The 288358-nt window shown below is 39.0% G+C and overlaps 1 protein-coding gene and 1 long non-coding RNA gene across 5 annotated transcripts; both read right to left on the reverse strand.

Annotated features, from left to right (window-relative positions):
• Nucleotides 1–42311: 42311 nt before the first annotated feature.
• LOC128638697 (uncharacterized) lies at nucleotides 42312–98736 on the reverse strand. Of its 3 annotated transcripts, none has more exons than XR_008399117.1 (4): nucleotides 97563–98736; nucleotides 43904–44014; nucleotides 42877–42954; nucleotides 42312–42635 (listed from the first exon to the last, which is right to left on the reverse strand). It is a non-coding gene; the product is annotated as an uncharacterized LOC128638697 (long non-coding RNA). The 3 variants fall into 3 exon arrangements; XR_008399118.1 differs by lacking the exon at nucleotides 97563–98736 and adding an exon at nucleotides 60840–61232; XR_008399116.1 differs by lacking the exon at nucleotides 97563–98736 and having other exon boundaries at nucleotides 43904–46572.
• A 30858-nt stretch (nucleotides 98737–129594) lies between these two features.
• Nucleotides 129595–241824, reverse strand: LOC128638698 (AP-2 complex subunit alpha-1). 2 transcript variants are annotated; one of them, XM_053690819.1, is made up of 23 exons: nucleotides 241495–241824; nucleotides 238368–238436; nucleotides 233561–233703; nucleotides 225918–226111; nucleotides 224320–224449; nucleotides 222790–222891; nucleotides 222575–222683; nucleotides 222330–222480; nucleotides 221801–221969; nucleotides 212336–212473; nucleotides 211949–212131; nucleotides 193777–193874; nucleotides 192137–192368; nucleotides 191708–191872; nucleotides 184580–184737; nucleotides 182283–182348; nucleotides 175754–175836; nucleotides 175524–175614; nucleotides 172107–172229; nucleotides 171896–172012; nucleotides 156233–156302; nucleotides 156016–156150; nucleotides 129595–131788 (listed from the first exon to the last, which is right to left on the reverse strand). In XM_053690819.1, exons 1-23 carry the CDS (start codon nucleotides 241559–241561, stop codon nucleotides 131711–131713), a joined length of 2871 nt encoding a protein of 956 aa, XP_053546794.1. In that variant the 5' UTR covers nucleotides 241562–241824; the 3' UTR covers nucleotides 129595–131710. The 2 variants fall into 2 exon arrangements, with proteins under 2 accessions (XP_053546794.1, XP_053546795.1); XM_053690820.1 differs by lacking the exon at nucleotides 182283–182348.
• Nucleotides 241825–288358: the final 46534 nt, after the last annotated feature.

Below are 288358 nucleotides of genomic sequence, written 5' to 3' on the forward strand. Positions count from 1 at the left end.
GTTGTTAGAATTCACAACTTTAGACAAAAATTTAAACGAAGTCCGTAAAACCGCTTTATCTTGAAGAAATATCAGATAAAGAGCTAGCTACTGAAGTTGATGGCTACTTGTAAGGAAAGTGGTTGCAGTAATTGCTCATGCGACACTTGCTTAAACTTGTGTGACTTTGCCTTTAAGAGAGTGTGAGCATGAGACACTTGCACTAACTTGTGTGACTTTGCCTTTAAGAGAGTGTGCCTTTAACAGAGTAAAAGACATTAATTAACTTCAAGTAGATGACACTGAATTTTGCTAAGTCATGCTACAAGTGGTAAACAACCGATGGATGCTGATGATAAGAAGTCAAAACCCAGTCAGAACAAGGGTGTAACCTTGGCAGGGGTCACTTACTGACATTAAGGAACATCTTGATAACACGTTGGTATAGGGGCTAATGCCATGGTAATATTGTTAAAAGATTAATTATTATTAATTGTAATAGGCTAAGTAATATTAATTGCAATAGGCTAAGTAATAAAGCCATTATGTTTAGCTATTAATTATATCTATGGAAAGATTGTTAAAACTATTATTGATGTATTTGACAGAAGTAACTGCATAAGACCACATAATCAGATATATAATGTTAAGCAGAAAAACATGTTTGTTTGAAACTAAAGATGACGGCATCGCAGTTTAGTAATACGTCAGAGATAGTACCTGGGCATGCCCTGATAAGCTTGGTTGAGGCTAAGACAGACTGGCCAGATGTCTTGGGTCATAGCCAACCTCAGAGGGAGCGGTCTCAGGATCTGTGGAGTTGCGCCAAAACTGTTACACAAGTGAACAGTATAAAGAGGGGTACATCTAGGCAATCTGGAGTCTGAGAGTCTGAGTGTCTGAGCGTCTGTGTATTTTTGGTGTGTGTATTTGAGTGTATTTTTGGGACCTGTGGATGGACGCATCTTCAGTGTTGTTTCCCGCTGATCGCCTGTTTGTCTCCTGGTCCAAAGATTGCCCAGATGTCCCCTCCCATTGCGCCCCAGAAGCGGCAGGATAGGATGATGCAACCAGAGATCACGGTGATGTATTAATTTGTTTGTTTAAAACTGGCTAGACTTGTTTTAGTGGTAATACAACATAAGATTGTTATCAGTCGTTGCGCAGGCAACTGAATGTAACTAAAAGCTGCATAGATGATTATATGAGTATTGCAATTGCATAGAGTGTTATAAGCCTGAATAGTGGTTTGTGGTATTTTTGTTTCCATGATTATGTTGCAGAATAAACCATCATTATTATTATAAGATTGTGAAAACCTGTGTAATGTGTCAGTCATTTCCTTGCTGAAAAGTGATATATGATAACATCATATCCTGAAAAAAGAATCACATAACACTACTGAAGTTGTAGAGCTCCTGGCTCTGAACATAATATATCTACCCTATCCTACAGCCCAATGCTACTCTGAGACATAATTTAATTTTACAAGCTTTATAGGAACGTGTCCGGGAGTGCACAAAAGCTCTCTGTGGGGTGAAGAAATCATGGCCATGATAGATACCCACTTTTCTAACCTAACACAAGCACTTGCACAGGTGGTGGGCCAGGAACTACCAGCTATTGTTGATCCGGCCTATCAAGAGAAGCAGCAGAGCCCTTGTGACGATAGTCTCCGCAAATACCTTGCATTGTATGTACAAGAGGCCGATTGTGTCGGAGTGGTTCTTACACAGGATGTAAAGTTCTTACCTACGCGGAACACACAGATTCCGGACACTGCAGTCACTTCTTCAACTATTAAGGTGGCCAACTAAGTGTTGCAGCTCACCAAACTTGCGGTTGCTTCAAGTGGAGAGGATTCTCATGGGTGTCTGCGCCGAGGCTTCAGTCGGCAGATACTGGAGTGTGGAGGTGTATTCAGCCTTGCCCGGTGCGATATACCCAGTTTCTTGACCTGGAGTTTGGGCATCACCAAAGGAAGTGCTACTGAAGCAGACTGGCTCACGATGAAACTTACTACTTCACCTCGACTCGTATCTGGCATTGTTTGAGGGTTGAATGTGTTTATACAGGCACTGGCCATATAATTGATATGCCTGTTGGACTAAGTATAAAAGGTTCTAGAGACACTGTTTACCTGGCGATCTGTGTATGCTTCTGTTCCCTGTTGGCCTTAGGGCCGGTACCAATTATGTATTTACACTTAATGCTTGCTCTTCTAGTTCATTAGGATTGCGTTTCAACTATTAGTATGGTTCTAATCACGGTCCTTTTAGTCTTCTGACCTAATTTGCCTAAGGTTTCAACTGATGTGTTTGTATTGAATTTTTCTCACGGTAAAGAATAATGTGTAATGATAAGATGGCAAAGATTAGTGATGATCCAATGTTTCAGGTGTATTGCTCTTGCCCTGACATTTTGAGTTTTCTTTTTACAGTAGCATCCTATCATAGCGCTGTCGACTGGAGTGATTTCGGTACCTCCATAGTAAATCGGCATGAACATATATAGATGTGGGTGGGACCCTCAGCAGTCCAGCAATCAAAATTTAGACCCTATTTATAACATGTATCATGGGCTTAGGTCCGGTGCATGTACTAATAGCAGCACTCATAATTATCTCCACAATGCCTACTTTAATAATTTGTAATGCTACATGTAAGTAACAAGTATGTGGATGGGGAACCTCTATTCCTGACTCTAACTGATATTACCTAAATTCTCACATAACCTTTATAGTTGGGAATTGGGGAAGAAAGGACAAATTAGGATGGGGATGGGGTTATGATTTCACTAGATAATAGAGGTCTTATAATGGTAATTTTATATTGCACTCAATCTCTATCCTATTCTTCCACCCATGTAACTTTGCACTAAACCTTCAGACTTCCTATGTTTATATAAGGGGTTGTTATGTTTAAATGTCCCTTTCACATAACTGACAGATCTGTGTTTTGGTATATCATTTGATACTGGTCCTTGTTTTGAATTACGGTCAAGATAACCAATGTATAGGGGTCTATATGCAAATTTGAATGTTTCATCCTCCCGTTAAACCAAAATGTCCAGTGTACTCCTGGGAGATAAGCTCTTACTCACATATAATAAATTTTTTGCTCACATATTGGAATTTACCAGTTAATTGATATTGGTTAGTCTGCAAATAGATGGATTCTCTCCACTGCCATATTAATATTGATTGTTTAAATACTTTTCTCTTATTTCCCTGGCCCGAGATCACCTTTGTGCCCCCGCACTACCAACAAATTGGGTTCTGGTATTCCAGACAATACACCTGATTACTGCAGGTTTTTGCTGCATATTTCATATTCTGACTATACACTAACAGTCATTCATACTTCATATAATGTCAAGATTATGTAGGGCAAGCATATTTAATACTGTCTAGTTCTTCTGGTTAAATGTTACACTGCATGACGTTCACACTCTGGTAGCCATCACTTCACATACAGTTACTTTTACTTGCTAAAAGCCCAAGGCCATATTACATTATTACTACTATATTATCTCATTTGGGTCAGGACAGTCACAGCTCTCTATCAAGTCTCGCACTCTGGCGGCTCCGTTATACTCTTTAGGCTCCTAGCCCCTCACCTATCAATATTCTTTGGCACTGCATGTGTGCTCAAAGTCTTATTCTGCGGTTCTCTCAAAACATACCACATATGTAATTATTATATCTACTCCTACACATTGTATTTCCCACTATAATGATAGTTCAATAGTTAGACCTAGGAGAGTTCTTAAAAGTTTCCCGAGGGATACTCATTGCATAAAGAAAAAATAGAGGTTCTATTTTTGGAGTACGTTTGGCAAAAATATTGTATTGGAGACATGACCTATATATATATATATATATATATATATATATATATATATATATATATATATATATATATATGGATAGTCATAGCAAATTTGTGTCTCTTTTTACTTTTCTTCTCTCATACCTTCACCAAATCCTTGTTGCTTAGATTTATATATGTTTAGTACTTCGGTATAATGGCTGTAATGTGTTTACAGGTGTATTCACCAGCTTGTACAAACTCTCATTTATATATGTTACTAACTTCTATCTGTTGTTTGCTTAAATTTGAATTTCCCTCTAAAGCGTTTATATAATAGGTTAGACCTAAGAGAGGTCATAAAAGTTTACGAAGGGATATTTTTCACATAAAGAAAAAAACTGGAGGTTGTATTTCTAGAATACATTTGGCAATAATTTGTTTAGAGACACATCTTATACATATACAGGTGGCCCTCGTTTTACAACGGTTCAATTTACACCGTTTCAGAATAACAACCTTTTTTTTCACGTCATGTGACTGCTATTGAAAAGCATTGAGAAGCAGTGCATTTATTAAAATAGCTAGTAGCTGGAGCTGTCCGCTTGTGTTGCACCAAAGCTAAGCAAGCTGAAATTAATCAGTTTAACCAAACCTGAACTATCGAGCAGATTTCAAAGGAACAAGATCTTCCTGTCTATAAATCAGTCCAGATTGGAATGCATAGAAATAACTGTTTGCAGAAAAATGCAAGTGAAGTCTGTGTTGTGTGATTATTTTATTAGGTTTATAATGCTGTTTAGCAAATGTTTTTGTTCATTTAACTCATTTAATTATATATTCTGTGTTGTGTGATTATTTTATTAGGTTTATAATGCTGTTTAGCATTTAAAGTCTTTATTTTAAAGCTTTAAAGATAATGTATTAGGTGTTACTTTGAAAGGGGCCTGGAACCTATCTCCCTCACTTCCCATTGACTTACATTATAAACTGGGTTTCAATTTACACCGGTTTCGATTTACAACCATTCCTTCTGGAACCTAACCCCGGCGTAAACTGAGGGCTACCTGTATATGTATAGTCACATTGAATTTGTGTCTCTTTTATACTATATTTCTTTGATAGACTTGCCAAATCCTTGTTGCTTGGATTTATATATGTATTGTACTTCAACATAATAGATGTAATGCATTTCCAAATGTATTCACCAGCTTTGTACAAATTCTCAAACCTCAATAAAAAAATTATTAAAAAAAAATAATCAGATAAGGAGACTCACAAGAGAGAACCGACAACTCAGAAACTCTTCTAGCAGAAGAGATAGCCAAAAGAAATAACACTTTCCAAGAAAGTAGTTTAATATCCAAAGAATGCATAGTCTCAAAAGGAGGAGTCTGCAAAATCCTTAAAACCAAATTAAGACTCCAAGGAGGAGAAATAGACTTAATAACAGATTTGATACGAACCAAATCCTGAACAAAACAGTGAATATCAGGAAGCTTAGCAATCTTTCTATGAAATAAGACAGAAAGACAGAAAGAGCAGAGATTTGTCCCTTCAAAGTATTTGCAGACAAACCCTTATCCAAACCATCCTGAAGAAACTGTAAATCCGAGGAATTCTAAAAGAATGCCAAGAAAAATTATGAGAGGAGCACCATGAAATATAAGTTTCCAACCCCGATAATAAATCTTCCTCGAAACAGACTTACAAGTCTGTAACATAGTGTTAATTACTGAGTCAGAGAAACCTCTATGACTAAGAACTAAGCATTCAATTTCCATACCTTCAAATTTAGAGATTTGAGATCCTGATAGAAAAAAGGCCCTTGATACAGAAGGTCTGGCCTTAAAGGAAGCAGCCAAGGCTGGCAACTGGACATCCGGACAAGATCCACATACCAAAACCTGTGAGGCCATGCAGGTGCTATCAGAAACACATGATATTGTTCCACTATGATCTTGGAGATCACCCTTGGGAGAAGAAATAGAGGTGGAATAATATAAGAAGGTTGGAAAAACCAAGGAACTGCCAAAGCTTCCACCATCTCTGCCTGAGGATCCTTGGATCTGGAAAGTTTCTTGTTCAAACGAGAGGCCATCAGTTCAATTTGTGGAAGACCCCACATCTGAACAATCAGATGAAACACATCCGGATGGAGAGACCACTCCCCTGGATGCAAAGTCTGATGACTTAGGTAATCCACTTCCCAATTGTCTACACCTGGAATATGAATAGCAGAAATTAGACAAGAGTTGAACTCTGTCCAAGAAATTATTCGAGATACTTCCTTCATTGCTAAAGAACTGCGAGTCGCTCCCTGATGATTGACATATGCCACTGTTGTGACATTGTCTGTCTGAAAACGAATGAAAGTTCTCTCTTCAATAGAGGCCAAGTCTTAAGAGCCCTAAAGATAGCACAGAGTTCTAAAATGTTGATTGGTAACCTTGCCTCTTAAAGTTTCCAAACCACTTGTTCTGTCAGAGACCCCCAGACAGCTCCCCAACCTGAAAGACTTGCATCTGTTGAGATCACAGTCCAGGAAGGGCGAACAAAAGAGGCCCCTTGAATAATCTGATGATGGTCTAACCACCAAGACAGAGAGAGTTGAATGCTGGGATTTAAGTATATCAACTGTGATATCCAAGTATAATCCCTGCACCATTGATTCAGCATGGAAAGCTGCAGAGGTCTCATATGAAAACGAGCAAAGGGGATCGTGCCCAATGCTGCAGTCATAAGACCTAAAACTTCCATGCACATAGCCACTGAAGGGAATGATCAAGACTGAAGGTTTAGACAAGCTGAAACCAATTTCATTTGCCTCTTGTCTATTAAAGACAGAGTCATGGACACTGAATCTATCTGGAAACCTAAAAAGGTGACCTTTGTTTGAGGAATCAAGAAACTCTTTTGTAAATTAATCCTCCAACCATGCCTTTGAAGAAACAACACTAGTTGTTCCGCGTGAGATTCTGCTAAATGAAAAGACTGAGCTAGTACCAAGATATCGTCCAAATAAGGAAACACCGCAATACCCTATCTCTCATTACAGATAGAAGGGCACCGAGAACCTTTGAAAAGATTCTTGGAGCTGTCGCTAGGCCAAATGGAAGAGCGACAAACTGGTAATGCTTGTCTAGAAAAGAGAATCTCAGAAACCGATAGTGGTCTGGATGAATTGGAACATGAAGATAAGCATCCTGTAAGTCTATTGTGGACATAAAATGCCCTTGCTGAAAAAAAGGCAGAGTAGTCTTTATAGTCACCATCTTGAAAGCTGGGACTCTTACAAAACGATTTAAAAGTTTCAGATCCAAAACTGGTCTGAAAGAATTCTCTTTTTTTGGGACAATGACTAGATTTGAATAAAACCCCAAACCCTGTTCCTGTAGAGGAACCGGAACAATCACCCCTGAAATCTCTAGATCTGAAACACATTTCAGAAAAGCCTGAGCTTTCACAGGATTTGTTGGAATATGAGAAAAAAAGAATCTTCTCAGAGGAGGTCTTATTCTGAATCATATTTGATACCCTTGAGACACAATATTCTGAATCCACTGATTCTGAACAGAACTTGACCAAATTTCCTGAAACAATTTCAATCTGCCCCCCACCAGCTGAACTGGATTGAGGGCTGAACCTTCATGCAGCCTTCGGGGCTGGATTTGTTGTTTTATAAGGCTTGGTTTTATTCTAATTTGAGGATGGTTTCCAATTGGAACCAGAGGCATTAGGGGAAGTAGTAGACTTTTGTTCCCTATTCTGATGAAAGGAACGAAAATGATTAGGAGCCTTAAATTTACCCTTAGATTTTTTATCTTGAGGTAAGAAAACTCCCTTCCCACCAGTAACATAGGGATGACAAGTAGGGATGTACGTACACGAATAAGGGAACACCTAGGTTACATCACAAATGAAAAAAGATGCTCAGAGCTTTTGCGACAATATTTAGATGTTCACAACACTAACACTAACACCTTCAAATGGCGGGCTATTGAGTATGTTAAGAATCCCATTAGAGGAGGCAATAGAGAGAGGTTACTATCGAAACAAGAAATCTTTTGGATTTTCAAACTAGCCACACAGGTACCCAAAGGGTTTAATTCCAAGTATCACATAATACATTTTTGGGAATAGGTGTCAGTCACTTCTTATCCATAAGCATCCGAATTTCTGAATCGGCACATCCCAAAAAATTCAGAAAATAAATAAATTTTCGGATCCATTATTCATATTCTGAATTTGTCATTGTTTCTAATGTAAACTGCACATCGCTGACACTAACGCTAAGTCTAAATAATTAAATAAAGCTATTAACCCCTAAACCGCCGTACCCCGACATTGCCGACACTAACTAAACATCTGAAACATCGCCAACACAAACTAAACATATTAACCCCTAAACCGCCATTCCCAAACATCACCGAAACAAACTAAACCTATTAACCCCTAAACCGCACCCCCCACACATCGCCAACACTATCTAAACCTATTAACCCATAAACCGCACTCCACCCACATCGTCAACACTACCTAAACCTATTAACCCTTAAACCGCAGTTCCCCAACATCGCCAACACTAACTAAATCACTAAATAAAGCAATTAACCCCTAAACCGTCGTTTCCCGACATTGCCGACACTAACTAAACCTATTAACCTCGAAACCGCCGTTCCCAAACATCCCCAAAACTAACTAAACCTATTAACCACTAAACCGCCGGCCCCCACATCGCAACAACCTAGATTAAACTATATTAACCATAAACCTAACAACCCCTAACTTAAGCATAATTAAAATTGACCTAAATTAAAGTTACAATTATTAACTAAATAATACCTATAAAAAACGAAATACAAACTTACCTGTGAAATAAAACGTAAGCTAGCTACAATATAACTAATAGTTATATTGTAGCTAGCTTAGATTTTATTTTATTTCACAGGTAAGTTTGCATTTATTTTAAAGGGACAGTAAACCTTAAAAATAATGTTATATAATTCTGCACATAGTGCAGAATTATATAACATTATTTAAGTGCTATAGTTCTAAACGCCTTTTTTACCTTTGAATATGTAAAAATTATGGCGCTTTTACAGACCCGCTCTCTGCTCTCTGCTGAGCGGGTCTGTAATATTCAGTCAGCGCATCGGACCAGCTGTATAGTCATAGCCCGGCCCGACCGCGCCATAAGACTAAGTGCAGCTCGCTCCTGTCACAGGAGCGAGCTGCACTTAGTGCTATGGTGCGGTCGGGCCGGGCTGTGACTATACAGCTGGCCCGATGTGCTGACTGAATATTACAGACCCGCTCAGCAGAGAGCAGAGAGCGGGTCTGTAAAAGCGCCATAATTTTTACATATTCAAAGGTAAAAAAGGCATTTAGAACTATAGCACTTAAATAATGTTATATAATTCTGCACTATGTGCAGAATTATATAACATTATTTTTAAGTTTTACTGTCCCTTTAACTAGGTAGACTAGTTAGTAAATAGTTATTAACTATTTACTAACTACCTAGTTAAAATAAATACAAACTTACCAGTGAAATAAAAGTAAAACCTAAGGGGCCCGATCCGATATGCAGCGTCGCCCGCAAAAGCCGGCGACGCCAAATTTTGCGCTGGTTTGGTATCCTATATATGGCGTAACCTAGAAGTTACACTCGTATATTTCTGCCTTCGGCCATAGTTTTTTTGGCCCATAGACAGGTATACCAAACCAGCGCAGTTTGGTATCCAATATACAGCGTAAGGACTTACGTGGCGAAAATGGAGAAATCCTACTCCATTTTCACCTCGCCACAAAATGCAGGCGTAGTAAGCCTTACGCTGTGTATTGGAGCCCCGTAACTCCCTAAACTGGCTGCAAAATAAAACCTAACACCTAACGCATGCGCAATGTCTATCTACCTGTCAACTGCGATCCCCCGCCGCATCCCTAATAAAGTGTTTAACCCCTAAACCTCCGCTCCTGGACCCCGCCGCCACCTACATTAAACGTCTAACCCCCTAATGTGATCCCCCTACACTGCCGCCACCTACATTAAAATTATTAACCCCTAATGTAATCCCCCTACACCGCCGCCATCTATATTAAAATTATTACACCCTAATGTGAGCCCCCTACACCGCCGCCACCTACATTATATGTACTACCTCCTAATCTGACCCCCTTACACCGCCGCCACCTATATTAAAATTATTAACCCCTAATCTAATCCCCCTATACCGCAGCCACCTATATTAAATTTATTAACCCCTAAAATACTAAAATTTCCCTACCACTAAACCTAAGTCTAACCCTACAAATAGCCCTGAAAAGGGCCTTTTGCGTGGCAATGCCCCAAAGTAACCAGCTCTATTACCAGCTCTTAAAAGGGCCTTTTGCGGGGCATTGCCCCAAAGTAACCAGCTCTTTTACCAGCCCTTAAAAGGGCCTTTTGTGGGGCATTGTCACAAAGTAATCAGCTCTTTCACCTGTAATCTAATCCCCCTACACCGCCGCCACCTATAATAAATGTATTACCCCCTAATCTAATCCCCCTACACTGCCGCCACCTATATTAAATATATTAACCCCTAATCTGACCCCCCTACACCGCCGCCACCTATATTATATTAGGGTTAATATAGTTAATATAGTTATTATATTAAATATATTATTAATATAGTAAATAATTAATATAGTTATTATATATTAACTATATTAACCCTATCTAACTCTAACACCCCTAACTTAATTATTATTAAAATAAATCTAAATAAAATTAATAATATTAACTCAATTATTCCTATTTAAATCTAAATACTTACCTATAAAATAAACCCTAAGATAGCTACAATATAATTAATAATTACATTGTAGCTATTTTAGGGTTTATATTTATTTTACAGGTAACTTGGTATTTATTTTAACTAGGTACAATAGCTATTAAATAGTTAATAACTATTTAATAGCTACCTAGTTAAAATAATTACCAAATTACCTGTAAAATAAATCCTAACCTAAGTTACAAATACACCTACACTATCAATAAATTCATTAAATAAACTACAAATATCTAAAATAAAATACAATTAAATACACTAAACTAAATTACAAAAACAAACACTAAATTACAAAAAATAAAAAAAAGATTACAAGAATTTTAAGCTAATTACACCTAATCTAAGCCCCCTAATAAAATAACAAAGCCCCCCAAAATAAAAATTTTTCCCTACCCTAATCTAAATTACAAAAAGTAATCAGCTCTATTACCAACCCTTAAAAGGGCCTTTTGTGGGGCATTGCCCCAAAGTAATCAGCTCTTTTACCTGTAAAAAAAAGAACAACCCCCCATTACAACCCACCACCCACATACCCCTACTCTAACCCACCCAAACCCCCTTAAAAAAACCTAAGTTTAACCCCCAAGTGCTCCTTACCTGTCCTGAAGACCGGCGGAGAAGGTCCTGTTCCAGGCGGAGAAGTCTTCTTCACCTGGCTGATTTGAATAGCCAATAGAATAATAGCTACTGTAATTCTATTGGCTGATTAGAATAGCCAATAGAATTACAGTAGCTCTTATTCTATTGGCTATTCAAATCAGCCAATAGAATTAAAGTAGCTCTCATTCGATTGGCTGATTTGAATTTGAAGGCTCAAATCAGCCAATAGGAATTCAAGGGACGCCATTTTTAATCGCGTACCTTGAATTCCTATTCAGTGTACGGCGGCAATCGTATCCTCCACGCTCCGGCTCCGGTCTTCAGTTCCAGCATCGCCGGTCTTCAGTTCCAGCATTGCCGGTCTTCATTTCCAGATGGACGGTCTTCAGCTCCGCGGTCATCGGTCTTCAACTCCTCCGCTCCGTGCCGGCTGGATCCTGGAAGAAGAAGAGGTCGCCGCCTGGAAGAAGACTTCTCCACCTGGGACAGGACCTTCTCCGCCGGTCTTCAGGACAGGTAAGGAGCACTTGGGGGTTAGACTTAGGTTTTTTTAAGGGGGTTTGGGTGGGTTAGAGTAGGGGTATGTGGGTGGTGGGTTGTAATGGGGGGGAGTTCTTTTTTTTACAGGTAAAAGAGCTGATTACTTTGGGGCAATGCCCCACAAAAGGCCCTTTTAAGGGCTGGTAATAGAGATGATTACTTTTTGTAATTTAGATTAGGGTAGGGAATTTTTTTATTTTGGGGGGCTTTGTTATTTTATTAGGGGGCTTAGATTAGGTGTAATTAGCTTAAAATTCTTGTAATCTTTTTTTTATTTTTTGTAATTTAGTGTTTGTTTGGTTTTGTAATTTAGTTTAGTGTATTTAATTTTATTTTAGTTTAGATATTTGTAGTTTATTTAATGAATTTATTGGTAGTGTAGGTGTATTTGTAAATTAGGTTAGGATTTATTTTACAGGTAATTTGGTAATTATTTTAACTAGGTAGCTATTAAATAGTTATTAACTATTTAATAGCTATTGTACCTAGTTAAAATAAATACCAAGTTACCTGTAAAATAAATATAAACCCTAAAATAGCTACAATGTAATTATTAATTATATTGTAGCTATCTTAGGGTTATTTTATAAGTAAGTATTTAGATTTAAATAGGAATAATTTAGTTAATATTATTAATATTATTTAGATTTATTTTAATAATAATTAAATTAGGGGTGTTAGAGTTAGATAGGGTTAATATAGTTAATATATAATATAATAACTATATTAATTATTAACTATATTAATAATATATTTAATATAATAACTATATTAACCCTAATGTAATTAGGATTAATATAGTTAATATAGGTGGCGGCGGTGTAGGGGGGTCAGATTAGGTGTTAATATATTTAATATAGGTGGCGGCGGTGTAGGGGGATTAGATTAGGGGGTAATACATTTATTATAGGTGGCGGCGGTGTAGGGGGATTAGATTACAGGTAAAAGAGCTGATTACTTTGTGACAATGCCTCGCAAAAGGCCCTTTTAAGGGCTGGTAAAAGAGCTGATTACTTTGGGGCAATGCCCGCAAAAGGCCCTTTTAAGGGCTGGTAATAGAGCTGGTTACTTTGGGGCAATGCCACGCAAAAAGCCCTTTTCAGGGCTATTTTTAATTTAGTTTAGGGTAGGGACATTTTAGTATTTTAGGGGTTAATACATTTAATATAGGTGGCGGCGGTGTAGGAGGATTTGATTAGGGGTTAATCATTTTAATATAGGTGGCAGCGGTGTAGGGGGATTAGATTAGGGGGTAATATAGTTAAAATAGGTGGCGGCGGGGGGCGGAGCTAACCGCCGAGCTATGCAGACACGTTAGCCATTAGCTCTCTGCCAAAACGAACTTTAGACCTCTTTTCACCACTATTTTAACAGCCTCATCTGTCTCTAATTAGCCAAGGTGGAGTGGTCAAGGTGTGGGGCACACTTTGTGAGAGGACCTTCACCCTGCTGCACAACTTTATACCGTTTTGGGACACGCATCCAACTATCGTGTGGCGGTAAGCGGAGCACCGAGAACCTAGCAACGGATAACTATTTGGCCTAATACTCCCTGCTGATCCCAGCTGAGCTCCGGAGCTGAATAGCAAGAGCTGGAAGTTAAGCGGTCATCTACACCAAACAGCCGAGCAGTTGTGAGCCCGATCCTGGACAGGGGTGCCAGTCCTCAATAGATAGCAATGCAACGGTTGCTGAACCCTTCCTATCCTGGCTGGTCAACCCTGTTAGGGGAACGGGTATTACACAGGAGGACAGTTGTGGCTTTGAGTACTTACCGACATCCGCCCAAGTGCATACTGGGCCCTGAATTGTGCAGTTACTCTAGTGGCGCGAGCGGCCGCCATCTTTACTGGGCCCGGGTTGATAGCTACGCATTCCAGTAAGCCACATCACAAGCAGTTGGTAAGTGGGTAAGCTTGTCACAACCTTTTATTACACTTTCTGGTCACTTCTGACCCTCGAGAGAACTTTTAGGAGGAATTGAGTGCTACTTTTCATTTGTACATCTATCGGCAGCATAACCAGCCTTACCCACGCACTATACAATTAAAGATTGTGTTTGCTATACTGATCTACATAGCTGATATACTCAGTGTATACCGGGACTACTACACCTATAACTTCAGGGGAGACTCAGCCTATATATAGTAACCACAAATATTCTATCATTATAACCCGTTCCTATACCTAAGGGACTATTGCAAACTGGTTCCTGGTGAAGGCATGGGCCAATAGTCCTTTCGTAGTTGGCAGCATTGTGAAGCTCTACTTTTCTCCTGTGCAGGGGTGGAGAGGACTTATTTCTTGATTGTTTGTCTATTGATTACTTGGCATACAGGTTTACCTACATCCTGAGCTCAGCCTCCCCCCATGAGGAGAGGGGACAAGAACTTCTTGTAAAAATTAGCAGACACTCTCCCCAGTTACAAATGACCTGCTAATTGCACTACCTGTAGGGAGGGGGAGATTAGAAGTCTCTGGATCCTGATACATATACACTTTGCACTAACCTGTCTTTTAACTCCAGTTTTTTTTTGCTCTTTTTTGACTCTGTTTACACATTGTGCTCTACACAGTTTTATTAATGGCGCAATCAAATAAAAGGAAACCTAAGCCACCCATGGGTCCCAAGAGGACAGTGGTGGACCATTTTAACCCTTTGTTGCTGTCTGCAATTGAGGATTCGCAGGACAGCTCAACCACTTCTACACCTGGACCAGACATGGTGGCTACTACTCTCCAAGCCCTCCAAGAAGCTGCTCCAGCAACTGTGACACCTATATTTATTTTAACATCTTTGCAATCCTTGCTGGAGGCACACCATTCCTCTTTTCAAACTCAAATAACTGCCTCACTGGCAGAGATGCGACGTGACCTAACCTCTACTTCAGAAAGAATAGATACAGTAGAGAGGAAACAGGGGGACATGGCAGTTGAGCAAGCTAATGTCCTCGCATATGCCCAAAGTTTGGCGGAGCAGCTTGCTATGCTAGAAAATAAAGTGGCGGATGCTGAAGACCGATCCCGCCGCAACAATTTACGTCTGCGGGGAATCCCTGAGAGTGTAGCCCCGGGTGACCTGGTTACCCACCTGTCCAAATTCTTTAACCATCTTGCACCACCTGCGAACCCAAATGAGGGACTCATTGACAGGGCGCACAGGGCGCTACGCCCTAGGAGCCTAGCTACTGATAAACCAAGGGACATCATCGTGAGGCTTCATTTCTACACTTACAAAGAGCGACTTGTCAGGGCAAACCCACTTTGCCTGATCAGTTCAAGGACATCACCATCTATGCAGATCTTTCTCACCACACCCTACAACAGCGGAAGTCTTTTGGAGAATTTACAAAATTCCTTAGCGTACACAACATAAAGTATAGATGGGGTCATCCGACCAGGCTTTTTGTCTTAAAAGACAATCAACAGTATATTGTTACCACACTAGAACAGAGTCAAGGTCTTTTACAGAAGTGGAGTTTTGCACCTTCACACTGTACCCCAGTTCAGAGCTCATTAAATCCGTTGGTCCCACAATGGGGCCCTCTTCCACAAAGACTACCCAAAGACTCAGCTACATCCAGTCGTGCTCAAGAGGAAGGTGATGGCTGAGCACGGGGGGTAAGGAAGGTGATGTGTCCACATCCATTTTCTCTCTAACTTTATAAATGGACTATAACGGACCTCTTTATCCATAGAGTCTTATTGTTCCTGGTTCATTAAATGCAATGACATAATAACTTAGTGTATATGTTTCCTCTTTCTTTCTTTTCTCCCCTCCCTCTCTTTCCCCTCACTTGGTATGTCTGCTCTCACCCAGACTAGGGTTTAGAAATGCGCTTGTAAATTATGTCTATGCTAGTGTACTATACCTTGTCCTGTAGATGAGGTAGACATATGCTAGCAGTATACGACTGGGTTTATTATTGGTTCTTTGTTCTCACATGTAATGTTATCTTATATGTTTTACCTGCTTTATAATTAGCTTAGATGTTGTGCATCGTGAACTATGATGTGAATGTCAGCTTTGTAATACACAAGGCCTTATATATTGTTACACTGTCAACCTATCTGTCTTTAGGCGGGGTTATGCACTACTAATAGTGATTTATAGGGCGGAGGTATATTCTTATTTCACTAGTACATTTGCTATTCCTTGTACAGTTATTATTATGTTGATGTACTACAACTAATACCATTGACCCGATTTTCATACCTCACTCATTCCCCCTACCCCTTCTCTTCCCCTCCCCCCCCCCTTTTTTTTTTTTTTTTCCTCTCTCCCCTTTCTCTCTCCCCCCCATTTGGTATGTCTGCTCTCACCCAGATTAGGGTTTAGAAATGCGCTTGTAAATTCTGTCAATGCTGGTGTACTATACCTTGTCCTGTAGATGAAGTTGACATACATTGGGTCTACTATTGGTTCTTTGTTATCATATGCAACTGTTATCTTATATGTTTTACCTGTTTTATAATTAGCTTAGCTGTTGTGCATCGTAAACTATGATGTAAATGTCAGTTTTGTAATACACAAGGCCTTATATTTTGTTATATTGTCAATTCTATCTGCCTTAAGTTGGGGTTGTGCACCACTAGTAGTGACTTATAGGGTGGATGGTATAATCTTATTTTGTTGGCACATTTGCTATTTTTCTTACAACTATTATTGTTATGTTGATGTACTGCAACTAATACTATTGACCTAATTTTCATACCCTTCTCATTCCCCCAACCCCTTCTCTTCCCCTCCCCCCCCCCTTTTTTTTTTCTCGCCCCCTGGATCCGGGGACTGTGCCTCTCCCCCTCCTCTTCTCTCATTTGGTTCTCTTTCTTGCCTTTCTTTTGTCTACCAATTAACGGTTAACTGCTGCTACTTGCTAACATTGGCTACCCCCCCCCAATTAAAGTACTCTGGAAGCGTGTTCCAGAGGCTACATACGCGGTTTACCTCTCATATATACCTCATCCTTTCTCCTTTTTTCTCTTGTTATTGCCTACACCATTGTTTTTATTTCTTGAGACTGTGCTGAGTGCCTTTTTCTCCTTTTTTTTTTTCTTTTTCCTTTCCTCTCTCCTTCTCTTTTCCCTCCCCCTTCCCTAATCCTCCCTTTCTCTCCACTCCTCCCTCTTCCCTTGTGAGCCCTATTTCCTACCCGCCAATTCTCCATCTACTACCTGCCAACAGGAGGTAGGAGTACAGGTGAACCATGCCATATTATTGTGTAACCCATAATGTAAGGGGGCTCAATTCCCCGACCAAACGCAGTATTTTTCTTAGATCTTTGGCAAAATCTGGAGCTCACCTGGTTTTTCTCCAGGAAACTCACTGGGTAAAGGGCGCAAAGATACCTATTCAATCTAAACTGTTCCCGATGGTCGAGACCGCTAACTTCTCCCAAAAATCAAGAGGAACGGCTATTCTCATACATAAAGACATCTCTTATGAGAGTATTCTTGTTGAATCAGACCCTCAGGGCAGATACTTAATTCTTATCTGTAAATTAGATGGTGTTACCTACACACTGGCATCTTACTATGGACCCAACAAGCAGCACATTCGTTCACTACGTAAATTTCTCCAGAAATTGGAGGTTTTGCACCAGGGACTCTTGCTCCTCGCTGGGGATTTCAATGTTGTATGGGACCCTTCCTTGGATAGACGATCAGACATGACCCGTAAATCAATTAAACCCGCAGTTGAATTGTCACATAAGTTCCGAAACCTGATATACCAGTTCAACCTGTTTGATATCTGGCGTGCTCTCAATTCTTCTGCTCGCGATTACACCTACTTTTCCTCAGTACGTTCCTACTCGCGGATAGACTTCTTTTTTTGTGATCCGGGTCTCTTAGACAGCGTGACCCGTGCCTGGATCCCCCAATGCTCTTGGTCTGATCATGACCCTGTTTACATCACTTTACGCTCTTCAATGGAGCTTCAACATTCATCAACGTGGCGATTGCTCCCCCTCTTATTTACAGCTCCTGGAACGGAAGCAGCTGTTGCCAAAGACCTTACAGAGTTTTTAATTTTAAATGACAACTGTGAGGTAGACGATTTCACTTTGTGGGCTGCGTTGAAGGCGTATATGCGGGGTTAATTCATAAAAATAGCAGCAGCAGAGAAGAAATGCAAAGGGGAAACCCTGGCACAACTCTTTTCAAAGCTTCGTAAGGTATCTGACGAGCATAAAACCAACCCCACAATCGCGCTGTCCAAGCATCGCGCTGTCCAAGCAATTAGCAGCCGTGAGGCTCCTTCGACTTAAAGAAATCTATTACCACAAAGGCAATAAGGCCGATAGATTACTTGCTAATAGGTTACGTCAAAAAACGGCAGCGGCACGTATTCCTTTACTGAAAGTGGAGGGGCAATGTGTTACGAAGCCAAAAGACTTCGGCAACGCTTTTGCGGAATATTATGCTTCCCTCTATAATCTAAATCAAGAAGGCATGCTTCTTCTTCCAACCCCCGAAATGATTGACACCTTTCTTACCACTCTAAATTTACCTTCGGTGCCTCAGGACCGAATTGACTTATTACAGAACCCCATCTCAGTTTCAGAGATTAAGACGGCTATTAAATCCCTCAAAGCTTTCAGGTCGCCGGGACCAGACGGCTTCTCAGACTTATTCTATAAAAAATTTCAAACTCAGCTGATTCCAATTCTGGGACGTTTTTTTACGCTGGCAAGTAAACGGGGAACCTTTCCAGCTGAATTCTTACAGGCTACTATCATCACCCTCCCGAAACAAGGGAAAGACACAACGCTTTGTGGGAGTTATAGGCCTATCTCGTTGTTGAACCTTGACGTTAAGCTATATGCCAAAATACTGGCATCACGCCTTAATTCCTTGCTACCTGTGTTGGTTGACCCGGATCAGGTAGGCTTTGTTTTGAAACGTCAGGGGCCTGATAACACAAGACGTCTCCTAAATATCTACTTTGAGGCCCACAGACTGCAGCTGCCCTGTGTCACCCTGTCGCTTGACGCTGAAAAAGCCTTCGACAGGGTGAACTGGGGATATATGTTTGCTGTGTTGCGGAAATTCGGATTCCCGGAGGCTTTTATCACGGCGATTGCAGCACTGTACTCTAGTCCGTCAGCAGTGGTTAAGGGTCTGGGATTCTAATCCGAACCCTTTTCGATAACTAATGGCACGAGACGAGGGTGTCCGCTGTCCCCGCTCATATTTGCCCTTATAATGGACCCGTTGGCTGAGGCTATTCGCTAATGCCCTCAGATCAGAGGGGTCAATATACACCACACTGAACAGAAGATAGCATTGTTTGCGGACGATTTGACAGTGCTTATATCTGACCCTCTTTCTTCTTTGCCTCATCTGTTTTCCCTATTAGACAAGTTTGCCTTAGTTAGCTACTACAAGCTTAATGTTCTTAAAACGGAAGCTTATGCAATAAACATCCCAGACGAGACCCTTAACACACTAAAGAATACATATAGGTTTCTGTGGTCCACATCACAGATCAAACACCTTGGTGTTCATCTGTCCCACAACATACCGGCTATGATTGACTTAAATTTTGTCCCTTTGCGGTCAAACATTGAAAAATCTACTGAAACATGGAATGTTCCCTCATTGTCGTGGTTGGGACGGATAGCAGCCTTTAAAATGAGCCTTCTCCCAAAACTTACTTATCTGTTTCGCTCCCTACCCATCCCAATTCCCAGATCTATAATCTACAAATTCCAACAGCTGTGTAATAAATTCATCTGGCGCAATAAGGCCCCCAGACTCGCCACTAATACTCTGCAACAGCCACTACTGTCTGGAGGGGCGGCTGCTCCCAATGTCTTAAAATACCACGAAGCTGCTAGACTATCCCACATGACTCAATGGGGTTCGAGTCTCAAAAGTAGATGTGCTGAAATTGAACAGGCATCCCTCCCGGTAGGGTATACTCTGAGGGACCTACTGTGGATTCCCAAACACTCTAGACCACCTTCCCTCTTTGTTAACCCTGTTATAAAATCGAGTCTGAAGTTCTGGGATAAGATCCGTAATCTCCCTACTATCGCACCTCACCCTTCGCCGTCACACTCACTTAGAGGGCTGCTGCTGTCTCTGCCTGACACTCACCCAAATTTTTGGTTGGCTTTGGGTTTAACCAAGATAGCAGACCTCTATACAGGAGACAAATTACTTACCTTTCAAGGTTTCCTTCGGAGGTTCAGTCCACCTCCCATCCTACATTTTGAATTTTGGAGACTGCGTAGCTTCCATACATCGTGGGGTTTCGATAAGAGTCCCTTGAGATCCAAGACTGGATGGGAGACGAGGTGGGACTCAACGTTTCCCCCTACAAGACTCCTTTCTCTCTCATACCTTGCACTCATGAATCCTCAGGTTTTCTATAAATCCCCTCCAATAAGACATTGGGAGTCCTCCCTAGATGTTTCGCATGACCCACAGCATGGGCAGATTGCAGTACAACTCACCAAAAAAGCTATACACTGTACAACTTTGTACGAATTGTTTCTCAAAGTTTTGCTTCAATGGCATATGACGCCCATTCGCCTATTTAGAATCTCGCCCGCTAACTCTCCCATATGTTGGAGGGGATGTGAGGCTTTGGGGACCCCTCATCATATTTGGTGGTCATGCCCGCAGATCCAGCCGCTTTGGCAAAAGGCACTTCAATACTGCACTGATGGGGGCATCCAGATACCCACATCACCTAGTGTATGTCTTTTTCACATTCTGGCCATGCATTTGTCTCTACCACAGAAGTTATTTTGTATCTACCTAATGTTAGCCATTAAATTGGCTATAGCGCGAATGTGGCTTCAGCGTGTCTCACCCTTTTGGGAACAGGTGGTTGATATCTTAAAATTTGTTAAGAAAATGGAATCATATGTCTCCCACATCTATGGGTCGGAAGACCTCCAGATTAAAATCTGGGCACATGGCCTAGAATAAATCTTGCTGCGACCTTCACTGAGGACTTATAGTTCCTCCATACTGTACTGCCCCGGAACTGTATGAACAGCCCTACCCACCCCCACTCCATTCCTTTCCCCAGAGTGAATCCTCCCCTCCCCCTTACCCCCCCTTTTTTTTTTCTCTCTCTCTATTTTTATAGCTTGGCACAAACCTCATGAGGTTAAACTAATATTTATTTTTGGTTTCAAATAAACAATGGTTAAAATATGATGTTGGTAAGAACAGCTATAATATGATCTTATGTAACATATGAAAAATGCCGATCCATCTGGACAATTAGAACTGTGTTTTTCCTTTTTTTTTTCAGATGTTTCCGCTTTCCAAATTGTAATGTATTGATAGTACTATGTTGTGTACTGCTGTCGTTTTTATGCTTGTTTTTGTTGTTCTCATGATCATTTATCTAAATAAAAATATTTAAAAAAAAATAAAAATAGGTGGCGGCGGTGTAGGGGGATCATATTAGGGGGTAATATAGTTAATGTAGGTGGCGGCGGGGTAGGGGGCTCACATTAGGGGGTAAAACATTTAATGTAGCTGGCGGCGGTGTAGAGGGGTCAGATTAGGGAGTAATACATATAATGTAGCTGGCGGCAGGGTCCGGGAGCGGCGGTTTAGGGGTTAATATATTTATTATTAGGAGTGAGAGGGGGGATTGCGGATAGAGGGGTATACGTGTCGGGCTATGCTTGGGAGGCGTGTTAGACAGTAACAGGTGATTTTATAACTTAGTCAGTTTTTTTATGCGGCGGCAGTTTCTAAAGTGCCGTAAGTCACTGGCGACTCCAGAAATTTGTACTTACGCAGATTTCTGGAGATCGCTAGTATGTCAGACTTACGGCACTTTAGCATCTGACGGCGCCGTATATAAGATAGCTCGAGTTGCGAGCTGAAACTACGGGCGACGCAGGTTTCCACGATTGTGCCGAAACCTGCGCCGTATATCGTATCGCGCCCAAGATGCCTTTCACTAAAACCTACCATTACAAAAATAAAAAAACTACCACTACAAAAAATAAAAAAAACTACCATTACAAAAAATAACAAATGAAATTATCCAAAACAATAAAATGTATTCCTTTTCTAATACCCCATTTAAAAAAAACAAAAACAAAAAACCCCTGAATCTATAATAAACTACCAAGGGCCCCTAAAAAGGCCTTTTGTAGGGCATTGCCCTAAAGAAATCAGCTCTTTTTCTAAAATAGAAAAACAAACACCCCCTAACAGTATATAAAGAAACCCCCAAACTAAATATAAAGTTAAACCTAATCTACCCATTGCCCTGAAAATGGCATTTGTATGGGCATTGCCCTTAAAAGGGCATTCAGATCTTTTATTGCCCATTAAAAATAAAAAATGGCTATTCTAAAAAAAAAAAACACCTCAAAAAGAAAAAAAAATTGCACAAAATAACCAACGAATTATCCAAAATAATAAAAATTATTCCTATTCTAATACACCATTTAAAAAAAAAAAAAACACCCCAAAATAAAAGAACCCTAATCTATAATAAACTACCAATAGCCCTTAAAAGGGCCTTTTGTAGGGCATTGTCCTAAAGAAATCAGCTCTTTTGCTACAATATAAAAACAAATACCCCTAACATTACAAACTCCCACCCCCCCAAACCCACAAAATAAATAAACCTAATCTATCCATTGCCCTGAAAAGTGCATTTGTATGGGGATTCCGCTCTTTTAAGATTGCCCATTAGCCCTAATCTAAAAAAAAAAAACACACCAAAAAAACCTTAAAAAAACCCTAACACTAACCCCTCTTTAGGTACTCACAGTTGCTGAAGTCCGGCTTGAATGATCTTCATCTCAGCGACTCCATCGACCGCTCCACCTCTGCAGGGATGAAGAAGATGACGGTCCCTCGATGGATGAAGATGGAGCCGCCTGGATGAAGATGGAGCCGCTGGGTTGAAGATCGTTCAACCCGGACTTCAGCAACTGTGAGTACCTAAAGAGGGGTTGGTGTTAGTTTTTTTTTAAGGTTTTTTTTGGGGTGGGTTTTATTTTTAGATTAGGGCTAATGGGCAATTTTAAAAGAGCTGAATGCCATTTTAAGGGCAGTAAAAGATCTGAATACCCTTTTAAGAGCAATGCCCATACAAATGCCCTTTTCAGGGTAATGGGTAGATTAGGTTTTTTTAGTTAGGTTTTTTTATTTTGGGGGTTTGGGGGGTGGGTTTGTTTTTATTTTGTATCAAAAGAGCTGATTTCTTTTATTCTTAATGGGCAGTAAAAGAGATGAATGCCCCTTTAAGGGCAATGCCCATACAAATGCCCTTTTCAGGGCAATGGGTAGATTAGGTTTAACTTTATTTTTAGTTCGTGGGTTTGGGGGGTAGGGGTTTATATACTGTTAGGGGGTGTTTGTTTTTCCGTTTTAGAAAAAGAGCTGATTTCTTTAGGGCAATGCCCTACAAAAAGCCCTTTTAAGGGCCTACAAAAGGCCATTTTAAGGGCCCTTGGTAGTTTATTATAGATTAGTTTTTTTTATTTTTGGGTTTTTTTTTGTAAACGGGGTATTAGAATAGGAATAATTTTTATTGTTTCGGATAATTCCGTTTGTTATTTTTTGTAATGATAGTTTTTTTTATTTTTGTAATTTTAGTGTTTTTTATTTTTTGTAATAGTAGTTTTTTTTTATTTTTGTAATGTTAGTTTTTTTTTGTAATGTTAGGTTTTAGTGTAAGGCAGCTTAGGTTTTACTTTTATTTCACTGGTAAGTTTGTATTTATTTTAACTAGGTAGTTAGTAAATAGTTAATAACTATTTACTAACTAGTCTACCTAGTTAAAATAAATACAAACTTACCTGTGAAATATTTTAGGGGTTAATACTTTATTTAGTAATTTAGCTACTGTTGGCGATGTTTGGGAACGGCAGTTTAGGGGTAATAGGTTTAGGTAGTGTTGACGATGTGGGGGGGTTCGGTTTAGGGGTTAATAGGTTTAGTTAGTGTCAGCGATGTTGGGGAACTGCGGTTTAGGGGTTAATAGGTTTAGTTAGTGGTGGCAATGTGGGGGGGCAGCGGTTTAGGGGTTAATAGGTTTAGGTAGTGGTGGCGATGTGGGGGGCAGCGATTTAGGGGTTAATAGCTTTATTTAGTGGCGGCGGCAGTTTTACATAATTTTGTTTCGGCAATCGCCAACACATTAGTTACGTTGCATTTTTCGTTTTTTCTGATCCATTCTTTCATATGCATTATTCTATAACTTCAGAATAGAATAATGCATATGAAATAAGAATGTATTCGAAAAAACGAACGGATCCGAAACCTATTTAACGTAACGTAACCAATTTGCCAAAACAATTTTTTTTTAAACTTAACTAAACTAATTTCCTGAAACTAAATTATTTTTTTAACTAATTGAAAACAAACCGAACCAAATTTTTTAGCGGCGCACAAGTCTAGTAATTAGTCACATCTCTTTTATCTATCTAGAGCAGATCTATGTATTAGTATCTAGTGATATACTACATAATTCCATATTATGTTACTCTGATGTTATTTACTGAGCATTTAAGTGGAGTTTTTCAGTAGTTTAAATATTGCAAGTTCATGTAATCTTCATCTGTTTTATTATCCTCATGCATATAACAGACTATCTGATGGATTTTTTTTTCTATATTAAAGGGCCATAATACCCAAATGTTTAAACACTTGAACGTTATACAGTATAGCTGTAAAAGCTAACTAGAAAATATTACCTGAGCATCTCTATGTAAAAAAGAAAGATATTTTACCTCAAAAGTTTCTCAGTAGCCACATTACATTGTAAAGGACTTCTAAGCAGCAAATCAGTATGTCTGTCCCGGGACAGCGGAAGGAGCGAGCTTACGTGCACTCTCATTTTATTTCCCTATTCAGCTTAAGGAAGTTTACAATGAAATCTCATGAGAGTTAAGTGAAATCTCATGAGATCACAGTAAAAGAGTTCATGACCTCAGCACTGTTGATGCTGATTGGCTGCTGTTCATTTCTTCATTATTGTTTTTTTTTTACCTGCAGCTGAGCAGCAGTTGAGTATAACTTTTTACACAGAACTTACTCTGCTGAGCTGAGGAAATTGTGAGGTAAAATATCTTCCTTTTTTACATAGAGATGCTCAGGTGATATTTTCCTGTCAGCTTCTTACAGTTATACTGCATCATTTTCAAGTGATTTAGCATATGAGTATTATGTCCCTTTAAGTCATTATTTATACTTAGCCTTTCTAATATGCATTATTGAAATTATTTATGCATTTTTTTTAATTTGTAAAAGTATGATTATCTCCTTGACTATCTACACGTCCGCTTTGGCATCTATATTATTGTCACTATTGTTAATTGGTTTTAAGGGGTTGTGTAACTTTAAAGTATTTAAATATTGTTAATTGTTTGACCAATAGCTCCTTAGCAGCTGCCTTTTTAAAGAGGGTGGACACACTGTTTTGTCAGGTTTATGATTACGGTTCTATGCCGAAACGCGTAAGGCCAGTCCTCCTTTCTTACTTGTCCTGCTTTTAACTCCATGGAAGAATAAAGTTTGATTGATTTTTAACCTATCTATGGATGAGACTCATTACTTTTTTCATTATATAGTCATTACTTCTACAAGGGAACTACGAGGAGTTCCCTGAATCACCAGAACTTGTCCAGCTTTCATACTCCCGATTTGAAGCACCCGGACACTGCTGTTACATTTACCTGAGGTTAACTAACAGCACTGAGGACCCCCTATTGAGACCAAGCCTGCCGTATCTTTACCTGGATTGGCTCCTAACAAGTTTGACGTCATCGACTAACCCATTGATGAGCCTCAGACTAGTCGTGGCGTAGTCATACATGCTTCCCTGTCAGAGGGGATCCGGAGTGTTTAGAAGCAAACGTCAGCATGGAGCAGTAAGCGTTATACGATATCAAGTGACTCACGTTAGAGGAACGGCCACTTGGTTGTACAATTAAACCAGCCTCCTTCTTGGTCTCAACTTCAGGGTGAGTGGTGTTACACCAGTGCTTTCCTTCACGGGGTAAAAACAGTGCAGTGGGTCTTTGCCATATTGAAACAGGTACTCCTTAGATTCTAGGAACTTTTCTGTTCTTCTTTACTACAAGAAAATCTGTGTGCAATCAGCTGTGGGGTGAAACACAAGTAACATGGGCCTGAATTGGAGCCTTAATCTCTCTCTGTGCAGCAAACACTCTACTAACGGAGATATATACGGCAGTGATAATGTGTGGACAGAGCACTCTGAAAAACTAGGGGACACCAGACTCGGTAAGAGCAGTTCATATCTGCAAGCGACTAGCCAGTGATGAAACCGGTGGAGGCAGATACAGTGTGTCAGCTGCGGCCAAGGATTAACAGACACCAGAAACTGGGGAAAGTATATATGTATATATAACCTTTTCTAGAATCAGAAAAATTAACAGACTAGAAGTCTGTCTGAAATCCTTAGTAGCAACTACATAGTATTTCAAAGTTATAACAACTACCAAAGAATGTAAAGATTTTTCAGTAGCATTCTTAGGATTAGGACACAAAGAAGGAACAATAATTTCCCTATTAATGTTATTAGAATTAACAACCTTAGGTAAAAAATTGAAAGAAGTCCAAAACAGTCTTATCTTGATGGAAAATCAGATAAGGAGTCTCACAAGAGAGAGCAGCCAATTCAGAGACTCTTCTAGCAGAAGACATGGCCAAAAGAAAAAACACTTTCCACGAAAGTAGTTTAATGTCTGAAGAATGCATAGGCTCAAAAGGAGGAGCCTGCAATGTCTTTAATACTAGATTAAGACTCCAGGGAGGAGAAAGTGGTTTAATGACAAGTTTAAATCGAATTAAAGCCTGAACAAAACAATGAATATCAGGAAGATGAGTAATCTTTCTGTGAAATAAAACAGAGAGAGCAGAGATTTGTCCTTTCAAGTACTGGCAGACAAACCTTTATCTAAACCATCCTGAAGGAACTGAAGAATCCTTGGAATTCTAAAAGAATGCCAGGATTAATCATGACAAGAACACCATGAAATATAAGTTTTCCAAACTTTGTGATAGGTCTTCCTGGAAACAGGCTTGCATGCCTGAATCATAGTGTTAATCACAGAGTCCAAGAAACCTCTATGACTGAGGACTAAAAGTTCAATTTCCATGCCATTAAGTTTAGAGATTTAAGATCTGGATGGAAGAACGGACCTTGAGACAGGAGGTTTGGTCTTAGAGGAAGAGGTCAAGGTGGGCAACTGGACATTCGGACAAGGTCCGCATACCAAATCCTGTGAGGCCACTCTGGGGCTATCAGAAACACATAAGATTGTTCCATTTTGATCTTTGAGATCACTCTGGGAAGTAGTACCAGAGGGGGAGAAATGTAAGCAGGCTGGTAAGACCAGGGTACTGCTAGTGCATCCAACATTTCTGCCTGAGGATCCCTGGACCCAGAGAGGTACCTGGGAAGTTTCTTATTCAAACGAGAGGCCATTAGATCTATTTCCGGAAGGCCCCACATTAGAACTATATGATAGAATACATCTGGGTGGAGAGACCACTCCCCCAGATGCAGAGACTGACAGCTGATATAGTCCGCTTTCCAGTTGTCTTCACCTGGGATGTGAATCACAGTGATTAGACAGGAATTGGGTACCACCCAAGAAAGTATTCAAAAGACTTCTTTCATAGCTAGAGAACTGCGAGTTCCCCCTTAAAGATCAACATATGCCATTGTCGTGATATTGTCTGTCTGAAAACAAATGTAAGGTTCTCTCTGCAATAGAGGCCAAGCCTGAAGGGATTTGAAGAGAGGACAGGGTTCCAAGATATTGATTGGTAACCTCGCTTCTTGAGGACACAAAACTCCTTGAGCTGTCAGAGACCCCCAGACAGCTCCACAACCTGTAAGACTTGCATCTGTGGTGATCACAGACCAGGTAGGACGAGCAAAGGAGGCTCCTTGAAGAATAAAGTGGTAGTTTAACCACCAAGTCAGGGAAAGTTATGTGTTGGGATTTAAGAATATCAATTGTGATATCTGAGTGTAATCCTTGGCGCAGCATGCAAAGCTGTAGAGTTTCCCAGTTTGTTTGATTAAGAGCTTGCATTTGTGTGCATGGCTGCATTTGTGTGGCTGTATTAGGGATCCAGATTTTTGGAAGAGACCTTGACGTGGTACCTGGGCTTGTCCCATTTGGCCAAATGCGGTAACTGACACTTCCAGTTTTGCTTTTAATCTTAGCTGAGAACTTGTGAGCGAGTGCTGGACTTTTTCTGTGTGTTGTATTGTCTGTTTTGTAATTTTCCCTATGGGCCTGCATCCAGGCAGGCCCGGGGTTAACTGCCTGTGACTCTGGAAATAGTGTACCTTTAAGAGAGTGCAATAGCACCAAAAGCTGAGCCTGTTTAGGGGTCATGGGATGTGTACCCAGTCCGGTCTGAGAGTGATGTCCCCTTTTCCTTGTTTTGCATATGCCCAGGGTAATTACATAAGTCTGTGAACCATGTCTTGTTTTCAGTTTGTTTGATTAAGAGCTTGCATTTGTGTGCGTGGCTGCATTTGTGTGGCTGTATTAGGGACCCAGGTTTTTGGAAGAGACCTTGACGTGGTACCTAGGCTTGTCCCATTTGGCCAAATGCGGTAACTGACTCTTCCAGTTTTGCTTTTAATCTTAGCTGCAAACTTGTGAGCGAGTGCTAGACTTTTTCTGTGTGTTGTATAAGCTGTAGAGGTCTCATATGAAAAAAAGCAAAGGGGATAGCATCCGATACTTGCAATCATGAGAACTAAAACTTCCATACACATGGCCCCTGAGAGGAATGATAGAGAATGAAGGTTTAGACAGACTGAAACAAATTTCAATTGTCTCCTTTCTGTTAGAGATAGAGTCATGGACACTGAATCTATCTGGAAACCTAAAAAGGTGACCTTTGTCTGAGGAATCAAGAAACTCTTTGGTAAATTGATCCTCCAACCATGTCTTTGAAGGAACGAAAATAGTTGTTTCATGCGAGATTCTGCTAAATGAAGAGATTGAGCTAGTACCAAGATATCGTCCAAATAAGGAAACACTGCAATACTCTTCTCTCTGATTACAGATAGAAGGGCACCGAGAACCTTTAAGAATATTTTTGGAGCTGTTGCTAGACCAAATGGAAGAGCGACACATTAGTAATGCTTGTCTTTAAAGGAGAATCTCAGAAATCGATAATGAACTAGATGGATTGGGATGTGAAGGTAAGCATCCTGTAAGTCTATTGTGGACATAAAGTGGCCTTGCTGAACAAAGGGTAGAATAGTCCTTATAGTCACCATCTTGAAAGTTAGGACTCTTACAATTTGATTTGAGTTTTCAGATCCAAAATTGGTCTTAAAGAATATTCCTTCTTTGGAACAATGAAAAGATTTGAATAAAAACCCAGCCCTTGTTCCTGTAGAGGATCTGGGACAATTACCCCCAAGAGTTCTAGATATGAAACACATTTCATAAATGCTTGAGCCTTTACTGGTTGACTTGGGACATGGGTGAGAAAAAATCTCCCCATTGGAGGTCTTATCCAATTCAATATCACTGAGAAATTATATTCTGAATCCATGGATTTTGGACAGAGTCTGACCAGAGGAACTGGATTGGGGGCTGCGCTGGCTTAGGGGCCAGATTTGGTATCTTATATTGTTTGGATCTATTCCAATTTGGAGAAGGTCTCTAGTTAGAGCTAGGGGCTTGGGGGAGGGAGCAGTTTTCTTTTCTCTATTTGGACGAAAGGAACAAAAACGATTGGTAGCTTTACATTTTTCCTTAGATTTCTTGTCTTGGAGAAGATAAACTCCCTTACCCCTAGTAACTGTGGAAATAATTGAGTTCAATTGTGAACCAAAAAATGTATTTACACCTTAATAAATAAAGCAATAGTAATCTTGTTTTAGACACCATGGCAGCATTCCAAGATTTAAGCCATAAAGCTCTTCTAGTAAGAATAGCCAAAGACATAGATTTGATGTTGATTTTCATGACATCAAAAATTGCATCACAAAAAAATGATTTGCATGCTGAAGTAAAATAATAATGTCAGATAATTCATGATCTGAAGACAACTGCTGAGCGAGACTGTCTAACCAAAAGGTAGAGGCAGCAGCAACATCAGCAATGAATATAACTGGTCTAAGAATATAGCCAGTATGTAAGTATGCTCTTCTAAAATAAGATCCAAGCTTCTTATCTAAAGGGTCTTTAAAAGAAGTGCTGTCTTCCATAGGGATAGTAGTCCTTTTGGCAAGAGTGGAAATAGCCCCATCAACCTTAGGGACCGTTTCCCAAATTAGCAATAGGTAAAAGATAAAAAAAATTAAACCTAGAAGAAGGGTTAAAAGAGTTACCAGGCTTAGACCATTCTTTGGCAATCACAGTAGAGATAGTGGGGGATAGTTATCAAGCCGTCTACTTTCCCTGCCTTCGCCGGTTCAATACGCCCGCCTAAGCTCGCCTACCATCGCCGCCGCAGACCTTCAAAATTTCGCCTAAGTTATCAAAAAAGCTGTCAAAAAGCCGCGCACCAAGTACGGGGCGATGAGCAGCGGACTGTGATAGTTATCACTCATCCGATCTCCGGATGGATGAAGATTGAAGACGCCGCCTGGATGAAGACTTCTATCGGATGGAAGACCTCTTCAGCGCCGCCTGGATGATGACTTCATCGGATGGAAGACTTCTTCAGCGCCCCTTGGATGATGACTTCTGCCGCTCCGGATCTCCTCTTCGGTTCCATCGGTGGTTGGCTGGCTGAAGACGACTCAAGGTAGGATGATCTTCAGAGGGGTAGTGTTAGGTTTATTTAAGGGGGGTTTGGGTTAGATTAGGGGTATGTGGGTGGTGGGTTTTAATGTTGGGGGGGTGTATTTTTATTTTACAGGCAAAAGAGCAGAATTCTTTGGGGCATGCCCCGCAAAAGGCCCTTTTAAGGGCTGGTAAGGTAAAAGAGCTGGTAACTTTTTAATTTAGAATAGGGTAGGGCATTTTTTTATTTTGGGGGACCTTGTTATTTTAATAGGGGGCTTAAATTAGGTGTAAGTAGCTTAAAATTGTTGCAATATTTTTTAAATGTTTGTAACTTATTTTTTTATTTTTTGTAACTTAGCTTTTTTTTATTTTTTGTACTTTAGTTAGTTTATTTAATTGAATTTAATTGTAGTTATTTGTAGGTAATTTATTTAATTAATTTAATGATAGTGTAGTGTTAGGTTTAATTGTAACTTAGGTTAGGATTTATTTTACAGGTAATTTTGCATTTCTTTTAGCTAGGTAGTTATTAAATAGTTAATAACTATTTAATAACTATTCCAACTAGCTAAAATAAATACAAAGTTACCTGTAAAATAAATATAAATCCTAAAATAGCTACAATATAATGATTCATTATATTGTAGCTATCTTAGGGTTTATTTTACAGGTAAGTATTTAGTTTTAAATAGGAATAATTTATTAAAGTATAGTGTAGTGTTAGGTGTAATTGTAACTTAGGTTAGTTTTTATTTTACAGGTAAATTTCTCTTTATTTTAGCTAGGTAGCTATTAAATAGTTAATAACTATTTAATAGCTATTGTACCTAGTTAAAATAAATTGAAAGTTGCCTGTAAAATAAAAATAAATCCTAAAATAGCTACAATATAATTATTATTTATATTGTAGCTATATTAGGGTTTATTTTAAAGGTAAGTATTTAGTTTTAAATAGGATTAATTTATTTAATAAGAGAAACATTATTTAGATTTATTTAATTAATATTTAAGTTAGGGGGGTGTTAGGGTTAGTGTTAGACTTAGGTTTAGGGGTTAATAATTTTATTACAGTGGCGGCGGTGTAGGGGGGCAGGATAGGGGTTAATAACTTTATTATAGGTTGCAACGGTATAGGGGGGCAGGATAGGGGTTAATAGGTATAATGTAGGTGGCGGCGGGGTCCGGGAGCGGCGGTTTAGGGGTTAAGGGGTTAACATATAACATATTTATTATAGTGGCGGTGGGCTCCGGGAGCGGCGGTTTAGGGGTTAACATATTTATTATAGTGGCGGTGGGCTCCGGGAGCAGCGGTTTAGGGGTTAAGATATTTATTATAGTGGCGGTGGGCTCCGGGAGCGGCGGTTTAGGGGTTAACATATTTATTATAGTGGCATGGGCTCCGGGAGCGGCGATTTAGGGGTTAACATATTTATTATAGTGGCGGTGGGCTCCAGGTGCGGCGGTTTAGGGGTTAACATATTTATTATAGTAGCGGTAGGCTCTGGGAGTGGCGGTTTAGGGGTTAACATATTTATTATAGTGGCGGTGGGCTCCGGGAGCGGCGGTTTAGGGGGTAATAACTTTATTTAGTTGCGGTGGTGTAGGGGGGGACAGATTAGGGGTGTTTAGACTTGGGGTACATGTTAGGGTGTTAGGTGTAGACATCTCCCATAGGAATCAATGGGATGTCTGGCAGCAGCGAACATGAACTTTCGCTATGGTCAGACTCCCATTGATTCCTATGGGATCTGCCGTCTCCAGGGCGGCGGTTTGAAAACCAGGTACGCTGGGCCGGAAAAGTGCAGAGCGTACCTGCTAGTTTTTTGATAACTAGTAAAAGTAGTCAGATTGTGCCGCACTTGTGTGCGGAACATCTGTAGTGACGTAAGCATCGATCTGTGTCGGACTGAGTCCGGCGGATCGAAGCTTACGTCACTAAATTCTACTTTTGCCGGTATCTAGGGCTTGATAACTAAGGTGAATCAGCCTCGCCACAAATACGCTGCAGAATTCCAGTATATTTGAGGTTGAAGGCTTGATAACTAGGGGCCAGTGTCTGTAATAGGAAAACTTCAGGAATATTAACAGAAGTTTTAAACACAGAATTCAAATTATTACATGGTTTATCATCAGAAGTGTTAGGCTCCTTAATCCCTAAAGTAAATAATACTTCCTTTAAAAGAGAGCGAATATGTTAAATTTTAAATAAAAGAAGATTTATCATTCTCTGTCTCTGTTAGAGGATCCTGAATTCGAGGAACCTTCATCAGTAGAAGATACGTCAGTATGCTGTCGGTCAGCACAATTTTCACTAGATTTAGGTAAAATTTGTGTTGCCCTTTTACGCTTTTTTGAAGGTGGCATAACAGTCATGGCCTTCTCTATAACTGCAGCAATACAATCGTTCATTGCTGTAGGAATGCTTTCTGATTTAGACTGAGAGGGAAACATTGTCAGAATGTAATAAAATTTCAAAACAGGAGCCACATAATTGAGCTGAAGAATTCAGTTCAGCTTTTTTTTAACAATAAGCACACTTAGCTTTTGTAGAAACATGTTCAGGCAGCTCAGTTCCTATGGTAAAAAAAAAATTAATTTCTTTTTATTGAAATTATATGATACAGAACAAGACATCGTATTTCAACATAAATATACAGTTGTGTATATATTTTCAAACAAAAAGAAGAAAAAAACAAATCATAGATATTGGCATTTAAACAAAACATTTCTGGCCCAGTAAAATTACTTGGGTCATTGTAAATAAAACAGTATCTACCGCTAAATTCTTAGATATCTTGGAATATAGACAAATATATTACTAAATTAAAACATATGACATCTCTAGACCTTATAGAATTATCAGATCCACTACAAACAATAAACAAAAGTATTTTATCATAAGATCTGTACATTTTGTTTGATATCCAGTCTGTTAACAGTCACTGTACCCAGATAAACAGATAAATATATTTACATAATTTCATCTTTAGTCTCTAAATCTGGTATCAAGGTAACCTTTAAATAACCCAGTAGTGTGATTATATAAGAAAGGAGTGCAAGGAGAAAAAAAACAACCTAAACCTTTGACCCTTTTTAGGAGCACTCCAAATATATATTACTTCATTAATAAACTAATGGAAATTCTGCTCTTATTATCACATTTATTACATATTCAGAAGAGCAAAAGGGATATATTAATTTTTGTCTGTGTTTCAATGGGATATGATTTAATAAAGGTACCCCATTTAATAAAAAATGTTTTCTATATCTTTGCTTTTTGAGTGATCTACATTACATTGTTCCAATATCATAAGATATGATATATGTAAATAAAATCAGTATAGGTAATGGGAGAGGAGTATAATGTCGATCTGTAAAGGGATGCAGAGGATGAATCCCTGCGACCGAATTTACAGAGAGCCTTATGAAAAGATTTCCCAGAGGCAAAATCATGGTGTCATCAGGCAGTACTCCCTTCACTTCCCTTTAACAAGCACTGCATTCTGAGGGGAATTGGGCTTCAATATGCTCAGAAGCGCCTTTCACTGAAGAAATCAAGCACATCATGCTTCACCACCTCCTAAGGAGGCACAGTTTTTAAACTGAGGTATGAGTGAGGTGGAAGGGGTATTTATAAGCTTTTGAGGTTTGGGAAACTTTGCCTCCTCCTTGTAGGAATGTATATCCCATTAATAACAGCTTGTGAACTATCGCCTCCTATATGAAAGAAATAAAAACAGCTTTTTTTACTGAGAAATTAAATCCAGAACCCAAAAATAATGTATTGTATGACAAACTCAAATTATAGGCACACTTATCACACTGAGACAACTTCCTGAAGGATCTTTCTACCAAAAACAGCTTCTAACAAGGCTAAAACATCAAAATGATAACATTTAGAAAAGGTATGCAGAGAAGACCAAGTGGACGCTTTGCAAATTTGATCAACTGAAGCCTCGTTCTTGAAACCGAGCTGTAATTCTCTGTGGTGGCTGACCCGTCTCCAAATAAGCTTTGAGAATCACAAGTTTCAACCAAGAGGCTAAAGAAATAGCAGAGGCATTTTGGCCTTCCTTAGGACCGAAACCCCCCATAAAAAACAGGATTAGAAGTCTGTCTAAAATCCTTAGTAGGATCAAGATAATATTTCAGTGCTCTAAAACAGACAAAGAATGCAAGGATTTTTCAGTAGCATTTTTTGGATTAGGACAGAAGAAGGGAACGCTAATTTCCCTATTAATGTTGTGACAGTTAAAAACTTTAGGTAAAAACGGAAAAGTAGTCCACAAAACAGGTTTATCCTGCTAGAAAATCAGATAAGGACACTCACAAGAGAGGGCAGACAAGTGAGAAACTCTTCCAAAAGAAACAGCACTTTCCAAAAAAAGTAGTTTAATGTCAAATTTATGCATAGGCTCAAAAGGAGGAGTCTGTAACACTTTTAATACTAGGTTAAGACTCCAAAAAGAAGAAATCCTTATCTAAACCATTCTGAATGAATTTAAGAATCCTAGGAGTTCTAAATGAATTCCAGGAATAATCATGGGAAGTACACCATGAAATGTAAGTTTTCCAAACTTTGTGATAGATTTTTCTAGAAATAGACTTGCGTGCCTCAATCGGTGTTAATCACAGTGTCAGAGAATCCTCTATGACTGAGAACTAAGCATTCAATTTCAATGCCATTAAGTTTAGAGACTTTAGATCTGGATGGGAAAAGGGGCATTGAGACAGAAGGTCTGGCCTTAGAGGAAGAAGCAATGGCGGGCAACTGGACATTCGGACCAGCTCCGCATACCAAATCCCGTGAGGCCATGCTGGGGCTACCAGTATTACAAACGACTGTTCCATTTTGATTTTTTAAATCCCTGTTGAGATATTGAAGTATAATCCTTGCAGCATTGGTGCAGCATACAAAGCTGAAGAGGTCTCAAATGAAATCGAGCAAATAGATTTGAGTCCGAAGCTGCAATAATGAGGTCTAGTATTTCCATACACAGAGTCACTGAAGGGAATGAGAGAGACTGAAGGTTCAGACAAGCTGAAATACATTTTATTTGTCTCTTTTCTGCTAGGGAAAGAGTAATGGATACTGAATTTATCTGGAAACATAAAAAGGTGAACATTGGTAAACTAATCCTCCAACCATGCCTATGAAGAAACAACAATAGTTGGTTTGTGTGAGATTCTGCTAAATGAAAAAAATTGAGCTAGTAACAAGATATCGTCCAGATAAGGAAAAACTGCATGCTTATTATAGATAAAAGGGCACTGAGAACTTTGGTAAATATTATTGGAGCTGTAGCTAGACCAAACGGAAGAGCAGTAAACTGATAATACTTTTCTAGAACAGAGAATCTCAGGAACTGCTAATGTTCTGGATGTATTGGGATGTGAAGGTAAGCATCCTGTAAATCTATTGTGGACATAAAAGTGACCTCGTTAAACAAAAGGTAGCATAGTCCTTGTAGATTCCATCTTGAAAGTCGGAATTCCTTAAAATTTGTTTAGAGTTTTCAGATCCAGAATGGGTCTGAAAGATGTTTCCTTCTTTGGTACAATGAAGATGATTGAATAAAATACCATCCCTTGTTCCTGTAAAGGAACTGGAACAATTACTCCCATATTTTCCAGATCTGAGACAGATTTTAGAAAAGCCTGAGTATGTTTGGCATATGGGTAAGAAAAAAACTCCCCATAGGAGGTAGTATTCTTAATCCAATTCAATATCCCAGAGAAATAATGTTTTGAATCCAGGGTTTTGGACAGATTCTAACCAAGAGTTTTAAAAATGCTTTAATCTGCCCCCCAAACAGTAGTACTGGATTGGCTGTACATTCATGAGGTCTTAGGGCCTGATTAGGTTTCTTATTCTGCTTGGATTTATTCCAATTGAAGATGGTCTCCAGACTGAGCTAGAGGGTTTAATGGAGGAGTCAGTTTTCTGTTCTGACGAAAGGAGCGAATGCAATTGGGAACTTTAAATTTTGCTTTAGTCTTTTATCCTGGGGAAGACAAACTCCATTACATCCAGTAATAGTAGAAATAATAGAATCCAGTTGAGACCCAAATAATTTCTTTCATTGGAAAGAAAGATAGTAATCTAGTTTTAGATACCCTATCAGCATTCCATGATTTGCCATAAAGCTCTTCTGGTAAGGATAGCTAAAGACATATTTTTGATATTAATTTTCATGATATCAAATACTGCATCACAAATAAAATTATTTGCATAGTGAAGTTAATTCAAGAGATTAGAACATTCAGGGTCAGAAGACAACTGCTGACCTAGACTGGATAACCAGAAAGTAGAAGCAGTAGCTACGTTAGCAATAGATATAGCTGATCTAAGAAAATAACCAGTGTGTGAATATGCCCTTTTAGATAAGATTCAAGTTTTCAATCTAAAGGGTCTATAAAAGAAGTACTGTCTTCTAAAGTAATAGTAGTGCGCTTAGATAGAGTAGAAATGGCCCCATTAACTTTGGGAACTGTTTCCCATAACTGTAAGTTAGCAGTAGGTTAAGGATATAGCTTTTTAAACCTTGAAGAAGAGTTAAAATAGACACCTGGTTTAGACCATTCCTTAGCAATCATATCAGAGACAGCATCGGGTATAGGCAAAATCTCAGGGAGATTAACAACAGTTTTATATACCGAATTCAAATGATTACAGGATTTATCATTAGAAGGTTTAGCTTCTTCAATCCCTAAAGTGACTAAGACTTCCTTCCAAAGAGAACGAATATGTTACATTTTAAATAAAAAAGAGGAATTATCAGGTTCTACATCTGATTAGGGAGTCTCACTGTTAAATGAATCCTCTTCATTCGAAGATACAAAATACTGAAGTAGGTCAGTACTTAAATGAATAGTAGAAGGTAAAATTTGAACTGACCTTTTTTTGTTTATTTGAAGGCGGTAGTGCAGCCACGGCTTTAGTAATGGCAGTAACAATACACTTTTTAATTGTTGGAGGAACGCCATCTGCATCCATCTGTAAGGAGGAGACAGTAAGTGCATTAGCTCACATAGAAACATCATTAGATTGATTGGCATGCCATAAGAAATCTAAGGATGAACCACATAAATGTTACTTCAGTTGTTTTACGATAAGCACACAGCGGTGGTAGAAAGGTGTTCAACATACTCAGTTCCTATGGTAACTTTAGGGACAGATTGGTGCTGCTCCATTATGGCAACATTTTTAGTAAAAATAAGATGCAATAATTACTATTATTACCCCCTTAAGGCAAGCTTTTTGAGGAAAGGAAAAAATATGCTCCCTTTATATAATGTTGCAAGGATGTTAAAGCGCTAAGCAATGAAGCCTAGGAAAGCAGTTAAAAGACCAGTTCACTCAGGAGCTGCAATTGCTTAGCTTCATTAACATGTTTTTACAAAATAAAAAAATTGATGCATAAACATGAAATTAGCCATATAAAAACATATTTGTTTTACATTTTTAGTTTGCACCCTAGCCATTGATTTCAACACTCCTGGAACTGCCAGATAAAAGGGCTGGGCAATAAAGATTATTAGCACGTCCCTTGACCAATCAATTTTAGCTATTTTATTCTATGCAAATGATGTTATCCATCTTAGGTGTGCACACGATGCAGTGAGCGCGCTTCACCTGTTATTTTAGGTTATATGTATTAGTGCGCCAATTAGATGCCAAAAGTTTGTTTTTTATTATTAGCACACGGCACAATTTAAAAAAAAAAAAAAAATACCCGCCATGGTGATACATGGTAATCAGGAATGCCGATTATTCAATCTGCCCGGATGCTACCGATGCAGTCACAAGAATAAAAATTTGCCCACAGGGGGGAGTCTGGATGGTCAAGGCAGGGATGGTTGCTGATTTTGTTCATATAAACAGGAGCATACATAGAAGGAGGGATTGCAGCAATACATAGAGGCTTATTCTATAAATCCTTACTTTCATTTTCGAATAGAGCCTTCTCTATGGGCTCAATGATAGAAAGCTCGTTTGTAAAATGATATGATGTAAATATGTGCGCACTGGAGTGCGAATATAATATCGTAATGATTGAAAGTGTTTGCGTGTATGTATTCGAAATGGGCGTGTTTTCTTAATTCAACATACGTTGCAAATGTTTTTTTTAGTTTGCGTAATGTTAAATGCCCACTTCGTATGTGTAATTCTGTATTCGTAATTTCTTTCAAAAGTGTCTATTGATCAATTGTATTATCAACTTTGAACTTAGAAATTCAGATGTGTATATTATAAATATTAAATGTCCAAACTCATGTATTATTTCTGACTTCTGTTTATTTTGAAATAAAAAGAAAATGAATACAATTGTATTCATAAGTAAAGCAATGCAATGTAATTATACATTTTTAAATCAAAAATAATTATTAATCATGTGTTCCCTCACACTGGTGTTTACAGCAGGGTCCTGTGAAGAAAATTCGTTTTGAATTATTCCATAATCATAATCTTACAACAATATCTAGATTATTTTCAATGGCTAAATTATGAAGCATACAACACAAAGTTATTATGTCTGCAGCCTTTGTCGGTTGATATTTCAATGCTCCTCCAGTTTTATCTATACAACGGAATCTACTCTTAAGAAGTCCAAATGTACGTTCAATAGCTGATCTTGCTTTTGAGTGTGTGTCATTGAACTTCATTTATTTTCTGTTTGCTGGTTTGAAGACAGGTGTGATTAACCATTTGTAACATGGGTATCCTACATCTCCTGTTGGATGTATGATTTATGGTTAGTATTACAAATAATTTATTTTATGTATTAGACAATTAAACATCTTAGTACATAACTTACCAAGTATCAAACCATTTCCACAAATTCCTGCATTCATATCTTCATAAAGGAGTGATTGCTTTAGAATATAAGAATCATGTGCACTCCCTGGAAAAGCTGACAACAGAGAAATAATTTTGTATTTGTGGTCACATACTACTTGTGTGTAGAGAGTGCCACCCCTTTCTGTTAAAATATGTTTCAGGATGATTAATTGGTGCACAAATTTGTATGTGTGTGCAGTCAATACATTTCTAGAGTATTTGGTATTCCATAATGTTCATAGAAATATTCCTTAATTATATTTTTTTCATTTTCAGTCATTGGAATTTTAATAAATCTGTCGATATTATTCTTGAAAACATTAATAACCTGGTTAAGAAATCTGGAAAAAGCACTTTGTGACACATCTGTAATTGAACTGGTGGTATGTTGGAAAGAACCTGTTACCAAAAAATGAAGTGTGGTCAATAATTTAACAATTCCTGGTATTGCTTTATTTCTCCTTGTTATAGGTTCCAAATCATCTTTAAATAATTTGTAAAGGGTAATTATAACTGATTTCTTAAATCTAAATCTTTGAAATCAGGCATGTCACTTAAAAATTGTCTTTCTCTGTATGTTCTGGGCCTGTATACCCTGTGTGTCATCGTAGTTGTTGGTTCTAAAATAAATCCTTGAGATTGTTCAACATCATTTTCATTCAATATTTCTATCATATTTGTATGATGTGTTATCAACCTCCTTCTTCTCCTTTGAAATCTTCTATGTTGAAATAATGCATAATATATATATTCTGCCATCTGTAATTATAAATACAAAATCGAATTTTAAATTAAATATTTTAGTAGATTTCAAATCATATTTTTCTAAATAATTTTCGTAAACTTACCCTCATAAATTGAATTTTGCACACTTTTAAAAAAAAATTACGTCAAAATATTTATAGTCTAGCTTATTCCGACGCTCTTTGATCACGTCATTTTTGATCATTGCGCATTTTGTAATAAAGTTTTACTGTGAAAACATACACAATCATCCTTCACTATTTCAATATAAATGTCTTAAATTTGTTTGTGAATATTCGTAACTGCAATCGTTACGTAATTCGACATTCTAAAAGTCCCCTTTTTATGACGCGAAATTTTCTATGTTACTTTCCTGAGGAAACTTATAATTCGATTTGCATTTTCCAAAGTGAAACAAGTGTATATAAATTCCGAAAATATTAACAATGGTAAGTACATATAATCCACCATATTATATATTTATTGTATATGTTATTTTACATTTCCTTTTATTTTTTAAAGAAATATGACACATTTAATGCTAATGATATTTTATAAAATATTTTATTCATAGGTTCTACCAACTGGAGTATCATCCCAAAATAGTGAGTCTGGTAGAAACCCTGCATTCACAGAAGAGGAAAATCTTGTATTAGCACAGCAAATGCAAATTTATTATGATAAACTGTTTGGATCCATGTCTGCAAAAACTTCTAATTTTGAAAAGAATTCAATATGGGAAACAATTGCAAAATCTGTATCAGCTGTAGGTGTTAGGCCCAGATCAGTGTCCAAATGCAAAAAAATATACTCTGATTTAAAAATTAAAGTTAAAGCAAAAATGGGAAAAGAAAAAACTGAAAGAAAGAAAACAGGTGGTGGAACATATGTACCAATCACATACTCTGAATCAGAAAAAATAATTAGATAATTAATCCTAGCTGCAATGGTTTCTGGAGTTCCTGGACTTACTAATATTGGTGTAAGAACAGGTAATTTTGATTATCTTTCTGGATAATGTAATTAAAAATATGTAAGTGAAATAAGAAATATAAACACAAATAAAAAACATTTCTTTTTTAGTGGCAGAAGAACAAAATTAAAGCTCACAAGAAAATATTGAGACACCATCATTGGATCGTAATGAATCTAATATTAATGAAAATTAAATGTTTGATAATTTAGAATGTAATATAATTAATAAAGAAATAAGTATTGAAAGTGAACTACCACCCAACAATATATCATCTCAAAATAAAATACCAATAAATGTAGTGTTGGATTTATCACAAGCCACATATTCAAATAGTAACATAGAACAGGAGGAGGAAAACAACATTAGCAATGAAGCTGAACATACAATTATTTATTTACAAAATGAAAATAATTCATTGCCATCAGAAAATGAGAACAATCCTGAGGACAATGAATTTTATAAGGATGTTGGTGAATTTAGTTATAAATTAATACAACATAATGATTTATTACGTGACAGACTTGAGATTAGGAATAACACCATGCTTGAATTTAAGGAAGAAATAGTTCAACAAAATCATGCTATCAAAAAATTAAATGATTCTGTTGAAAAAAGTAATACACATTTGGAACACATTAGTGAGTCCTTAAAATCAATAGCTCAGAAAATGATTTTTCTATGTAAAAAAAATTATTGTACTAATACTCCTTTAAATGTAAATGCTAGTTCTTCAGAAAATGCTGAAAATTTAAATTAATTTGTAACCGAATCAACCAATTTAGGTAATTCAGATATTGATGGAATAAATTCTGATGTTATAATTTCTGATGGAAAAAGAAAAGGAAATCAGAATTCTGATGGTAATCTTCCAGCTAGTAAAAAAAACAATTAGAAAATATAGAAAAAGAAAATAAATTTAATATGTGTATAGTATTATTCTTTGAGTTAAACATAGTAATTTAAAATAAATGAAGATAAAATACTCATTGTAAAATATTTGTAAGGTTTTTGTTTTATAAATATTAAAGGGACAGTGCACACAAATATGCAGACAACTATGTGTATTTTAAACTAATATAAGTAAGAATATGATTTGATAATGATATAAACATCCATGTTCATTAATTATATATTCATACTTGTGAACACCCCACACTGAAATCATAAATGCACATGTCCCTTTAATACATGTGCAAAAAATATGTAATGTGTTGTATGGTGTATAACTCAAGAAAATAAAGAGACCAATTATAAACATTCTTTTTATTAACTTTCAAACAAAAAACAACAAAAAACAAACATAAGATATTAATGTGGATGATAAAATGGTCCACCACGTGTTTTAACCCCAGAATAAAATGCCCTTCCTTGCCACCTTCTTTCTCTGAACATCATAACACGCTGTTCTTTTTGGTTTTCAATGATTCTGGTTAAAAGTCTTCTTATTTTTTGGTTGTGAACTTTATTTTTCCGAAAAATGGTGAAGCATTGAGTCTTTCAAAACTGTGATATTAGTGTTTATATTTTCTAGCAAAACACACATTTTCCCAAATGTATTCTCTTCCCGTTTTCCTGTTAGAAATAAAACAAATATCATATTAAAATACATTAAAAATGTGATTGCACTATGCACAAATTTAAAATATTGTTTTGATAAAGAAAATAATAAAAAATGAATTGATGATAGTTCATGTGTTAAAAATAAAAGCTGTGTGACAACAATGTAATTTTATTTTTACATTTTAAAAAAAATACACACACACAAGTGACATTCTTTATTAACATGTAAATTAAGGTGTAAATTAATACATACCTTGTTCATGTGGTTCAAAATCTTCTGCATTGTCAGCATCAACCACATTTGCACTAATTGAATTTTCATTTTCAGCATCTTTAAAAATAAAAAAATTAAATTAGTTAGAAACAAAATTATATATTATTTTCTATATTACAAGTATTGAAAATAAAATATTGTGCATCCATTAATGTATAACAAATCACTTTTATGGATGCATAACTAATAACCATCCATTACAAGTGCTTTTAACATTATTTACAAATCAGAAGCAGGTTTTTGGGGTTAAACTTTGCAGATATAAGGAGATATCCTAACATATTATAGTTCAGGGGATTTACATATTGGTCTATGGGGAACTTTGTCATTAAAGTAAAAAAAATAATAATATATATATCTCTATTTCCTGCATCCTGCATCGGGAGTACGTCATTGATAGTGCGATCCGCACTTACTAAGATTATGAATCTGTCTTGAAGAAGGCCTCAGGATAGGCCGAAACGTCGACACTGTATAAATGTAATCAGTAATGTAAATAAAGGATACTTATTGAATCAAGTCCTGTGAGTGCCCTCCATCTACACAATTGATATATATATATTCAAAAATTACAATGCTTAAAGGGACACTGAACCCACTGATAGAGCAGCAATTTTAAGCAACTTTCTAATTTACTCCTATTATCAACTTTTAATTGTTCTCTTGCTATCTTTATTTGAAAAAGAAGGCATCTAAGCTAAGGAGCCAGCAAATATTTGGGACAGCAGTTGTTTATTTGTGTGTGAACTTATCCAACAATCAAGAAGAACAACCCAGGTTGATCATCAAAATGGTGCTAACAACTAAACTTACATTATTGCTTTTCGAATAAAGATAGCAAGGGAATGTAGAAAATGTGATAATAGGAGTAAACTAGAAAGTTGATTAAAATTGCATGCTGTATCTTATTCACAAAATAAAGAATGTGGGTTCATTGTCCCTTTAAATTGATGTTTAAATTTACATGCTAAATGATTATAAAATAAAAATATACACATATATATACCGGTAATGAGGAATTCCAATTCTTGAATTTCTTCAATTTCGAATTGTTCACTTTCACATGCTGCCTCAGTGCTTTCAGCAAGTAATGCTGGTGATGTAGTTACTTCTTGCACTAAATTAAAACAAACTTTTTGTAATTTTTTTTATAAGGAACATGATATGTTAACCAAATAAAAAAAACAAAGAAAAGAAATTACCTTCATCCACATCCTCAGTATTATTTTGCTGTGCAACATCACTTTCTGGGCCAACAGAGACATCTACATGTTCTTCACACAAGGGAGAAGTTTGGGAAGATGATGCTGAAGTAGACTGTTGCTCAATGTCCACATAGGGTTTACAGACATTAAAAGTTTAATAAATATTTTTTCATATTTTAAAAATCGTCTCCTCCTCTTATTCTTTCTAAGAAGGTTCCTTTAAATATCTGCAACCCTTTTGCGACATTGAGCCACAGTCTTTATATGTGTGCCATTTAAATTGACCATTTCAGCAATATCTTCCCAGATTGCATCCATTGTCTTTAAACTAGTGTCACGCCTCTGTGGTCCAAAAAGCATGTCATAGTTTGGCTCCAAAGCAGATACAAGGATTTCGTTCTCCACAACTGAAAACCTCTCAGCAACCATTTTTCACAAATCTCATCAACTGCCTCACAGAATAAAATATGATATCTATATAAATATACATGTAACCAGCGTAAAATGTAAAATATGCTGTGATTGGAGAATATTAAGGAAGTACTCATAAATATGCGTACATAAATGTATTGCAAGGTATTATGGTAACAGAAATAATATAACAGTAAATATGATTGGTTAACAATTATTGCACATTGAACATTTTTTATAACATATACGCAATTTCGAAATAATACAAATGAGTGAAAATATTAAATAAATAAAGAGCGTAAAAAAATTTATTGTAAGATTTCAATAAAAAGAATAACAAAATATAACCAGCACAGTAAAAGCAGAATTCATTGCGAAGGAGAGTTTCATTGAAAAGGAGAGGGCGTTAGATGGGCGTTCCATGGGCGTAACCTGAGTAAATCCCGCAAGTTTCATATATATGTTATGATGATATAAAAACATATGCCATACGAATCGCACATTTAACACACATACATGTCTCGCCACCCATCCTTTGGCGAATTAACATGAATAACATTTACAATATTTATTTAATTTAAAAAATATTACGATATAACGTAATTAGACAATATACTATAACTGTAGTTTTACATTTTGAAATATGCAAACACAAACTGAAATAAAGTGAATCATTAAAATTACAAAGCGACGCAATGATATTTGGAAACCCATTTCGAAGTTCGTGAAATGAGGAGGCGAAGCTTATAGTTTACTATGGACAGCTTATCGCGTAACGTATTGTTTACAATAGACTGCCCACTTTATACGATCATTACACAAGGCGTGAAATTTGCGAGATAGGTGAGACAGAAATACACATTTCTCGCCACCAATGACAAGCTTTCTATCATTGAGCCCTATGTCTAAAGCGCAAATCTAAGTCAATGGTGTATATGGAAAATATTCTTGCTTGAGTGGCGCTAGTGAGCTTTTAATAAACACTGTAAAAGAGCCACTGTGAATTGAAATTTTGTACTTCTGCGTGCTCTAGCAGAATAAACCAGCAACTCACCGCTGAACATGGACAAGCTTTTTATTGAGGGCACGTCCGTGTTCACACTAGCGTTGATGTCACCATGGGTGCTTGGGCATGCGCCCTGCACAGAAGGGACTGTGCTCAAATAGCCGCACAGCCAGAAAATATCTAAATGGGTTTGTTAGCAGCCCATAAAAATGGCACATTACAAAAAAATGATATAAAGTTACAAAACGAATATAAAAAAAAGCCACACACATATAGGTTTACTTTTGCTTCATAAATGGAATAAAAATAGATCTTGATTTGGGTAAACTGTCCCTTTAATGTCAGTTTGTGCAAATTTAAAATGCAATCTTATAGAGAGAAAAAAGGCTCGCTAAAAGGCGCATCTATTATACGTCCTAAAGTGCGCGATACTGATGCGCCAATAGTGACACGATACTAAAAAGCATTTATTATGACACAAAAATTCAAATACTAAAAGGCGTGAAAAAAAGGGCGTAACAGAAATGGTGCGTGAACCAGACGCGCGCATGGGGAAGAAAACACTTGCATTTTTAACGGTCGCATAAATATGCGGTTGTTTGAATGCGCGCTTGCATATGCATGAGAAAACATTTTGGGTGCAAAAAAATAACAAGCAAGGGGACTAATAAGAATATGTTCCTGGGCCATACATAAACATAGATATACAATGTGCCCAACCCATAGCTGTGAGTGTTTATATAAAAAATATACTTACCCATAGACCCTCGTCCACTAATAGAAGACAGTAAAACCAGTACTGAAACATATCAGCAGAGGTAATGCAATAGGAGTATAACATCGATCTGTAAAAGGAGGCAGAAGATAAATCCCTGCGACCAAATTTACAGAGAGCCCATGAAAAGATTTCACATGAGGCGAAAACATGGTGACACGAGGCAGTACTCCCTTCTCTTCCCTCTGACAAGCACAGTAATCTGATGGGAAACGGGCTTCAATATGCTCTGAAGCGCCTTTCACAAAGAGAAATCAAGCACATCGACATGCTTCAACCACCAGAGTTTTTGTCAGTGTCCTTATGATATAAGGTTGTGTGTAAAATGTCAGTACCCATTGAGTCAGTTTTATAGATCTCTAGATCGAGAAAATGAATTTTTTCAAGATTCCATACAATTTTAAATTTGATGGTAGAATTTGTATGGAATCTTGAAAAAATTAATTTTCTCGATCTAGAGATCTATAAAACTGACTCAATGGGTACTGACATTTTACACACAACCTTATATCATAAGGACACTGACAAAAACTCTATACTGCACTACAACAGCTTTCATCCACATACTCAGAAAAATGGTGTCAGCTCCTCGCAGCTCCTGAGAGTAGTTCGGAACAACACTGATGATCATCACAAAAAGGTGCAATTAAATGAAATGGCTCAGAAGTTTCTCCAACGTGGTTACCCCTCACAATTGATTGAAAAACAGCTTCTGGTTGCCGAACGTCAAACCCGCAATGGCCTTATGGTGAGGAACAAGGAAAAGGAAGAAGATCCAAGACTGAACTTTGTAACTATGTATACCCCTCTTTCAGAAGTGGTATCCAACACCATCAAAGATAATTGGAAAATTGTGGCAAAAGATTCTAGCCTACCTTTCTATGACCTCCCACCTTCATGTATGGTTTACAAGAGGTCTAAGAATCTGCGAGACCTTCTTGTCTTGAATGACCCGGTGCACTGCTACGAACGCCGGACCTGGCTACCTAAGGCCAAATTGGGATGCTACAGATGTGGCAATTGCGTCACTTGTAACCATATGGTGACCGGGAATAGCTTCCATCATCCCCACATGAACAGAAAATATAAGATCAAGCACAGATTGACGTGTACATTAGAGTTTGTGATTTATGCCATAATTTGTCCGTGTTCCCTGTACTATATTGGCAAGACAATCACTACTTTCAAGGAAAGACTAGCCAATCACAAATCAGTCATACGTCTGGCCATCAAATCGGGTGAATCTGAGCAACCAGTTGCGAGACCTTTTGTACAAGCGGGACATTCATTGTCCTCACTGAGGGTCATTCTTATTGACCATGTACCACGACTACGACGTGGTGGAGATAGAGCACTGACCTTATTATGCCTAGAAGCCAGGTGGATTTTTAATCTCAACACCATGGCTCCTAAAGGTTTAAAATACACATTGGCCGCAAGTCTGCAGGGGCCGGCGTTGCACCAGCAGCTCTTGTGAGCTGCTGGTTCAATGCTGAATACGGAGAGCGTATTGCTCTCCGCATTCAGCAATGTCTTGCGGACCTGATCCGCACTGTAGGATCAGGTCCGCAAGACATTTGTTAAATTGGCCTCAGAGTAAAGACTGAGGTATGTGTGAGGTGGGAGGGGGTTTTATAAGGCTCTTGGGGTTTGGGAATCTTTGCTTCCTTCTAATTTGCTTTATTTTTTTTATATTCTTTGCTGAAAAGCATATCTAGATAGGCTCAGTAGCTGCTGATTGGTGGCTGCACATAGATGTCTCGTGTGATTGGCTCACCCATGTGCATTGCTATTTCTTAAACAAAAGATATCTAAAGAATGATACAAATTAGATCATAGAAGTAAATTGGAATGTTATTTAAAATTGTATTCTCTACCTGATTCATGAAAGAAAATGTTGGGGTTTAGTGTCCCTTTAACACTATGGGTAGCTTTAGGTGTGGGTCGAGTAATCATAACTCCTGTAGCATGATCAGTGTCGGTTTCATTTTTAAGAGTACAGCAACTGTCCAAATGTTTAATATCAATTGTTATGCTAACTGTAGCACTACCTTTGTTGTATATTTGTTGCAATGTCACATTTACCAGATGCTGTATTTGAACTTTACTGAACATTTGAGAGATATCAAATATTTTGATAAAGATTCTACTGTAGCAAAACGCTTTAATGATATACAGTCTACTTCAGAATTTATATTTTTTTAAAAGATAGCTAATCCCTTTATTACCCATTCCCCCGTTTTGCATAACCAACAGTTATATTAATACACTTTAACCTCTGTTAAATTAGCTTGTATCTAAGTTTCTGCAGACTGCCCCCTTATTTCAGTTATTTTGACAGACTTGTATTTTGGCCAATTAGTGCTGACTCATAAATTACTCCATGGGAGTGAGGACAATGTTATTGATATGGCACACATGAACTAACACGGTCTAGCTGTGAAAAACTGTCAAAATGCACTGAGAGAAGAGTTTGCCTTCAAGGACTTAAAAATTAGCATATGGGGGTGTCCAATCAGCGGCTCTGAGCGTTTGCACCTTTCTGGAACTCTGGAAGAGGAGATAATAACCCGTCGATTATTAATCTAAAACCACAGCATCCATCAATTCAACGATTGATTTTGTATTTATTTGCCATCTAAGCTTCAGTACGTTGCTGTGTTAATGACCCCAGAGGCAGAACAGGACAATTGAGGCCTGCAGCTGCGGCAATCTCGCAGGCAGTGTTGGTCACCCGGGGTATTCTACCAGAACTGACTATACATTGCAACTGAAATAACAATCCAGACCTCTTACAGCATTTATCATTTCCTAGAGCAGGTACAAATCTCTGCACGGCATAACCATACTATAGAGGAAAATGCTGCACTCAAATGTTGCCACATGGGTCAACGATCTTTCTAACAAGATAGATTTGTGATTCACCAAACTAGAAGCTTTGCTGCAAAACCTTGTAGACAAGGTGATTTCATAACGCGATCTACAACTCCTTATAGATAGGGTTGAAATCACCAAATTTGAAGAACCAAGAAAACAACAGTCTATAACTTACAAGCCTGATACAGCTTTAAAGCTCCTTGAGACCGACCAGCTTTATGCGTCAGTAACCGGTAACTTCTCACAGCCACATAGCATGCCTGCAATGACATCTCCACAGTCATAGCCGATCGTCAGCTATAAGACAATAAAGAGCGCATGTTGGAGTGGCACTAAAGCAGTACACCATCCCAGAACACCGGATCCTCTGAAATGGGAATACCTTGACCATCAATCTGTAATGAAGCCTACATCGATACCAAATTGTGACCAGCTGAAAACCATGGATTCCACTAAGATGTTCGTCTACACCAGTGAGTGGGGGACCCTACCTAATGTACAACTGAAACAAGGTCACACTGGAACAGCAAGATTATCCATACGGATAGGACAGTCTTTGGATCTGGGACAACCATACTGGGGGCTTGATGGGGACCCTCAGGAGGTCATAGACAACACAATCCTTACTTCACATTATCATTCCAGATGGCGCCCTGGATCTTACATTGTATGAGGAAATCCCCACTACACCACACAGTCCTATATGGGACTCGAGTCTTGTAGCGGAATCATATGCTGACACAGACTTTAATCAGATTAAAGGACACACTTACCATTCTCCGGTCACCTTTCCTACAGATTCTAAGGTTATGCCTATGCTGGTAAAACATAATTTATGTAAGAACTTACCTGATAAATTAATTTCTTTCATATTAGCAAGAGTCCATGAGCTAGTGACGTATGGGATATACATTCCTACCAGGAGGGGCAAAGTTTCCCAAACCTCAAAATGCCTATAAATACACCCCTCACCACACCCACAATTCAGTTTAACGAATAGCCAAGAAATGGGGTGATAAGAAAGGAGCAAAAGCATCAAAAATAAGGAATTGGAATAATTGTGCTTTATACAAAAAAATCATAACCACCACAAAAAGGGTGGGCCTCATGGACTCTTGCTAATATGAAAGAAATGAATTTATCAGGTAAGGTCTTACATAAATTATGTTTTCTTTCATGTAATTAGCAAGAGTCCATGAGCTAGTGACGTATGGGATAGCAGATACCCAAGATGTGGAACTTCCACGCAAGAGTCACTAGAGAGGGAGGGATAAAATAAAGACAGCCAATTCCACTGAAAAATTAATCCACTACCCAAATCAAAAGTTTCAATTTTTATAATGAAAAAAACTGAAATAATAGGCAGAAGAATCAAACTGAAACAGCTGCCTGAAGTACTATTCTACCAAAAACTGCTTCTGAAGAGAAAACATCAAAATGATAGAATTTAGTAAAAATATGCAAAGAAGACCAAGTCATTGCTTTGCAAATCTGAACAACAGAAGCTTCATTCTTAAAAGTCCAGAAAATAGAAATTGACCTAGTAGAATGAGCCATAATCCTCAGAGGCGGGGATTAACCCGACTCCAAATAAGCATGAAGAATCAAAAGCTTTAACCAAGATGCCAAAGAAAAGGCAGAAGCCTTCTGAGCTTCCTAAAACCAGAAAATATAACAAATAGACTAGAAGTCTGTCTGAAATTTGAGTAGCTTCAACATAATATTTCAAAAACTCTTACCACATCCAAAGAATGTAAGAATCTTACCAAAGAATTCTTAGGATTAGGACACAAGGAAGGGACAATAATCCCGCTACTAATGTTGTAAGAGTTCACAACTTTAGGTAAAAATTGAAATGAGGACAGCAAAAACCACCTTATCCTGATGAAAAATCAGAAAAAGGAGATTTACAAGAAAGAACAGATAATTCAAAAACTGTTCTAGCTGAAGAGATGTCTAAAAAGAACAATACTTTCCATGAAAGTAATTAATAACCAAAGAAAGCATATGCTCAAAACAGAAGAGCCTGTAAAGCCTTCAGAACCAAAATAAGACTCCAAGGAGGAGAAAATTGACTTAATGACAGGCTTGATATGAACCAAAGCCTGAACAAAACAATGAATATCAGAAAGATTTAGCAATTCTTACTGTGAAACAGCACAGAAAAAGCAGAGATTTGTCCTTTCAAGGAACATGCAGACAAAACCTTATGAAGAACTATAAAATCCTAGGAATTCTAAAAGAATGCCAAGAGAATTCATAAGAAGAGCATCATGAGATGTAAATCTTCCAAACTCGATAATAAATCCTACTAGACACAGATTTACGAGCCTGCAACATAGTATTAATCACTGAATCAGAGAAACTTCTATGACTAAGTACTAAACGTTTACATTTTTATACCATCAAATTAATAATTTGAATTCCTGATGAAAAAAACGAATGTTAAGATATAAGGTCTGGCCTTAATGGAAGTAACCAAGATTGGCAACTGAACATCCGAACAAGAACCATATACCAAAACCTGTGTGGCCATGCTGGAGCCACTAGCCACACCAAAGATTGCTCTCTGATGATTTAGAAAAATCACTCTAAAAAGAAGAACCAGAGATGAAAAAATATAGGCAGATTGATAATTCCAAAGAAGTGTTAATGCATACACTACTTCCGCCTGAGGATCCCAGGACCTGAATAGGCCCCTGGGAAGTTCCTTGTTTAGATGAGATGCTATCAGATCTATTTCTGGAAGCCCTCACATCTGAAAAAATTGAAAAACATATCTGGGTAAAGAGACCATTCTCCCGGATGTAAAGCTTGATTAACAGAGATAATCCGCTTCCCAATTGTCTATACCTGGGAAAAAGACCACAGAAATTAGATAAGAGCTGGATTTAGCCCAAGCAAATATCCGAGATACTTCTGTCACAGCCTAAAGACTGATAGTCCCACCCTGATGATTGACATACGCCACAGTTGTGACATTGTCTGTCTGAAAAAACAATAAACGTCTCTTCTTCAAAAAGAAATCAAACTGAAGAACTCTGAGAATGCACGGAGTTCCAAAATATCAAATGGTAATCTCGCCTCCTGAGATTTCCAAACCCCTTGTGCTGACAGAGATCCTCAGACAGTCTCCCAACCTAAAAGACTCGCATCTGTAGAGATCATGGTCCAGGTTAAAAGAACCGAAGAGACCTGTAGAACTAAATGATGGTGATCTTAACCACTGAATCAAAGATAGTTAAACATTAGGATTCAAGGATATAAAAAGTGATATCCTAGAATCCCTGCACCATTATTCAGCATAAAAAAACTGGAAAGGTTTCCTATGAAATGAGCCAAGGGAATCGAATCCAATGCTGCAGCCATGAAACCTAAAACTTCCATGCATAAATAGCAACTTGAAGGAAATAATAGAGACTGAAGGTTCCGACAAACGGAACCCAATAAACTTGTCACTTGTCTGTTAGAGACAAAAACATTGACACAATCTATCTGGAAACCTAAAAAAGGTGACCCGTGTGTGAGGAAACAAGGAACTTTTGATAAAAAGATCCTCTAACCATGTCTTGAAGAAACAACAGTTGAATCGTATGAGATTCCGCAGAACGAAAAGACTGAGCCAGTACCACAATACCGTCCAAATAGGAACACTGAGAACCTTGAAAAGATTCTTAGAGCTGTCGCTAGACCAGAAGGAAAAACAACAAATTGGTAATGCTTGTCAAAAAAAGAGAATCATCTCAGAAAATTAAAATAATCTGAATGAAAACAGAAAATGAAGATATGCATCTATTGTATCTATTGTAGACAAATAATGCCATCACTGACCAAAAAGGCAGAATAGACCATATAAACACCATTCTAAAAGATGGTACACTTATATGACAGTTCAAAAAGATTTTCTATCTTTGGAACAATGATTAGTCTTGAATAAAACCCCAAAACCCAGTTCCTAAAATGAAACTGGAAAAAATACTCCAGAAAACTCCATGTCTGAGACACACTTCAGGAAAGTGTTAGTCTTACTGGAATAGCTGGAATATGATAGAGAAAAAAGACTTCTCACAGATGGTTTTACTCTGAAACCTATTCTGTACCCAAAGTTTAAAAAGTTTGGACCGAATAGAACCAAACAAATTTCAAAAAAGTCTTAACGTGCCCCTTACCAGCCAAGCTGGAATAAGAATCGCACCTATATGCAAATTTGGGGAGCTGACTTTGAACTTTTTTAAAAGGCTTAATTGATTGAAGAAAAAACTTCCAATTATAAACATGTTACTTGGGGAAGAATTCAGGATTCCGTTCCTTAGTAAGAACAGAAAACTAAAATAAGCTTAAAGTTTTAGTCTTAGAACTCAATTTTGAAGCCCAGAGTAACAGTTAAATAATTGAATCCAATTATGAACCAAATAATTGAATATCTTGGAAAAAAAAGAAATATGGATTTTAGAAATCCAATTAGCATCCCAAGATTGAAATCACAAAGTTCTTCTAGCTAAAATAATAGATTAAACCTCATTTGCAAAAATATTTAATAAAATGACAACACAAACGAAATTATTAGCATGTTAAACAAGTTAAAGGATCAGACAACACACTGGACTTGCATTATCAACAAATGCAAGATAACAAGACAATGCAATAGCACTTAGTCTGAACTTCAAATAAGTAGAAGATTTTGTCCTTTAACAATGCTAAACAAATCATAATCCGATACTTGATCTTAAAGTATCCAACCAGAAAGATGCAGCAATTGCAACATCAGCCAAATAAATTACAGGTCTAAGAAAAAGTACCTGAAAATAATTTTCCTTAAATAAGATACGACCATCTGAAGGAAAAAAATAAATACTATTTGCTATAAGAATAATAGTATATTTAGCAGGAGTAGAGCCCCATTAACTTGGGGAATCTTTCCTCAAAACTGAAAATTAACTGCCGGCAAACAATACAATTTTAAAACCTTAAAGAAGGACTAAAAGAAAATTCTCAGCCTATTCCATTCCCTAGTATCAGGAACTGGAAAAAAAACCTCTGAAGAAACCACAGAAGATAAATAAGCAGAATTTAAATGTTAGCTAGTCTTCAAAATCAAAAGAACTAGATATTTCAATATCCAAAATAATCAACACCTTTTGAACAAAGAACAAATGTACTCTAATAAAGAAAAAAAAGTAGATTTGTTAGTGTCAATATCTGATGAAGAAAAAATTCTGAATGAGAAAAAAAGCACCATCAGAGAAGGTTAATTAATTATGTTGTTGGTCATTTGAAACTTCATCAACTAAAAAAGAAGTTTGAAAAAGACCTTCAAATTTTATTAGAAGGCAGGATGTCAGACAAAGCCTTTAAAATAGAATCAGAAAAATATTCTTATAAATTTCTAAGTATATCTTGTACATAAGATATAAAAAGAATAGCAATATATAAAGCATAAATACTAATGGATTCTGCATGTAAAAGTTTATCATGATAATTTATTACAAACCATAGCTAAAGATAAACATTCATAACATTAAAATAAATGAACTTAGCTTTGGTAGGACTGATATCAGTCAACAGGAATCCCTCAGCATTTCTTGATACAGGAACAGTGTTTTGAATATCTAGCAATATGTAATAGAAAAAAACAACATATAAAGCAAAATTATCAAATTCCTTAAATGACAGTTTCAGGAATGGGAAAAAATGCAAGTATGACGCCCACATTTTTGGCGCCAAGTATGACGCCCACATTATTGGCGCTAAGTACAACGCCCATATTTTTTGGCACCAAGAATGACGCCACATCCTCTGACGTCAAAACCGACGCCCACATTTTTTGGCGCAAAAAAAAAACACGTCTGAATACACATGCGTCAAAAAAATGACGTAACTACAAACAACTTCCTGCGTCAACTACGACGCCGGAAATGACAAAATTTTGCGCCAAAAAAGTTTGCGCCAAGAATGACGCAATAAAATGAAGCATTTTCTGCCCCCGCAAGCCTAACAGCCCACAGGGAAAAATAGTGAATTGAAAATTTTCAAGGTAAGAAAAATAATATTTATTCATATGCATTATCCCAAATAATGAAACTGACAGTCTGAATAAAGGAATAATGATTATCCTGAATCATGGCAAATATAAGTTTAAAGACATATATTTAGAACTTTACATATAAAGTGCCCAACCATAGCTTAGAGTGTCACAAAAAATAAGACTTACTTACCCCAGGACACTCGTCTACATGTTGTAGAAAGCCAAACCAGTACTGAAACGAAAATCAGCAGAGGTAATGGTATATAAGAGTATATCGTCGATCTGAAAAGGGAGGTAGGAGAAGAAATCTCTACGACCGATAACAGAGAACCTATGAAATAGATCCCCTAGAGGAAGACCATTGTATTCAAATAGGCAATACTCTCTTCACATCCCTCTGACATTCATGCACTCTGAGAGGAAAACCGGGCTCCAGCCTGCTGCGAAGCGCATATCAACGTAGAATCTAGCACAAACTTACTTCACCACCTCCATGGGAGGCAAAGTTTGTAAAACTGAATTGTGGGTGTGGTGAGGGGTGTATTTATAGGCATTTTGAGGTTTGGGAAACTTTGCCCCTCCTGGTAGGAATGTATATCCCATACGTCACTAGCTCATGGACTCTTGCTAATTACATGAAAGAAATTTAAAAGGATGGCTTATTATCAATACATTACTGCCCACTAGCCTATTGCTGAAAAACCTCAATGACCTAATTGAAATGCTTAAAAATATATTGTTTAATTGTATGTTTATAATATATACCTAAGTCTGTCTGCATATATAATATGTACATTATACAGAGAAGTACCCACTATTCCCTGGTTCCCTTCCCTATAAATACTAAAGCGATGTCATTGCTGTTAAATTTAAGAGGGGGATGGTGTGTCTGCAAAGTGTTACCCCTTACGCATCTATCGATAGAAAGTTCCATCGACTTAACTGTAATGTTTAATATTTTACTTATATGTATGCCTGCATTAGTTACACAAATGTATTTTCGAGTGTCATATGATCATAATACGGGAATACTAGGCTGCATCACAGAGACAGCGGTAACATCTCTTTTACATTTAATCATATTGCTCCAATAGTTTTTGATATTCTGAAATGTATAATATTGAGGAGAAACTCTGCCCCCACATACATAATGGGAGGCATCTTGAGCACTAATAGCATATATCCTGAATATACAACCTCCCCTCCTTGCGGCTTGAGGGGCCGCGTGGAGGAGGTGAAGCTCTAACACAGTGCATAGGACGCAACGCCACACCGGACAATATAGAAACAAGCAGCACATGTTAAATCACTAGATAAAAAGAAGGGGAGTAACTATTTAAATTAAATATATATTTTAGCCAAGTAATGTTCTATTGCCCTGATATGTATGGTTAACTAGATGCCCCTCTGACAGACACAAGATAATATCCTCATTGAGCAATAATGATGTTTATTTTTCTATTCCTGTACAGTTATATAGACATAAAAGATACGTTTAGTCTACTAATGCACCTGTACAGACCTAATGCGAGGTTTAGTCATATATAACTTATGCTTAAAATAACTGTTTTCAAGGCTTATTCATGCAACCTATTTGAGTTTCATACTGAGACTGTTTTAGTGTTAAATTGTTGAAACATACAGTTCTGGTGCTTAGCATCTCCATTCTCCTTTTGTTTAATTGGATATGTTAGGATAACATTCCTTTTCTTTATTTATGTTGAGATGCAATCTTTTCTTTTTTTTCTTTTTGGTTGACATTTTGTTGTATACTTAACCAACCCCTAGACTCGAACTTTGGAAATATCATAGGTCCAAGAGTGACCATTTTGAGTATGTGTCAAAATATCAGATATGATGTAACTATTTAACATGCTTAAATATTGTGTTGTAAACGCATTTAACATGTTGTTTAGCTTTCAACAAAGAATACCAAGAGAAAAAAGCAAATTTGATAATGAAGTAAATTAGAAAATTGTTTAATTGCATACCCTCTATGAATCTTGAAACTCTAATTTTGACTATACTGTCCCTTTAACTAATTGTCCCAGTGTTTTAATTGCAATTATTGATAAAGCCATAGTGCCACCTAGGGGTGGAAATCGAAATAAAAATCTCACTAAAAAAAATAAAATAAAAAAATAAAAAATAAGAGGGTTTTTTGGATATACAAGTTACTACCAGACTTCCTAAGGGTATGAATTCCGAATGGGATATTAGTTATTTTATTGACAGAGTATCTATTTTAGTCTCTAAAATTTCAAATGGTAATATATTTATAAGGAGTTTTTATATGGATTTTTTCTTCTCTCTACATCTATGTACTTTTGTAATTCAATAATTTTTTATGAATTTTAAATATGGTATGGTTTAATATTGTTATTTTTATGTATGTAATGTTTTTTTTCTGATTGGCAGTGCATGATTTAAAAGGAGGTCGTGAATGGTGATCTATGATTAAAAGGGACATGAAACCCAAATGTTTTCTTTCATGATTCAGATAGAGAATACAATTTTAAACAACTTTCTAATTTACTTCTATTATCTAATTTGTTTAATTATCTTGGTATCATTTGTTGAAGGTGCAGCAATGCACTAATGGTTTCTAACTGAACACATACTGTAGGTGAGCCAATCACAATCAATATATATATGCAACCACCAATCAACCGCTAGAACCTAGGTTCTCTGCTGCTCCTGAGCTTGCCTAGATAACTGCAAAAACACAAAAGGAACAGAGCGCAAGCCACTCTAAGGGTAAAGCTCTTGCGCTCTGTTCCTTTTGTGTTTTTGCAGTTTCTATTATGAGCAAGATCACAGTCCTTGCATTCGTCTCAGAGCAGCATCCACTCTTCTTCTTACATCTGGGAAGTATTTGTATACAAATATTCTATTAATCTGATTTGTATATAGAGTTTACAGCCTTGGGTTATACATTGTACAATATTTTGTTTAATGTATGAACATATACTTTTAAACAATTCAGTGGTATGATCCCTATGGAATAAATTGACAGCTAGTGGTCAACATTGGTTAATACTACTATATTATATAGATATCTGTTCTACATACCAGTCCAATAATAGTGGAGAAGCGCAGCTTAACCGCTTGTGTGTTTTTCTCTCTATGTTCTTGCCTAGATAAACCTTTCAGCAAAGGATAACAAGAGAAGGAAGCAAACTAAATAACAGATGTAAATTGGAAAGTTGTTTAAAATTGTATTCTCTATCTGAATCATGAAAGAAAAATTTTGGGTTTCATGTCCCTTTAAGGGCTCTTAGAAGCACGAAACACGTAAGAGTCACTGGATTATCTGCCTGTCATGTTTTTAATATGATGAACCAAAGGTGTTTTAAGGATTTTGGAGTGCAGCAACTTTTTGTGTTTTATTGAAGTGCTGATCTACCTATCAATTTAAAGGGGTTCTCAGACCAATTTGAGACCCAGTGCTGCACCTTTTTGTGTTCTATTATGAGTTAGTGACATGGTTCTCCCACCTTTTGCAAGTCCCCCACAGCAGTGTTCAGAAACTATTTTAACTGTTGCAGTGGATTTTGTATGATCGTTGGAGATCAGCTTCACCATCACTCCTTGCTGGAGGCAAACATTTTTTACTAAGGAATCATGGGGAAGTGGTAGGGATTAAAGCACTGTTGTGTGGAGTGTTTTACTTTCTCCTGTGGAACTGGACTTTATTCACACATGATGACTTGTGAACAGACTCTCACCATCTTGTGAAAGAAAAAAACCCCATAATTCATGCTTACATGATAAATTAATACATACATAGTAGATAAGATTAAAAAAAAGTCCATCAAGTAAGTTCAATGTATACAAATCTTAAGGTATTTACAATAAAATCTCCAGTAGAGCTTACATTAATCCCATTAAAAAGGTGACCAATTGGGGCGTGTCCTAACAGCGGCTCTGTGATGTCGCATCTTTCCAGAGCTCCAGGAGAGGGAATTATAATCCGCTGGTTATTTCTCCATAACCACAGCATCCAAAGCTAAAACGATTGATTTTGTGTCCCAGGGCATATCTTTATTCACTCCAGCTGTATTAATGACCCTAGAGCCGGAAAAGGGCAACTGAGGCCTGTAACAGCGGTGACCATATAGGCAGCGTCCCCCCTGGCTTGCCAGGGTTTCTAACCAGAACTCAATATACCTAAAAACAACAGTAGCACAGTGAATCACCTACAAGCATTATCATAGGAATAAACTGCCGAATAACAGTTTAACAGAGGGCAACGTCAAACTTTACTATTGACACGTGGGCTGAAAACCTCTACATCATGCAAGATCCAATTCTCCAGCTGGAGGCTATATTCCAACCATTAATCGACAAGGCACCTTCGGAGCTGGAACTACAACTTCTAATATGTAAAATACAGCTTATATCATCGAGTGCTCCAATATCCAGGCCTTCCCTTAGGGCCCAGGGAGGACGTATCATGCAATAAGCTGCTGAGTGGGGATCTTCACCAGCCGTGCATCAGTCAACTTTGGGTGGATCGCACAGAACGACACTAATAGAGAATAACAATTGGACATACCTTCAAGCGACATCCCACCCATCAAAGATGAACTTGCCGACACAGTGTGTCACTGCTCTTTGTCATATGCCTGATCCGAATCCACATGGGACTAAGTTGAAAATCTTGGCTACCAGCGCTACTTACCCTTATAACAAACGGCAAACATCTCTCAAACCTCCACAACCCTGGGATCCTAATGGAACAGTAAGATCACCTGTACAGCTAAACCAAAGGCCAGGGTCAGAGCGGCTACTCCAGGGCCTTGGGGGGCTGTAGACTCGGGGACATTAAAGCCTCTTTTTTTGGCGGTCCCTCAGACTTTATTTTAGATCTCAAACCACTGGATTACGATCTCAACATGCTTCAAGCTTTATTAAAACCCAGTGGCTGAATAAATCCAACTCTACACATGAGCCATAAAGCTACAGATTAGCTGTTACAGGCATACGTTTAATGTTACAAAGTCCTGATTTATGTTTTATACTTTATAATGACTTCTATTCAAAAGCACCAAGACAGCATGCTTAATTACATTCCTTTTCTTTTTAAATGTGGTTTATGTTCTACACTGGTATCTTAGCAAGTTGCAGTTTATTAGAAACTCGCTGGATCTCTAACTTGTTTACACCTTCATATTTAGCTATGTTTACCTCACTTAAAATTTTTGATGACACAGGGGGAAAGTTATTGGATGTTGAGGCTACCTGAATATAATCTCTTGTTGCCCCCTTTTTTTATTTAAAAAATGGAAGGATACAACATATGTTGTTTTTGCTATTATGAGTGTCATTTGAGTATGCAGTAATAAATTAACATGAGCCTCTCCTCTAAGGCTAGCAGCCGAATGGTAGGGGAGATAAAAAACCATAAAGCATTTAGCAACACTTATCAATAGTTATGTAATCTGGATGCCTTCCAATGCTCACGAAAAGGATTCATGCACACCTATTCTTTATAGAATCTGTTGATATACTCTTATTGATTTAGCACCACTGCCCAAGAGCACCAAACTAGTACAATGTTACACAGGTAGTATAATATTAGATCTTCTCCTAAAGACAGTGAAATATACTGGAAAATATCTAACTCCCCCCTAAATTCACCTTGATTTGGTTAGATAGACTACTAGATCGTCTTAATGAAGTGCACCGCAATATAGCCTTCATGTGAGACCAGTTCTGGTTGATGGGTCCTCCAATGTTAAAGATAATAACAATCCAATGCAATCTTGTTTTAGGACACATCTGTTTGTTTTTGTGTATTGATTTGTTATCCCCTGAATATTGTTAACCTGCAAAAAAAAAGGTCCAAGAGTGACCTACATAATAGATAGGGGTAAAAAATGAGGAAGGATTTTTCTTTTATTTTTAGATACACTTCAACATGCCAAAGATGATATTAATACTTTAAGCCTTGTTTGTTAAATATGATGCATAACATTAACACCTGAGGCCTTGCATGTTCCTCATACAATTTTATCTTTATGTATATTTTATTTTCCTCAATAAAAATTTATTAAAAAAAAAAAAGTGACCAATTTAATACAAGCAATCATATCCCTGAATTCTTTTTCTAACTAGAAATCTAGCTAAACATGTTTAAATTTATCTAAGGTATTGGCATTTATTACCTCCTTAGGTAATGAGTTCCACAAACTGATTGCTCTTACAGTGAAAAAATGTTTACCTCGCTGGACATTAAATCTCCTTTCCTCCAGCCTTAAATGGTGAACTCTTGTCACAAACAATTTTCTTGGAAAAAAGAGAGCATCCGCCAGTTCTGTATATGGGCCATTTTTTATATAAAAAAAAAGAATACAAATAATAACAGACTAGCTAGCTTCTCCTCATAGTTTAAATTATCCATTCCCTTAATAGTTTTGCGGTCCTTCTCTGAACTTTGTCTTATTCTGCAATGTCTTTTTTTGAGATTGGTCCCCAGAACTGCACTCCATACTCAATGTGAGATCTTACCAGGGATTTATATTGTGACAGAATTATGCTTTATTCCCTTGCATCAATGCCTCTTTTTAATACATGCTAGTATCTTATTAGCTCTGCCAGACTTAAATTTGCCAGATCCGGTTCGCTTCATACCAGGCAAAGAGGCCAGGGATAATACCATTAAGATTCAACAATTGATAACCATTTCAACTGCCCTTATCTCCACAGACGCTGAAAAAGCTTTTGATAGTGTCAGGGTTTTTCCCTGTTTTGTTTGCCATGTGCTACTGGCAGCCATTTTACTCACCTCTCTTGCTGACTATGGTGCATTGTGGGGGGTGCTGCTCATTTCCTGCCCTTCCATTTATGGCCAGACTGGTGTGCATCATCTGTGTGAGACAGGATGTAGTCTCAGAATTGTGATGTCATCACTTATTATTTAAAGGGCCTCTGTTCAGTATGCTTTGCCTTTGCGTTGTCTCAGACCTGTTTGTGAGAGTTCCTGTGTATTACCTGGCTGTCCGACGTCCTTCCTGGTTCCTGATCCCTGGCTTGTTCCTGACTCTGCTGTTTTCCTTGTTCCTGATTTCGGCTTGTCTAACTATTCGCTTTGGCTCCTGACTCGGCTCGTCTGACTACAAGCTCTGGTTTTGACTCCTGGCTTGTTATTTGACTTGTGGACTTTTTATTATTTTTTTGTTATTAATAAAGGTGTGATTATTTTTGCACTTCTCGTCTCAGTCTGATTCCTGGCACCCTGACATTACGCAAAGGCCATGAATCCTGATGGTGCTAATAATCCACCTTTACCTGCCATCATTTCCAGGATGGATGAACAGGATCACCGCTTGGATCAATTTGCACTAGCCCTGCAAACCCTGCTGACTCGCACTGCACATTTGGACCAAAGTGTCCCACATGTTATGGCTGCTCCTGTTTCCGCTGCTGCACCTAGTCCTACCAGGAGCATGTCCGGTTCTGCACCTCTACCTCAGTGATATGGAGGCGATCCTATTCAGTGCAGAGGGTTTTTGAACCAGGTGGGCATTTACTTTGAGATGTTACCTCAGGCGTTTCCCTCTGACAGAGCCAAGGTGGGATTTCTCATCTCGTTACTCTCTGACACAGCTCTTGCCTGGGCTAATCCCTTGTGGGAGACTAATAAACCTGGGATTTCAAATTACCCTGAATTTGTGGCCTCCTTTCGAAGGGTATTTGATGTTCTGGCTCGCTCCTCCTCTGCTGCTAAACAACTCATGTCCATTCAGCAAGGTACAAGATCTGTTGCTCAGTATGCTATTGAGTTCCATACGCTTGCCGCAGAGGTTGGTTGGTACAATGAAACCCTTGTTGCCGCCTTCTTTCATGGGTTCTCTGATGCGATTAAAGACGAAGTTGCTGCCAGAGATTTACCAGATAATCTTGAGGCATTGGTGTCTTTTTTGATCCTAATTGACATCAGACTCAGAGAGAGGCCCTCTTTCAAGGAGAGCTTGTGGAAGCCTCCTGTTCCGTTGTCTCCTACGTGTTCGTTCCTACCCATGCCTCCCTCTCCTCCCATGCCTCCTGGTCCCGAGTCCCCCGGTACTGCTGAGCCGATGCAGTTGGGATTCACGCGTCTCTTCGCGGCGGAGAGGGCCTTTAGGAGGAGGGAGGGGCTCTGCCTCTATTGTGGGTTACAGGGCCACCTTTTGAAGTCTTGTCCTACACAGCCAGGAAACGCTCACACCTAAGGTCCTGTCTGGGGCAGACCTTGGGTGGTTTTTCCTCATCCCCGGAACCACTTAAGGAGAAACCTTTGGTCATGGATGTCCTTCCCTGGGTGGACTCCTCCATAGACACCCAGGCTCTTGTTGACTCCGGTGCTGCAGGCTATTTCATTGACAGTGCTTTTGTATCAAAGCACTCCATTCCTGATTTGCCTTGTCCGTTCCGCTTGATATTGAGGCCATTGATGGCAGGCCCCTTCAGCCCGCACTCATTACTCACGAAACTGCTCCGTTGTCCATGGCTGTTGGGGCTCTCCATATTGAAACCCTCCAGTTCCAGGTGATAAACTCTCCGCATTTTCCAGTTGTTCTGGGTTATCCCTGGCTCCAAAAGCACAATCCCAATCTCGACTGGCGCAGGTCCGAAATTTTGTTGTGGTCCAAGCAATGTATTTCCACTTGTCTTCGGAAACCAGTTAAAGTCTTGTGCACTTCTTCGGTATCTCAATTGCCAGGAGTACCGAGAGTTCCTAGATGTTTTTGACAAGGTGCGTGCCAGTACGTTGCCTCCTTACCAGTCTTATGATTGTGCCATAGACCTGCAACCCGGAGCCATTCCTCCTCGGGGCCGGGTTTACCCTCTGTTGCAGAGAATTGTGCTATGGAGGAGTATGTTGCCGACGCTCTGTCGTGGGGGATCATCCGGAAATCCTGCTCTCCTGCAGGGGCTGGCTTCTTCTTTGTGAAGAAAAAGGGTGGCGAGTTAAGACCATGCATCGATTATAGGGGTCTTAATCGTCTTACCATTAAGAATGCTTACCCTATTCCGCTCATTACGGAACTCTTTGACCGCCTCAAGGGAGCTACGGTCTTTACTAAACTTGATTTGAGAGGAGCGTACAATCTCGTTAGGATCAAGGAGGGCCACAAATGGAAAACAGCGTTTAACACCAGGAGCGGGCATTATGAGTATCTTGTAATGCCCTTTGGCCTATGTAATGCTCCTGCTGTTGTCCAGGAATTTATTAATGTTGTCCTACGAGATATGTTGCAACAGTGTGTTGTGGTGTACTTAGACGATATCCTCATACACTCACCCACACTTGAGGCTCATCGTTCTGATGTCACACGGGTTATTCAGAGACTACGTGAGAACAGCCTGTTTTGTAAACTCGAGAAATGTGAGTTCCATCAGACTCAAGTAACCTTACTAGGTTATGTTATCTCCGTTTCAGGGTTCTCCGTGGATCCTGACAAGTTATCTGCAGTTCTGCAGTGGCCTCGCCCAGTTGGTCTTCAGTCTATTCAACGTTTTTGGGGTTCGCCAATTACTATAGAAAGTTTATTAAAAACGTTTCTTCCTTGGTCAAACCTATCACAGACATGACCTGTAAAGAGAATGATCCACTCCATTGGTCACCTACTGCTATTAAAGCCTTTGATAGTCTTAAGACTGCCTTTGCTGCCGCTCCAGTTCTGGCTCATCCTAACCCTGTCCTGCCTTTCGTTCTTGAGGTCGATGCGTCTGAGACTGGAGTAGGTGCCCTCTTGTCTCAGCATCCTACGCCTGATGGTTCCTTGCATCCGTGTGGTTTCTTCTCTAAGAAATTGTCTCCAGCGGAGTGCAATTATGAAATTGGTGACAGGGAATTACTGGCCATAATTTTGGCTCTCAAGGAATGGAGGCATCTTCTCGAGGGCACTAGCGTGCCAGTGCTCATTCTTACTGACCACAAGAATTGAACTTATCTATCTGAAGCAAAACGTTTGTCGCCCTGACAGGCCAGATGGGCGCTATTTTTGTCTCGGTTTAATTATGTGGTCTCCTACCTGCCTGGTAGTAAGAATGTTAGGGCTGATGCCCTCTCTCGACAATTTTCGCCTCTGTCCAAGGAGGAGTCTGTACCTACTCCTGTTATACCTCCTGACCATATTTTAGCTACCATACATACTAATTTGACTTCACCCTTGGGGGAGGAGATCCTGGCTGCACAAACCAATACACCTCCTGAGAAACGTAGTGGTAAGTGTTTTGTTCCTGAGAATCTTCAAACTAAACTTTTGCACACTTACCACTATCCTAAAGCCGCAGGTCACCCAGGCAAGAACCAAATGATTTGGTCTGTCACTCGACAATTCTGGTGGCCAGGTCTTCGTTCTGATGTTGCTGCGTATGCTGCCTCCTGCTCAGTTTGTGCACAGAATAAGACTCCTCGACGTCTTCCTGTGGGTCTTCTTCATTCTATTGCTAATGGTGAGCGTCCTTGGACACATCTTTCCATGGACTTCATTGTCGAGCTCCCTGTTTCCAATGGCAATACTGTTATCCTTATGATGGTTGACCGTTTTTCTAAAATGTCACATTGCATTCCCTTGATGAAGTTGCCTACCGCTCAGGAGCTTGCTTCAATTTTTGCCTGGGAGGTCTTCCGTTTACATGGGTTACCCAAGGAGATAGTGTCGGACCGGGGTAGCCAGTTTGTCTTCAGATTTTGGCGTTCCTTTTGTGCTCAAATGGGGATCCAGCTTTCCTTCTCCTCGGCATATCACCCTCAATCCAATGGGGCTGCGGAACTGTCTAATCAAGCTCTGAAGCAGTTCCTCTGTTGCTATGTCTCAGATCACCACAATAATTGATCTGAACTGTTACCTTGGTCAGAGTTTGCTCGTAATAGTGCTATTAATGCTTCCTCCAAGTTATCCCCGTTCATGGCGAATTATGGGTTTCAACCATCCTTGTTGCCCGATTCATTCATGTCTCAGTGTATTCCGGCTTGGAGGAGCATCTCCGGCAACTCCGTTCCACGTGGGTGCAGATTCAGGATTGCCTTCATCGTTCTATGCAGCGCCAAAAGTTCCAGGCTGATCGTAGGCGTCTGCCCGCGCCTTCCTACCAGGTTGGTGAGAGAGTTTGGCTGTCCTCCTGCAACTTGAACCTTCGTGTGCCTTCCAATAAACTGGCTCCCCGTTATGTTGGTCCTTTTCGAATACTCCGACGGGTCAATCCTGTAGCCTACGCTCTTGACTTTCCTCCTGCAATGCGCATCTCCAATGTTTTTCATTTCTCCCTCTTGAAACCATTGGTTTGTAATCGGTTTACCAATGTGTTGCCTCTTCCCCGTCCTATGTTTCTTGACAACCATGAGGAGTATGAGGTCAACAGCATTATTGACTCTCGTATGTCCAGGGGCCGTGTACAGTATTTGGTTCACTGGAGGGGCTACAGTCCGGAGGGTTCCATCCTCTGATGTTCATGCTCCCACCCTCCTCCGTGCCTTCCATGCCCGTTTCCCCAATAAGCATTTTGTCCTCCCGCGGGCGAGGGGTCGTTGAGGGGAGGGTACTGTCAGGGTTTTTTTTCTGTTTTGTTTGCCATGTGCTGCTGGCAGCCATTTTACTCACCTCTCTTGCTGACTATGGTGCATTGTGGGGGATGCTGCTCATTTCCTGCACTTCCTTTTATGGCCAGACTGGTGTGCATCATCTGTGTGAGACAGGATGCAGTCTCAGAATTGTGATGTCATCACTTATTATTTAAAGGGCCTCTGTTCAGTATGCTTTGCCTTTGCGTTGTCTCAGACCTGTTTGTGAGAGTTCCTATGTATTACCTGGCTGTCTGACGTCTTTCCTGGTTCCTGATCCCTGGCTTGTTCCTGACTCTGCTGTTTTCCTTGTTCCTGATTCCGTTTTGTCTGACTATTCGCTTTGGCTCCTGACTCGGCTCGTCTGACTACCAACTCTGGTTTTGACTCCTGGCTTGTTATTTGACTTGTGGACTTTTTATTATTTTTTTGTTATTAATAAAGGTGTGATTATTTTTGCACTTCTCGTCTCAGTCTGATTCCTGGCACCCTGACAACAGGGTAGACTGGTCCTTCATGAAATAAATCCATGAAATTTTGCCCAAAATGTATAAATATGGTCTTCGCGCTGTACTCATCTCCCAATGCCAAAGTAAGAGTGAATGGCATATTGTCAGACACCTTTACAATAACCAATGGAACCTGTCAGGGTAGCCCTCTATTCCCCCCTACTTTTTGCCCTTACAATAGATGATCTAGCTAATGACCCATACCAAAGTAGTCTTCCATACCAGCTGTTATATCAGAATTTGAAAAATATAGTAGAGTATCCAACTTCCTCCTGAATGAACAAATCAGAACTTTTACCGCTTTCCCTCCCTGGGGAAACAATCAAAACGCTCAGATCAAACTGCCCTTTTACCATTAAGCTGCATAAGTTAAAATATCAACCTGACACCTTCTCTCTCAGATTTATTCACTGCAAATTACACTAAATTAGAGAAGGACATTCAACACGATTTATCCACATGGAAGAATAAATCCATTTCCTGGTTAGGGAGAATAGGGATTATTAAAATAAACATTCATACCAGACTCCTTGACCTGTTCCAAACCTTACCTATGCCCCTCCCAGATACGTTTCTACAACGTCTCCAGAATCTAATAGAAACTTATATTTGGCTAGGGATCAAACCAAGAGTTAAAGGGACACTGAACCCAAATTTTTTCTTTTGTGATTCAGATAGAGCATGCATTTTTAAGCAACTTTCTAATTTACTTCTATTATCAAATTTTCTTCATTCTCTTGCTATCTTTATTTGAAAAGAGGGCATCCAAGCTTTTTAGTTCAGACCTCTGGACAGCACTTTTTATTGGTGGATGAATTTATTCACCAATCAGCAAGGACAACCCAGGTTGTTCACCAAAAATGGGCCGGCATCTAAACTTACATTCTTGCATTTCAAATAAAGAAACCAAGAGAATGAAGAAAATGTGATAATAGGAGTAAATTAGAAAGTTGCTTAAAATTTCATGCTCTATCTGAATCACGAAAGAAAAAATTTGGGGTCAGTGTCCCTTTAACAAACACACCCTGCACCTACCACGTACTAGAGGTGGCTTAGGCCTGCCTAACATTACTCTTTACAGGCAACAATATTACAACATTTAATAGACTGGAGTCATCACTCTCCCCATAAAGCCTGGGTTACCCTAGACGCCGCCTTGCTCAAAGTGGGGAGTGTGGGATCACTAGCCTGGGTACCGACCAATCACAGACCAAGTTGCTTACACAATTTCCCCCTACTTGCAGAATTTTTTAAAGAATGGGATAAAATTTCACACACCAGCACCAACATCTCATCCCCAACCTAGCCCATGATTCCAAACTTGGAAAACTCAACTCTACCTTTTTCACAAGGGAAACACACAGGACTAGATGTATCAATTACAAAATGGAACAATTTATTCAACACTGAAACAGGGCAAAATATTGCCACGAGAAGAACTACCCGAACAACTAACAACCATATCCTCATCTTGGTTTAACTACCAGCAATTTCAGCACTATATTTCCACACACAAGCAAAAGCAGAGAACCCCCACCATTCGAGCGGCTATGCCCTTTTGCCAACAACCCCTAGGCACACAATATCCCTCATAAACAGCTTACTCCTGGTCCCTAATGATAACACCATGCCCTCATATGTTTGACACACAGAATTAGGCCAGGAACTAAGGAATCAGGAGTGGACACACCTTTTCCAATCTGCTAGAAAAATCTCAGTATCGGCTAGAATCCAAAAATCACACTTTAAATTTCTCAGTTGATGGTACCTTACCCCCTCCCACCTCAAACAAACATACACCAATCTAGTAATAAATGCTGGTGAGGCTGCGAGGGAACGGTTTTACATATATGGTTGAGGTGCCCAGGGATTGAAAGCTATTGGTCCTAGGTCCCCCAGACAATAGACGACATCTTAGAAGTCAGCATCCCAAACGGCCCCATCATACTACTACTACTACATAATCTCCCTAAACTTGAAAATCCTGCCAAAGCACTACTGATGATACTAATACTGACCGGCGCAAAAAGCCTAATAGCCAGACATTGGAAAACAACACAATCTCCTACAAGAGCAGAGTGGGTAAACTGGGTAACAACTTCTCTCCAACTGGAGAGGTATCACTATTACAAAATAGACAAAATCGAGATACACAAGCTGATGCTACAAACTATGGCATAACAGAAGACCATAGAGTAGAAAACTTGACCCAGAATCCGTACCCCCCCCTTTTTTTTTTCTTTCTGTCTCTCTTCTCCCTCTGCCCCTTTCCCTCCATATGGTTATAATAACTAACCAAATAAAGAGTTCTAGAGAGGTGTGATAGGATTTATGAATCTTCTTTTGTTAATGTTTACAGTTATATAAGTGTGTCAGTATATTTATGAAAATCTTAGAAGTGCTCTCCAAATAATATATCAGCTTATGGCAGGGTTATAACACAATACAAATAATAATTTTCCTTAAAAATAGAAACCCTTAATCAACATGCATCTACTAGAAACAATACAATTAATATAAATACCTGAACTCTTTTATTTAGTTAATATCCATGAACATTTTTGAAATATATTTGCAATAAAAGGAATATGAAATAATATTATATGCGCTTGAAAACCAACTATTAAGATATGATATCCTTCTTACAAAACCCAGAAAAATATACCTTCACAATTCACAGATGAGTTACTTAGCTAATCAGACACAGATTTAAACAATATATAGGCTGTGACTGCCAATTTAAAATACAATTTATTTCTCTGACTCTGCCAGACCCAGCAACAATGAATACTTATTTTAAATTGTTTTTGCATACAAACAGGCGAGCTAAGAACTATCTAAAAAAAATGACACACAGTTTAAAAGTACAACCTGCTCTTTAAATCTATTAACTGTAATTTAAACTGCAGTGACTTTAAAATATCACATGTAATTAGCAGCCCTTTTCTTATACTTTACCAAAATGATCAAAATCGATAATTCAGTTACCAGAAATTTCTTGTTTCATCTCAGAAGACAGATAAGTAATTTTTTGCAATCAATGAGAAAGAGGTAGTCAGCTTGTTCAGAATGGTTTCAAAATGCCCAACAGCAGATATCATCCAAAGTTAAAACAGCCTTTTTTTCTCTCTCTCTCTCTTGCTTACTTATATATGTTTTCAATCATTGATGACATCATGTGGGTGGCACTACGGGAGCTGACCTTCCCATTGGTTACCTGGGAAGTCTAATCGGATTGGCCCTTGGAAATTTCATTTTTAACAGCCAAAAAGCCTTCTGGCTGTAGTTCTCGCAACATAACACCAGGTGGCAGCAGACAGTACAACACAAACAAATACAGCATTTTTAGACAGTGAAATTATTATTTCTTTAAACTATGTAATAACTGCCATAATTTCTTGTATTAATCTCTCCCAATATTAATTATAGGTGAAGCAGCATCAGATCAATTTCCTGATCGTTTTGATATGAAACGTCAGGTTTTATATTATTAACATTTTATTATATTAAGGCAATTAAATACTGCTAATTATTAGTTTAAAATGCATTATAATTTTATCAGTATCCTGGCATTTCTATAGAAATAACAGCCTATTTTTATATTTCCAGATTGGTAGTATTTAAAACTCCTGATATACTGCATTCATTCAGATATAGCATGTTACATTTCTGTGTATTTCTTCCTGAATACATGAATCCTGTCTATGTAGATCTGAAATAAAAATAAATGTTAATAATCACTTCTCTTCAGGTCCATAAACATCTATTCATGTTCTTAAACACACAGAGGCTAAGATATTCATGCTTTCAAAATATGCATGTATATATACAATACACATATACACATCCATTTCTATGCAGTATCTTGTATTTATTTTCCTAGTATATTTTATTTGAAATCTAAATACAGTTGTTGGAAACATGTAAGTCATGTGCTTTCTCTATGTTATCCTAACTCCAGACGTATATGTTTAACATCTTGTATATTCCAGTATTAGTAGCCACACAGCATGAACCACTCAACAAATTTGTGCTAATTATCAGTCCCTTTTGAAAAATGCTCGCATTTTTCACATCTCTTCAGACGGATCGGCATCTCCATTGGAGGAAACCCATATATGGGCATGCATCCTGATCTAGGTATCAGAATGCTGTTTTTTTTAACATTGGTTCCCAGGCAATCACACAGATGGTTTCTGAAACTGTGTTATATTTTAATTTAACCAAATGTTCTATTGTTCTCATTTTAGCCAGGAATGTCTCCTTCAAAGTAATCTCTATGAGTCTCCTGTGCAATTGAGAAAGTGGGGGGAGAACCAAATCTGTCTGAAGCCAGTTTGTCTGACAGAAATGATTCCTTTCTGCTGACCAGTTCAGAGCTGAATAAATATAATTGTATTGTATAGCCTTAAAATATATGATTAAAATATATATATTTATTTACCCCACATATACCTTGACATAAATCCCCCTTCCAATTTTAAATAGATGTAGGACACATGTATTTAAATTGGCTTAAAGTCAATGGTATTTGGTGAGGATGTTGACCGTACACACCATAGACAGTCTTCTATGTAGATAGTCTGTCAATTTTGAGCCTTCATGTTTATCAGCTAGGCATCTTTAAACTACAGTATGTCTTTAGTGCATTTGGGGATATGACACTTCATTCTCCCTCTATGACTTGTAGTTGGGATCTGGGATGACATGCCCGCAATTAATTGATATGGACCCATTTATCTATGAAACTTTCATTTTTGGGGATCCTTATTTTATAGGCCACTGGAGATATTTTGTCAGTAATGACAAAAGGACCTTTGCATGAGGGAAGAAATTTCTTCTCCCTAACCTGATCTCTTCCAAAGTTATAAAGATAAACTTTATCATTTATTTCATATTCCTTTTTGGATGTTTTGAGATCATAATAGGTTTTAGTGGCAGTTGCGGCTCTCTCTAAATTCCTTTGAGCAAATGCAAATGCATATTGCAGGTGCTTTCTTAGGTTTTACACATATTGATGTGTATTGGCAGCGTTTATCAAGTTTTGGTCTGATGTACGGTACAGCAGATGCTGAGGTAGAACCATTCTTCTACCAGTCATCAGTTCAAAAGGTGACATCTTGGTAGCACTACTTGGAATTGCTCTTAATGCCATTAAGACTAGAGGTAGTTTTACATCCCAGTCTTTACCCGTTTCACTCTCAAACTTTTTGAGGATTTTAACAATGGACTGGTTGTAACGCTCTACACCACCACTTGAGGCAGCTCTATAAGCAATATGGAGCTTTCTTTTAACCCCTAGTATCTTCCACATTTTGGTCATCACTTCGCTAGTGAAGTGGGTCCCCCGATCTGACTCGATGCTTTGGGGCAAACCAAATCTGGAAAATACATGGTTGATGAGCAACGCTGCACATGTTTCAGCACTATTGTTAGGTGCACTAATGCACTCTACCCATTTAGTGAACAGGCATGTCACTGTTAACATGTATTTGTTACCTCTTGATGACCTTGTTACTGGACCAATAAAATCAATTTGTATATCTGACCATGGCATTACCATCCCCCTTTTCTGCAATGGCGCTCTATGCGTTGGCGCCGTGGGTTGGAACTGTGGACAGATTAAACAACCTTGACAGTAGGTTTGAACATCTTTCAACATGTGTGGCCAAAAAGCGTAGTCACACAATATTTCAAACGTGAGTTTGGCACCACGATGACTAGATGTGGGAGCATCATGGGTATGTTGAAGCATTAGACCTCTGAACTTGGTGGGTACTACCCACTGCTGGATGCCAGTTTTGGAGGTTCTAATTAACAAACCATCCTGTAACTTGAATTGTGATCTAGATTTTATTAAGATTCTAAGATCTTCTTTGCCAATACAATCATCTTTTGAGATGGGGTTGCTTTCAGGATCTTCTATGTGTTTATAGAAGATGCCTACAATGGGGTCTTCTTTTTGACTAGTGATTAGGTCCTCACTAGGAGAATCCTGACTCCATTGTACCAAGTTAGGCTCACTCTGTTGTTTTGCCTGGTTTCTGGTAATGGCTTCTACCTGAATTGCACCCATTAAGTGGTCAATATTAAGGAGTTCTCCAGTTATGGCTCCTTGTTTGGCTAATGAATCCGCAAGGTCATTGCCTTCCTTATCCGGACCTAGAACTCTGGAATGACCCTTGGTCTTTTTCCAGTGTATGGTTAAATCATTGGATACCACCAGATTATCAATCTCGCAGAACAACTTGCCATGCTTGACTGGTTTGTTATTGCTTTTCTGCATGCCATTTCTTTTCCAAGTTGGCAGGTATTCAACAAAACTGTCACGCACATAATTTGAGTCAGTTATAATCACAAATTCATGAATATCATGTTCAATAGCCATTTCAATGGTTTTGAAAACAGCAGTTAGTTCAGCAACTTGACTGGATCTTGGTCCAATGTTGAAACCTATAGATATATTTGGGAATCCATTTGCCCCAGTTATACCAATGCCAGCGACTAATCTGCGCTCATTATCAATAGTGGCATGGTAAGAACAACCATCAACATACACCCAAGGTAATGTTTGACAATGGTCCTCATTGTATATTTTATATGGGGAAAGCAATTGTTCCTCCAGAAAATCATCTTCTGATAATTCTTCCCCAGGATCTCTAGCAGCACAGTTGTGGAGCTCAGCAAGCCCTTGTGTGACTGGATTCTTTTTATTCTGATTGTAGCGAATTTCTAGTGGCCAGCCTTGTAAGGAAAGAGTCCATGCTGTTATGCGGCTATTTGACAAATTCCCATCTCTTATTCTTTCACTTTGCAAATATAGCAAAGGCTGGTGGGCCGTTTCTACAATAATTTTCTCGCCCTGTATATAGCTGCGGAAATTTTGTAGAGCCCATACAGTAGATAAGAGGGCTTTTTCGCAATCGTTAAACTTTATTTCTACTGGGGATAGATTTTTGCTCGCATAAGCAATGGCTTTGTTCAAATTATCATGCTTTTGGTATAAAACAGCACTCATGCTTATATCTGTGTAACCTGTCTCTAAGAAGAAAGGTTTACCACCTTCAGGGTACGCTAAGCAAGGTGCTTGAGTGAGTTTTCTCTTCAGCTCTCTGATGGCTGTCTCTTGAGACTCACTCCAGTGCCATTTCACATCTTTCTTTAGAAGAAGTAGTAGTGGTTTAGCTAATTCCGCATAATTATCAATGAATTTGCGAGAATAATTTGTCATACCCAGGAATGATCTCAATTCCTTTAAGTTAGTTGGGTTTTTAGAATTCACTATAGCTTCCACCTTTTTCTTCTGGGGATTTAATCCTTCAGAGGTAACTTCATGTCCCAAGAAGTTTACACGAGTGCGGCACCATTGAGCTTTTTGTAGGGATAATTTGACACCTGCCCTTTTAAGTTGGCTGAGGACGTGTTTAAGCTCTGCGATGTGTTTTTCAAAGTCTGTGCTTTTGATTAAAACATCATCAACATAAGATAAGGTCCCCCTTTCCAGTGCATCAGGCATAGCCTTATGCATGAATACAGCAAATTCATGTCCAGAATTTATGTATCCAAATGGAAGTCTTTGAAATGCATATTGGACCTTTTGGAAAGAGAATGCCAGCTTATATTGGTCCTCTTCATTTACCTTTATGGTCCAATATCCCTGTGCACAATCAATGGCAGTGAATATTTTGGATCCCTGCATTTGTGCTAGGCACTGGTCAATGTATGGTACAGGCCAGTCAGACATGTATACTCATTTGTTTAGCTGTCTTAAGTCAGCACACAAACGCCATTGTCCATTGGGCTTACGGACACCTAGAATAGGATTATTATAAGAGCTGTGCACCCGTCTGATAATACCTCTTTCTTCCAAATTCCTTATGATCTCTGCAAGAGAATCATATGAGGCTAAGGGAAGTCTGTACTGTTTGACAAATACAGGTGGCGCATCGGGATCTGTTTGTATTCTTGCAATGTGCAAGTCTGTAGTACCAGAGTCATAAGAATCCTTAGCGAAAATATCCTTGTATTCCATTAGGAGTTCTCGCAGCTGTTGGCGTTCGTCATCGCTGGAACAGCCATTAGTTAAGGATATTTGCTCTTCGACTATTTGCTGAAATCCTGGAAAGATTTCAGGCTGTCCTATTTCATAGGCTTCTTCCAATCTAGAGGTGAGATCCCCTTGATTATAGTTTACATTGCTCCCATGACTCTGGGTATTGGGGTAATCTTGCTGTTTGATTGGCTGATCAAACACTAGAGAGGCTTCTTCAATTTTACAGATGCCTTCCTCTGAGCTGAAGGGATAAATTGACTGAATATTAAATAGACCCTCTGGCATAGATGCAAAGGATTGTTCTATTAATTGTTCTTAAGTTAAGTATCCTTCAGGTATTAGCCCAATTACATTATTCTGGAATCCAAAAGTGTAATAACTTGATTCCAGTGCATATCCTATGGTAGTTCCCTTGGATAATGTTATATCCTGTGGGGTCATGTTATGCACAACAATATGTATTGGAACAGTTCCAATATTCACCATAGGAGTGTAAGTCACTGTGACACCCAGATTTTGTATTCTATGGGAGAGGCAAATCAGTGTTTCAGAAGTTTTTAATTTCTGACCTCTCTTTACCTGTAAGGGTAAAAGAAATTTATCAGCCCCAGCAGGAATTATGACATCGCTAGATACCTGCATATTTACAGGATATGGTAATTGCTGGTTTGATTTCAGGGCTGCATTTTCATCCTGAAATACTTCAGGGTCCCCCTTTAACCTGCTCCAGAGGCAAGAGTTAATCAAATCTATTTGTATGGCATATCTATGTAAGATATCATTGCCAATGTATATTTGATTATGGGGAGTATTTAAAACTAAAAACAGGTGCTTCATTGACTTATTACCAATAGAGATAGATAATAAGCACTTAGCTGTGATGTTATAGCTTTCAGACCTGTCATCCAGGCCATTGACACAGTGGTCTTGGGGAGAAAGATATTTAATCACTTTAGGTTCAGCTATTTGCGCTAATAAACCTTTGCTTATATAGCTAGCTTCCTGTTATAAGTTTAGTTTAGCATACTTGGTTTTACCAAGGTCATGCACTTGTATAGGGATAAATAGATCCTCTTTAACTCTCTCAATCCCTGTGAGGTATTGAGCGTGGCCTCTCCCCTTAGGGATTTTATGATCCCCCTTGTGGAGTGATATGGTTAATACATCGCCATCTAGGGAAATATTCGCTATCTTTCCAGGCGATATTTTAAAATTATTACCATCAGAGCCACTAAAAGGAGTCTGATCATCTATTTGTAGAATAGTGATTTCAGGTACAGAGTTATTCCTGAAATGAATCTCCACAGCATCTGGTTTCTCTTCCACCACGTGACAGCTATGTCGGGTACGAGATATACCAGATTTTTCATAATTGATAGGCCGTTTAACTTGTGACCAAATTACATTATTTATGCAATCAGTTATGGTGCTTAATCACTTCAGGAGATCACTACCAATAATTAAACGATCAGTTGGCAGATCCACTATAATGACAGGGTGTCTTATGACCCTGTTCCCCAATTTAAATTTTAACCAGGCAGTACCGTAGACTTTTAGGGAGTCACCCCCAACACCTATTAGAGAACCGTCAAATTCTTTTATTTTAGGTTTGTGGGGTGTTAGCTCATTTAGCTGTGTGTAGTACCTGTGGGATAAGATAGTTGCCTGGGATCCAGTGTCAATTAATCCCATGATAGGGTTGGAGACTGAATCTTGCAGCTCAACTAATACATAATACCTTCCTGCAGTTTCTACCATTTCACACATAAAGTTGGCGTTATCATACATTTGTGGGCTTCGCCACGTGTTACCTGAGTTTGACATGCTTTCCGATGCAGAAGAAGCTTCATACCTACCGGTCTCCTCTATGACAGGTTCGGCTGGATTCTTGTGTACTGCATCTGTGGAGATAAGGTTAAGAGAGTGCTGCAAGGGAAGAGGTTTGTTAATTTTTCCCGGATGAGGTTGCCTGTCATCACAGCTAAATTGTCCGTTTTTGATTAGTATCATTTATATTTATTACTACGTTTTGTATATCTCTCCCCTCCCCTTTAGGTGACACTGCAGTATTTATGACTGTGCCTGTGGTCCACTGCTGACCACTGGCTGTACCCCTAAAAAAGTATTGTTCGGTTGCTGAGCCGTAGAAATTTGACTCATATTAGCGAATTGTTCGCTCAACCGATTTAACTGGGTAAACAGCATATCTACCTGATTGTACAAGTTACCTCTACCCCTGGGCCTATCTCTTGGTGCCCCATAATAATGATTCCTGGACCATTGGGTTCCCTCAGAATCAGGGCCGCTATTTCTATTCTGGTATGGTTGCCCCTGGGGTTCAGCTTGCTCAGTATTAGTACCTTGGGGAGCATTATATACCTGGGGTGTCTGGTTACCCTGAGAATATCTTCGCCGTCTATTGTATCTACCCTTGCGCGGATACCAATTATTTGGTGAGTATTCTCTTTGTGAGTAATTATTCACCTGATTATGTCCCCCACTTTGGTTATAGTCTCCCTGCTCCTCAACCTGTGTAGGGGAGGGGGTAGAGTTAAACCTCTGTGGAGATGGCCTGTTTTGACTGGCCACCTCCGCCTAGGTTCTCTGTTTAGACTCCAAATTGAGGGGGCTAGATGACACCCTAGTTTCTGCTACAATTTTGGGTTTTGACTCCTTTTTAACCCCCTGCTCACTGGACTACTGAATAGAGTATATTTTTGTACTCTCTTTGATCAGCCCTCATCAAAATCTCTAGCTAAGTTGATTTTGATGGGTATAGGCAGTGCTTCAAAAAATAAATTTACAAATTCTGAGCCATGAAATCTGAGATTATCTTCAGCCATACTGTACGCATTTTTCAATACAGAAAGGAATTCGATTGGACTCTGATTCGCACGACATTTTAAACCATATACCGCTATTTTCGCTGCAGTTTTAGTGCGATATTGCCCGAATTCTTTTCTGCATTGTCGTTTTATCCCATTCCAGGAATGAATATTCATATCCTTTAGTGAAGCAAAGAATTTGTGATGCTTACTGTCAAATACCCAGGGCAGAAATTCAATTTTCAATTTCTCACTTGTAATATTCATTATAGCCAACGCATTTTCAAAAGTCTCTAAATGATCCATTACAGATGTTGTTCCCTTATTGGAGAATATAGGTACTGCGCGCTGTACGAAGGTGATTATTTTATGGGAATCATAGACTTTATCAGACTTACTTTGGGAGTCTCTGTTAGAGTTTCCCTCCCCCGCACCAGCTGCGTTACAGCAGTCCTCTGTATTTATATCATGAGGTGACTGCCTATTTGGGAAATCTATTTCTGACCCATTAGGGGTCATTTGTCTATACTGTTCCATATATTTCTGTACCTCGTCCCTGACGCGTTCGCTAAAGGAGTTAGCATTATCTGCATTATTCTCACTGTTAATATAAGGGTTTTCATTATGGCGATATGACCTTTTTAAATCGCTTAATTCTCTCTGGCTTTGCGCAAGCTGTTTATTTAAATCTTGTATCTGTGCGATTAAGTTGATGTTATGCTTATCTAAAGCGGCTAGGTTTTGGGCAAATTCATCCATTTTATTTTTGGCTATTTTTAAACCCTCTTCGCGTCTGCGTGAGGAACGAATACTATTTTCTAGCTCCTGTATTTGCAATCGTTTGTCTATGAAACAAAACGACATTTCGTCAATAATGCATATTAAAAGGGGCCAGGATTTTAGTATTAGTTCGTCTCGCTTTTTGAGAGCCTTGCATTGATTAATCATTAATAATTCCTGGAAGAATTCATTTTCTTCATTCCACATATTATTGTTAACGGTAATAGCTTTAGCCCTAGTTTCAAGCATATCCATAAAATCATTTAATTCACCAGCAATATTTAACTTCCCTTTAATGTAACTTAAGATATCTTTCTTAAGGACCTGACCTTTAGTAATGGGTATTGTAATGGGACCAATTTCATCGCTATGTATAGAATTAAATGAGTCACTTCTGGCTACAGACATTATTAAATTGGTTTAGTATTCAGTTAAATTAAAACGCTAATACAATTTTTTACCAATAAAAAGAGAGAAAAAAAAATTATATAAAAAAAAAAATAGTATTAATTTTGAAATATGAAAAATTAATATTTCGAAATATGAAAAATTAATATTTTTGATTAACTTTGAAAATATGAAAAATTTATATTTTTGATTAATTTTTAAATATGAAAAATTAATATTTTTATAAATTTTTCAAAAATGAATCTTTAATAATATTTCAAGATATTAATATCAATCTCGAAATATGAAAATCAATATTTCAACCTTTCAAAAATTATATCTTCAAAATATTAATATCGAAATATGAAACTTTTTCTCTCTTTTATAATAATTTCTATTTACTACAAATATATTATATCAAATATGATGAATATTATTAAATCTCAGCGGTGCCTCCATATATTATGTCAGTATATTTATGAAAATCTTAGTAGTGCTCTCCAAATAATATATCAGCTTATGGCAGGGTTATAACACAATACAAATAATAATTTTCCTTAAAAATAGAAACCCTTAATCAACATGCATCTACTAGAAACAATACAATTAATATAAATACCTGAACTCTTTTATTTAGTTAATATCCATGAACATTTTTGAAATATATTTGCAATAAAAGGAATATGAAATAATATTATATGCGCTTGAAAACCAACTATTAAGATATGATATCCTTCTTACAAAACCCAGAAAATATACCTTCACAATTCAGCCTTATTTACAAATAGCCTTTTATTTATTTATTTAACACAATGGGACTAAAAACCTCTAACATCCAAGCAATACAATTCTAAACTGTGCTTATAAACAATAGGATAATATATATATATATATATATATATATATATATATATATATATATATATATATATTCTGCTATTTAACTGCAATTTATCCTAATACAGAATTAACTTACAATATCAGAACTTGCACAGATGAGTTACTTAGCTAATCAGACACATATTTAAACAATATATAGGCTGTGACTACCAATTTAAAATACAATTTATTTCTCTGACTCTGCCAGACCCAGCAACAATGAATACTTATTTTAAATTGTTTTTGCATACAAACAGGCCAGCTAAGAACTATCTAAAAAAAATGACACACAGTTTAAAAGTACAACCTGCTCTTTAAATCTATTAACTGTAATTTAAACTGCAGTGACTTTAAAATACCACATGTAATTAGCAGCCCTTTTCTTATACTTTACCAAAATGATCAAAATCGATAATTCAGTTACCAGAAATTTCTTGTTTCATCTCAAAAGACAGATAAGTAATTTTTTGCAATCAATGAGAAAGAGGTAGTCAGCTTGTTCAGAATGGTTTCAAAATGCCCAACAGCAGATATCATCCAAAGTTAAAACAGCCTTTTTTTTCTCTATCTCTCTCTTGCTTACTTATATATGTTTTCAATCATTGATGACATCATGTGGGTGGCACTACGGGAGCTGACCTTCCCATTGGTTACCTGGGAAGTCTAATCGGATTGGCCCTTGGAAATTTCATTTTTAACAGCCAAAAAGCCTTCTGGCTGTAGTTCTCGCAACATAACACCAGGTGGCAGCAGACAGTACAACACAAACAAATACAGCATTTTTAGACAGTGAAATTATTATTTCTTTAAACTATGTAATAACTGCCATAATTTCTTGTATTAATCTCTCCCAATATTAATTATAGGTGAAGCAGCATCAGATCAATTTCCTGATCGTTTTTATATGAAACGTCATGTTTTATATTATTAACATTTTATTATATTAAGGCAATTAAATACTGCTAATTATTAGTTTAAAATGCATTATAATTTTATCAGTATCCTGGCATTTCTATAGAAATAACAGCCTATTTTTATATTTCCAGATTGGTAGTATTTAAAACTCCTGATATACTGCATTCATTCAGATATAGCATGTTACATTTCTGTGTATTTCTTCCTGAATACATGAATCCTGTCTATGTAGATCTGAAATAAAAATAAATGTTAATAATCACTTCTCTTCAGGTCCATAAACATCTATTCATGTTCTTAAACACACAGAGGCTAAGATATTCATGCTTTCAAAATATGCATGTATATATACAATACACATATACACATCCATTTCTATGCAGTATCTTGTATTTATTTTCCTAGTATATTTTATTTGAAATCTAAATACAGTTGTTGGAAACATGTAAGTCATGTGCTTTCTCTATGTTATCCTAACCCCAGACGTATATGTTTATACTCCAGTATTAGTAGCCACACAGCATGAGCCACTCAACAAATTTGTGCTAATTATCAGTCCCTTTTGAAAAATGCTCGCATTTTTCACATCTCTTCAGCTGGATCGGCATCTCCATTGGAGGAAACCCATATATGGGCATGTATCCTGATCTAGGTATCAGAATGCTGTTTTTTTTAACATTGGTTCCCAGGAAATCACACAGATGGTTTCTGAAACTGTGTTATATTTTAATTTAACCAAATGTTCTATTGTTCTCATTTTAGCCAGGAATGTCTCCTTCAAAGTAATCTCTATGAGTCTCCTGTGCAATTGAGAAAGTGGGGGGAGAACCAAATCTGTCTGAAGCCAGTTTGTCTGACAGAAATGAGTCCTTTCTGTTGACCAGTTCAGAGCTGAATAAATATAATTGTATTGTATAGCCTTAAAATATATGATTAAAATATATATATTTATTTACCCCACATATACCTTGACAAGTGTATAATACTAAATGAAAAGGACCTCATATCAACTCCCAAGGAAACTACTTATCCTTTAAACTACCTACTTGTCCTTGGACTTTGCACTAAAGACTTTGGGTGCACAACCCCAAATTATCTGTCCGTTTACCCATAAAACTGTTACTGAAGTTGATAAGTTTGAAATTATTTGAATTGTTGTATATTGATTTCTATAAAGCCTTTAAAAGTTTTTTTTTTTAAAAACATGCTGATTTAAACTCATAATCTTGTTTACACAAATATACTCAAAAATATAAACCCTTATTATCCCTTCAAGTATCTTCCCTGCTATTGATGTCAGACTGTTCTATAGCTTCCTGGGTCAGGCCTGCTTCCCTTTTTAAAAAGTGGCACCACATCAGCTTTACACCTCAGAGGCTGTACCAGCACACACCTTCTTGGCAGTCTGGGTGCAAAAACGAAGACGCAGCATACCAGTGAGGGTGGCTATCTGTCCCAGGACACCCGTCCAACAGCAAAATCCTAAAGGAATAACCTTCTTATACACGTATATACAGCTAATAAGGATACAAAGATACCATCTTTTTCAGTATCCTTCTCATTGAATTATATAAGTGCCAGCTCCATAGCTAAATAAAATACCTTTATTGTTAGGCATTGACTGAGGGTTGCAGAGGGTTAGCATACAATACAATAGGTGCATTGCACATGCGCAAAAGCCGGTTACGAGTAGGACAGAAAAGTTACACAAATCACAAGAACATGCTGATGTCACTGATGACAAAAAAGGGGAGGGGCTTAATGGACATTTTGAAACGACTGCGGCGTGAACAGTGAGTTTACTGACAAACACTATATATTAGAAAACTGGGCTACATTGGTAAATGATCATCCATGGAAAGTTTATATGTATAACTGAAAACGTTTTTTGGGTTGACTGTCCCTTCAAGTGTGGCTATTAACAATGTAAAGCTTGTGAATATGTCCATGTTGATACAACCTTTTGATCCTTTATAACAGGCAAGTTTTTGATGTGGCATCCTGCCTTAATTGTAGATCTACCTATTGTATCTACCTGCTATGGTGCTCTGTTTGCAACCTACAGTATGTAGGACTAACTACCAGAGAGGTGCGCTCACGGATTCGTCCACAATTAATGTAGGCAAGATTAGTACACCTCTGGTGGATCATTTTGTAAAAAGGCATGGAAAGGATTGTGGATCATTGAGAGGTTGCGGGCACAGAAGACGGGAGGGGACAAGTACAAAATATTATCCAGGCAAGAAATGTATTGGATCTTCAGGCTTCGGACCAAGACACCTTTTGGTCTGAACTCTGAGTATGATTTTATTAACTACTGGTGCTGATTTTTCTCCCCTTCACTCTTCTGTGAGTACCTTAGTTTTGTTTTTATTTGGATTTGCCTTTGCACAATCCCACCTCTGTCCAGTCACATTCTGTTCCATATTCTTTATCATGTTTTTTCCTATGTACACTTTATGGCCCACCCTTGGGTAGTATTTCTAATCTGTATCAGATTGGGCTCTTGGACAAACAAATATGAATGTGTGTATATATATATATATATATATATATATACACACACACACACACACACGCATATGTAGGCATTTATATATACAGATAAATCCCTTGGTTGAGTCATATAGGTGCACATATGTGTGAATGTTACTATTTTAGGAATGGATGTATCTGACAAATTGTCCAGATTTAGCTATTGTTGAGCTGATAGTGGATATGTATCATTGATAGACTAAACTGTTGTTCTTTAGAATCCACATAACGTATCCTTTTCATAGGTATATTGTTCCATTTTTTTTTGTTCAAATGATTTGATGTTACACATGAATTGTTTTTTGCACATATATCTATGCAAAATACCTGAGGTTTATTAATAATTATAAAGTAATGTTAAAATGTATTTCATGTGAAACAAAAAGTGTATACCCCTGTACCTTTAAATTTTAAATGATGATTCCACCGAGGGATAGTGATGTCGTGAACTGTTCGCCGGAGAACAGTTCCCGGCGATCTTAGCTTGTTCGCGTTCGCCGCGGCGGGCGAACATATGCGATGTTCAATCCGCCCCCTATTCGTCATCATTGAGGAAACTTTGACCCTGTATCTCACAGCCTGCACATTTGAGCCAATCAGCAGCAGACACTCCCTCACAGACCCCTCCCAGCTCCTGGGCAGCAGCCATTTTAGATTCATTACGATCCTGCATTCTTAGTGAGAGGAGGGTTAGTGCTGCTGCTGGTGATTTTATAGGGAAATAGATAGCTAGGCTAGTGTATTTAGTGTCCACTACAGTCCTGAAGGACTCATCTAATCTCTGCTGTAAGGACAGCACCCCAAAAAGCCCTTTTTAGGGCTAGAACTTCAGCCCAAAAAGCCCTTTTTAGGGCTAGAACTTTTTTTTTTTTTTATTATTTGTAATTTTATTTGCATTTGCCTGGCTGTCAGCCTGTGTGTGAGGCTCACAGCATATACTGTGATTAGTGCCACCACTGATATCTGCTTAAAGGATTACTTTCTGTTATAATTTTTAAGATAAACAACTAACATATTAAAGTTAATAAACATTAATTAAAACCTACTGACCTATATTTTCTCCAAAACAAAGTTTCATAACGTTCTAAAAAAGTTATATCTTTTATTTGCCGATGATGTCACATTATCCTGCCCACTATTTTCAGCACTGCATGTTCAAAATACTTAAACCAATAAGTTTGTGTTTAAAGCGCCATTTTGAAACCTAGGTATTGTAAACGGATTGGTACAGAGCAAAGGATACCCACGGAGTGGGTTTGGAAAACAATTAAATTTGCAGACAAGATTTCTGATATACGGTAGAGATATGTTAATGAAATGCTATTGATAAAAAGCGTATTTGGGGTAGTTAGTTAGTAACAGGCATAGAAAATATTTACTTACAGTGGCCCTTTAACATAAGTGTAAATTTAAAAAAAAAAAAACTTTTACATCATTTTGCTAGTGTAATCTAATTTAATTTTCTATCAGGCCTGTGTGTCAGGCCCACATCATATACTGTGATTAATTGCTCTGTTTTCCACCACTTATATCTGGTGTAACATTAGTGTAATTTAAAAAAAAAAAAAAACATTTACATCAGTCCTCTTCTAGTGTTATTTAATTTTAGTTGCCAGGCCAGCCTGTGTGTCAGGCTGCCAGCATATACTGTGCCTACTTCCATCCTCAGTGCCACCACCCCTACCTGGTGTAACATTAGTTTAAATTTTGTATAAAAAAAACAAACTTTTACATCAGTCTTCTAGTGTTATTTAATTTTAGTTGCCAGGCCAGCCTGCCACTAGTGCCAGCCTGTGTGTCAGGCTGCCAGCATATACTGTGCCTACTTCCATCCTCAGAGCCACCACTCCTATCTGTTGTAACATTAGTGTAACTTTTTAAAAAAAAAACTTTTACATCAGTCTGCTAGTGTTATTTAATTGCAGTTGCCTGTCTGCCAGCGTGTGTGCCAGGCCCACTTTCCAACTAGTGCCACGAATCATATTTGTTATAACAGTAGTGTAAATATTTAAAATAAAAACTTTTTTGACTGTGAATCATCAGTCTGCTAGTGCAATTGAATTGCAGTTTCCTGCCTGCCAGCGTGTGTGCCAGGCCCACTTGCCAACTAGTGCCACCAATCATATTTGTTATAACAGTATTGTAAATATTTAAAATAATAAACATTTTTGACTGTGAATCATCAGTCTGCTAGTGCAATTGAATTGCAGTTGCCTGCCAGCGTGTGCCAGGCCCACTTCCCAACTAGTGCCACCAATCATATTTGTTATAACAGTATTGTAAATATTAAAAAAAAAACTTTTTTGACTGTGAAACATCAGTCAGCTAGTGTAATCTAATTGCAGTTGCCTTCCTCCCAGCGTGTGTGCCAGGCCCACTTGCCAACTAGTGCCACCAATCATTTTTGTTATAACAGTAGTGTAAATATTTAAAAAAAAAAAACTTTTTGACTGTGAAAAATCAGTCTGCTAGTGTAATCTAATTGAAGTTGCCTGCCAGCGTGTGTGCCAGGCGCACTTGCCAACTAGTGCCACCAATCATATTTGTTATAACAGTATTGTAAATATTTAAAATAAAAACTTTTCTGACTGTGAAACATCAGTCTGCTAGTGTAATCTAATTGAAGTTGCCTGCCAGTGTGTGTGCCAGGCCCACTTGCCAACTAGTGCCACCACTCATATTTGTTATAACAGTAGTGTAAATATTCTTTTAAAAAAACTTTTTTGACTGTGAAACATCAGTCAGCTAGTGTAATCTAATTGCAGTTGCCTTCCTCCCAGCGTGTGTGCCAGGCCCACTTGCCAACTAGTGCCACCAATCATATTTGTTATAACAGTAGTGTAAATATTTAAAAAAAAAAACTTTTGTGACTGTGAAACATCAGTCTGCTAGTGCAACTGAATTGAAGTTGCCTGCCAGCGTGTGTGCCAGGCCCACTTGCCAGCTAGTGCCACCAATCATATTTGTTATTACAGTATTGTAAATATTTAAAATAAAAACTTTTTTTGACTGTGAATCATCAGTCTGCTAGTGCAATTGAATTGCAGTTGCCTGTCTGCCAGCGTGTGTGCCAGGCCCACTTGCCAACTAGTGCCACCTATCATATTTGTTATAACAGTATTGTAAATATTTATAAAAAAAACTTTTTTGACTGTGAAACATCAGTCTGCTAGTGTAATCTACAGTAGTGTAAATATTTAAAAAACACTTTGTCAGGGTAATCATGCAGGCCATATAGGGATTAAAGTGCTAAGAATAGTACTACTTAACACAACCTAGTTACCATGGGTCCCAGACCGCATGTTTTGTTGTTATACTTTGTCAGGGTAATCATGCAGGCCATATAGACCTCCCCCGATAGGGGGAGTAACAGGGGTTAAAGTGCTAAGAATAGTACTACTTAACACAACCTAGTTACCATGGGTCCCAGACTGCATGTTTTATTATTATATATCTATCAAATCTATCTATTTATCTTCTATTGATTCTATCTAACTATCAATCTATGTATATCTATCTATCAAATCTATCTATCTCGTGGCCGGACTGATTTGAGACAGCCACTTGTGTTTAGGCCAAATTTGAAGAAGGAGGACAGACCAATCATCTTCTTCCATCTCCCTGTTCCAAAAATGCAGGCGGTAGTAAACTGCTAAGAATAGTACTACTTAACACACCACGGGTCCAAGACCGCATGTCTTATTGTTATACTCTGTCAGGGAAATTATATATCTATCAAATCTATCTATTTATCTATCTCACTATCAATCGTATCTATCAAATATATATTGCATCTATTGATCTATGTAATTCGTATCTATCAAATGTATATTGCATCTTTTGATCTATGTAATTCGTATCTATCAAATGTATATTGCATCTATTGATCTATGTAATTCGTATCTATCATATGTATATTGCATCTATTGATCTATGTAATCTATGTATCTATCAATCTTGTAGTTGTGCAAATGGACTGTTTGCGGTTGGTTACACAGGGAGTTTGGTCTGTCACTGTGAAGCGGGCATAACCTTTACACTACCTGATCGATGCAACATCATACCTGATGTTTTAAAGCACGTTATTCAAAAAATTTTTAGGAATGTTAGGTGATTAAGGCCCTTTATGGGTTAAAACCAGACTCTGCATCAACTATGTAATTTTCCGTGGGAGTTTTGCCATGGATCCCCCTCCGGCATGCCACAGTCCAAGTGTTAGTCCCCTTGAAACAACTTTTCCATTACTATTGTGGCCAGAAAGAGTCCTTGTGGGTTTTAAAGTTCACCTGCCTATTGAAGTAAATGGCGGTTCGCGAACAGTAGCGAAAGTTCGAGTCCGCCGTTTGCAAACCGAAATTTTAAGGTTCGCGACATCACTACCGAGGGGTTTTTAAGTTTGAGTGAGTTGATTTTAGGGATTATGAGTATGTCTCTCTAGCCAAAACGCGTCAGTTTGTTTTTTTCTGGGGGTACCATCCCTCTATGTTTTATTGTTAATTGCACAATAAAAGTCAAGTTTTATATATGTCAAGTTGCTGGCAATTTTTTTTTTTTTGGCAGATAACTTAGAGGGTTATACTTTATTTAGGAGGGACAGGAGTAATAGAAGGGGTTGAGGAATCTGCATGTATATTAAACCTGACATTAAAACTACAATAAGGGAAAATATGTATGATTATACAGGTTGTAATGTAGAGACACTGTGGGTTGAAATAAAAAGTGTGTGTGTGTGGGGGGGGGGAATCCTAAAAAAAATATTACTAGGAACATGCTACAAGAATACTTTGTCCCAATTTGTTAATGAACAATTTCCTTAAAATCACTGAATTTTGCTTTATTAAAATTAAAAGTCTTAGTTGAACCCTTATAACACTGCTTATGGAAAGTTATTTCAAACGTGACTATGTTATGATCTCTGTTACCGAAATTTTCTTTGATTTCTATGTTTGATATTATTTCTGTATTGTGTAACAGCATTAAATCCAATATAACTTTATTCGTAGTTGGCTCCCCTATTAATTGTGACATGAAGTAATCTTTGAGAACATTTAAAATTCTCTCTCCTTTAGCTATATTACTACTTTCATTGGCCCAGTTTATGTCGGGGTAGTTAAAATCTCCCATCGTTACAGCAGTGGTATTATTAGCAGGTTTTCCTATTTGCATTAGTAGTTGAGTTTCCTCCATATCACTAATGTTGGGGGGCTTGTAGCATGTTCATAGTAATAAATATATATATATATCCCAGCCACTTTTTATTTCAACAGGGTCTCTACATTATCATATATATCAGGTGTGGGCAGACATTTGTAAGGCAAGGTCAACTAAAAAAAAAAAATACGTCGGTGGCTGAAAATTGTATTTTTGCCACAAATAGGACCTGCTGGTTGAAAATTGCATTTTTGCCTCAAATAGGACCTGCTGGCTAAAAATTGTATTTTTGCCACAAATAATACGGCTTTAAAAAACAGCCGCGCTCTTTACTTACTGGGAGAGCTCTCTCTTTACGTCACGCTGGGACCATCAAGCAACCTTATCTGTGTACTGCGCCGGCGTATGAATAAGTAGTCTCACAATTAAGACGGCTCGTGGAGTAGTGAAGCCTGGAACACATGGGAAACCCACAGCTCAGGTACAATGATGACAATTAACTATTCTCAGCCAATCATAGACAGCCTCATTCTACAAAGTAATTTTTTTGGCTGGATGCCATGACAGACTGATTAGGGGGCAGGTCCTGTTGGCTGCTCTCCATCCGTCCGCTACTAGCCTTACACAGCAACCAGAGACTGGTATAGCAGTAAGAGCACTGACCTGCACAATTTGGTGAGAGAAAGCTGCAGAAACTAGCACAGAGTATAGCTAATATTAGTGTGTCAGAGAAAGTATCAGAGAGCAGCATCAAAGCCTGGTACAGAGTAATTAAAAGAACCTGAGGGTGAGTAACAGACCCTGGAAGAAGAAAAAAAAAAACAACACCAGACCATTCACCCAGTAGAGCCTGGTGATAAGTAACAGGGGACAGAACTAGAAAGCAGAATATCAGACAGAACAGGACCTGGAACCGCCAAACCCAGGGATACCGAGCAGCATCTCAGCCTGGTGCATCATGAGTCTGTACTATGGGCTTACTGCTCTTGAGACAAAAAGTAGGAGAGTTTGGGACAGGCAGTAACCAAAGTTGGGGCAGCGAGTTCAGCTACAGCCACTTTGCGCATGCTGAAGTACACATACCACCGTCATAGACTCATAGCCGATTTCAAAAGTCTGCATAAGAGAAACATTTCTCATACATCTACAGTGGTGAGGCTCTTCACTCAGAATCTATATGTGTGAGAAATGTTTCTCCGATTATGCAGACTTTTGAAATCTTCCAGGAGGTTACCTCAAAATTCACTCGTGGTCCACTGGTAGACCGTGATCTACCTCTTGCCCACCCCTTATATATATCTCATAAATATCTTCCCCTATAGAAGGTTTAATACACATGCAAATTCCTCAACCCCTTTTTATTACCGTTGTCCCTCCTAAATAAAATATAACCCTCTAAGTTAAATGCCCAGTCATGTGAATCATACCTTATACTGATAATAGCATAATCTTCTACTGCAACTAAGAGTTCCAGTTCCCCTATTTTACCAGTTCCTGACCACCAAGAGCAGTCAAAAATACCCAACATACCAATAGCTTTTGATCCCTCCCACTTCCCTGTACACCTCAGTCTAAGTCTAATGTATATCCAAGAAGATGAAAAAGAAAAAAAAACAAAAAAAAAACGAGGTGCAAACTAGAACTGCTGGCAACTAAATATACAAAACAGAGTGGGTCTTGGGGACTCTCACAATCATGAAAGAAAGGAATTTATCATGTAAGATTAGATATTTTATAAGTTGGTGAGAGTCCACAAGCCAATATGTGTGGGAATTAATACTCAAGCTGTGAAGTTCACAAGAAAAATGTGTGGGATAAAAACCAAAACTAAAGCAACCACCTATTTACCAGATACTGTAGCCTGGAGGATTTTGCTACCAAAATTCACCTCTGACAAAGTTCTACAATTTTGATGATTGCTTTTTCTAAGTGTGTAAAGAAGACCAAGCTACTGCTTTGCAAATCTGTTCCACAGAAGCCTAATTTGTGAATGCCCAAAAATTAGGAATAGGACGTAATACATTTTGAGGGAGACTCACCCGCCTCAAAGTAAGCTTTATGAATCAAATGCTTTTGACACTTATGTGAATCAAAGAAATGAACAAATAAACTAGTAGACTGCCTAAAGACTTCTGTGGCTTGTAAATACAACTTTAAAGCCCTTATCACATCTAAATTATGTGTCTCCTTAGAATTCTTTAGGTTAGAAAAAAAAAGATGGAACTACAATCTCTTGATTAAGGTTTTCCGGACAACATTTTTTAGGTAGAAAACTGCAAAGGACAGCCTTATTCTGATTTAAAAAAAAAAAAAAAAAAAAAAAAAGGAGGAGTTTAAGAGAGAGCAGACAACTCCAACACAAAAGTTGAGTTTCTATACAGGAACAAATACAGAATTCTAAAATCCAGAATTATTCTGAAATCTAGACTTTTATTAATAAAATGGTTAAAATTTACAATTTTCTCAACCCGTAAGTCAAATCTTCTTTGTCTGCATCTTTGGTTTGGCATTCTAAAATGCAAATTATAGTCTATATTTATCTAGAAAAAAAACAACTATTGCCTTTCTGATTGCAGTACTGTAGTATCTTTCTGTGTCTCAAGTGGGTCTGAGAAACACTGTCAATGAAGAATCTGGAGCACCTCTATTCTTCAACTTCTCCTGTGGAGGCAAAGACAAGACTGAGGTGAGGGAAGTAAGAGGTATCCAAAGCTTTTGGTATGTTGGGTCTCTGTCTCCTCCTAGTGGCCAGGAAATGAATATCAAACAATGGATCGTGGACTCTCATCACCGTATGAAAGAAGAAAACACAAATTCTTGATCCAGGAGCATACAATGCTACATAGTCATATAGATTCCTCCAAGATGTGAACCAATCTTTTAAACCAATTTATGATGTGTGTAAAAAATTAAGCATTCTTGCAACAAAGTGTGTACACATGGGGGAAAAGAGAGGATTGGGTTACTCAAGCTACATTGTAGAACTGTAATATGTATGCAGAAGATTGTTCTGCAGAGACAAAAAACATTGAATCTATAAAATGTTGTGAAAGCATGTAAAGAGGATCAAGTAGCAGCCCTACATATCTGTTCAACTGAAGCCTCATTCTTAAAAGGCCCTGGGTAGAGACACCACACGAGTAGAATGTGCCGTAATCAGTGATTGAGGCTGCTGGCCCGCTTCTATTTACGCCATATAAATCAAAACTTCTGAACCAGAAATATAGGATAACAGCTGTGGCTTTCTGATGTCTGAGCTCACCAGAATGCAGGATAAAAAAAGGAAGAAGATAGACAAAGCTCCTTGGCAGCATGAAGATAGAACTTCAAAACTCTAACCACATCCAACTTATGAAATAACCTCTCCTTAGAGGAAGAAAGATTGGATAACGAGACAGAATAACAATATCTTGATTAATATTGTGAGTTGAAACAACCTTAGGTAAAAACCACATGTTGTTCACAGTACAACCTTATCCGAATAAAACACTAGATAAGGCAGGACACATTGGAGGGCAGACAATCCAGATACTGTACGAGCAGAAGAAATAGCTAACATAAACACTTTCCAATCTAGTAATTTAAAGGGACAGTCAACACCAGAATTTTTGCCGTTTCAAAAGATAGATAATCCCTTAATTACCCATTCCCCAGTTTTGCATAACCAACACAGTTATAATAATACACGTTTACCTCTGATTACCTTGTATCTAAGCCTCTACAGACTGCCATCTTATTTCAGTTCTTTTGACAGACTTGCATTTTAGCCAATCAGTGCTCACTCCTGGGTAAATTCACGTGCATGAGCTCAATGTTATCTATATGAAACACATGAACGCCCTCTAGTGGTGAAAAACTGTCAAATGCAGAGGCGGCCTTCAAGGTCTAAGAAATAAGCATATGAACCTCCTAGTTTTAGCTTTCAACTAAGAATACCAAGAGAACAAAGCAAAATTGGTGATAAAAGTAAATTGGAAAGTTGTTTAAAATTACATGCGCCCTATTTGAATCATTAACGTTTTTTTTTTTTTTTACTTGAGACTGTCCCTTTAATATCAATAGAATGAATAGGCTCAAACGGAGCCTGTTGAAGAATTCTATAAAACAAGATTAAAGGGCCATGAAACACACATTTTTTCTTTCATGATTCAGAAAGAGAATGCAATTTTAAACATCTTTCTAATTTACTTATATTATCTCATTTGTTTTATTCTCTTGATATTCTTTGCTGAAAAGCATATCTAGATATGATCAGTAGCTGCTGATTGGTTGCTGCACATAGAAGCCTCATGTGATTGTGCATTGCTTTTTCTTCAACTAAGGATATCTAAAAAATGAAGCAAAATAAATAATCGAAGTAAATTGTAATGTTTAAATTACTATTCTCTATCTGAATCATGAAAAAAAGATTTTGGGTTTAGTGGCCCTTTAAGGCTTCATGGAGGAGCAATAGTTTTGAAAACGGGTCTAATTCTAGCAATAGCTTGAACAAACGACTGCACATCTGGCAAACGAGTCAACTTCTTATGCAATAAAACAGAGCATAAATCTGACCTTTAAAAGAACTAGCCAACAGCCCTTTCTCTAAACCATTGTGTAGAAACTGAAGGATACTCAGAGTCTTCACCTTATGTCCAGGGAACCTACGTACGCACGCCAGGACAAAAAATGAGCTAACAAAATCGCTGGAATTCCCTCCTGTTTAATTCGAGCTATTACTCGTGGGAGCAGAACTGGAGGAAAAAGAAACACCAGATTGAAATGCCAAGGAACTTCTAAAGCGTCCACCAACTCCACCTAAGGATCTCAGACCTCGACCCGTATCTCAGTAGATTGGCATTGAGACGGGAAGCCATCCGATCTCCGGGCACCCCCACCTGTGGATGATCTCGCAAAACACCTCCTGGTTTAGTGACCACTTCCCAATTGTCCATGCACTTCCCAATTGTCCATGCCTGGAATGAGGAGAGCTGAAATTTTGCATTGATATGTCTCTGCTTAATGAAGGATACAAGACACCTCTTTCATTGTCTGAGAACTGTGAGCTCTGCCCTGGACTGGCATAGGCCACAATAAAGATGTTGTCCGATTGAAATAGAAAAAACGGATGGAACGCAACTGGGTCCAGGACTGAAGAGTATTGAAGATGGACTTCAATTCCAGAATGATTGGGAGTATAGTTACCTCTGGGTACCAGATACCCTGGGCTCTCAGAGAATCCCACACAGCCCCCCAGCCTGTCAAGCTCGCATCTGATAAAAGATCTCCCAAGATGGGCGTAGAAAGCACATGCCCTGAAGAACGGTTTCTGACACAGCCACCAGGAAAGAGACTCTCTTGTCACTGGATGCAGAGATATTGTCTGAGATAGATCTAAGAGGTTCCAGTTACACTGATTGAGCCTACATAACTGTAGGGGTCTCAGATGAAAGCCAGCAAAAGGAATAGCATCTGAAGTTGCCACCGTAAGTCCTACCACCATCATGCCTTGAGCCACCAAAGGCCGAGGATTAAATTGAAGAAGTCAGGAAGGCAGCCTGTAGCTTCTCCCTGTGCTGATCTGTGAGATAGATATGCATGCTGTATATGGTGATCCCCAGAAAGTTTACTCTCGTGTTGGGGGAGAGGGAAATATTTCCCAGATTTAATTTCCAGCCATGTGTCCGAAGATACCAGAGTAAACTTCTCTGTGAGATGTCGTTAAAGTAAAGATGGCACCTGAACCAAGACGTTGTACAAGAATGTTGTCACTCCAATCTCTTGCAGTCTGGCTATAGCAAGCAGGGTCCCTAGCATATTTGCAATGATCCTGGGATCTGTAGTTAAACCAAATGGAAGAGCTATGAACTGGTAATGGTTGTCGAGGAAAGCAAAACGTCAGTACTAAAAATGATTCCTTAGACTTGGAATACGAAGCTGTGTGTCCCGTAGATCTAAGGTGGTCATGAATTGACCTTTCTGCACAAGAGGAAGAATGGAACTGATGGTCTCCATCTGATTAGGTACCCTTAAAAATTAGGGATGCACTACAGAAATAAAACTTTTTCCCCTCTCTGCCTGAGGGATGGGAAAAATAATGCCCCTAGGTAACCTATCATCTACAAAGCTCATGACGCTGTTCATTTCTTCCCAAGATCCTAGAAAGTAGTAACCTGTCCCCTGGAGGGCAGGATCGGGAACCTACATTGTGTCCCAGAGTTATGTCTAAAAACCCCCGCTGCTGTGTCGATAACAATCCACTGTGCTAACCCCCCACCTTCCAGTCAGATGATTGAACCCTTAGGGGAGCACTAAAATCATCTAATAAAAAACTGGGTATGGACCTGCTCAGAGTACGAAAACACTGCTGAGTGGAACTACAATAAAGGCAACCAAAACTCAGTGCCTTCACATACTGACTTATGCATGTCCCACAAGTGCACTTCAGATCCCATAAAAGCATAAAACCGCCATGGTTTCCCTTCCAAGTAGGCTACTAGCCCCATAGCAGTGACGTGCACTCATAGGAGACAGGTGAGGCACTGCCGCACCTGCCATTTGGGGCAAATGAAAAAAAAAATATTTTATTTAAAAAAAAAAATTTTTTTTTTTTTTTTTTTACATTTCCAACTCTATAATATTGCGCAATAGAGAGACACTGGCTCCTGGTTTTTCTCTATTGCGCAATATTTTTACACATGTACTGTTAAAGAGGCATCTCTAATGAGGCCTCGTATTTTCCCTAGGAGACCGGCTCAGCCAATCAACACCGGTCTTGACTCCCTGGCCCTGCAGTACTGTCTACTGCACAATGAAGGAGCAGTCTGGCAGGAACAAAATAGTTAGTGACACTCATTCCTGCCTGTTTGGGACCGACTGTCACTGAGCCAAGTTAGCGAGTGGAGCCTGAGCCTATCGCAGCTGCTGCCCCCTGGTCCTGCCTGCCCTGACTGAGGAGCCGTCGAGACACCAACACAGTCACACAAGTTGTCAGAGTCAGAATGAGTAGCCATCGTGTGATGATTTATTGTGAGCAGTAAATATATTATAAGGCAGAGTAGTGGCCGCCCTCCCTCTGCTCTGATGTTAAACTTTAAGTGTCTGTGTGAGTGAGTGACCGTCAATGTTGCTACTGAGTCTGACATCTTCTCTGCTTACTAAATTTATTTTACACAATGAGCAGCCAACATCTTGTGATTTTGCGCACAGTAATATATTATAAGGCAGAGTAGTGGCCGCCCCCTTTGATGTTAAACTTGGTGCCTGACGGTCCCGGTCAGTGTTGCTACTACTGACACCTTCTCTGCTGACTAAATTAATTTTACCCTATTAGCAGCCATCTTGTGATTTTGTGCACAGTAAATATATTATAAGGCAGAGTAGTGGCCGCCCCCTCTGATGTTAAACTTTAAGTGTCTGACAGTCAGACACTTGAAGTTTAACATCAGAGGGGGCGGCCACTACTCTGCTTATAATATATTTACTGTGCACAAAATCACAAGATGGCTGCTCATTCTGTAAAATTAATTTAGTAAGCAGAGATGTCAGTAGCAAGTTACAACACTGACCAGGTCAGACACAAAGTTTAACATCAGAGGGGGCGGCCACTACTCTGCCTTATAATATATTTACTATGCACAAAATCACAAGATGGCTGCTCATTCTGTAAAATTAAATTTAGTAAGCAGAGGAGATGTCAGTAGAAAGTTACAACACTGACCGAGTCAGACACAAAGTTTATCATCAGAGGGGGCGGCCACTACTCTGCCTTATAATATATTTACTGTGCACAAAATCACAAGATGGCTGCTCATTCTGTAAAATTAATTTAGTAAGCAGAGAAGATTTCAGTAGCAACATTGAATTTGCAAGCAAAGAAAATAAATAATTAAAGTGAATGTTTTGGCAGTTTACTGTTAGGAATTTAGGATTAATATGCAATTAGCAGCTAAATATCTTTAGGATGAAATTTGAATAGAGCTCCCCCTGTGGCAATCATTGTGTAAATTGGCCAAATCAAGTCACATTTCTTATTAACCAGTAGTACAATGGTCTCTTTCTGTTCTGGAAAAAGGGGGCAAAATAAATAAAGTATATTGCACATTTAAAAAAAAAAAATAATTTTTATATTACAATTTAAAGGTGGTTTATGTCCCATAAGGCCCTTACCATAATTATTAACCAGACCGGTACTCATCATGTGATCATCTGATTCTGAATAGATGATCACACGGTTGATGAGGTTGGACCATCGGACCAATCCGGTTAATAATTATTGAAATTAGCAGCGCAGTGGGTGGGTGGCACTTCACTGACTGACTGTCAGGCACAACTAAGAAAGAAAAAATGTGTGCAGCTTAGTTATTTGGACCACAACTGCTGGAATGGAAAAAACAATAAAAATTGTATGGTTGTTTGCAACAGAGTGAAAAGGTAAAACAAAATTTAGGAATTAGGCAGCTATGTAAAACCTTATTCCTTGTTGCATAGTTTTAGTATACAGGCAGTAATTGAGCATATTCCCTATGGCTGCCACATGTGTCTGGGTAGACACTGTGAGAAAGTAAATGCAGCAGGGGTATGCCCAGATAAACCTGAGATTTTAACATTAATAAAAGGTAAAAAAGGAAAAATTGGTACTATGATCATAGAAAAAATAAGCAGTTGCTATTGTGAACAGAGTTACGGTAAAACAGCAGGATATGAGGGAATGAACTAAAAGTCACACAAATAACAGCAGCAACTGAGATACTAATCTTAGAGTATAGCAGCAAAGTAAAAATTCAGAGACTGGCTTACCACTAACAGAACTGTTATAATGATAGTTGCAAAGACCGGGTTGTAATGGCGACTTGCCAGAGGGAGCAAGGAAGCTCAGTAGCAGCTGGCTGATGACGTCACAGCATGAGGAAGCGGAGCTCCGTGAAAAGTGAATCCCAAGGCCGGTGAGCTGCAGGGGAAACTGGGTTAGAGGTAAAGGTAGGAGTGAGGCTTTTGAAATAGCTGAATCTTCTGAGGGAGAAGCAGGCAGGTAGGAGAGGATGACAACAGAAATCCAGTTAGGTGGAGTAGAGGAATCCAACAAACAGAAGTAGTATGATAAATCTCACAGAGAGCAGGCTCAGGTTAAGGTTTAAAACAAACTTCAATACTAAGCAATGTGAAAATGCTGGGAGGGGCCTTAAATAGGCTGATGTTAATGGGAGCAGGATGCTTTAAAGGGACAGTGCAGAGAATAAGTATGCCATTATCCTGACAGAATCCCCCCTCCAAGGAGCCACTCCAGAGGCTCAAGGCCCAGGACGATCCGGATGTCTCTGGTGGAAATGAGATATCAAACGAGGAGCGGGTATGTTGGTAGCTGGTTCCCAGGAATCATCATCTGTAGAGAAACCCTTCCAACGAACAAGATATTCAATACGTCCCCTACGGAAACGGGAATCCAGGATTGAGTGAACTTCATACTCCATTTCAGGGTCGAGAGAAATAGGTGGAAGAGACGTTTGTAAAGAGAAATCCCTGAGATCCTTATAGGGTTTGAGAAGGGATACATGGAATGTGGGATGAACCCTTAAATTATCAGGTAATTTAAGCCGGACAGCATTGGCATTAATGACGAGTTCAACAGGGTATGGACCAATGAACAACGGAGAAAGTTTTTTCGAAGGGGTTTTCAAACTTAGGTGTTTGGTGGATAGCCAGACGAGATCACCTTTTGTGTAGACAGGAGGCGGAGTTCTGCGGCGATCATAATACTGTTTCTGGAGTTGTTTTGCTGCTATGATGTTGGACTCGATGGTTTTAAAGTTGGAAGAGATGGAATCAGACAAATCTGATATACTAGATACTGGAACGGTAGAAGATGGTAGGATGTGAAACTTGGGGTGAAAACCGTAGTTTGCGAAGAAGGGAGTTTGACCAGTAGTGGAATGAATAGTGTTGTTGTAACAAAATTCAGCGTAATGCAGGAAGTCACTCCAAAGATGATGTTGAGAGGAACAGAAGAGTCTTAAAAATTGTTCCAACCACTGGTTACAATGTTCAGTTTGACCATTACATTGCGGGTGGTAAGCAGTAGTTAACTTTCTCTCAACAGATAAAGTTTTACAGAAATGGTACCATAGTCTGCTAGAAAATTGACTGCCACGATCACTGAGGATTGAAGTGGGAAGTCCATGATACTTAACAATATGTTTGAGAAGCAAATGTACTGTCTCCAAAGCGGTAGGAAGTTTGGAGAAGGGGATGAAATGGCACATCTTCGTGAAGAGATCTACAACGACAAGGATGGTGGTATTCTTTGAAGAGACTGGCAAATCTACAATAAAGTCTAAAGCAATCTCAGACCATGGATTCTTTGGAGTAGGCAAAGGCAAAAGCAACCCATAGGGAGAGTGTTTATCCCTTTTTGAAATGGTACAATTAAGACAAGAGTTTACATAGTCCTTAACTTCAGTTGCCATATGAGGCCACCAGTAATCCCTTTTTACTAGATCGAGAGTTTTATGGATACCTGGATGACCAGCTAAAGGTGAATCATGTACAGATTGAAGGAGAATGAGTCTGAGGGAAGGTGGAACATATATCTTTGAATTATGAGAATAAAGTCCTTGAGTATTAAGTTGAAGAAGGTGTGATGGCTTTGTAGAGTCGGCCAACTGTTCCTTTTTAAGGTTAGATGAGACTTCGAGAGTAAAAGAAATTAAGTTTTCTTTTGGTATGATGGATTGGTCGGTCTTTTGATGTGGAAGACTTGTGGGTAACCGGGATAGTGCGTCAGCTTTTTGGTTCTTTCCAACAGGATGGTATGTAATGACGAAATTAAAACGAGAGAAAAAGAGATTCCAGCGAACCTGTCTGGCTGACAAGGTTCTAGTGGCCTTCAAGTACTGCAGGTTCCTATGATCTGTATAGATGAGTGTAGGAATGGAAGTACCTTCAAGGAGGTGTCGCCAGTGTTCCAGGGAGAGTTTTATGGCTAAGAGTTCTTTGTCACCAATAGGATAGTTTTGTTCCGCACTATTCAAAGTCTTGGAGTAAAAAGCCACAGGATGTAACGGTTTTGACAAGTTTTCTCTTTGGGAGAGAACAGCGCCAATAGCAGAATTTGAGGCGTCCACCTCAAGAACAAATTGTAGATTAGGGTCAGGAAAACGGAGTATTGGTGCTGAAGTGAACTTTTGTTTGAACAAATCAAAAGCGGATTGTGCTTCTTTAGTCCACCTGAAATGTGAATTATTTTTTGTTAGAACAGTTAAAGGAAGAGCAAGTTTGGAGAAATTTTTAATAAATTTGCGGTAGAAATTCGCAAAACCCATGAAGGACTGAACTTGACGTTTAGTTGTTGGTATGGGCCAATTTAAAACTGCATCAACCTTTTTTTGTTCCATATGGATACCTGAAGGAGAAATTTCATATCCCAGAAAGGATATGGTCTGTGAATTGAACAGGCATTTCTCAGCCTTAGCATACAAGTGGTTACCTCTGAGCCTTGATAAAACTTGTCTAACATGGGAAATGTGTTCCTGATAGGTCTTGGAATAAATTAAAATATCATCCAGATAGATGACAATAAAGACATCTAATATGTCCCTAAAAATGTCATTAGTTAAGTGCTGGAAAGTTGCGGGCGCGTTGCAGAGCCCAAAAGGCATCACGACGTATTCGAACAATCCGTATCTTGTTCGAAACGCTGTGAGCCACTCATCTCCAGATCTAATTCGGATGAGATTATAGGCTCCTCTTAAGTCCAATTTTGTGAAAAATTTTGCTCCCTCCAACCTTTCAATTAACTCCGGGATGAGGGGTAAAGGATATCTGTTTTTTACTGTAATTTTATTTAGTTGTCTGTAGTCTACGATTGGCCTCAATGAGCCATCCTTATTTTTAACAAAAAAAATCCCAGCACTAGCTGGAGAGGTGGAGGGACGGATGAAACCTTTCCTTAGATTTTCATCTAAGTAAGATTTAAGGTGTGTTAACTCAGGGTTTGAGAGTGGGTAAATATGACCCGTGGGGATCTCAGAGCCAGGTATGATCTCAATAGGACAATCATACTTCCTGTGAGGAGGAAGATTGTCGCACTGGGTTTTGCTGAATACATCTGCATAATCCTTATAAACCTCAGGAATTTGAATTGTCTCATTGGATTCAGTGGTTTGCAAAATAGTAGCTGGGAAACAAGTAGTAGAGCAGAATGTAGAATTAAATGTGACTGTTGAGCTAGACCAATTTACTTCAGGATTATGAATTCGGAGCCAGTTTATACCGAGAACTATGGGTGAAATAGGGGATGATATTACATCAAATGACATATACTCCCTATGGTGGTCTGGGGTAACAATAAGTAAGGGTATTGTTTGATATTTAACTGGACCTGATGTGATTGGATTACCATCTATTCCACGTAATAACACAGGAGACCTTTTTTGCACAAGTGGAATTTTATTGAATTTAGTGAATACAGTATCTATGTAGGAGGCTGTAGCTCCTGAGTCAATAATCGCGGGAGCGTTGATTCGATGTGACTCCCACTGTAAAAGAAGAGATAAATTTAGGTAAGGGAGAGCATGATCCTGAGTGGTACAACAAAAAGGTTCTTTATACATCTTACCCTTGTTTTGTTTCAGGAGGGAAGGACAGTCCCTGACAGTGTGTTTGTCTGAAGCACAGTATAAGCAGAGGTTATTAGCCCTTCGTCGGATCTTCTCCTCAGGGGTTAATGGTCCCTTTATAAAACCTATATCCATAGGTTCAGCAGTTGATTTGCTGGGGCTGGGTGTATTTTGTTTCTTTGCAGGATATTCATGAAATGATCTCTCCTGCTGTCTCTCTCTCAGTCTTCTGTCTATAGTTATGCTAAGTGACATTAAAGCCTCAAGAGTATGTGGTAGTTCAGATCTAGACAACTCATCCTTAATTCCTTCTGAAAGGCCTAATCTAAACTGATTTCTCAGTGAAAGGTCATTCCATTGAGTGTCTTTCGCCCATTTTTTAAATTCGGCAATGTAATCCTCAACTACTCTTTTCTTTTGTTTCAAGCCTCGCATTGCAGTTTCAGCAGTAAGCTGTTTATATGGATCCTCATATAGCTGACCCATAGCAGAAATTTTTTTTTCCAAAGAATTAAGTATATCATCGTTATTCTCAAAGTAAGTGTTGGCCCATGTGTGGGGCTCACCTCTCAAATAGGATATAACTGTGAGTACCCTTGCTCTATCAGTGGGATAGGTATGAGGTTTAAGGGAGAACATAAGCAAACAAGCATTCTTGAAATCTCTATACTCAGATCTCTCACCACTAAATTTTTCTGGTGTACTAACCTGTGGTTCTAATATGGGTACCCTCTTATCAACCACATCCCTGATATAAGCTTTTAAAGTATCATTTTCTGTTTTCAAAGTATTAACAGCTTCAGTTAATAAATCAACCCTCTGTGTGATATTTTGCACATGTGTGTTCATTCCAGCTGGGTCCATAGTTTGGGCTTAGTATTATGTCAGGCACAACTAAGAAAGAAAAAATGTGTGCAGCTTAGTTATTTGGACCACAACTGCTGGAATGGAAAAAACAATAAAAATTGTATGGTTGTTTGCAACAGAGTGAAAAGGTAAAACAAAATTTAGGAATTAGGCAGCTATGTAAAACCTTATTCCTTGTTGCATAGTTTTAGTATACAGGCAGTAATTGAGCATATTCCCTATGGCTGCCACATGTGTCTGGGTAGACACTGTGAGAAAGTAAATGCAGCAGGGGTATGCCCAGATAAACCTGAGATTTTAACATTAATAAAGGTAAAAAAGGAAAAATTGGTACTATGATCATAGAAAAAATAAGCAATTGCTATTGTGAACAGAGTTACGGTAAAACAGCAGGATATGAGGGAATGAACTAAAAGTCACAGAAATAACAGCAGCAACTGAGATACTAATCTTAGAGTATAGCAGCAAAGTAAAAATTCAGAGACTGGCTTACCGCTAACAGAACTGTTATAATGATAGTTGCAAAGACCGGGTTGTAATGGCGACTTGCCAGAGGGAGCAAGGAAGCTCAGTAGCAGCTGGCTGATGACGTCACAGCATGAGGAAGCGGAGCTCCGTGAAAAGTGAATCCCAAGGCCGGTGAGCTGCAGGGGAAACTGGGTTAGAGGTAAAGGTAGGAGTGAGGCTTTTGAAATAGCTGAATCTTCTGAGGGAGAAGCAGGCAGGTAGGAGAGGATGACAACAGAAATCCAGTTAGGTGGAGTAGAGGAATCCAACAAACAGAAGTAGTATGATAAATCTCACAGAGAGCAGGCTAAGGTTAAGGTTTAAAACAAACTTCAATACTAAGCAATGTGAAAATGCTGGGAGGGGCCTTAAATAGGCTGATGTTAATGGGAGCAGGATGCTTTAAAGGGACAGTGCAGAGAATAAGTATGCCATTATCCTGACACTGACTGTCACTGTGGCATGATGACACCTGACCCTGGCCCCTGAGCTCTGACTGAGGAACTGCAGAGTGACGTTAGTGGACTGGTCTGGTGCTGTATCTGCTTTTGTACTCATTTTGAATGGGTCAAGTGTACAGCCGCCTTCGAAGGCTTGGCTGTATTACTCAAATAATCAATTACATGGAATTATTAACCTGATAATTACAGCCCCTAAGAATTTGAATTTTGTATTGAATCAATGACTTTTTTTTGTGTGACATCTTAAAAGGGGGATATGTTGTAATAAAAATAACTTTTTAAAACAAGCTTCCAGTGCTGAATCAATAACATAACATACTATTTTATTTGTATGCTTCCACAATCATTTTGCTTCCTTCTCTTGCTATCCTTTGCTGAAATGTTTATCCCTGGTAAGCGCAGGAGCAACAAAGAACCTAGGTTCTAGGGGCTGATTGGTGGCTGCATATTGCATAATGCATACAGATTGTCATTGGCTCACCCATGTGTTCAGTTAGAAAACAGTAGTGCATTCCTGCTCCTTCAACAAATGATACCAAGAGAATAAAAAAAATGATAATAGAAGTAAACAGGAAAGTTGCTTAAAATTGTATGTTCTACTGAAGTCCTGAAGGAGAAGTTTTGTTTTTCATGTCCCTTTAAGGTAAAACTCAATAATTTGTGTTAGGTATTTTTGTAATGAACAGCTTCTGTTTGGACGTTATTTGCTGTTATGGATATTATTTGGTTGTTTGTTTGTGCTAGCTTGTTTCTGGACTACATCACTAGAATAAAGGACAAAATATGTAATATTCCTATTTATAAAAATTGTAATTAACTAGATTTTCTATAGGGCTAGGTAACTTATTTGCTTGGTTCATGGTCTAACAACAAGATGTGCTGTGTTGGTCATTTTGACAGTGTTTGCTGGCTGATGTTATGAATTATATTTGAGGTACCACAGCATTCTTTTTGCAATTGTTAAGTCATGTTTTTGTCTATTGAATACAAACATGGATTAGGCAATGACCTGGGTGATTATAAAGCTGTGTGTTCTTAGAACCTCCATAAATGTAAAACTTATGTGTTCCAACTTCCATAGTATCCATACTGTCCCTTTAAACAAGTTATTGTAGAATTGTTCAATGTCCATAAAAAAGGAAGATGTGAATACAAAACACTGACTATTACAGCATGCAACATAAATATAGCCATTGTTTTGGATCCATAACATGCAACATAAAAATAGGCCGTGTTTTATGATATAGTAAAAGCCTTAGTCTTAGAATATCTAACAAGTTCTGGTTAAACAACACAATGTAATTATTTATTAAATTGTGCATATTGGTCTATTATGCGTAACAAAATTATAATCTTATCAATTTTTATTTTTATGCTCCCTTTGTATATTTAATTTTATACTATTTTCATATTAATTTAAAAACATAATTTATGTAAGAACTTACCTGATAAATTCATTTCTTTCATATTAGCAAGAGTCCATGAGCTAGTGACGTATGGGATATACATTCCTACCAGGAGGGGCAAAGTTTCCCAAACCTTAAAATGCCTATAAATACACCCCTCACCACACCCACAATTCAGTTTAACGAATAGCCAAGAAGTGGGGTGATAAGAAAAGAGCGAAAGCATAAAAAAAATAAGGAATTGGAATAATTGTGCTTTATACAAAAAAATCATAACCACCACAAAAAAAGGGTGGGCCTCATGGACTCTTGCAAATATGAAAGAAATGAATTTATCAGGTAAGTTCTTACATAAATTATGTTTTCTTTCATGTAATTAGCAAGAGTCCATGAGCTAGTGACGTATGGGATAATGAATACCCAAGATGTGGAACTTCCACGCAAGAGTCACTAGAGAGGGAGGGATAAAATAAAGACAGCCAATTCCGCTGAAAAAATAATCCACAACCCAAATCAAAAGTTTTAATCTTTATAATGAAAAAACTGAAATTATAAGCAGAAGAATCAAACTAAGACAGCTGCCTGAAGTACCATTCTACCAAAACTGCTTCTAAAGAAGAGAAAACATGAAAATGGTAGAACATAGTAAAAGTATGCAAAGAAGACCAAGTAATTGCTTTGCAAATCTGATCAACAGAAGCTTCATTCTTAAAAAGCCCAGGAAGTAGAAACTTACCTAGTAGAATGAGCCGTAATCCTCTGAGGCGGGAATCCACCCGATTCCAAATAAGCATAATGAATCAAAAGTTTAAGCAAGATGCCAAATAAATGGCAGAAGCTTTTGACCTTCCTAAAACCAGAAAAGATAAAAAATAGACTAGAAGTCTATCTGAAATCTGAATAGCTTCAACATAGAATTTCAAAAATATCCAAAGAAAGTAAGAATCTCACCAAAGAAGTCTTAGGAAAACAATAATTCCTCCCTAATGTTTGTTAGAATTTACAACTTTAGGTAAGAATTGAAATGAGGACAGCAAAAACTACCTTATCCTGATGAAAAAAATCAGAAAAAAGAGATTCACAAGAAAGAACAGATAATTCAAAAACTGTTCTAGCTGAAGAGATGTCCAAAAAGAACAATACTTTCCATGAAAGTAATTAATGTCCAGAGCAAGCATATGCTCAAATAGAAGAGCCTGAAAAACCTTCAGAACCCAAATAAGACTCCAAGGAGGAGAAATTGGCTTAATGACAGGTTTGATACGAAAACAAAACCTGAACAAAATTATGAATATCAGGAAGTAACACTGCCTTATCCTGATGAAAAATCAGAAAAGGATATTCACAAAAAAGAGCAGATAACTCAAAAATTCTTCTAGCAGAAGAAATGACCAAAAGGAACAATACTTTTCCAAGAAAGTAATTTAATGTTCAGAAAATGCATAGTTTCAAACGGAGGAGCCTGTAAAGCCCTCAGCACCAAATTGAGACTCCAAAGAGGAGAGATTGAATTAATGACAGGCTTGATACGGACCAAAGCCTGTACAAAACAATGAATATCAGGATGATTAGCAATCTTTCTGTGAAAAAACAGAATTTATGCTTACCTGATAAATTACTTTCTCCAACGGTGTGTCCGGTCCACGGCGTCATCCATTACTTGTGGGAAATGTTCTCCCCCACAGGGAAAGGCAAGGAGAGCACACAGCAAGAGCTGTCCATATAGCTCCCCCTCTGGCTCCGCCCCCCAGTCATTCGACCGACGGTTAGGAGAAAAAGGAGAAACTACAGGGTGCCGTGGTGACTGTAGTGTATAAAGAAAAAAAATTTCAACCTGATTAAAAAAACCAGGGCGGGCCGTGGACCGGACACACCGTTGGAGAAAGTAATTTATCAGGTAAGCATAAATTCTGTTTTCTCCAACATTGGTGTGTCCGGTCCACGGCGTCATCCATTACTTGTGGGAACCAATACCAAAGCTTTAGGACACGGATGAAGGGAGGGAGCAAATCAGGTTACCTAAACAGAAGGCACCACGGCTTGCAAAACCTTTCTCCCAAAAACAGCCTCCGAAGAAGCAAAAATATCAAATTTGTAGAATTTGGCAAAAGTGTGCAGAGAAGACCAAGTCGCTGCCTTACATATCTGGTCAACAGAAGCCTCGTTCTTATAGGCCCATGTGGAAGCCACAGCCCTAGTAGAGTGAGCTGTGATACGGTCAGGAGGCTGCCGTCCGGCAGTCTCATAAGCCAAGCGGATAATGCTTTTCAGCCAGAAAGAGAGAGAGGTAGCAGTAGCTTTTTGACCTCTCCTCTTACCAGAGTAAACGACAAACAAGGATGAGGTTTGTCTAAAATCTTTTGTTGCTTCTAAATAGAACTTTAAAGCACGAACAACATCTAAATTGTGTAATAAACGTTCCTTCTTTGAAACTGGATTCGGACACAAAGAAGGAACAACTATTTCCTGGTTGATGTTCTCGTTGGAAACAACTTTTGGAAGAAAACCAGGCTTAGTACGCAAAACAACCTTATCTGAATGGAACGCCAGATAGGGCGGATCACACTGCAAAGCAGATAATTCAGAAACTCTTCTAGCAGAAGAAATAGCAACCAAAAACAGAACTTTCCAAGATAGTAACTTAATATCTATGGAATGTAAAGGTTCAAACGGAACCCCTTGAAGAACTGAAAGAACTAAATTTAGAGTCATGGGTCTGTAAACAGGCTTGATTCTAACCAAAGCCTGAACAAAAGCTTGTACATCTGGCAAAGCTGCCAGTCGTTTGTGCAACAAGACGGATAATGCAGAAATCTGTCCTTTTAGAGAACTAGCTGACAATCCTTTATCCAAACCTTCTTGGAGAAAGGAGAGAATCTTTGGAATTTTAATCTTACTCCAGGAGAATCCTTTGGATTCACACCAACAGATATATTTTTTCCGTATTTTATAGTAAATCCTTCTAGTCACAGGTTTTCTGGCTTGGACCAGAGTATCAATCACAGAATTTGAAAACCCACGCTTGGATAAAATCAAGCATTCAATTTCCAAGCAGTCAGCTGCAGAGAAACTAGATTGGGATGTTCGAATGGACCTTGTACTAGAAGGTCCTGTCTCAAAGGTAGCTTCCATGGTGGAGCCGATGACATATTCACCAGGTCTGCATACCAAGTCCTGCGTGGCCACGCAGGAGCTATCAGAATCACAGAGGCCTTCTCCTGTTTGATCCTGGCTATGAGCCTGGGGAGGAGAGGAAACGGTGGAAACACATATGCTAGGTTGAACGACCAAGGAGCCACTAATGCATCCACTAGAGTCGCCTTGAGATCCCTGGATCTGGACCCGTAGCAAGGAATCTTGAAGTTCTGACGGGACGCCATTAGATCCATGTCTGGAATGCCCCATAATTGGGTTAACTGAACAAAGACCTCCGGATGGAGTTCCCACTCCCCCGGATGGAAAGTCTGATGACTCAAATACTCCGCCTCCCAGTTGTCTACTCCTGGGATGTGAATAGCAGATAGATGGCAGGAGTGATTCTCTGCCCATTGGATTATCTTGGTTACTTCCTTCATCGCTAGGGAACTCTTTGTTCCCCCCTGATGATTGATGTACGCAACAGTCGTTATGTTGTCCGACTGAAATCTTATGAACCTGGCTTCCGCTAGCTGAGGCCAAGCCAGGAGCGCATTGAATATAGCTCTTAGTTCCAAAATGTTTATCGGGAGAAGCGACTCTTCCCGCGACCATAGGCCCTGAGCTTTCAGAGAGTCCCAGACCGCGCCCCACCCCAAGAGGCTGGCGTCGGTCGTGACGATGACCCACTCCGGTCTGCGGAAACTCATTCCCTGAGACAGGTGATCCTGGGTCAACCACCAGAGAAGTGAGTCCCTGGTTACCTGGTCTACTTGAATTTGGGGAGACAAGTCTGTATAGTCCCCATTCCACTGATTGAGCATGCACAACTGTAATGGTCTAAGATGAATTCGAGCAAAAGGAACCACATCCATTGCTGCGACCATTAGTCCTATTACTTCCATGCATTGAGCTATGGCGGGTTGAGGAATAGAGTAAAGAACTCGACAAGCTTTTAGAAGCTTTGTCTTTCTGACGTCTGTGAGAAAGATCTTCATTTCCACAGAATCTATTATTGTTCCCAGAAAAGGAACCCTTGTGGACGGTGACAGTGAACTTTTTTCTATGTTCACTTTCCACCCATGAGATCTGAGAAAAGCCAACACAATGTCTGTATGAGCCCTCGCTTTGGAAAGAGGCGACGCTTGGATTAGGATGTCGTCTAGATAAGGTGCTACAGCGATGCCCCTCGGTCTTAGGACCGCTAGAAGGAACCCTAGCACCTTTGTGAAAATTCTGGGAGCGGTGGCTAAACCGAATGGAAGAGCCACAAACTGGTAATGTTTGTCCAGAAAGGCGAACCTCAGGAACTGATGATGAGATTTGTGGATTGGGATATGCAGATACGCATCCTTCAGATCCACGGTAGTCAAAAATTGACCCTGCTGGATTGTTGGTAAGATTGTCCGAATGGTTTCCATCTTGAAGGATGGAACTCTGAGGAACTTGTTTAATATCTTTAAATCCAGAATTGGCCTGAAAGTTCCCTCTTTTTTGGGAACCACAAACAGGTTTGAGTAAAACCCTAGACCTTGTTCCCCGGAGGGGACTGGGTTTATCACTCCCATCTTTAATAGGTCTCTTACACAATGTAAGAATGCCTGTTTCTTTATCTGGTCTGAAGATAAGCGAGACAGATGGAACCTTCCCTTTGGAGGAAGTCCCTTGAATTCTAACAGGTATCCCTTGGAAACTATCTCTAGTGCCCAGGGATCCAGAACATCTCTTGCCAAGCCTGAGCGAAGAGAGATAGTCTGCCCCCTACCAGATCCGGTCCCGGATCGGGGGCTACCCCTTCATGCTGTCTTGGTAGCAGCAGCAGGTTTCTTGGTTTGTTTACCCTTGTTCCAGCCTTGCATGGGCTTCCAAGCGGGTTTGGGCTGGGCCGCGTTACCTTCTTGTCTAGCGGCAGTGGAGTTATTAGCCGGTCCGTTCCTGAAATTGCGAAAGGAATGAAAATTAGACTTGTTCTTAGCCTTAAAAGGCCTATCCTGTGGGAGGGCATGGCCCTTACCCCCAGTGATGTCTGAAATAATTTCCGTCAATTCCGGCCCAAAAAGGGTCTTACCCTTGAAAGGAATATTCAGTAACTTAGTCTTGGACGACACGTCTGCCGACCAGGATTTTAGCCAAAGCGCCCTCCGCGCTACTATAGCAAAACCTGAGTTTTTCGCCGCCAATTTCGTTATTTGAAAGGCGGCATCCAATATAAAGGAATTAACTAACTTTAATGCGTGAATTCTGTCCATGACTTCTTCATAGGAAGTCTCTTTCTGGAGCGACCTTTCTAGTTCTTCGAACCAAAAGGACGCCGCTGAAGTGACAGTAATAACACACGTAGCTGGTTGAAGGATAAACCCTTGCTGAACAAAAATCTTTAAGCAATCCTTCCAATTTTTTATCCATAGGATCTTTGAAAGCGCAGCTGTCCTCTATAGGAATAGTTGTGCGCTTCGCTAGTGTTGAAACAGCTCCCTCAACCTTCGGGACCGTTTGCCATGCGTCCCTTCTAGGGTCTACTATGGGAAACATTTTCTTAAATATAGGAGGTGGGACAAAGGGTACACCTGGCTTCTCCCACTCCTTTTCCACTATGTTCGCTACCCTCTTAGGTATTGGAAAAGCGTCGTCGTGCACTGGGACCTCTAAAAATTTGTCCAATTTGCACAACTTCTCTGGTACTACCATGGAATCACAGTCATCCAGAGTAGCTAATACCTCCTTAAGCAAAGCGCGGAGATGTTCTAGCTTAAACTTAAATGCCACTAGATCAGGTTCTGCCTGTTGAGAAATTTTTCCTGAGTCTGAAATTTCACCCTCAGACAGCCCTTCCCTCAGAGCCAATTCCGATTGATGTGAGGGTAAAATAGATAAGGCATCGTCAGCGTCTGATTGTTCATCCTTTTTATCTGTATTTAAAACTGAACAATCACGCTTTCTCTGAAAATCTGGCAGTTTGGATAAAAGATTTGCTATAGAATTATCCACTACTGCTGATAATTGTTGCATAGAAATAAGCACTGGCGCGCTGTGTCGCCTGCGCGGGCAAAGCTGGTGTAGACACAGAAGGAGAGGATGTAGAGCTATCCCCACTACCTTCATTAGATAAATCATCTTGGGCAATATTATGAAAAATAACTGAGCTGTCCTGATTTTGTTTGGACGCTATGGCGCAATTATCACAAACACTCGAAGGGGGAACCACATTTGTCTCTATACACACAGAACATAGGTTATCTGATGGAACAGACATGTTAAACAGATTTAGGCAGGCAAACAATGCAATTAAAAACGATTTTAAACAAAAACGTTACTGTCTCTTTAAATAATAAAATGACACATTTATTTCTGAATGTTCAAAAAACTATGAAGGCAATATCCGATTTTTCTGAAATTTGGACCCCAGTGTCTAAATGCTTAGAAAGTATTGCACAGCAAATATGGAGACTCTAGCTCTTAAAACAAGCAAACCGGAGCTAATTGTTGGATTTAACCGTTTTTACACACCACAATCCCAGCTACAGCCTTGCTGCAGCTTTTTACCTTCCTTAGGGGTCACCATTCACAGAAAAAAGCCTTTTGGAGTCACTTTCTGAACCACAGGACCCTCTCACATGAATCTGCATGCACTGCCTTGAAATTCAACTGCACAGCTGAAGTGCCAAAATGAGGCTTCCTCCCTCAGCACACTAGAGTGAAGGGGCCTTCCTGACTAGATTTAGGTGTCTAAAACAAGCCAGATCAATAAAAAACGTTCCCAAGTGTATGTGAGCTTATAAAATATTTCAAATGGTATAATATTGTAATAAAAACCAATCGATTTAGCCCCTAACAGTGTCTACCAGCATAAAAAACAAAAAGGGGAAGCCTGTTATCTTTTTTGCTGAGGTGAAAGAAAAATGGCTTACCGTTTCCCCTGAGGGGAAAAATGACTGTCATCTAGCATTAGCCTGTGTTGTTAGAAGGAGACTAGTCATACCTGAAGCAGATGAGTCTGCAAACTGTTACCCCCAACTGAAGTTCTCTTGTTTCAACAGTCCTGCGTGGTAACAGAAATGGATTTTAGTTACTTGTGCTAAAATCATAGCCCTCTTAAACAGAAATCTTCATCACTTTTCTGTTATAGAGTAAATAGTACAAGCCAGCACTATTTTAAAATAACAAACTCTTGATAGAAGAATAAAAAACTACAACTAACACCACAAACTCCTCGCCATCCCCGTGGTAGATGCTACTTGTTCAGAGCGGCAAGGAGAATGACTGGGGGGCGGAGCCAGAGGGGGAGCTATATGGACAGCTCTTGCTGTGTGCTCTCCTTGCCTTTCCCTGTGGGGGAGAACATTTCCCACAAGTAATGGATGACGCCGTGGACCGGAGACACCAATGTTGGAGAAAAGAACAGAAAGAGTAGAGATTTGTCTTTAACAAAGAACTGAAGACAAAACCTTATCCAAACCAACCTGAAAAAATAAAATTCTATGAATTTTAAAAGAATGCCAAGAAAAGTAGGTCTTCCAGACTCAATAATAAATCTTTCTAGAGACAGATTTACGAGCCTGAAACCAGGCGTTCAATCTCCATCCCTTCAAATTTAATGATTTGAGATCCTGATGGAAAAAATGGGCCTTGAGAAAGAAGGTCTGGATTAAACGGAAGTGTCCAAGGTTGGCAACTGGCCATCCGAATGAAATCCGCATACCAAAACCTGAGAGGCCATGCTGGAGCCACCAGCATAACTAACAAATACTCCATAAGAATTTTGGAAATCACTTTGGAAGAAGAACTAGAGACGGAAAGAAATAGGCAAAAAGATAATTTCCAAAGAAATGTCAATGCATACACTACTTCCGCCTGAGGATCCCCGGACCTGAATAGGCCCCTGGGAAGTTCTTTATTCATATGAGATGCCAACAGATCTATTTCTAGAAATGCTCACATCTGAAAAATTGAAAAACATATCTGGGTATGAGAGACCATTCTCCCGGATGTAAAGCTTGATTAACAGAGATAATCCGCTTCCCAAATATCTATACCTGGGAAAAAAAACACAGAATTTAGATATAAGCTGGATTTAGCCTAAGCTAATATCCGAGACACTTCTGTCACAGCCTAAGGACTAATAGTCCTACCCTGATAATTGACATACACCATAGTTGTGATATTGTCTGAAAAACAATAAACTTCTCTTCCTCAAAAAGAAACTAACTGAAAAACTCTGAGAAAACACGGAGTTCTAAAATATCAAATGGTAATCTCGCCTCCTGAGATTTCCAAACCCCTTGTGCTGACAGAGATCCTCAGACAGCCTCCCAACCAAAAAGACTCACATCTGTAGAGATCATGGTCCAGGTTGAGAACTAAATGATGGTGATCTTAACCACCAAATCAAGAGAGATAAATATTAGGATTTGAAGATTTAAAATGTGAAATCCTAGAATCCCTGCACCATAATTCAGCATAAAAGACTGGAAAGGTTCTGTCTATTGAAAATGAGCAAAGGGAATTGAATCCAATGCTGTGGCCATAAGACCTAAAACTTCTATGCATATATAGCAACTGAAGTAAATAATAGAGACTAAAGGTACCGACAGACGGAACCCAATAAAATTGTCCCTTGTCTGATAGAGACAAAGACAGTGACACAAACTATCTGGAAACCTAAAAAAGGTGACCCATGTGAGAGGAATCAAGAGCTTTCGAAAAAAAGATCCTCTAACTATGTCCTGAAGAACAAAGTGAATCATATGAGATTCCGCATCCTCAGAAAATAATCTGAATAAATACAGAAAAAATATGCATTTATTGTATCTAATAAAAACAAATAATGCTATCACTGACCAAAAAAAGGCAGAATAGTTTGAATAAAAACTCCTAAACCCAGTTCCTAAAAATGGAACTGGAAGAAATACCCCAGAAGATTCCAGGTCTGAGCAGCGCTTGAACCCCACGGGTGACCAGCCATGCTTCAACAGTACCCAAAAAAATAGGACCGAAACACACTTAAAGAAAGTGTTAGCCTTACTGGAATAAAATCAAAGAAATTTGGACCGAATAGAACCAAATAAATTTCAAAGAAGTCTTAACCTGCCCCTTGCCAGCCAAGCTGGAATATGGCACATACATCGCAATTTAAGGGAGCTGATTTCGAACTGAAAAAAATTCCAATTAAAAACATGTTACTTGGGAAAGAATTCAGGAATTCATTCCTTAATAAGAACAACCAAACTAGTATAAGCTTAAAGTTTTAGTCTTAGAACTCAATCTTGAAACCCAGAGTAACAGTTAAGAATTGAATCCAATTATAAAACAAATAATTGATTATCTTATAACAAAAGAAATATGGATTTTTAGAAATCACAAAATTCTTCTAGCTCAAACAGCTAAAGACATAGATTAAACCTCATTTGCGAAAATACTCAAAATGAAGACACAAATGAAATTATTAGCATGATAGTCCAGTTAAAGGACCAGACAATACAGTGGACTTGCATAATCAATAAATGCAAAACAACAAGACAAATGCAACAGCACCTAGTCTAGTAAATTTTGTCCCTTTAATAATGCTAAAATAAATCATAATCTGATACTTGTTCTTAAAGTAAACAGAAAAACTGAAGCAATTGCAACATCCAAATAAATCACAGGTCCAAGAAAAGTACCTGAAACTAAATAATTTTCCATAAATAAGATACAACCATCTAAAGGAAAATAAATACTATTTTGCTATAGAAACAATAGCATAATTAGTAGGAGTAGAGATAGCCCCAATAAATTGGAAAACCCTCCAAATTGAATTAAACTGCCGGCAAAGAGTATAGTTTAAAACCTTTGAAGAAGGAATAAAAGAAAATTCTCAGCCTATTCCATTCCCTAGTATAAGGAATTGGAAAAAAACCTCTGAAAACACAGAAGAATAAATAAGCAGAAATAGTGTTAGCTAGTCTTTGAAAAAGAACTAGTTACCTTAATGTCCAAAATAATCAACACCTTTTCAACAAAGAACAAATGTACTTTAATAAAAAAATATAATTTATGCTTACCTGATAAATTCATTTCTCCTGTAGTGTAGTCAGTCCACGGCTCATCCATTACTTATGGGATTATAACTCCTCCCTAACAGGAAGTGCAAGAGGATCACCCAAGCAGAGCTGCTATATAGCTCCTCCCCTCTACGTCATATCCAGTCATTCGACCGAAACCATACGAGAAAGGAGAAACTATAGGGTGCAGTGGTGACTGGAGTTTAATTAAAATTTAGACCTGCCGTAAAAACAGGGCGGGCCGTGGACTGACTACACTACAGGAGAAATGAATTTATCAGGTAAGCATAAATTATATTTTCTCCTGTTAAGTGTAGTCAGTCCACGGGTCATCCATTACTTATGGGATACCAATACCAAAGCTAAAAGTACACGGATGACGGGAGGGACAGGCAGGATCTTTACACGGAAGGAACCACTGCCTGTAGAACCTTTCTCCCAAAAACAGCCTCCGAAGAAGCAAAAGTGTCAAATTTGTAAAATTTTGAAAAAGTGTGAAGTGAAGACCAAGTTGCAGCCTTGCAAATCTGTTCAACAGAGGCCTCATTCTTAAAGGCCCAAGTGGAAGCCACAGCTCTAGTAGAATGAGCTGTAATCCTTTCAGGAGGCTGCTGTCCAGCAGTCTCATAGGCTAAACGTATTAATGCTACGAAGCCAAAAAGAGAGAGAGGTAGCCGAAGCTTTTTGACCTCTCCTCTGTCCAGAATAAACGACAAACAGGGAAGAAGTTTGACGAAAATCTTTAGTTGCCTGCAAATAAAATTTCAGGGCACGGACGACGTCCAGATTGTGCAAAAGTCGTTCCTTCTTTGAAGAAGGGTTAGGGCACAATGATGGAACAACAATCTCTTGATTGATATTCTTGTTAGTGACTACCTTAGGTAAGAACCCAGGTTTAGTACGCAGAACTACCTTGTCTGAATGAAAAATCAGATAAGGATAATCACAATGTAAGGCCGATAACTCAGAGACTCTTCGAGCCGAGGAAATAGCCATTAAAAACAGAACTTTCCAAGATAACAGCTTGATATCGATGGAATGAAGGGGTTCAAACGGAACACCTTGCAGAACGTTAAGAACTAAGTTTAAGCTCCACGGCGGAGCAACAGTCTTAAACACAGGCTTAATCCTAGCCAAAGCCTGACAAAAAGCCTGAACGTCTGGAACTTCTGCCAGACGTTTGTGTAAAAGGATAGACAGAGCTGAAATCTGTCCCTTTAACGAACTAGCAGATAAACCCTTTTCTAAACCCTCTTGTAGAAAAGACAATATCCTAGGAATCCTAACCTTACTCCATGAGTAACTCTTGGATTCGCACCAATATAAGTATTTACGCCATATTTTATGGTAAATTTTCCTGGTAACAGGTTTCCTAGCCTGTATTAAGGTATCAATCACTGACTCCAAAAATCCACGCTTTGATAGAATCAAGCGTTCAATCTCCATGCAGTCAGCCTCAGAGAAATTAGATTTGGATGTTTGAAAGGACCCTGAATCAGAAGGTCCTGTCTCAGAGGCAGAGACCATGGTGGACAGGACGACATGTCCACTAGATCTGCATACCAGGTCCTGCGTGGCCACGCAGGCGCTATTAGAATCACTGATGCTCTCTCCTGTTTGATCCTGGCAATCAATCGAGGAAGCATAGGAAAAGGTGGAAACACATAAGCCATGTTGAAGACCCAAGGTGCTGTCAGAGCATCTATCAGCACCGCTCCCGGGTCCCTGGACCTGGATCCGTAACAAGGAAGCTTGGCGTTCTGTCGAGACGCCATGAGATCCAGATCTGGTTTGCCCCAATGAAGAAGCAGTTGGGCAAACACCTCCGGATGAAAGGTCTGGCGACTTAGAAAATCCGCCTCCCAGTTCTCCACGCCTGGGATGTGGATCGCTGACAGGTGGCAAGAGTGAGACTCTGCCCAGCGAATTATCTTTGAGACTTCCATCATCGCTAGGGAACTCCTTGTTCCTCCTTGATGGTTGATGTAAGCCACAGTCGTGATGTTGTCCGACTGAAACCTGATGAACCTCAGAGTTGCTAACTGAGGCCAAGCCAGAAGAGCATTGAAAATTGCTCTTAATTCCAGAATGTTTATTGGAAGGAGTCTCTCCTCCTGAGTCCATGATCCCTGAGCCTTCAGGGAATTCCAGACTGCACCCCAACCTAGAAGGCTGGCGTCTGTTGTTACAATCGTCCAATCTGGCCTGCGGAAGGGCATCCCCTTGGACAGATGTGGCCGAGAAAGCCACCATAGAAGAGAATCTCTGGTCTCTTGATCCAGATTTAGCAGAGGGGACAAATCTGAGTAATCCCCATTCCACTGACTTAGCATGCACAATTGCAGCGGTCTGAGATGCAGGCGCGCAAATGGTACTATGTCCATTGCCGCTACCATTAAGCTGATTACCTCCATGCACTGAGCCACTGACGGGTGTTGAATGGAATGAAGGACACGGCAAGCATTTAGAAGTTTTGATAACCTGTCTTCCGTCAGGTAAATTTTCATTTCTACAGAATCTATAAGAGTCCCTAGAAAGGGAACTCTTGTGAGTGTCAATAGAGAACTCTTTTCTACGTTCACCTTCCACCCATACGACCTTAGAAATACCAGAACTAACTCTGTATGAGACTTGGCAGTTTGGAAACTTGACGCTTGTATCAGAATGTCGTCTAGGTACGGAGCTACCGCTATGCCTCGCGGTCTTAGTACCGCCAGAAGAGAGCCCAGAACCTTTGTAAAGATTCTTGGAGCCGTAGCTAACCCGAAGGGAAGAGCTACAAACTGGTAATGCCTGTCTAGGAAGGCAAATCTTAGATACCGGTAATGATCCTTGTGAATCGGTATCTGAAGGTAGGCATCCTTTAAATCCACTGTGGTCATGTACTGACCCTCTTGGATCATGGGTAAGATGGTTCGAATAGTTTCCATTTTGAACGATGGAACTCTTAGGAATTTGTTCAGGATCTTTAAGTCCAAGATTGGTCTGAAGGTTCCCTCTTTTTTGGGAACCACAAACAGATTTGAATAGAATCCTTGCCCGTGTTCCGACCGCGGAACTGGGTGGATCACTCCCATTAGTAAGAGGTCTTGTACACAGTGTAGAAACGCCTCTTTCTTTATCTGGTTTGCTGATAACCTTGAAAGATGAAATCTCCCTTGTGGAGGAGAAGCTTTGAAGTCCAGAAGATATCCCTGAGATATGATTTCCAACGCCCAGGGATCCTGGACATCTCTTGCCCAAGCCTGGGCAAAGAGAGAAAGTCTGCCCCCCACTATATCCGTTTCCGGATCGGGGGCCCTCACTTCATGCTGTCTTAGGGGCAGCAGCAGGTTTTCTGGCCTGCTTGCCCTTGTTCCAGGACTGGTTAGGTTTCCAGCCCTGTCTGTAACGAGCAACAGTTCCTTCCTGTCTTGGAGCGGAGGAAGTTGATGCTGCTCCTGCCTTGAAATTACGAAAGGCACGAAAATTAGACTGTTTAGCCTTTGGTTTGGCCCTGTCTTGAGGCAGGGCATGGCCCTTACCTCCAGTAATGTCAGCGATAATTTCTTTCAAGCCGGGCCCGAAAAATGTCTGCCCTTTGAAAGGAATATTAAGCAATTTAGATTTAGAAGTCACATCAGCTGACCAGGATTTAAGCCACAGCGCTCTGCGCGCTTGAATGGCGAATCCGGAGTTCTTAGCCGTAAGTTTGGTTAAGTGTACTACGGCATCAGAAATAAATGAATTAGCTAGCTTAAGGGCTTTAAGCTTGTTCATAATCTCATCCAATGGAGCTGTGCTAAGGGTCTCTTCCAGAGACTCAAACCAGAATGCCGCCGCAGCAGTGACAGGCGCGATGCATGCAAGGGGTTGTAATATAAAACCTTGCTGAATAAACATTTTCTTAAGGTAACCCTTTAACTTTTTATCCATTGGATCTGAAAAAGCACAGCTATCCTCCACCGGAATAGTGGTGCGCTTAGCCAGAGTAGAAACTGCTCCCTCCACCTTAGGGACCGTCTGCCATAGGTCCCGTGTGGTGGCGTCTATTGGAAACATTTTTCTAAATATAGGAGGGGGTGAAAAGGGCACACCGGGTCTATCCCACTCCTTGTTAACAATTTCTGTAAGCCTTTTAGGTATAGGAAAAACGTCAGTACACGCCGGTACCGCAAAATATTTATCCAGCCTACATACTTTCTCTGGAATTGCAACCGTGTTACAATCATTCAGAGCCGCTAATACCTCCCCTAGTAATACACGGAGGTTCTCAAGCTTAAATTTAAAATTTGAAATCTCTGAATCCAGTTTACTTGGATCAGATCCGTCACCCACAGAATGAAGCTCTCCGTCCTCATGTTCTGCAAATTGTGACGCAGTATCAGACATGGCTCTACTATTATCAGCGCACTCTGTTCTTACCCCAGAGTGATCGCGTTTACCTCTTAATTCTGGCAATTTAGATAGTACTTCAGTCATAACATTAGCCATGTCTTGCAAAGTGATTTGTATGGGCCGCCCTGATGTACTTGGCGCCACAATATCACCCACCTCCTGAGCGGGAGGCGAAGGTACTGACACGTGAGGAGAGTTAGTCGGCATAACTTCCCCCTCGTTGTCTGGTGATATTTTTTTAACATATAAAGTTTGACTTTTATTCAAAGTAACATCTATACATTGAGTGCACAAATTTCTATTGGGCTCCACATTGGCCTTTAAACATAGTGAACAAACAGATTCATCTGTGTCAGACATGTTTAAACAGACTAGCAATAACACTAGCAAGCTTGGAAAAAACTTTTAAATAAATTTACAAGCTATATAAAAAATGCTACTGCGCCTTTAACCCCTTAATGACCAACGACGTGCAGGGTACGTCCTCCAAAAAAATGTCCTTAACGACCAAGGACGTACCCTGCACGTCGTTGGTCTTTGAAAGCAGTGGAAGCGATCCTGATCACTTCCAGCTGCTTTCATGTTATTGCAGTGATGCCTCGATATAGAGGCATCCTGCAATAACTTTTTTAAGCAGTCCGATGCAGAGAGAGCCACTCTGTGGCCCTCTCTGCATCGGCTATGATCGTTGGTGGGTGGGAGCGTGTCCAGGGAGGCCATCAGTAGAGGAGGGGGGCGGGATCGCGTGTGTGCACGTTTGAAACTGCCCAAAAGTTAGAATTGAAGTGGAAGAGGCACAAGGTGGGACTCAGTGGGAGAGAGGGTGGGAATAAAAAATATTAATGATCTGGGAGAGGGTGGGGGGTTGGGTGTTAAGGGGGGTAAGCTACACTACAGAAAATCTTAAAATAAACTTTTGATTTCAAACTGGGTACTGGCAGACAGCTGCCAGTACCCAATATGGTGCACAATAAGGCAGAGGAGGGGGGTAGAGAGCTGTTTGGGGGGGATCAGGGAGGTTGGGGCTAAGGGGGGGGGGGGTCCTACACAGCAGAATTATTTATTTTTTTAAACAAAAAAAAAATAAAAATTTATTTTAGTACTGGCAGACTTTCTGCCAGTACTTAAGATGGCAGGGACAATTGTGGGGTGGGGGAGGGAAGACAGCTGCTTGGGAGGGATCAGGGGGTGTGATGTGTCAGGTGGGAGGCTGATCTCTACACTAAAGCTAAAATTAACCCTGCAAGCTCCTTATAAGCTACCTAATTAACCCCTTCACTGCTAGCCATAATACACGTGTGATGCGCAGCAGCATTAAGCGGCCTTCTAATTACCAAAAAGCAACGCCAAAGTCATATATGTCTGCTATTTCTGAACAAAGGGGATCCTAGAGAAGCATTTACAACCATGTGTGCCATAATTGCACAAGCTGTTAGTAAATAATTTCAGTGAGAAACATAAAATTGTGAAAAATGTAGCGTTTTTTTCAATTTGATCGCATTTGGCAGTGAAATGGTGGCATGAAATATACCAAAATGTGCCTAGATCAATACTTGGGGTTGTCTACTGCACTACACTAAAGCTAAAATTAACCCTACAAGCTCCCTACATGCTCGCTAACTAACCCCTTCACTGCTGGGCATAATACACGTGTGGTGCACAGTGGCATTTAGCGGCCTTCTAATTACCAAAAAGCAACGCCAAAGCCATATATGTCTGCTATTTCTGAACAAAGGGGATCCCAGAGAAGCATTTACAACCATTTATGCCATAATTGCACAAGTTGTTTGTAAATAATTTCAGTGAGAAACCTAAAGTTTGTGAAAAAATTTGTGAAAAAGTGAACGATTTTTTTTATTTGATGGCATTTGGCGGTGAAATGGTGGCATGAAATATACCAAAATGGGCCTAGATCAATACTTTGGGATGTCTTCTAAAAAAAAATATATACATGTCAGGGGATATTCAGGGATTCCTGAAAGATATCAGTGTCCCAATGTAACTAGCGCTAATTTTGAAAAAAAGTGGTTTGGAAATAGCAAAGTGCTACATGTATTTATTGCCCTATAACTTGCAAAAAAAGCAAAGAACATGTAAAAATTGGGTATTTCTAAACTCTGGACAAAATTTAGAAACTATTTAGCATGGGAGTTTTTTGGTGGTTGTAGATGTGTAACAGATTTTGGGGATCAATGTTAGAAAAAGTGTGTTTTTTCCATTTTTTTCCTCATATTTTATAATTTTTTTATAGTAAATTATAAGATATGATGAAAATAAAGGTATCTTTAGAAAGTCCATTTAATGGCGAGAAAAACGATATATAATATGTGTGGGTACAGTAAATAAGTAAGAGGAAAATAACAGCTAAACACAAACACCGCAAAAATGTAAAAATAGCCTTGGTCCCAAACGGACAGAAAATGGAAAAGTGCTGTGGTCATTAAGGGGTTAAGAAACATAAAAATGTGAAAAAGTTGAATTAACAATGAACCAAATATGTTAAAACAACCAAATTTTAACAGAAAATGTATAAGTTAGCAGAGGATTGCACCCACCAGCAAAAAGATGATTAACCCCTTAATACCCAAAACAGATAACAGTTGAAAAAATAAACGTTTTTATCACAGTCAAACACACAGGTCTGCTGTGACTGATTACCTCCCTCAAAACTAGTTTTGGAGACCCCTGGGCTCTGTAGAGACGTCCTGGATCATGGAGGAAGAAATAGGAAGACTGTGACTAAATTTTTACTGCGCAATAAAGCGCTAAAATTGGCCCCTCCCACTCATATTACAACAGTGGGGAAGCTCAGTAAACTGTTTTTATGCAGAAAAAAACGACAGCCATGTGGTAAAAATCATGCCCATAAAGTTTTATCACCAAGTACCTCAGAAAAAACGATTAACATGCCAGTAAACATTTTAAAAATTGAAAATTATGAAGTGTTATTAATAAGCCTGCTGCTAGTCGCTTTCACTGCAGTGCAGGCTCAAATATTACTTTAATATTGACAGTATTTTCTTAGTGAAATTCCATTCCCCAGAAATACCTCAGAGTATACATACATACATATCAGCCTGATACCAGTCGCTACTACTGCATTTAAAGGCTGCACTTACATTACATCGGTATTAGCAGTATTTTCTCAGTCAATTCCATTCCTTAGAAAATAATTTACTGCACATACCTCCTTGCAGGTGGGCCCTGCATGCTATCCCCTGTTCTGAAGTTACCTCACTCCTCAGAATGGCCGAGAACAGCAAGTGGATCTTAGTTACGACCGCTAAGATCATAGAAAACTCAGGCAGATTCTTCTTCTAATGCTGCCTGAGAACAAACAACACACTCCGGTGCCGTTTAAAATAACAAACTTTTGATTGAAGAAATAAAAACTAAGTTTAACACACCACAGTCCTCTCACACGTCCTATCTTTAGTTAGGTGCAAGAGAATGACTGGATATGACGTAGAGGGGAGGAGCTATATAGCAGCTCTGCTTGGGTGATCCTCTTGCACTTCCTGTTAGGGAGGAGTTATAATCCCATAAGTAATGGATGACCCGTGGACTGACTACACTTAACAGGAGAAAGTAGATTTGTTAGTGTCAATATCTGATGAAGAAAATTCTGAATGAGAAAAAACATCATCAGAGAAGGATAAATCAGTATGTTGTTGGTCATTTGAAACAAGACCTAAAAATTTTATTAGAAGGCACAAAGTCAGACAAAGCCTTTAAAATAGAATCAGAAAAATATTTCTTAAAAATCTTCTAAATATTTCTTGTACATAAGATGTAAAAAGAATGGCAATATATAAAGCATAGATACTAATGGATTCTGCATGTAAAAGTTTATCATGATAACCTATTACAAACCATAGCTAAAGATAAACATTCATAACATTTAAAATAAATGAACTTAGCTTTGGTAGGACTGAACTCAGTCAAGCGTTTTTCCAGAAGTAGCTTCTGATCCAGGGTCAATCTGAGACATCTTGCAATATGTAATAGAAAAAACAACATATAAAGCAAAATCTATCAAATTCCTTAAATGACAGTTTCAGGAATGGGAAAAAATGCCAATGAACAAGTTCCAGCAACCAGAAGCAAATAAACAATGAGACTTAAATAATGTGGAGACAATAATGACGCCCATATTTTTTAGCGCCAAAAAAGACGCCCACATTATTAGGCGCCTAAATGCTTTTGGCGCCAAGAATGACGCCACATCCGGCGACGCCAACATTTTTGGCGCAAAACGTCAAAAAAATTACGCAATCACAAACAACTTCCGCCGACAAGTACGACGCCGGAAATGACAAAGAAAATTTTTGCGCCAAAAAAATCTGCGCCAAGAATGACGCAATAAAATGAAGCATTTTCAGCCCCCGCGAGCCTAATAGCCCACAGGAAAAAAAGTCAATTTTTAAGGTAAGAAAAAAATTAATTATTCATATGCATTATCCCAAATAATGAAACTGACTGTCTGAAATAAGGAATATTGATCATCCTGAATCAAGGCAAATAAATGTTTAAACACATCTATTTAGAACTTTATATAAAAGTGCCCAACCATAGCTTAGAGTGTCACAAAAAATAAGACTTACTTACCCCAGGACACTCATCTACATGTAGTAGAAAGCCAAACCAGTACTGAAACGAGAATCAGTAGAGGTAATGGTATATATAAGAGTATATCGTCGATCTGAAAAGGGAGGTAAGAGATGAATCTCTACGACCGATAACAGAGAACCTATGAAATAGATCCCGTAGAAGGAGACCATTGAATTCAAATAGGCAATACTTTCTTCACATCCCTCTGACATTCACTGCACACTGAGAGGAAAACCGGGCTACAGCCTGCTGTGAAGCGCATATCAACGTAGAATCTAGCACAAACTTACTTCACCACCTCCACGGGAGGCAAAGTTTGTAAAACTGAATTGTGGGTGTGGTGAGGGGTGTATTTATAGGCATTTTAAGGTTTGGGAAACTTTGCCCCTCCTGGTAGGAATGTATATCCCATACGTCACTAGCTCATGGACTCTTGCTAATTACATGAAAGAAATATCTATTTTACTCCAACTTGTATTACTGTTACCTATCCAAACTGCAATGCATTTATGTTTTTTTTCTTTTGGAATCATTTTGTGAAAACCATAGTCAGGAGGAAAGCTAGCTAAGCAGCAGCAATGGACTACTGGTAGTGTAGCAGCTGTTGATTGGTTGCTGCACAATGCACATATACCTCTTTTCATTGTCTTATCTGATATGTTTAGCTGACAGTAGTACATTTCTGTTCCTTGAACAAAGGATACTAAAACAAATAGCATTGCATGCACAGTAGTCTGAATCATGAGCATAATGTTTGGGTTCTATGACTTTTGAAGATTATTCAGATGTCAGCTTCCATATCTCACTAAGGACAAGGATACACTGAAAATTTATATGTGATCATTATGCACAAAGTAAGTTATTTGCTGTTTTTTTTTACACAATCTGTTTCTTTTTACGTTTTAATTTACTTATCTTTTTCGATTGTTCTCTACCTCTAATTTTTCTTTTCTCTCTTGCTAGGTGTACACTTTGAACCATTTTGAAATATGGAACATCTGAATAATTTTTCCAGACTGGATTTCCAAGCAAAACACGAAGTGATAAATAATGGAAGACCAATGCCTGAGCTTAGACAACTAGTTCAGCCACAGAAAAATATAACAAGGTCTTTTCAAACAGAGTAGTATCAGGGAAAAGAGTGGCTTTCCATGCCTTCTGTTCTCCACTACCGACAACATTTGGAAAAGTACAGGATTTGCAGATTTAAAAAACCTATCCAGGGGCCTCAATATACATGAGAAATCACTCCGTCACACCCAGAATCAAATTGCTTTTAAAACCTTTGGAACTGCAAGGATTGATGCAGCTTTGAACGAACAGAGAAGATTACAAATAAGCAACCACAATGCTAAAGTAAAAGAAAACCGTGATATTTTAAAACAATTAATACAACCGTCCTCCTAGCAAGGCAGGAATTAGCATTTCGTGGTAACGATGAAGGTGCAAACTCTTGGAATCGTGGCAACTATGTGGAGGTAGTATATTTTATAGCAGAGATCCATGACAAGTTAGCAACGCATATGGAGACAGCCACAGTTTTTACTGGATTATCTAACAGGATACAAAATGATTTAATAGAATCAGTCGCTGATGTCATTAGAGATGACATAAAAAAGGAGATTGATGCAGCCCATTTGTTGCTATTGAAGTAGATGAGACAACTGAAGTCACTAACAAATCCCAGATATCTGTAGTTTTTCGTTATGTGACGAACAATGAGTTGACTTGTGAGGTTAAGGAGGCGTTCTTAGGATTTGATGAAGTGATTGACAGACGAGCAACAGCTATTGCTAATTATGTATTGGGAGTGTTGAAGAAATACAATTGTTAGGAAAAGCTGGTAAGTTAGACTTACGATGGAGCTGCTGTGATGGCATCAGATCTTAATGGGGTTCAGGCCAAGATTAAAGAAAAAGTTCCAGAAGCAACATTTTTCCATTGTTATGCCCACAAATTGAACCTGGTGCTTTTGCATTCAGCAAAATGTATGCCTGAGTGTAAACTATTTTTTTCAAAACTTGAGCATCTTGTCTCTTTTTTCAATCACTCAACCAAGCGCACCCACCTACTGGACGATGTTGTAAAGAAACGTTTACCAAGAGCGGCACCCACCAGATGGGAGTAAAAACTCCAGACTAGTGCAGACGGTCAACATGTACCTACCTGATCGGCGTGCTATGTTCGGGATTATAGTTGATGATGAAGTGAAATGGGAGGGTGACACCGCGTTGCTTGCTTCTGGATTTCTACAATGGCTGAATAAAGCATCAACCTGCTTCTTACTTATGACATATGAGGACATTTTCTTAAAAACTGACTGACTCTTTCTTATACTGCAGAATAGAGTCATGGATGTTGCATTCTGCTGTGCGTCAATTTGTGAAGTAATGGCATTTCTGGAACGCCAGAGACAAGACTGACGCATTCTATAAGCGATTTGAGGACAGATGTGTCAGATTTGGGCTCACAGAGAATGAGAGAGGCAATCATCCTATAAGAGAAGTAAGGCGGATGTTTTATAATATTCTGGACAATGTGATTGTTCAGATGAAAGCGCGGTTTGATCATTTTGAGGAGCTATCGTTTCTCAGTTTGGTTGACTGCACAAAACTTAAAGAAATTTCAGAAAATTTTGATGACACCAAACTGCAAAGCCTAGGAAAATACAGAAAGCACTTTGATTTGCTTCAACTCAAATGTGATCTGGTGGGCTTATACAGTGCAGAAAGAGTAAGGACTGAATGCAAATCACAGTTACAGCTCCTCAACTTTGTGATTGAGAATGATCTGATGAAGGGTCTTCCAGAGGCTGTAAAATTATTCAAGTTGGTGCTCACAATGCCAGCTACAACAGCTTCTGTAGAACGATCATTTTCTACATTGAAGAGAATAAAAACCCACAGTCGCAATAGGACTGAACAAAGTCGACTTTCCTCACTGGCACTCTTGTCTATTGAGACACCTAGACTTTTAATGTTAAAAGCTAAAGACAAAGAGGATTTCTACAAGAAAGTAACCGAAAAGTTTGTTTTAAAAGAAAGACAAATGGACTTTATTTATAAATGAGACTCTGTAGGTGCCCGACCACAGAAAAGAAAACATTTCTGCAGTGCTAAAAAAAAGTCATTACACCCCACCACCAGTTCTAATTTGTTCTATGTTATTTATTAAAGAGTTCTATTTTGAAAAAAAAAATAATTCTTTTTTTTAAATCTGAAGCTATTTTGCAATACTATGTTCAAATGATGCAATATTATCCAACTTTTAAAAACTTTTTTTTCTACCGGCAATCAACATATTGCAGATGAGCTGGTTCTTTAGTGCAGTGTTTCCAACCCACTGTGGTCCTCAAGTACCCCAAACAGGCTATGTTTTATTTAATTATAGCTGAACCAGTGCAAAGGTGAAGTAATCGGCTGAATAGTAACACCATGGTTACTAACCTTCTCTCACATATAAACTGATTATTTCATATGTGCATTGGTTCAGCTACAAGGAAAACCAACTCTGTTGTGGGCTTGGGGACCACGTCTGAGATAAAATGTTTTAGTGTAACTGTCAAATTTTACCATTTCAATACAAAGGGACCTGCAGAAAAAATTCTATATCATCACAGAAGATGAAGAAAGTTCTGCCTCTTGCAAGGTAAGACCATGTACTCTTTCATTTGTATTCAATGAGTATAATCAGTGGAACTGCATTTGCCTATATAATCATTATTTAATTTGTTTCTTACGTGTAAACGTGTGTTGTAAATAATGATAATTGCCCTTATGCAACCTGCTAATTTAATCGTCAATTTAAGCTACCTCTATGGTTCATATATTGGCTTCTCGGGCATATCATACTAGCCAGTGCCTCACTTGCTTCTGACCTCACGTCACTGCACTATAGTGATGGGAAGGTACTGCTGGGTGGTGAATAATAAAACCGTTCACATTGTGAACACAAGATATGATAAATGAGTATATCTGTGTCTGTACATAAATAACCTCAGTCCTGAGGTTCCATGTGTGCCCCAGAATTGCTCTATAAGTAGTGCAGCAGAAAAGAGTAACTAACACATTGCTGTCCCTGGAGTCCATCATAAACCCCCCTAGACTGCAGGACATTTGGCTAATATCCTTCTCTTTTAGGCAACAAGCCATTAAAAGGGGGATGGTAATACAAATCAGGACTTACCCAGCTTCTGTCCTTCCTGAGGAGACATGTTACACAAGGAAAATCAGTGTAACTAACACTGTTTGCCTAAAAGGGAGGATAGCATAGTTATCTGGAAGAGACATAGGAGCTTCCCTGTGAGATCGAGTAGCTAACATCCACCAAAACTCTACTAAGAGAATTGCATGGCAATTTCAACAACTCCCCTGTCCTCTCTTGCCGGAAATAATCCATTGAGGACAATAAAATCAGAATCTTCAGCAGAGCACCTTTCTCTGCCTACCTCCATGAAACTGAGGCAAATGACTACTTGGAGGGTAGAGGAAGAGGTAGGGATATTTAAAACTTTGTTTGGGGTGTCTTTGCCTCCTCCTGGTGGCCAGGTATTTCCCATAGGTTATGAATGGATTTCTGGACTCTCACTGCCATTAGAAAGTATAATATGTATGTATGATGCTTTTTTCTTCTTGTGAGTGATATTCTATGATACAACCAGGTTTAATTTTATCTTAAATCTGGGGTGTGCTGTTTAGTGCTTACTATGAAAGAATATACTTGTGCTAACATGTATACATTTGTTTTTAGCTTTAGCCAAATTACTGTAGCTAAATGTAAGGAAATTGTAACCACACAACAAACTTGTGAGCCATCAGAAATTGGCACATATCGATTTTCCAAATAATTCTAAAAAATGAAGAGAAATATTTGGATATGGTAACATAGTAGATGCAGTTGCAAGCGAAAAAAAAATTCCATCAATTTCAACCTTTACAGATCCTGAGTGATCCCTGTTTTTAATAATAAAAACTCTGCCAAGTGATCTGATAGTATATATTTAAAATGTATGTATTTTTTTTTTTTAGCCAAAAATAAATCCAAGCCCTTTTTAAGGTTCTGTTATGGCAGTCACTAGATCCTCAGAGTATCACTATTTGATTACTCTTACAGTAAACACAGTTTTTGTTGCTGGAGATTAAATCTCTTTTCCTCTTGCCTTAAAAGTTTCATCTCTAGCCACAAACAATGTTCAAATAATAAACAGCACTTCTGCCAACTCTCTACACAGGCCAAGAACACATTTATATAATATAAAAATTGTATTACCTCTGTATTTATAGAGCAAAGAGACCATACAGATCTGCAACGTCCTTTTTAAAAGGGATATGAAACCCAATAATGTTCTTTTGTGATTCAGACCGAACATACCATTTTAAAAAAAAAAAGTTTCCAATTTACTTCTATTATCAGTTTTGTTTCGTTCTCATATTCTGTGTTGAAGAGATACCTAGGTAGGCATCTGAGGCACTACATGGCAGGAAAAAGTACTGCCATCTAGTGCTCTTGCAAATGCATAACATTCTTACAAAACTACTGCCATATAGTGCTCCAGAAATGGGCCAGCTCCTAAGCATACATCCCTGCATTTCAACAAAAGATAACAAGAGAACAAAGAAAAAACATAATAGAAGTATATTAGAACGTCGTTTAAAATCACATGCTCTATCTGAATCATGAAATACATTTTTTGGGTTTTATATCCCTTTAATGACTGGTCCCAAATTCTGTATGCCATACTTAAGCTGAGATCTTTGCAGATTGGGAGAAAAAACTAAACACAATACAAACAAAGTACTCATCAAACCAAATGCCATATTTAAAACAAAGGAATGGAAATGAACCCATGGCTCAACCTTTTATTCCAGGACTCTCTGAGGGAATGATACAGTTTATAAAATACACAAATAGAAAATATGTAAGTCTAATATGATACAGAATGCATAAAGCTTTAGCAATACATCCATTTATAGTTACACACACTCTCACACATGGGCTTACTGTTAACTAGTAATGTACTACGCAAAAAGAAGAATCAGCACCAGCGAGGACTGCACGCCAGAAAAAAAAAGCAATTAAAAACAATAATACAAAAAAGCTATAAAAAATAAAATATGGGTGACATCTTTTGAATTCCTTTGACAACTGACTGATGCAGAGAAGAACTGATAGATAAAAAATAAAAACTCTCAAATATAGATTGTAGTGACTGACAAAACATATAACAAAGGTTAAAGGGAAATGTCCACATGCAGATACTGGGAGTTAGACTTGATATACTTGGTTCTGTAGACTATTGAAAGAAATTATACTTTAAATGTCACCTGGAGGTGGAAACCTGGTATTGCAAAAGGATCCATATACTTAGTCTGGTGAAATCAGAGAAACTTTCACTGGGCTGTTCTATTTGATATGTTATGAGAAGTAGCAATTAAGGCTCCAAGACTACCTATAAATTGCAGGGATGCATCTGTGGGTTATCTATGTACCTTCTAATTATGTATTAACATTTATATATATTTTATATATTTATATATACTTATTTACAAAGGTAGGCAACTTTCCTACCATCAGAAAAACAAAACACTGTAGCAATTAAAAGGACATAGAATTTGTGGAGATTATAAAGCAAGATATTGTCTAAACCGATTAACAGATTATGTGGGAAGGTTATTTGATCACCTGCATCAAAAAATCTGCATTTTTATGCCATGGGTATAAAAAAAAAAGGATTGCCTCATAAGGAGAACTGTATATTGATTTATATATTCTGTAGGTTTAGACCTGTTCTATTTCTTTGAGGCCAAGACGATCCATTTCATAGTCCAAGGTGAGGAGATTATTATGGTCGAGATGAATGTTAAGAATTCACATATGCACATGCATGGAATGATTCTACGAGGTAAAAAGTCAGTATGCTTACATACTGCATACAAGGTGGAGGCATGGAATACTTGGACAAAAAGACACAATCACACAGACACACAAACATCTCAGGGGAGAGGTTTCAGCAGCTAGGCCCAAACTATGAGTAGACGTAGAGCAAATCAGTTACTAGATCAATTAGCTCTGTTATGGACCACATGAAAACAGCAAACAGCAAATCACTGGCAAGATGACACTAAATGCTATAATCGTTGGTGACAAAAGTTACTACTACAGTATATAGCTTAGCAAGGTAAAAAGCACCAATGGATTTTTTTCATTTTTAAAATGCGGTAGCAAAAATAAAGTGATTAATATTCTATGTTGAAAACTTTTCTGCAAACCTTGATGAACTAATGTTCACCTAAGATTTATTTTGCCATCACGGTGTCTAATACCTTAGCTGCTGAAATGCCATTTAACTATTAGAAGTAAATTGCTGTTCCTCTTGCAGTGATGTGAATAATCACAAGGGAGAAAGAAAATGAAAGAAAAAAATTCAATACTACAGCTTTTGTTTCCCTCATCTATAATCCAACATTGTTCTAATAAGCAGCATTTCCCCTGGTGCAAAATATGATATGCATTTGGGCCAGCGTGAACAGATATTTGAATCCTTATCTGTATACCAACCAGAGGCAGCATGGAGGGTGGCACTCTGTGTTCATAATTCGGGGGTGTTCTGCTTTAAATATCCCTTTCAGAGTAGTTACTTTATACTCACAGCAAGAACAACAAAATCTAGTAAAACGACCACATATCTTATTACAATAAGAATATTAATAGTTAGTCTTGTCTTTTGCTTGTTTTACAAGTCTCTTGGACATTACTGGACGCAGAACACACACACAAAATAAGACAATCTGCATAGATGGGGCATTAATCAGCCCACCCTTGCTGTCACATGCACACAGATGCACACATTTGCTTGATGCAAGTTAAACCCTCCTTGTAGTGTTTTTCTTCTTTGTTTCTTTACAGCCTTCATTACACATTCAAGTTGGCTTAAAACTGCTTGGATAGGAGCTCACAAAGGTGCTTGGAGACGGTTTCTTTGCTGGTTCTTAACGTAAGTCTGTACATCTAAAAGCAAGAAGAAAGATAAATGTACATGCAGCAGCTGACAGTTAAACTCTTTAACACATGAATTAACAGAATATTACACCATAATCCATTGCAATGTAATTAAAGGGAAAGTCTAGTGAAAATTAAACTTTCATAATTCAGATAGAGCATGCAATTATAAGCAACTTTCTAATTTACTCCTATTATCATTTTTTCTTCATTCTCTTGGTATATTTATTTGAATGTAAGCTTATGATGGGTGGCTACATTTAGACACCAATCAACAAGCGCTACCCAGGTTCTGAACCAAAAATGGACCGGCTCGTAAGCTTTCATTCTTGCTTTTGCAAATAAAAATTGATAATAGGAGTAAATTAGAAGGTTGCTTAGAATTGCATGCTCTATCTGAATCACGAAAGTTTAATTTTGACTAGACTATCCCTTTAAAAAGTAACTTAAAAGTGCAAAAAGAAAATTCTCTGTTGTGTTAGTGAACAGTACTATAGTGGGCTGTTGAGCTTCAATGCATTACAGGACCTAGCTGAACACATTGTGTGAGCCAATGACAAGAGGTGTATGTGTAGCCACCAATCACTAGCTAGCTCCAAGTAGTGCATTGCATTGGTATGCTTCTCAATAAAAGGATACTAGGAGAAGAAAGCAAATTTGATAATAGAATATAAAGTAAAAGTCTCTTAAAATGAATGTCAACTATAAAAGTTTAATCCTGAAATTCCCTTTATGTCATTCAAGTATGCATCTGAATTGAATCACTGCAATACAAAGATGAACATCATACAAAATATTGTACAAGCTTTTAATGCTGTCATTTTGTTAGCATTCATTTGCTGTCCGATGATTGTACCCTTGAAAAGCCTCAAGTGATGTTCATCTCATTTGCTGTAGACAATCAGCGAAAAAATAAAATTAGCTCTTGCACTAATAAAGCAACCACTGTGCAGCAAGTAGGTGGCTCAGGGTACTGAATTCCCAAGAACACACTTGATCCTCTGGGTGGGGAGTAGAAAAAAAACTACAACATTCAGGTTTAAAATGCAAGCAAAGCCTTCAAAAATAGATAATGAAAGTGCACTGCAAAGCGTTTTACACTGTGAATGGGAAATAAAATTTGAGGTTAAAGGGACATTACGGTCAAAATGTAAATGCACATCGATTAATTATATCTCTGAATAGAAACATAATTTATTCTTACCTGATAAAATCCTTGCTTGTGTGGAATTCATCTCCTGGCCACCAGGAGGAGGCAAAGACACGCTACAACATAGCTTTAAAAGGGACAATCAAGTCCAAAAAGAACTTTTATGATTTAAATAGTAATAAATGTAATAAATAGTAGTAAATGTAATTTTAAACAACTTTACAATTTAATTTTATCACCAATTTTGCTTTGTACTCTTAGTATTCTTAGTTGAAAGCTAAACCTAGGCGATTAATATGCTAATTTCTTAGACCTTGAAGACTGCCTCTAATCTCAATGCATTTTGACCACTAAAGGGCATTAGTTCATGTGTTTTATATAGATAACATTGAGCTCATGCACGTGAAGTTACCCTGGAGTGAGCACTAATTGGCTAAAATGCAAGTCTGTTAAAAGAACTGAAATAATAGGGCAGTTTGCAGAGGCATAGATATAAGGTAATCACAGAGGTAAAAAACATAATTTATGTAAGAACTTACCTGATAAATTCATTTCTTTCATATTAGCAAGTCCATGAGCTAGTGACGTATGGGATATACATTCCTACCAGGAGGGGCAAAGTTTCCCAAACCTCAAAATGCCTATAAATACACCCCTCACCACACCCACAATTCAGTTTAACGAATAGCCAAGAAGTGGGGTGATAACAAAGTGCAAAAGCATATAAAATAAGGAATTGGAATAATTGTGCTTTATACAAAAATCATAACCACCCCAAAAAAAGGGCGGGCCTCATGGACTCTTGCTAATATGAAAGAAATGAATTTATCAGGTAAGTTCTTACATAAATTATGTTTTCTTTCATGTAATTAGCAAGAGTCCATGAGCTAGTGACGTATGGGATAATGATTACCCAAGATGTGGATCTTTCCACACAAGAGTCACTAGAGAGGGAGGGATAAAATAAAGACAGCCAATTCCTGCTGAAAATAATCCACACCCAAAATAAAGTTTAATGAAAAACATAAGCAGAAGATTCAAACTGAAACCGCTGCCTGAAGTACTTTTCTACCAAAAACTGCTTCAGAAGAAGAAAATACATCAAAATGGTAGAATTTAGTAAAAGTATGCAAAGAGGACCAAGTTGCTGCTTTGCAAATCTGATCAATCGAAGCTTCATTCCTAAACGCCAAGGAAGTAGAAACTGACCTAGTAGAATGAGCTGTAATCCTCTGAGGCGGAGTTTTACCCGACTCAACATAGGCAAGATGAATTAAAGATTTCAACCAAGATGCCAAAGAAATGGCAGAAGCTTTCTGGCCTTTTCTAGAACCGGAAAAGATAACAAATAGACTAGAAGTCTTACGGAAAGACTTAGTAGCTTCAACATAATATTTCAAAGCTCTAACAACATCCAAAGAATGCAACGATTTCTCCTTAGAATTCTTAGGATTAGGACATAATGAAGGAACCACAATTTCTCTACTAATGTTGTTGGAATTCACAACTTTAGGTAAAAAATCAAAAGAAGTTCGCAACACCGCCTTATCCTGATGAAAAATCAGAAAAGGAGACTCACAAGAAAGAGCAGATAATTCAGAAACTCTTCTGGCAGAAGAGATTGCCAAAAGGAACAAAACTTTCCAAGAAAGTAATTTAATGTCCAATGAATGCATAGGTTCAAACGGAGGAGCTTGAAGAGCCCCCAGAACCAAATTCAAACTCCAAGGAGAAGAAATTGACTTAATGACAGGTTTTATACGAACCAAAGCTTGTACAAAACAATGAATATCAGGAAGAATAGCAATCTTTCTGTGAAAAAGAACAGAAAGAGCAGAGATTTGACCTTTCAAGAAACTTGCGGACAAACCCTTATCTAAACCATCCTGAAGAAACTGTAAAATTCTCGGTATTCTAAAAGAATGCCAAGAAAAATGATGAGAAAGACACCAAGAAATATAAGTCTTCCAGACTCTATAATATATCTCTCTAGATACAGATTTACGCGCCTGTAACATAGTATTAATCACAGAGTCAGAGAAACCTCTTTGACCAAGAATCAAGCGTTCAATCTCCATACCTTTAAATTTAAGGATTTCAGATCCTGATGGAAAAAGGACCTTGCGACAGAAGGTCTGGTCTTAACGGAAGAGTCCACGGTTGGCAAGAGGCCATCCGGACCAGATCCGCATACCAAAACCTGTGAGGCCATGCCGGAGCTACCAGCAGAACAAACGAGCATTCCTTCAGAATCTTGGAGATTACTCTTGGAAGAAGAACTAGAGGCGGAAAGATATAGGCAGGATGATACTTCCAGGAAGTGATAATGCATCCACTGCCTCCGCCTGAGGATCCCGGGATCTGGACAGATACCTGGGAAGTTTCTTGTTTAGATGAGACGCCATCAGATCTATTTCTGGAAGTTCCCACATTTGAACAATCTGAAGAAATACCTCTGGGTGAAGAGACCATTCGCCCGGATGCAACGTTTGGCGACTGAGATAATCCGCTTCCCAATTGTCTATACCTGGGATATGAACCGCAGAGATTAGACAGGAGCTGGATTCCACCCAAACCAGAATTCGAGATACTTCTTTCATAGCCAGAGGACTGTGAGTCCCTCCTTGATGATTGATGTATGCCACAGTTGTGACATTGTCTGTCTGAAAACAAATGAACGATTCTCTCTTCAGAAGAGGCCAAAACTGAAGAGCTCTGAAAATTGCACGAAGTTCCAAAATATTGATCGGTAATCTCACCTCCTGAGATTCCCAAACTCCTTGTGCCGTCAGAGATCCCCACACAGCTCCCCAACCCGTGAGACTTGCATCTGTTGAAATTACAGTCCAGGTCGGAAGCACAAAAGAAGCCCCCTGAATTAAACGATGGTGATCTGTCCACCACGTTAGAGAGTGTCGTACAATCGGTTTTAAAGATATTATTTGAGATATCTTTGTGTAATCCTTGCACCATTGATTCAGCATACAGAGCTGAAGAGGTCGCATGTGAAAACGAGCCAAGGGGATCGCGTCCGATGCAGCAGTCATAAGACCTAGAATTTCCATGCATAAGGCTACCGAAGGGAATGATTGTGACTGAAGGTTTCGACAAGCTGAAATCAATTTTAGACGTCTCTTGTCTGTTAAAGACAGAGTCATGGACACTGAATCTATCTGGAAACCCAGAAAGGTCACCCTTGTCTGAGGAATCAATGAACTTTTTGGTAAATTGATCCTCCAACCATGATCTTGAAGAAACAACACAAGTCGATTCGTATGAGATTCTGCTAAATGTAAAGACTGAGCAAGTACCAAGATATCGTCCAAATAAGGAAATACCACAATACCCTGTTCTCTGATTACAGACAGAAGGGCACCGAGAACCTTTGTAAAAATTCTTGGAGCTGTAGCTAGGCCAAACGGCAGAGCCACAAACTGGTAATGCTTGTCCAGAAAAGAGAATCTCAGGAACTGATAATGATCTGGATGAATCGGAATATGCAGATATGCATCCTGTAAATCTATTGTGGACATATAATGCCCTTGCTGAACAAAAGGCAAGATAGTCCTTACAGTTACCATTTTGAACGTAGGTATCCTTACATAACGATTCAATATTTTTAGATCCAGAACTGGTCTGAAGGAATTCTCCTTCTTTGGTACAATGAAGAGATTTGAATAAAACCCCATCCCCTGTTCCGGAACTGGAACTGGCATAATTACTCCAGCCAACTCTAGATCTGAAACACAATTCAGAAATGCTTGAGCTTTCACTGGATTTACTGGGACACGGGAAAGAAAAAATCTCTTTGCAGGAGGTCTCATCTTGAAACCAATTCTGTACCCTTCTGAAACAATGTTCTGAATCCAAAGATTGTGAACTGGAATGAGGGCCGCACCTTCATGTGGACTTAGAAGCAGGCTTTGCCTTTCTAGCAGGCTTGGATTTATTCCAGACTGGAGATGGTTTCCAAACTGAAAATGCTCCTGAGGATGAAGGATCAGGCTTTTGTTCTTTGTTGAAACGAAAGGAACGAAAACGATTATTAGCCCTGTTTTTACCCTTAGATTTTTTATCCTGTGGTAAAAAAGTTCCTTTCCCACCAGTAACAGTTGAGATAATAGAATCCAACTGAGAACCAAATAATTTGTTACCCTGGAAAGAAATGGAAAGTAGAGTTGATTTAGAAGCCATATCAGCATTCCAAGTCTTAAGCCATAAAGCTCTTCTAGCTAAAATAGCTAGAGACATAAACCTGACATCAACTCTAATAATATCAAAAATGGCATCACAGATAAAATTATTAGCATGCTGAAGAATAATAATATTATGAGAATCATGATCTGTTACTTGTTGCGCTAAAGTTTCCAACCAAAAAGTTGAAGCTGCAGCAACATCAGCCAATGATATAGCAGGTCTAAGAAGATTACCTGAACACAGATAAGCTTTTCTTAGAAAGGATTCAATTTTCCTATCTAAAGGATCCTTAAACGAAGTACCATCTGACGTAGGAATAGTAGTACGTTTAGCAAGGGTAGAAATAGCCCCATCAACTCTAGGGATTTTGTCCCAAAATTCTAATCTGTCAGACGGCACAGGATATAATTGCTTAAAACGTTTAGAAGGAGTAAATGAATTACCCAATTTATCCCATTCTTTGGAAATTACTTCAGAAATAGCATTAGGAACAGGAAAAACTTCTGGAATAACCACAGGAGATTTAAATACCTTATCTAAACGTTTAGAATTAGTATCAAGAGGACCAGAATCCTCTATTTCTAAAGCAATTAGTACTTCTTTAAGTAAAGAACGAATAAATTCCATTTTAAATAAATATGAAGATTTATCAGCATCAATCTCTGAGACAGAATCCTCTGAACCAGAAGAATCATCAGAATCAGAATGATGATGTTCATTTAAAAATTCATCTGTAGGGAGAGAAGTTTTAAAAGATTTTTTATGTTTACTAGAAGGAGAAATAACTGACATAGCCTTCTTGATGGATTCAGAAACAAAATCTCTTATGTTATCAGGAACATTCTGCACCTTAGATGTTGAAGGAACTGCAACAGGCAATGGTACTTTACTAAAGGAAATATTATCTGCATTAACAAGTTTGTCATGACAATTAATACAAACAACAGCCGGAGGAATAGCTACCAAAAGTTTACAGCAGATACACTTAGCTTTGGTAGGTCCAGCACTAGACAGCGATTTTCCTGAAGTATCTTCTGACTCAGATGCAACGTGAGACATCTTGCAATATGTAAGAGAAAAAACAACATATAAAGCAAAATTGATCAAATTCCTTAAATGACAGTTTCAGGAATGGGAAAAAATGCCAAAGAACAAGCTTCTAGCAACCAGAAGCAATGAAAAATGAGACAAATAATGTGGAGACAAAAGCGACGCCCATATTTTTTTTAGCGCCAAATAAGACGCCCACATTATTTGGCGCCTAAATGCTTTTGGCGCCAAAAATGACGCCACTTCCGGAACGCCGACATTTTTGGCGCAAAATAACGTAAAAAAATGACGCAACTTCCGGCGACACGTATGACGCCGGAAACGGAAAAGAATTTTTTGCGCCAAAAAAGTCCGCGCCAAGAATGACGCAATAAAATGAAACATTTTCAGCCCCCGCGAGCCTAACAGCCCACAGGGAAAAAAGAGTCAAATTTTTGAAGGTAAGAAAAAATGATTAATTCAAATGCATTATCCCAAATATGAAACTGACTGTCTGAAAATAAGGAATGTTGAACATTCTGAGTCAAGGCAAATGAATGTTTGAATACATATATTTAGAACTTTATAAACAAAGTGCCCAACCATAGCTTAGAGTGTCACAGAAAATAAGATTTACTTACCCCAGGACACTCATCTACATGTTTGTAGAAAGCCAAACCAGTACTGAAACGAGAATCAGCAGAGGTAATGGTATATAAATAAGAGTATATCGTCGATCTGAAAAGGGAGGTAAGAGATGAATCTCTACGACCGATAACAGAGAACCTATGAAATAGACCCCGTAGAAGGAGATCACTGCATTCAAATAGGCAATACTCTCCTCACATCCCTCTGACATTCACTGCACGCTGAGAGGAAAACCGGGCTCCAACTTGCTGCGGAGCGCATATCAACGTAGAATCTAGCACAAACTTACTTCACCACCTCCATAGGAGGCAAAGTTTGTAAAACTGAATTGTGGGTGTGGTGAGGGGTGTATTTATAGGCATTTTGAGGTTTGGGAAACTTTGCCCCTCCTGGTAGGAATGTATATCCCATACGTCACTAGCTCATGGACTCTTGCTAATTACATGAAAGAAAGTGTATTTCTATAGCAGTGTTGTTTATGCAAAACTGGGGAATGGATAATAAAGGGATTATCTTTCTTTTTAAACAACAACAATTTTGGTGTTGACTGTCCCTTTAAAGTATCTCTCCTACTTCACTTTCCCTCCCAGTAGTACATATAGCCAAGAATAGGAGGAAGTAGTAAGACAGACAGTAGGGTAAAGAGGTGCAAATGAGAACTGCAGACAACTAGCAAAAAAATGGGCACGGACTACGAGAAGCCACGCTTTGATAGGATCAAGCGTTCAATCTCCATGCAGTCAGCCTCAGAGAAATTAGATTTGGATGGTTGAAAGGACCTTGTATTAGAAGGTCCTGTCTCAGAGGCAAAGACCATGGTGGACAGGACGACATGTCCACTAGGTCTGCATACCAAGTCCTGCGTGGCCACGCAGGCGCTATCAGAATCACTGATGCTCTCTCCTGTTTGATCTTGGCAATCAGTCGAGGTAGCAGCGGAAATGGTGGAAATACATAAGCCATGTTGAAAACCCAAGGGGCTGCCAGAGCATCTATCAGCGCCGCTCCCGGGTCCCTGGACCTGGATCCGTAACAAGGAAGCTTGGCGTTCTGGCGAGACGCCATGATATCCAGTTCTGGTTTGCCCCAACGATGAATCAGTTGAGCGAAGACCTCCGGATGAAGTTCCCACTCCCCCGGATGAAAAGACTGGCGACTTAGAAAGTCCGCCTCCCAGTTCTCCACGCCTGGGATGTAGATCGCTGACAGGTGGCAAGAGTGAGACTCTGCCCAGCGAATTATCTTTGAGACTTCTAACATCGCTAGGGAACTCCTGGTTCCCCCTTGATGGTTGATGTAAGCCACAGTCGTGATGTTGTCCGACTGAAATCTGATGAACCTCAGTGTTGCTAACTGAGGCCAAGCTAGAAGAGCATTGAATATTGCTCTCAACTCCAGAATATTTATTGGGAGGAGTTTCTCCTCCTGAGTCCATAATCCCTGAGCCTTCAGGGAGTTCCAGACTGCGCCCCAACCTAGAAGGCTGGCATCTGTTGTTACGATCGTCCAATCTGGCCTGCGAAAGGTCATCCCCTTGGACAGATGGACCCGAGAAAGCCGCCAGAGAAGAGAATCTCTGATCTCTTGATCCAGATTTAGTAGAAGGGACAAATCTGAGTAATCCCCATTCCACTGACTTAGCATGCATAATTGCAGCGGTCTGAGATGCAGGCGCGCAAATGGTACTATGTCCATTGCCGCTACCATTAAGCCGATTACTTCCATGCACTGAGCTACTGATGGGCGTGGAATGGTATGAAGGACACGGCAAGCATTCAGAAGCTTTGATAACCTGGACTCCGTCAGGTAAATCTTCATCTCTATAGAATCTATAAGAGTCCCCAGGAAGGGAACTCTTGTGAGTGGTAATAGAGAACTCTTTTCCACGTTCACCTTCCACCCATGCGACCTCAGAAATGCCAGAACTATCTCTGTATGAGACTTGGCAATTTGAAAACTTGACGCCTGTATCAGAATGTCGTCTAGGTACGGAGCCACCGCTATGCCTCGCGGTCTTAAAACCGCCAGAAGTGAGCCCAGAACCTTTGTAAAAATTCTCGGGGCCGTAGCTAACCCGAAGGGAAGAGCTACAAACTGGTAATGCCTGTCTAGAAAGGCAAATCTTAGGTACCGATAATGATCTTTGTGAATCGGTATGTGAAGGTAGGCATCCTTTAAGTCCACTGTGGTCATGTATTGACCCTCTTGGATCATGGGTAGGATGGTTCGAATAGTTTCCATTTTGAATGATGGAACTCTTAGGAATTTGTTTAAGATTTTTAGGTCCAAGATTGGTCTGAAGGTTCCCTCTTTCTTGGGAACCACAAACAGATTTGAGTAAAAACCTTGCCCTTGTTCCGTCCGCGGAACTGGGTGGATCACCCCCATTACTAAGAGGTCTTGTACACAGCGTAGAAATGCCTCTTTCTTTATTTGGTTTGCTGATAACCTTGAAAGATGAAATCTCCCTTGTGGAGGAGAAGCTTTGAAGTCCAGAAGATATCCCTGAGATATGGTCTCCAACGCCCAGGGATCCTGGACATCTCTTGCCCAAGCCTGGGCGAAAAGAGAAAGTCTGCCCCCCACTAGATCCGTTTCCGGATAGGGGGCCCTCTCTTCATGCTGTCTTAGGGGCAGAAGTAGGTTTTCTGGCCTGCTTGCCCTTGTTCCAGGACTGGTTAGCTTTCCAGCCCTGTCTGTAACGAGCAACAGTTCCTTCCTGTTTTGGAGCGGAGGAAGTTGATGCTGCTCCTGCCTTGAAGTTACGAAAGGCACGAAAATTAGGCTGTTTGGCCTTTGATTTGGCCCTGTCCTGAGGAAGAGTATGACCCTTACCTCCAGTAATGTCAGCAATAATTTCTTTCAAGCCGGGCCCGAATAAGGTCTGCCCTTTGAAAGGAATATTAAGCAATTTAGATTTAGAAGTCACGTCAGCTGACCAGGATTTAAGCCATAGCGCTCTGCGCGCCTGGATGGCGAATCCGGAGTTCTTAGCCGTTAGTTTGGTTAAATGTACAACGGCATCAGAAACAAATGCGTTAGCTAGCTTAAGTGCTTTAAGATTGTCCATAATCTCGTCCAATGGAGCTGTGCGAATGGCCTCTTCCAGAGACTCAAACCAGAATGCCGCAGCAGCAGTGACAGGCGCAATGCATGCAAGGGGCTGTAAGATAAAACCTTGTTGAATAAACATTTTCTTAAGGTAACCTTCTAATTTTTTATCCATTGGATGCGAAAAAGCACAACTATCCTCCACCGGGATAGTGGTACGTTTAGCTAAAGTAGAAACTGCTCCCTCCACTCTAGGGACAGTCTGCCAAAGGTCCCGTGTAGTGGCGTCTATTGGAAACATTTTCCTAAATATAGGAGGTGGGGAAAAGGGCACACCGGGTCTATCCCACTCCTTGCTAATAATTTCTGTAAGCCTTTTAGGTATAGGAAAAACGTCAGTACACACCGGCACCGCATAGTATCTATCCAGCCTACATAATTTCTCTGGAATTGCAACTGTGTTACAGTCATTCAGAGCCGCTAAAACCTCCCCTAGCAATACACGGAGGTTCTCAAGCTTAAATTTAAAATTAGAGATCTCTGAATCCGGTTTCCCTGGATCAGATCCGTCACCCACAGAATGAAGCTCTCCGTCCTCATGTTCTGCAAATTGTGACGCAGTATCGGACATGGCTCTCACATCATCAGCGCGCTCTGTCCTTAACCCAGAGCTATCGCGCTTGCCTCTTAATTCTGGCAATTTAGATAATACCTCTGTCATAACAGCAGCCATGTCTTGCAAAGTGATTTGTAAGGGCCTCTCTGATGTACTTGGCGCCACAATATCACGCGCCTCCTGAGCGGGAGGCGAAGGTACTGACACGTGAGGAGAGTTAGTCGGCATAACTTCCCCCTCGTTGTCTGGTGATAATTTCTTTACAGATAAAGACTGACTATTATTTAAAGTGACAACAATACATTTAGTACACATATTTCTATGGGGCTCCACATTGGCCTTCAAACATAGTGAACAAACAGATTCATCTGTGTCAGACATGTTTAAACAGACTAGCAATGAGACTAGCAAGCTTGGAAAATCCTTTCAAATAAGTTTACAAGCAATATAAAAAAACGCTACTGCGCCTTTAAGAAGCACAAAAAAAAACTGTCACAGTTGAAATAACAATGAACCAAATCAGTTATAGCAACCAAATTTTCACAGTAAATGTATTAAGTTAGCAAAGTATTGCACCCACTAGCAAATGGATGATTAACCCCTTAATACCCAAAACGGATAATCAATTTAACAATTAACGTTTTTATCACAGTCAAACACACTGTCACAGGTCTGCTGTGACTGATTACCTCCCTCAAAATGAATTTTGAAGACCCCTGAGCTCTCTAGAGACGTCCTGGATCAAGGAGGAAGAAGCAGGAAGACTGACTGAATTTTTACTGCGCAAAAAAGCGCTAAAATAGGCCCCTCCCACTCATATTACAACAGTGGGAAAACTCAGTTAACCTTTTCTATGCAGAAATATACGTCAGCCATGTGGAAAAAATCATGCCCCAAAAGATTTATCACCAAAGTACCTCACAAAAACGAATAAAATGCCAGTAAACGTTTTAAACATACATTTGAAAAGTTATGTAGTGTTATTAATAAGCCTGCTACCAGTCGCTTCTACTGCAGTTAAGGCTCATATATTACTTCAGTATTAACAGCATTTTCTTAGTTAAATTCCATTCCTTAGAAAATTACTTTACTGCACATACATTCATCAGCCTGATACCAGTCACTACTACTGCATTTAAGGCTGTACTTACATTACATCGGTATCAGCAGTATTTTCTAGTCAATTCCATTCCTTAGAAAAAATATTTTACTGCACATACCTCATCTGCAGGGAACCCCGCATGCTATTCCCTTTCTGAAGTTACCCCACTCCTCAGAATGTGCGAGAACAGCCAGTGGATCTTCGTTACTTCTGCTAAGATCATAGAAAACGCAGGCAGATTCTTCTTCTAAATACTGCCTGAGAGAAAAAACAACACACTCCGGTGCCATTTAAAAATAACAAACTTTTGATTGAAGAAATAATTAAGAATAAAAACTCCACACTCCTCTCACACCTTCCTACTATGTTGAGAGTTGCAAGAGAATGACTGGATATGACGTGGAGGGGAGGAGCTATATAGCAGCTCTGCTTTGGGTGATCCTCTTGCAACTTCCTGTTGGGAAGGGAATATATCCCATAAGTAATGGATGATCCGTGGACTGAATACACTTAACAAGAGAAAAACAGAATTTATGCTTACCTGATAAATTACCTTCTCTTGCGGTGTATCCAGTCCACGGATTCATCCTTTACTTGTGGGATATTCTCATTCCCTACAGGAAGTGGCAAAGAGAGCACACAGCAGAGCTGTCCATATAGCTCCCCCTCTAGCTCCACCCCCCAGTCATTCGACCAAAGGTTAGGAAGAAAAAGGAGAAACCATAGGGTGCAGTGGTGACTGTTTAAACAAAACATTTTTTACCCGACTTAATTGCCAGGGCGGGCCGTGGATTGGATACACCGCAAGAGAAAGTAATTTATCAGGTAAGCATAAATTCTGTTTTCTCTTGCAAGGTGTATCCAGTCCACGGATACATCCTTTACTTGTGGGATACCAATACCAAAGCTTTAGGACACGGATGAAGGGAGGGAACAAGGCAGGTACTTTAAACGGAAGGCACCACTGCTTGCAAAACCTTTCTCCCAAAAATAGCCTCCGAAGAGGCAAAAGTATCGAATTTGTAAAATTTTGAAAAAGTATGCAGTGAAGACCAAGTCGCTGCCTTACAAATCTGTTCAACAGAAGCCTCGTTTTTAAAAGCCCATGTGGAAACCACTGCTCTGGTAGAATGAGCAGTAATAGTTTCAGGAGGCTGCTGGCCAGCAGTCTCATAGGCCAAACGGATGATGCTTTTCAGCCAAAGGGAAAGAGAGGTAGCAGTCGCTTTCTGACCTCTCCTCTTACCAGAATAGATAACAAACAAGGAAGATGTTTGTCTGAAATCCTTAGTTGCTTGCAAATAGAACTTTAGAGCACGAACTACATCAAGATTGTGCAACAGACGTTCCTTCTTCGAAGAAGGATTAGGACACAGAGAAGGAACAACTATTTCCTGGTTAATATTCTTATTAGAAACCATTTTAGGAAGGAAACCAGGTTTGGTACGCAAAACTACCTTATCTGCGTGGAACACCAGATAAGGTGAATCGCACTGTAAGGCAGATAATTCTGAGACTCTTCGAGCAGAAGAGATAGCTACCAAAAACAAAACTTTCCAAGATAACAACTTAATATCTATGGAATGTAAAGGTTCAAACGGAACCCCTTGAAGAACTGAAAGAACTAGATTTAGACTCCATGGCGGAGCCACAGGTTTATAGACAGGCTTGATTCTGACTAAGGACTGCGCAAACGCTTGAACGTTTGGAACCGCTGCCAGACGCTTGTGTAAAAGGATAGACAGAGCAGATATCTGTCCTTTTAAAGAACTAGCTGACAATCCTTTCTCCAAACCTTCTTGGAGAAAAGACAATATCCTGGGAATTCTAATCTTACTCCATGAGTAACCCTTGGATTCACACCAACAAAGATATTTCCGCCATATCTTATGGTAGATTTTCCTGGTGGCAGGCTTTCTCGCCTGAATCAGGGTATCTATAACTTACTCAGAGAAACCACGCTTTGATAGAATTAAGCGTTCAATCTCCAAGCAGTCAGACGTAGAGAAATTAGATTTGGATGCTTGAATGGACCCTGAATTAGAAGATCCTGCCTCATTGGCAGTGTCCATGGTGGGACCGATGACATGTCCACTAGGTCTTCATACCAAGTCCTGCGTGGCCACGCAGGCGCTATCAGAATCACCGAAGCCTTCTCCTGCTTGATTCTGGCAACCAGACGAGGGAGAAGGGGGAAACGGTGGGAAAACATAAGCCAGATTGAAGGACCAAGGCGCTGCTAGAGCATCTATCAATGCCGCCTTGGGGTCCCTGGCCCTGTAGAGGGGAAGTTTGGAGTTCTGACGGGACACCATCAGATCCAACTCTGGAGTGCACCAAAGCGGAGTCAGCTGAGCAAATACCTCTGGATGAAAAGTCTGACGATTTAGGAAATCCGCCTCCCAGTTGTCTACTCCTGGGATGTGAATTGCTGAGAGATGGCAGGAGTGATCCTCCGCCCACCTGATTATTTTGGTTACTTCCTTCATCGCTAGGGAACTCTTTGTTCCCCCTTGATGATTGATGTAAGCTACAGTCGTGATGTTGTCCGACTGAAATCTGATGAATTTGGCCGCAGCTAGTTGAGGCCATGCCTGAAGCGCGTTGAATATCGCCCTCAGCTCCAGAATGTTTATCGGGAGAAGAGATTCTTCCTGAGACCATAAGCCTTGAGCTTTCAGAGAGTCCCAGACTGCACCCGAGCCTAACAGACTGGCGTCGGTCGTTACAATGATCCACTCTGGTCTGCGGAAACATATTCCCTGAGACAGGTGATCCTGAGACAACCACCAGAGAAGAGAATCTCTGGTCTCCTGGTCCAACTGTATTTGAGGAGACAAATCTGCATAATCCCCATTCCACTGTTTGAGCATGCATAGTTGCAGTGGTCTGAGATGTATCCGAGCGAAAGGGACTATGTCCATTGCCGCTACCATTAATCCGATTGCCTCCATGCACTGAGCTACAGATGGCTGAGGAATGGAATGAAGAACTCGGCAAGTAGTTAAAAGTTTCAACTTTCTGACCTCCGTCAGAAATATTTTCATTTCTACCGAATCTATTAGTGTTCCTAGGAAGGGAACCCTTGTGAGTGGGGACAGAGAACTCTTTTTGATGGTCACCTTCCACCCGTGAGACCTCAGAAAAAACAGAATTTATGCTTACCTGATAAATTACTTTCTCTTGCGGTGTATCCAGTCCACGGATTCATCCTTACTTGTGGGATATTCTCATTCCCTACAGGAAGTGGCAAAGAGAGCACACAGCAGAGCTGTCCATATAGCTCCCCCCCTCAGTCATTCAACCAAAGGTTAGGAGAAAAGGAGAAACCATAGGGTGCAGTGGTGACTGTAGTTTAAACAAAACATTTTTTATTAACCTGACTTAATTGCCAGGGCAGGCCGTGGACTGGATACACCGCAAGAGAAAGTAATTTATCAGGTAAGCATAAATTCTGTTTTCTCTTGCAAGGTGTATCCAGTCCACGGATTCATCCTTACTTGTGGGATACCAATACCAAAGCTTTAGAACACGGATGAAGGGAGGGAACAAGACAGGTAACCTAAACGGAAGTCACCACTGCTTGCAAAACCTTTCTCCCAAAAATAGCCTCCGAAGAAGCAAAAGTATAGAATTTGTAAAATTTGGCAAAAGTATGCAGTGAAGACCAAGTCGCTGCCTTACAAATCTGTTCCACAGAAGCCTCATTCTTGAAGGCCCAAGTGGAAGCCACAGCTATGGTGGAATGAGCTGTAATTCATTCAGGAGGCTGCTGCCCAGCAGTCTCATAAGCCAATCGGATGAAGCTTTTCAATCAGAAGGAAAGAGGTAGCAGTCGCTTTCTGATCTCTCCTCTTACCAGAATAGACAAGAAACAAGGATGATGTTTGTCTGAAATCCTTGGTTGCTTGCAAATAGAATTTCAAAGCACGAACCACATCAAGATTGTGTAATAGCCGTTCCTTCTTTGAAGCTGGATTAGGACACAGGGAAGGAACAATGATTTCCTGGTTAATATTCTTATTAGAAACAACTTTAGGAAGAAAACCAGGTTTGGTACGCAAAACAACCTTATCTGCATGGAACACCAGATAGGGTGAATTACACTGCAAACCAGACAATTCTGAAACTCTTCGAGCAGAAGATATAGCTACCAAAAACAAAACTTTCCAAGATAGTAACTTAATATCTATGGAATGTAAAGGTTCAAACGGAACCCCTTGAAGAACTGAAAGAACTAAATTTAGACTCCATGGCGGAGCCACAGGTTTATAGACAGGCTTGATTCTGACTAAAGCCTGAGCAAACGCTTGAACGTCTGGTACCTCTGCCAGACGCTTGTGTAAAAGGATAGACAGAGCAGATATCTGTCCCTTTAAGGAACTAGCCGACAAGCCTTTCTCCAATCCTTCTTGGAGAAAAGACAATATCCTTGGAATCCTAATCTTACTCCACGAGTAACCCTTGGATTCACACCAACAAAGATATTTCCGCCATATCTTATGGTAAATTTTCCTGGTGACAGGCTTTCTAGCCTGGATCAGAGTATCTATAACCGATTCAGAGAAACCACGCTTAGATAGAATTAAGCGTTCAATCTCCAAGCAGTCAGCTGTAGAGAAACTAGGTTTGGATGCTTGAATGGACCCTGTATTAAAAGATCCTGCCTCGTTGGCAGTGTCCAGGGTGGGACAGATGACATGTCCACTAGGTCTGCATACCAAGTCCTGCGTGGCCACGCAGGCGCTATCAGAATTACCGAAGCCTTCTCCTGTTTGATTCTGGCTACCAGACGAGGGAGAAGGGGAAACGGTGGAAAGACATAAGCCAGATTCAAGGACCAAGGCGCTACTAGAGCATCTATCAATGCCGCCTTGGGGTCCCTGGACCTGGATCCGTAGAGAGGAAGCTTAAAATTCTGACGGGACGCCATCAGATCCAATTCTGGAATGCCCCATAGCTGGGTCAGCTGGGCAAAAACCTCCGGGTGGAGTTCCCACTCCCCCGGGTGAAAAGTCTGACGACTTAGAAAATCCGCCTCCCAGTTGTCTACACCTGGGATGTGAATTGCAGATAGATGGCAGGAGTGATCCTCCGCCCACCTGATTATTTTGGTTACTTCCTTCATCGCCAAGGAACTCTTTGTTCCCCCCTGATGATTGATGTACGCTACAGTCATGATGTTATCCGACTGAAATGTGATGAATTTGGCCGCCGCTAGTTGAGGCCATGCCTGAAGCGTGTTGAATATCGCTCTCAGTTCCAAAATGTTTATCGGGAGAAGAGACTCTTCCCGAAACCATAGGCCCTGAGCTTTCAGGGAGTCCCAGACAGCGCCCCAGCCTAACAGACTGGCGTCGGTCGTTACAATGATCCACTCCGGTCTGCGGAAGCACATTCCCTGAGACAGGTGATCCTGAGACAACCACCAGAGAAGAGAATCTCTGGTTTTCTGGTCCAGTTGTATCTGAGGAGACAAATCTGCATAATCTCCATTCCACTGTTTGAGCATGCACAGTTGCAGTGGTCTGAGATGTATTCGAGCAAAAGGGACTACGTCCATTGCCGCTACCATTAATCCGATTACCTCCATGCACTGAGCTACAGATGGTCGAGGAATGGAATGAAGAACTCGGCAAGTAGTTAAAAGCTTTAACTTTCTGACCTCCGTCAGAAATATTTTCATTTCTACAGAGTCTATTAATGTTCCCAGGAAGGGAACCCTTGTGAGCGGGGACAGAGAACTTTTTCCGATGTTCACCTTCCAACCGTGAGACCTTAGAAAGGCCAGAACAATCTCCGTATGAGCCTTGGCTCTGGGAAAAGACGACGCCTGTATTAAGATGTCGTCCAAATAAGGTGCTACTGCAATGCCCCGCGATCTTAATACTGCCAGAAGGGACCCTAGCACTTTTGTGAAAATTCTGGGAGCGGTGGCCAACCCGAAGGGAAGGGCAACGAACTGTTAATGCTTGTCCAGAAAGGCGAACCTTAGGAACTGATGATGATCTTTGTGGATAGGAATATGTAGGTACGCATCCTTTAGATCCACGGTAGTCATATATTGACCTTCCTGGATCATAGGTAAGATTGTCCGGATGGTCTCCATCTTGAATTATGGACCTCTGAGGAATTTGTTTAGAATTTTTAGATCCAGGATTGGTCTGAAAATTTCTTCCTTTTTGGGAACCACAAACAGGTTTGAGTAAAAACCCAGTCCTTGTTCTGTAATTGGAACTGGATATATCACTCCCATCTTGAGTAGATCTTCTACACAGCGTAAGAACGCCTCTTTCTTTGTCTGGTCTGAAGACAGACGAGAAATGTGGAACCTTCCCCTTGGAGGGGAGTCCTTGAATTCTAGAAGATATCCCTGAGTAACAATCTCTAATGCCCAGGGATCGTGAACATCTCTTGCCCAGGCCTGAGTGAAGAGAGAAAGTCTGCCCCCTACTAGATCAGGTCCCGGATCGGGGGCTACCCCTTCATGCTGTCTTGGTAGCAGCTGCAGGCATTTTGGCCTGTTTACCCTTGTTCCAGCCCTGGTAAGGCTTCCAGGTTGCCTTGGGCTGTGAAGCGTTACCTTCTTGCTTTGCAGCTGTAGAGGCTGAAGCGGGACCGCTCCTGAAATTACGAAAGGAACGAAAATTATCTTTGTTTTTAGCCTTAAAGGGCTTGTCCTGAGGGAGAGCATGGCCCTTTCCCCCGGTGATTTAGGAAATAATCTCTTTCAATTCTGGCCCAAAAAGGGTCTTTCCTTTGAAAGGGATATTTAATAATTTGGATTTTGACGACACATCGGCCGACCATGACTTGAGCCAAAGCGCTCTGCGCGCCATAATGGCGAAACCTGAATATTTTGCCGCTAACTTAGCTAATTGCAAAGCGGCATCTGTAATAAAAGAATTAGCCAGCTTTAGAGCCTTAATTCTACCCATAATTTTGTCGTATGAGGTCTCCGTCTGGAGCGAATCCTCCAGCTCCTCAAACCAGAAAGCAGCTGCAGTAGTTACAGGAATAATGCAGGCAATAGGTTGGAGAAGAAAACCTTGTTGAACAAAAATGTTTTTAAGTAAACCCTCTAACTTTTTATCCATAGGGTCTTTAAAAGCACAACTGTCTTCAATTGGTATGGTTGTGCGTTTAGCAAGCAAAGAAACAGCCCCCTCTACCTTAGGGACCATCTGCCACGAGTCCCGCATGGGGTCAGTTACGGGGAACATTTTCTTAAAAATAGGGGGGGGGGGGAGAACAAAAGGGACACCTGGTCTATCCCACTCCTTAGTAACAATATCCGCAACCCTCTTAGGGACCGGAAGCGCATCAGTGTATACAGGGACCTCTAGGTACTTGTCCATTTTACACAATTTCTCTGGGACCACCATAGCGTCACAATCATCCAGAGTAGCTAATACCTCCCTGAGCAATACGCGGAGGTGTTCCAATTTAAATGCTAATGTATCTGAATCTGCCTGATGAGAAACCTCTCCTGAATCGGAAATTTCTCCCTGAGACATCAAGTCCCTCACTCCCACTTCAGAGCGTTGTGAGGGTACATCAGATAAGGCTACCAAAGCTTCAGATTGCTCATAATCTGTTCTTAAAACAGAGCTATCACGCTTTGCAGGAAAAACTGGCAGTTTAGATAGGAAGGCCGCAAGGGAGTTATCCATGACTGCCGCTAGTTGTTGCAATGTAATAGGGGCAGACGCACTAGAGGTACTAGGCATTGCTTGAGCGGGCGTAACTGGTTGTGACACATGGGGAGAGGTAGACGGACTATCCTCATTACCTTCAGTCTGAAAATCAGTGCAACAATATGATCTTTAAAGTGTATAGACACATTAGTGCAATTGGGACACATTCTGAGATGGGGTTCCACCATGGCTTTTAAACACATTGATCAAGGACTTTCCTTGGTCTCAGACATGTTTAACAGACTAGTAATATGTACAAACAGGCTTAGAAATCACTTTAAACAAATAGAATACACAATTTGAAAAAACGTTACTGTGCCTTTAAGAGATAAAAAGCACACAATTTTACAAAACAGTGAAAAATGCAGCAATCCTTTTGAAATTTTCACAGTATGTACCTAAAGCCTTAATAAGATTGCACCACAAGTTGCAAAACGATTAACCCCTTAATGCCCAAACCGGAGCAGCCTAAAGCCAATAACCGGTTAAATTACTACAGCACCTTGCCACAGCTTACTGCTGTGGCCCTACCTGCCCTTAGGGATCAGTTTTGGGGGAATGAAGCTTCTTTTAGGCCCTCAAACAGCAGCAGGACCCTCCATGTGAAGCAGCATGAACTTGTCTTTCAATTTTAACTTCGCATCTGAGGCGCAAAATTAGGCCCCTCCCACTCCAGAGCTATGAGGCCTACAAAAATCACTTCTAAGTGAATAAATTTTAGCCATCTGGGCAATAACCCCAGAAAGAACTCAAAAGTGCTTTAAAAGTGTCTCCAAACGAGTATTTCTTAAGTAAAATAATCGATTGCCCTAAGTTAGTGTCAACCAGCATAATTAGCCCTGTTATGTAAGCATTCAATTCTTTACTAAGTCTCAGAACATAGCTTACCCTCCCCACATGGGGATATTGTCAGTCTTCTAGCATTATCTCAGTCTTGTCTAGAAATAAATGACTGAATACACCTCATTACAGTCAAGCCTGCAAACTGTTCCCCCCAACTGAAGTTTTCTGGTACTCCTCAGTCCTGTGTGGGAACAGCAATGGATTTTAGTTACAACATGCTAAAATCATCTTCCTCTCAGTAGAATTCTTCATCTTTTTTCTGCCAGAGAGTAAATAGTACAAACCGGTACCATTTAAAAATAACAAACTTTTCATTGAAGATAATAAAACTACAATTCTAACACCACATTCACTTTACCCTCCTGTAGAGAGACCCTAGTGCTTAGAGCCGGCAAAGAGAATGACTGGGGAGTGGAGCTAGAGAGGGGGGCTATATGGACAGCTCTGCTGTGTGCTCTCTTTGCCACTTCTTGTAGGGAATGAGAATATCCCACAAGTAAAGGATGAATCCGTGGACTGGATACACCATGCAAGAGAAACCTTAATTTTTTTTAAATCTTCTTAAGGAGACTTCAACCAATTCAGAATCCATGGATACCAAACAGACCAGGTCCTCTGGAAAAAAAGGCTGAAACTCTCCACAAGCAGAAATAGCGTGGGATAGATCCTTTTTTTGCTTGGACATATTCCAGACTGTGTTACGCTCTAGAGAGAACTTTAATTTTTTTTTAAAATAATGCAAAGTATGTATTCATGTGTAGGAAAATGCAAAGTCCATGGACCTACCCTCTAAAACACTGCTCTAATGGACTAACCAGAAGAGAAAAGACCAAACAGGTCCATAGTATTCCTTAAAAAAGTGTAAGAAAAACAACATTTTAAGTATGTTAACCATAGTGAGTACTAAGCTATGGTACATCCTGTAATATCCTCTCACAAAGAGTTACACAATTGTATGATTATGTGTAACAATAGAAAATAAGACAAATATCCTGAGTAATAGAGTAACAATGCACAGCAAAGTATAAAAGCAGTACAGAATATAGAATATCCTGCAGAATATTCTCACAATGTACAATATACCATTGCCCAACAATAGTACAAGATATGTAGTATACTGTAGAATCTACTCATATAAAAGCATACTATATATACACAATATATAACAGTAGCACAAGATATGGCATATACAGATTATCCTCTAACAGTATAACATACCACTGCAGAGCAATACATAACAGTAGAACAAGATATGGAATATACTATAGATCATCTCACAAAGTAAGGAAGACCATTGCCTAGCAATAAATAACAGAAGTACGTTCACAATGTAAAGTTACAGCATTGCACAACAATGTATATCATTACATAGCAATAAAAAAATAAAAAACACAGTATTACAAAAGATGTAATATACCTTAGTATCCTCTTACAATGTAAATGTATACCATTACATAGCAAACCATAACAGTATTAAAAAGCAATGTAATATACTGAAGTATCCTCTCACAATGTTAATGTGTACCATTGCATAGCAATAAATAACAGTAGTATAAGATATGTAATATACTCCAGGGCAGCGCTCAGACAATCCTCCTCTATATCTCAGTGTCACGCACAGCGTACTGGTCTTCACGCTGCGATACCCGACACACACCCTTTCTCACTTTGCCGAACTCCAGACACTCCGTTCTAGCTAGTAGTAAAAGGCATAGGGACAACACCGAAAAAATGTTTTTTATATATGATAGCAGGTGCCGTAGGGAAAGAGGCAGTCCACCCCTGCCTCAGGAAAAACAAAGTCCAGAAAGAAAGAACGCCAAAAAGACTGACTTTCTCAGCATAATTTGTCACCAAATACATTTAACGCTAAGCCAATAAGGATACACAAATATAAATAAGATTACCGTTCACAGTCTTGATAAAGGCCTGAAGATAGGCCTAAACACATTAAAACAAACGGTAAGCCTCCCATTAGGAGACACTATTTTTAGACATATTTTACTGTATTGCACAATATTATTTTTGTTCAACGGTACCCACGGACCACAGTCAGCATATAGGATTACACAAACAGAGGAAACTCATCAGGATTCAATTTCATTCTTTTTTTTTTTTTAATTATTATTATTTTTTCATATTTTTATTTTCCGGATTATTTTTTCCTTTAAAAACTGCACCGACAACACTATTAATTTATTCACAGTGGATGGACATTCCTTCTACATTTTCTCATATATACTTTTTGGAGGACTATCCAATCACTCATCTTTATCAGATATTTAAGACTGTTCTTAGACCATGCAATCTGTGTCAACCTGTTTTTATACGGTCATTGTTTTTATAACAGTTTTGCACCATATTAAGCATGGATCCATGAATTTATATATTTAAGTTGTATTAAAACTTTTTTTATGTAACCTATTTGCCTTTGCCTCTCAGGCGTTCCTTTTTTATTTCTATTCTCCGATCTATTAGTAGGTTAGCTAGGAGACCTACCTAGCGCTGCGGAATCTGTTGGCGCTCTACAAATAACTGATAGTAATAATAATAATAATAATACCTAAAGAAGCCAATAGGTACTTTTAACATAGTGCTGCGTTAAGAATTTTCTTTTCTTAATAGCGTAAAAGTGCAATGTCATAGATCTTATATTCTTATTTTTTTTATTAATATTTATTGAAAGTTATTTGAAGATTACATTTATAGCAGGTATGAAAAAAGAAAGAACCGAAAGACAGACAAATCTACAACAATAAATCATATCTTATCAACATGACTCAATGTAGTCTAATTAAAATAGTATGGTATCCCTGGTGAAGGGCCGTGTGGGCATGAAACATGTTGGATGAGCAGCTGACTGTTGTGCTGAAATGGTAAGTAAAAAAATCTTTGGAAACAGCTTAAAAATTTACTACAAAGGCCTTTCTCTAAAAGTGATTAGGGCTACCTATCCAATGTTTATGAATTTGTTTCACGTTCTGTCACAATAGACTGAGAAAAAATTAAAAAAAGGAAAAAAAGAGTCTCTCCAACCTTTATGGAAAACACAATTAGGCAAGGTAAATAGGGGCCCTTTTTAAGCATGAATTTATGTGTGTTCGGTTTGTATAAATCCAGAGAAGAAATGAATCAATTGTTGAACAGTCTGTTATAGCAGATAAAAACAAACAAACAAAAATAAAGAAACATGGACAAGTAACTAAACACCAGCAAAATAAAAAGTGTATCGCCAACAGCTAAATGTTACCCCAGATTGACAAAACTTACACAGGTAATCATAAAAATATTCCTATATTGTGTGTATTGCTTTAAGTGGAGTGGACAAGTTTCATGGTAAGAATAAAAACAGGAAGACATACTTACTTGTATGTGCAAACAAAATCTTCTGTAATTTTTAACAAAGAACATTAAAATACATAAAGAAATGACCCTTTATGTTTTATTAAAGGGACACTGAACCCAAATTTTTTCTTTCGTGAATCAGATAGAGCATGAAATTTTAAGCAACTTTCTAATTTACTCCTATTATCAATTTTTCTTCATTCTCTTTCTATCTTTATTTGAAAAAGGCATCTAAGTTTTTTGGTTCAGACCTCTGGACAGCCCTTTTTATTGGTGGATGAATGCATCCACCAATCGGCAACGACAACCCAAGTTGTTCACCAAAAATGGGCCGGCATCTAAACTTACATTCTTGCATTTCAAATAAAGATACCAAGAGAATAAAGAAAATTTGATAATAGGAGTAAATTAGAAAGTTGCTTAAAATGTCATGGTCTATCTGAACCACAAAAGAAAAAATTTGGGTTCAGTGGCAGAATTGCTAGTAGTCTTTTGAAAACTCATCTGTCAGTGTAAACCCTTAACTTTCACAGTTTTATACAGTTAGAAATGAGTTACCTGGGCTTGAATATTGGGTTCTAGACGCAGCAGACAGCCGACTTGCACTGATTTCGTTTGAATGATCCCAGCGCCCACATAGTTATCTGGATTTGGATCTACATTCTCTAACAGTGCTGAGCCAAAACCAAGCAACTAAATGGAAATAAACAAGCAACAATCATTAACCACGTATAAAAATAATGAGCTCATGGCCTGCATTTTTGTTGCTGCTCACCTTTGCTTTTGTAACTTCAGAGTCCATGGGATGGCTGGCTTTAAAGATCTTTTGTGCTTCTTGCTGCGGGCTAAAAGAAAGCTAAAGTTGTAAATAGAAGCCATGCAGCTCAAGCTCAAGCTAATAAGATGTGGATGATGTTGACTTTTTAAAACATGTATTACTGCGCCTTGAGAAATAAACACACAAAACAGCAATAGAAAAGGAAATTTATGCTTACCTGATAAATTTGTTTCTTTTACGATACGATGAGTCCACTGATTTCATCCTTACTTATGGGATATCGCCTCATGGTCAACAGGAGGAGGCAAAGAGCACCACAGCAGAGCTGTATATATAGCTCCTCCCTTTCCTGCCACTCGTGTCATTCGACCGAAGTTAGGAAGAGAAAGGAAAAGCCAAGGTGCAGAGGTGACTGAAATTTAACAAAATAAAAGACCTGTAACACAAAAACAGGGTGGGCCGTGGACTCATTGTATCGTAAAAGAAACAAATTTATCAGGTAAGCATCAATTTCCTTTTCTTTTACAAGATACGATGAGTCCACGGATTTCATCCTTACTTATGGGATACAATACCAAAGCTATAGGACACTGATGAAAGAGACAGGGAACCTAAACGGAAGAGGCCACTGCTTCAAGAACTTTTCTCCCAAAAACAGCCTTGGACGAAGCAAAAGTATCAAATTTGTAAAATTTGGAAAAAGTGTGACGAGAAGACCAAGTTGCAGCTTTGCAAATCTGTTCAACAGAAGCATCATTTTTAAATGGCCGAGGAAGCCACAGCCCTATTGGAATGAGCCGTAATTCGATCAGGAGGCTGCTGTCCAGCAGTCTCATATGCAAAACGGATGATACTCTTCAGCCAAAAAGAAAGAGAGGTAGCCGTAGCTTTCTGACCCCTACGCTTCCCAGAAAACACAACAAACAGGGAAGAAGATTGACGAAAATCCTTAGTTGCCTGCAAATAAAACTTCAAGGCACGGACCACATCCAAATTATGTAACAGTCGCTCCTTCTTAGAAGGATTAGGACACAAGGAAGGAACAACAATTTCCTGATTAATATTTTTATTTGAAACAACCTTAGGAAGAAAACCAGGTTTGGTACGTAACACCACCTTATCCGAATGAAAAATAAGTTAAGGAGAATCACATTGTAATGCCGAAAGCTCAGAAACTCTGCGAGCAGAAGAAATAGCAACCAAAAATAATACTTTCCAAGATAATAAACTTAATATCTATGGAATGCATAGGTTCAAACGGAACCCCTTGAAGAACTTTAAGAACTAAATTCAAACTCCAAGGAGGAGCAATTGGTCTAAACACAGGTCTGATTCTAGTCAGAGCCTGACAAAAAGACTTGACATCTGGAACATCTGCCAGACGCTTGTGCAACAAAATAGATAAAGCAGAAATCTGTCTCTTTAAGGAACTTGCTGACAACCCTTTCTCCAATCCATCTTGGAGAAAAGACAAAATCTTGGGAATCCTAACCCTACTCCATGAGTAGCCCTTGGATTCGCACCAATAAAGATATCTACGCCATATCTTATGGTAAATTTTCCTAGCTTACGTGCCTGAATCAAAGTATCTATGACCGAATCAGAAAAACCTTGCTTAGATAAAATTAAAGGGACACTGTACCCAAAAATTTTCTTTTGTGATTCAGATAGAGCATGCAATTTTAAGCAACTTTCTAATTTACTCCTATTATCAATTTTTCTTCGTTCTTTTGCCATCTTTATATGAAAAAGAAGGCATCTAAGCTTTTTTCTTGGTTCAGCCCTCTGGACAGCAGTTTTTGATTGGTGGATGAATTTATCCACCAATCAGCAAGGACAACCTAGGTTGTTCACCAAAAATGGGCCGGCATCTAAACTTACATTCTTGCATTTAAAATAAAGATACCAAGAGAATAAAGAAGATTTGATAATAGGAGTAAATTAGAAAGTTGCTTAAAATTGCATGCTCTATCTGAATCATGAAATAAATTTTTTGGGTACAGTGTCCCTTTAAGCGTTCAATCTCCAAGCAGTTAGCTGCAGAGAAACTAGATTTGGATGATGGAAGGGTCCCTAAATGAGAAGGTCTTTCCTCAATGGAAACTTCCACGGAGGCTGGGATGACAAATCCACCAGATCGGCATACCAAGTCCTGCAAGGCCACGCAGGGGCGATGAGTATTACCGATGCCCTCTCCTGTTTGACTCGAGCAATCACCCGGGTAAGGAGAGCAAATGGAGGGAACACATAAGCTAGGCTGAAGAACCAAGGCACTGCCAAGGCATCTATAAGCTCGGCCTGGGGATCCCTGGACCTGGACCCGTATCTCGGAAGCTTGGAATTCTGACGAGATGCCATGAGATCCAACTCCGGCCTGCCCCATTTGAGAATCAGCTTGGCAAATACCTCCGGATGGAGTTCCCACTCTCCCGGATGAAATGTCTGTCTGCTTCCCAGTTTTCCACCCCTGGGATGTAGATCGCGGACAGATGGCAAGAGTGAGACTCCGCTCACTGTATTATCCTGGCTACTTCTGTCATCGCTAAGGAACTTCTTGTTCCCCCCTGATGATTGATGTAGGCCACCGTCGTAATGTTGTCCGTCTGGAATCTGATGAATTGGGCCGAAGCCAACTGAGGCCCAGCCTGAAGCGCATTATTGCTCTCAATTCTAGAATATTGATGGGAAGGAGAGACTCCGCCTGAGTCCAGACTCCCTGAGCCCTTAGGGAATTCCAGACTGCTCCCTATCCTAACAGGCTGGCATCCGTTGTCACTATCACCCTTAGGGTCTGCGAAAGCACGTCCCCTGGTATAGATGATCCAGCCACAACCCCCATAGAAGAGAGTGCCTTGTCTCCTGATCCAGATGTATTTGAGGAGACAAATTTGTATAATCTCCATTCCACTGTCTGAGCATGTTCAGTTGCAGAGGCCTGAGATGAAACCGAGCAAATGGAATGATGTCCATTGCCGCTACCATCAACCCAATTACCTCCATGCACTGAGCCACTGGTGGCCGAGGATTGGTCTGAAGGGCTCGGCAAGTGTTCAGAATCTTTAATTTTCTGACCTCCATCAAAAAAAATTTCATGGATAGAGAGTCGATTAGAGTTCCCAAGAAAGGAACCCTTGTCTGTGGAACTAGAGAACTCTTCTCCAGATTTACCTTCCACCCATGAGTCCTCAGGAAGGACAGAACAATGTCGGTATGAGACTTTGTGAGCTGATAAGACAACGCCTGGATTAGAATATCGTCCAGATAAGGCGCCACTGCAATGCCCCGCGGTCTCAGAACCGCTAGCAGCGACCCCAGAACCTTTGTGAAAATTCGGGGTGCCGTGGCTAGACCGAAAGGAAGAGCCACGAACTGAAAATGTTTGTCCAGAAAGGCAAACCTCAGGAACTTGTGATGATCTCTGTGGATAGGAACATGAAGATATGCATCCTTTAGATCCACGGTAGTCATAAATTGACCCTCCTGGATCAATGGAAGAATGGTACGAATAGTTTCCATCTTGAAAGATGGAACTCTGAGAAACTTGTTTAGACACTTGAGATCTAAGATAGGTCTGAAAGTTCCCTCTTTTTTAGGGAACTACAAACAGATTTGAATAAAACCCCTGTCCCTGAATTGGAACGGGACAAATTACTCCCATGGAGGATAGGTCTCCTACACAGCGCAAGAACGCCTCTCTCTTTATCTGGTCTACAGACAATCGAGAAAGAAAGAATCTTCCTCTGGGGGAAGAATTTCTGAATTCCAGTTTGTATCCCCGAGATACTATATCTATTGCCCAAGGATCTTGAACGTCTCTCATCCAAGCCTGGACGAAAAATGATAGTCTGCCCCCCACTAGATCCGGTCCCGGATCGGGGGCCGCCCCTTCATGCCGACTTGGTGGCAGCAACTGTTTTTTTGCCCTTGTTCCAAGCCTGGTTGGGCCACCACGTGGACTTGGGTTGAGAATAGACCCCCTCCTGCATAGTGGAAGGGGAAGAGGGGGTTCCCTTGAAATTTCAAAAGGAATGAAAATTACTCTATTGACCCCTCTGTTTGGATTTCTTATCCTGAGGGAGGAGGTGACCCTTACCTCCCTTAATGTCAGAAATAATTTCTTTCAAGTCAGGACCAAACAAGGTCTTACCCTTGTAAGGGATAGCCAAAAGCTTAGTTTTGGATGACACATCGGCAGACCAGGACTTCAGCCATAAGGCCCTACGTGCTAAGATTGAAAATCCTGAGCTCATAGCCGCCAATTTAGTAATTTGCAGTGAAGCGTCTGTCACAAAATAATTAGCCAGCTTAAGGGCTTTAATTCTGTCCTGTATCTCTTCCAAAGGAGTCTCAGTTTTAAGAGATTCCTCCAGAGCATCAAACCAATAAGCAGCTGCCGTGGTAACCGTGACGATGCAGGCTGCCGGTTGTAAAAGTAACCCTTGATGAACAAAGTTTCTTAAGAAGATCCACTAATTTCTTATCCATAGGGTCCTTAAAAGCAGAACTATCCTCAATAGGGATAGTAGTTCGTTTAGCCAAAGTGGAAATAGCACCTTCCACCTTAGGCACCGTCTGCCAAGAATTCCTGATAGAATCCGCTATGGGATACATCTTCCTGAAAACGGGAGAAGGAGAAAATGGTATACCCGATCTCTCCCATTCCTTAGCAATAATTTCCGAAGTTCTTTTGGGAACTGGAAACACATCTGAATAAGAAGGGACTTCTAGATATCTGTCCAACTTACTCAATTTTTCTGGAGGGACCACGATTGAATCGCAGTTGTCCAGAGTCACCAAAACCTCCTTCAATAACAGGTGGAGGTGTTCCAGTTTAAACTGGAAAGACATTACTTCTGAATCCGTCGGTAGCAGGGCGCTATCCGATTCAGAAAGCTCACCTTTAGATAGGGGCTTCAATTCTGATCCCTGTAAAGGCATTTCTGACCTCGCTATTAAAGCATCCAAAGTCGTATTAGCCACGAGGTTGTCCTTCCTCCTATGTTTGCCTTGCAGTACGGGAAAGGCAGACAACTCTTCAGAAAGTGTAGAGGACATAACAGCCGATATGTCCTTTAGAGTAAATGCAGGTGAAACTGCAGAGGTACTGGACTGTGCCTGGGTAGGCGTTAGGGACTGTGACGCTTGGGGTGAAAGATGTGGCATACTCTGATTCTCATCGTTAGAACCTTGAGAAGCATCCGCCTTATTTAAATCTGTATCAAAAAAATTTGCTCCCTGAACTGTAAAGCCCACTCAGTACACGAGGGGCAAAAGGTAACAGGAGGTTCCATATTTGCATTCAAACATAATGAACATGTAACATTCATATCCATGTTAGCATAAATAAAAAACAGACTTGGTCTTGCCTTGCAACTGTGTTAATAAACAGCTCTGAATAAAGTGGGCATCTGTACTTTTAACAATTGATCATCAAAATGACAGATGATACCCAAAATTTAATTAAACTGAAGACATCAGAGGGGAATAAAAAATACGATCAAGTAATATTACTTTTAAAAAAACGGATCGTTAAACTAGCCTCTGCCGCCTCAACAGCTCTGCTGAGGCGCCTACCTGCCCCCTCGAAGTTGTCTCTGCTTTCAAACACACACTGCCCAAGACCGCTTGCTCTATAACATAAAACTATGCGGTCCCGGCAGAGAAGAAGCTCTAATTACACACTCATCTACAGCAGCGTATTAAGAAATGCAGTAGCGCGGCATCCAGAGCGCGGGAGAAAAACTCTGCCCTTCGTGGGCGTCACTAACTCCCCACGTCATAGTGATTGGGCCCTCAAAAAACGTGAGCCGTATGTCGCTGCTATCGCAGTGTAAAGGCCATGCGATCTCAAATACTCTCGAGCATCACTCACCTACGCTCGCTTCACAGTCTAAAAAGCGCTGATAAATAAAAACCATGCGGTTTGCAAGTGACCGTAACACAACACACCGGGTCCCCACAAACACCGGAGGCAAGCTCCGCTTTTAAGGTCAGACATAATTAGCTAATCTCCCAGCGTCAGCCCAAGTCCATATGCGCTCCCATATACATAAATGTGCCCTGAGCGTCCCAAGCTATCCACCCCCACCACATCCTCCTTAACCCCTGTATTGAGGTCCTGGGTAAAAATAGAGGTTCACAGACAGAAAGGCTGCAGCAACTCCTGAGTTAAGGCTGTCCCAGAAAAAAGAGCTGCACATACCTTGTTGCTGACCGACAGCCTGAATCGTCCCACAGCTATAAAGAAGTCTTCAGTATCTTCTTGTCATTCTGTGGAGACATACAGGGCCTTAGTTAGAATTGCTAAGACCATTTTGAGAAGGGCAGCATACAGTATGGGAAATTAATCCCACCAGTTCCCAATGCTCAAAAGCCACCTGTAGCTCTGCTAACAAGAGGCTGACCAGGTCCTGGCTACACCCTGTAATAAAATAGTACTCACTGGCACCATTTAAAAATAAAAAACTCTTGATTGAAGAAACTAAACTAACACCTCACTTTACCTCTTCCTATTTCTAACATAGGCAAAGAGAATGACTGGAGTGGGAGGGAAAGGAGGATATATATATATATATATATATATATATATATATATATATATATATATATATATATATATATATTAGGGCTGCAACAACTAATCGGTAAGATTGATCATAAAAATAGTTGTCAAAAGAATCTCATTATCAATTAGGCGGTCAGCGATTAGTTGGTTAATTGCATAGCACCAGCTGCTTCAATCCGATGAACTCCTGCACATGGTATTGTGCAAACATTTTTATTTATTATATTTTTTTCTATCCGATTAATTGGATGATTATTGTCCGATTAATCGTATAGAAAAAAAGATTAAAAAAATAAATAAATTCAATTTTTTTTGCACAATCTTAGTTGCAGTAGATCATCAGATTAAAGCAACTGGTGCTGTGCAACTGACCAACTATTCGCTGACCACCTAATTGATAATGAGATTTGTTGACAACTATTTTTATTATCAAACTTACCGATTAGTTGTTGCAGCCCTAATATATATATATATATATATATATATATATATATATATATATATATATATATCTATCTATATCTATCTGCTGTGGTGCTCTTTGCCTCCTCCTGTTGACCAGGAGGCGATATCCCATAAGGATGAAATCAGTGGACTCATCGTATCTTGTAAAAGAAATGTTATTTATTGTTTTTGAAGACAAATAAAATATAGGAAAGAGACACTAAACAGAGACAAGCCATACTCTTCAGGGAGAGAACATTACTGGGCTGAGTTATCCATTTTTCAATATGTTTATTAAACAAACATGCCAATGGTCAGAATTCTCCTTTTTTTTTGCTAATGATTCTAAATTAAGCATATCTATGAAATCAACAAGCTGATCAATCTATACAAATGGGCCAGTAACTGGCACTGGAGGTTTAACACAAAGGTAAAAATACGCATGGCATTTTTTCTCTCTCTCCTTTCAGAATGGTTTTTGATACCCTCTTCACTTTAAAGGGATACTAAATCCATTTTTTTTTCATGATTTAGATAGAGCATGCAATTTTAAGCAACTTTCTAATTTACTCCTATTCTTTGTTCTCTTGATATCTTTATTTGAAAATCAAGAATGTAAGCTTAGGAGCCGGCCCATTTTTGTTTCTGCACCTAGGTTGTGCTTGCTGTTTGGTGGCTAAATGTACCCACTAATCAGCAAGTGCCATCCAGGGTGCTGAACCAAAAATGTGCCGGCTCCTTAGCTTAGATCCCTGCTTTTTCAAATAAAGATAGCAAGAGAATGAAGAACAATTGATAATAGGAGTAAATTAGAAAGTTTCTTAAAATGACATGCTCCATCTGAATCATGAAATTAAAAAAAAAAAACAATTTATGCTTACCTGATAAATTTATTTCTCTTGTGGTGTATCCAGTCCACGGATCATCCATTACTTGTGGGATATTCTCCTTCCCAACAGGAAGTTGCAAGAGGATCACCCACAGCAGAGATGCTATATAGCTCCTCCCCCAAATGCCATATCCAGTCATTCGACAGAAAACAAGCCGAGAAAGGAGAAACCATAGGGTGCAGTGGTGACTGTAGTTTAAAATTAAAAAATACCTGCCTTAAAATGACAGGGCGGGCCGTGGACTGGATACACCACAAGAGAAATAAATTTATCAGGTAAGCATAAATTATGTTTTCTCTTGTAAGGTGTATCCAGTCCACGGATAATCCATTACTTGTGGGATACCAATACCAAAGCTAAAGTACACGGATGAAGGGAGGGACAAAGCAGGTACTTAAACGCAAGGTACCACTGCCTGTAAAACCTTTCTCCCAAAAATAGCCACCGAAGAAGCAAAAGTATCAAATTTGTAGAATTTTGAAAAAGTATGAAGCAAAGACCAAGTCGCCGCCTTGCAAATCTGTTCAACAGAAGCCTCATTTTTAAAGGCCCATGTGGAAGCCTTTCTGGAGGCTGCTGGCCAGCAGTCTCATAGGCTAAGCGGATTATGCTTCTTAGCCAAAAAGAAAGAGAGGTTGCCGAAGCCTTTTGACCTCTCCTCTGTCCAGAGTAGACAACAAACAAAGCAGATGTTTGACGAAAATCTTTAGTAGCTTGTAAGTAAAACTTTAAAGCATGAACCACGTCCAGATTGTGTAATAGACCCTGGTTTGGTACACAGGACTACTGATAAGGAGAATCACATTGTAAAGCAGATAACTCGGAGACTCTACGAGCCGAGGAAATAGCTACCAAAAACAGAACATTCCAAGATAAAAGTTTGATATCTATGGAATGAAGAGGTTCAAACGGAACTCCTTGAAGAACCTTAAGAACCAGATTTAAGCTCCATGGCGGAGCAACAGGTTTAAACACAGGCTTGATGCTAACTAAAGCCTGACAAAATGCCAGACGCTTGTGCAAAAGAATAGACAGGGCAGAAATCTGTCCCTTTAAGGAACTAGCTGACAATCCTTTTTCCAAACCTTCTTGGAGAAAGGATAATATCCTGGGAATCCTGACCTTACTCCATGAGTAACCCTTGGATTCACACCAATAAAGATATTTACGCCATATCTTATGGTAAATTTTCCTGGTGACAGGCTTTCGTGCCTGTATTAAAGGTATCAATGACTGACTCGGAGAAGCCACGCTTTGATAACATCAAGCGTTCAATCTCCAGGCAGTCAGTCTCAGAGAAATTAGATTTGGATGATTGAAAGGACCTTGTAGTAGAAGGTCTTGTCTTAACGGCAGAGTCCAAGGTGGAAAGGATGACATGTCCACTAGATCTGCATATCAGGTCCTGCGTGGCCACGCAGGCGCTATCAAGATCACGATGCTCTCTCCTGCTTGATCTTGGCAATCCGACGAGGGAGCAGAGGAAACGGTGGAAACACATAAGCAAACACCTCTGGATGGATCTCCCACTCCCCCGGATGAAAAGTCTGTCGACTTAGAAAATCTGCCTCCCAGTTCTCTACACCTGGGATATGGATAGCTGATAGGTGGCAGGAGTGAATCACTGCCCAGTGAATTATCTTTGAGACTTCTAACATCGCTAGGGAACTCCTTGTTCCCCCTTGATGGTTGATGTAAGCCACAGTCGTGATGTTGTCCGACTGAAATCTGATGAACCTCAGAGTTGCTAACTGAGGCCAAGCCTGAAGAGCATTGAATATCGCTCTCAGTTCCAGAATATTTATTGGAAGGAGTGACTCCTCCCGAGTCCACGATCCCTGATCCTTCAGGGAGTTCCAGACTGCACCCCAACCCAGAAGGCTGGCATCTGTCGTTATAATTGTCCAATCTGGCCTGCGAAAGGTCATACCTTTGGACAGATGGACCCGAGATAGCCACCAGAGAAGAGAATCCCTGGTCTCTTGATCCAGATTTAGTAGAGGGGACAAATCTGTGTAATCCCCATTCCACTGACTGAGCATGTAGAGTTGCAGCGGTCTGAGATGTAGGCGTGCAAACGGCACTATGTCCATTGCCGCTACCATTAAGCCGATTACTTCCATGCACTGAGCCACTCGAAGGGCGAGGAATGGAATAAAGAACACGGCAGGAATTTAGAAGTTTTGATAACCTGGACTCCGTCAGGTAAATTTTCATTTCTACAGAATCTATCAGAGTCCCTAGGAAGGAAACTCTTGTGAAGGGGGATAGAGAACTCTTTTCCTCGTTGACCTTTCACCCATGCGACCTCAGAAATGCAAACACTATGTTTTTTTTACAGTGTGTATAATAAGCTAACAGAGCATTGCACCCACTTGCAAATGGATGATTAACCCCTTAGTTAAAAAAACGGATCAAAAAAACGATATAGACGTTTTTTAACAGTCACACCAAACTGCCACAGCCTTGCTGTGGGCCTACCTTCCCCAACAAACGATTTTGGAAAGCCTAAGAGCCCTCTAGAGATGTCCTATAGCATTCAGGGGACTCCTGGAGGAAGCTGGATGTCTCAGTCTGTAACAGTTACTGCGCAAAAAAGCGCTAAATTAGGCCCCTCCCACTCATAGTAACACAGTGGAAGGCCTCAGGAAACTGTTTCTAGGCAAATTTAAGCCAGCCATGTGGAAAAAAACTAGGCCCCAATAAAGTTTTATCACCAAAGTATATATAAAAACGTTTAAACATGCCCGCAAACGTTTTATATTGTAAATATAAAAGAGTATTACCTCAGAAAGTAAGCATACCAGTCGCTATTAAATCACTGTATTCAGGCTTACCTTACATAAATTTGGTATCAGCAGCATTTTTCTAGCATTCACATCTTCTAGAAAATAATTTTAACTGCACATACCTCATAGCAGGATAACCTGCACGCCATTCCCCCGCTGAAGTTACCTCTCTCTTCAGTCATGTGTGAGAACAGCAATGGATCTTAGTTACAACCTGCTAAGATCATAGAAATCACAGGCAGATTCTTCTAATTTTTTGCCTGGAACAAAATAGTACAACTCCGGTACCATTTAAAAATAATAAACTTTTGATTGAAGCAAAATAACAGCTACATTTCACCACTTTCTCTCTTACTACCTCCATCCTTGTTGAGAGTTGCACGAGAATGACTGGGTATGGCAGTTGGGGGAGGAGCTATATAGCAGCTCTGCTGTGGGTGATCCTCTTGCAACTTTCTGTTGGGAAGGTGAATATCCCACAAGTAATGGATGATCCGTGGACTGGATACACCTTACAAGAGAAAAAAGGGTTTAGTATCTCTTTAAGGGTTAATTTTGAGCACCATTTTTAAAAAAAATGTTGTCAAGATATATTTCAATACCCTCTTTTCATTCACTTTAAGGTAACTATCTGAGCACTTCCATTTTCCCCCTTTCTTTCTTGCCTAACGATATATTTCAGTACCATCTTCATCACCTACTTTATAGGGAAGTCTGAGCAACATTATTTAATTTATTCAGATTTTTATTAGAGACATCAAGGTCAATTTTTTTCTTTCATAATTCTATAGAATGTGTCATTTTAAATAGCTTTCTAATATGCTTCTATTATCAAATGTGCTTTGTTCTCTTGGTATCTTTTGTTGAAAATCAGCAAATGCAAGGTCAGGAGTGTGCACTTGTCTGGAGCACTCTATGGCAGCAGTTTTGCAAGAAAGTAATCCATTTGCAATAGTACTAGATGGCAGCAAAATTTCTTGCCATGTAGTTCTCCAGATTCCTACTTGGGTATCTCTTCAACACAGAATATCATGACAACTAAGCACATTTGATAAAAGTGATTTACGATATGACGAGTCCATGGATTTCATCCTTACTTATGGGATTACGCCTCCTGTTAAGTAGGAAGTGGCAAAGAGCACCACAGCAGAGCTGTATATATAGCTCCTCCCTTCCCTCCCCCTCCAGTTATTCGACCGAAGTTAGGAAGAGAAAGGAAAAGCCAAAGGTGCAGAGGTGACTGAAGTGTAACAAAAATTAATACCCGTCTTAGAAATGACAGGGTGGGCCGTAGACTCGTCATATCGTAAAAGAAATACATTTATCAGGTAAGCATAAATTTCCTTTTCTTTTACAAGATAGGAAGAGTCCACGGATTTCATCCTTACTTATGGGATACAATACCAAAGCTATAGGACACGGATGAAAGGGAGGGACAAGACAGGAACCTAAACGGAAGGCACCACTGCTTGAAGAACCTTTCTCCCAAAACCAGCCTCAGAAGAAGCAAAAGTATCAAATTTGTAAAAAGTTTGAAGAGACGACCAAGTTGCAGCCTTGCAAATTTGTTCAACAGAAGCATTGTTTTTAAATGCCCATGAGGAAGCCACAGCCCTAGTAGAATGAGCCGTAATTCTTTCAGGAGGCTGCTGTCCAGCAGTCTCATATGCCAGACGGATGATACTCTTCAGCCAAAAAGAAAGAGGTAGCCATAGCTTTCTGGCCCCTACACTTTCCAGAAAAAACAACAAATGATGAAGATGATTGACGAAATTCCTTAGTCGCCTGCAAGTAAAACTTCAGGGCACGGACCACGTCCAAGTTATGCAACAGACGCTCCTTCTTAGAAGAAGGATTAGGACATAATGAAGGAACAACAATTTCCTGATTAATATTCTTATTTAGCAATCAATATACAGGGAATTCCAGGTACACCATTTCCATACATATAGTGCATACTGATTACCCCTCCCCAGATAGGAAATAATATCAGCCTGTTCTGATGCATCAAGTTTCCCCAGAAACAAATGACTGAACATACCTCAATGCTGCTTGTAGCATGACACGGTTCGCCACACTGAAGATATTTCTTTTACACTACCTTCAACTGCTCTGTGGGAACCAGCAGGGTCTTAGGTAAAGTTTGCTAAGATCATCAACATCAGGGCAGAAAAATAAGATGTCTCCACTCCTCTTAGGAATTAAGCGACTGATGATTTCTCCCTGAGAAAAATAGTACTCACTGGCACCATTTTAAAATAAAAAACTTCTTGATTGAAGAATCTAAACTAACACCTCACTTTACCTCTTCCTATCACTAACAAAGGGAAAGAGAATGACTAGAGGGGGAGGGAAGGGAGGAGCTATATATACAGCTCTGCTGTGGTGCTCTTTGCCACTTCCTGCTAAACAGGAGGCGTAATCCCATAAGGATGAAATCCGTGGACTCATCATATCTTGTAAAAGAAATCCAGTTTTTTAACAATTAAAGTATTATATATATGAGGGGGGCGGAGCCTACAGCTGTAGCGGCAAGACGTGTCTTGAGGGAGCTCCTGGCTCTTCTTTGGAGTTTTACATGATAATTATCTTGCTTTTCTCTAAATCTGAGCTTATTCCATAGCTAAAACCCAGCTAACTACTTTTTGATCGAAGATTCTGTTAACACTGGGCGGATCTTTTGGGATTAGTCTCTGCCTATGCTCTACAGTTAGGCCTCACGGCTGCTGCACTCACACAGTGTTTGTCGGGCTGTGGATCCGGGGCTGCCGCATATTCCCCCCCCTAGAAGACTGGGGTTACGAGTAGTACTACTTACTACTACTGAAAACTTGGTTAACATTTATGTCTGCTCTGAATTTGTCTTTTATTAAGAAGCCACATAACGCCAATTTATTACCTACTCATATCTGTGAAGAACAATGGAGTACAAGAGAGATGCGTTAAAAGCCGTTATAGCATGGGAGCACTCAATAACAACTGCGATCAGGCTGTCATACAAACAACTTGAAAGGGATCTAATGTTATTGATTTTCCCAGCGACAGCTCTTAGAGACACTTCCTCACAAGGGGATATAAAACAATTTACTCCTCTGGACTCTGCGAACCCAGACGTGGAGGAGGGTTTGAAGCTGGATCTCAGCGGGAACAGATATCCTCACGCTCAGACCTTAAGTGCATCACAGTGCCCTGACGACCCTGGGGTACAGACCAGCGCTTCAGACGCTGCAGTGGAGTTGCCGGAGTTTCAAGCCGAGCCACTGAACACTGCTCCTCCATTTCCCATAGCCCGCAGGATGACCTCGTGGCTCTGTGGGGATGGCACCGGGGGTACTAATACTTGCACACAGCGGAGAGGTCAGAAAACAAAATGGCGATTGCCTAGGTACACGGATACGGAGCCGAGCTGCGCTACTAACTCTCCTGTAGCTGAGGGGAAACATATGCAAGAGGTACCAGTACTGTGGAGTGCTCCCCTCGTTACAGTGCTAGGTTCCCCATCTTTTGTAGAGACTTCTCTTCAATGCCGATTACGGTCTGGAATTGGCTGAACAGGTTGAACTCTCTACTCTGATGTGCAACCTTTTTTCCTTTCTCATTTTTTTGTTGCCTAAATTGAGAGAACGTATAGAGCCTTGCCACTGTAGTCATACCTAATACAGGAACATTTTATACTTTAAGCGTGAAAATATCTGCCAAGAACAAGGTCTAGGTATCTTACCCATGCTCGCAAGAGCTTATTACTGTGTCCATTAATGTGATAATAGGGAAATTGGTAATGCACTGATTAAGGTTGCTTAGTTTAATTGTACATAGTTGAGAGCATGTATAGAGCTTTACCACTACAGTTATATATAATGCAGGAACATATTGTATTACAGGTCTATAAATTTATCTACCAAGATCAATGTTTAGGGTATGATCGCGAGTGCTTATTATTATGTTTATTAAAGTGACAATAGCGAAAATGGTAATGCACTAATTAATGTTGATTAGTTTTAATTGTATATAGTCTTAGTCTCTATGGTTTATTTCCATGTGTGTGTTTTCCTGTGCCCACCAATTGCATGCTATAAACTGTTTAGCACTATTGTTCTCTATAGAGTGAGGGGTTCCAAAGTGCCTTTAATGCCCTTAGATGGAGATGGGGAACACATTTGGGGTTTGAGAGGGCGGGCTTTGTAGTAAATAGATATATTTTTGAAGGTAAGGCTAGCTACCCACCCCTAATAGTAGTTTCACTGACCATTTCCCTTCTCCTACTTAATCCGGTCCCTCACCTGACATCTGGCCCCCTGTCTCCTTCATCCTTTATAGTATTAATTAAGGGGCAGGGTACACTTATCCAGACCCGACAGCTTAAGGCACCGACTGATCATAGCTTATATCCCTCCCGTTGCCCTGTGTAGCAGTTGCGTTCTTCCATAATGTGGCTTCTCTACTTGTTATCTAGTGGAGCACAATATAGAGCATTTGTTTGTTGTTATATTTAATTCACTAATTAGGGTCCAAAAGTGGCCGTACTTATTACTAGAGTCCCCTTTTTGATCTATCTCAATTATCATAGGTCCAAGAGTGGCCTTTTGCAGTTTTGGGGACACTCATGCATAGCAATATAAAAGGAGGTTCATTACTGGAGTTCAGTAGTGGGGTGCGAGCAATAGCGAGGTTGTTATTTACTTGCCTATGTAATTTACCGTTTGGCATAATTGTATCATATCAAGTATTGGATGCCCCATTTTCTGAATGTATGCATAAAGCTGTATTTTTTGAATAACCTCAATAAAAACTTATTTAAAAAAAAAAAAAAAAAAAGTATTATATATATATATATATATATATATATATATATATATATATATATATATATATCCTTAGTGCAAATCACTTTTGAACATGTATGTATGCAAGAGGATATTTTTTTGACACACAAACACTGGTTTTCTCTAGCAGATTAAAGCATTGAACTTACAGACTAAGTTGCTTCCATCGCTGAAAAAAATCTTGGGAAGGCATTTCTGTGGCTTGGAAGAATTTATTGATAGTAATTGGTAGTTTCAGAGTAATGTTTTGTAAAGTTCCTCCATACCTAATTAAAAGATAAGAAGGTGAACAAAGTATTTATAAGGAAATGGGCCACTTCTTTATTTAAGTCTGCAAAAAAATAAAAGCTTAAATATTACCTGAATTTTAGGTTAATAAGAGGTGCTTCATTAAAGTCAGTCAAACATTCAATATTTAACACCTGTTGAACCTGAGCTCCCCCTTCAACAACTGGGTCAACTGGCTTTGTCTGAATATTAAGCTGTAAAGCTTATAGTTAAGGGTGATAATTACTTCAATTTGTCAAAACATTTAATAATTGGAACATTTTTACTAATAAATAAATCAAACTTTTCATGATGCTGACAAAACATGGTTGTAATCCACAACTACACTGCATATAGCGTTAGTCAGTTGTCCACATCATATTAAAGTAACAACTCACCTGCCCCATCCTACAGAATTTATTAATCCCATTATCCTTCAATTAAACATATAGAAAAGCTTAAAACTACACTTATGTCAACCTTAAAAACTTTTATGATTTAGATAGAGCACACAATTTAAAAAAAAAAAAAGAAACTACTTTCCAATTTACTCCAATTATCAATTTATACTCATTCTTTTTATTTGCACTTTGAGGCAGCAGCTCCGACTTAGCATGTGCTAGAGTTCAGTGTATACAAGTCTAACTGTGGACTGTTTTTGATTCATACAGGGTGCAGGAAAATAGACATCCGCTTCAAAAATTTATCAGAAAAAAAAATAAATCTACAGCTAATTTGAAATTCAGATAAATTGCTATTGCATGGTCTTTTTGATGTACATTTGTGGATTATGCAATTCTACTATATTTTAGCTCTTAAAGGACCACTAAAACACATAAGAATTCCATAATCAATAAATGCATAAGAAAAAGATGAATTTAAATGAGTATTTTTTTCTGACAAATGTCAAAGTTCGTTACATTTTACTTCCCACTACATCATGTGACAGTCAATCAGAAAATGTGTATACGTATAGGCTGGTGCCTCGGAAAGTGTGCATATAAAAAGATTGTGCTCATTAAAATAACAAAAGTTGTTTAAAGTCAAAATTAAACTTACGATTTATTAGAGCATATAAAATTTTACTGTCCCTTTAAGTGTAATTATTTTTATTATAAGGTAAATATAAATACTATGTATATTTTACAGCATACCATGCAGCTTTAAATTGTTGGGTCTCATCCTAGACTCGAAAACATTCTCCTGTCACTCACTAAGCCATACAACCAAAAAGATTTTCAAATAACAGCATAAAAGGTGTCCTGTGTGCAATTAATCATTTGGTTATGATTTTGTGTTGATACTTGCTTTAAAGCCATTATCATAACATTTCAATTCTTAACTGCGATAATTAAAATTTTATTTTAATATGCCATCCTTAAACATGTTTCATAATATTAAGTGAGATTTGTTTTCTAGGGATTAATCACTGAATGTGAACTAACACGCAAAGATTTTTTTCAAACGGGTAAAAAGTATTAAAACCTATTTAATAAACCTTGCATTTAAATAATGAATAGATATAGGATTATTAAAGTAATTTTTGGAACCAATTTTAAAAATTTATATTTTTGTAAAATATATTATTCGCCAATAGCAAAAAAAAATTATGTAGCTAATGATCTTATATTTAATTTGCATTAAATGCTGTTTTAGGAATGATCTAGTTAGTTAATATAATAAGCTCTTTCATAGGATGTATATAGAAGGATATTTCTAAGCATATGAATCGATCTATGAATGATCTGTCTAAAGAGACATTTAACATATTGCAATAAATCTCTTTGTAATCCTCTAAATAAATAAAAAATGAACACTAGGGATAAAGTTACAACACTCAGATAAATTAACAAATAAATCAAATAAAGAACGCCAAAATTGTGATCTATGATTGAAGAAAATATAGACCAATAAAAAATGGGGAGGAACGTCAGCCTCAGCCAATCAACAGGTCTGAAAATGGTTTAAAAGAAGACGGCGAAACAGAGGACATTATTATGCTTGAAAAAGGCTGTAGTGACAGCCGAAACGCGTAGCACTGCTATTCTAACATTCTGAAAAAGGAAAAATTATTATTAAAGGAAAAAACATTATTAAAGGAAAAACGCTGTGGACACAAAATAGGTACAGGAGCCGTACTGGAACACTTCCCAGGTCAGAGGCTGCAGGGCAGAGTCTGCCGAATCTATTGAGCAGGGAACGAAACTTACACCGGACCAAGGAGAGAAGAGGGTGTGTTTATCAGGGCTCAAGGACGTACCAAACAATACACAAGGTACACAACTGGAGGGTTCTGGATGAGAACAAACGGCTTTTACCGGTAAAGGCTAACTTAACAGAACATCTGTCTCTAACATAAAGACATTGTGTAACAAATCTACCTAACTTTTTCTGGATCACTAGCTTGAGAAATAGTAATAAGTCCCGGGCAGTATTTCAAAAGCATTGACTTTGATAGCTACTACTAGTAGCAGCTGAATAACTGCTAAAAGGCATATATTTCTTGGTATCATTAAGGAGTGTATCAATCTTTTACAAAGTTAATACAATTGCAATGCATACTCAGATCAAACACTGAAAATTGTAACAAATTGTTATTAAGAGGATTACTATAAAGTTTAAACTGATCCGTTTTTAGAATATAACTATGAAGACCACTTTTTAGATTAATTGTTATTAACTGTTTTAGGTGTATTTAAATGTTATGAACTAGAAAAAGGTGTCATTTGTTATTTATTGTTTGTTGTATTTTTTTTTATGAATTATACAAGTAAAGATTTCCATTAATTATATTCCTGTGTTTTTTTAACATGATTTGATTGAATAATGTTGGTATAAATAACACTGAATTCTAAACACACCAGTATAAGCTTATATATTAAATTTTAATATAGTAGCATTGCATTTTTAGACTGAGTATTCTCTGAGAGAAATATCAATGCGCATCCAAAATACCTTGTTGTTCCATATTGCTCTACACAGTTAAGATTTTTACTTGTTTTGTTTGGATGTTTAGTGCTTGCTTACTATTAGCCCTATATATTGTGTAATCTTAATTTTCCTTGTAAAAATGGACAGTAAAAGTGCTTTCTGAAGAAATGGAATATGGTTTGGGGAGGGTCTCAGTGAAAAGTGTTTTAAAAATGATTTGAAAACCTGTTTTTCAAGCAGACTGAAATGGTTATAAATCTTAACCACTTAAGGACCAACTAAGTACCCTGTATGTCAGTCTTTCTATGGTACTTGATAATTTCATAGCGTGGTTTCGGGAGGCCATAATAGTGCAGTGTTGCCGCTGGTGGAGGCGATCTTCAACGGCTTAGGAATTGGCATATGAGCCTACCTAGGTTTAGCTTTCAACAAAGAATACCATAAGAACAAAGCAAATTTGATGATAAAAGTAAATTGGAAAGTTGCTTGAAATTGCATGCCCTATCTGAATCATGAAAGTTTAATTTTGTTTAGACTGTCCCTTAAATGTACCCCAATAGCAGCACACAACAAAGGATATGATTCTGCAAGTCTCCCGGATATGAAACAGTTGACGTAAAGCTATGGAATTGGACTGAAGTTTTGTTCCCATAAAACAGATACATGCGTCCTGCAGCAGAGACAAAATAAAGTGTGAAATTAATAAGCATTAAAAAGGCTGGTCCTGCTAATGAGCTAATCATTAAACAAAAAGTCTATTTAATATATAAAGGAAACTTTATTTACATCTTCTAATTTTTCAGTCTTACCCAAATTTTGGCGGAATTCCGACTTAACCCCAATTTGCAAAAGCTGGTTCTCAAACAGGACTCCATTGTTCTTACACACAAACCTAGGACCAAAGAAACGTTTAATGGCTGAAATGTTCAACAATAAAAAGAGACATTAAACAATATATTTTTAAAGAATAGTATTGAGGTTATTCCCCGTCTCCCTCGAGTCATTGGTGCCACCATGTTCAAATCTAGCTTTACTGCATTCCAGTGCAGATGTGTTTGATGGAGTATTACTGCACATGTGAAAATACCTACTGTAAAACCTAGGTTCCCAAATGGCAGCAATCATAATCAGAGAGATGTGTATGAAAAGTAGATATACGGAAGTAGGTGGCTGTTCGGCTCTTTTTGGAGCAGGATTTATTTTTGTGAGAGGAAAAAAAAAAAAGAGCCGAACGGCACAAGAGGCCGGCTGTTTCTGTAGTTGGATCCTCACGAAGGATCCAAATGCAAAAGTAGTGTTTAAAGTCCCTTTAAACACACAATCCAAGCAATCGTCAAATTTGCATGCAGCTATCAAATAATATGTAAAAAGATAAAATTATGCTAACCTGATAATTTCATTTCCATTGTTACAAGGAGAGTCCACGGCTTCATTCATTACTTGTGGTAATACATAACCTGGCCACCAGGCAGAGGCAAAGACACCCCAGCCAAAGGCTTAAATACCTCCCCCACTCCCCTCATCCCCCAGTCATTCTGTCGAGGGAACAAGGAACAGTAGGAGAAATATCAGGGTATAAAAGGTGCCAGAAGAAAAAAACAAAATAAATTTAGGTCCGCCCAACAGAGAACCGGGCAGGAGCCGTGGACTCTCCTCGTAACGATGGAAATGAAATAATCAGGTAAGCATAATTTATGTTTTCCATCTAATATGAGGAGAGTCCACGGCTTCATTCATTACTTGTGGGAAACAAATACCCAAACTCTAGAGGACACTGAATGAAAAACGGGAGGGTAAAAAGGAGGCGGACCCTATTCTGAGGGTACCACATCCTGCAAAACCTCTCCCTTAAAAACAGCTTCAGCTGTAGCAAAAACGTCAAATTTGTAAAACTTTGTAAAAGTATGTAAGGATGACCAGGTAGCCGCCTTACACATCTGCTCCATAGAGACCTCATTCTTAAAGGCCCAAGAAGAAGCCACAGCTCTAGTAGAATGAGACGTAATCCTCTGAGGAGGCGTATGTCCCACTGACTCATACGAATCAAGCTCCACAGCCAAAAGAATAGGAAAGTAGAAGAAGCCTTCTGCCCCTTGCACTTCCCCCGAATAGACAAGACACAAAGCTTAAGTTTGTCTGAAATCCTTCGTTGCTTGAAGATAGAATTTCAAGGCTCGAACCACATCCAAATTATAAAGTAACCGTTCCCTTCAAAGAAGGTGGTTTAGGACAGGGAAGGAACCACAATTTTCTGATTAATGTTGCGATTAGACACAACCTTAGGGAGAAAACCCAGTCCAGTGCGGACAGCCTTATCTGCATGGAAAACCAGGTAAGGAGGCTCACAATGCAAAGCCGCTAATTCAGACACTCTGCATGCCGAAGCAATGGCCAGTAGAAAAAAGAACCAAGACAGAGTCTTAATGTAAAGAGAATGCATAGGCTCGAACGGAGGCCCCTGCAAAACCTTCATGACCAATATCAAAATCCAAGGAGGAGCAGAATGTCTAAACACAGGCCTGATCCTGGACAGAGCCTGAACAAAAGACTGAATATCAGGTAGCTCAGCGAGCTTCTTATGTAACAGCACAGATGGAGCCGAAATCTGTCCCCTTAAAGGAACTGGCAGCAAGTCCCATCTCCAGACCGTCCTGGAGGAAGGAAAGACATATGGATACCCTGACCCTATGCCAGGAATATCCACGAGATTCACACCAGAGTAAGTAGGTCCTCCACACCTTATGATAGATGCGATGGGTAACCGGCTTTCTGGCTTAAATGAGAGTATCAATCACCCTCTCAGAAAATCCTCTTCTGGCTAAGACCAAGGGTTCAATCTCGCAGTCAGCCTCAGAGAATCTAGATTTTGATGCACAAAGGGACCCTGTACCAACAGATCCCTGCGACAAAGCAACCTCCATGGAGGGGAGGATGATATCCCCAATAGATCCGCAAACCACGTCCTCCGTGGCCACGATGGAGCAATCAGAATAGTTGACGCCTGCTCCTGTTTGATGCATTCCACTACACGAGGTAGAAGTGGTAATGGTGGAAATACCTGTATGTACACTAGGTTGAATCCGCAAGGCACTGCTAAGGCATCTATCAGTTCTGCCTGGGGATCCCTGGATCTCGAATCGCATTTGGGCAGCTTGCAGATGAGTCTGGATGCCAAGAGATCTATCTCCGGAGTCCCCCAACTATTGCAAATCTCTGCAAACACTTCGGGGTGAAGAGACCATTCCCCTGGATGAAATGATTGTCTGCTTAGAAAGTCTGCTTCCCAGTTGTCCACATTCGGGATGTGGATCACTGATAGCGAGCATTCGTGGCCCCCGCACACTCCAGGATCCGAGATACTTCTCTCATGGCTAGGGAGCTTCTCGTTCCCCCCCCTGGTGGTTGATGTAAGCCACCAAGTTAATGTTGTCCAACTGGAATCTGATGAACTTGGACGAACCCAGGAAGGGCCAAGCCTCCAGAGCGTTGAAGATTGCCCGAAGTTCCAGGATCTTGATCGGGAGAAGAGACTCCTTCCGATTCCACCTGCCCTGTGTCTTCCTAGCACCCCAAACCATTCCCCAACCTGAGAGACTCGCGTCTGTAGTCACAATCTCCCAAGATGGTCTGAGGAAGGATGTCTCCGGGGACAGCAGTTCTGGACAGAGCCACCAAGAGAGAGACTCCCTTGAACCGTTGTCCAGAGAGATCAGTTGGGACAGATCCGAACGATAGCCGTTCCACTGCCTCAGCATGCACAGCTGAAGAGGTCGGAGATGGAATCTGGCGAATGGAATGACATCTATAGTGGATACCATAAGCCCAATTACCTCCATGCACCGGGCCACTGATGGCCTTGAGGAGGATAGAAGGGCCAGACAGCTGGAGACAATCTTGCAACGTCTCTTGTCTGTGAGGAATATCTTCATGGCAATCGAGTCTATTACTGTGCCCAGGAACTCCACTCTGGTACTGGGAACCAGAGAACTCTTTCCTGAGTTTACCTTCCATCCATGAGATTGAAGGAGAATAGTTCTTGAATGGTCCTCTGCCAACTGGTAGGATGGAGCCTGAACCAGAATGTTGTACAGATAAGGAGATACTGCTATCCCTCTGGATCTTGCCACCGCGAGCAGAGCTCCCAGAACCTTTGTGAAGATTATTGGAGCAGTAGCCAGTCCGAACGGAAGACATACAAACTGGAAGTGCTGATCCAGAAAGGCGAACCTTAAGAACCTGAAGTGATCCTTGTGGATTGGCACATGAAGGTAAGCGTCCTTCAAATCTATCGTAGTCATAAACTGACCCTCTAGAACTAGGTGCAGTATAGACTTTATCGTTTCCATTTTGAACGATGGAATGACAGAAACTTGCTTAAGCACTTTAGGTCTAGAATCAGGCGAAACGTGCCCTCCTTCTATGGTACCACGAAACGGATTGAATAGTACCCTAGACCCCTTTCTGCTAGAGGTACCGGTACAATTACTCCTAGAGAGGAGAGATCCCTCACATACTCTAGAAAAGCAAACAGTTTTTTCTGGATTTGATGAGAGATTTGACAAGAGGAATCTGCACCTGAGAATCTGGAACAGGGAACAATATTTTAAACGAAGAAGGGAAGAAAGACGATCCAAGTCTCTCCCATTCATTCTTAATAATATTCACCATCTTTACGGGAACCGGGAAAAGTCTGGGGCACCACCCTGTCCTCAAAACTTTATCAAGCTTAGGAATAGAAGGTTCCTCCGGTAACTTTGGTTCCGGAATCTCAAGAGTCGCTAACACTTCCTTTAACAAAAAGCTTAAAGGGAAACTAAACCCAATTTTTTTCTTTAATGATTCAGATAGAACATGCAATTTTAAGCAAATTTTTAATTTACTTCTATTATTTTTTCTTCGTTCTCTTGCTTTCTTCGTTTAAAAAGCAGGCATGTAAAGCTTAAGAGCCAGCCCATTTTTGGTTGAGAACCTGTATTATGCTTGCTTATTGGTTTGCTAACTGTATCCACCAATAAGCAAGCGTTATCCATGGTGCTGAACCGAAAATGGGCTGGCTCAGCAAAATCAGGCGGTAATGTGGCCCCTCCCGCAGGAGGATTAGAAGTGCACTGGGAAGCTGCATGTGTAATCGGAGATGAATGTAGGGAATGCACCTCACGGGACGGAGACCCCTCAGGGGTCGACGGCTCAGTGGTACTAAACATTTTATTTCTTTTAGATATCACTATTCTATTTAGGCATGTGGAACATAGTTGAGCAGGCTGGTATAGCGAAACCTCCTCACAATAAACACAGGCATTAGATTTAGGTAAAGAGGGAATACCCTCTAACATATCAGAGTCCTCCTTAGCTGCGCTTTAGTAAGGACTACAGAAAGATTAAATGGCACCTTTATACTTCCACCACCTCCTGTGACCCAGGCCCACAAAGAAACTCATTATCGTCTCCTGCAACCGACGGTCAGGAAAAGTAAGAGGAAGAGGCCACACCCAGTCACATGGAGTAAAGTGCGGAGCCATGAAAAAAGCGCGCCAACTAAACAGGCTGCGCAGTAATCAAGGAAGGAAAAACCTGACTGTTCCACATTGCCAGACATCTCACATATGTCGCAGCAAGAGACACAATAAAAAACAATTAATCATGTATACATCCCCCCTCCGTTCAACAATCACCTTCCGGAGATATTAACCCTTGATTCTATACAGATAAAGGAGCCACATTGTGACCATGTCTTCTTGCGTTTTCATTACAAAGATAAGAAATGAAACAATCTTACCAGAATCAACGCCGTGGAACAGGAAAACGGCCTCTCAAGTTTGACAGTGTGTAGCATCGCTCCTGACATGGACTTGAGTAAAGAAAGCAGGCAGTGAAACTCGTCAACACTGATTGCTTAAGGAGCTGTTAATATGAGTCTGGATGGTTTCGCAGAAAGACTTTCCCTCCATCTCCAGACACTAACATTCATTAATGGTCTCACTAAGAGGCTGACAAGACTACTTAGAACTCTAGTCCCATTCCGAAGAGTACTACCCTTCCTAAGAGACTACTCCGAAATCTTCCGACACTTCTCTGCCATCCTCCTGTGACAAAAGGCAAAGAATGACTGGGGGATGAGGGGAGTGGGGGAGGTACTTAAGCCTTTGGCTGGAGTGTCTTTGCCTCCACCTGGTGGCCAGGTTCTGTATTCCCACAAGTAATGAATGAAGCTATGGACTCTCCTCGTATTAGATGGAAATAGATAAATTAGCGTAAATGATTCTTAAACTGATGTATAAATATGATAAAATGATAATCAAATTTGAGTGCATTTTGCATCTCTGTTTTGTTGATACTTATGTTCCAATAAATTTCAAATACAAATTGTAAAAAAGCATTTTTTTTTTAAGGTTGAGTAATAAATATAAATAATTTTAAATGTATTCTTTGAACAATTTAGAAAAACACCACCACATTTATATTTGATAGATTCACATAAAAATGTTGAATTATAACCATTCATTAAAGTTTGTCAATTGAACTAAGCAAACTGCGGTAAACATGCACCATATTCAGTTTCAAAGAACACAGATACAATCAGCCTTGATGCTTAGATTGATTTTAAGAAAGATAGCGGTTTGTAACATATGATTAATTATAAGGAATAGTATAGGCAGAATTAAACTTTCATGATTCAGATAGAGCATGCAATTTTAAGCAACTTTCTAATTTACTCCTATTATCAATTTTTCTTTGTTCTCTTGGCATCTTTATTTGAAAAAAGCAAGAATGTAAGCATAGGGGTCAGCCCATTTTTGTTTCAGTACCCGGGTAGCACTTTCTGATTGGTGTCTAAATGTAGCCACCAATCAGCAAGCGCTACCCAGGTCCTGAACCAAAAATGGACCAGCTTCTAAGCTTACATTTAAATAAAGATAGCAAGAGAACAAAGAAAAATCTATAATAGGAGTACATTAGAAAGTTGCTTAAAATTTGGGTCTCTATCTGAATCATGCAAGTGTAATTTTGACTAGACGACTATTCCTTTAAGCATATTATAATTTGAGTAAAAACTCTGGAAAAAAACAACTAATGAAATAGCTGAACAAATTAACATAAGCTGTCTTTTGTAAAATAACATCAGAACAATGCACCATCTCTATTGAGCAAGAGCAACAACAAAACAACTAACACAAAACATGTGCATGATCAGTAAGAGTGACAAAACAAATGCATGCTTTTTACACGTACACAGACTAATCATACAGCGCTATAGGACTAGATATAAATGCTAGGAAATCCTTAAATGAACACATATTTTGTCTGAAGAACGTGCAGGAATACATAAGCATCTCTTACTTGTTTAGGAGGTCATCAGCCTCAGCAATAGGCAAAGCAGGATCCTCGGAAACAGCAGTACCAGAGCTAAGAGTAAAGAGGCAAACCAAAAATGGAAAAGGTGGACAAGAGTAGCAATGAAGAAACCAAAAGGGGGAAAAAATAAAAATTAAACTGTTAGGATTATGAATAGAGTGAGTTAGAACACCAAGTCTTAAAGACTCAGAAATTAGGCATGCAACACTGATTAGAAGCAAGTGTCCCCAGTCAGAGAAAAGCAGAACAGCTTACAATCTCTAGCTAATGAAAGCCTGTAAATGTAAACAAGCCAATCTATGCCCACCGTATGAAAAAAGAGAATATTACCCTATGAGGGACATTAAAAACAAAACTGAATTCCAAATAAAATGTGCAATTATGTATTGAAGAAAAGCAAAAAAACTCACTGTATTTCCTTACTTGCTTTTGCAGTAATTTACCTATGAAATGTGTATTTTTCAGATTAATAACTCTAACCCTGCAACTTTATTCAGTGATTGCATGAAAGGAGATAAACAGTCAAAAAACTTTTTAAAGTGTAAGGGGCCCATTTATCAAGCTCCGGAAGGAGCTTGAGGGCCTGTGTTTCTGGCGAGCCTGCTCCATAACCTGTCCACCTGCTCTGAGCAGGTGGATAGACATCGCCGAAAATCAACCCAATCGAGTATGATCAAGTTGATTGACACCCCCTTGCTGGCCGCGAATCTGCATGGGGCGGCGTTGTACCAGCAGCTCACAAGAGCTGCTGGTGCAATGCTGAATATGGAGAGCGTATTGCTCTCCGCATTCAGCGAGGTCTGGCGGACCTGATCCGCACTATCGGATCAGGTCCGCCAGACCTTTGATAAATATCCCCCTATGTCTCTAAACTGCAAGAAACGTAATTAAAGTTTTGCTAACCATGACATTATTGAATCTTTATATATTTGTATTCTTATGCAGATCTTTTGCTATACAGTGCTTAGTATATATATATATATATATATTTATGTATTATGTATATAAAAAAAAAATCAAAACATTTGGATGCTTCTTAAAGTCATAGTCTAGTCAAAATTAAACTTTCATGACTCAGAGCATGCAAATTTAATCAACTTTCTAATTTATTTCTATTATCAATTTTTAATTTGTTCTCTTGGTAACTTTATTTGAATGTAAGCTTAGAAGCTGGCCCATCTTTGGTTCAGCACCTGGGTAGCACTTGCCGATTGGTTCATTTAGACACCAATCGGCAAACCCTACCCAGGTGCTAAACCAAAAATGGGCCATCTCCTAAGTTTACATTCTTGCTTTTTCAAATAAAGGTACCAAGAGAATGAAGAAAAATTAATAATAGGAGTAAATTAAAAAGTTGCTTAAAATTGCATGCTCTATCCGAATCATTAAAGTTTAATTTTGACCATACTATCCCTTTAACAAATAAAAAAAAAAGTACTTCAAAAACAAAGGTTACAGAGAGAGTATTTATTCATCTAATTAGCTTTGGAGAATGGCAAGTTCAGAGCAAAGTTGTTTTACCAAAGCAATGCACATTCTTTTCAATACTTTAGTACAAAGCACTACAAAAAAACAAATGTTGCAAGGACAGTAAAATAAAGCAGTAGATGTTTGCTGAATCACATAAAAGTACCCCAACCCATACCCTGATTTGCATGAAATGATACTAAATCAGCCCTTACTCTGAAGGCTGGGCTGCATCGACCAAGAGAGATGCAGGACTCTCTGAGGGCGGGTCCACGTCACTGAGTATCATCCAATCACAGGCAGGCACAGCAAGACAGACAAAGACAAGAAACAATCCCACCAGCAGCAAGACAGCAAAGTAGAAAACAAAGACGAAGAAAGATACCTACATGCAATTAGACAGTAAACAGAAATCACAAAAACAAAAGCAAACACACACAGCTTAATTTCAGTCATTGTGTAAAAATCAAATCCCATGTGAAGAGTTTCAGGAACTGCATTGTTGCAGCTGGTTATTAAGGTGCAGCCTCACACAATCTCATGAATCTGTTTTTTTTTTTTTTTTTTTTAAATGTATTAGGTCAGGCATATGCATAACAGGGATTTAAATAAAAAATATTTGTAAAACCGAAGCCAAAACACACATCGACTCTACTGTTCCTAAATGTGTCGACTCTAAATGTGGCATTTTGCTTACTATAAAAAAAATATAATATTGCTCTCAACCAATATGCATCCCTGGAAGTTGTTTGTTTCTGGAGGCACTTGTTCAGCAGTGGACTCTGTAGACATGATACTTTTATTATCATTAATACCTTAAAAAGTTATCTTCAGCACCGGGCGCTACAGAGACTGTGGAAGAAGGCGTGTCTGAAAAAACATCGACCAACAGGTTGCCGGAACTTGGTGCAGCTGATCCAGTCACAGGGGCTGCTTTAAAACCAAGAAGGTCAGCTGATGGTGATGGCGTGGACTGTAAAGAAATGGATCAAATTAATTTAAAACTCGTTTATTTTCTAGAGCAGTCAAGCACAGATTCCAGGCTAGCATAAAGGCACATATTAATGATAACTAAAAAGCATTGCATTTCAACTACCATAAGAAGTATTTCTGTTTTATACACCACTTATACTCTCCTTTAACAAAAGTAGTATCTAATCCAAAATGGACACCAAATCCCACAGTACATCATTTTAACAAAAGTGGAATCAGCAACAAAACGGCATCGTTTTTATAGAATATGTACATTAAGGGGTGGTCCTAAATTATAAAATTTGGGGATGTAGCTAAATATTTTAGGAACAAGAGGTAAAAGGTGCACAAACAATCCATAAAAAAGTCAGCGTTAACAGCTCTTATACCTGCATTCTTATCAAATGTCGATTTTTGTGCAGATCTTTAGCAATACATTGCTGATAATTATTTATATAAAAAAAATAATGAACATCGCTACATGCAAAATGCTTCTGCATTGCCACCGCCTGCTCACTGACGGCCAGACTGCAGTCAATCATAAAGATCAGATCAAGATGATTTCAATCCACCACCTTTTATGTGGCGGACAGGTTAAGAAGCAGCGGTCTTGATAAATGGATATATAGATATATATATAGATATATATAGATATATACACACACACATTATATATATATATACATATAAATATACATACACACATATATATATATATATATATATATATATATACATATAAATATATATATATATCACACACATATATAGATACATATAAATATATATATATATATAATTTAAAAGCATACTAAAAGTAAAAACATAATTTATGCTTACCTGATAAATTCCTTTCTTCTGTTGTGTGATCAGTCCACGGGTCATCATTACTTCTGGGATATAACTCCTCCCCAACAGGAAATGCAAGAGGATTCACCCAGCAGAGCTGCATATAGCTCCTCCCCTCTACGTCAGTCCCAGTCATTCGACCAAGAATCAACGAGAAAGGAGTAACCAAGGGTGAAGTGGTGACTGGAGTATAATTTAAAAGATATTTACCTGCCTTAAAACAGGGCGGGCCGTGGACTGATCACACAACAGAAGAAAGGAATTTATCAGGTAAGCATAAATTATGTTTTCTTCTGTTATGTGTGATCAGTCCACGGGTCATCATTACTTCTGGGATACCAATACCAAAGCAAAAGTACACGGATGACGGGAGGGATAGGCAGGCTCATTATACAGAAGGAACCACTGCCTGAAGAACCTTTCTCCCAAAAATAGCCTCCGAAGAAGCAAAAGTGTCAAATTTGTAAAATTTGGAAAAAGTATGAAGCGAAGACCAAGTTGCAGCCTTGCAAATCTGTTCAACAGAGGCCTCATTCTTAAAGGCCCAAGTGGAAGCCACAGCTCTAGTGGAGTGAGCTGTAATTCTTTCAGGAGGCTGCTGTCCAGCAGTCTCATAGGCTAAACGTATTATGCTACGAAGCCAAAAAGAGAGAGAGGTAGCAGAAGCTTTTTGACCTCTCCTCTGTCCAGAATAAACGACAAACAGGGAAGAAGTTTGGCGAAAATCTTTAGTTGCCTGCAAGTAGAACTTGAGGGCACGAACTACATCCAGATTGTGTAGAAGACGTTCCTTCTTTGAAGAAGGATTTGGACACAAGGATGGAACAACAATCTCTTGATTGATATTCCTGTTAGTGACTACCTTAGGTAAGAACCCAGGTTTAGTACGCAGAACTACCTTGTCTGAGTGAAAAATCAGATAAGGAGAATCACAATGTAAGGCTGATAACTCAGAGACTCTTCGAGCCGAGGAAATAGCCATTAAAAACAGAACTTTCCAAGATAACAATTTTATATCAATGGAATGAAGGGGTTCAAACGGAACACCCTGTAAAACGTTAAGAACTAAGTTTAAACTCCATGGCGGAGCAACAGCTTTAAACACAGGCTTGATCCTAGCTAAAGCCTGACAAAAGGCCTGGACGTCTGGATTTTCTGACAGACGCCTGTGTAACAAGATGGACAGAGCTGAAATCTGTCCCTTTAATGAACTAGCTGATAGACCCTTTTCTAAACCTTCTTGTAGAAAGGACAATATCCTAGCGATCCTAACCTTACTCCAGGAGTAACCTCTGGATTCGCACCAGTATAGGTATTTACGCCATATTTTATGGTAAATACTTCTGGTAACAGGCTTCCTAGCCTGTATCAGGGTATCAATAACCGACTCAGAAAAACCACGTTTTGATAAAATCAAGCGTTCAATTTCCAAGCAGTCAGCTTCAGAGAAGTTAGATTTTGATGTTTGAATGGACCCTGTATCAGAAGGTCCTGTCTTAGAGGTAGAGACCAAGGCGGACAGGATGACATGTCCACTAGATCTGCATACCAAGTCCTGCGTGGCCATGCAGGCGCTATTAGAATCACTGATGCTCTCTCCTGTTTGATTTTGGCAATCAATCGAGGAAGCAGCGGGAAGGGTGGAAACACATAAGCCATCCCGAAGTTCCAAGGTGCTGTCAAAGCATCTATCAGAACCGCTCCCGGATCCCTGGATCTGGACCCGTAGAGAGGAAGTTTGGCGTTCTGGCGAGACGCCATGAGATCTATCTCTGGTTTGCCCCAACGTCGAAGTATTTGGGCAAAGACCTCCGGATGAAGTTCCCACTCCCCCGGATGAAAAGTCTGGCGACTCAAGAAATCCGCCTCCCAGTTCTCCACTCCCGGGATGTGGATTGCTGATAGGTGGCAAGAGTGAGACTCTGCCCAGCGAATTATCTTTGATACTTCCATCATTGCTAGGGAGCTTCTTGTCCCTCCCTGATGGTTGATGTAAGCTACAGTCGTGATGTTGTCCGACTGAAACCTGATGAACCCCCGAGTTGTTAATTGGGGCCAAGCCAAAAGGGCATTGAGAACTGCTCTCAATTCCAGGATGTTTATTGGAAGGAGACTCTCCTCCTGATTCCATAGTCCCTGAGCCTTCAGAGAATTCCAGACAGCGCCCCAACCTAGTAGGCTGGCGTCTGTTGTTACAATTGTCCAGTCTGGCCTGCTGAATGGCATCCCCCTGGACAGGTGTGGCCGATAAAGCCACCATAGAAGAGAATTTCTGGTCTCTTGATTCAGATTCAGAGTAGGGGACAAATCTGAGTAATCCCCATTCCACTGACTTAGCATTCACAATTGCAGCGGTCTGAGGTGTAGGCGTGCAAAAGGTACTATGTCCATTGCTGCTACCATTAAGCCGATCACCTCCATGCATTGAGCTACTGACGGGTGTTGAATGGAATGAAGGACACGGCATGCATTTTGAAGCTTTGTTAACCTGTCTTCTGTCAGGTAAATCTTCATTTCTACAGAATCTATAAGAGTCCCCAAGAATGGAACTCTTGTGAGAGGAAAAAGAGAACTCTTCTTTTCGTTCACTTTCCATCCATGCGACCTTAGAAATGCCAGAACTAACTCTGTATGAGACTTGGCAGTTTGAAAGCTTGAAGCTTGTATTAGAATGTCGTCTAGGTACGGAGCTACCGAAATCCCTCGCGGTCTTAGTACCGCCAGAAGGGCACCCAGAACCTTTGTGAAGATTCTTGGAGCCGTAGCCAATCCGAATGGAAGAGCTACAAACTGGTAGTGCCTGTCTAAGAAGGCAAACCTTAGATACCGGTGAAGGTAAGCATCTTTTAAATCCACTGTGGTCATGTACTGACCCTTTTGGATCATGGGTAAGATTGTCCGAATAGTTTCCATTTTGAACGATGGAACTCTTAGGAATTTGTTTAGAATCTTTAAATCTAAGATTGGCCTGAAAGTTCCCTCTTTTTTGGGAACCACAAACAGGTTTGAGTAGAACCCTTGTCCTTGTTCCGACCGCGGAACCGGATGGATCACTCCCATTAATAACAGATCTTGTACACAGCGTAGAAACGCTTCTTTCTTTATCTGGTTTGTTGACAACCTTGACAGATGAAATCTCCCTCTTGGGGGAGATAATTTGAAGTCTAGAAGGTATCCCTGAGATATGATCTCTAGCGCCCAGGGATCCTGAACATCTCTTGCCCAGGCCTGGGCGAAGAGAGAAAGTCTGCCCCCCACTAGATCCGATCCCGGATCGGGGGCTCTCGGTTCATGCTGTCTTTGGGGCAGCAGCAGGTTTCCTGGCCTGCTTGCTCTTGTTCCAGGACTGGTTAGGCTTCCAGCCTTGCCTGTAACGAGCCACAGCTCCCTCCTGTTTTGGTGCAGTGGAGGTTGATGCTGCTCCTGTTTTGAAATTCTGAAAGGAACGAAAATTAGACTGTCTAGCCTTAGCTTTGGCTTTGTCTTGAGGTAGGGCGTGGCCCTTACCTCCTGTAATGTCAGCGATAATTTCTTTCAAACCGGGCCCAAATAAAGACTGCCCCTTGAAAGGTATATTAAGTAATTTGGACTTAGAAGTAACATCAGCTGACCAGGATTTTAGCCACAGCGCCCTACGTGCCTGTATGGCGAATCCTGAGTTCTTAGCCGTAAGTTTGGTTAAATGTACTACGGCCTCCGAAATGAATGAATTAGCTAGTTTAAGGACTCTAAGCCTGTCCGTAATGTCGTCTAGCGTAGATGAACTAAGGTTCTCTTCCAGAGACTCAATCCAAAATGCTGCCGCAGCCGTAATCGGCGCGATACATGCAAGGGGTTGCAATATAAAACCTTGTTGAACAAACATTTTCTTAAGGTAACCCTCTAATTTTTTATCCATTGGATCTGAAAAGGCACAGCTATCCTCCACCGGGATAGTGGTACGCTTAGCTAAAGTAGAAACTGCTCCCTCCACCTTAGGGACCGTTTGCCATAAGTCCCGAGTGGTGGCGTCTATTGGAAACATCTTTCTAAATATTGGAGGGGGTGAGAACGGCACACCGGGTCTATCCCACTCCTTAGTAACAATTTCAGTTAGTCTCTTAGGTATAGGAAAAACGTCAGTACTCGCCGGTACCGCAAAGTATTTATCCAACCTACACAGTTTCTCTGGTATTGCAACGGTGTTACAATCATTGAGAGCTGCTAAGACCTCCCCTAGTAATACACGGAGGTTCTCCAATTTAAATTTAAAATTTGAAATATCTGAATCCAATCTGTTTGGATCAGAACCGTCACCCACAGAATGAAGCTCTCCGTCCTCATGCTCTGCAAGCTGTGACGCAGTATCAGACATGGCCCTAGTATTGTCAGCGCACTCTGTTCTCACCCCAGAGTGATCACGCTTGTCTCTTAGTTCTGGTAATTTAGACAAAACTTCAGTCATAACAGTAGCCATATCTTGTAATGTTATCTGTAATGGCCGCCCAGATGTACTAGGCGCCATAATATCACGCACCTCCCGGGCGGGAGATGCAGGTACTGCCGCGTGAGGCGAGTTAGTCGGCATAACTCTCCCCTCGCTGTTTGGTGAAATTTGTTCACATTGTACAGATTGACTTTTATTTAAAGTAGCATCAATACAGTTAGTACATAAATTTCTATTGGGCTCCACCTTGGCATTGGAACAAATGACACAGATATCTTCCTCTGAGTCAGACATGTTTAACACACTAGCAATAAACTTGCAACTTGGTTATAATCTTTTTTAGCAAAAACGTACTGTGCCTCAAAGAGGTACTAAACGATTAAATGACAGTTGAAATAATGAACTGAAAAACAGTTATAGCATCAAACTTTAAAACAACACAACTTTTAGTAAAGGTTTGTTCCCATTAGTAAAATAACAATAATTAAATTTGACATAAAAATTACAGAGCAACGTTTTTATTCACAGTCAATATAAAATTCTCACAGCTCTGCTGAGAGAATCTACCTCCCTCCAAAGAAGTTTGAAGACCCCTGAGATCTGTCAGAGATGAACCGGATCATGCAGGAAATATAAGAGTAACTGACTTGAATTTTTTGATGCGTAGCAAAGAGCGCCAAAAACGGCCCCTCCCCCTCACACACAGCAGTGAAGAGAAACGAAACTGTCACAATTAAAACCAAACAACTGCCAAGTGGAAAATAATGCCCAAATATTTATTCACTCAGTACCTCAGAAATGTAAACGATTCTACATTCCAGCAAAAACGTTTAACATGATAAATACTTATTAAAAGGATTAGTGACTTTTAACAGAGTAGTTCCGGTGAAATACCATCCCCGGAATACTGAAGTGTATACATACATGTCATTATAACGGTATGGCAGGATTTTCTCATCAATTCCATTCAGAAAATAAAAACTGCAACATACCTCAATGCAGATTCATCTGCCCGCTGTCCCCTGATCTGAAGCTTTTACCTCCCTCAGATGGCCGAGAACAGCAATATGATCTTAACTACTCCGGTTAAAATCATAGTAAAAAACTCTGGTAGATTCTTCCTCAAACTCTGCCAGAGAAGTAATAACACGCTCCGGTGCTATTGTAAAATAACAAACTTTTGATTGAAGTCATAAAAACTAAGTATAATCACCATAGTCCTCTCACACATCCTATCTAGTCGTTGGGTGCAAGAGAATGACTGGGACTGACGTAGAGGGGAGGAGCTATATGCAGCTCTGCTGGGTGAATCCTCTTGCATTTCCTGTTGGGGAGGAGTTATATCCCAGAAGTAATGATGACCCGTGGACTGATCACACATAACAGAAGAAAGCACTCACTTTTACGTACTAACATTTACATTTTTTTTTTATATTATTGTGGTGAATAAATCTACCTTTTTTTCTTGTCAGAATTATGAAGGCTTGTCCTTCAACAACACAACTGCATGATTTCTCCCTGTTCTTTAGAAAGCATTGAAAATACACTACTAGTTGCATTCCTGCTATTTTCAGTTTAAAACACCTTATTTAACCCTTTTATGCAAAAACAAAAAATATTCTTAAATTGCTGCTCTTTCATAAGTTTTATTTTTAGTACAATGTTCTTTTAACAGAGAGAAGTTCCTATATTTTACCGCAGTACTGGGTGTAGGTTCTACGCCACCATTAATTTCAGAGTTCTGGTCTTTTTTTCCTTCCTCCAGCTCATTAACTGCACCAGGTCCTTTCTTTTTCTTTAGTTTGGCAAGGATTGAGGATTCTCGCTCAGGGAACGGGGGCATTTCTTCTAGAACTGTCGCCTGTTACAAAAAGATAAAGAATTTCATGCAAAAAGGATAATATGACAAGTACAGATTAATGTACTTTTTATGGGATTTTATCCTATAACAGACGTCCTTTTGTGCACAATTTAACTTATATCTAGTTAGCCTGAAATGTTTTACTACTAATAAACGTAATAGCATTTTGTGGTAACATATTGGTTTATGGCAGGTCTAAACTATTTAACGTTTAATTAAAAAGCAAAACCCGGAACAAAATAAAAAAGGCATGAGTGTACTTACAAGGACGTCAGTACTGGCGATAGAGCTGAGTTTCAGATACTCAACAGCTCGCTGCTGCAACTCCACGTCGGCATTTCTGATCTGGCTGTCGGAACGAAGCACATCTTGGATAGTGGGTTTCGTCTCAGGGAAGAGGTTGATGAATTTGATATAGGTGGAGAGTAGGAGGGCTCTTGTAGATACACTGCATAGATGGAACTTGGAGTGCAGCAGGTTGAACTGTACTAGAGGACTGTGGTGAAAGTAAAGAAACAAAAATAAGCTACTTAGACCATGTCAACTAAAATCCTAAAAACTGTGACCAAAATAATCTAGGGGATAATATTGGAAGAACAACTGGTACTTTCAGTAATTATAACGCTATATGTCACTTGTAGAAGGCATGGGGTACGGTACAAATAAACAAGAATCTTCACAAAATAATAATGTGCACACATTTTTTATCGTAAATAGATCTCTTTAGGGCCATTAAACACATTGTAATATAAAATGTTTACATTATGTGACGTATAAACAAACTTTACAATAATAATTGTGTTCCCTTTTTCTGTAATTGATTTGTAATTTTGTAAATTGTAAATTGAAAATTGTAATTTTCTGTAACTTGAAAAGTAAGGCTTTCCAAAAACCTGCTAGAAGTGGAAGAGTAGACTCCAGACTTATCTTTCCTTTATAGAAATCATTCACGCTAGCATGTAATTAATGTTTGATGTCCCTATAATTTGTTCAAAGTGGTCAGCTGCCTTTTTTTTATTAAAAAAAGAAAAAATAATTAATTTAAACTATAATGTTGAGTATTTTACCATAATCTTAAAGGGACAGTCTACACCAGATAATTTCTTTGTCTTAAAAGATAGATAATCTCTTTATTACCCATTCCCTAGTTTTGCATAACCAACACAGTTATATTAATACACTTTTTACCTTAGTGATTGTGTTTCTTAGCCTCTGTAAACTGCATTTTAGCCAATCAGTATTACAGTGTTATCTATATGAAACACATGAACTAACACCCTCTAGTGGTGAAAAACTGTCAAAATGCCCTGAGAGAAGAGGCGGCCTTCAAGGGCTTAGAAATTAGCATAAGAACCTCCTAGGTTTAGCTTTCAACTAAGAATACCAAAAGAACAAAGCAAAATTGGTGATAGATTTAAATTTGAAAATTGTTTAAAATGACATGCCCTATCTGAATAATGAAAGTTTGTTTTGGACTAGACTGTCCCTTTAAAGGGATACTAACCCCAATTTTTTTATTTAATGATTCAGATAGAGCATGCAAATTTCTAATTTACTCCTATTATCAATTTTCATTCGTTCTTTTGCTATCTTTATTTAAAAAGCAAGAATGTAAAACATAGGAGCCGGCTCATTTTTGGTTCAGAACCTGGGTTATGCTTGCTTATTGGTTTGCTAAATGTAGCCACCAATAAGCAAACACTATCCAGAGTGTTGAACCTAACATGGGCTGGCTCCTAAGCTTCACATTCTTCTTTTTTAAATAAAGATAGCAAGAGAATAAAGAAGCATAGATAATAGGAGTAAATGAGAAAGTTGTTTAAAATTGCATGCTCTATTATGAACCATGAAAGAAAAATAATGTGGATTTAGTATCCCTTTAAATAAACATCTGCTGGTCATACCTGGATCTGGGGTCTCCTGCAATGAGATTTCCAAACTCGCCAAGGATGTAACCCCCCACTTTCACCATGTTCTCATGGCAAGCTGGGGCCTGCAATGCCTAGCACCAAAATGCAAATATAAGTAGTCAAAATAGAGTTTAGAGAAATAAAGAGATACATACACAGTGGTGGAACAATATCACAATGGTTTACCAATAAGGTGAGAGATTACTAAGGGAGTATATATATATATATATATATATATATATATATATATATATATATATATATATATATATATATCTATCTAAGGATAGATATACGTTTCTCTATCTATCCACATACACACACTATAGCCAAAAGTATGTGGACACCTGACCTTCACACCTATATGAGCGTGCTGGAAATCCCATTCCAACAACCCCCCCCCCCTTTGTGCCTATACCACCTGCTACTCCTCTGGGAAGCCTTTGCACAAAATTCTGGAGTGTTAGTGAGAATTTGTGCCCATTCACCATAATGAGTGATTGTGAGTTCAGGCATTGATGTTGGATGAGAAAGTTTGGCTTGCAATCAGCGTTACAATTCTACCAAAAGTGTTCAAAGGGGTTGAGGTCAGTCTTCAGAGAATATCTCGCCATCAGAGGCCGAATAAAAATCCTGAGACTCCCTAGCAGTCTGTGCTGGAGTAATGTCCCTGGAAGAGTCAGTAGTAATGTGCTTGGTGTAACGCTTACTACCTCTGACACCGCAAATTGTAAAGGGTCCTTAATATTAGGCGCAAAATCCTTCACACCTTCTTGAACAGCAATAACAAAATTTATGCTTAACTGATAAATTTCTTTCTTTCCGGATATGTAGAGTCCACAACGTCATTCCAATTACTAGTGGGAATATCACTCCTGGCCAGCAGGAGGAGGCAAAGATCACCACAGCAAAGCTGTTAAGTGTCACTCCCCTACCCATAATCCCCAGTCATTCGACCGAAGGGAAATGGAAAAAGGAATAACACAAATGTGTAGAGGTGCCTGAGGTTTATTAAAAAATAACTGTCTTAATTAAGTGTGGGGTCGTGGACTCTTAATATCCGGAAAAAAAGAAATTTATCAGGTAAGCATAAATTTTGTTTTCTTTCCTAAGATATGGAGAGTCCACAACAACATTCCAATTACTAGTGGGAACCATTACCCAAGCTAGAGAACACGGAATCAATAGGGAGGGAGAACATGACAGGCAGACCTAAACAGAAGGCACCACCCCTTGAAGAACCTCTCTCACAAAAGAGGCCTCAGCCGAGGCAAAAGTATCACATTTGTAAAATTTAGAAAAAGTATGCAGAAAGGACCAAGTTGCAGCCTTGCAAATTTGTTCCATAGAAGCTTCATTTTTGAAAGCCCAAGAAGAGGAGATAGCCCTAGTAGAATGAGCTGTAATACTCTCAGGAGGCTGCTGACCAGCAGTCTCATAAGCAAAACAAATTATTATTTTCAACCAAAGGGAAAGAGAAGTAGTGGTAGCCTTTTGACCCTTGCGCCTTCATGAGAAACAAACCCAGAGGTGGCAAACCCAGAGGTGGCAGAGATGACATCTTTACTAGGTCTGCATACCAGATCCTGTGAGGCCATGCAGGAGCTATTAGAATTACCAACGCTCTCTCCTGTTTGATACGAGCAATGTCTCGTGGAAGGAGCGCAAATGGAAAAAACAGGTATGCAAGACCGAAAACCCAAGGAACCGCTAGAGCATCTATCAGAGCGGCCTGAGGATCTCTTGACCTTGAACCGTACCTTGGAAGCTTGGCGTTGTGCCGAGACACCATCAGATCCAACTCCGGCACTCCACTTGAGGGTTAACCTGGAGAACACCTCCAGATGGAGAGCCCACTCCCTGGGATATGTCTGTCTGCTCAGGAAATACGCTTCCCAGTATGTGGATGGCAGAAAGACAACAATTGTGAGTCTCCGCCAACTGAATAATCCGAGCCACCTCCTTCATGGCTAAGGAACTCCGAGTTCCTCCCTGGTGGTTGATGTAAGCCACTGAGGTGATGTTGTCCGACTGGAACCTGATAAACCGAGATAAGGACAATTGAGGCCAAGCCATCAGAGCACTGTAAATCGCTCTCAACTCCAAGATGATTATTGGAAAAGTAGACTCCTCCGAGTCCATAGTCCCTTAGCCTTTAACAAGTCCCAGATTGCTCCACAGCTTAGCAGGCTGGCGTCCGTGGTCACTATCACCCAGGAAGGTCTCCGGAAGCATGTGCCCTGAGGGCAAATGCTCCTGAACAAGCCACCACGGGAGAGTCTCTTGTCGACTGGCCTAGATCTATCCTTTGAGATCTGAATGGTCTCCGTTCCATTGACTGAGCATGCATAACTGCAGAGCTCTCAAATGTAATCGAGCAATGCATGGAAGTGACCATCAGACCAATTACCTCCATACATTGAGCTACTGACGGCCAAACAGTAGACTGAACAGAGAGGCAAGAATCATGGATTTTCTGACCTCTGTCAGATAAGTTTTCATAGATAGGGAATCTATTATGGTTCCTAAAAAACCACCCTTGTAGCTGGAACAAGGGAACTCTTTTCCAGATTCACTTTCCATCCGTGGGAATGTAGAAAAGACAACAAGATCTCTGCATGAGAGTTTGCTTGTTGAAAAGATGGCGCCTGAACCAAATATGTCGTCCAGATAGGGCACCACTGCAATTCCCCGAGACCTGATCACTGCCAAGAGAAAATTCTGGGAGCTGTGGCAAGGCCAAAACGGAAGAGCCACAAACTGAGAGAGTTTGTCTAGAAAGGCAAATCTCAGGAACTTGTGATGATTTCTGTGGAGGGAAACATTAAAATATGCATCCTTCATTCAGGTCTATGGTTGTTATGAACTGACCCTCTTGGACCAAAGGAAGAATGAAACGAATGGTTTCCATTTTGAAGGACGATACCCTGAGAAACTTGTTGAGACACTTCAGATCTAAAATGGGTCAAAAAGTTTCCTCTTTTTTGGGAACCACAAACAGATTTGAGTAAAAACCTAGACCCTGTTCCTGTCATATCACAGTAATTCTCTCTCTCTATACTTCATGATTTCCACGTTTGACTGTCCCTTTAAACATAATATCACATGACCGTTATGCCTTTATAAGCCCTCCTCTCTAATTCAACTGTGCTTGGTAATTTGATTCGCATGAGGAGTGAACATAACTTTCAAGAAGCTCTCTCTATTTCATCAAGTGTTTGCTAACCTTCAATCTGCAAAGTTCTTTTCAATTACAGGACACCATTCTTTGTTCAGCAACGCTAACTGACATACAGCGTGTCCGCAGTAGTTCAGCGTCTGACGTCATCAGCACTCCGGGAGTCAGTGTCGCAGCTCCTCTCTCTTGTCGGATACAACTCTGCTTCTCAGGACAACTTATTCGCCAGCTAGCAAAGACTCCACAAGTACACGCTGGTCATGAAGTCATGGGTATCGTACTTTACATAAAGTTATTGCCGTAATAACGCTAATATCATATTATTCCAAAGACTGTATAAACTAACAAATCAATCTTCTACATATACGTTACTACTGGAAAGTTTGCATGCTTAACATCTTCTGCATATAACCTGGTTATTTCTGCATACAATATAATGCTATAACAATCCTGCTGTATCTATAAATAAGTTTGCATATGAACTAAACTACCCTAAACATTCAAGTTTTGTATCTGAGTGATATGCTACATTCCATATGAAGAGATACTAACAGAGCTTCAATTACATAAAGTTGATAATATTTCACATTCTCCAAAGAGATTATCTATTATTTAGCAATTAGCTATTATATTAATTTGGAGAGTATTAGCACATACATAGTATTAAACTTTGAACACATTGTTGTGCATATCTGCTGCAACTAAAGTTAGTTGTAATTTACTTTTGACCTAAACAGGTCACCCTCAGTCAATGAGCAAAATAAGGTTCCTAGTTTATCAAGGTACCTAGGTTTGGTGTGAGACTGAGTGGAGTAGATACAACTGGGTTCTCATTAATCATATAATAAATCCTCACATATTACCAAGCCCCTTAACCCACTTGTATCTATAATGGATGTTACTGAATTATCCAACCGTGTTGGAAGCCTTTCTCAAAATATGGATATAATGATCCAGGGTCTTAGGGACCTCCAAGTTGAAAATCAGGAATTACGAAAATACATTAGGGATCATGTACCTGCTCAAACGTTACCATCACCTCTTGTTTCCCCTGAGCCACAAATATGTCCACCTGAAAGATTTTCTGGAGACAGGACTCAATTTAGAGACTTTAAAAATTCATGTACTTTATTATTTTCACTGAAACCAAGAACCTATCCTACCGAAAGGGTTAAAGTTCTAACGGTAATTTCTTATCTCACTGGTGAAGCCAAGGCATGGGCAAATGCATACTATGAGAAAGAAGATCCCATCTTAAACTCATTAGAATCATTTTTTAATGCCATGTCCTTACTATATGAAGATCATGACAAACAAGCATCAGCAGAAAATTCGATCAGAAATTTGCGACAAGGTAGACGCCCTGTAGAAGAATATATAACTGACTTCAAAAGGTGGGCATCTGACACACAGTGGAATAACCCAGCTTTGACAAATCAATTTCGTATTGGATTAGCGGATTCTTTAAAAGATGAATTGGCACGTGTAGTTATTCCTAAGGACTTAGAAAATCTTATGACCTTGTCTATATCTATTGATCGTCGTTTGAGGGAAAGGAAGATTGAAAGAGGGTCATCAGAATTATCTACCAAGAAATCCTATAGCTCTCATTCAGTTTCCACTGTCCGATCAACTGATGAGCCTATGGAGATAGGCTTTGTCAAAGGTCCTCTTAAACCGGAAGAAAAGGCCAGACGAAGACAACATAATCTTTGTTTATATTGTGCTGCTAAAGATCACGGAGTAAAGGAGTGTCCAATTCTGTTAAAATCAAAAAAGGGTAAGCAAGAGATAGCTCATTTAAATGAGACTGTTATAAAAAACTCATCTCACTTTACTCTTTCTGTTTGTCTACAGTGGGATCAACATCAACTTAAAGCCCAGGTGGTAATCGATTCAGGAGCAACTAATAATTTCATTCATTCTTCTTTTGTTGAAAATCACAAGATTCCTATAATTAAAAAATTAATTGCATTACCTATTCGAGTCGTTGATGGTTATTTTATCAATTCAGGTCCTGTGACCCATCATACAGTTCCATTATCATTAGCATTTTCATCAGGTCACTCTGAATTGTGTACCTTCGAGGTTATTCATTCTCCTTTATACCCCATAATTCTAGGACTCTCATGGCTAAAGAAACATCAACCAACCATCTCATGGAATAGTGGTTCTATTTCGTTTGACTCACCATATTGTAAAACACACTGTACACAAACACAAACTCTATTACAGGTCGATATGACAAATATACCTACAGAGTACTCAGATTTTAATGATGTTTTTGATAAGGTTGAGGCTCAATCTCTAAATCCTCACAGACCTTACGACTGTCCTATCGATTTAAAACCAAACAGTAAAATTCCTTATGGTCGTATATATCCACTCTCTGAACCAGAACTGCTTCATCTCAAAGGATATCTTGAGGAAAATCTAAAAAAAGGTTTTATTCGGCCTTCTACATCTTCAGCTGGTGCCGGAATCTTTTTCGTGAATAAAGATGACAGTCTCAGGCCTATAATTGACTATAGACAACTGAACAACTGTACAATAAAAAATAGATATCCTTTACCTCTTATTCCAGAACTCATAGAGAGGTTACAGGGAGCTACCATTTTCACCAAACTGGATTTAAGAGGTGCATATAATTTAATTAGAATTCGCAAAGGTGATGAATGGTTAACTGCCTTTCGTACAAGGTATGGTCTCTACGAGTATTGTGTTATGCCTTTTGGTTTGTGCAATGCACCTGCAACTTTTCAGTTTTTTATTAATGATGTTTTCAAAGATTTACTCGACACATACATTGTCATTTATTTGGACGATATTCTCATCTATTCAAATTCCAAAGAGGATCACATACAACATGTCAGAACAGTTCTTTCAAGATTAAGACAGAACAACTTATATGCTAAGGCAGAAAAATGTATATTCAATTCTGATACTATTTCTTTCCTGGGGTATCATATTTCACCAAAAGGAATATCCATGGAGGACAACAAAGTACAAGCTATCACTAACTGGCCTATTCCAAAAAATAAGAAAGAGCTCCAGAGGTTCTTAGGATTCTCAAATTTTTATAGAAAATGTATTAAAGGTTTCTCTACTATCGCAAAACCTCTCACACTACTCACCCGAAAAAACCACAAATACCACTGGAACCAACAGGCAGATGACTCTTTCAATGCTCTCAAACATAGTTTCATTACCGCTCCAATCCTACAATTCCCAGATCCATCGAAACAATATACATTAGAAGTAGATGCATCCGAATTTGCAATAGGAGCCATTCTGTCTCAAAGAGATTCTTCTACCAACATGCTTCATCCTGTCGCATATTATTCTCGGGTTATGAATTCTGCCGAAGTTAATTACCCAATTGGGGAAAAAGAACTTCTAGCCATCAAGGCTGCATTTGAATTTTGGAGACATCTACTAGAAGGGGCAAGATTTCCAATCATCATATTTACAGATCATCGTAATCTACAATATCTAAAAACTAATAAAAGTCTTTCTTCCAGACAAGTCAGATGGAGTTTATTCTTTACTAGATTTGATTTTCTAATCACTTATCGTCCAGGAGTAAGAAATACAAAGGCAGATGCTCTATCTAGATATTCAACTCCATTAACTGAGAGTTCTGAACTAAACTCAATAATACCACCAGAAAAATTCATCTGCCTCTTAGTGGGGAAAACATCTATTTTCAAAGAACAACAACAGAATGATCCATTGATTAATGATTCCAGGATTCATAAAGGTAATGATGGATTTTTCTACCATGGTCATGCACTGTATGTTCCAGAATCTCTTAGGAATGACATTTTAGCTATGGCACATGATATTCCACTATCAGGACACCCTGGTTTCAAGAAAACTCTTCATTTAATTCAAAGGGATTTCTGGTGGCCACATATGATTCAGTCTGTTAAACAATACATACAAGGGTGTGCTGTATGTACCAAATGTAAATCTCAAAGAATTCACCCTTATGGTTTACTTTTATCTCTTCCAATCGCTGACAGACCTTGGCAAGATATTGCCCTAGACTTCATTGTCGATCTACCTCGCTCTTCTAACAACACAGTCATCCTGGTTGTTGTGGATCTCTTTTCAAAAATGGCACATTTTATACCTATTCACACTTTACCAACAGCTTCAGAAACAGCAGAATTGTTCATCAAACATATTGTCAGATTGCATGGGTTACCTAATTCTATTACGACTGACAGGGGTACACAATTTACCTCTCGATTTTGGACACAACTCTGTTCTAGTTTGCATATTGATCGCCGTTTGAGTTCAGCTTACCATCCTCAAACAAACGGTCAGACCGAAAGGACTAATCAGAGTTTAGAGCAATATCTAAGATGCTACTGTACATTTCAACAAGACAACTGGTCTTCTCTTCTACCTACTGCTGAATTCTCCTACAATAACACCATTAATTCATCTACCAATACAACTCCATTTTTCATTAACTATGGGTTTCATCCCTCTTATCTTCTTTAAAGATCAGAAAGTTCTTGTCCTTTGGTAAATGACACTGTGAATACGATTGCTGAAGGATTCATTCAACTAAAACAGATTTTACTACAATCTCAAGAAAAGCAAAAACGTTATTATGACTTAAGGAGAACGAAACCTCCTGATTATAAGGTGGGAGATCTAGTTTGGCTGTCTTCTAAACACTTGAAGCTTCACATTCCCAGTAAAAAGCTTGGTTCTCTGTTTATTGGTCCTTACAAAATTATTAGGATTGTTAATGCTAATGCTGTCACTTTACAACTACCGAATTCTTTTAAGATACATCCAACATTTCATGTATCCCTTTTGAAACCTTATGTTCCAGTCAGAGATCAAGTCTTGACAAATCAAGTTCCGACACTCATTGAGGATGAAGTTTCATACGAAGTTGAATCCATTCTAGATTCTATAAGAATTCTCTACAGTATTTAGTCCGGTGGAAAAATTATACATCTGAAGAGGATTCTTGGGAACCATCCACTAACTTATCAGCCCCTAGATTGGTATCTCTATTTCATCGCAGACATCCAGACCGTCCTAAACCCTGATCTGTGGAGCAGATCGTTAAGGGGGGTGTCCTGTCATATCACAGTAATTCTCTCTCTCTATACTTCATGATTTCCACGTTTGACTGTCCCTTTAAACATATCACATGACCGTTATGCCTTTATAAGCCCTCCTCTCTAATTCAACTGTGCTTGGTAATTTGATTCGCATGAGGAGTGAACATAACTTTCAAGAAGCTCTCTCTATTTCATCAAGTGTTTGCTAACCTTCAATCTGCAAAGTTCTTTTCAATTACAGGACACCATTCTTTGTTCAGCAACGCTAACTGACATACAGCGTGTCCGCAGTAGTTCAGCGTCTGACGTCATCAGCACTCCGGGAGTCAGTGTCGCAGCTCCTCTCTCTTGTCGGATACAACTCTGCTTCTCAGGACAACTTATTCGCCAGCTAGCAAAGACTCCACAAGTACACGCTGGTCATGAAGTCATGGGTATCGTACTTTACATAAAGTTATTGCCGTAATAACGCTAATATCATATTATTCCAAAGACTGTATAAACAAACAAATCAATCTTCTACATATATGTTACTACTGGAAAGTTTGCATGCTTAACATCTTCTGCATATAACCTGGTTATTTCTGCATACAATATAATGCTATAACAATCCTGCTGTATCTATAAATAAGTTTGCATATGAACTAAACTACCCTAAACATTCAAGTTTTGTATCTGAGTGATATGCTACATTCCATATGAAGAGATACTAACAGAGCTTCAATTACATAAAGTTGATAATATTTCACATTCTCCAAAGAGATTATCTATTATTTAGCAATTAGCTATTATATTAATTTGGAGAGTATTAGCAGATACATAGTATTAAACTTTGAACACATTGTTGTGCATATCTCCTGCAACTAAAGTTAGTTGTAATTTACTTTTGACCTAAACAGGTCACCCTCAGTCAATGAGCAAAATAAGGTTCCTAGTTTATCAAGGTACCTAGGTTTGGTGTGAGACTGAGTGGAGTAGATACAACTGGGTTCTCATTAATCATATAATAAATCCTCACAGTTCCCTTAGTGGAACTGGAACAATCACTCCCAGGGAGAAAAGGTCCTAAACGCAGTTCAAAAATGCCTCTCTTTTTACCTGGTCTGTACATAATCTTGAGAGGAGGAATCTGCCCCTGGGAGGGCAAAATTTTAATTCTATTTTGTAACCCTGAGATACTACATCCACAGCCCAAGGATCTGGGATATCTCATATCCACGCTTGACAAAACAGGGAAAGTCTGCCCCCCACTTGATCCGATCCTGGACCGAGGGCAAACACTTCATGCTGACTCAGACTCAGCTGAGGGTTTCTTAGATTGCTTCCCCTTGTTCCAAGACTGATTGGGTTTCTAAGACTTGGCTGCTCCTGCTTGGAAGAGGAAGACTTTTGACATTTGAAGTTACGAAAGGAATGAAAATTACTTTGACGTCCTTTAGGTCTGTTCTTCTCGTCTTGTGGTAGAAAAGATCCTTTCCACCCGTAATATCAGATATGATTTCTGCCAAGCCAGGTCCAAACAAGATTTTGAAATGTATCAAAAATACGGGGAAAAGGTGTCGGGTGGGTAATCACAGATATTGGTGTATGCAGCTATGCAGTGGAAACAACAGTCTTCAACACAACATGTGTAACATCTGATGCGAACATTCATATGGTTATGCAGAGGAAGATTAACACCCCTTGGAGAGTTACCCTACCCCTATGGGGGTGTGACTAGAGACACTCGGCTATCACAAACTGTGGCCCTAAAGGTATGATACAATGTAACTCATCTGGACACAGTGTTCATCAAGGCACATACCTGCCATTCTCCCCGGACTTGTTAGGCATTCACTTGGAGCAGTCGTAAAAAACACTGCCTCCCCTCCGTGTGTCAGATGCTACTGTCCTGTAGAACGCTCCGGGCTGTGTCTTGGATCGCCTCCAACGGCGGTAAAGCCGATATCCCTTCTTTCTGCTTACGTCCTTGGTGGTGTGTGATCACTGTGGTCAGGACATTGTTTGCACCCTGCGTCTGTGCTCACTCAAAATGGCCACTGATGCAGACGAACATAAAAAAGTAGAGGAGCACAGACAGGGGTATAATGCAAGTGAAATATTTATTTACAAGTAGCGCGATAGCACAACATGAATGTGAAAAATACAATTATACACGACAGTGTCACTCGTGTATAATTGTATTTTTCACACTCATGTTGCGCTATTTGTAAATAAATATTTCACTTGCATTATACCCCTGTCTGTGCTCCTCTACTTTTTTTAATGTTAGTCTCCAAACAAGATTTTACCCTTGTAAGGAAGCGCCAGAAGCTTGGACTTGAAGGTAACATCAGCTGACAAGCTAGGGCTAGGACGGTGAAGTCAGACATCTTAGCTCCTAGTCTAATAACTTGCATGTTAGCATCATAAATAAAGGAATTAGCTAGTTTGAGAGCCTTAATCCCATCTTGGATCTCCTCCAACGGAGTTTCTACTAAAATTGATTCAGACAAGGCGTTGCACCAATAAGATGCCGCACTTGCTACTGTGGCAATACAAACTGCAGGTTGCCCTTGAAGACCTTGATTAACAAACATCTTCAAATAAGCTTCCAGCATTTTGTCCATGGGATCCTTAAAGGAGCAGCTATCCTCTATAGGAATCACAGTTCTCTTAGCCAGAGTAGAAAAAGCCCCTTCTACCTTAGGCACCGTGCGCCATGAATCTTTAATGGAGTCAGCAACAGGAAACATCTTTTTAAAGACAGGAGACGGGGAGAAAGGTATCCCTGGCTTCTCCCATTCCTGTGAAATAATCTCTGTCACATGGTCTGGAACAGGAAACACCTCCACAGAGGAGGGAACATCATAGTATTTATTATGTTTGCTAGACTTCTTAGGGTTGACAATGACAGAAGTATCGGAGTCATCCAAAGTAGTCAAAACATCCTTTAACAGTACACGAAGGTGTTAAAGCTTAAATCTGAAGTTTACTTCTTCAGTATCAGATGAAGGAATTATAATGTCCGAATCTGAGATTTCGCCCTCAGAGGCTACCAAACTATCCTCCTCATCAGACTTATGAGGGAGGGCAACCTGCGTAGCAGTAGGAGGAACAGAAACCTTACTATCTGAATCTCTAAATTTTCCCTTTTGCGTTTTTCCAGCATAGGAAAAGCAGATAATGACGCAGATACCACAGAAGATACCTGTGCAGCAAAATCTGCAGGCAAATAAACTCCTTTAGGAGGCTGAGACGAACTGCAGGGCACTGTATGTGACGCCATTGAGGCTTGGGACGTTTAAGGAGAAAGCCGTGGCATTGCCTGAACAGCATCATCCTGAGAGACATTGGGCTCAGTGGGCAACAATTTATTTTTATTTTTAAGAGTTCTAGATAAGCATGCAACACAGAATTGCATAGGCAAAACAATTTGTGCCTCAAGGCATAATAAGCATTTATTTATCTTGATCCATGCCCAAAATATCAAAATTATTTTAGGTATAAAATAAACGTTTAAATTTATCTTGTAACTGTCACTTTAAGAAACAAAAAAAGTACTTTTTGGATTTTTTTTTTTTTTTTTTTAAACTTTGCTAGCTGAACAAAAACTAAGTCAGGACCTCTGCACCTCAGCCTAATTGAGGTGTCTTACCTAAACACTGTAAACAACAATCACTCTCAAAGTCACTTTACACTGATGATAATGATAACAAGGACTCTCCAGCCAATCCGAGCTGTCCCCGGAATGGAATGAGCAGAGGAGATGTAGGACTGACGCCGCTCCGCTTAGACTAAATGCGGAATAGGGGAAGTCACATGACTTATCCAACTTTTTTCAAGAAACTGCGCAACTGAATTAAAAGCGAGCGTCTCCAAGACTGACAGTTTATCCTCTAAAGGAGTCTCTTGAAAACCACCCACACAATATTCAGTACTTCTTTAGGGTTGACCGTTTCTCCCATTCCTCCTGAGAGACATTGCCATGATGAATAAAATGTACATTAGCCACAATAATAATGGATATGCTTGGGGAACTTCCGGCCGGCGGCCATCATAGGTCGCTCAATTACTAGCTCCTATAAGCTTCATCACTAATCTGCTTCTAATCAACCTCTACGACAGCCATCGCTCAGCTATGTGCATCGCAAGAGATACTATTTAAGAACCTCAATAACCAGCACTAACTACTATCAAAATTGAGGCACGCTACGATTGACTGGAAACTTTCTGAGGTTGAAGCCTCCTAATCAACCCCCCGGCAGAGCACCCTTGGGTCTCTGTCGTTAGAAGGTACCTAGAGAGTACTAACTATTTACACTTAGGGATTCACTTATTATTTTAACAGAATGGAACGTGAGGAAGCTTTCCTACTCAAACAGATTACCATTCTTCTCAATGATCACTTCACACAACTCATGAGTGACATAGCTGCAGCTTGGGGAAATGCTGGTGCCCATACTCAACAACACAGAACAGATGCGGCTAAAGTGGTAAATCCTAAGCCGGAGCCTACTGAAGAGTGTAACACTCGATAAAACAACAGGGCAAGACTCCTCCGGCATGCGTAGGCTACAGTGAAAGAGTGAAGGCTCTAGCTGTTACAGAGAATCATGAGAGATTGGATACGGCGACCTATACCATGCCTCCCAAACCTTCTACCGCCTCACTTTCGGCCCCTAGGAAGATTCCGAGTCGACCGGCTCTGAGGAAAAGAAAGTCCGCTGTTCGTGCACAGCAGTTTAAGGTAGTTACCGTTGATGTGGCTGTGTCCCGCTCTTCATACAACCAATCGAGTGATTTAAATACACAGGAGCTTTTTACAAGAGGTCACCTTCCGTCCTGCAGGCAGGTTTGTTCAGTCCTCTACTGCGGCTTTGTATATTCAACGTCCCATATCACTGATCTGAGAACCGGAGTGGGCTAGAAATTGACATGCACATATGCCTTTTGGTGGTGAGCAGGGGGCCCTTCACAGCTTGTAATGTACTGGAACACTTGCAACCATACAGACTTTTTAATATATGTCTGGGGACTAAGTCTGCACTAAAATCGTACCTAACTCTTATCTCACGATAGAGGTTAAACAGCTGTGCATTTATGTTTGTCTGCCCTGATACCATTAAGACATGTCTTCTACAGTTAAGGCTAGCCATAAGATTGCTGCGAGGATAGCTCTCATGTTTCCCATATATTCAAATGTTAACAGTGCACCAGAACATTTGAAAACACATGGATTTTCTGTCAAGTGTCTGGGGACTAAGTTTGTACTAGAATTGAATTTACTTCTCACCCCATAATATGGGTTAAACAGTTGTGCAGTTATGTTTGTCTACCCGGATATAATTGAGACATGTTTTCTGCAGTTAATGCTAGCTATATGTTTGCAGTGGGGGTGGCACACTTGGCTCCTATACATTCTTAAGTTAATAGTGCATGGTTTTACCTCAACAACACTTTATGCCAATAGCACTCGATTAGACATCCATAAGAACAAATGTATATACTCCCGAAAGGGAGATTAGTTGCTAACATTATCTGTTATTTAGCAATCATCTTTTCCTCTATGATGTGTTCACGGTTTAGATGGCGTCATTTTCTAACCCTTATGAGGTGGAAATTTTATAAACAATATTACTGGCTAGGGTCTGTAGACTTATGCTCCTTATGGGTATGTTTCCATGTGACCTTTAGAATTTTCTGCCATCTCTCTCCCTCAGGGAATTCACTTAGGATGAGCTGGGTACCTGACAATTACAAGTGCTCCTGGGGCTTATACACAGTGGGGGGGTCTGATGCCTACGACCAGGGTAGTGGATTCTTCCATGCCTTTACTGTTGCCAGACCTATTTAATTTAAACTATACTATTCCAATATGCAACCTTTGCAGAAGTTTATAACTGCCTAGCCCCACCAATACCTTAACCAGTTATCTTTATCCTTTATACCTTTTTACCCTTATTGTGGACAATCTAGCTCACATGCTGAACCACGCACAGCTTTCCCTAATGTTAGCTAACCTGAGATGACCTTTTCTCATAATCCTTATATAGCATTAACGCAATCTTTTTTGTTCACATGCTCTCCGTTGAGGAGTAAGATTATCCCCTTATATTTTATTCTTTTACCATCTATTCTCAGTTTCGGTGTTAAATTATTGTTCCAGTTCATGTAAAGCCTTTATAGCTTATTATTATAATGCTTCCTTTTTAACTTATCATGCGCCCCTATCTTTATATCCCATATCATGGGCTTTTCAGAGCCGTATAATGTTTACATAATATATCAAAAGCAAACAGGTACCATATCCTCTTCCATCCCAGATTACTCACACTCCATTAAAACTGAGTCATATAAAAAAAAAACCTCCCCAGAAAACCATAAAAACCTGAGGTATTCCAGTTGAGATCCAAGAGAGGTCTCCTTATTTCAATTTACCTTCTTCTATTTAACCCACCTTTAAACATTTGAGGCCCAAGAGTGGCCTTTCGAGTCTAGTTTGGAAGGTTTCACAATGTACAGGCAATAGGTATCAATGCTGTTAGCTTAATCTGTTAAGTATACTTTTGTTGAGTCACGAAATTCAGTGTGAACATACTGTTTCTTATTATTCTTACTTATGGAATATGTTATATGTGTAGTGCCATATTGTAATATTCTTTACATATTGCCTGTTTATTACCTCAATAAAAATTAATAAGAATCAAAAAAAAAAAAAAAAAAAAAAAAAAAAAAAAAGGATATGCTTTATTTACAAATAAAAAGCATTAACCCCTTAGTCTCCCTTTGTTATCACATAAACAGTGCCTGCACCCTGTCTGAAAGTATCCTTACAAAGGATATTTACATGTCCCACGTTAAAAATGCAAATCAATCTTCTTAAAGGGACACTGAACCCAATTTTCTTTCTTTTGTGATTCAGATAGAGCATGCAATTTTAAGCAACTTTATAATTTACTCCTATTATCAATTTCTTTGTTCTCTTGCAATCTTTATTTGAAAAAGAAGGCATCTATGCTTTTTTTTGTTCAGACTCTGGACAGCAATTTTTTATTGGTGGGTAAATTTATCCACCAATCAGCAAGAACAACCCAGGTTGTTCACCAAAAATGGGCCGGCCTCTAAACTTACATTCTTGCATTTCAAATAAAGATACCAAGAGAATGAAGAAAAATTGATAATAAGAGTAAATTAGAAAGTTGCTTAAAATTTCATGTCTATCTGAATCACGAAAGAAAAAAAATGTCCCTTTAAGTGCAAGTCTCCATACTTAAAAGACAAAAAAGGCACTTACCTGCAATCTAGCTGTCAGGCAGGACGACAGCTTACAAGTTGTGAGAGGACACATACTCCTTACAGAGACCTGTAGAAAAAGAAAGAACAGAGTAACCAACTCTGGCTTTCTATAACTAGGGCAGCAAAATGTTAGGAAACAAAGTAAGGACCACCTCACAATTTCCTAACTGCTTAAAAGCCACCACTACTCTACTGAAGAGATTGACGTTGACTCAGCTATACCCAAATCCATGCTTGCAGGGAAAAGTACCCAAAAAAGGAATTCATTTCTTCAGACACCAAACTTCACCTCCTTCATTGACAGAGGCAAAGAGTATGTCTGGGGAGTATGGGTAGGGGAGTGACACAGGGTGCTCTTTGCCTCCTCCTGCTGGCCAGGAGGGATATTCCCACTAGTAATTGGAATGACGTTGTGGACTCTCCATATCTTAGGAAAGAAAACCTGAGACTGAATAGATGTGGTCATCTGAAATGACTGACTGTGAAACAGATATTAAGCAGGGATTACAAGTTGTGCAGGAGGGCACACTGTGGCCTGTTTGCAAAGTAAGCATTTGTTGTTAATTCAAACAAACTTCTGAGATTCCCCCTCAGAAGTGATAGAATCTATAGGGAGATTTGTGGAATGCTCCATAATGAACCCCTAATAAGTTTTTGATAACTTTAATTAGCTACTAGTTCAATTATAAATATATCAATATATTTCACCAAAAATATTTGCACCCAATGAGTATGCAGTAGGGGGTAAATTCCTGTATAGGCTTAAACCCTGAACCATAACCCAGCCACACTTGGATACAACCGGAGCCCACTAAGAGTTTAGTGTGAGGGTCTTTCCTCCTCCAGTGATTGTGAATAGTCTGGCGGGAAGATCACTGCAGGATCCTCCTATTTGTCTGAGGAGATGCTGCAGACGCCGAGAGTGGAGCCATAAGTGAGCCAAACCCACCCACTGTGGTGGGAAATATAAAGCCTCATCCAAAAGTGGAAAGCCTAATGGTCGCCTACTCCGCCGCCATCTCATGTGTCGGTGCGCTGTTGGTCCTGATTGAAAGACAACCGTGTCTCTTAGTCCTCCAAGTGCACCAAAGTAATTAGTGATACCCAGCACCCTCATGCATAAGCACCCATCTGGAAACTAATAAAGTATCAAATATAAAGGATGTGCACAAACCTCTAACATGGAGGTATAGAAATGTTTATCTGTGCAGGATATCTTACTGTATACTAAGCAGCTTTTGTATCCCCTTCATAGCGACTAATCCGCAAGACAGGAATCAATCCATAAATGCGCCTTTAGTGTAACCAACATCAAGGACAGCAAAAAACTACAGGGTACATAACCTGGTGATCAGGATGAGGCGTAGGAACTTCCCAGCAACTTCCTTGGATAGCCCAGGGGAATGACCTCTACCAGATTCATTACACTCCTTAGGCTATCTATTCTATCTTTAATGAAGAGCACCTCAATCCATGCCATCTCCTTGACGACGCAAAGAAATAATGAGAGAGAGGGAAGTGGGAGGGATACTAAAGCTTTGGTGTGGGGTTCTACTCCTGGTGGTCAGGTGATGTAATTCCCAAGTGTAAAGAATTAAGTCATGGACTCTCACAACCATTAGAAAGAAATGGCCCAAGTCCATTACCTCTCCTCCACTAAACTTTACAATAGGCATTTTTCATCCCGGTAGGTAGCGTACTCCTGGCATCCCTCACAACCAGATTCTTTTATTAAACTTCCAGAACGTGAAGAGTGGTTCATTACTCCAGAGAACACACTGCTCCAATGCCTAGTGGCAGTTTGCAGCAACACAACACTTGGGATTGCGCATGTCTATGTAAGGCTTGTGTCCAGCTGCTAGGCCACACAAATCAATTTCACGATACTCCTGATGCACAGTTTTTATGCCGATTTTGCTTCCAGAAGCAGTTTGGAACTCTGTAGTGAGGGATGCAACAAATGATAGGCGATTTTCATTTGCTATGTGCTTCAGCACTCACTCGCCCCTCTCTGTGAGTTTGTGCCGTCTACATTTTTGTGGCTGGGATGTTGTTACTCCTAGATGCTTACACTTCGCTATGCTGCCCTACTAGATCTATCCCAGTGAACTATATGTGCTATACATTTCACAAATGGACTTGTGACAAAGATGGCACCTTATGACAGTGCCACTTTTAAAGTCATTGAGCTCTACAGTACAGTACTGCCAATGGAGATTTCATGGCTATGTACTGGATTTTATTCACCTGTTAGCAATGGGTTTGGCTGAAACCTGAATTCACACTTTTGGCCATATAGTGTATAGTTACACACACACACACATACAAATAAACAACATGGCTGTATGACAAATTTTGTTACAAGATGATAAATTGTTAAAGTTAATGTAAGTTAGGATTGTGTGGAGTGTCCTTTATTGGTAAAATTACCACCCACCTACTTGTGATTGTGGATAGCATAGTCTGATTCGCGTTTTGTAATTTCCTTTGGTATTAATTTTGGATCTCTGTGCACCAGGGGACTGATGGTAATGTATTATGGTCCTCTGTGCTCCCCACATATGTTAAATAAATTCCCTTATGGGGCTGGTATATAAATAAATATAAAAACACGTTTTACCTCAAATACAGTTTTAGCCGCATAGCCTTGGACATCATCTCGGTTAATGACTATCTGGATGACACGATACCAGACCTCTTCGCTGACATAATCTCCAGCAATGCGGATTAGGTTTAGAATAGTATCCACGTACCAGCTGTAATCCACTGCATATTTCTCAGCTAAGACAGCTACTTTTAGTACCTAGTTAACAGAAAAGTTACATATCACTAAACAACGTATTCAATTTCATAAACTCTTATAGCATGGTTTAGAGTTTTGTAAATTTGCTTGATATCATGAAATATCTTCAACTAACAAAATTATATATTTCATAGTTTTGTAGATTCATAAATATAGTCCTTTACTTTTTTCTTTTAAAATGTAAATTAAAGAAAGGCAACACACCATTTCCTCTCGAATGGAGTAGTCCGCTGTTTCCAGGTAGCTCAGCATTTCAGCCACAATTTGCTTTGCATTTGTACGGTCACACATTGCATACAGGAGGTCAGCGGCCCGTTGTCTGACACTAACATCTCTCTCAGTCTACAGGACAGGATACATCATAAAAAAAAAATATAAAAAAAAAAAAAAAAAAAAGGAGTAAGCTTTTCATTATAAAACAAAATATGTTAAAAACAGAATTTTAAAGTTGTTAAAATATATATATATATATATATAAAAAAAAAAAATTCTTTAGATGTTTTTTTTCCAAAACAGATTCATACTGCTGGCTGTAATCTTTGTCAGGAAAACATCCCATTTCTAATTTGGTAATAAGCATGCACTCAGTTATACTCCACACTCGCTCACTGCATCCAGTGTCAGAGCTTTGAATAGCAAAAAAAATAATTTATGTAAGAACTTACCAGATCTATCTATCTATTGGGTACTTGTAAAGCGCAAACTAATCACCCGTGAGGGTCTCAAGGCGCTATGGGGGGGGAGAGGGGGGCTAAGGGAAGACGATTCAGTCGAAGAGCCAGGTCTTGAGGTCCTTCCTGAAGTTTGTAAGGGAGGTGGATTGTCTGAGGTGCAGCGGGAGGGAGTTCCATGACCTTGCTGCCATATAGGAGGATTTTCCTCCAGCTGTTTTTTTCTTCATGCGGGGGATGACTGCGAGTGCTTGGTCGGCAGAGCGAAGTTGTCTGGAGGGGGTGCAGAAATTGGCACGGTGGTTGATGTATTCAGGACCGATGTTGTGGAGGGCCTTGAATGCATGGGTTAGGAGCTTGAAGGTGATTCTCTTGTTGACGGGGAGCCAGTGTAGGTTCCTTAGGTGTTCGGTGATGTGGTTTTGGCGAGGGATGTCGAGGATGAGTCTGGCCGAGGTGTTCTGGATGCGTTGGAGTCGTTTCTGGAGCTTGATGGCGGACCCGGCGTAGAGTGCATTGCCGTAGTCCAGTCGACTACTGACAAGGGCGTGGGTGACAAATTTTCTAGTTTCAGTGGGGATCCACTTGAAGATTTTTCGCAGTAGGTGGAGTATGTGAAAACAAGTCGAAGAGACGGCGTTGACTTGGCGTTCCATGGAAAGTGATGAGTCGAGGATGACGCCTAGATTTTGTGCGTGGTGTGTTGGAGTTGGAGGGTGTCCGAGGGCTGTGGGCCACCAGGAGTCATCCCATGCAGATTTGGTGGGTCCGAGGAGGAGGATTTCGGTCTTGTCAGTGTTGAGTTTGAGACGGTTGTTGTTCATCCAGGTGGCGATTGCTGTAAGTCCTTCGTGGACATTTTTCTTGGCGGTGGCGGGGTCTTGGGTATCGTCGGCGTAGGAGACGATGTTGAGGTTGTGTTGTCGGACGATGGCGGCGAGGGGGGCCATGTAGATGTTGAAGAGGGTGGGGCTAAGAGATAAATTCATTTCTTTCATAGTGGCAAGAGTCCATGAGCTAGTGACATATGGGATATACATTCCTACCAGGAGGGGCAAAGTTTCCCAAACCTCAAAATGCCTGTATACACCTCCCACCTCACTCATACCTTTGCTTAACGTTTAGCCAAAATGTGAGGTGTAAAAAAAAAAAAAAAAAAAAAAAAAAGGAGTAAAAAGCATACAAAAGGGAGGAACTGGAAAAAATAAATGTGCTTTATACAAAAAAATCATAACCACAAAAAAAAAAAAAAAAAAAAAAAAAAAAAAAAGACGGGTCTCGTGGACTCTTGCCACTATGAAAGAAACTAATTTATCAGGAAAGTTCTTACATAAATTATGTTTTCTTTCATGTAAGTGGCAAGAGTCCATGAGCTAGTGACATATGGGATACAATACCCAAGATGTGGAAGTCCACGAGTCACAAGAGAGGGAGGGATAAAATAAAAACAGCCATTTCCACTGAAAAATTAAATCCAAAAAAAAATTAAAAAACTCAAACAAAAGGTATCAGAATCAAACTGAGACAACTGCCTGAAGAACCTTTCTAACAAAGGCTGCTTCGGAAGAAGCAAATACATTAAAATGGTAAAATTTAGTAAAAGTATGCAAATAAGACAAAGTTGCTGCTTTGCAAATTTGATCAACTGAACCTTCATTCTTTAGAGCCCAAGAAGTGGCAACTGATCTAGTAGAATGAGCTGTAACTCTCTGAGGCGGAGATTGCCCCACCTCCAAATAAGCTTTGTGAATCAAAAGTCTCAACCAAGAAGCCAGAGAAATAGCAGAAGCTTTCTGACCTTTCCTGGAGCCAGAAAAAAAACCAAATAGACTAGAAGTCTTTCTGAAATCTTTAGTAGCCTCAACATAATATTTCAAAGCTCTTACCACATCCAAAAAATGTAAAGACCTTTTAAGAGTATTCTTAGGATTAGGACACAAGGAAGAAACAACAATTTTCCTATTGATGATGTTAGAATTCACAACCTTAGGCAAAAATTTAATTGAAGTCTGCAAAACAGCTTTATCTTGATGGACAATCAGATAAGGAGACTCGCAAGAGAGAGCAGACTATTCAGAAACTCTTCTAGTAGAAGAGATAGCCAAAATAAATAATACTTTCCAAGAAAGAAATATTATGTCCAGAGAATGCATAGGCTCAAAAGGAGCCTGTGAAGTTTTCAAAACCAAATTTAGACTCCACGGAGGAGAAATTGATTTCAAAACAGGTTTGATACGAACCAAAGCCTGAACAAAACAATGAATGTCAGAAAGTTGAGCAATCTTTCTATGAAATAAATCAGAAAGAGCAGAAATTTGTTATTTCAAAGTATTTGCAGAGAAACCATTATCCAAACCATCCTGAAGAACTGTAAAATCCTAGGAATTCTAAAAGAATGCCAAGAATAATCATGAGTGGAATACCATGAAATATAAGTTTTCCAAACCCGATAATAAATCTTCCTTGAAACAGACTTACGAGCCTGTATCATAGTGCTAATCACAGAGTCAGAGAAACCTCTATGACTAAGCGTTCAATCTCTAAATTTGATCTCATGGAAATTGAGATCCTGATGGAAAAACGGTCCTTGAGACAAAAAGGTCTGGCCTTAAAGGAAGTGGCCAAGGCTGGCAACTGGACATCTTGACAAGGTCCGCATACCAAAACCTGAGAGGCCAAGCTGGTGCTATCAGAAACACATAAGATCGTTCTGTTATGATCCTGGAGATCACCCCTGGAAGAAGAACCAGAGGCAGAATAATGTAAGCAGGTTGGTAAGACTGCTAGAGCATCCACCATCTCCGCCTGAGGATCCTTGGACCTGGAAAAGGTATCTTGGAAGCTTCTTGTTCAGACGCGAGGCCATCATATCTATTTCAGGAGGACCCCACATCTGTACCAATTGAGAAAAAAAAAAAACACATCTGGATGGAGAGACCACTCTCCCGGTTTTTTAAGTCTGACGACTGAGATAATCCGCTTCCCAATTGTCTACTCCTGGGATATGAAACGCAGAAACTTGACAAGCGTTAGATTCCGCCCAAGAAAGTATCAGGGATACTTCTTCCATTGCTGAAGGACTGGGAGTCCCCCCTTGATTAGTGACATATGCCACTGTAGTGACATTGTCTGTTTGAAATTGAATGAAAAGTTCTCTCTTCAACATAGGCCAGGCCTGGAAGAGCTCTGAACATAGCACGGAGTTCTAAAATATTGATTGGTAACCTCGCCTCCTTAGGTTCCCAAACCCCTTGTGCTGTCAGAGAACCCCAGACAGCTCCCCAACCCGAAAGACTAGCATCTGTTGTGATCACAGCCCAGGTTGGACGAACAAAAGAGGCCCCTTGAACAATAAGGTGATGGTTTAACCACCAAGTCAGAGAGTGTTGAATGTTGGGATTTAATTATATCAACTGTTATATCCGAGTATAATCCCTGCACCATTGGTGCAACATGCAAAGCTATAGAGGTCTCATATGAAAACGAGCAAAGGGGATCGCGTCCGATGCTGCAGTCATGAGACCTAAAACTTCCATGCACATAGCCACTGAAGGGAATGATAGAGACTGAAGGTTTAGACAAGCTAAAACTAACTTCATTCGTCTCTTGTCTGTCAAAGAAAGATTCATGGACACTGAATCTATCTGGAAACCTAAAAAGGTGACCTTTGTCTGAGGAATCAAGAAACTCTTTTGTAAATTGATCCTCCAACCATGTCTTTGAAGAAACCACCCAAGTTGTTTTGTGTGAGATTCTGCTAAATGAAAAGATTGAGCTAGTACCAAGATATCGTCCAAATAAGGAAACACTGCAATACCCTGCTGTCTGAATGAATCTTCCTTCTTTGGGACAATGAACAGATTTGAATAAAAACCCAAAACCTGTTTCTGTTGAGGAACTGGAACAATCACCCCTGAAAGCTCTATATCTGAAACACACTTCAGAAAAGCCTGAGTCTTCACAGGGTTTGTTGGAACATGGTAAAGAAAGAATCTTCTCATGGGTGGTCTTTTTCTGAAACCTATTCAATACCCCTGAGAAACAATATCCTGAATCCAATGATTTTGGACAGAATCTGCCCAAATGTCTTGAAACAATTTCAATCTGCCCCCCCCCAGTTGAACTGGTTTGAGGGCCACACCTTCATGCAGTCTTAGGGGCTGTATTTGTTTTTTTTATAAGGCTTGGATTTAATCCAATTTGTAGATGGTCTCCAATTGAAACCAGAGGCCTTAGGGGAAGGAGTATTTTTTTGTTCTTTAGTCTGACGAAAGGAATGAAAACGATTGGGAGCTTTAAATTTATCCTTAGATTTCTTATCTTGGTGCAGAAAAACTCCCTTACCCCCAGTGATAGTGGATATAATAGAATCCAATTGAGAACCAAATAAATTATTACCTTGAAAAGATAAAGATAGTAATCTAGATTTAGACACCATATCAGCATTCCATGATTTAAGCCATAAAGCTCTTCTAGATAGAATAGCTAAAGGCATAGATTTAATTTCGATCTTCATAATATCAAATATAGCATCACAAATGAAATGATTATCATGTTTAAGTAAGAGAACAATGCTAGACAAATATTGATCCGATAACTGCTGTGCTACATTGTCCAACCAAAAAAAGTTGAAGCAGCAGCAACATCAGCTATAGAAATAGCAGGGCTACGAATATAGCAAGTATGTAAATATGCCTTCCTAAGATAAGATTCAATCTTCCTATCTAAGGGATCCTTAAAAGAAGTACTATATTCCATAGGAATAGTAATACGTTTAGCAAGAGTAGAAATAGCGCCATCAACCTTAGGGACTTTCTCCCAAAGCTCTAAATTGGACACAGGTAAAGAATACATTTTTTAAACCTAGAAGAAGGATTAAAAGAAGTACCAGGCTTAGACTATTCCTTAGTAATCATATTAGAGATAGCATCTGGAATAGGAAAAACTTCAGGAGTAACCTCAGAAGTCTTAAAAACAGAATTCAAACGTTTGCTATTCTTGTTATCAAGAGGACTAGATTCCTCAATACCCAAAGTAAGCAATACTTCCTTTAACAAAGAACAAATATATTCCATCTTAAAAAGAAAGGAAGATTTATCAATTTCAGAGTCTGAAGTAGGATCCTCTGAGCCAGAGAAATCCTCATCAGCAGACAATACTTCAGTATGTTGTTGATCAATAAAAACTTCATCAGATTTATGAGAAGTAAGGAGAGATCTTTTACGTTTATTTGAAGGCAGAATAGCCTTCTCTACGGCTGCAGCAATATAATCGTTTATATCTACAGGAATATCATGTACATTAGACTGTGAAGGTTTAACAGTATATGTATTTGTACTTATAGAAACATTATCAGCATAAAACAATTTCTCATAACAAGTGCCGCATACTTGAGCTGAAGAAGGAAGGTCAGCCAATTTACAACATACACACTTAGCTTTGGTAGATTTGTTTTCAGGCAACATGGTTCCTACAGTAACATCAGAGGCAGGATCAGTTTGAGACATCTTGAAAAATGTAACAAAAAAGAAAAAAATAACATTTAAAACAAAATATCCAATTTCCTCAAATAGCAGTTTCAGGAATGGGGAAAAAATGCTTATGAAAAAATACTCATATGCAAAACAAAGCAAGCATCATAGCCCTCTATAACAAATGAAAGCAGAGAGGAAAAGAGGGAGAGACTAATACATTTTTTTGGCGCCAAAAATGACGCTAACAAAGATGACGCAAATGCAGAGAAAAAAAAAACTTTTGGCGCCAAGGTGAACAGGTAACAACACGATTCGCGTCATAACAGCCACGACTTTGCGCCAAAAAAAGAAATGACGTGACAACAAACGCAACCTTCGCGTCCAAAAAAAATTGCGCCAAGAATGACGCAATAAATAGAAGCATTTTGCTTCATCACAAGCCTAATTTTCCATAGAAAATTTGAAAAAAAAAAAACAAGACCGAAGTTACAACTAGCTGGAACCCCAGGTAAGAAAACAAACTAAATTCTTTCTAAAACATAATTTTCCATGCTGAAACTGTTAAGACTGCAAAGGGAAATAAACAGACCTGACTCATGGCAAATATATGCAATATATATTTAAAACTTTAAAATATAAAGTGCCAGACATAGCTGAGAGTGTCTTAAGAAAAGATATATACTTACCTGAAGACACCCATCCACATATAGCAGACAGCCAGACCAGTACTGAAACAAATCAGCAGAAGTAATGGTAGAGGAGTATAATGTCGATCTGTAAATGGAGGTGGCAGATGAATCCCCACGACCGAATTTATAGAGAGCCTTAGAATAGATTTCCCATAGGTGAAAACATGGCATCATCAGGCAATACTCCCTTCACATCCCTCAGACAAACACTGTACTTTGAGAGGAATTGGGCATCAAAATGCTTTGAAGCGCCTTTCACAGAAGATATCAAGCACGAGTTGCTTCACCATCCTCCAACGAAGGCAAAGTTTGTAAAACTAAGGCATGAGTGAGGTGGTAGGTGTATTTATAGGCATTTTGAGGTTTGGGAAACTTTGCCCCCTCCTGGTAGGAATGTATATCCCATATGTCACTAGCTCATGGACTCTTGCCACTTACATGAAAGAAAGAGCTGCATTGATTATCTAGAACCTCTAGGTTCATCTTAAGACCCAGAGGCCAAGTCTCAGTCCTGATTGATATTTAAATAAAATCTGTCAATCTATAGAGAGTGTTTTCTACCACAAGATAACCATCCATACAAATCCCCTAGAAGTCGTTCTTATTTTCTCTTGCACACATTTTTTTTATTGGCAAGTAATTGTCTAAATTATAATTTCTCTCATAAATACATTCTTCCAAATCTACATAGTTGCAAACTTCATTCTTTCCATGCAACAATTGGTCTTTTGGTACAAATTAATCAAAATGTGATGTAACCTAATTATATTTATGGTTGAGTCTGGTGGTATCTTAGAGGGACAGTTTACCAAAAAACTCTCTCTCCTTTAATTTGTTCCCAATGATCTATTGTTATTGTACCTGCTGGAGTGTATTAAACAGTTTTTAAATTAGCCTTTATATTGGCATTTGAAATAGCCGATTTAGCCTGTGGTATTCCCTACCTATACTGAAAGTTTCTATACCTAGGTATAGGCTATTGACAAATGATGTAAACACAGCCAGCAGAAGAAATTACACTCACAGTGGGAGGCGGAAGAGATAAAACTCTAAAACGTTAATTTTCAATTGTTCAGAGACACGAAAGGGTGAAGCATTTGAGTTATAAGATAACAAGATCTGATCTGCCTGAAAGCGTAGCCTATTTTGATTGGCTGTGGTTTCAAAGAGCAAATTCAGCAAGTTATTTTGCAAAAAGAAGCATAAATTAGCAATTTCTCATACATTTTATACGCTGCAAGTAATGGGGAACACATTCAGGGGAAAACATTTTACAGTGAACAGTCCCTTTAAAAATGGGAACAAAAAACTTTCGTGATTCAGATAGAGCATGAAACTGCAAATAACTTTCCAATTTACTTCTGTTATCTAATTTGCCTAGTAAAGTTCAGACGTAGCAACGAACTAGTGGGTGATAACTTAATTGGTGGCTGCACATATATGCCTCTTGTCATTGGTTCGGCTGGTGTGTTTAGCAAGCTCCCAATAGTGCATTGCTGTACCTTCATGAAATTATACCAAGAGAATAAAACAGATTTAAAAATAGAAGTAAACTGGAAAGTTGTTTAAAATTGTACGTTCTATCTGAAAATAGATTGAAATGTTTAATTATTTGTATTTTTTTTTATTGAAGTATACTTTTATTATTTATTTGATCTCTTTTCCCTGTAATTTAACTTTGAAAATTGTTAACTGAAAATATGTCCCATTGTTCCTAATCGCCCACACCTTCTCCAACAAGTAGCACTGGCATTGAATACAATCTCTTGATACGGCTGCATAACACATCACCTTGTTAAAGCTTACATGTTAATTTCTTGTTTATGAATGGGATAGATCATTTACTGTGCTTTTAAATATAATTTCCGATTTCTTTTTACTAAATTAATTTTCCAATTGCCAGTTTTTACAATTTCTATTCTTTAGATAATGTGAGTCTGTACATATGACAGGCTAGTATTCTGATTATATTTTTTTTTATAGTAAGTTAAAGCTCTCACTAAACTTTTTTTCTGTTTATGTCTGTACTAATATTGCATATAAGTTGGTTTCTTCAAAATTTGGCTAATATTGATAAAAATAAAAACAAATCTAAAAGTTATAGGCAATGACTTTTGTTGTGCGTTTTGAGACAGCTTTTACACATAGAATAAAAATAAAAGGATTAAGAGGTTGATTAAGAGTTTGATTAAGAGGTTGATTTATCAAGCTGCGGCGGACAGCGGTGCGTATACGCGCCCCTGTCCACCACAGCTTGCCTCTGGCGGGCTGAATTCAGCATTGCACACAAACGCTATTTTGCGCTTGCGTACAATCCTGCCCGTGCACAGCCAATCACGCACAGGCAGAATCTGTCAATCTCCCAGGTCGGACGAGACTCAGGAAATTGAAATTTGCCACCTTAGAGGGGGCAAAAGGTTAGGAAAGCAGCGGTCTAATGACCGCTTCTGGTTAAATACGGCATGCAGGTTCTCTTGTAAGAACCTGCAGTCGTAGGGGGGTTGAAAGGCTTGCGAAGCCTTTGATAAATCAACCCCTAAATGTTTAATTTCAGGCAAGCAGAGAATGTAAATTATTTTAATTTTTTGGGATAGAAAGCACTTTAAATCTATTAGTAGACAACAAATTGACTCTCTCAAGCAGTAAGCACTTTAAATCTATTAGTAGACAACAAATTGACTCTCTCACTGCATTAGCAAAGGGTCTGCCTCTTAAAATGATGTACTACAATAGGCCCTATTTTCAATATAAAGATGCACCCTCAGTGATAGACAATTCTAATGAACCATGAACAGTATTTAAAGAAGTGATTTGCAGAATTGATTATTTTCTCACCTTTAATGCATTGATGACTGTCTCAATGTGTGTTTTCACTGCCTCATGGGAAAATTCAGAGCTGGCCAGTGTGCACATACTTTCCAGAGCAAGGTAACGGAGATTGGTCTCTCGGTGCTGCAAGAACTGGCCCAACTGGTTACAGGCTCTTACCAACAAGTTGGGCTCACTAGAAATAAAAGTACTAAATCACTATGATGCAAATTCCGCATTAACGAAGACAATGAAAAGGTTAACCAAAATAAAAGGACAGAAAACTTGAGTTAAAAATGGTTATTATAATTCTGAACCTAACAGGAAGTGCAAATGGGCATTAAAGCCTGATTGCTCCCTGAATTATAAGCAAATATCTCTTATTTATTTTTTTTAGAATCAATAAAATAATACTTTGGTGTCCTTTTCACAAAGTAAAGAAATTCTGTTTCAGAAAAAAAAAAATATAATAATAATAAAGTCACATTTATCAACTAACATTTCTAAAAACAAAACAAAAAAACAAACAAACAAACAATCTCCTTTTGTTACTCACCTGTCATAGTGGATAATTAGGCTGATAGCTTCAAACAGTATAGCATTTTTAGCATTGGAATGTTGCACCTTTTTGGACTTAGGAGGCTCCTGTGCTTTGTTTAAGATAGTTTCTAAACATTCCACCAAACGACCTTTCACAGCAGCATCTTCTAAAACATACACACACAAAAAAAGAAGTTTTAAGACTACAGGAATGTTAATCAGTGTTAGCTGTGAGGGAATTTACATTACAGAAAAACTTACCTGGAGGAGGATAGCACTGAAGAAGGCGCAAGAGCTTTACAGATAGCCATGGAGCTGGCACAAAGTAATAAGTATAATCCTGCAGATCAGTTGATGCTGAAGAGACAATCTGTATTTAAAAAAAAAAACAACAAAAAAAATGTATATCCAATCATTTTTAGTTTCTAAAGATGGTGAATTAAAAAGAGCAAATGTGTAAAAAACAGATCATTTACCCTGCTGAGCCTGGATACTGCTAGTGATACACAGGTTTTGAAGTCATCAGGGTTTTTCCTACAGAGGCAGGTAATAAGACTGACAGCTGCCGTCACCACTCCCTAGAGTAAAACATGCATGCCACAAAAAGCTATAAAAAGGATTAAATACACTATCATTTGTGTAAAAAATAAATTAATTACATTATAGCAAAAATCAGAATCATTTCACACTAAAACATATAAATAAATATGACCAACATTCACAGAAACTGTTTAGCATCAAGGAATACCTACAATTTGAATTGTGCACAACCTGGGGTAAAAAACTGCAAGTCTGTTCATATTTCCTGCAATAATAAGCACAGCTGGGGAAGTGTCAGACATGACTACGTGTGCTATTTTTGCTGGCACAAACCTTGAATTTGAATAGCACGTGCCTGTATTTTACGTGTTACTCACAAGTTTTTCCCAAATACTTAATGTTAAGTAGCCATGATAGTGTAAATTATTACCCCCGTTACGCTTCTCTTATAGATTTCAGATACCAACAGCCCTCAAACATTAATTCACATATTGACTATTGCGTGGCAGGGAAGGCTTGCATACTAAAGCATAGTAAAGATCAACTATACATTTTGAAGAAAGAAGCTAAATCTGATATGTAGTTTTATTTTTCAGTGTCAGCTTTCCTCTATAAATTTGTAAAATTAAAAACTTGGTCAGTGATTAAAAAAATCGTGAGGTATAGCAGTATTTCTCAATTCCAGTACTAAAGGAATCCAAACATGCCAGTTTTTAAGTATTCCCTTCTTGGGCTATTTAGAAGTTCACCGGTCATATCAGTCTCAATAGGGGTAAATCAGGGTAGTTAATTTAAAAAGATGCACTGTAAAAATGTTTTATGTGCTCCCAATGATCAATTTTACCCGCTGGAGTGTATTAAATTGCTTACAAATAACTACATTACATTTATTTTAGCATTTGAAATAGCTGCTTATCCTAATCTTGAATCTACAAATGCTGTAATGGCCCCATAAAAGCTATATAGTAAACAAGATGCATCAGAGTAAATCAACCTCCACTAGGGGGTGGGAGACGAGCTCTTCATCAGCTTTAATACAATAAACTCTTATCTGCTCTTGCCTGAGTATACTGCCCCTTTAAAGCATGCCTGTTAGGGTTCCTTGAAGAAACACTGATGTAAAAGATTAGTAAATGCTACAATCCTTCAATTTAAAAATACAAATGCATGCATAAAAGTATATTGTCCATAACAGTCAATGATGCGTCTATTCAACAACACTAGTCCCGACAGCCAAGTGACAAAGATAGGTTTCTATACCTTGATCAATACATTTGCATGAAATTTAAATGGCGTATATTCTAGTCTAGTCTTACAGCAACTACTGCTGTATCCATCCGGCACGCTCTTGTAGGAAATACTCTACATAACCTACTATTAAAAATACAATATTTTTTTTTTAGTAAAGATGTGGTGTGGGGGAAGGTTATGCAGTTAAGGCCAATTATACATGTTTAAGATCATACCATATGTTGGTCATTAAGAAGGTGAACCACCCGTGAAGTCCATTCCCCCATAGGCACAAGGTCAGGTGAGGTCTTGTAAAGTCTTAACAAGCATAGGGCAGCGCTCTGTTTCACACTATCCATGGTATCTCTGTAAAGGATTACGATCAGTTATCACCAAAGTGAATAAACAAAAGGAAATTAATTCTACACACAGTAAAAGGAACATCAGATTTGAAGAATATAAAGTACCATTAAAGGGACACTCAATCAAAATTAAAGTTTTATTATTCAGATAGAGCATGCCATTTTAAACAACTTTCCAGTTTACTTCCATTAACTAAATGTGCACAGTCTTTTTATATTTAAACTTTGAGTCACCAGCTCCTACTGAGCATGTGCAAGAATAAACGTGTATGCATTTGTGAATGGCTGATGGTTGTCACATGGTACAGGGGGAGTGGAAACAGACATAACTTTTAAAATTGTCAGAAGAAAATAAAATTGACTACTCATTTAAAGTTCAGACTAAGTGCTATTGCATTGTCTTGTTATCCTGCATTTGTTGATTATGCAAATCTACTGTGTTGACTGGTCCTTTATAGACAGTAGAATTGTATAATCAACAAGTGCATAATAAAAAGACAATGCAAAAGCATTTAGTCTGAATTTCCAATGTATAGTAAAAAAAAAAAAAAAAATACTGAAAATTTCAGTTAGTTTATTTTTTCTTTCCCTGCCTCATGTGACAGCCATTATCCAATAACAAAAAGCATATATGAGTATTTACAGTTAACTCTTGCACATGCTCACCAGGAGCTTGTGCCTAAAAGTGTATAAAAAGATTGTGCACATTTTGATAATGGAAGTTGGGTGAATAGTAAAGTTGTTTACAATTGCATGATCTGAATGACATACAACAGAAGAAAAGTCAGTTCAGTATTTTGCAGTTAAAGGGACATAATACTCATATGCTAAATCACTTGAAACTGATGCAGTATAACTGTAAAAAGCCAACAGGAAAATATCCCCTGAGCATCTCTATGTAAAAAAGGAAGATATTTTATCTCACACTTTCCTCAGCTCAGCAGAGTAAGTCCTGTGTAAAAAATTATACTCAGCTGTTCCCAGCTGCAGATAAAAAAAAATAAAAAAAATTAAGAAATGAACAGCAACCAATCAGCATCAGCAGTGCTGAGGTCATGAACTCTTTTACTGTCATCTCATGAGATTTGACTTAACTCTCATGAGATTTCATAGTAAGCTGAATAGGGAAATAATATGAGAGTGCACGAGGCTCATCCCCTAAGCTGTCCCAGGACAGACACACTAAAATGCTGCTTAGAAATCCTTTACAATGGGGGGTAGCTACTGAGGAACTTTTGAAGTAAAATATCTTTCTTTTTTACATAGAGATGTTCAGGAGATATTTTCTAGTCAGCTTTTTACAGCTATACTGCATCACTTTCAAGTGTTTAAACATTTGGGTATTATGGCCCTTTAAATTTAAAAAAAAAATTACAAACATTAATAAATTTTGTTTTGACCACATACAACTATTTTAGAGAGCAGAAAATGAAGAACAAATAAGGTATAATTGCAACCCTGAGTGCACTCACCCTGCAACTAGAATCCTCGGAATCTCTGAAGCAAAGGCCTCTGCCATTTCTCTGCTGCCTACATTCGCAATGCAGTGTAGAGCCAGGCACATGAAAGTAGGGTTGCGGCTGGCGAGGTCATTTTTTATAGCATTGTTAATAAGGCGAATAAGTTCACTATTAGAATTAACAAGGACTGAGATGAAAAGGTAGCCCTGTAAAAAGACAGACAGATTCAGCATTACAAACAGTTTAGGGGGGGAGGGAATATATATCCAGCACCACTAGAGAAAAAAAGAAAAAGGGAAACAAGTCCTATAGTGTTATATTAAAGTGACATTGTACACTAGATTTTTCTTTGCATAAATGTTTTATAGATGATCCATTTATATAGCCCATCTGGTAGTGTTTTTATAAAACTGTATAGGCTTTGCTTATTTTTAAATAACATTGTGCTGATTTTCAGGCTCCTAACCAAGCCCCACAGTGTCAGATGTATAAACGCAATTACAGACTCCTGTTTATGTTATCTGTCTTTTCATATGCAGGGAAGGGGGAGTGGCTGCTCTTCTTGTTTACCCAGCCACTTTCCCTGGGTGTCCCTGACAAACTTCATCAACAGTGCTAAACTGGGAGCTTCTAAGTAAGTGTTTAAAAGGTTTTATACTGTTTTTTTTAAATCAGCATCTGACATATGCTTCTTTATAGTATTGTCTATTACATGCAGTTATATGAAAATTGGTATATATACTGTCCCTTTAACTTCACCGATTACAGCAGCTAGTAGATAGAGCACATTTAAACCACTTTACATGCATATTCAATTTACAAATGTTCTACTATACATTTAAACCTACAGGTTTGAGATGCAACCACAATTTGCAAGAACAATAACATTTAACCATATGCATTTTACTAGTTGTGCTGCAGCACAAAAATATTGTTGCTCTTCCTTTCTTAATCCCCTCAATCAGATCTCTCCTTGACTGACTAGATAAAAGAGGGGGATGAACTCTCTCTCATATAGATTATACCAAAAAAACATATCTATATAAAGATTTATTTCTGAATAAATAGAACATTCTGCAATGTGCAGAACATTGGAATGTGAAATTTTCATATTTTCATATCAGGTTATGAGAAAATGCGAGAGTGGGGTGTTAGTTTTTTTCATTGACCTCTATGGGGGAATACGTAAACATGGTTGTTCACCAGGTTAGCGAACAAGCCAAAACAGTTTACTTTTTAATCATAATACGGGCGCAAAAAGCTTACTTCAAGCACAGTTAACACTTGAGAGGGAGCGTTAATTAGTGCCCCACTTGTTATCTAGTAGGGGTGTGCATGACTAATATTTTTACAATCGACTAGTCGAGGGCTGCTGCTTTCGACTAGTCGAAATTACCTCCTCTTGCCAGAAAATAGGTATTAAATGAGAAATATTTTTAATGTAATTGTAAAATTGTTTTTTTTTTAAATTTATTTTTAAAACCTAGTAATAACATGTCGGTAGTAGGCTTTGGTTAAGGCTACGGGCTGTTTTTGACTATCAAAATATAGCAAAATGTAAAATATCAATAATCGACTAATGCCGTACTAGTCGATTAATGAGAGACCAATCAACTAATCGATTAGTCGACTAGTCTAACTCAGCCCCATTATCTAGCCACAATCTTTCACAATGCCCCCTTGGTTATCTATCAAAAAATATATATATATATCAGACGCTAAGTACTTTAAACTTTCCCCAATGAAAAAGAAAACATCAAAAAGGAAGGAGGATAGTTTAATGAACCCTTACATATCTTAGGAACTAGGCACATAGTATGTGAATACTTCATTACACTTACTATATATAATATCTGAAAATATGCAGTACATACAATTATCTAGATTAGACGGTTAAATATACAAGAGGTATCAATGAACTGGAGACTGGATTTCTCAAGCCCTGAACATTCACTATATAAGAATAGCAGTCTGGGTACTATGTAAGTCCTATGTACAAGCAGAATAAAATTTATGCTTACCTGATAAATTCATGTATTTTGTGACGGTGAGAATCCACAAGCCATCACGTCGACAAGGAGGAGGTAAAAACACTTAACAGAGCTTTAAATCCCCCAGTCATGCATGTGGCCAAGTGAAAGGAGAAATTTAGAAAATATAAAGCACCGTGTTGGTTATGAAAAACAGGAGAATGGGTAATAAAAGGGATTATCTATCTTTTTAAACAATAACAATTCTGGAGTAGACTGTCCCTTTAAAGTCATACAATGAAAGGAAAGCTTTCCAGACCTTGTGTTAAAACCATCTTGTAACAGCGATTCTAGCCTGAATCAAGAGGTCAATCACTTGATCTGAAAACCACAAGGCAAGATTAGGTGTTCAATCGCCATGCCATCAAATAGAAAGATTTGAGGTCTTGATGGGAAGAGGGACCTTAAGAGAAAAAGTTGTTCCTGAAAGGAAGATGCCAAGGCTTCTTGGAGGACATTTGTACCAGATCTGCATACCAAGTCCTGCAAAGCCATGATGAAACAAGCAGAGTCACAGAGACCCATTCCGGTTTTATCCTGGATAGTGACACAAAAAAAAATTGGAAGATGCAAATCAAATTCAACGACCACCTAGTGTATCAGTCTCGCTTGTGGATCTTGAGATCTTGCACAATACTGGGGTAGCTTGCGTTTCAAGAGTGAGGCTATGAGATTTATTTCTGGCCTGCCCCAATGAATTACAATCTGGTCAAATATCTCCTGATTCAGGGACCATTTGCCAGGGTGACTGTATTAACAACTAAGAAAACCCACTTCTCAGTTGTCCACACTTAGGATGTGGACTGCTAAAATCAAGCAATTATTGTGTTTTTTCCGAGTCAGAATGCAGACTACCTCTTTCTCCAGGAACCCCAGACTGCGTCCCAAACCAACAGGCTGGCGGTCCCTGGTGATTACAACCCAAGTTGGATGGAGAAAGGAGGTCCCCTGAACCAAATATTGGCGAGTCTGCCATCAAATTAGGGATTGCCTTGGATTAAAGTCTAACTATATCTTCTTAGACAGGTCATTATAATCTCCATTTCACTGTTGCAAAGGGCATAAATGGATCTGGCAAAAGGTACGGCATCTAAAGCCACTGCCACGAGACCTACTACTAACATGCATTGAAGCACTAAAGTAAAAGAAGAGTTAGAGAAGGGCACTTCTTCTGCAATTTGAGTCTGCATTGATCTGTTAGTGCTAGTCCAATTGATTCAGAATCTATAATAAAAAGTTAAGAGGAAACCCTGGCTTGAGGCTTAGATCTTCTCTCACCTAATATTTTAATTTCTGTATATTATAAGCCATATATTGCTGTTTATCTATTGCTCATACTGGGCTTCAGCTTGATATTACTTATGCTAAGTGTGATACCAACTAAAATCTGAGGTTCATCTCTCTTCTTTTATTACAGCAACTATAACTATCACCAACAACATGACTTATAGATAGCAAACGTTGTTTTTTACATATGCAATTCTAACGAGTAACCTATTATATGTACTGTGTTGCAAGCAATTGTATAATGCCAATGTAAAGTGTTGTAATTCTTTATTTGTATGCTATAATTTTACCTCAAATAAAAATGTATTTAAAAAAAGAGGAAACCCTGCTTTGAGTAATTAGAGAGCTCTTCTGGAGGTTGATTTTCCAATCATAAATTCAAAAGGAACTATGTGTATTCCTGTGCCATATGGAGAGAAGTAGCTTGTACCAGAATGTTGTCTAGGTAAGGAGCTACTGCAATGACTTTTTGGAGCTGCCTTAAATAACTTATCAATCTTTTTAACAGATTATTTTTGTCTGTAGTTGAAGGGTCCTGAATTTTTAAGCATATTAAGCATATATTCCTTTAAGAGAGCATGTATGTGCTACAACTTGAAATTTAAGGACAATTGTATTCCTGGATTGCACAAGGTACCCAGAATGGTTGCTTCTCAGGGATGTCCCTGATGACTAGAAAGGGTTTTCTTCAGTCCATTGCATGCATTTTCACTTAACTGGTGGAGGCACGGCAGCAATCAGTTCTTAGACTGTAGAGTGAATATATTGCTTCAAATTATTGGACAGGTTAGTGGTGCTGCCTTGAAGATAACCCTGGTGGGTAGTAAATCCTTGTGCACTCTGCTGCAAATGCAACACAGCATGACCCCTGTCTAGCATTAGACAGACACAGTGCATAAGTGGCATAACTGAGTGGGGGAACACACCAACACATGCTTATATGTATGTCAAATTTCCATGTAACGTGGCAGGCCCCATATTTTAGCCTGTAACCACCCGAAATCCCAGAAAATCTGTACATGGAGCAATGCAGAATACAAATATGGGTGTTTTATAAGGATTATGATATTCACAATAAATGTGTGCGCGCGTGCTTGCAAAACAAAAAAATAGTTTATTTCTCAAACTTACTTAAATTGTATTCATATTAAATTATAGCTCATATATAAATATTTGATGTCAAAAGAATGCCCCATTTGTCCTCTAAAAAAAACTATATTTAATAAGTGTGGGTGCACTTAATGTCAAAGAGGTAAATTATGGTTGAACAAACATATAGTTTTGTTTATGTTCAGAAATTGGGACAATTGCCTCCAACCTTAAGGGGTTAAAAAGACAGCTGAATACCACATTTAACACTACATACAGTTTTCAGGCACTTATACAAAAGTTCACAAGATTTAGGTACTATGTCCCTAGGCTATTTAAAACATGAGTACACGATCATGTCTTACCTGTCAGCACCTTTATCTACCATGCTCACCTAAACTGAAGAAAACTGCTTCCAGTAGACAAACCCATCCGAGATAGTGCAAGCACAGTGCAAAAAAACCTATAAATGACCAGCACAGACTGGGGGAAATCGGTGGGCATGCTCAAATTTTACCTGGGAGGTTGGTGGCATCTCCTTAGTGAGAGAAGATTTTCACTTCCTGGCTGAGCCCCAGTCTAATCCTCTGCCCTGTTTGTAGGTTCTCTGAGGAGGATAAGGGATCTCAGATTGTTTGGAGAACCCCTGTCAAACAACGGGAAGATCAGCACTTGAAGTTTCACCATCACTTCTTGCTTCTTATTTTAGGGTACACTCCCACTTTCTACAACTTCAAGCTCAACTTCTCATTTTGTTATAGTATTTGTGGGCAGCCCAAACTTCAGTAAAATGTATGACGTGTTAAACCAGCTTAAAAACCGATTAGGTTGTACGTACATAATGACAGACTGCAACAACTTGCAAGAGTCACAATCCCATTGTTTTATTGGAATTTATGTACATAAAAACAAAACTCCTAAACAATTTGAGAAAAAAACCAACTGGTGTGCTGTGATGTTTCCAGATTTTTGCTCTCAATAAGGAGTAAACATGAAATACCAAAAGAAACTGGTACTGTTTGATATTTCAAGTAGGTTCTCACAAGGGTTTACAAATATCTTCACAGAAGTAAAATAAACATGACATCCAAAAAAAAAAAAAAAACCCATGCAAGGTATAGGGAGTGTCTACATGGGCTAAACATATTTGAAAATGATAAAATAAATAGTTTTCGTATGGTTGAAAACTGGATTGGAATACGTTTAAATCTTGCCATAACCCATCAGTTTTAAATATGCATTTCCTGTGTTTTAACACCACAGTTAAAAGTTACCCAGGCATTAAGTAATCTTTGATATATGCCAGTTGGATACCAAGGGGAATGTAACTTGACAGAGAACATACTTTTTCCTTTATCTTTTGCTTCATGACTCACAGAATTCTTACTGCTTCGGGTTGCACTGAAAGTTGTTTAATGGGGGGGTTCAGAATGATAAAAATGGGTTTTACAACAATATGACTTCAAAAGGAAGAAGAAAAAAAAAGATATAACATTTGGAAACCGTATTTGCTGGCCATGGTTAGATCACAAAGCTATCCTAACGATAACATATTAAAAGAAACCAGAAGCACACCTAGGGTTGCCAGATGTCCTCCACATACTGGACAATCTGTAGGTAACTGGTCACAATGGTAGACAGGGCACACTATGCACCTGCAAAAGCCTACACTCTTCATCGCAGCATGTATATTATTCACAACTGAGCAGTCATTGTACCCCTTTGACTGCCAGTAACATTCAAAATCAATCATTTGATTGCTTGCAATATATGTAAACAGTAGTGATTTGATCCTCTTGACTGCTCCTCACATTGCCTAACACTCAGGGACATTTTAATGGGAAAGTCTAGTCAAAATTAAACTTTCATGATCAGATAGGACATGTAATTTTAAACAAGTTTCCAATTAACTTTTTATCATCAAATTTGCATTGCTCTCTTGGTATTCTTTGTGGAAAGCTAAACCTAGGAAGGCTCATGTGCTATTTTCTAAGCAGTTGAACATCATCTTAGTGTCTGTGAAAAACTGTCAAAATGCACTGTTAGTTAATGTGTTATATAGATAACATTTTGCTCCCTCCCATGGAGTTATTTATGAGTCAGCACTGATTGGCTTAATGCAAGTATGTCAAAAGCCCTGAGATAAGGGGGCAGTCTGCAGAGGCTTAGATGCAAGGTATTCACAGAGGTAAAAAGTATATTAATATAACTGTGTAGGTTATACAAAACTGAGGAATGGGTAATGAAGGGATTGTCTATCTTTTTAAACAATAAAAATTCTGGAGTAGACTGTCCCTTTAACTGTCCAGCATTTTTGTATAGATTTTACTGGTCAGCCTACTAGAATACTGGACTGTCTGGTTAAATAGTGGACACCTGGCAACTCTTAGCACACCTGTAAAACAAAATCACATATTTTCCACAAAAAAAAAAAAAAAACTCCTCCCAAACAGCGGCTCTTTAAAATGTTTTCTAAATCTTTTTTACATTACAGACCGAATGTTTATATGGAACATCAGTAGCTGAAAATGATAAAAAAAAGCAACATACACAGGCTAATTTTGAATTGCCCATTTTAGAAAAAATAAATTCATACCCTAAACTGAATTAACTGAACCATAGTCTATTAGGCTGGATTGCTAGCACGCTATTGGCTAATGGAAACACCACCTCATTGAAAATAATAGCGTTTGGCCGTGGGCGGCTGGTTCAACTCAGCATTAACTGAAGGCAAATAAAGGAAATTTCAGTCATGAAGTATAAAAAAAAAACTGCATGCTGAAAGTCCCCTTTATTTATAGCACTGGTAAATCCTAGCGTTTCAACAACAAAAAGCTAGGATCTACCATCACTTTAACAGTGTTAAAAGGGCCTATAGAAAGAAAAAAAGTAAATCCATTTCTCGGGTAGTCAAAGGACCAACTGGCTCACCCTGGTTCGTAGTCACCATAATGGTTTTTCTAATGTTACCGAGGGAATCTTTACTAGTGAAGGTCAAACTGCTAATCTACTGTGGAAAATCTATGTAAAGCAACCTGTTCAATGGGAGTAAGAAGAAAAATAAAAATGAAATCTTTCAAAGTTTAAAAATGTGTGTGTAAATCTTAATGAAAATGTAATAAGAATAATATTAAAAACTAGCATCTTTATACAATGAATGTTTGCAGTAAAACACTGACTGTCATGAGCAAGTTAACAAGGCAGTTTTATTAGAGTGATATTTGAGATATCCATCACATGGATACTTACAATTTGCTTTTCTGTATACTTGTTTGAGCTCAGGAGATTCACTGCCTCCATATGTCCAAAGTCAATGTCATGCCCCAGCAGGAAGATGAAGAGGAGTTTGCAAACATATTTCTTCTTACTATAACCATCCAATGCTTTGTCTCCTAAAATTATAACAAAGACATTAGAAATAAACCATACAAGAATTTCTACCAAGAATGCATATAAAAGCGAAGCGGAATCATCATCATCACCCATTTCTGTAATGTTACTGCATTTCATGGTCATGGGTTCATTATTCTTCGCTCTATATACTTTCCCCGGCAGAAAACAATGTATGCAAATTAGCACCACCCCCCAACCGCCTCTAACCTGCACCATAAAATGTCTAACAAACATCTGTATATGGACTGGAGAAAGAAAGCTAAGGTGGAAAGCTGATAACAGGACTGGTAATTTAATTGTGGTTGTGCAAGAGTTTGTTATTTGAAAAATGGGCAAAATAAGGTAATTATTTCTCTGCCTCCAAAAAAGTACAGCTGAAAGGTTGACCAAATATGAATGATGAACCTATTAAACTGGAGATAATTATGAATGTATTGGAAGGTGAACTATCTACATTTATAATCACTAATTTTCAGATAACTTTTCAGATTATTTCTTGAGTTATTATTCTAAAAATGAAACTTCTATTAAAACCATGATTTAAATCGAGTCTTACTATTAATTTAAATTAAATGAATTTAAATCAAATTCACCCTCACTGCAAAGTGTTTTTTTTCTACACATAATGAACATATTACATTACAATCACAATATGTTCGTGTTTCTTTAATAAACATAAATGTTTTTAATAAAATGTTAAAAATACCACTCAAATCATACTTTTAAATAATAAAACCCTACAGACAAATTGAATATGATCGGCTTGCTAAATGTTATAATTTCAAACAAATGCAGATGTTTTAAAAGGTTAATCATGTTAAAAAAAAATTACTAAAATATAAATTCTTGTAAAGGTAGTCATCCTCATTAACTAATCAATTTGTTTGCTTAGGCATTTATAAAAAAAAAGTATATAATCTCCTTGTGAAATGTCATTGAAAAACCCTATGTTATGCCTGCATCTTAAAGATGTTAGTTTTGTGTATAACTAGATTTGCTGGTATATCCTTTAAAAAAGGAACATGATGAGATCCAAATTGTTTCTCTCTTTCACGATTCAAATAGAAAGTACAATTTAATAATAATTTTACTTCTATTCTCAAATTTACTTTGTATGCTTTGTTTAAAAGCAGGTTGGTAGGCTCAGGATCATGCATATGTCTGGCAGCAGTTTTTACAGCTAAATTTCTCCAATTTACTCGCACTTCTCCTCCTCCCGGCAACAACCTACACTTTTTTTCAGTGACGTTTCTTCATCCGGCCAATTGATTTTGCAATTGTTCCATGGGGGCGTGCTGCGTAAGGGCTTGGCTGCCTAAAGACCAGAAAAAATCAATTGGCCTGATGAAGAAACATTACTGGAAAAATAAAAGTGCAGATCGTTGCCGGGAGGAGGAGGAGGAGCGGTGTGAGTAAATCGGAGCCATTAGCTGTAAAAACACTTATTTAGAAGCGGAAAAAAAAAAAAATCATGAATGAAAGTGGGGTTAAATTTTTATCATAAAAAAGGGTGGCTGAATGCACTTTCCCAGGCATCTCTTGTGCCCTGCTTGGTAGAACCACAGGATATGTGTTTATAGTATTTACTCTCATTTGAAGTATACTTAGGGGGCGAAGCTTTAAACACCCTGGTGTTAGACATGGCTTTCTTTTTTTATTAAAATAAGCTGCATACAAGTGGCTTAACAATTATATTCCATTCAAAGCTTTTTACAATAATGAGGGGCTCTGTTAAACACAACATTGCATGAACTCACTCAATATCAATTTACTCAGAGCATATGAAGTTTTCTTTTTTGCATGCAATATATTCAAAATAAGGGGTTGCAGTGTTTTTTTTGGTGGAAAATGTTAAATATTAATTACTTTTTAAATAAACAAAAATGTTTATTTTATCAAGCAAAGAAAATGTAAAAAAAAAAATCATTTTCAAAAGTAACAAAACCAAAACAACTTGTGTTCCTTGAATTATTTTGTGAGGTCCTATCACTACATAAGTGAGTGGTGTTGCCATTTTATAGTGTTAGTATTCGCTAGACTAGAGAGTTCCATGTCTTCTCAGATGGAAGAAGAGAGACTCTTTATGATGAAAGTTCTCAAGTTTCTGTTCCTTTTTTGTATTCAGAGGATTTTCTGTGTGTAGTGAATGAAGTACTCACCATTATTACAATGATTAATATGTAAAGCATGGTACTATGGTAGCATATATTTTTGATGTAGGGCTAGAATTTGAAGTGTATATATCAAAACAAATTTGTAAAAATCTAAATCCAGTTGCAGTGAAGAAGGGAAACTGCGTCCTACCATATAAGCATTCAAATGCAAACAGGATTTAAAGTAGTGAGCACTGTATGTTACATAGATGGAACAGATAAAAGGTATTGGAAGGGCTCACTGTGATTTATTTAGGAGAAACCTGCTCTAGAGAATCATATGATATCTTCATATAAAATTTAAAAAAAAAAAAAACTCATGGGTGTATGATATTATTTATGTTCAATAAAGAGGCACATTTTCAGAACTTGTTCCCTTTTTATTGAGTATTTTAAGTGAAACTTGGTGTCCAAAGTATTAAAGGGACAGTCTACTATATAAGTGTTATTGTTTAAAAGATAAATAATCCCTTTATTACCTATTTCCCAGTTTTTCATAAATAACACGGTTATATTAATATACTTTTTTTTTTACCTCTGATTACCTTGTATCTAAGACTCTGAAGACTGCCCCTTTATTTCAGTTCTTTTGAAAGACTTGCATTTTAGCCAATCAGTGGTGAAACATAAATAACTCCACGGGAGTGAACACAATGTTATCTATATGGTACACATGAACTAGCTCGGAAAACTGTCAAAATGCACTGAAATAAGAGGCATACTTCAAGGGCTTAGACATTAGCCTACCTAGGTTTAGCTTTCAACAAATAATACCAAAGGAACAAAGTAAATTTGATTATAAAAGTAAATTGAAAAGTTGTTTAAAATTCCATGCCCTATCGGAATCATTAAAGTTTAATATTTTGAGTAAACTGTCACTTTAAGACACTGCCATTTATTATACAGACTATATAATAACCAGCATTTGAAAAGCAATCTCATGGGACTTTAGGTTACAAAAAATGGGGGGATGTTAAAAGGGACATCAAACTTAAATCTATTTCCATATGAAATAAATTATTTTGCGTAGTAAAAATACTTTACAAGAGGGCCACCCAAACTACAGCTGTGAGCCATATGTGGCCAGCTAAGGTATTTGGTGTATTCCTCAGGACCTCTGAGCAGAAAACATACAAACAATTAGGCATGTGAATCTGTACTCATTTTTGCAAGTTTGTGTAGCTTATAAGGTCAAACTAAACTAAAAATGTAATCAATAACCAGCTTTCTATTAAAAAAAAAAAAATGTTTCCCCCCCCCCCCCCGTACCCTTCTATTATTTATTTTGCGCCTACTGTGGGATCTTCAAATCCCCACGAAAGATTGAAGTGCATACTTCAGATTTCAGAAACATAACCCTGCTACAATGTACATTGTGATTGCTTGATCATACTAGCTCATTTATATTTGTCACAGCAGAAGAGATAAAATAAATAAATATTAAAAAAAAATGGAGAGTTTAAATGCTTATAAAATATTTACGTAGTTGCTGATATCCTTTCCATTAATTTACACAATGGGGTTCCTCTAATAGTAAGTCTCCTTGTGTCACCCATACTTTACCGTAGTGGTTCAAATGGTGGGCAGCTACCAGGTTTTATCTCAGATTAAAATGTTCATGTCTTTTATTTTAATTTTCAAAGCTGTTCCTGACTATGTTCCACTAATACCTAAAATATATTATGATTTAAAGACAAGACATGTAAAACTGTGCTTCCCCATTCACAGTTTAAACAAGTACGGCGAGGAAGTGAGAAGCAGAGACAAAAAAAACTGTGGGAAGGAACATGCGGAGAATGATATCCAGGTCTTTAGACGATTCTTCTGAAAATTAAATATGAAAAATATTTTTGCCAAATAGCAAAGAAAGTCTTCCAGTCAAGGGGTGGGGGGGTTGGGAAACCGCTTGTGAAAATAGGACAACTTTATTAAATTAAATACTATGACGAGAACTAAAAATTAAAAAAAAAAAAAAAAAAAAAAAAAGGTACAATCATCATTTATGCAGTTTGCTTTTGCTTCAAAATACCTCTGAAAACTCTGCTTGTCTCACATTCCCCAGATAGTCTGAAAATCAAATAAAGTACCTAAATATGTTTCAGATTATCAGAGTTGGCCACAAACTACACAGTGATTGTGTAACTCCGTGAACACGCTTATTTATAGCTAGCCCTAACTGGCCACAATTAAAGGAGATAAGTTAAACATACCCGAGGTTTTCAAGTGCATTACTATTGTTAGTAAAAAAACAAAAATAAACATAAATTGTAAGAAACTAACAGTTTTAAATGTTCATATCGTGCATAACTTTTGCCACTTTAGTGCTTGTTGATATCAACTATGAAATATATACAGATTATATATATATATATATATATACATACATATATACACACACACATATATACATATATATATATATATATACACACACATGCAATTTTGTAATGTTTAAGAGAAAAAGAAAAAAGCAAAATACATCAAATATAACAACTGGAGAAAATACATACCCTTAAACTTTGATCTGATATTGGCCAGCTCCTTGTTAATTCTTTTAATTTCAGCCTCTTTACTTTTACCTGAAAAAGATTAAAAACTATAATATACAAATATTTTTTGATCCACTACAAATGAACAAGACAAATCTTTAGCCTTGTATAAAAATAAATACCCTATTCTTTTAAGGAAGTACTGGTATCACAGTAATAATACTTTCTCTCCCTACACACACTCAAAGCTCAGACACTGCACCCATCTACATATGCAACATGATAATTGCTCCACACTCACATCATCTCCCATACTCCCTATATGTACAGCGAGCATCTCTATCTCCAGACTTGCACCTATAACCCTTCCAGCACCAGGCTTCTGAATTCGGATGTATCTCACATTTTGGTAAATATGCTCAGAACATAAAATAGCACTAGTGTTGAAGAATCAAAAAACGTAAGAAGTCTCCACAGATTTGTCAAACCTTGCAATAGACAAGCATTGTAAATCAACAAATTTGTTCTCTACATACTCATGAATCAGGTCTAGTGAATGGAATGTGTGTATATAGATGGCAAAAGCTCATCTCTCTACAACAGCAGGCTTTTCTCTATAACCCAACAGCCTAGAATTATTAAGAATATAAAGAACGAATCTGTTAAAAAAAAAAATTATCCTTTTCTCATTAGGTTCCTTGAATTCTTTGTGGTTATATATTAGCTACAGGATCCTATTCTATCCATTAAAAAAAAAAAATATGTCTGGTTCACACAATATACACGATGAGTCAGACATTATCTTATCAGTTCCAAAGTTACCCTTAGAAGGTTTTTCAATAACTAGCCAGTTCTGTGAATTATTAGGCCAGGGGCTAACCCCCCCCCCCTTCCCTTATACACAAAGTAAAAAAAAAAAAAAAACAATAGGAAATTATTCAGTTAGTCTCTCATTCCTCACTAATCTCACCAGTCTTTCTAGTCTATTTAATTCACTTTGGCATACTGTTCTATTTTTTAGTAAATTTGTGTTGGCTTTAGTGAATAGGCTTTATAGAGCAACAAAGTTTTAAAAGGATGTTAGTGAATCTTCCTTACTGTGTGCGTGTATGAAAAAATAAACATGTTGCTTTCTGTTTAGAAATCCTGTAAGGATATGTATTGGGAAATACATTCTGTCACAATGTGTAAGGAGAGTGCAGTTTTACTTAGTAACTCTCTTTCCAGAAACACTCACACTCAGAGACAGTCTTACATTCTTTCTTCACAATCACTCTTTACCTCTCCACACAAACACCTACACAAAAGCATTTTGCTCTCCACATACTGTCTCTCTTTCCCTCCACACAAACACTTGGATTTGAGCTCTAATGGTGTGACAGAAGGGCTGCAAGACCTTGGTTGTCTGAGCGGAGGCAGAGATGCAGCTGGGAGGAACCACAAGACCAGGTACCCAATTTGTTCAGATTATTTCAATTATGACTCTCTAGGACACCCACAGCAACAAGCTGTCACCATACACACAGTGTCAGGTTGTCATCACACACACACACATGTAGGGAATAAGCTTGAAACTTTGTGTGTTCATAACCTGTCAACATGCACACACACACACAATATCAGGCTCTCACAGAACACATAAATGTATAGATTCAGGCAGACAACGCATATACACACACACATTCACATTGTCAGCCTGTCACCCCCTATACACACATTCACATGGTCAGCCTGTCACCCCCTATACACACATTCACATGGGCAGCTTGTCACCCCCTATACACACATTGACAGGCTGTCAACACCTACACACACATTGAAAGGCTGTCACCCCCTATACACACACACATTGACAGGCTGTCACCCCCTATACACACACACATTGACAGGCTGTCACCCCCTATACACACACACATTGACAGGCTGTCACCCCCTATACACACACACATTGACAGGCTGTCACTCCCTATACACACACATTGACAGGCTGTCACCCCCTATACACACACATTGACAGGCTGTCACCCCCTATACACACACATTGACAGGCTGTCACCCCCTATACACACACATTGACAGGCTGTCACCCCCTATACACACACATTGACAGGCTGTCACCCCCTATACACACACATTGACAGGCTGTCACCCCCTATACACACACATTGACAGGCTGTCACCCCCTATACACACACATTGACAGGCTGTCACCCCCTATACACACACATTGACAGGCTGTCACCCCCTATACACACACATTGACAGGCTGTCACCCCCTATACACACACATTGACAGGCTGTCACCCCCTATACACACATACACATTGACAGGCTGTCACCACCTACACACACACACACACATTGACAGGCTGTCACCACCTACACACACACACACACTGACAGGCTGTCACCCCCTATACACACATTGACAGGCTGTCACCACCTACACACACACATTGACAGGCTGTCACCACCTACACACACACACATTGAATGGCTGTCACTACCTACACACGCACATTGACAGGCTGTCACCACCTATACGCACATTGACAGGCTGTCACCACCTATACGCACATTGACAGGCTGTCACCACCTACACACACACACACACACTGACAGGCTGTCACCCCCTATACACACATTGACAGGCTGTCACCACCTACACACACACATTGACAGGCTGTCACCACCTACACACACACATTGAATGGCTGTCACTACCTACACACGCACATTGACAGGCTGTCACCACCTATACGCACATTGAGAGGCTGTCACTACCTATACGCACATTCACATTGGGAGGCTGTCACTACCTATACGCACATTCACATTGACAGGCTGTCACTACAAACATAGAGACATACAGTGTCAGGCTATCACCGCATATGTACATATTCACAGTGTCAGGGTGTAACTTCAATCATACAGACCCAGAGTGTCAAACTGTCTCACAATCTGATACGTTCTCTCCTTACCCAGATACCATGTATACTAAAAAGTGACAAATTGTCAACATACATCCCTCTCTGTGTTACTCTCTCACCATACACACAGTGACAGCAGGCCGCAGCAGGGCGGTGACAAGTTAAACCATCTGTCAAACCCGGCAAGAGGCCTTAGATTATAACATCTGGATACTCACAATTCCTGATGTCAGAGATGAACACCGCAAGCCCTCGCATCCCGTCTCCCTTTGATACGGCCGGCATTTTTCCTGCTGTGCGCTCACTTTTCAAGCCAACCAGATAAGCTTGGGCGAGGCAGGGTGACTAGGAAGGCAGGAGGAATGGGGCGGGAGCAGCGACAACGGCGAAAGATGAATACACAAGATGGCCAAAATTGTTTAAGCACTAGAATATGCAAAACAAGATAGATTTAAAAAAAAATGTATTTATTAAATGCGACCCAAGAGATGTAAGAGAGAAAACTGCAGGAAATCCGCTGCGGGCACTGGTCCCGCCCATAAGTTGCTCCTATTGGCTGTCCATGGTAATAGGAATAGATCATTGGCGGAACCACTAGTCAATCCCTATAAGAAAATAGGGGAGGAGCGAAATAATGTGTAGAGGGAAATGACGTCCATTTTCACAACCAGAATAGTAGCAAAAGCCAACGAAGGGTGAATTCATGCCAATATCCTATTGGTTAGTTGTGTTCAAGTCCATGCCTTTGATTGGCTAACATTTTACTCCGAAGGAGGAGATTTTGCTACGTACCTCCCTTATCTAATATTGCTTGCAGTTAACGGTCCTCGTATAACCTCTTGTGGTACACGCGTATTCTGTCATTTTTTAGTGGTGCAGGTTGAGTGTAATTACATGAAGTATTATTGGTACCAAACTAGGGTCCCTTATTGCATTTTTGCATGCATGGTCACGGTTAACCCTTTCACTGCCGTAAATGTCAGCCCATTAATATATGCTCTTTAGAAAGCAAAAATAAAATTCACATTTAGAGGCGCGAGTGATTTGGTCACTGGTAAATACAAATTAAAAAAAAAACATCTACTTATGTAGATTACTAAATTTAATAAAATCTGGAGCTCTCTGATCAATACCTATTTTTTTCCTCCACAGAAAAGCAGTTAAAAGAACATAAACGTCAAAAAAAAACAAATGCAAATGGGTGCATTTCAGTTCAAAATAGAAACATTTTTTCCTTACTCGACATGGGTTAGCAAAAAACAAAATGTATGCTTACCTGATAAATTTATTTCTTTGTTGACACGGTGAGTCCACGGAATCATCAATTACTGTTGGGAATATCACTCCTGGCCAGCAGGAGGAGGCAAAGAGCACCACAGCAAAGCTGTAAAGTATCACCTACCTTCTCACAAACCCCCAGTCATTCAACCGAAGGAAAAGGAGAGAAAGGAAGCAACACAAGGTTCAGATGTGCCAGAGGTTGAAATAAACCGAAACTGTCTGAAAAAACATGGATGGCCGTGGTCTCACCGTGTCAAGAAATAAATACATTTATCAGATAAGCATACATTTTGTTTTCTTTCTTATGACACGGTAAGTCCACGGAATAATCAATTACTGTTGGGAATCAATACCCAAGCCAGAGGACACAGATGATACGGGACTCGGGAGGGCAGAACAGGTAACCAAAACCGAAGGCCCCCCTGCTTGAAGAACCTTTCTCCCAAAAGAAACCTCAGCTGAGGCAAAAGTATCAAATTTATAGAATTTAGAAAAAGTGTGCAAAGAAGACCAAGTCGCAGCCTTACAGATCTGTGCTACAGAAGCCTCATTCTTGAAGACCCAAGAGGAAGACACCGCCCTGGTGGAATGAGCTGTAATTCTCTCAGGAGGCTGCTGTCCAGCAGTCTCATAAGCCATATTAATAATACTTCTCAACCAGAGAGAGAGAGAAGTGACCGCAGCTTTCTGGCCTTTACGCTTACCAAAAAAACAAACAAACATGGCAGAGGACTGAGGAAAGTTCTTCGTAGCCTGGAGATAGAATTTAAGAGCACACACAACGTCTAGGTTGTGCAACCAACGTTCTTTATGAGAAGAAGGATTAGGACAGAGAGAAGGAACAACAATTTCCTGATTATTTCTGTCCGAAACAACCTTAGGAAGAAAATCAAACTTAGCACGGAGTACTGCCTTATCTGCAAGAAATATGAGATAAGGAGAATCACACTGTAAAGCGGAGAGTTCAGAAACTCTCCGAGCAGAAGAAATAACAACCAGAAACAAAACTTTCCAAGATAACCTAATATCTATGGAATGCATAGGCTCAAATGGAGCCTGTTTAAAACTCTAAGAACCAAAGTAAGGCTCCAAGGTGGAGCTACTGATTTCAACACAGGCCTGATTCTGACCAGAGCCTGACAAAAGGATTGGACATCCGGCACGTCCGCCAGATGCTTGCAACAGAATAGATAAAGCAGAAATCTGACCTTTAAGGGTACTGACAGATAACCCCTTCTCAAGGCCTTCCTGGAGAAAAGACAAGATCCTTGGGATCCTAACCTTACTCCAAGAATATCCTTTAGACTCACACCAATAAAGATTTTTACGCCATATCTTATGGTAAATGTTTCTAGTGACAGGCTTACAAGCCTGAATCATGGTCTCAATGACCGACTCAGAAAATCCACGCTTAGCTCAAATCAAGCGTTTAATATCCAAGCAGTCAGCTTCAGAGAAACTAGGTTTGGATGACGGAAGGGCCTCTGAAGAAGAAGGTCCTTCCTCAGCAGAAGTCTCCACGGAGGTAGAGATGACATTTCTACTAGATCCGCATACCAGATCCTGCGAGGCCACGCAGGAGCTATGAGAATCACTGATGCTCTCTCCTGCTTGATCCGAGCGATGACTCACAGAAGTAGAGCAAACGGAGGAAATAGATATGCCAACCTGAAATTCCAAGGAACTGCCAGAGAATCTATCAGAAAAGCTCGAGGATGTCTCGACCTCGAGCCGTACTTGGGAGCTTGGAGTTCTGATGAGACGCCATCAGATCCAATTGCGGTAATCCCCATTTGGTTGTTAACCTGAAGAACACATTTCCGGATGGAGTTCCCACTCCCCGGAGTGGAAGATCTGTCTGCTCAGAAAATCCGCTTCCCAATTGTGCACTCCTGGAATTGTGAGCCTCCGCCCACTGGATGATCCATGCCACCTCCTTCATGGTTAAGGAACTCTGAGTTCCTCCCTAGTGGTTTATATAAACCATTGAGATGAAAGAGACCGATTGGAACCAAGCTAAGGACGACTGAAGCCGAGCCATCAGAGCATTGATAATCGCTCTCACTATAAGATGTTAAAGAGGAGCAGACACTTTTGAGTACATAATCCCTGCGCCTTAAACAATACCTAAATTGCTTCCCAGCCCAGGAGGTAGGCGTCCGTGGTCACATCATCCAGGAAAGTCTCTAGAAGCACGCGCTCCAAGATAGATTCTCCTGAAAAAATTTATAGAGTACAGTAAAGGGAAGGATATCCATGGTTAATCATCAGGCCAATTCCCTCCAAACATAGAGTCACTGAAAAGTGAAGGAAAATTAACTGAAGCAAGATCTCAACCTACTGGTTGCAAATGGCTAATTACCGTACCACAAGAGCTTTGCTGTTGACCGGATCAAGTACTGCAGGGAAAGCAAAAGGAATAAATAATTGATTATCTGAACTCTGTTAACAATCTTCTCATAGATAGAGAATCTATTAGGGTCTCCAATAATCACTCTTGCAGATGGAACAAGGGAACTCCAGATAATGTCCAATCCATGGGGAAGTAGATTGAACAAAAACTCTTGGAGAGTTTCCTCGGAGCAAGGATGACACTTGAACCATATATTGTGAAATAAACCAAGAACTAAAGTCTAGGATGCTGAAAACTCAGAAACTTGAGAAGATTCCCAATCAAGGGAAAAATAACACCTTCAGGTCTATGTCCAATATAAACAGGCCCCTTAAAACAAAGGAGAAAAGATACTACTTTGAAGGGTCAGAATCTGAGTTACTTGATGAAAGTACCAAGATCCTGTTCCCAAACTGGGACTGGAACTATCACTCTAAGAGAGGAAGATCCTGAACCCCGTTCAAGGAATGCCTCTCATCATACCTGGATTGCAGATACTCTATAAAAAGAAATCTGCCCCTAGAAGGAAAACTGAGATTAGACTCCAAAAGACATAACTGACCCTGCAGAAAGAAGAAAAGGAAACTTCCTTTTAGTCTTACTCCCTTGACGTGAAGTAGAAAAAAACCTTTTTGTACCCTTAAAGTCAGAGAATAATTCTGCTAGACCAAGTCTAAACAAGGTCTCATCCTCAAAAGGAGACGCCCGGAGCCTGTGTTTGGAGGAACCATAGGATTTGCACCTGCAACTGCAGAACTAAAAAGGCTATGCTATATAACGCTGCTTTAGGCAAGGATATATGTAGGACATGCATTATGAAGAGTACATAGCCACAGCTGGATTTGACCTCTTGCCTTTCAACTTTCAAAGCAGCAAGTTCAACACTAAGCCATCATGGGAAACCATCCACAAAATCACAGGTAGGCTACTCAGCTGAACGAGAATTCAGCTACAATGCCCGGCAGCTAGTACAGCAAGTCCAGCTTCTTATCCATGGATTCGGAAAGTATCTACATCTTAATGGGGACAGCAACAGGAAAACCATTAAAGGACGGGAGACAGGGAAAAAGGTAACCCTAGCTGCTCCTACACCTGAGAAATTTTACGCAAAATGTTTTCACAAAGGAAGGAACATCATAAAGATGATCAGGTTTACAAAACTTCCAAGGGTTGACAACGACAGGGGTATCAATGTGTCCAAATAGCTAAAACCTCTACTAACAGTACAAGAGGTGCAAGCATACATCTGAAGAGAATGACTTCAGCATTCAATGAAGGCATTACACTGACCAGTGAACGTCAGAGTTACCTGTGTCATCCAAGAAGCTCTAACCTCTCTACACGAGGTGAGTGAGCATAAATCAGAAGGAAATCACTTCAGCATCAGATGAAGGAATTATACTGTCCAAATCTGAAATTTCACCCTGAGAAACTACCAGCGAATCCTCCTCACCAGACTCAGGAGAAAGAGCTACCTGTGTATGCAGCAGAAACCTTACTATCTGAAAATATAAATGTCCTCTTGCATTTTTCCTGTAGATAAAAAAACAGACAAAGCCGCAGATACTGCAGAGTGTACCCGAGCTGCAATTCTGTAGGCAAATATACTCCTCCAGGAGATTGAGAGGAACCGCAGTGCACTGCATGTGACGCCATAGAGGCTTGGGACATTTAAGGAGAAAACTGTGGCATTGCCTGAAACAGCATCATCCTGGGAGACATAAGGCTCATAGGGCACCATCTATCTGTTGCTACACATTCAGCACAGAAAAAAACAGAGGTTTTAATCTGTCTTAAAAAATAATAAGAGGCGAGAGGCTCCAACAATCTAAAGATTAATTCTAAATAGGAGGGAAAGATGTACAGAACAGCAATCTGTTCTTCCAAGCCAACAAACATATGAACCAAGGAAAGATTTTAGTTCCAAAATCCTGCCAAATGACTTAGAATAAAAGAAGGTATTTAATGACCCTTACCTATAGAATGTAACAGGGACATAGCTCTTAAAAAGGAAAAAAACAAAACGTTTCCCTGAGTACTGATAATCAAAACAACCCTGTTTATTAACAAAGTATGAATACAAACATGTCTAGAGACCGTGTTATTTAAATATTTGAAAATTTAAACCCATTGTGATATAAGTCACACTCTGGTATTGAAATTCAGTACAGAGCAGCCTAATAACGCCGCTCCACTCTCAAAGATCATCTATAGCCGGAGAGCGAGGAGGAGTAAAATTCTCAACAGCATTCCCCTAAAATGGTGCCGCTCCGCTTCACTAAGAAGGAGGTGGGGCCACAAACGCATGGGGAAGAGGGCGCACATTGAATCGCGCTTATTCGTGTTGAAAAATCCCCCTCAGGTCTATGCTTCAGAGACCTAACAAAATAAACATACCGGCCATTGAGCTGTTTGAACAGCTACCGCTCCGCTTACACTTAGCAGAAGAAAACAGGCATATTAGTCCCATAGTAATGGTGCCTAGAGAAGCGTGCTCTCCTGAACGGCACCCAGCAATAAAACACACTTTATTTTCCTCAATAAGCCTCTAGCAATTTAAAACAATACTGAGCCCGCAATAGAGGTTTAACTCCTTCCTGCTTTGAAGGAAATTCACCCCTAGTCTCCATAACACATGCCAAACAGTGCCTGCTCTCTGCCAAAAAAAACCTTACCCCTGAAGGATTTTGTGTCCCAAATGAATAGCAGGGAGCCTTAACCCCATCAGTGCCAGCTTCCTAGCCCCAGAAGACCATAAAGGCACTTACCTGTAGCCTGACCGTCTGGCAGGAGGACGACATACCTGGTGTGAGAGGATGGCACTCCTCACAGAGACCTGTGGAAAAAAAGAATGAACAGAGTAAGCCTACTCTGGTATTCTGACATAGGGCAGCAATCTGTTAGGAAAATGCAGTGAGGCCCACCTCACAAGTTCCCAACTACTTAAAAGCTACCACAGCCATCCTAAAGAGACTAACGTGGAGTACAGCTATACCCAAATTGTGATGGAAGATCAAAGCAATCCTGCCCTGGCTTCAAAACAAAAAAATCTTGATAGAAGAATCTTTTATCAGACACCAGACAAAGAGAATGACTGGGGTTTGTGGGAAGGGAAGTGATACTTAACAGCTTTGCTGTGGTGCTCTTTTCCTCCTTCTGCTGTCCAGGAGTGATATTACCAACAGTAATTGATGATTCCGTGGACTCACCGTGTCATAAGAAAGAAATGCTTCTAGTAAAAGTTATCACTGTTCCGGTAATTTTCTTTTTAGTGTTCATGGAGCATGTATAAAAATGCATTAAAAATTTGCACTTTCATTAGAGCAAAATGTACCATCCTTGCAGATTGACACTGTTCGCAAGTAGTGAACCTGTACCTCCACAATCGCCACTTGCTGCATTGCACAAAGTGGTTTCTCGTGCAATGCCGCCCCCTGCTATGGCGCAACCACTAGTTGTAGTGATAGAGCTGACAGTCACCTTGACCGAGTGTACAGGTGATTGATCTTGTCACCTCTGAGGTGGCTGAGAGGGAAAAAAGTAATTTCTGCTTCTTAAAGGGATAGTAAACTCCAAATTAAACTTTCATGATTCAGATAGGGCATGCAATTTTAAACAACTTTTTAATTTACTTTTATCATCATATTTGCTTTGTTCCCTTGGTATTCTTAGTTGAAAGCTAAACCTAGGTAGGCCCATATGCTAATTTCTAAGCGATTGAAGCCCGCCTTTTATCCGAATACATTCAACAGTTTTTCGCAGCTAGAGGGTGTTCGTTCATGTGTTTCATATAAATAACATTGTGCTCATGCATTTGGAGTTATTTAAGAGTCAGCACTAATTGCCTGAAATGCAAGTCTGTCAAAAGATCTGAGATAAGGAGACATTCTGCAGAAGCTTAGATACAAGGTAATTACAGAGGTAAAAATTGTATTAAAAATAAAATTGCATTAAATTGTTGGTTATGCAAAAGTGGGTAAATGGATAATAAAGGGATTATCTATCTTTTTAAACAATAACATTTTTGGTGTTTACTATCCTTTTACATGTGTGGCAGGGACATGCTCCATATAGCCCAAAAAGTTGCTTCATAAATCTAGCCTATAGTGATGGCTGAGTTTCTGTAATTGGTCACAAATATGAAACTTTCATTGCTGTATTTAATAAATGAAGGTTCAAGAGATATAGAGTTGTAATCAAAATTATTTAACCCCCATTAGAAATCAGATTTGTTGTCAAAATGTAAAAACTTTCAGCTGTTTGCAATGAACAAATCAAACAAAAGCAATTGAAATAGCTCAACACAAAGAATGCTTCAAGTGGTTTCCCCAAATTCAACAGAAAATGCAACTTTTAATGAATTCCACAGTCTCAAAATTATTCAGCCCCTTGAATAGAATCCCTCACAACAGCACAAATATGCAAAACAGGTGTTTTCTCAAGCACACCTGATGCAACTAATCAAGGGCTTCATTAGATGCACCAGGTGTGCTTTAGCTAGAACACATGAAATACCTGAACTGGTTAGGGGTTTTGGTCATATTTGACTGCATGTTAGAAATATGGCTAAGGCAAAAGAATGGTCCAAAAAGATAAGAGAACATTGCCCTTCACAAACAAGGAACAGGATAAAAAAGATAGCAAAGGCACTGAATGTTCCTAAAAACATTGTTGGAAGCATAGTTCACAAGTTCAAAGTTAAAGGAACAGTGGTTACACTACCTGCATGGGGCAGAAAAAGGAAGCTATCAATGGCTGCAACCAGATTTCTGAGAAGGCAGGTTGAGAAAAACCCTTGAGTTAATTCAAAAGACCTGCAGCAAGACTTGGTGGCAACAGGCACTGAGGTATCAGTTTGCACAGTAAGGTGTGTACTAAACGCTGACGTTTTCCATGACAGAACTCCAAGATAAACACCACTACTGACCCAAAAGCACAAGAAAAGTCAACTCCAGTATGCTCAAAATCATATAAATAAGCCACAGAAGTTTTGGGATTCTGTTCTGTGGAGTGATGAAACAAAACTTGAACTTTGTGACCTGATGGATCAGTGGTATATCTGGAGGAAGAAGAATGAAGCATACACTAAAAAGAACACTCTGCCTACAGTTAAAGTGTCAGTAAACCTAAAAAATAATGTTATATAATTCTGCACATAGTGCAGAATTATATAACATTATATTAGTGTTATCGTTATAAAACTTAATATTCCCTTTGAATTTTTTTAAAATATGGCTGTTTTTCAGACCCGCTCTCTGTGCTCTTCTGAGCGGGTCTGTTTTTATTACACAGCGCTTCGGGCCAGCTGTATAGTCACAGCCCGGCCCGATCATGCCATAATACTAAGTGCAGCTTGCTCCTGCTGTCAGACAGAGGAGGAGCGAGCTACACTGTGTATAATGGCGCGGTCAGGCCGGGCTGTGACTATACAGCTGGCCCGATGCGCTGTGTAATAAAAACAGACCCGCTCAGAAGAGCACAGAGAGCGGGTCTGAAAAACAGCCATATTTTAAAAAAATTCAAAGGGAATATTAAGTTTTATAACGATAATACTAATATAATGTTATATAATTCTGCACTATGTGCAGAATTATATAACATTATTTTTTAGGTTTACTGGCTCTTTAAGCATGGTGGTGGCTCGGTGATCCTCTGGCACTGGAAACCTGCAGTGTGTGGAAGGCAAGATGGATTGATTGAAGTATCAGGAAATCCTAGGAGAAAACGTCATGCTGTCTGTGAGAAAGCTGAAGCTTGGGCATCATTGGACCTTCCAACAGGACAATAATCCCAAGCATACCTAAAATTCCACCAAGGCTTGGTTCCAGAAGAAGTCCTGGAAGAATCTACAGTTGCCATCAAAGTCACCTGACTTGAACCCATAGAAAATTTCTGGTGGGATTTGAAGAAGGCGGTTGCAGCACGCAAACCCAAGAATATTACTGAACTGTAGGCCATTGCACATGAGGAATGGGCTAAGATTCCTCATGAACGCTGCCAGAAGCTGGTGTCTCACTATGCATCTTGTTTGCAGCAGGTCATAACAGCAAAAGGGTGCTCTACTAAGTACTAAAGATGCTTGCCATGAAGGGGTTGAATCATTTTGAGACTGCGGAATTCATTAAAAGTTGCATTTTCAGTTGAATGTGAGGAAACCACTTGAAGCATTAGTTGTGTTGAGCTATTTCAATTGCTTTTGTTTGATTTGTTCATTACAAACAGCTGAAAGACTGTACATTTTGACAATAAACCTGATTTGCAATGGGGGTTGAATCATTTTGATTACAACTGTAAGTTCCCCATGTACATTAAAAGCTGTCAGTGCAAGGGCATAAGCACACAGTAAAAGTTGTCACTGAAACGGATTACTTTTACTAGAAACATGTTTGCTAATACATTTATATTGTAAAAAAAATAATCTTTTCAAAATTGAAATGCGTTTGTGTGTAGGACAGTTTTCATGTTTGTGTTCCTTTGAATTTAAGGGCAAGAAATCCAACTTTCTAATTTCTATTATCAAATTTTCTTGGTACCTTTTTGTTGAAAAGCAGGGACAACAGCTCAGGAGCGTGCACGTGTCTTGAGCAATACATGGCAGCAGTTTAGCAAGAATGTTATCCATATGCAAGAGCACTAGATGGCAGCACTATTTCCTGCCATGTAGCGCTCCGGACACCTACAAATTTGATAACAGAAGTAAAAAGGAAAATGTAAAATTGTATGTTCTGTTTGAATTACAAAATAATTTTTTAGGGTTTATATCCCTTTAACGGAAACATACTTGGATTTAGCTGGCAATTTTTTAAAAAAATGTTTTTATATCTTTTATTTTGAAGTATAATTTGTACAATCATGGTCAAGACAAAAAAGACAGCATACATTAAGGTATACATAAAGCACACATACTTAATAAAGTGCAAATAAAATAAACGTTTATTTTAGCACGTGAAAATCCATGGAGGATAAATAACAAAAAGGAAAATACCTATACATTTTTTTTATTTTTTTCCCGTACACCTGTGGTATATGCAAATTTTTACAATAAACTACAGCAACATTCTAACAAATCCTTACACTTATGAATATATATCCACAGATGCAATTCTAAAATAATAAAATAAAAATAAAAGTGAAAATGTCTGCCTTCCTTTCCACCCCCCATCCTCATCTGTCCCTTGTTTATTTCCCCTCTCCTTTCTTGTTTACCTATTAGCATCTTAAACTAAGGGTTGAACGATTTCAGCTCTTCATACTTCTTTAAAATGAAAAGAACAACACAAAACAAAACAGAGCTGCCCCACCCTGACCCTTCTTCTGTCACAGCTCCCCTTACTCTATATGCTTACTTGTAAAGATTTAATTAGAGAGCCAGGATAGAGGAAAGACAAGAGATTGAAAAATCTCAGTTTTATGAAAAAGGGAAGTGAGTGCAAACTATATTGACAGACGCCTAGATTTAGAGTTTGGCGGTAGCCATCAAAACCAGCGTTAGAGGCTCCTAACGCTGGTTTTTACCGCCCGCTGGTATTTAGAGTCGTGTAGGTAAGGGTCTAACGCTCACTTTGCAGCCACGACTTTTCCATACCGCAGATCCCCTTACGTCATTTGCGTATCCTATCTTTTCAATGGGATCTTTCTAACGCCGGTATTTAGAGTCGTGGCTGAAGTGAGCGTTAGAAATCTAACGACAAAACTCCAGCCGCAGAAAAAAGCCAGGAGTTAAGAGCTTTCTGGGCTAACGCCGGTTCATAAAGCTCTTAACTACTGTGCACTAAAGTACACTAACACCCATAAACTACCTATGTACCCCTAAACCGAGGCCCCCCCACATCGCCGCCACTCTATTAACATTTTTTAACCCCTAATCTGCCGACCGCACACCGCCGCCACCTACGTTATCCCTATGTACCCCTAATCTGCTGCCCCTAATACCGCCGACACCTACATAATATTTATTAACAAAATACTTCCACACAGGTGAAAAGGTTCCAGAAGTAAATGGATCAAGATAGAAAGTTTTTTAATATTTATTAACCCCTAATCTGCCGCCCCAACGTCGCCTCCACCTACCTACACTTATTAACCCCTAATCTGCCGACTGGACCTCACCGCTACTATAATAAATGTATTAACCCCTAATCCGCCTCACTCCCACCTCAATAACCCTATAATAAATAGTATTAACCCCTAATCTTCCCTCCCTAACATCGCCGCCACCTAACTTCAAGCATTAACCCCTATTCTGCCGACCGGACCTCACCGCTACTCTAATAAATTTTTTAACCCCTAAAGCTAATTCTAACCCTAACACCCCCCTAAGTTAAATATAATTTTTATCTAACTAAATAAATGAACTCTTATTAAATAAATTATTCCTATTTAAAGCTAAATACTTACCTGTAAAATAAACCCTAATATATCTACAATATAAATTATAATTATATTGTAGCTATCTTAGGATTTATATTTATTTTACAGGCAACTTTGTATTTATTTTAACCAGGTACAATAGCTATTAAATAGTTAATAACTATTTAATAGCTACCTAGTTAAAATAATTACAAAATTACCTGTAAAATAAATCCTAACCTAAGCTACAATTAAACCTAACACTACACTATCAATAAATTAATTAAATAAAATACCTACAATTATCTACAATTAAACCTAACACTACACTATCAATAAATTAATTAAATACAATACCTACAAATAAATACAATTAAATAAACTAACTAAAGTACAAAAATAAAAAAGAACTAAGTTACAAAAAATAAAAAAATATTTACAAACATTAGAAAAATATTACAACAATTTTAAACTAATTACACCTACTCTAAGCCCCCTAATAAAATAACAAAGCCCCCCAAAATAAAAAAAAATGCCCTACCCTATTCTAAAATTAAAATAGACGCGGAACATCCATCTTCACCGACGACTTCCCGGCGAATGACGGTTCCTTTAAGGGACGTCATCCAAGATGGTGTCCCTCGAATTCTATCAGCCAATCGGAATTAAGGTAGGAAAATTCTGATTGGCTGATGGAATCAGCCAATCAGATTCAAGTTCAATCCGATTGGCTGTTCCGATCAGCCAATAGAATGCGAGCTCAATCTGATTGGCTGATCGGATCAGCCAATCGGATTGAACTTGAATCTGATTGGCTGATTCCATCAGCCAATCAGAATTTTCCTACCTTAATTCCGATTGGCTGATAGAATCCTATCAGCCAATCGGAATTCGAGGGACGCCATCTTGGATGACGTCCCTTAAAGGAACCATCATTCGCGGGAAGTCGTCAGTGAAGATGGATGTTCCGCGTCGGCGGGATGACCATGGATCCGGAAGAAAGAAGATTGAAGATGCCGCTTGATAGAAGACTTCAGCCCGATCATGGACCTCTTCAGCTCCCGCTTGGATCAAGACTTCAGTCGGATTATGGACATCTTCAGCCCCCCGCTTGGGCTTCGATCAAGACATCGGAGGCTCTTCTGGATCGATCGGTGAACCCGGCGTGGTGAAGACAAGGTAGGGAGATCTTCAGGGGCTTAGTGTTAGGTTTATTTAAGGGGGGGTTTGGGTTAGATTAGGGGTATGTGGGTGGTGGGTTGTAATGTTGGGGGGGGTATTGTATGTTTTTTTTTTACAGGCAAAAGAGCTGAATTCTTTGGGGCATGCCCCGCAAAGGGCCCTTTTCAGGGCTGGTAAGGTAAAAGAGCTTTTCTATTTTAATTTTAGAATAGGGTAGGGCATTTTTTTATTTTGGGGGTCTTTGTTATTTTATTAGGGGGCTTAGAGTAGGTGTAATTAGTTTAAAATTGTTGTAATATTTTTCTAATGTTTGTAAATATTTTTTTATTTTTTGTAACTTAGTTCATTTTTATTTTTTGTACTTTAGTTAGTTTATTTCATTGTATTTATTTTTAGGTATTGTATTTAATTAATTTATTGATAGTGTAGTGTTAGGTTTAATTGTAGATAATTGTAGGTATTTTATTTAATTAATTTATTGATATTGTAGTGTTGGTTTAATTGTAACTTAGGTTAGGATTTAGTTTACAGGTAATTTTGTAATTATTTTAACTAGGTAACTATTAAATAGTTATTAACTATTTAATAGCTATTGTACCTGGTTAAAATAATTACAAAGTTGCCTGTAAAATAAATATTAATCCTAAAATAGCTACAATATAATTATAATTTATATTGTAGCTATATTAGGGTTTATTTTACAGGTAAGTATTTAGTTTTAAATAGGAATAATTTATTTAATAAGAGTTAATTTATTTCGTTAGATTTAAATTATATTTAACTTAGGGGGGTGTTAGGGTTCGGGTTAGAGTTAGCTTTAGGGGTTAATACATTTATTATAGTAGCGGGCAGGTCCGGCAGATTAGGGGTTAATTATTGTAGGTAGGTGGAGGCGACGTTGGGGGCGGCATATTAGGGGTTAATAAATATAATATAGGGGTCGGCGGTGTTAGGGGCAGCAGATTAGGGGTACATAGGTATAATGTAGGTTGCGGCGGTGTACGGAGCGGCAGATTAGGGGTCAAAAAAAATATGCAGGTGTCAGCGATAGCGGGGGCGGCAGATTAGGGGTTAATAAGTGTAAGGTTAGGGGTGTTTAGACTCGGGGTACATGTTAGAGTGTTAGGTGCAGACTTAGGAAGTGTTTCCCCATAGGAAACAATGGGGCTGCGTTAGGAGCTTAACGCTGCTTTTTTGCAGGTGTTTTTTTTCAGCTCAAACTGCCCCATTGTTTCCTATGGGGGAATCGTGCACGAGCACGTTTTTGAAGCTGGCCGCGTCCATAAGCACCGCTGGTATCGAGAGTTGCAGTGCGGGAAATATGCCTCTACGCTCCCTTTTTGGAGCCTAACGCACTGAAAACGCAGCAATTCTGTGAACTCTAAATACCAGCGGTATTTAAAAGGTGCAGGGGAAAAAAGCATGCGTTAGCTACGCGGGTCGTTACCGATAAAACTCTAAATCTAGCCGAGAGTGTTTTGTAAGATCACCTCTGAGCATTTAGCAAAGAAAGTTTGGATTTTTTTGTCTGTAGTGATAAGCTATTAAATTGTTCAAACATTATTTGCGCGTGTACTGATTTTATGAATTCTGATACAGTTGGTGCATTTTTCTCTTTCCAGCTCTTTAATATTAAATTACGTCCTATGACAATACTGGTGTTGACTAAATTTGTGTGTTGCCTTATTTTGGAAGTGTATAAAAAAAAAAATAATGATACGCTTCCAAACTAATTTTTTCCTTTGAGATTTTATTTAACCAAAATACAATTTTTTCCAAAAAAGATTAATATTTGGACAGAGCCAGAAGCAATGTAGTATATCTGCCTCTGTCGAACAGCATCTAGAACAGTTTATTAAACCTCTATCTGACCATTTAGAAAGTTTTTTTTAGTAATATATACCATATTCAGTATTTTAATGAGGAAGAAATCAGAACATCTCTAACCCAGAAAATACTGTCTATTTATATATTAATATAAATATATGCCTTTCCCCACCCCAGATAAATTTAGCACAAATCCTATTGAATGCCTTTATGTCTTTTCTAAGGATGAATAACGAAAGATTTTGCATAATATATATGAGTCTTAATAAATGTAATTTTAGCAGAAAGAGATATCGGAAATTGGCTCCATCTTTGTAGCTTTGGGACAATTTCTGAGAAGAACTTAGCATAATTGAGATTGTACCATTTATTGGTATTCTTGTGTAGGTAAATTCCTAAGTACTTGATAGTCTACCTCCTTAAACGGGTGATGAAAATAACTAGTATTTTTATGGATCCAAAGAATTTCCAACTTACTGAAATTAATCTTGTATCCAGAGAAAGAGCTAAAAAGCTCAGACACTATGTGCTGCAGGTAGGGATGGGATGTTTTGCAACATTCTAAAAATGAAACAAATTTTAACAAATTAGTTCGTTCGAATCGAATTTCAAATGTTTACATAACATTCGATTTTTGAAAGTTCGGTTTCGAATTTTATGATTACATTCGAAAAAGTAAATTTCTGCTTACCTGATAAATTAATTTCTTCTATGATACGACGAGTCCACGGATTCATCCTTTACTTGTGGGATATTATCCTCCTGCTAACAGGAAGTGGCAAAGAGCACCACAGCAGAGCTGTCTATATAGCTCCTCCCTTAACTCCACCCCCCAGTCATTCGACCGAAGGTACAGGAAGAAAAAGGAGAAACTAAAAGGTGCAGAGGTGACTGAAGTTTCAAATAAAAAAAATATGATCTGTCTTAAATTGACAGGGCGGGCTGTGGACTCGTCGTATCATAGAAGAAATTAATTTATCAGGTAAGCATAAATTTAATTTTCTTCTATAAGGTACGACTAGTCCACGGATTCATCCTTTACTTGTGGGATACAATACCAAAGCTACAGGACACGGTTGAACGGGAGGGACAAGACAGATGGCTAAACAGAAGGCACCACTGCTTGAAGAACTTTTCTCCCAAAAATAGCCTCCGAAGAAGCAAAAGTATCAAATTTGTAAAATTTGGAAAAGGTATGAAGCGAAGACCAAGTCGCAGCCTTACAAATCTGTTCAACAGAAGCATCATTTTTAAAAGCCCATGAGGAAGCCACCGCTCTAGTAGAGTGAGCTGTAATTCTTTCAGGAGGCTGCTGTCCAGCAGTCTCGTATGCCAAACGGATGATGCTTTTCAGCCAAAAAGAAAGAGAAGTAGCCTCTACATCTTCCAGAATAGACAACAAACAGAGAAGATGTTTGACGGAAATCTTTGGTCGCTTGCAAGTAAAACTTCAAAGCACGAACCACGTCCAAGTTGTGCAACAGACGCTCCTTCTTAGAGGAAGGATTAGGACACAGAGAAGGAACAACAATTTCCTGATTAATATTCTTATTAGTAACAACCTTAGGAAGGAATCCAGGTTTGGTACGCAAAACCACCTTATCAGCATGGAAAACAAGATAAGACGAGTCGCATTGCAATGCAGATAGTTCAGAAACTCTTCGAGCCGAAGAGATAGCAACTAAAAACAGAACTTTCCAAGATAGAAGCTTAATATCTATGGAATGCATAGGTTCAAACAGAACCCCTTGAAGAACTTTAAGAACTAAATTCAAACTCCATGGCGGAGCAACAGGTTTAAACACAGGCTTGATTCTAACTAAAGTCTGACAGAACGACTGAACGTCTGGAATATCTGCCAGACGCTTGTGCAGTAAAATTGATAAAGCAGATATCTGTCTCTTTAGGGAACTAGCTGATAGCCCCTTCTCCAATCCTTCTTGGAGAAAGGACAAAATCCTAGGAATCCTGATCTTACTCCATGAGTAGCCTTTGGATTCGCACCAATAAAGATATTTATGCAATATCTTATGATACATTTTCCTAGTGACAGGCTTTCGAGCCTGAATCAAGGTATCTATGACCGACTCAGAGAATACCCACTTGGATAAAATCAAGCGTTCAATCTCCAGGCAGTCAGCCGCAGAGAAACTAGATTTGGATGCTGGAACGGACCTTGAATGAGAAGGTCCTGTCTCAGTGGCAGAGTCCATGGTGGTAGAGATGACATGTCCACCAGGTCTGAATACCAAGTCCTGCGTGGCCACGCAGGTGCTATCAAAATCACTGAAGCTCTCTCCTGTTTGATTCTGGCAATCAGACGAGGAAGGAGAGGAAATGGTGGAAACACATAAGCCAGGTTGAACGACCAAGGTACTGCTAGAGCATCTATCAGTATTGCTTGAGGATCCCTTGATCTGGACCCGTAACAAGGAAGTTTGGCATTCTGACGAGATGCCATCAGATCCAATTCCGGTGTGCCCCATTGATGAATCAATTGTGCAAACACCTCCGGATGGAGTTCCCACTCCCCCGGATGGAAAGTCTGACGACTTAGAAAATCTGCTTCCCAGTTCTCCACTCCTGGGATATAGATTGCTGATAGATGGCAAGAGTGAGTCTCTGCCCATCGAATTATTTTGGAATCCTCTATCATCGCTAGAGAACTCTTTGTTCCCCTCTGATGATTGATATATGCTACAGTCGTGATATTATCCGACTGGAATCTTATGAATCTGGCCAAAGCCAGCTGAGGCCACGCCTGAAGCGCATTGAATATCTCTCTCAGTTCTAGAATATTTATCGGGAGGAGAGCCTCCTCCTGAGTCCACACACCCTGTGCTTTCAGGGAATTCCAGACTGCACCCCAGCCCAATAGGCTGGCGTCCGTCATCACTATGACCCATGATGGCCTGCGGAAACACATTCCCTGGGACAGATGATCCTGTGACAACCACCAAATAAGAGAGTCTCTGGTCTCTTGATCCAGATTTATCTGAGGAGATAAATTTGCATAATTCCCATTCCACTGATTGAGCATGCATAGTTGCAGTGGTCTGAGATGCAAGCGAGCAAACGGAACTATGTCCATTGCCGCTACCATTAGTCCGATTACCTCCATACACTGAGCCACGGACGGCCGAGGAATGGAATGAAGAGCTCTGCAGGTGGTTAAAATCTTTATTTCCTGACCTCTGTCAGAAAATTTTTCATGTCTACCGAATCAGAGTTCCCAGGAATGGAACTCTTGTGAGGGGGATAAGTGAACTCTTTTTTACGTTCACCTTCCACCCGTGAGATCTTAGAAAAGCCAACACGATGTCCGTGTGAGATTTGGCTAGTTGGTAAGTTGACGCCTGAATTAAGATATCGTCCAGATAAGTCACCACTGCTATGCCCCGCGGCCTTAGAACCACCAGAAGGGACCCTAGCACCTTTGTGAAAATTCTGGGAGCTGTAGCCAACCCGAAGGGAAGAGCCACAAACTGGTAATGCTTGTCCAGAAAGGTGAACCTGAGGAACTGGTGATGATCTTTGTGGATAGGGATGTGCAGATAAACATCCTTTAAATCCACGGTGGTCATATATTGACCCTCCTGGATCATTGGTAAAATAGTCCGAATGGTCTCCATCTTGAAGGATGGGACTCTGAGGAATTTGTTTAGGATCTTGAGATCTAAAATTGGTCTGAAGGTTCCCTCTTTTTTGGGAACCACAAACAGATTGGAGTAAAACCCCTGCCCCTGTTCTGTTTTTGGAACTGGGCAGATTACTCCCATGGTATAAAGGTCTTCTACACAGCGTAAGAACGCCTCTCTTTTTGTCTGGTTTACAGACAATCGAGAAAGATGGAATCTCCCCCTTGGAGGAGAATCTTTGAAGTCTAGAAGATACCCCTGGGTCACGATTTCTAAAGCCCAGGAGTCCTGAACGTCTCTTTCCCAAGCCTGAGCAAAGAGAGAAAGTCTGCCCCCCTACTAGATCCGGTCCCGGATCGGGGGCTGCCCCTTCATGCTGTCTTGGTGGCAGCAGCGGGCTTCTTGGCCTGTTTACCTTTGTTCCAAGTCTGGTTAGGCCTCCAGACTGACTTGGATTGAGCAAAATTCCCCTCCTACTTTGCAGCAGGGGAGGAGGTAGAGGGACCACCTTTGAAGTTTCGAAAGGAACGAAAATTATTTTGTTTGGTCCTCATCTTATTTGTCTTATCCTGAGCAAGGGCATGGTCTTTTCCTCCAGTGATGTCTGAAATGATCTCTTTCAGTTCAGGCCCGAATAGGGTCTTACCCTTGAAAGGGATGGCTAAAAGCTTAGATTTTGATGACACGTCAGCAGACCAGGACTTAAGCCATAACGCTCTATGCGCTAAAATGGCAAAATCTGAATTCTTTGCCGCTAATTTAGCCAGTTGAAAAGCAGCATCTGTAATAAAAGAATTAGCTAGCTTGAGAGCCCTAATTCTATCCAGAATATCATCTAATGGGGTCTCAACCTGAAGAGCCTCAAACCAAAACGCAGCTGCAGTAGTTACAGGAACAATGCATGCTATAGGTTGCAGAAGAAAACCCTGATGAATAAATATTTTCTTTAGAAGACCCTCTAATTTTTTATCCATAGGATCTTTGAAAGCACAACTGTCCTCAATAGGTATAGTTGTACGCTTAGCTAGGGTAGAAATAGCTCCCTCAACCTTAGGGACTGTCTGCCACGAATCCCGAATGGTGTCTGATATGGGAAACATTTTCTTAAAAGTAGGAGGGGGAGAAAAGGGAATACCTGGTCTATCCCACTCCTTTGTAACAATGTCCGAAATCCTCTTAGGGACCGGAAAAACATTAGTGTAAGTAGGAACCTCTAGATATCTATCCATTTTACACAATTTCTCTGGTGGAATTACAAGAGGGTCACAATCATCCAGAGTCGCTAAAACCTCCCTGAGTAACAAGCGGAGGTGTTCTAGCTTAAATTTAAAAGCTGTCATATCTGAGTCTGTCTGAGGGAACATCTTTCCTGAATCAGAAATCTCTCCCTCAGACAGCAATTCCCTCACCCCCAACTCAGAACATTGTGAGGGTACATCGGAGATGGCTAATAAAGCATCAGAGGGCTCAGCATTTACTCTCACACCGGACCTACTATGCTTCCCCTGCAACCCAGGCAGCTTAGATAAAAAAAAATTGTGATTTATTTAATTAAATGTCCCTGTGGGTTGATTTATATTGGAGAGACGACTCAGAGAGCTAGAGATAGGATTGTTCAACATAAATCCAATATAAGGACAAAAAATTTGAATGCACCAGTAGCCTATCATTTTTGAGCTGTAATCATACAATTGCACAATTGTGTTTCCAAATAATAGATCATGTACAAAGCCCTAGGCGTGGGGGTAATAGAGAATTGCTTCTTCAGAAACGTGAAGCTTTTTGGATAAATAAATTAAATACATTAGTCCCCAATGGAATGAATAGGGAATTGGATTTGAGTGTATTCCTTTAAGAGATAAAATAATAATAAATTTTGTGAGAAGTTTTTTCTTTTTCTTTTGTCTTTTGAATTCTGTAAATAATATCTTTGCAACTACATCTGTTTAGGTGTTTTTTTAACTTTAAATATATAACAAAAAAGTTTTTAAAAAAAATGTATTATTTTGTATAGGTGTAAACCACTAGAGGTCACTATGTTGTGATTTTTTGTCCTATAAATGGTTAAGTAAAAAAGGTGTGGTTTTACCTGTTTGTAGGTATTTAAGGTGATTATGTGAGATGAATAAGTTATGAACATGAATAAGGGTGGATAGCCCGAAATGTTGTTCTGTTTTCCTGGCTCCCATAATGTGGAAATAAAGACACTTTGATTAAGGATATTGTGGTGTGGCTGCTACTTTTGTGTTATATTAGATAAAACCTCTGTGAGGGTAGTATTCATAACTGCGGCCATATCTTGCAGGGTGAAAGAATTAGATGCACTAGAAGTACTTGGCGTCGCTTGTGCAGGCGTTAATGGTTGTGACACTTGGGGAGAATTAGATGGCATAACCTGATTCCCTTCTGACTGAGAATCATCCTGCAACATACCTTTATCAGCTAAAATCTGTTCTTTGCAATTTAGTGCCCTTTCAGTGCATGAGGAACACATTTTAAGTGGGGGTTCCACAATGGCTTCCAAACACATTGAATATTGGCTTTCCTCAATGTCAGACATGTTAAACAGGCTAGTAATGACCACAAACAGGCTTGAAAACACTTTATTTAGTGAAAAAATAACAATCTTAAAAAATGGTACTGCGCCTTTAAGAGAAAAAAAGCATACACGTTTTGCAAAACTGCTTCAAAATATTCAAATCGTTTCAATTTTGTGATATAAGTATTAAAATTATGCAGCTAAGTTTGCCCCACAAGGAAAGGAACACTTAACGCTTACTGTAAAAACCGGATAGTTAATAAGCTTTTAACTCCGGAAAAAACACCCCCTGCACCTCGCCACAGCCCTGCTGTAGCGCCTACCTGCCCTCAGGAATCTGGAAAACAGGGTTAAAGCTTCGATTTGGCCCAATACTTCCACAAGGGCCCACCGGAGTTGGAGCTTGCTGCTTGCCTTGCAAATACAACTGCGCAACTGAGGCGCGAAAATAGGCCCCGCCCATCTCACTCGATGTCTCTCAGCCCAAATGAACCGCACCAGAGTGGTCTGAAGCTAGCCATGTGGGTTCTTAAACCCAAAAAAGAAGCCAAGTGTACCCTCTCATTAAATCATCAAAAACGTTCCTGATGAATAAATATTTTCTTGCCAAAAAACGTTATCAGCACTCCCAGTTAATAAACGTTTGCCCACAAACATTCAAACTCAGTGTCAACCATTTTTTCTTAGCCCCTATATGCAAGCTTAGTAATACCCCTCTTCTCTTAGGATTACTGCTTACCCTTACCCTCATGGGGATACTGTCAGCCAATTCTGAAATACCACAGTCTTTCCAGAAAAAAATGACTGAACATACCTCACTGCTTATAGCATGAAAAACGTTCCTCACACTGAAGTTTCTTAAGTACTCAGCCATTCTGTGGGAACTGCTCTGGATCTTAGTGACAAATGCTAAGATCATCAGCCTCCAGGCAGAAGTCTTCATCCATCTGTTGCCTGAGAGAAAATAGTACACACCGGTACCATTTAAAATAAAAAAACTCTTGCTTGAAGAAAATAAAAACTAACATTTTATCACCTCTTTCACTTTACCCTTCCTAGTACTTAGAGTAGGCTAGGCAAAGAGAATGACTGGGGGGTGGAGTTAAGGGAGGAGCTATATAGACAGCTCTGCTGTGGTGCTCTTTGCCACTTCCTGTTAGCAGGAGGATAATATCCCACAAGTAAAGGATGAATCCGTGGACTTGTCGTATCTTATAGAAGAAATTTTAGTTTAGAAAAATTTGAATTTATATTTGTAATAGTATTTCTTATGCTTTCTTTAAATGTAATATTCGAATTATGCAATATTCTATATAGAAACATTCAAAATTATATATTTGTATCTATTATGTATCAATTTACTAGATTCCCGCCCTACCACATGAACTATTGAACTTCTGACTAGTATTTGTTAAATAGAATGTTAAATTTGACATTTCAAATGTGGACATTCGATATAATTAGAAACATTCTAATTCGAAAGTGACATTCGAAAACTGTAAATAGCATTCGATTATAGAATTTTTAAGAATATTCGTTCTTATCAACATTCGGATTTATAATTCGAATTTCGGTAATGACATTCGTTCTAACATTCGAATTCGGAAATTTACACATTTGCCCATCCCTAGCTGCAGGTATACTAGGAGATCAATGTGTTATATATCCTATGTTACAATATTATTTAATTCTATCTCAGCAGTAACCTCCAACATGTTATATATTTTTACATAACAGTATTTTTGATTAATGGCATTATGAATATTAATAATCAATCATAAAATTATCGTCAGCAATATCAATTCTGATATGGTAGAATTTGTCAATACACTCCAGTAAAACGTTATATAATCTCTGTAGTGCATTCCAAAATGCTAATGAGATATCTAGAAATTATGACAATAAAGTTATTATGAACATTAATATTTAATCTCTAACTAAATTAATTCCTGAGTTCTGACCAGTTAATCTCTATAAACACGTCAATTATATTTATGTAGCAACTGAACATCACCTATGACCATTTATATCTATCAATTGATCAACACAACTTTAAAATATTAAACAGGCCATAGAGATATTTAGATTAATTACTATTCATTAGATATTGTCTATTATCCCATGAATGGATTAGATATATCTATAAATTAACCTTAACTCAAAATGAATCACTTAACAAATATCTCACATGAATTTTACCAGAACAAATTGTATTTAACCAGCACCACTTACTCCAATACCAAAATATGGACTACTAACTAACCAATGCTTAATTAACAATATAACCAAATCTTTCAACACAAATCTTAACAAATCTCAATAAATCTAATGGAATTTCTAGAAAATATAATTAAGCTATTCGGCCCAAAGTAGTCTTATAATACTTAAATAATCAAACAGAGATTGTTGCACAGTACTACCAATTCAACATATACCAATTAATCTAGCATGAAATAACTTCTTATTAAAGGGACAGTCTACACCAAAAGTTTTCTTATTTAAAAAGATAGATAATCCCTTTATTACCCATTCCCCGTTTTTGCATAACCAACACAGTTATATTAATATACTTTTTACCTCTGTGATTACCTTGTATCTAACCCTTTGCGCACAGCCTCCTTATCTAAGTGCCTTTGACAGACATGCAGTGTAGTCAATCAGTGAAGACTCCTAAATAACTTCACGGGAGTGAGCACAATGTTATCTATATGACACATGTGAACTAGCACAGTCTAACTGTGAAAAACTTTCAAAATGATCTGAGCTAGGAGGCGGTTTTCAACGGTTTAGAAATCAGTTTGAGCCTAGCTAGGTTTAGCTTTTCAAAAATACCACCAAGGGAACAAAGCAAATTTGATGATAAAAGTAAATTGGAAAGTTGTTTAAAATATCTGAATCATGAAAGTTTAGTTTTGACTTTACTGTCCCTTTAAGCCACAATAAAACAAATTCTAAAATATATCACAATAACTACAAATAACTTATGACATTAAAATACCTAAATCCTTTCTTAATAATAATATTTAACACTAGTATACTTACTACCCTGGTCTAATTAATATTAAATATAAGAATAAGATACCTTTTAATTCACAGCTGCAGATATACTATGCTATAACAAATTTCTTTGCTAAGGCCTATTTAATATATAAAAGAAATTAAACACACATATATTACAAGATAACCAAGGGTACAGGAAGGGTACAGGTCACAGAGTATCTCTCTTGTCCAGCCAGGAGACAGAGAAAGTATAGGCCCAAAATGTGTGTATCTTTCTCTTACAAAGTGAGACTGTCCCCTCTTGCATAGAGTGAAAGCCTATATTAGTCATAAGCCACTCCTTCATTTTCTAATCATTCCAATAGGATCTGGTTACGCCCTTTGAGCTGGAACTAACCTGTCATAGGTTACTGGTAATGCCATTCAGTTTCCTTAAATTTAATTTATCTGGCTGTAATTCCCATATTGGACACCAGAGGGCAACAGGAGTAGGAGTGTAGTTTAATTTCATATTTAAAATATTCTGTTTCTCAATTACAGGGATATATATTTTTATCAAATGCCTATTTAATACACTCATATTTTATAGCTCAATAAACTATGTCAATTTGATATGGTATTAATTAGTTTGGCTGACCCTGTGTATTTCAATAACAAACATGCGTATATGATTTAGTATTAGACATATTTCTAATTGCATATCTGCTTACATATAATACACATATATTCAGTGTGTGTCTCAATACAATTCTTCTTAATATTTTAAGAGATGTATTTAAAAGTCAATTTTTTATGAGGAGACTTAAAAGAATTTTAATTTAATACTTTCAGTATTATATTAACAGATTGTAAGCTCCCACGGGAATAGGGCCCTCAATTCCTCCTGTAGGTGTTTGTACATTTTGTCCTGTATCTTACAAGTTTTATATCATTGTTTTATTTAAATTAATTATATCCATGGACAGTGCTGCAGAATATGTTGGCACTTCATAAATAAAGTATAATAATAATAATAATAATTAATATATCAGTTAATTTAATATACTGGTATATATTGCATTTCCCAGTCACCATCTTATATCATATATGTAATTGGAAGTGAACTCTGTAGTAACTAATTATACAGATATATTTATTGGATTCTCATTTCCTACTAATATAAATATACTCCATATTTAGTTCATCTCTTGATAATGTTATTTTGAATGCACGAAAACACAGATATGATCTAATTAATTGGACAACTTATTGCAGATGTATTAGTTTCCAAACCTCATTGGGATCAGATTCTGAAATAAAGCAAATACTGTTTATTTTGAAAAACCGTCAAACATTTTAAATATTAATACAGATATTTATTTATTTCACTTCATGTTTAACATAGTGTCTTGGGCATTAGACACATTTTAGATGTATATAACAGAGCCCATATATATATAAAAGTATAAAATTAAGTATAAATTTAAAGTTGTGGAAGAGAAACATAAAATATCAGGACCCTTCTTAATATAAGAATAATAGGAACATTTATTCTGAATTAATATAAATCAATTGACTCAGCTTCAGCTGAAGTGAAACGTGGTGCAGACCCCTTTAAAATGTATTAATTCCAGACACTATAGAAAAGAAAGCATGGTAGAGCTATAAGAGATACCATGACTAAAGTAGGGGATTTCAGCACTCAAAATATAACCCATTGGGGGGTAGTTATCAACGTGTCAACTTTCCTGCCTTCGCCGGCCCAATACGCCCGCCTAAGCTCGGCCCACATCGCCGCCGCGGACCTGAAAAAATTTGCCTAAGTTATCAAGTAAAGCTGTCAAAAAGCCGCAGGGCGATGAGCAGCGGACTGTGAGAGTTATCACTCATCCGATCTCGCTGCTCTTCGGCTGTTTGACAGCTTTATTGCTAGCCTGTCACTAAGCACTCACACTAAACTACACTGTTCTACCCCCTATACCGGCGCCCCCGGAGCCCCCCGCAACTAAATAAAGTTACTAACCCCTAAACCGCCGCTCCTAGACCCTGCCGCAAGTCTTATAAATGTATTAATCCCTAAACCGCCACTCCCGGACACCGCTGCCACCTACATTATACCTAGTAACCCCTATCCTGCCCCCCCTATACCGTCGCCCTCTATAATAAAGTTATTAACCCCTATCCTGCTGATCCCGCACCTTGCCGCAAATAAATAAATAGTTTAACCCCTAAACCGCCGCTCCCTGAACCCGCCGCAACCTATATTAAATGTATTAACCCCTATCCTGCCCCCCCTACACCGTCGCCACCTATAATACATTTATTAACCCCTATCCTGCCCCCCACTACACCGCCGCCACTGTAATAAAATTATTAACCCCTAAACCTAAGTCTAACACTAACCCTAACACCCCCCTAACTTAAATATTAATTAAATAAATCTAAATAATATTTCTATTATTAACTAAGGCCTAGATTTGGAGTTTGGCGGTAGCCGTGAAAACCAGCGTTAGAGGCTCCTAACGCTGGTTTTAGGCTACCGCCGGTATTTGGAGTCATTCAAAAAAGGGTCTAACGCTCACTTTTCAGCCGCGACTTTTCCATACCGCAGATCCCCTTACGTCATTTGCGTATCCTATCTTTTCAATGGGATCTTTCTAACTCCGGTATTTAGAGTCGTGTCTGAAGTGAGCGTTAGAAATCTAACGACAAAACTCCAGCCGCAGCAAAAAGCCAGGAGTTAAGAGTTTTCTGGGCTAACGCCGGTTCATAGAGCTCTTAACTACTGTGCTCTAAAGTACACTAACACCCATAAACTACCTATGTACCCCTAAACCGAGATCCCCCCACATCGCCGACACTCGATTACATTTTTTTAACCCCTAATCTGCCGACCGCCACCTACGTTATACTTATGTACCCCAATCTGCTGCCCCTAACACCGCCGACCCCTATATTATATTTATTAACCCCTAACCTGCCCCCCACAACGTCGCCGCCAGCTACCTACAATAATTAACCCTTAATCTGCCGACCGCAAAGAGCCGCCACCTACATTATAGCTATGTACCCCTAATCTGCTGCCCCTAACACCGCCGACCCCTATATTATATTTATTAACCCCTAACCTGCCCCCCACAACGTCGCAGCCAGCTACCTACAATAATTAACCCCTAATCTGCCGACCGCAAGAGCCGCCACCTACATTATAGCTATGTACCCCTAATCTGCTGCCCCTAACACCGCCGACCCCTATATTATATTTATTAACCCCTAATCTGCCCTCCCTAACATCGCCGACACCTAACTTCAATTATTAACCCCTAATCTGCCGACTGGAGCTCACCGCTATTCTAATAAATGTATTAACCCCTAAAGCTAAGTCTAACCCTAACACTAACACCCCACTAAATTAAATATAATTTTAATCTAACGAAATTAATTAACTCTTATTAAATAAATTATTCCTATTTAAAGCTAAATACTTACCTGTAAAATAAATCCTAATATAGCTACAATATAAATTATAATTATATTATAGCTATTTTAGGATTAATATTTATTTTACAGGTAACTTTGTAATTATTTTAACCAGGTACAATAGCTATTAAATACTGTAGTTAAGAACTATTAAATAGCTAAAATAGTTAAAATAATTACAAAATTACCTGTAAAATAAATCCTAACCTAAGTTACAATTAAACCAAACACTACACTAGCAATAAATTAATTAAATAAAATACCTATAATTATCTACAATTAAACCTAACACTACACTATCAATAAATAAATTAAATACAATTCCTACAAATAAATACAATTAAATAAACTAACTAAAGTACAAAAAACAAAAAAGAACTAAGTTACAAAAAATAAAAAAATATTTACAAACATTAGAAATATATTACAACAATTTTAAACTAATTACACCTACTCTAAGCCTCCTAATAAAATAACAAAGCCCCCCAAAATAAAAAAATGCCCTACCCTATTCTAAATTACTAAAGTTCAAAGCTCTTTTACCTTACCAGCCCTGAACAGGGCCCTTTGCGGGGCATGCCCCAAGATGTTCAGCTCTTTTGCCTGTAAAAAAGAACATACAATACCCCCCCCAACATTACAACCCACCACCCACATACCCCTAATCTAACCCAAACCCCCCTTAAATAAATCTAACACTAAGCCCCTGAAGATCTCCCTACCTTGACTCGTCTTCACCCAGCCGAGCCAAATTCTTCATCCAAGCGGAGCAAGAAGAGGTCCTCCATCCGGTAGAAGTCTTCATCCAAGCGGGGCAGAAGAGGTCTTCCATCAGATTGAAGTCTTCATCCAAGAGGCATCTTCTATCGTCATCCATCCGGAGCAGAGCGGCAGCATCCTGAAGACCTCCGACGCGGAACATCCATCCTGGCCGACGACTGAACAACGAATGACGGTTCCTTTAAATGACGTCATCCAAGATGGCGTCCTTCGAATTCCGATTGGCTGATAGGATTCTATCAGCCAATCGGAATTAAGGTAGGAATATTCTGATTGGCTGATGGAATCAGCCAATCAGAATCAAGTTCAATCCGATTGGCTGATCCAATCAGCCAATCAGATTGAGCACGCATTCTATAAGCCAATATAATGCGAGCTCAATCTGATTGGCTGATTCAATCAGCCAATCAGATTTTTCCTACCTTAATTCCGATTGGCTGATAGAATCCTATCAGCCAATCGGAATTCGAGGGACGCCATCTTGGATGACGTCATTTAAAGGAACCATCATTCGTCGTTCAGTCGTCGGCCAGGATGGATGTTCCGCGTCGGAGGTCTTCAGGATGCTGCCGCTCCGCTCCGGATGGGAACGATAGAAGATGCCTCTTGGATGAAGACTTCAATCGGATGGAAGACCTCTTCTGCTCGGCTGGGAGAAGACGACTCAAGGTAGGGAGATCTTCAGGGGCTTAGTGTTTTGTTTATTTAAGGGGGGTTTGGGTTAGATTAGGGGTATGTGGGTGGTGGGTTGTAATGTTGGGGGGGGGGTATTGTATGTTTTTTTTTACAGGCAAAAGAGCTGAACTTCTTAGGGCATGCCCCGCAAAGGGCCCTGTTCAGGGCTGGTAAGGTAAAAGAGCTTTGAACTTTAGCAATTTAGAATAGGGTAGGGCATTTTTTTATTTTGGGGGGCTTTGTTATTTTATTAGGGGGCTTAGAGTAGGTGTAATTAGTTTAAAATTGTTGTAATATATTTCTAATGTTTGTAAATATTTTTTTATTTTTTGTAACTTAGTTCTTTTTTATTTTTTGTACTTTAGTTAGTTTATTTCATTGTATTTATTTGTAGGAATTGTATTTAATTTATTTATTGATAGTGTAGTGTTAGGTTTAATTGTAGGTAATTATAGGTATTTTATTTAATTAATTTATTGATAGTGTAGTGTTAGGTTTAATTGTAACTTAGGTTAGGATTTATTTTACAGGTAAATTTGTAATTATTTTAACTATTTTAGCTATTAAATAGTTCTTAACTATTTAATAGCTATTGTACCTGGTTAAAATAAATACAAAGTTGCCTGTAAAATAAATATTAATCCTAAAATAGCTATAATATAATTATAATTTATATTGTAGCTATATTAGGGTTTATTTTACAGGTAAGTATTTAGCTTTAAATAGGAATAATTTATTTAATAAGAGTTAATTAATTTCGTTAGATTAAAATTATATTTAACTTAGGGGGGTGTTAGTGTTAGGGTTAGACTTAGCTTTAGGGGTTAATACATTTATTAGAATAGCGGTGAGCTCCTGATCGGAACAGCCAATAGAATGCAAGCTCAATCTGATTGGCTGACTGGATCAGCCAATCGGATTGAACTTGAATCTGATTGGCTGATTCAATCAGCCAATCAGATTTTTCCTACCTTAATTCCGATTGGCTGATAGAATCCTATCAGCCAATCGGAATTGAAGGGACGCCATCTTGGATGACGTCCCTTAAAGGAGCCTTCATTCATCGGTAGTCCGTCGGGAAAGAAGGATGTTCCGCGTCGGCGGGATGAAGATTCAAGACCCGGCTTCGAAGATGACCTCACCCGTATAGAAGACTTCTTCAGCGCCTCTTGGAAGATGACATCGCCCGGATGGAAGATTTCTTCAGCGCCGCTTGGAGGATCACTTCATCGGATGGAAGATTTCTTCAGCGCCCCTTGGATGATCACTTCTGCCGGTCCGGATGTCCTCTTCAGTTCCATCGGTGGCTCGGCTGAGTGAAGACGACTAAAGGTAGGATGATCTTCAGGGGATTAGTGTTAGGTTATTTTAAGGGGGGTTTGGGTTAGATTAGGGGTATGTGGGTGGTGGGTTTTAATGTTGGGGGGGGTTGTATTTTTCTTTTACAGGCAAAAGAGCTGAATTCTTTGGGGCATGCCCCCATAAAAGGCCCTTTTAAGGGCTGGTAAGGTAAAGGAGCTTTGAACTTTTTTAATGTAGAATAGGGTAGGGCATTTTTTTTATTTTGGGGGGGTTTGTTATTTTATTAGGGGGCTTAGATTAGGTGTAAGTAGCTTAAAATTGTTGTAATATTTTTTTAAATGTTTGTAACTTATTTTTTTTATTTTTTGTAACTTAGCTTTTTTTATTTTTTGTACTTTAGTTAGTTTATGTAATTGTATTTAATTGTAGTTATTTGTAGTTAATTTATTTAATTTATTTAATGATAGTGTAGTGTTAGGTTTAATTGTAACTTAGGTTAGGATTTATTTTACAGGTAATTTTGTATTTCTTTTAGCTAGGTAGTTATTAAATAGTTAATAACTATTTAATAACTATTCTAACTAGCTAAAATAAATACAAAGTTACCTGTAAAATAAATATAAATCCTAAGATAGCTACAATGTAATTATTAATTATATTGTAGCTATCTTACGCCTAGATTTAGAGTTCTGCGGCCAAAGGGGTGCGTTAGCTACGCGTGCTTTTTTCTGGCCGCACCTTTTAAATACCGCTGGTATTGAGAGTTCACAGAATGGCTGCGTTAGGCTCCAAAAAAGGAGCGTATAGCATATTTAACGCAACTTCAACTCTCGATACCAGCGGTGCTTACGGACGCGGCCAGCTTCAAAAACGTGCTCGTGGACGATTCCCCCATAGAAAACAATGGGGCTGTTTGAGCTGGAAAAAAAACTAACACCTGCAAAAAAGCCGCGTTCAGCTCCTAACGCAGCCCCATTGTTTGCTATGGGGAAACACTTCCTACGTCTGCACCTAACACTCTAACATGTACCCCGAGTCTAAACACCCCTAACCTTACACTTATTAACCCCTATTCTGCCGCCCCCACTATCGCTGACCCCTGCTTAGTATTATTAACCCCTAATCTGCCGCTCCGTAAACCGCCGCTACTTACATTATCCCTATGTACCCCTAATCTGCTGTCCCTAACACCGCCGACCCCTATATTATATTTATTAACCCCTAATCTGCCCCCCACAACGTAGCCTCCACCTGCCTACACTTATTAACCCCTAATCTGCCGAGCAGACCGCACCGCTATTACAATAAAGTTATTAACCCCTAATCTGCCTCACTAACCCTATAATAAATAGTATTAACCCCTAATCTGCCCTCCCTAACATCGCCGACACCTAACTTCAAACATTAACCCCTAATCTGCCAACTGGAGCTCACCGCTATTCTAATAAATGTATTAACCCCTAAAGCTAAGTCTAACACTAACACCCCCCTAAATTAAATATAATTTAAATCTAACGAAATAAATTAACTCTTATTAAATAAATTATTCCTATTTAAAGCTAAATACTTACCTGTAAAATAAATCCTAATATAGCTACAATATAAATTGTAATTATATTATAGCTATTTTAGGATTTATATTTATTTTACAGGTAACTTTGTATTTATTTTAACCAGGTACAATAGCTATTAAATAGTTAAGAACTATTTAATAGCTAAAATAGTTAAAATAATTACAAAATTACCTGTAAAATAAATCCTAACCTAAGTTACAATTAAACCTAACACTACACTATCAATAAATTAATTAAATAAAATACCTACAATTACCTACAATTAAACCTAACACTACACTATCAATATATTAATTAAATACAATATCTACAAATAAATACAATAAAATAAACTAACTAAAGTACAAAAAATAAAAAAGAACTAAGTTACAAAAAATAAAAAAATATTTACAAACATCATAAAAATATTACAACAATTTTAAACTAATTACACCTACTCTAAGCCCCCTAATAAAATAACAAAGACCCCCAAAATAAAAAAATGCCCTACCCTATTCTAAATTACAAAAGTTCAAAGCTCTTTTACCTTACCAGCCCTGAACAGGGCCCTTTGCGGGGCATGCCCCAAATAATTCAGCTCTTTTGCCTGTAAAAAAACACATACAATACCCCCCCAACATTACAACCCACCACCCACATACCCATAATCTAACCCAAACCCCCCTTAAATAAACCTAACACTAAGCCCCTGAAGATCTTCCTACCTTATCTTCACCATACCAGGTTCACCGATCGATCCAGAAGAGCTCCTCCGATGTCTTGATCCAAGCCCAAGCGGGGGGCTGAAGATGTCCATGATCCGGCTGAAGTCTTCATCCAAGCGGGAGCTGAAGAGGTCCATGATCCGGCTGAAGTCTTCATCCAAGCGGGAGCTGAAGAGCTCCATGATCCGGCTGAAGTCTTCTATCAACGGCATCTTCAATCTTCTTTCTTCCGGATCCATGTTCATTCTGCCGACGCGGAACATCCATCTTCACCGACGACTTCCCGACGAATGACGGTTCCTTTAAGGGATGTCATCCAAGATGGCGTCCCTCGAATTCCGATTGGCTGATAGGATTCTATCAGCCAATCGGAATTAAGGTAGGAATTAATTGGCTGTTCCGATCAGCCAATAGAATGCGAGCTCAATCTGATTGGCTGATCGGATCAGCCAATCGGATTGAACTTGATTCTGATTGGCTGATTCCATCAGCCAATCAGAATTTTCCTACCTTAATTCCGATTGGCTGATAGAATCCTATCAGCCAATCAGAATTCGAGGGACGCCATCATGGATGACGTCCCTTAAAGGAACCGTCATTCGTCGGGAAGTCGTCGGTGAAGATGGATGTTCCGCATCGGCAGGATGAACATGGATCCGGAAGAAAGAAGATTGAAGATGCCGTTGATAGAAGACTTCAGCCGGATCATGGAGCTCTTCAGCTCCCGCTTGGATGAAGACTTCAGCCGGATCATGGACCTCTTCAGCTCCCGCTTGGATGAAGACTTCAGCCGGATCATGGACATCTTCAGCCCCCCGCTTGGGCTTGGATCAAGACATCGGAGGAGCTCTTCTGGATCGATCGGTGAACCTGGTATGGTGAAGATAAGGTAGGAAGATCTTCAGGGGCTTAGTGTTAGGTTTATTTAAGGGGGGTTTGGGTTAGATTAGGGGTATGTGGGTGCTGGGTTGTAATGTTGGGGGGGTATTGTTTGTGTTTTTTTTACAGGCAAAAGAGCTGAATTCTTTGGGGCATGCCCCGCAAAGGGCCCTGTTCAGGGCTGGTAAGGTAAAAGAGCTTTGAACTTTTGTAATTTAGAATAGGGTATTATTTTATTAGGGGGCTTAGAGTAGGTGTAATTAGTTTAAAATTGTTGTAATATTTTTCTGATGTTTGTAAATATTTTTTTATTTTTTGTAACTTAGTTCTTTTTTATTTTTTGTACTTTAGTTAGTTTATTTCATTGTATTTATTTGTAGATATTGTATTTAATTAATGTATTGATAGTGTAGTGTTAGGTTTAATTGTAGGTAATTGTAGGTATTTTATTTATTTAATTAATTTATTGATAGTGTAGTGTTAGGTTTAATTGTAACTTAGGTTAGGATTTATTTTACAGGTAATTTTGTAATTATTTTAACTATTTTAGCTATTAAATAGTTCTTAACTATTTAATAGCTATTGTACCTGGTTAAAATAAACACAAAGTTACCTGTAAAATAAATATAAATCCTAAAATAGCTATAATATAATTATAATTTATATTGTAGCTATATTAGGGTTTATTTTACAGGTAAGTATTTAGCTTTAAATAGGAATAATTTATTTAATAAGAGTTAATTTATTTCGTTAGATTTAAATTATATTTAACTTAGGGGGGTGTTAGGGTTAGACTTAGCTTTAGGGGTTAATCCATTTATTACAGTAGCGGCGAGATTCGGTCGGCAGATTAGGGGTTAATAATTGAAGTTACGTGTCGGCGATGTTAGGGAGGGCAGATTAGGGGTTAATACTATTTATTATAGGGTTATTGAGGCTGGAGTGAGGCGGATTAGGGGTTAATAACTTTATTATAGTAGCGGTGAGATCCGCTCGGCAGATTAGGGGTTAATAAGTGTAGGCAGGTGGAGGCGACGTTGAGGGGGGCAGATTAGGGGCTAATAAATATAATATAGGGGTCGGCGGTGTTAGGGGCAGCAGATTAGGGGTACATAAGGATAACGTAGGTGGTGGTCGGCAGATTAGGGGTTAAAAAAATTTAATCGAGTGGCGGCGATGTGGGGGGACCTCGGTTTAGGGGTACATAGGTAGTTTATTGGTGTTAGTGTACTTTAGAGCACAGTAGTTAATAGCTTTATAAACCGGCGTTAGCCCAGAAAGCTCTTAACTACTGAACGCTCACTTCAGCCACGACTCTAAATACCGGAGTTAGAAAGATCCCATTGAAAAGATAGGATACGCAATTGACGTAAGGGGATCTGCGGTATGGAAAAGTCGCGGCTGAACAGTGAGCGTTAGACCCTTTAATGACTGACTCCAAATACCAGAGGGCGGTAAAAACCAGCGTTAGGAGCCTCTAACGCTGGTTTTGACGGCTACCGCCCAACTCTAAATCTAGGCCTTAGGGTTTATTTTACAGGTAAGTATTTAGTTTTAAATAGGAATAATTTATTAAAGTATAGTGTAGTGTTAGGTGTAATTGTAACTTAGGTTACTTTTTAGTTTACAGGTACATTTCTCTTTATTTTAGCTAGGTAAGCTATTAAATAGTTAATAACTATTTAATAGCTATTGTACCTAATTAAAATAAATTGAAAGGTACCTGTAAAATAAAAATAAATCCTAAGATAGCTACAATATAATTATTATTTATATTGTAGCTATATTAGGGTTTATTTTAAAGGTAAGTATTTAGTTTTAAATAGGATTAATTTAGTTCATAATAGAAATATTATTTAGATTTATTTAATTAATATTTAAGTTAGGGGGGTGTTAGGCTTAGTGTTAGACTTAGGTTTAGGGGTTAATAAATTTATTACAGTGGCGGCGGTGTAGTGGGGGGCAGGATAGGGGTTAATAAATGTATTATAGGTGGCGACGGTGTAGGGGGGGCAGATCAGGGGTTAATAAATTTAATATAGGTTGCGGCAGGGTCAGGGAGCGGCGGTTTAGGGGTTAAACTATTTATTTATTTGCGGCGAGGTGCGGGATCCGCAGGATAGGGATTAATAACTTTATTATAGGGGGGGCAGGATAAGGGGTTACTAGGTATCATGTAGGTGGCGGTGGGCTCTGGGAGCGGCGGTTTAGGGGTTAATATGTATAGAGTAGCTTGCGGTGGGCTCTGTGAGCGGCGGTTTAGGGGTTAATCATTTTATTTAGTTGCGGCGGTGTAGGGGGGGACAAATTAGTGGTGTTTAGACTAGGGGTACATGTTAGGGTGTTAGGTGTAGACAGCTCCCATAGAAATCAATGGGATGTCTGGCAGCAGCGAACTTGTACTTTCGCTATGGTCAGACTCCCATTGATTCCTATGGGATCTGCCGCCTCCAGGGTGGCGGTTTGAAAACCAGGTACGCTGGGCCATAAAAGTGCAGAGCGTACCTGCTAGTTTTTTGATAACTAGCAAAAGTAGTCAGATTGTGCCGCACTTGTGTGAACATCTGGAGTGACGTAAGAATCGATCTGTGTCGGACTGAGTCCGGCGGATCGAAGTTTACGTCACAAAATTCTACTTTTGCCGGTCTCTAGCCTTTGATAACTAAGGCGAATCAGCCTCGCCATAAATACGCTGCGGAATTCCAGCGTATTTGAGGTTGACGGCTTGATAACTACCCCCCATTAAATCTAATATCTTAGATGTATATGACTGCGGGATAATGTCAAATCCAAAAAATGAACCGTACATGCAAAGATTCAATCATATGCAGAAAGTTTATTGCAGAATTGCTAAAACAAATATAGCAGCTTAAAAAATACTCATTAGTGTTGGTGTATGTATCAAAAAGACACTGGAAGCTTTTAAAGAAAACTGCATTAGGCTTTACTTGTACAGATGCATCAGCAATATTTGGAACATACCAAAGGACTTGTAAAACTATAGTCAGCACACACAGAGGAGGAAAAACACAATAGAGATTAAAAAACAACTTCCTTCCTGTATAAAAGAATGAACAAGATCACAGATATAAACAATCAGCAATCTAAACTGAACAGCGCCATCTACAGCATCAATGTTGTTCATACATGTGGTATAGTACATGCTGTTGTATTTCCCAACACCCTTTCTCAACGGCATGTACATAATTACACAACATTCAGTTTCTTTTGAAGAAAGCAATGCCGTTCCTTTGGCAACGGCTTTGTGAGTGCGTCTGCAGTCATCTCTTCCGATGGGCAGTATTGAATGTCAATAATACCTTGTTCTTGCATGTCCCTGAGTAAATGATATTTTACATCAATGTGCTTGGTTCGAGGATTCACTCTTTCGGATTGTGTCAACTTTATACACCCTTGGTTGTCTTCAAGAATTGGTATGGGTTTAGACACATCCAGTCCCATGTCTTGAAAAAGCTGACAAATCCAAATTGCTTCTTGACATGCATGTGCTGCTGCTATATATTCTGCTTCCGTTGAAGAGAGTGCAACAGTCGCTTGTTTTCGACTGGACCAACTTATTGTTCCTTCTCCATACTGGAAGATGTAACCACTTGTAGATTTGCGGTCAGTGGTATCTCCGGCCCAATCAGCATCAACATATCCAATTAGTTTTGGGTTTGATGTTGCTGGCAGTTGCAGCTTCATCCGAATTGTTCCTTTTAGGTACTGTATCACCCTCTTTACTGCATTCCAGTCGCATTGACATGGTGTCGCAACTTTTCTACAGAGTATACCTATTGCTGCGGCAATATCTGGTCTTGTCACGGTGGCAATGTATAGCAATTTTCCAATTGCCCTGCGGTAATTGTCATTATTGGGTAACAAGTTTTCTATTCCGTTGTTTTTCAGGTAATCTGGTTCCATAGGTGTTTTCACCTCTTTTGCATCTTGCATGTGAAATTGCTCTAATATTTCTGTAATTTTCTGACTTTGGTTAAGAAGATAGCTTCCATCCTCTTCCCTTTCTATTTGGATTCCTAAATAATAAGTGATGTTCCCTAGTTCTTTAATCTCAAAGTTCTGTTTTAATATATGAACTATTTGGTCACAGTCCCCTTCTTGTTCAAAACAAGTTATGATGTCATCAACATAAATTAGGATGTATATCCATTTGTTTTCTTGATGCCTTGAATATAGACATGGATCTGCTTTGCTTCTTGAGAATCCTTGTTTCATGAGTACTTCATTCACTTTTTCATTCCACATTCTCGCAGCTTGCTTTAGTCCATAGATGCTCTTTTGAAGTTTGCATACAAGGTTCGGTTCCCTCTCAAATCCAGGTGGCTGTTCCATGTAGAGATCCTCTTTGATGTCTCCATATAGGAAAGCAGTTTTGATGTCCAGGTGCCTCACTTGCATTCCCTTTCCGGCTGCAATGCTAAGGAGCGCTCTGATGGTGGAGTGTTTTACAACTGGAGCAAAAGTTTCATCATAATCTTCTCCAAATTTCTGTGAATATCCCTTTGCAACTAATCTTGCCTTGTATCTGTGGATATTTCCTTCTGCATCGTATTTTACTTTAAAAGTCCATTTGCTTCCTATAGCTTTGCGACCGGGGGGGAGCTCAGTGAGTGTCCAGGTTTTGTTTTCCTGAAGTGATTTTATTTCTTCTTCGGCTGCTTTTCTCCATTGGTTGGCTTCCCTTTTTGGCAATTTTTCAATATCTTCCCAGGATGTTGGTTCGAGTGTTTCATGTGTCTTAGCGATGTATGACAGCTTGCGGGGTGGTATACCTTTCGTCACCCGAGTTGATTTTCTGATTTCTGGTTGTTCAGTGGGTTCTAATGGTTTGTGAGTAGCTGTTTTTTCTATTGTGAGCTCCACTTCTTGCTCTGTCTCCTGTACAGCTTCACTTTGGTCAGCATCTCTTGCTGATTCAGTGGAGAGGTTCTCTTTATGACTTTCGAGGGACATTTTTTCTGATGTTTGACTTTCATCAAAATAAACACTGCGGCTTATTGTGATCTTGTTGGTCTTTGGATGAAGAATTCTATAGCCTTTACTTTGTTCACTGTAGCCCATAAGAATGCCTTCTATGGCTGTGTTCTCTAATTTGGAGGGTTTCTCACTTGGAACATGGGCATATGCTTTACATCCAAACACTCTAATATGTCCCATACTAGGTTTTGATCCATTCCACATTTCATATGGGATGCTCTCAATAGTTTTTGATGGTAGCCTGTTCTGTAAGTATGTTGCAGTCATTATTGCTTCACCCCAGTACTGGTTAGGTAAATTGGCGTCTGAAAGCATGCATCTTGCCATTTCTATGAGGGTGCGATTTTTCCTTTCTGCAACACCATTTTGCTCAGGAGTGTATGGTACAGTCTTTGGTGTATAATGCCTTGTTTCTTCATGTATGACTCCACTTCCTTACTCATATATTCCCCTCCGTTGTCGGTACGTATTATTCCTGGTTTCCGTTGAAATTTATTGCTGAATGTAGCTATAAATTCTTGAAGTTTCTCTGATGTCTCACTTTTGTGCTTCATCAGATATGTTGTTGTGTACCTGGAATAATCGTCAATGAAAGTCAGTAAATATCTGTTCCCGCCGGGTGTGGGGTTTTTCATTGGTCCACACACATCACTGTGTATGAGTTCCATGGGGTGAGTGTTTTTTCTTTGACTGGCTTGTGGAAGTGGGGTACGTGTGGCCTTTGCTTTGATACAACATGTGCACTTCATGAGCATGTCACAAGGCAAAATTATCATGTCTTCTGATAAACCTTCCTTTGCAAGTTCCTTTATGGCCTCTGGGTTTCGATGCCCTAATCGCCTGTGCAACAGGTGGATACATTTGTTGTGTGGATTATGAATGGCTGTTTTGGCTTGCTTCCTTTCAGTGATAAGTTTGTACAGGTGTTCGTTCAATCTTCCTTTTGCTAGGATTTGTTTCCTGTTTCGAATTGTGCATTCATTGCCTTGGAACTGAACTGTGAGTCCATTGTTAGCAAGAGTTTTCACTGATAGGAGGCTTCCTTCTAAACGTGGGACGTACAGAACATTCTTTACTAGAATGCTTTGCTTACCTCCTGATGGTGTGATGCAAGTCAGGAACCCTTGACCATTACCTTCAGCTGTAATACTTTTCCCATTTGCTAGGAAGACTTTATCTTTAGTATTGAAATCAATTTCTGTGAAGAATGTCTCGTCACTTGTCATGTGACTAGTTGCCCCTGAGTCAATGCACCATCCGTGTGGTGTACTATTCTGAGTCACTTTAAAGCTGCCGCTCCATGATGCAGCTGCAGTTTGCTTTGTGGCTGCCTTAGCTCTCTCTCTTGTAGGTGGTTCTAACCTTCGCTGCTCAGCTTTCCAGATTGAGCAGTTCTTTTTCAGGTGACCGACCTTTTTGCAGCGAAAACACACTCTGGTTTCTCTGTTTTGTTTTGTGCCTTCTTGCGCCTTCAGAGCTACCTCTGATCTCTCATTTTCTTCACTATGCATGTTTTCCTTTCTTCTATTATATTCATCAATTAGTTTTCCCTTAGCATATTCTAGTGTTAGTTCTTGTTCAGGTCTGGTTTCTAGAGCATTGATAAGGGCACTATATGACTCTGGAAGGCTGCATAGTAACAATGCTACTATATGATTGTCTTTAATTTCTTCTCCAATTGCACATAGCTGTTCCACAATCTCTAGCATAGCATTCACATGTTCACACATTTCCTGGCCTTTTTCCAGCCTCATCTTATATAGTTTGCACAGCAAATATAGTTTACTATTTAAGTTTGAACGCTCATGCAGTTTTTGTAGTGCAGTCCACATACCTTTAGCTGTGTTTTCTTTTCTTATGTGAATGAGTTGATCATCCTCCACTAACAGGCTTATAACTGCTTTTGCTTGTCTGTTTTTCTTGTCCCATTCCCCTGGATTATCAGTGGGTCTGTTTGTATCCAGCACCTCCCATAAATCATCTTTGGATAACAGCATTTCAAGCTTAAACTTCCACAGCTGGTAGTTGGTATTATTTAACTTCGCTATTGCATATTTCACATCTGAACCACTTGCCATCTTTCAGTAATTTGGATGCAGCTCTTGTTTCCTCACACAGTATTTGCTTGGATCATAGATGCAACACTTACTGACTTGTAGTTTCTTTTTCTTCAGTGTCTGGGCCCATAACCTGTTGGTGTATGTATCAAAAAGACACTGGAAGCTTTTAAAGAAAACTGCATTAGGCTTTACTTGTACAGATGCATCAGCAATATTTGGAACATACCAAAGGACTTGTAAAACTATAGTCAGCACACACAGAGGAGGAAAAACACAATAGAGATTAAAAAACAACTTCCTTCCTGTATAAAAGAATGAACAAGATCACAGATATAAACAATCAGCAATCTAAACTGAACAACGCCATCTACAGCATCAATGTTGTTCATACATGTGGTATAGTACATGCTGTTGTATTTCCCAACAATTAGATCTAATAAATACCACTGCAGTGGGTTTTTGTTATGCATATCAAACATATCAAACATCATCACAAGCGTTGAAAACAAATGCAGCAAACAAAAGTTGGAAGGGCAAAATATAATATCTCTCAACCAAGATGTCAAACTGGACTGGCATTTACATAGATTTCTCCATGATAAAGAAAATAATGTCCTTTGAACAGACAGTGTTAGTCCCGAAATTAAGAGATCAAGTGCCTCAATTAGTTGCAATATAAACCAACTTTGTAATCCAGCAGATTAAACATGAACAGTCCTGCAATTATATTCATAACAGTATATGTTAACCAAGGTGAAAACGTCCTCTAATGTTAACTTAGCTTGAAGACTGTGCAGATTGATAGCAGATTAACAATATCTCAGTGGTGCAAACTAGAAGTAATAGAGCAGACCTGTTTTGTAAATACTGCAGCGGCATCCGATAAACAATATCACAGGGCTGATTAGGTGTAGACAGCTCCCATAGATATCAATGGGATGTCTGGCAGCAGTGAACATGAACTTTCGCTATGGTCAGACTCCCATTGATTTCTATGGGATCCGCCGCCTCCAGGGCGGCGGATTGAAAACCAGGTACGCTGGGCCGGAAAAGTGCCGAGCGTACCTGCTAGTTTTTTGATAACTAGCAAAAGTAGTCAGATTGTGCCGCACACAACATCTGGAGTGACGTAAGAATCGATCTGTGTCGGACTGAGTCCGGCGGATCGAAGCTTACGTCACTAAATTCTACTTTTGACGGTATCTAGGGCTTGATAACTAAGGCGAATCAGCCTCGCCACAAATACGCTGCGGAATTCCAGCATATTTGAGGTTGACGGCTTGATAACTAGGCCCCTCTGTATTAATGTAAAGTTCTAAATATATGTATTGTACTTATATATATATATATATATATATATATATATATATATATATATATATATATATATGAGTCAGGTTTATGTATATTTCCTTTTGCAGACTATCAGTTTCAAAATTGGGCAAAAACATTTTTAGGAAGTTATTTTTCTTACCTGGGGTATGGTCTTTTCTTCAAAATGGACCATTTTCATTAATTTTCACGGGCAAAATTTAGGCTCACGAGGCCGCAAAATGCTGATATTTATTGCGTCATTCTTGGCGCGAGAATTTTTTTGGTGCAAAGGTATGTTCGGTGACGCAAATTCATCATTTCCGGCATCTTAGTTGATGCCAGGTTTCCTTGCACAAGGTTGCGTCTGCTATGATGCGAGTTGCCTCATTTCCGGATGTTGTTAGCGCTAAAAAATTTAGTTTTGCGTTGCGCGTCATACTTAGCGCCAAATAATTTTATTATTTAAACCCCACTTCCTATATGCCTCTTGCCTTTTTCTATGCTCAGAGGGCTATGCTGTTTGCATTTTTTTCCCATTCCTGAAACTGCCATATAAGGAAATTGATAATTTTGCTTTATATGTTGTTTTTTTCTATTACATTTGCAAGATGTCTCAATCTGATCCTGTCTCAGAAACCACTGTTGGATTCCTGCTGCCTGATAACAGTTCTACCAAAGATAAGTGTATCTGTTGTAAATTAGCGGAGATTATATCTCCAGCTGTAGTATGTAACAGTTGTCATGATCAGCTTTTACATGCAAATAATGTATCCATCAGTACTAGTACAATGCCTGTTGTTCCTTCAACATCTAATGTAAATGATATCTCTGTGAATATAAAAGATTTTATTGCTGATGTGATTCAGAAAGCTTTGTCTGCCATTCCGCCTTCTAATAAACGTAAAAGGTCTTTTAAGACTTCTCATAAAGATGATGAATTTTCAAATGACCGAAAACATACTGAATTATCCTCCTCTGATGAGGATCTATCTGATTTAGAAGATCCTACCTCAGATATTGACACTGACAAATCTACTTATCTCTTTAAGATGGAGTATATTCGTTCCTTATTGAAAGAAGTGTTAATTACTTTGGATATTGAGGAAACTAGTCCTCTTGATATTAAAACTAGTAAACGTTTAAATTCTGTTTATAAACCTCCTGTGGTTACTACAGAGGTTTTTCCAGTTCCTGATGCTATTTCTGATATGATTTCAAAGGAATGGAATAGGCCTGGTACTTCTTTTATTCCTTCTTCTAGGTTTAAAAAGTTGTATCCTTTGCCAGCAGCCAGAATGGAGTTTTGGTAAAAAATCCCCAAAGTTGATGGGGCTATTTCTACTCTTGCCAAACGTACTACTATCCCTATGGAAGACAGTACTTCTTTTAAGGATCCTTTAGATAGGAAACTTGAATCTTATCTAAGGAAAGCTTATTTATTTTCTGGCCATCTTCTCAGGCCTGCAATTTCTATAGCTGATGTTGCAGCTGCATCAACCTTCTGGTTGGAAAGCTTAGCACAACAGGAAACAGATTCTGATTTTTCTAGCATTGTTCGCTTGCTTTAACATGCTAATCATTTTATCTGTGATGCTATTTTTGATATCATTAAAATTGATGTTAAATCTATTGCCTAGATTTAGAGTTTTGTCGGTAAAGACCCGGGTAGCTAACGCAGCTTTTTTTCCTACCGCTGCTTCCAAACAACCCTGGTATTGAGAGATGTCTGAGGGGCTGCGTTAGGCTCAAAAAAGGGTGCGTTGAGCCAAATTTACCGCCACTTCAACCCCCCTTAAGCTCCCAACGCAGCCCCATTGTTTCCTATGGGGAAACAGTTTCTAAGTCTGCACCTAACACCCTAACATGAACCCCGAGTCTAAACATCCTAACCTTACACTTATTAACCCCCAATCTGCCGCCTCCGCTATCGCTGACACCTGCATTATACTATTAACCCCTAATCTGCCGCTCCGGACACCGCCGCAACCTACATTATACCTATGTACCCCTAATCTGCTGCCCCTAACATCACCGACACCTATATTATATTTATTAACCCCTAATCTGCCCCCCCCCAACGTCGCCGCTACCTTACCTACACTTATTAACCCCTAATCTGCTGACCGGACCTCGCTGCTACTCTAATAAAGTTATTAACCCCTAAACCGCCGCAATCCCGCCTCACAAACCCTATAATAAATAGTATTAACCCCTAATCTGCCCCCCCAACGTCGCCGCCACCTAACTTCAAGTATTAACCCCTAATCTGCCGACCGGACCTCGCCACTACTCTAATAAATGTATTAACCCTTAAAGCTAAGTCTAACCCTAACCCTAACACCCCCCTAAGTTAAATATAATTTTAATCTAACAAAATAAATTAAATCTTATTAACTAAAGTATTCCTATTTAAAACTAAATACTTACCTGTAAAATAAACCGTAATATAGCTACAATATAACAAATAATTATATTGTAGCTATTTTAGGATTTATATTTATTTTACAGGCAACTTTGTATTTATTTTAACTAGGTACAATAGCTATTAAATAGTTATTAACTATTTAATAGCTACCTAGTTAAAATAATTAAAAAATTACCTGTAAAATAAATCCTAACCTAAGTTACAATTAAACCTAACACTACACTATCAATAAATTAATTAAATAAATAACCTACAATTACATACAATTAAATAAACTAAACTAAATTACAAAAACAAACAAACACTAAATTACAAAAAATAAAAAAAGATTACAAGAATATTAGGCTAATTACACCTACTCTAAGCCCCCTAATAAAATAAAAAAGCCTCCCAAAATAATAAAGGTCCCTACCCTATTCTAAATTAAAAAGTAACCAGCTCTTTTACCAGCCCTTAAAAGGGCTTTTTGCGGGGCATGCCCCAAAGTAATCAGCTCTTTTGCCTGTAAAAAAAAATACAACCCCCCCAACATTAAAACCCACCACCCACATAGCCCTACTCTAACCCAAACCCCCCTTAAATAAACCTAACACTACCCCCCTGAAGATCCCCTTACCTTGAGTCATCTTTACCCAGCCGGGCCAAAGTCTTCATCCGATGGGGCAGAAGAGGACATCCAGACCGGCAGAAGTCTTCATCCTATCCGGGCAGAAGAGGAAATCCGGACCGGCAGACATCTTCATCCAAGCAGCATCTTCTATCTTAATCCATCTGGAGTGGAGCGGAGCCATCTTCTTCCAGCCAACGCGGATCCATCCTCTTCAACCGACGCCTACTCGCCGAATGAAGGTTCCTTTAAATGACGTCATCCAAGATGGCGTCCCTCGAATTCCGATTGGCTGATAGGATTCTATCAGACAATCGGAATTAAGGTAGGAAAAATCTGATTGGCTGATTGAATCAGCCAATCAGATTCAAGTTCAATCCGATTGGCTGATCCAATCAGCCAAACAGATTGACCTCGCATTCTATTGGCTGTTCCGATCATTTTACAGGTAAGTATTTAGTTTTAAATAGGAATACTTTAGTTAATAAGATTTAATTTATTTAGTTAGATTAAAATTATATTTAAGTTAGGGGGGTGTTAGGGTTAGACTTAGCTTTAGGGGTTAATACATTTATTTGACTAGCGGCGAGGTCCGGTCGGCAGATTAGGGGTTAATAAGTGTAGGTAAGGTAGCGGCGACGTTGAGGGGGGCAGATTAGGGGTTAATAAATATAATATAGGGGTCGGCGATGTTGGGGGCAGCAGATTAGGGGTTCATAGGGATAATGTAGGTGGCGGCGATGTGCGATCGGCCGATTAGGGGTTAAAAATATTTATTATAGTGGCAGCGATGTGGGGGGACCTCGGTTTAGGGGTACATAGGTAGTTTATGGGTGTTAGTGTACTTTAGAGTACTGTAGTTAAGAGCTTTATAAACCGGCGTTAGCCCATAAAGCTCTTAACTACTGACTTTTTTTGGCGGTAGGAGTCTTGTCGGTAGAGGGTCTACCGCTCACTTCAGCCAAGATTCTAAATACCAGCGTTAGGAAGATCCAATTGAAAAGATAGGATACGCAATTGGCGTAAGGGGATCTGCGGTATGGAAATTTCGTGGCTTGAAAGTGAGCATTACACTCTTTCCTGCGGGTGGCCAAAAGCAGCGTTAGGACCCCTTAATGCTGCTTTTGACGGTTAACGCAGAACTCTAAATCTAGGTGTATGTCTTTAGCTATTTTAGCTAGAAAAGCTTTGTGGCTCAAATATTGGGATGCTGACATGGTATCTAAGTCTAGATTACTATCTCTTTCTTTCCAAGGTAATAATTTATTTGGTTCTCAGTTGGATTCCATTATTTAAACTGTCACTGGGGGGAAGGGAGTTTTTTTTTACCTCAGGATAAATGATCTAAAGGTAAATCTAAAGCTTCTAATTGTTTTCGTTCCTTTCGACAGAATAAGGAACAGAAACCAAATCCTTCCCCCAATGAATCTGGTTCCAATTGGAAGCCTTCTTCCTGTTGGAATAAATCCAAGCCTTTTAAAAAACCAAAGCCAGCCCCCAAGTCTGCATGATGGTGCGGCCCTCATTCCAGTTCAGCTGGTGGGGGGCAGATTAAAATTTTTCCGGAACATTTGGGCAGATTCTGTCTAAAATCATTGGATTCAGAGCATTGTCTCTCAAGGGTATCGAATAGGATTCAGAATGAGACCTCTTGTGAGAAGATTTTCTCTCTCACACGTTCCAGCAAATCCAGTAAAGGCTCAGGCTTTTCTGAAGTGTGTTTCAGATCTAGAGCTTTCAGGGGTAATTATACCAGTTCCGTTTCAGGAATAGGGTCTGGGGTTTTATTCAAATCTATTCATTGTCCCAAAGAAAGAAAATTCATTCAGGCCAGTTCTGGATCTGAAAATTTTGAACCGTTTTGTAAGAGTGCCAACTTTCAAAATGGTGACTATAAGGACTATTCTGCCTTTTGTTCAGCAAGGTCATTATATGTCCACGATAGACTTACAGGATGCATATCCTCACATTCCGATTCATCCAGATCACTATCGGTTTCTGAGATTCTCTTTTCTAGACAAGCATTACCAATGTGTCGCTCTTCGATTTGGCCTAGTGACAGCTCCAATAATTTTTTCAAAGGTTCTCGGTGCCCTA

Source organism: Bombina bombina, chromosome 8, assembly GCF_027579735.1.
Source record: "Bombina bombina isolate aBomBom1 chromosome 8, aBomBom1.pri, whole genome shotgun sequence".
Classification (NCBI taxonomy): Eukaryota; Metazoa; Chordata; class Amphibia; order Anura; family Bombinatoridae; genus Bombina; species Bombina bombina.

Bases quoted from the DNA above. Each gene is read 5' to 3' on its own strand.
- LOC128638698 (XM_053690819.1), bottom strand. From the start codon at position 241,561: ATGCCGGCCGTATCAAAGGGAGACGGGATGCGAGGGCTTGCGGTGTTC. The intron at 182,349-184,579 runs GTATTAATGATA...CTTTACTCTTAG, and splicing joins GCTGAAGATAACTTTTTAAG to CTCTGGTACTGCTGTTTCCG. The intron at 172,230-175,523 runs TATCCTTTGTTG...ATAAGCTTTACA, and splicing joins CCGGGAGACTTGCAGAATCA to GCTTAATATTCAGACAAAGC.